Genomic DNA, 288358 nt, shown 5'->3' with positions numbered 1-288358 from the left:
AGAATGGGAAATTAAGGATGGGCTTAAATGGCATACTTCATATAGGTAGCTCCTCTAGGTTGGATCTCTGACCATACAGGAGTCCTATGTTTAGTGCTCCAATTCTGGTACAAACTTCTTAGGGTCCTGAAGTAGCACAAACCCACCACAATGCAGATAGACACCCTGCCTAGACTTTCCAGCTTCATCATCTCTCGACACTTCACTCACAGTATCCAATCCAGGTTCTTGAAGCTTCCAAGTCTGTTTCAGAATACACAAGCACGGAAGAGTTCTTCAGGCAATATCTCTCTACTGTGGTATAAGTTCTTTGAGGGCAGGGATGAATGACTTGTACTCTTTCCTGCCAGTTTGCAGCTCCACCAACTTCAGATTAACTGAGGGGTAGGGCATTGGTAGAGTTCCCACAAAATGACTCACCACCTTTCCTTTTGAGCTCAGTTTGTGGCCTCAGCAGCATGAGAACACCCTGGATCTCTGGGAATATATCCTATTTGTAGAAAGAATACCTAAATTTTTTTTATTGTACCCTGATGACCTTTCTAGACATTAAGATTAAGCATCCCTTTCCCTAATGAATCAAGACCTGAAGGAGAAACTAAATAATTCACCAATCTATTCTCCAAAGACATTTGGGGGAAATCAGTCAACTCCTATTCCATAGTACTTGAGAGTTGGTCAGGGACAGGGGAAATTAGGGAAATACACATGGATTAAACTTCTACTATGTTCCAGCATGTGCAAAAAGTGCTTTGCAAATATCTCAGAAGGAGGGATATGACGAGACCATCTAAAAAATTCTTGCAAGAGCTGATTGTTAAATTTTCATATGAGTATTTATATACCTTAGAAATCAGCAAACAATACAAATCGGGACTTGATTTATCATTTGTTTTTCTAGTCTTGGGGGAAAATATTTAACATTGCAGATTAAACATAAAAATATGTGTATACATTTTTTTTCTTTTTTTGCCCAGAGAACCAATTGTTAAACATTTACCTGAAAGGAAACTTCCTAGTCCAAATCCTACCTGAAAGAAATGTCCACTATAATATACCTACTAAATGCTCATCCAGACTCTGCCTGGGAGCTTTTGAGGAGGTGGCAGACTCTTCTAGAAGTGGACCACGCCAGCTCTCTAGGAAACCCAGTGCACTTAGAGTTCTGTTAGTAAGCTTTTTATGGCACCAAGTTTAAATTACCACTTCCAACCATTATTCTCATTCAATTCTGCCTCTGGAACCAGAGAGAAGGAGCCTAATTACTCCTCCTAAAGACAGTTCAAATGTTTAAATACAACTATCATGTCTTCTCCACTTCCATCCTCCAACTTTATTTTCTCTAGGCTAAGCATCCCAATTTCCTTCAATGATTCTTCATCTACCTCAAATTCTTTCACCACCCTGATTTTCTTCCAGTCATTTTCCAGTTTATTAATGGCCTCCTTAAAATGCTATTCCTTAAACTGCTATGAGTCTGAGAAAGACAGATGGGCTATCACTTCCCTATTCCTAGATTTCCTTTTAATGCAACTCAAGATCAGATTAGCTTTTTTTTGGCTGCTATACCACACTGCTGACTCACATTGAGCTTACAGTCCCTAGATCTTGTTCTCATCTGAAGTTCTTTTCTGAGAAGATCCTAAAGTATACAGTTCCTTTAAGCCTGACAGCAATTTTCCCTAGTCAGCTCCCCAAAAGAAGAAAGTAAAAACCCTCTCTCAGATTGGGCAGAGTTGTAGTAAAATATTTTTCTCCTCATAAGATTACTCCTTTGCTCAAGAATCTACAATTGCTCCTCATTACCCACTCCAGGGTACCCAGACTTTAAAAATACCTATTACTTGACCTCATTCTATTTAAACTTCCCACTGCAGCCAGGCTAGCCTTTCCCCATCTTTACTTCCTTGAAACCTAAAAGTGTTTTTACATGTTATCTCATTTGAGGCTCACAGCAACCTGTGAGGGTTGTAATTATTCCTTGTTATTATTTCCATTTTGCAGATGCAAATCTCAAAAACTGAGATTCAGAGAGCTTAGCACCAGTTCATTTCTTTATTCCTTCATTCTTTTATTGATTCAATTTCTCTTCTCACCTCCACTTTTTTTAGAATCTCACTTTCCTCAGAACTCAACTCAGACATGTCCTTCTATGTGAGGTCCTTCCTAATTCCCCTAGATGCTAATATATTCCCTCAAACATTATTTTGTATTTATTTTTCATATATTTTATATTTCTCCATCCATTTAGTCTTTCACATACAGATGGTCAGGTTATGATTATAGATCTCTTCCAGGGAGTTCTGAAATGTTGTGGGACTGGGTGCAATCAGTGCAATAACATCTGCAAACAAGAACGTCTGAAAGACCTCATCATCTATAGGAAATGCATCATCTTAGACTCTGCACTGGATTTTCTTCATTACAGAATACCTTTAGTGAACATCCACCCTGATTTATGCCTCACTAGATATATTTATATTCTGAGGATTGTTGAGAACAGTTATTTCAGTGGATATATCTTTCGAGGAATCTGGAATGATTTTGATGTATGGGTATGAGATGATTTGTTTAAAAGATCCTATAAGATAGCATTTTATTCTATTGAACTGTCTTTGTAAACAAGAATTGTCTGATACTATATTTGTATATCAGGGAGCCTACTCCAGTACTGAATAGTTAAAAAGGAGATCATTAATTCCCAGCTAGTTGAATAATTACTTCAATGAATTTTATCTTTAGTGTTTAGAAAGAAATAGAAATCAGTGACTCCCCTAACAACACAAGAACATTAAGAGAAACCTTCCTCTTTAAACAGATGGCATCGACCTATGGGTTTTTGTGTGTGTGTGTGTTTTTTTTAATTTAATCTAGGGCCTATCTACTGTCTGCTCATGCTCCTATGAGTATAATGAAGGGATGACTGGGCTGTTTCCCTGAGAATGAAATGCAGGTTTATTACAGGATACTAGAAAGTGTCTGTTCTTTGCCATTGGTAAACAAACAGTGAGTCAGTGGCTGAAACACTACGGAAAATAAGATTACTGAGCATGTATACATAAACAAGTTTGTTTCCTCTAGCCATGACAATGATTCATTTTGAGCAAAGGGCTAGAATTTCTATTCCCACCAGACCTAACCTGTACTTTCTTGTGTTTTCTGTCCCTTTTCCAAGGTCAGTTAGAGTAAACAGCTTCTTAGAGAAATTGTCCGGGAAGGCTGGCATTTGATTATTTTTAATAGATATTTAAACTGGTACATCTTAACACTTTAATGTTGCTCCCCCACCTTCTTTCATTTATTTTTGTCATTAAAACTTGAACTGCCAAGTTTCTTATCACTGTTCACTCTGTCCATTTTGGCAGAGGTAATGATGCCTGGCAAGCTTACAGTGTGGTCAGCATACAAATAGGAAAGTTCTGTGACAGTATTGGAAGCTATTTGGTGACCTAAGAGATGCCAGGAATGCCAATTTCCCTACAATTTTTAGAAACTTAGAGCTGGAAAAGATCTCCAGGTTTAGTTAATCAAATACCTTACAAATGTGTAAACTGAGTTCATAGAAGTGATCTGACTTGTTCAAGGTTAAGGAGGCAATTAGTAGCACAGCCAAGTCTAGAAATCAGGTTTCTAAACCTGCAAGCTTATTTTCTTTATTCTACCTCCTTTTCTTTACTATATATCTGTCCATGTTGTCATGGGAATTTAAATTCTGAACCCCCAAATTAAATTTTATCAATGTACTATGTCCATACTTCCATTCAACCACTCTAGACAGACACTTCTGCATTTAATTTTTTTAAATAGCATTTTGCCTTGATCTCTTCCTAGGTACTCGTCTACCTTTCTTCAGGATGGTGAGCTATTTGAGGATAGGGCCTGTGTTGAATACATCATTATGCCTTGCCCATAAAAGATACTTGATAAATAAATTGAACTGAATTTGAAATTAGCTCCTCTTCTACAACTTTCTTGCTTGGACTAGAGACGTTGATTAGTTAGTCAAGTTCCCATGTAACTATGTCCCATCTCAAGGGAAAGATCAAAGATGACCCTCTTTGGGTCAGTAGAAAGAGGATAAAGGTCCAAGACCTGATTCTGTCACTTGTACCTTGAATGACAAATTAATTGTTTTAACTCTTTTATCTTCAGTTTCCTCTTGTAAAATGAGAGGCCTAATGCAATTGACTTCTAAGGATTCTAAAAGTTCTAAATATATAATTCTATGAAATTTAGTCATGAAACTCACCATAACTAAGTAAAGAGATTTTTTTTTATCTCTCAATTACTTTCCCCATCATAAACCTGTGGAGAGGCTTGGGGGAGAAGGGAAGGATAATAAGGGAAGAAAAGTACTTTAAATTGTCAGCATAACAATTAGATATATCCCAAAGTGAAATGGGTAGACTCTGATGTGAATGAACTTTCTGTCATTGGAAGTCTTCAAACCACATCTGGATGACTCCCTTGGAAGGTAAGTTAGAGAGGAGAATGATTTTCAGGTAGGGGAGAAATTAAGTGGCCATGAAAGTCTCTTCCAATTATGAAATTCTGTGGTATTCAAATCGGCAGTTAGATGGCACAGTGGATAGAGCACCAACTTTGGAATCAGGAAGACTCCTCTTCATGAGTTCAAATCTGGTCTCCAATATTTACTAGCTGTGTGACACTGGACATTTGCTACAGTTTCTTCATCTGTAAATGAGTAGAGAAGGAAATGGCAAATAACTCCAATATCTTTGCCAAAGAAAACCCCAGAGTCAGACATGAATGAACAACAGACATTATTCAAATGCTTAACTATTGAGCTGCAAACCAGTATGGGTTGGTCATTAGCTCCATATCAAAAGTGGATATGGAAAACTTCATTTAAAGTGCCTCTTCTATTTGCTATCCGAGTGTCCTTGCTTAGACATCTTTGGGTTTCAGTTTCTTTATCTATAAAAGAGGCCTAATGATGAGAAATCCCCATTAGAAAGGTTCCTTTTAGGAAAAAAGTTAGAAAAAATCAAAGCTTAAAAAGTGCTGGCTAAAATACAACACATTAGTAAGAAGCAACCTGTTTCTAGGATAAAATAGCAGCCAATTCAGTCAAATATCAGCTAGTTGGCAATCCTATTTTCTAGTGAGGTATAGGTCTATGGAATAGGTTTATACTCTTGATCTAGCCTGGGAAGATTTCCCAGTTCTCCCAAGAATTCTGGTTCTCAGAACAGGCTCTAATTTTTTGGGAAGGGGTGGATGAGTTTGGATTCGACTCTACTTCCTTCCCCCACAACAAGGAAATAAGGGTTCTCTCCCATTCCTGTCTGGATATGAATTTGGCTCCACGACAGAATCCAGGATTCTTGCCAGCTATTTCCAATGGAGTATTCTGTCCTTCCTTCTTCCCTGTCAAAGTTTAAAATATTTCCCTGGAGGTATTAGTGACCGTGTTTGAATTACTTTGTAGTTAACAGCTGTTCCACCTAGCAGCCCAGAAGGAGCATCCAGTAGGGTTGTGGGGACTTATGTGATCTTGGTTCCTGTCTTTCTTCCCCTTAGTACTTGGTCTGAGGTTCACATCATAAGGAAAAACCATGTGGGAAGTCTCATGGCTTCAACAAGCAGGAAATAACTGTTCTTAATTCTTTTCTTAACTCTCTCATAGACTCTAGGTTATAATCTTGATTAGAAATGAGGTGAAGGGGATTCTGAACCTCATCTTATGAATGGTTTTAAGATTATTATTGCAATCAAAGTATTTTGTAAAACAGAGAGCATGGAAATTAGCTTTAACCCATTAGTTTAAGGTACACAGAGGAGGACCAGGAGAATTCCCGAAATATAAAATCCCAAACTCTGGCTTTATATAACTAAGAACAAATCCCAAGCTCAAACATGAGACTTTCCCTCTGCCAGAAAGTTACTAAGGTCTAAAACCTGGAAACAGAAGGTGTCAAGTGGCATATGCTCTGAAGGGGGCTTATAGCATGGAATGTTCTGTTAATTCTGCCAAGGATTGAAACCAAATCTTCCCAAGTAATCTTTTTTTTTTCAAGGCAGTGGGATTAAATGGCTTGCCCAAGGCCACACAGCTAGGTAATTATCAAGTGTCTGAGGTTGGATTTGAACTCAGGTACACCTGACTCCAGGGCCAGTGCTCTATCCACTGTACCACCTAGCTGCCCCTCAAGTAATCTTTACAAGACAATCTTCAGAGAAGGAAAAGAAAACAAAACAAAAAAATTAAACACCGTCTTTGAGCCCAAAGTCCTGCTGAACATTCCACCCAAAGAAATAATTGTACTTAAAAAAATTCAAACTAATACACAAAAATGAGGCATTGACAAGTGTTATTTTCACCATCAGATAATAGATTGAGGATCATAATAGTCCAAGGTGATCTTATTGTAAAAGAGATGAACTACATTTCTTGTGTATTTTGTATTACATTTACTCAATCTTGTTTTGTAGTTCTATACTTGGAAGTTAGTTGCAGACTATTCCATCTTCTGGAAATTATCTAATATCGTGGGAGTGAAAGACATGTCCAGTTTTAGGGAAATAGCAAGCCTTTCAGCTTCCCCCACACACAGGTCTAACTATTTTGTGGGAAAGAAGTTCAAGTGACATTGTGACCATAAGCTGTAAACTGAATCTCAAGATCCCATTCTTGTTTGTAAATCCCAGTACTTGGAGGAAGTCTTTGTGATTATATGATCAAAGCAAGGGGGGAAAAAACCCTTTGCTTTTTATGGTAACTAAGGGAAGAATTCTGACAGAAAATTTTCCATTACCCTTTTTCATATGCTTTATTGTGGAAATATATACACAGAAAAACACGTGCCATATTATCCTTCACTTCCTTCTATCTTGTCTGATTTTGCTTAAAAAGTATGTTAGTTTTTATTCTAAAGGATTCAGTTTTAATAATTTTTGAAGAAAGAAAATATAGTAATTTTTCCATAGGGCCTTCATTAATTATCTGGAAACTTCAGCTTTTACTTCAAAAAGATCAATTAATTTTGAGTTGTTTTGAATTTAGGCACACAATGAAGTGTTTGAAAATACCTGTAATCCACAAAAATGATGACAGTAATTGGTTTCTTAAGTTTCTTCTCTTTCTCCAGAACCATATTTCAACAAAATTAGAGAATACAAAATTCATTTTCATTTTAAAAAGGCACTGTGATCCTCCTGGATTATTCATTTATTTGGGAAATGCAAAGTCTAAAACTTCAAATCTAATGTACATGACTACAAAGACAGAAAAAAAGCAAAACAAAAAGGATGTTCTAGTCCTTTCTACTTCTGGTTTTGCTTTTCTTTTGTAGCTAGTTATTGTCAACTGGCTTCTAGGAAGCAAAGCATCATGCAATTAAAGGAAACATACTACAGATAGAATGATTATTTTAATAAAACAAATTGAGATCCAAATCCAAAATTGAATGGGTCTTTTAATGGAATGCAAAGAATTATATTTTTCCTTTCTTAAAACAAAATTTCTATTCTTTAATAGCTTAAAAGTTTCATGATTTCCTCAATATAGGTTCTGTGTCCACATATATTGTGACTACTCCATGCCTTCTGAGCTGCTATGAGGAAAAGCACTTTATCATTTGGTGGACAAGCCTCTTTGAGCCTAACTAGACTGGTTCATAGATACTGTAGTTAGGTCAATACCTCAAAATGTTTTCAACTTCCTGGCAAGATCAAGCCTGAGTTTGTGCTTTGCTGGCCTAAATTCATGAATTCAAGGTCCTTAAATTTCTGTGATAAAGACCTCATTTTTCAAATAAATAAGGAACTAAGGCAAATTTATAAATAAGAGGCATTCCCCAATCAATGACTGGACAAAGGATATGGACAGGACTTTTTCAGAGGAAGAAATCAAAGTTATTAAGTCAAAAAAGTCACAAAAAAAGACTCTAGATCACCATTGAATAGAGAAATGCAAAGTAAAATAATTCTGAGGTGCCACTTCATACCCATCAAATTAGGTAACATTACAGAAAAGGGAAATGACAAATGCTAGAGGGCATGAAGGAAAATAGGTCTAGTAATACACTGTTGGTGGAATTGTGAACTGATCTAACCTTTTTTTTAATTTGTTTTTTATTCTCATTTTGTACAAATGTTTTTTTACATTAATAAAATATTCTTGTTTACAAATAAACAAAATACCCCTCCCCCCATGAATATAAGATAGATTTGCTTGGGCAAAAAAAGTAAAGGGGAGAGAAAAAAAATTAAAATTAAAAAAAATAGTAGTAATAATTGTAGGTATGGCCAGGTGGCACAATGGACAAAGCACCAGCCCTGGAGCCACAAGGACCCGAGTCCATATCCAGCCTTGTAAACCCAATAATCACCCAGCCATGTGACATGCAAGCCACCAGATCCCCCACTGCCCTGCAAAAACCAAAAAGAAGAAGAAAAAAAAAAGACCCAAAATAAAATAAAATAGTAATAATAGTAGGGGTGGCTGGGTGGCAGACAGAGCATTGGCCCTTGAGCCAGGAGCACCTGGGTCCAAATCCGGCCCCAGACACCCAAAGATCACCCTGCTATGTGGCCCAGGCAGGCCACCCAGCCCCACTTGCCCTGCACCCTCCCCCAAATAATAATAACAAAAAATGTGCTCCAATCTTTGTTCCAACACCAACAACTCTGTCATGGGTAGATCACATTCTTTATGATAAGTCCATCACAAAAGTTACTTCCATATTTTTCCAACGTTGCCATTGCTGATCGAAACTCCCTCCTTTCAAATAAGAAAGTGGAGAAAGTGGAGAAATAACTCCACTACCATGTACTATATTTTCTCTCTCCTTTCACTCTGACTCTGCTGTAGGGTCACTGAGTGGTGCAGCAGACAGATCCCTGGTCCTGGGACCAAGGAGCCCTGAGCCCCCATACCACCCCTTAGGCCCAGAATCCACCTGGCCCTATGGTCCTGGGCAGGCTATCCAATCCCAGCCCCTTTCAAGAAGTAAAAAAGAAAATGTGTTATATCTGACCACTGTCCCCCCATGGTCCATCCTCTCCTCCATTATTCACATCCCCACCCCTTCCCCCTGCTCCCCCCTCCTTCTTACTCCAGATGTCTATACCCCATTGAGTATATCTGCTGTTTCCTCTCCTAGCCATCTCTGCTGAGAACAAAGGTTCCCTCATTCCCCCTTGCCTCCCTCCTTCCATATCATTGCAATAGTTCATTGTAATAAAAAAAATCTTATTATGTGAAATATTTTGGACTATTCCCCCTCTCCTTTTTCTTTCTCCCATTATATTTCCCTTTTTTCTATTGACTCCATTTTTGCACCATATTTTATCTTCAAATTCAGCTTTCTCCTGTGCTTCAACTATAAAAGCTCCCTCTACCTGCTCTATTACCTGAGAAGGTTCATATGGGTATTATCAGTGTCATTTTTCTATGCAGGAATACATGCAGTTCATCCTCATTAAGTCCCTCATATTTTCCCCCTCTCCTCCAATCTCCATGCTTCACCTGAGCCCTGTATCTGAAGATCAAACCTTCTGTTCAGCTCTGGCCATTCCAAAAGGAACCTTTGAAATTCCCCTGGTTCATTGAAAGTCCATCTTTTTCCCTGGAAGAGAACATTCAGCCTTGCTGGGTAGTTCATTCTTGGCTGCATTCTAAGCTCTTTTGCCTTCCGGTATATTGTATTCCAAGCCCTATGAGCTTCCAATGTAGTTTCTGCTAAGTCCTGTGTGATCGTGACTGCAGCTCCACAATATCTGAACTGTGTCCTTCTGGCTGCTTGTAATATTTTCTCTTTGGCTTGGGAGTTCTGGAACTTGGCTATAATATTCCTGGGGGCTGGTTTTTTGGGATCTCTTCCTTGGGGGGATTGGTGGATTCTCTCCATTTCTATTTTGCCCTCTGCTTCTAGAATATCAGGGCAATTTTTCTGTAGTAATTCCTTGAAAATGATGTCAAGTCTCTTTTCCTGATCATGACTTTCAGGTATTCCAATAATTTTTAAATTATCTTTCCTAAGTCTGTTTTCCATATCAGTTGTTTTTTTCAATGAGATATTTCACATTTTCTTCTAATTTTTCATTTATTTGGTTTTGAAGTATTGATTCCTGATTTCTGGTAAATTCATCAATCTTCCTGAATTCTATTCTTTGTCTGAAGGATTTGTTCTCCTCAGAGAGTTTTCTTATCTCTTTTTCCATCTGGCCAATTTTGCTTTTTAAAGTATTCTTCTCCTCAATAACTTTTTGAACTGTTTTGTCCATTTGACCTAAGCTGGTTTTTAGCATGCTATTTTCTTCAGCATTTTTTTGGATTTCCTTGACTAAGCTGCTGACTTCATTTTCATGTTTTTCCTGTATCTCTCTCTCCTTTCTTTTCCCAGTTTTTCTTCCAACTCCCTCATTTGATTTTCAAAGTCTTTTTTTGAGCTCTGTCATAGCCTGAGTCCAATTTCTGTTTTTCTTGGAGTCTTTAGATGCAGGAGCTTGTGCTTCCTTATCTTCAGACTGAGTATTTTGATCCTTCTTGGGCTCATTTGCAAATATTTCTCAATGGTGTTCCTCTTGTTTCTCTGCCTGCTCATTTTCCCAGCCTAAGCCTGTTTTTGGGGGGTGCTTCCTGAGTTTTTGGGACACTCCCACAAGGGTCTCAGTGTGTGAGGCTCTGTCCTCCCTCCTGCTCTGTGAATGACCATAAGCATCCCCCTCTGCCATGGGCCGAGGTGGGGGTCCCTGTTGTTCTATTGGGGGGGGGCTAGACTGGGATCAGAATCTGAATGTGTTCAGAGCCCCAGAGTCCTGTTCCAGGGGCAGAGGATAGAGCTTGCAGTTTCTCTTCACTCCCCTCCCTCAGCTCAATGGGCTCATGCCCTGGGGGCTCCTGCTTACAAAGACCAAGCTGCTGGTTGTGTGCCCTGAGGGCTGGGCGTGCTCGTTCTGGCAGAGGTCCCCCACTGTTCCCCCACTTTGTGCCTGGTTCAACCCAGGGTGCAGCTCAGGAGACTCCCCCCACTGCTGTGAGCCACAGCTCCCAGCGCCCTGCGGTTTCCTCCAGGAAGCTGAAGTTCTTTCGCTCTGGCAGGCCGCCCCTCCAACCCCAGGAGCAGAGCCTTTCTGCTCTTTTCCAGGTTACCTTGAGTAGGAGAACTGCCTCACTGGGTCCCTTTGTGGGTTCTGTCTCTCGGAAGCTCCTAAGACTGGATCCCTTCGTGTCACCATCTTGGCTCTGCCCCGTGTGATCTAACCTTTCTGAAAAACTATTTGTAACTATGTCCAAAGGGCTTTAAAACTGTTTCAGCAATGCCACTACTAGCTCTGTACTCCAAAGAAATTAAAGAAAAAGGAAAAGGACATATACACATTTATCTACATATGTATAGATATATATGTGTGTGTATATATTCTTTTTGTGGTTGCTAAGAATGGAAAGTGAGAGGATGCTCATCAACTGAGGAGTGACTGAATAAGTTGTGATATAAGATTGTGATGAAATATTATTATGTTATAAGAATGATGAACAGGATGGTTTCAGAAAACTTATATGGGAAGATTTAAATGAACTAAAGCAAGGTGGAGGAGTAGAATCAGGAGAACATTGTACACAGCAACAATATTATAATGATGGTCAACTGTGAAAGACTTGGCTACTTGGATTAAGTTAATGAACCAAGACAACTCCAAAGGACTCATGATGAAAAATGGTATTCATCACCCAAAATAAAACTGATTAACTCAGAATGAAGATTGACACATACTTTTTTCATTTTCTTTATTTTTCTGTTGTTGTCATTGTTGTAGATGTTTTCTTTTGAAAATATGGCTAATATGGAAATATGTTCTGCATGACATTAATTGATATATTGTTTATCTTTTCAAGGGCTGGGGAGGGAAGGAGAGAATTTGGAACTCAAATTTTTTTTAAAATATGGTTAAAAGATCTTAAATGTAATTGGAAAATATTTAATGAAATAAAATAAAAAATATTTTTTTAAAAAAGTACCCAAGATTCCCTTTTTTTTAAATATAAGTAATCAGAGAAAGATTTTCCTTTTTGGTCACATTTCCACACTGTTTTTTATTTGCAGACTATCTTTCATTCATTTAATACAGTTTTATCTGAAAAGTATGATGTACATTGACATGGTTTTGACCACAGAAAAGAGTGGAAAAACTTGGTTTCACCTTCTGGCTTTGCCATCCATTAGCTGTGTGATCTCCAACAAGCCATTTAACTTTTCTGAACCTCAATTTTTTTATTTGTAAAATACTTAAATGTATAAAACTACATTTGCATTGCCTGTTAAACAGTGGGGCCAAATGAAACAATATATACATAAGATATTTTGTAAACTTTAAAGAGTTATGAAAATGTCAATTTTGATGATCCTTATTATCAATGTCTGAGATAAGAGGTATATGAACAGAAAGTAATATTTCTTTTAATGCAAGCATTCTGAATTTGGATGAGATCCAAGAACTTGACTTTTAAAAATATTTTGGTAATTACATTTAGTATAATTGATTTCTTTGTAATTCTTTTGTATTTCATTTAATGCTTTAAAACATTATTTTGAGACATCCATAAGCTTTACCAGATTGCCAAAAGGAGTCCATGAGACAAAACTGTAAAGAGCCCCAGTATTAGTGATATTAAATATGTAGAATGATGGAAGTCACAAATCAAGGGGGAAGGAGAGAGAACATTGGATGTACTTTATTCAATTATTTCAGACCCAAAGTCAGAAGATCTAGGGTGTATAAGATATTTAATCATATAGTGTATGGCTAGAACATTGGATTTAGATAAAAGAAACTAGAGTTCATTCCCTAGTTCCAGTACTGACTAACTATATGTCCATGTCCAACCTTTCTGTACCTGACTTCCTTTATCTGCAAAATGGGGAAAATAGCATCTATACTCTTTTTGTCATTTTGTAAGGGGGAAAATACTTTACAAAACTTAAAGGGTTCTATAAATGTAAGTGGCTTTCTTCTTATGGCCCTAACCTTCCTAAGGGTCTATGTTGACTATTTCTTTAAAATCCCCCACTTCAGACAAGGAGATGTTTAATCATGGTCAATATTGCAGTGATATTTAAGACAAAACCAAGGCTAAACTTACTTAACTTGCTGCAAGTCCTGAACAACTTTGGTTCTAATATTTTCAAATAAAGCTTTTCACATAAAAGAGAAAAAAGGCAAAGCAGAAATGCCTGGCCTTGAACCTTTTATTGTTTGAAGATATCAGATTCTTTTGTTACTTGCAACATGAAGAGACCAAAGACTTCCTCTGTATCTGTGGGATGTGATACCAGTTATTTTGTTCACAATTTGCTTTTCCAAAGAGTGTGAACAGAAAAAATGGCCTCAGGAAAGATATAATCAGATGGCATTATCCCAGGCCTCACTAGCCATTCCTAGACTTCTCTTGAAAAGTATTGTTATAATAAGATGATAGAACACAACACTGATTACAACTTTGTCAATGTGGCCCCATTGTCTCAGAGCTTGGTGGAGGCTTGTGGGTATAGCCTGGTTTTTCTTCTTTATGATTTTAATACAGAAGAAGCAAAGGAGTCTCTATATTGAACTGGTTTTATCTGGGTATCAAGACTTTGTGATTTTTTTTTGGTCACTTGAATGGCTTCATCTTTTATTCCAGAATACACAGAAAATATGTATTAATGTATAACCTAAATTCAGATGGAATTATAAAAGTCCTGGACTACAAGTCAAAAGACTTGAGTTCTAGTGTAAGCTCCATCACTAACTAGCTATGTGACCTTAGGTGATTTAATTTTTCTGTCCTCAGTTTTTTCCTCTCTAAATTAGGGATTAAGGATTTCCTAGTTTTAATAAATTCTAAGATTCTGCTTTAAAATAACTGAAGTCTGAAAACATAAGGTAAATAGAGGAAGGCATGTGTTAGTTCAATGATATGACTCTGTCTTCATTACCCCACATGTCAAGATTAGGAGGCACCATATCTTGTAGCTACATTATTGTACTGGAAGATTTGTGTAGGTTGTGCAAATACACACTTCCCTCAGCATTTTAAATTCAGAGGAGGGTAGAATTGTTTCTTATTGTTACTTGAGTACTTTCCAAATCCATTTTTCTCATCAGTCATTAATCCTCAAGAAAGAATTCCTCCAGATTTCAATTTAATAGCTGGAAATAGCTTGTGCATTCTTACTATATAACTTGAAATTCAATTAACTACAATACCTTATTTCCTTCAACTATGTAACAAAATGGAGGAGTCATTAGGCAGGTAATCCCAAATTATAAATGGGTTGTATTCCCAAAGTTGATTTGTAAGTAGGTTATTTGGAACTGGAAACACATTTTCCCAAACAAATACTCATTTAAAAGTAATAAAAATTACACTTTTATATAGAACTTTGTAATTTACAGACATCTATAGAAACTCATGACCTTTGTGCATACCGTCATAATGTCAGTTCCTAGAACCATAAAATGTTGGAAGTGGTAAGGCCATGAGAGATTGTCTTTTCATCCCCATTCTGTAGATGAAGAAATAGGATTTGACTGAGCTAAAGTGACCTGCCCAAATGTAAAGCTTTCAAATAACAGAAGTGAGACTACGGACCATGGTCCTTTGACTCCTTTTCCAATGTTCTTTCCATTACATCATGATTCTATGTGCAAAAGATCTGACTTTCAAATTAGTTTATTGGGAACACACTCAATCGTCCCTCCTTGTGAAGTAGCCCTATTAGTAAGAACAGAAACTCCCATTGTTCTACCCCTCTCTAGCATCAAACCACAACAGTAAGTCTAAGACTTTTGAGGTTCCAGTAGAGATAGAATGTGTTGGGGAGAATCCTGGGCATCACCAACAGTGGAAGAGAGAGAATGAGAACCTTGAGCAACTCCATCAGGATCAGAGAAAGGATATGGCAACAATAGCCATTTGCACATAAGAGGAATCATAAGCCAAATATTTATAAAGTGAAAACAGCCTAATGTGAATTCCAACTTTTTTATAAAATTCCAACAATTTATAAAATTCAAAGAACTTAGATGGACTTAGCCTAAGCAATTACTAATAAAACGATTACCACCATCTTTGATGACAAACTCTTCCCTTAAGACCACCTTCAAGAGTCCTCCTATAATTACAAGAGAACCATCTTCAAAAACAAAGCAAAACAAACAAACAAATTTGGATCTTATGGAAATGTTCAATTCAACTCAGCAAACTTTATTAAGCATCTAATACATACATGATACTGTACTAAATGTTAGGAATGCAAATATGAAAAAAAAAACCATCGAGCTTGACCTCAAGGATTTTTTAATGAAATGGAGGGGAGAGATGGCTAAATTTAGGGACAGTTTAGACAGAGTCCTATAAAAATATGAGGTTCAGGTGTGGTGGCACCAACCCAAAATCACAAACATCTGAATACTGAGACTGATAGATCTCTTGAGTTTGGGAGTTCTGAACTACAGTGAAACATGCCAATCAGATGTTCACATTAGTTTAGCATCAACATGATAAGGGTGTGGGGAGAGTTGGGCAGCAGGAATAGGGTGATGAAAGAGAAACCAGGTTACTTGCGGAGGAGTCTGAAAAGGAGCAGGGAGAGGAAGGAGAGCTGGTTGAAGGAAGGAGAGAGATGGAGAGAGAGAGAGAGAGATCTGATTTGGCTAGTGGTATCAGAGAAGACTGTGTGGAGGAAGTATCTCTTCAGACTGATCAACCATAGGATTCCTTTGAAAAGTAAGCACTCAGCCAGCATGATTGTACTTGCCCACAAGTCTCAGCTTAAGGAGACTGAAGTTGGTGAATACTTGAGTTCATGAGCTTTGAGCTGCAATGGAGTTTAAAGTGAAGATACTAAAATCAATACCAATATGGTGAGCTCTGAGGAGCAGAGGACCACCAAGCTGTCTTAGAAGGTTGGAGAAACAAAGTCAGTCAAGCTTCTATGTTGACCAACAGTGGGATCAGCTTATGTGTATCTTCTATAGTTCCCACAGATCTAGTACGAAAGAAAGAAAGAGCGGCGGCTAGGTGGCGTAGTAGATAAAGCACCGGCCCTGGCGTCAGGAGTACCTGGGTTCAAATCCGGTCTCAGACACTTAATAATTACCTAGCCATGTGGCCTTAGGCAAGCCACTTAACCCTATTGCCTTGCAAAAAACCTAAAAAAAAAAAAAAGAAAGGAAAGAGTGAAGAAAAAGAAAAGGAGGGGAAAAAAGAAAGGAAGGAGGAAGGGAGGGAGGGAAGGAGAGAGAAAAGAAAACATAACCACCATATGAAAAATTACTCCAAATCTCTCTCTCTCTCTCTCTCTCTCTCTCTCTCTCTCTCTCTCTCTCTCTCTCTCACACACACACACACAGACACACACACACACACACACACACACACACACACACAGACGCACACACACAGACGAAAAATGCAGATTAAAATAACCCTGAGTTTTCACCTGGCACCCTGCAAATTAGTAAAGATGACAATGAAAATAGTCAGTGTTAGAGAAATTATGGGAAGATACTAGCATACTGTTGAGCATAGTTTGATTTAATCATTCTGGAATACAATGTGGAATTATGCCAAGAAAATAACTAAAATCTCTCTTATACTTTGTTTCAGAGAACCCACTGCAAGGGACATACCTTAAGGTAGTCAAAACTAGAAAGAAAGGTCCCAGACACACCAAATATTTATAGTCACATATTTAGTATTAGCAAAAAACTAGAAACAAAGTAGATACTTCTTAAACAGAGACTAGCTTATTAAATTATGGTATATGAATATGATTATACATAAAAATAATGACTATAAAGAATACAGGGAGACATAGGGAACCAGTATGAAATTATTCAAAGTGAATTTTTAAAAAAATATTGTTTTCTTTTTAAAATTTAATTCCAAATGATCTCCCTTCTATCACTCCTCCATTCACTGAGAAGGCAAGTAAATTATATCAGTTAAACATGAGAAATCATGTAAAGCACAGATTGCCAGATCTAGATTCAGAAAGACTAATTTTTTTGTGAATTCAAATTCAGTCTTAGTCACCAACAGCTCTGTGATCCTGGGAAAGTCACTTAACCCTGAATGCCTCAGTTCCTCATTTGTAAAATGAGTTGGAGAAGGTAACGGCAAAAAAAAAAAAAAAAAAAAAAAAAAAAATATGTCTCCTTGCCAAGAAAAGCCCAAGGGAGGTCATAAAGAGTCAAATACAACTGAAAAATTACTCAATTATGTAAAATACATAGTGTTTTCAGAGTTCATCAGTTTTCTCTGTGGAGATGAATAGCATTTTTTCATCATGAGTCCTTTGGAATTATTTTGGATTCTTATCTTATTCAGAGTAGCCTAGTCTTTCATAATTGATCATCATGGGGCAGCTAGGTGGTAGAGTGGTTAGAGCAGTGTCCTGGATTCAGGAGGACCTAAGTTCAAATCCAACCTCAGACACTTAATAATTGCCTAGTTATTGTGCTCTTGGGCAAGTCACTTAACCCCATTGTCTTAAATAAGTTAAAAAAAAACTTCATAGTTGATCATCATTGCAACATTGCTGTTACTGTGTCCAGTGATCTCCCAGTTCTTATCACTTCACTTTGCTTCAGTTCATAAAGATCTTGCCATATTTTTTTCTGAGACTTTTTCTGTCATTATAACACAATACTGTTCCATCACAATCATATGCCACAATTTGTTGTCATTTCCCAGTTGATGGGCAACCCTTTAGTCTCCATTTCTTTGCTACTACAAAAAGAACTTCTATGAATATTTTAATTTAAATATATCCTTCTTTTAAAAAAAATCTGTTGAGGTATTATATAGATCCATTATATGTGGATCAAAGGATATGCACAATTGTACATTTGGGCATAATTCCAGATGGTTCTTCAGAATATTTGAACCGTTTCACAATTCTATTAACAGTTTATTGTTGTATCAATTTTCACTCATGCCCTCCAGCATTTGTGATTTCTGATAGGTGTGCAATAGCAAGTCAGATTTTTTTAATATGCATTTCTTTAATCAATAGTGATTTAAAGCATTTTAATATGATTATAGATTGCTTTGATTTCTTCTGCTCATATCCTATTCATATCCTTTGACCATCTATTAACTGGGGATTGGCTCCTATTTTTACAAATTTAGTTCAGTTTCTAATATATTGAGAAATGAATCCTTTATCAGAGAAATTTGCTGCAAAATTTTTTGATATTGCTTCATTGTCTATGGTAGTTTTTAGCAAAATGTAGTTTCTCTGCTTATCTATTTTCATTGGTTCTCTTTTTATTTTGTTTTATCTGAGATCATGATTGCTATCCCTGCATTTTTATTTCAACTGAAACATTATAAAGTCTGCTTTAGCCCTTTAATTCTATATGTGCATGTATGTTTCTGTTTCAGGCATGTGTCTGCTTTATAATTCATTCTGCCATATGCTTCCATTTTATGGATGAGTTTGTTCAATTCACATTCACGATTATGATTACTAACTGCATATTTCTCTCCAAAGCATTTTTCTTTTGTTTGTCCTCTTTTTCTTTTTATCCTGTCTCTCCTCAAAAGTCTGTTTTGCTTCTGACCACTGCCTCCCTTAATCCACCTTCTCTTTCACAGTGAACTTTTAAACAAAACCAGAAAAGAAAATATAAATGTAAATGCAAATTAGAAAATTAGAAAAAACAACAAAAATTAAAATATAATACTGCATAATTATAAAGTCATGTTGACCCCAAAAGAAAGATATGAGAAATATTCTTTCTTTCCCTTCCCTCTATCTATCTTTCCTTTCCCTGCCTCTTTCCACCTATGGAAAATTTCTTTGCAACTATGGGAAATTTAGACAGAAAATGCTGCAATTATATGGTAGCCTTGAGTGACATGTTAGTTAATTTTTTAACTCCTTTTTTTCCTCTTTCATTTTAATATTTTTATAAAGAATTTTCTTGAATTAGGTGAGGTGGAAGGGATATATTGGGAATAAAGTAATTGCCTTTTGTGAATTTAAAATTCAATTGCATTTATTAAGTATCTACAGTATATATGGTATGGTAAATACAAAGACAAAAAAAGGAACAAGTTCCTACCATCAAGTAGTTTATATTTCCATATTAAAATACAATTCTACTTTTTAAAATTCATCTTATACAACAATTTGTAAGACTATGCTTATTTCAAAAAGTAAGATATGTTCATATAATAAGTATAGGATAGATTTGATAAACCTTATAAGACTGTTATAATTCCAAGCAAAAGATTTGGTGTAAATGCCATTTGCCAAGAGTGTCAGCAGAGAAATTGATAGCATTGTTTAAAGGATGAGAGATTTAGAAGGTACCTTAGAACATGTGAAATCCAAACCCTTATCCTATGGTTGAAACTGAGGCACTGAAAGATTAGATAATTTGCCCAAGTTTACACACGAAGTGTACTGGCAAAGGTTTAATGACTTTCTAGGAAAAATATAAACCAAACCATTTTTAATTTTAATTTATATTATGAACATTTTCTCCATTGTTTTCTTAAATCTAGAAAAAGGAAAAATATAAACCAAACCATTTTTAATTTTAATTTATATTATGAACATTTTCTCCATTGTTTTCTTAAATCTAGAAAATCAACAAAATAATAAATCAAGCCCTGATTTGTAAAAGTTTGCTGATTTACAAGATGAGAATGGTTTACACTGAAAATAACCTGCTCAGGGAGTGGCTCAAGCATATCCAGGTACAGCTCTTAATGTCAAGGGTAAGATTTGAACCCAAGCCTTCCTGAGTTATTGACCAATGTTCTAACATATTTATATTTGATCATGTATATTTCTTTGGGAGAAAATTCACATTAATTTAATTGGGTCTAATTTCTTAGCCTTTCTTATACTGCCTGATCCTGCTATACAAATTGCATTTCAGTATTAAAAAGGACTAAGTGAAGGTGAAAATAAGATGAAAATATTTTAAAGCTTGTTGTGTTGTCATTATAGAAAGCAATATGAGATTAGTCTTCTACTAACTATGTGGAAACTTTGATGTCTAGAGTGTTTGTTTAAGAAAAATATATACAGCTCTCAGGGAGAGGCTATGGGAAATTCAATTTGCTTTCTTCTTTCTCCTTTCATTCACCCTTGTTTTCCATCACTTGTCATTCTCTCTTATCTGTCCCTCATAGCCTCTTAAACGATCACCCTCCTATCTGAACCACACTCCCCCACTGTTTTTCATCCTTTTACTAAATTAAAAACCTATGAAGTACAGGTCCTAGAAAAGAAATATCATATTCAGTGTTTCTTTGTTCTGTTACAGTCTTTGATCTAAAATAAAACCAGGTCCCAATTAGTGCAAATGATGAATTACTCTGAAGTGGTCACATGCATTTGAATTCACACTACCAAACTTATAATTATGTAAAATATGGTAATTAGTTCCAGACAAGAGAAATTATACTGTGCAAATTAAAATAATGCAACTTCAGGGGATTCATGATTCCCATTGAGTTGGAGTTAGGTAAGCAAGCTCTTTGAGGACAGGGTCTGTTTTTACTTTTGCTTTTGCTTCCCAGGTGCCTAGAACAGTTTTTCTTAATTGAATTGAATCTGCTGTATTGCTAAATCTTGCTGTTTTTTCAATATATTAGACTAAACAAAAAAAAAACAGCCACAAAATTATGAAAAATAGTTTTAGCAAAGCAAAAAGATATCTTTAACATAGAAAACATTTCTCATAGAAAATGATCATACTTTGATCTGATCATTTTTGTGTGTTCAGGATTTAACATATTGATATTATATAGCAAAGTAATATGACAAACAAGGCTGAATGAAAAGAGAACTCGCTTCTCCAGTTCTTGAGACCCCTAGGGACAATCACATGGGGCAGCACCTTCAATTATATCAATCAAACTGTGAATGCCTTTCCAACATTATTATTCCTCTTCTAACATTCAAAAGCATTTGTCTTTTAAATTAGTTTTTTTAACTTGCTATTATTTTCTCTTCTCATCCTGTAGTGAAGTTATAGCCTCAGAGTTGAAACTGAATCACTCACTCCTGTTCCCATCTCAGCAGATCATGTTATCAGAATCATGGGGTCATGATTTTTATTTGACAGATATAGGAAGTTTAGACAGATTTATGGCTCAGATACTTGTATCACTGTTGCTTAACAAAGCTTAGTTCTGTATTGTGCACTAAAGACTTGGAGAAGACACAGTAGGTAGATAAACTCAGGCTTTAGTTGAACATTTCTATGGTAATTTAATCTCATAATTTAGAGCTGTCCAAGGTAACTAACTATGTGCCTCAGCTAGGTAATCTTAAAGATTTCATCCAGTTCCAAATCTTATGAGAACTGTGTATTAACTGTCCAGTATTGTGCTGGATACTGTGAAGGATACAAAAAAGTATTTTGTCTCTGCTTTAAAAATATAAGTCACATGTAAAATAATTACAGAATACTCAAAAAAGCAATTCAAGACTAAATTATGAGGAAAAGACAAAAAATTATATAAAAATTAATAAAAGGGAAAAACAACTGAGATGATGAAAACATGATTCATTGAAAGATAATGCTTGATTGATGAAAGCTTATAATTGGATTGGCAGTGGTATATAGGGAAGGGAAAATGATAGGAGAGAAGGATATTAAGTCAAGAATCTTTAGCAAAGGTGAGAATAACTATGATATATGTAAGGAACAATCAAGCGGTTGGTTTAGCTAGTATAAAGGGTTCATGTTCAGAAGCATGAGAAACAAAATTGGTTTGCAAAATGAGTTGGTTAATGGAAAGTCTTAAATGTAAGACTCAGGAATTTAATCACAATTTGATAAGAATTAGGAAACCATTGTAGGTTCTTCAGAAGAGATGTGGCATGATGTAAGCAATATTTTATAAAGATGAGCCTTAATGGTTGTATATAAAGCTACAACTATCCGGAAAACTCTGGTGGCAATGACTGTGGTCAAAACAAAACAAGCATAAGAAAAGTCCAATTCTTAAGATAAACTATAAGAGAAGAACCTGAGTGAGCTAGAAGAAAAACATTGCTGGAAAAGGAGAAGCAACTGTAATTACCTAGATGGGTTTGGTGATTCATCATATGATTCTCCTTCTTCATTCCAACTTGTACTTGAAGAAAGCCAATAAAGATAACTGTTAGGCAAGCCCTAATGCTGGTGATGTAATCTGGAAGCTAATCTCTATACAAAGCAAGCTATTCATTTTCTTTTTAAAAAAAAGTTTTATAGATGTTCTTTTCTTATTTCACTGTCACTTTAGAAGCATATGACCATGGCTACAAAGACTAGGAGGAGGAGGAGGATGATAGCTAGAATTTACATTGCCCTTTAAGGTTTACAAAGCGTCTTACAAATCATATCTCAGTTTTAATGATCACAATAACCCTGAGAGGCAGTTGCTAGTATTAAGATAAGGAAATTAAGAGAGAGAAGTTAAGGGAGTAGCCTAAAGTTACAGAGTTAATTTTTGAGGCTGGATTCGAATTTATACTTTCCTGACTTCAGTGCCTCCTCCCCTAAAAGAATCCTCTCTTGTAACAAAAAAAAAAAAATCAAACATAATAAAAAAATGACAACTCCATGTAAATTAATTTACAAATTGAGTGCCATACATACACCAAAGAGCTTCTTCATAAAACTAAAAAACAGAATTTATCTGGATGAAAAATGTCAAGATTCTTAAAGAAATAATGGAAAAAATGAGAAAGAAGAAGGCCTAAACCAGACATAAAACTTTACTACAAAGTAATAATCACCAATTAATCTGGTATTGGTTTTTAAAAAGTAGTGAGTGTATTAGGGAAACAAATTAGGTAAACAAGGACAAAAGTTAATACATATTGGCATTGTGTTCTATAAAACAAAGACTCCAAATACTAGCACAAGAGCTAACTATTTGACAAAAGGTGGTAAAATTGGAATGCAATCTGGAAGAAATTAGGCTCAGACCAACACCTGAAATCCTATGTCACAATAAACTACAAATGGAACATTATTACTATGTGGCCACAGGAAAAGTACTTAGCCATCTTAAGTTTTAATTCCCAAGGGTTACACTAAATGGAATCTAAAGTCCCATACAGTTTTAAAATCTCTATCATATTTATGAATACTGTAAAGGGACATATCTGCAAAAATGTAAGAACCATGGCCAATGCAATGACTACCCACCACCCTAGAAAACTGCTGATCATTTTAATGTTCCCCAACCTCTTGTCAGACTGGTGAAGATGGACTAAAGGTGCAAAATGAGATATTTTCAGATGTAGCCTATGAATGAATTTGTTTTGACTGCTCTTATTTATTTTGGAGAGAGGGAGATGACTGGAGGGGGGGCAGAGAGAGAGAGAGAGAGAGAGTAATAATAGTAACATAAAAAATGAAAAAGAAAGTAACAACAATAAAACTTTTTTAAAATACACAGGACATGTCTTCTTTCACAACATGACAAATATGAAAATATGCTTTGCATGATTGCACATCTATAAAACATATCAAATATTTACTGTCTTAGGGAAGAGTGAGGGGAGGAAAGGTGGAAGAGAATTTGAAACTCAAAATTTTTAAAAATGATGTTGGAGTACCTGAGTTCAAATCTAATGTCAGACACTTAATAATTACCTTACTATGTGGCCTTGAGCACCCCATTGCCTTACAAAAAAAAACCCTAAAATAAATGAATGTTAAAATTGCTTTTACATGTATTTAGGAAAAATAAAATAATCTTATCAAAAATAAAATAAAATACACAAAACAGAGCAGAATGAAGTTCAGAAGGGGATTCAGAAAGCAGAACAGTATGGTAAATATGTTAAATTTAACATATACTTTATAAAAATTCGTAATGTAATATACAGTCTTCTTTTTTGTTCTTTTGTATGTGGAAACATTCACATTTGTTTATATTTTTCGATGTAAACATTTTAAATACTAGAATTTTAAAAATTTTAAACATTTTGAAGATACTAAATGAATCTAAAAAAAAACAAAAGAAAGGAAGAATAATGTTCAGATATGTCACTTGCAGAACTTTACAAAAATAAAAGTTACAGATTTTTAGGTCTGTCCTAGTAAGGAAAAGGAATTTAGACAAAGATGTGCTGATAAATATTTAACAACAGACGTTCCAAAAATATCCATAAAATACAGATTTAAGTCTAAATCTGGATTATTATAATTTTCTCCATTGCTTATTAATTCTAGGCAATTATTAAGACCAAAAAGATCAAACTCTTATTTGTGGTATTTGTCAATTTCTGACATAATTGTTCACACCAAAAATTTAACAATTAGCTCTTGTGAGCCGCTTTGGGTGACACTCACCTGAACTTAGATATCAATACAAATCATAGTTGCATACAAATCATTTTGAATCTGAATTTTCTGGATAAATAGAATCATTGAGGGAGCCATTCAGGCTGTGGAAATCCTGAGAAGTTCCTTTCAGCTCCTGTTTTATGGTGCATTCCAGCTATCAACTTAATTATTGAAGGTAAATGGTGCTGCAGTAAATAGTCTTGACACTGACCAGAATTCTGAAATGAGAGTTTATATCCAATTTTCAGGACTTCTAAGAAAGGTTCCACAAAGAATGGATGCTATTATTATGTACGCTGGATCTGCAGAAGAACATTACCCTGGCCCAAAAGGCATTTCCTCCATTCAAAATTCCTACATTTTTACCATTTTCATTTACTTGAAAATTGACAAGGCTTTGTTGTTTGTAATGAACTAAAATATCAATTAAGATAAAATATTATTATATAATTATGCTTCAATTAGGAAATTAAGGAAGAGAGGAAAAAACTCTCCATTATCCTATTGCATTCAAATATAATCCCATAAAGAAAGAATATATTAGAGGGATAGGAGTAGGATGAGATTATAGACATTTATCCATTCAGACAAAACTGTTGCTTTTTGTTAATAGTACCTGGAAAAAAGTGTGAGACTTTTCTAGCCACCTCTTGGTAGATTCAACTTAGGTGAGCTAAAACTATATTACTTCACTATTACCCTATAGGTTAGATACTGAAAATAAAACCAAGGGTAGAAGCTAATCAGACATTTGTAATGTTGTTAAAAAGCTCCCTCAGGAGTCCTTTCTGGCAGTACTTAGTGTCGATTCTGTATTCCAACAGCCTCTGAAAGAATTAAGTCAGTTCAGTGTCTGGAATATAAAGTTAGATGTGGTTCTATATTTATTGATGTGCATGATATGATTTATTTATAATCATACTTGCAGCATGATTGGATGGCTGTTCAAAAAGAATTTAATGTGAAAAACTCTGATGAAAATTTTTCAGGGGGAAAAAAATCTGAAACTCCCAGAGAAGTGAGTAGCAAAAACTTAATATATGGCATTCTGCCTGAAAGCCTTATAGGCACATTGAAGGTGTATTCTGAGTGTTTGCCAGCTTAACCACAGTGGCATTTAGATCCAAGAATTCAAAGCCAATGTTATATAAAAAAAGACAGATTTTCATACGTAAAAAATCAATTATTCTAAAATATGAATGTGCTAAAACTGATAAACTGTTGGTCCTGAAAAGAATTTTCAATTTTTAATCTTATTCTCTTTCACATGCCAGTTCTCATATACTGAACTCCTTTGTAGAGTCACTTTTAAGTCTTATCCAACTCTTTGGACTCCATTTGGGATTTTCATGTCAAAAATACTGAAGTGGTTTGCCATTTCCATCTCCAGCTAATTTTGCAGATGGGGAAACTGTGGCAAACAGGGTTAAGTGACTTGCCCAGAAACATATAGTAAGAGTCTGAGGCCTGATTTGAATTAATGAAGATGAGTCTTCCTTATTCTAAGCCCAGAGCTTTTATCTACTTTGTCACCTAGCTGCCCTTATACTGATCTCCAACAGAAGCATTTTGCTATGAATTGTTTTTCCAGTAGTAGTAATAAAATTCCAAAGATCTATCCATAGCCTCTTATTTTTTACGCAGTGAGATTCATGAAATACATCTGATTATGACTGGCTAGGGTTTAGAGGTCATTAAAATTATCATGGAATAGAGAAATGCTAACTAGCTTTCACAACTATTGTTATCATGACCTTGGCCTCAAAACAACTATTTCATAACTTACTTCTCCAGATCAATTTGTAATGACACTGTGATATATAAGGGAAAGTTTTTAGTGTATTGAAATAATCTGGGTTTCTTTGCTTCCTAGTACAAATTTTACCCAGTAATCTGATCATTGATATAAAGGATAACTGTGCAATAGAAAATGGAAAACATTTATGGATTTCTGCGTATATATGCACATTAACAAACATAAATACACATTGCAATAGGTTTCTATATATGTATGCTAAAAGTACTATGGTGAAATGATTTGTATCTTTTGTTTACATTTTGTAAAACAACTGGTTTCAATATAGCACCTAGAGAAGCCTTAACTTTACTCATGGATCCCTCTAGACAAGCTATTTCAAATTCCAAGTATTCAGCTCATAGGTCTCCATTAATGTATGCTTTTGCTGGTCAACCAAAGGAACCAATTTGGTGAAAGCAAAGACATTAAATCATAAGAATCATAAGATTATAGATTTAGAACAGAATGAAATTTAGTAGCCATCAAGTCCAACCTCTCCACCTCTGTTTTATGGTTGAAGAAACTGAGACATGGAGGTTAAGTGATTTATTCCTGACTTACTATAGCTGGTAAGCATATGAGATGGATTTTAATCTAAATCATTGAGACTTCAAGTCTGGCTTCCCATCCAGTAGTCCATATTACCTCTTTGTAAAAAAGTATCTATTGAACATTTGCCCCATAAGCCTAGATGGGAAGAGATACACACACATAAAGAGATACAAATTGGGGGCATGTGGCCCAGAGTATATATGTAGTGAACCAAATTGTGCTTCTGTGCAACAAGAGTCACATCATATGACGATGTCACAGAGCCATCATCATCTTTTGTGTCTTCTTCCCCTCTGAACTTTCATAGTAGTCTCTGTCAAATGTATATGGAATGAGATCTCTATCAGAAGTTACTCTGCTGTTCCAGCATAACTGTTTCTTTACCTGATTATTCTGTGGCTATTATAGGTTGCCAAGCTCTGTTGGACACGGTGGCTGTCAATCTCTTCCTTCTGCTTCTACCTTCTGGCATCAACTTGAGTGCTCAGCTCAGGTGTGACATTATTCCAATAAAAGGAAAAGTAGGCTCTGCCATCTGTCTTCTAGCTTAATGCCCCAAGGCTTAAGCTATACCTCTTTATTTAAGGCAAAATCTTCACACACTCAATCACTGAACAAAAGAAAAATTATTAATGATTGTTCTCTTCTCAAAGGAGAGTTTGTCAGTTCTCTAAGTCTTGGCTGCAACAAATAGAAAGGAAAAACCTCACCAAAGGGGCCAAGTTTAGAACAAAGAACAACCAGTCAGATATATACAGTGCCCAATAATTTTGTCATTTTGTTTTCATCTCTACAGCCTATTTACCAAAGTCAACATTTCTGTCTGATAGGGTCAGGAAGTGCTTGCTTAATGTCTAACTGCTAAACTGCACTCCTTCAGCATCAACTGAGAGTCAGATTTCTTAATCTTTTTTTGTGTCATGGACCCATTAAGCAGTCTGGAAACACCCAGGGGCCCCTTTTAGAAATAATTTTTCTTTAAACATTATAAAATGCCCAGGACAGTGGCTAGAGCACTGGCCCTGGAGTCGGGAGGACCTGAATTTAAGTCCAGCCTCAGTCACTTAATAATTATCTAGCTGTGTGACCTTGGCCAAGTCACTTAACCCCATTGCCTTGCAAAAGCAAAACAAAAAAAAAACAGAAATTGAATCATCAAAATATTTTTAAAAACAAATTCATGGACATCAGGTTAAATAAATTGACAAGGGCTTTACAGATATTCCATTTCTCAGTTTTTCCAACCCAAGATTATTTTGGTTTCCTGCAAACAAATTGAAAGGGGAAATTCAGAAAAACAAATATTCCCTAATGCTTTGTCTCATATTCCTATCTTTACCTTCAACCCTTTCTAAGCCTTGAATACTACCCTAAACATAATTGTACAGTTTTGTTCCAAGAATTGCAAATGACAAAAGTCTGTGGCATTGATCAACTCACATTATACAACACTTTAAGCTTTGCAAAGCACCTTATAACAACAACAATAATAAAAACAACTACCAATTGTAAGACCCTTTATTGTATGCAAATGTTTTTACTTTATCTTGATTGATTCATACAAGCTGTTGAGGCCAAGTATCACAGGTACTTATTATTATTCCCATTTTCCTCATATTCCCATGTTCAAATGGCTATAATTAAAGGTGGCATCTGAACCACAGTCTTCCTGATTTCATGAGCAGTGTGCTCTTTCCACTATATTAGATCATCTGTATCTAAGAGATGTGATAAGGTCCTATCTTTAAGGGAAAGGAGATCTAGCAAGAGAATGAAAAGGAGTGATCAGCAAGTAAGGAGAAGCTAGAAAAAACAGTCCTCTTAGGAGCCAAGGGAGGTTAGAGTATCTTGAAAGAGGGTGAGGTCAATAGTATCAAAAGCAGTAGAGGTCAGGGAAGATGAGAACTCAAAAAATAATGCTATTGGATGTATTACTTAATTAGATCCTTGGAACCTTGGAGAAAACAATATGAAGAAAAAATGGAGTCAAGAAATGAGTTGGAGTGAGGAAATGAATTTGGCAAATGTACCTGACTCAAGGAAGAAAAGGCAATGAAAAGGAAGTGAAATATAAGAAAAACAACTTAAAGGGATTAAAGGTCATGTGAAAGTTCTTTTGTTTGTTTGCTTTTGTTTTGAAGAGGGAAAAGACTTAAGTATGTTTGTAAGGCTGCACAGAAGGAACCAGTAGATTGGCAGACATTGAGGACTGGGGCTGGGGAGAAGGAAGATGATGTAGACCCAGAGAGAAAGAGACAAAGAATGATGTATGAGGTAAAAATCTGATAGTCTTTCCTATATGGAGCAAGAATCTGATAGTCTCGGATGTCTTCAGTTCTATTTAAAGTTGCATAGTGTTTTGGGTTTTTTTAAATTAAAACTAAATCTTAGGGGCAGCCAGGTGGCACAGTGGATAGAACACCAGCCCTGGAATCAGGAGTACCTGAGTTCAAATCTAACCTCAGACACTTAATAACTAACTACCTAGCTGTGTGGCCTTGGGCAAGCCACTTAACCCCATTGCCTTGCAAAAACTAAAAAAAAAAAAAAAAATTCAAATTTTATGGAAACAGCTTATTTTTCCAAGGTCTATAACTGGCATTAGTGAATTAAAACAAAAATCTTCATTTATTTGAGGATGGGTCAGTACCAGAAATAACATTTAAAGTCTTCAAGAGCATAATGACAAAGAATAACAGCAATGAAGCTTCTAATTTATGAATTCTGAATTTATTTTGATGTTAGTAACAATTTGTACTCTTTTAATTTCTTTCTAGGTTGCATCCACAATAGGGATATGGAGTATATTTTGTTTTTTATAAGACATATTTTCATGGCACTACTAAATGAACTGTATAAATATTAGAATAATGGAACTGCCATTACTTTATCAAGTCACATTGACCTAGTTCCATCAAATCAAAACTTACTTATTCCTATTGAGGTGTCACTTACCAATTTTTCTTTTTAATATCAATTTATTTTAATAAATCCTTGTCTAGATGTCTAGATGACAGAAAACTTTGATTTGTAGCAGTATTTTATGAATCCTGAAAATAAATAAAAATATCTATAAAGCTGCTCACAATTAAAAAAATATTCATTTCCTTTTAAGAGGTTTGCAGATAACAAAATTAATCTTAAAATCTTTCTTTATTACTCACCTGTTATTAATCATTAATCACTCATTCTTTTTGACATAGCACACTAGATTAGGTCCTGGGGCAAGTCTTGTGATTTTATTGTTAGGGGGAAATTCCCAGGTAAGGAAATATCCTCTACTAATGGGTTGGAACCTCTGTAATCTTACATAATCTTAAACTGAGAATTCAAGTGACTTGCCCAGGGTCATTTTGCTTTGAGGCCTGCTCTCTATGAAGTTATTCCATATTGCTTCTCTGAAGTAGCACATCAAGGGAACCAAACCATTTCTTTCTCATCACTGTATCTCTGATATAAAAGGTATTAGGTTGTAACTCCATTCATTTTAACGAATTTAAATAACTTGCTAAAGTTAACACAAAATGGAAGAATCAATAGCTTTATCTACTAGACATGTTTTTATCTACCCTTTTATCCATTATTTCATTAATGTTCTTTAGAACATGCTCAGATCTATCCTAAAACAGATTTCTCAGAATTTGCTCCTAGCAATACATGACTGTCTAGATAACACCAAATATTTCTTACAGAACAAGGATGAGAAACCTTGAAAACTCTTGGATCAGAACCATACTGCTTCCAAATGTCTATGGGGGGGGGCACTATTTTGTGGGTATGATGTAAATCCTCTCTAGAGATATTTGTCTCTATGGCTGTCTAGCTAGGGTGGAATAACAATTCCTAAATTAGAACTTGAGTGAAGTAGAAGAAATATATTTTCACTGAAGACACATTCTTTGTCCTATCATTTCTCCGATAAATCTTTGATCACATCAATGAGAGTACTTCCTCTAATCACTTGCCCATGCCTGCAATTCTGAGCAACTCTTATCTATATTCTTTCACAAATCTGCCACAGATTGTCCACTCAATATGCTGAAAACCTTCCTCAAGACAGAATCTCAATCAGTTTTCCCTCCCTCTTACTATATGATTGGCCCATCTTTTATTCTTATTTTAATTTTTCTGATAAGATCATATATCAGTTCTCTTGCATAATTCCTACTGTGTAGCACAGAGTTATCAAATACCTTGCAGTCTTCATCCATCCTCCACGTCCAACACTTTTGCATGTGGTTCAACAAATTAAAATGAAATTGGGAAATAGTAAACAATTTTAAAAATACATTAAAATAAAAATAATGTTAATAATGTAAATAATGTTAAATAAGGCCATACATATCCCTAGTAGTTGATTATTTCTATTTAAGTTCAACACTACTAGTATATTAAATTGTACCCTGCTCATACCCTCCATGTTCCTCTGGCTCACAGCCTCCATTACCCTTGAGGTGAGCCTCAACTTCAATTTTCCTGTCACTGGTCCAGTAAGACTATCATAGGATTGGTAATGCCAACCAGTTTAAGTGACCCTACTCAAGAGGATTGACTAATTTTAAAATCTCTGTTTCACACGTTTTTTCCCCATGTGCTCTGAGGCCAGTTGATATAAGTAATAATTGTCAATTACATTAATTTCAAATGTAATATATCTTTTATAATAATTAATCTAAATTTGCATGTTAATCTATTAAATTCTCTGAATTAAAAAAGAGGGGGGGAAAACCCTTGCAAATCTTGAGTCAAAAAGGGAATAATTTTGTCAGAAGCAAAACCAAATTTTAAAATGATGTGATTTAAACAGAGTAAATGATATCTTTAAATAAAAGTATGATTGATTGAAAAAGAAGGTTTGCCCTGTGATGAGAATAAATAACAGAATGGCCCTATTCTCTGTTGCTACCCTTCAAGATAAGAAGATGAAGTGTAAAAAGGTCCTCATAATATTGGGTGAACTCCACGAGGTGAAATTAGAAGAGGACATGGAAAAAATACCACACAGAATAGTCAGACATGAATGAATTATGATTGTTGACATGCTATTCAGATGAATGAGATCACATCCATTTGAGTGTTTAGTGTAAGAAGAGGAACAGTTTTCAGTAGAACACGTTTCACTCACCCGTGTCTTTTTCAGATCAGCCTTTAAACTAGGAAAAGTAATCTTTCTTTTCTTTCCCCTATTCTCCCTCTTGTAACAACTCCAACAACAACAACAAAATCATATACTCTACATGAATAATGTGTTGGTCTTGGAGAGCAACAGCTGTACCCACCTAACCTCCAATTTTTCTGACTTCATCAGGAGTCAGAGAGCTGAGATTGCAGTTTTGCTGTATGATGAATTGCATGACTAGATTTATCCAGTTGCCTCTGGAATGGAATAATCTTTAATTTAAAATGTCTTCTTAGTTGGAGGTAGTAGCATGAGTGGCTGCTGCCCTTAGAAATTCTATCCATTGATTCATAATCATGAAAATTTATTCAGCCATATTTTCAACTTTTGGGTAATCATTCATCTTTATCCTGAGACACTTTATGATTCTATAATCATATCTATAGATTATTTTTAAAAGTTTCTCAATGAAGGGGCAACTAGGTGGCACAGTGTATAGAGCACCAGTCCTGGAGTCACGAGTATCTGAGTTCAAATCTAGCCTCAGACACTTAATAATTACCTAGCTGTGTGGCCTTGGGTAAGCCACTTAACCCCATTGCCTTGCAAAAAAAAAAAAAGGAAAAACTAAAGTAAAAAAAGAAGTTTTTCAATGAGAAGTAATCTTTTAAAATAATTTTTTCAGAGACTTATAAATAATTTGATATTTACCTAAACATAACAAGAATGTCAACTTGAGATAATATGACAGGTCTGAAGTTTAAAGATACCTAACAGTCAGTTTCATCATTATTCATAAGTCTTATCTCACATTATAGGCTTTATTTATTTCTCAAATCTTCTTAAATTACTATACACAGATTACCTATAGTGAAAAAGGGTAACTCTTCAGGACACAAAATTTCCCTTGAGGAAAATCTGTCTTCTGGTGAATGAAGAGAAGAATCAAGGCTTACCAAGATTTCATGCACTTGTTTTTAACAGCCAGAGATTTTCCTTTCAGTTCTTCTGATGTGATTTTCATTCTGGTATTAAATGCCTCAAAATGATGGTCCTTCTACCACTTCCCTTGAGAATCTACTTTGTAATTTTATAGCTGTCTTAGAGAAATCTCCTAAAAGCTTAATTTAGACTTTAATTTATGTACTGGAATCCTTTTCCTCTTAGCTTTGTGCCTCTCAGTCATGATAAATTGTTTCTCTCCTTTTGGTTAAGTTGGTCCTGGAAGATTAGAGGGAAGCAAAGTTTACAATTCAATACATTCTCTGGTTCTTGGACTTTTCCAAGGAATAGAAGAGGCATAACTTCTTCCATTGAAAGTATAGGTCAAACAGGTGTTTATCTTGATGAAAACTGTAGTCTGAACCATTTCTGTTTCAGGAGGATGTCTCAAGTCAATCTAGAAAAAGAATAGAACTTTTCCAATATTTAGTGAACTATTGAAAATCTAATGGTACAATTTCAACAAGTTTCCCCTTTTTTTAACCTGCGTCATTTTTTTTTTAAAAAATAGCTTCAGGGGCAGCTAGGTAGCATAGTAGATAGAGCACTGGTCTTGGAGTCAGGAGTACCTGAGTTCAAATCCAACCTCAGACACTTAATAATTACCTAGCTGTGTGACCTTGGGCAAGTCACTTAACCCCATTGCCTTGCAAGAAACAACAACAACAATAGCTTCAGGGACAGCTGGGTGGCACAGTGGATAGAGCACCAGCCCAAGAGGACCTTAGTTCATATCTGGGCTAAGACACTTAATAATTACCTAACTGTGTGATTAACCCTATTGCCTTGCAAGAACTAAAAAAAAAAAAAAAAATAGCTTCAGAATAGTTCCAAATGTAAAAACTTAAAAAAAAAATATCAAAGGTATAGTGCAAAGCATCTTCTCACTAAATTTTTTTTTTCATGGTTTATTGCATCAGTGTTATGCATCAATCTTAATGCAAAAAGAATTTTATGCTACATCCTTGAAACTATAAAATTGTACATACTAAATGAAATAGGATGACTAACACCAATTAGCTGCTTATGCTCCAGCAGTTGAACTTCTTTCTCTTTAACAAAACTGACCTTTTTATGTTTGCAAAAAGTCAATATTTAAAAATTTCAACTCTAACTTTTTTGGTATATGCACATAAATGGCATAGCTTTCTAACATTATCTTCTTGAAAGACTTAGGCAAATATCTAGATAAGGTAAGAGATGGGATGGGGGGCAGGAGAATTTCTTTTCATAGGAAAATAAAATTAATACACTGAATGTGATCTAAAATTCCTATCATGCATTTTTTAAATGACATGGCACATCAAGAACCTATGATAAACTTGTAGATGATAAAACTTGTAGATGAAACATTCTTCTGTATTTTGGCATCATGATACACAACTATCTAAGGGATCCTTCAAGCACATTCTTGGCACAAGAGACTTCTCAAAACCCAATTAAAAATTACCATTTCTCTCCATAAGTGTCTGGATATCATTCCATTAATAAGAAGTTAATTACAACTTCTTGACATTCTTTGGCTCTCAAGTTCCACATCTGCAAGATAATGGGGTTTTATATCACTTTCTTTTTCTATTTGAAAATTCAAATTTAGAGAGCTATTTTCTTTTTAATTTTTTCCCCTCAGAATATTTAATGAATGTAAAATTTAACCTCACAGATATGGCAGTTCATTGTTTTAAGGCAATTAACCTTACTGCTGAGGGTTCTAACAAGGTAGATTCAATTTATGCCAACTATTTTGAAATATTATTTAAAAACCTGGTTATGGATATAGATCCCAGGCCTGTGGTCAGTCTAGATGATACCTTTGACCTAGATGTGAAACTTCTAGTCCAGCATCTGTCTCTTTGAACTAGTTGTTCTTTGAATTTTTATTTCTCTTGTTTCTGCATCTGATAAAAGTTTAAAAATGGAATATTTACAGTAGATATTCTCCCCTGGGGAGAATGCAAATTTGCATTTATAGCCTTTAGACCAGTTCCAACTAATGTCTGGATTAAAATCTCTTGCTAAAATATAGTGACTACAGGCTTATTATTCTGGAAAACTAGATGTATCTTGGGAAATTTAACTTCTATGGATCCATTGTCTAAAAAACTATTGAGGAGAAAAAAGTTTCAGGTACATACATATATATATATACAAAGATTTAAATTCTGAATTTCTTTTTTTTTTATTTTTTTTTTTTTAGGTTTTTGCAAGGCAAATGGGGTTGTGGCTTGCCCAAGGCCACACAGCTAGGTAATTATTAAGTGTCTGAGACCGGATTTGAACCCAGGTACTCCTGACTCCAAGGCTGGCGCTCTATCCACTATGCCACCTAGCCGCCCCTAAATTCTGAATTTCTTGATGGACATTTTTGTATTCCCTAATGATGTACTGCCATTCCATGTAAAATGTCAATTAGAAAAGAAATAGAATCATAAAGACTTAAACCTCTAAAAAGAGATTTAAAATGAACATATCTAAGAAATCTGATGAGTGATGGAAAGAAAAGATCCAATAGCACTATCCCCAAAATGATTAACTTCTACATGTCTTTTGCTTGAGGAACCAAAGAAGAATATCACCCCTTTACTTTCAAATTAAATCCATGTAAAATTTCTTTCAGAACAAAAATGACACCTTCAAGAACAGGTGAGGATTTCCTTGACGTTATCTCAAGGGATAACTTTATCTTACAAACATAGCAATCTTATTGCAGTCTTGTGGGTTGCTCATCTTCAAAGGCAGTGGAGTTACCACCATGGTTGCCATCCTGGAGACAACTGCTAGTTGCTGGGAGTGTCTTCACACAGAAACTTGCCCCTGGGGAAGGCCTGCTTCTTAATCTGATCACTTCCCACTGACTTGCACACTTCCCACTGACCAGTTGCACATAAAATAGGTGAAAGATTTTGAAAATATTCTTATACTTTAGAGACTATATATACACATATTTATACATATACACACACGCACATATATATGTGTGTGTATATATGGCAACTAGGTAGTGGACAATACACACACTTTTATATGTGTATGTTTACACACATTACTAAGCTCCTTTGTTTCATAGAACTTCAGAGCTTGGAGGGACCTTGAACTTAGTCTAACTCCATTATCTTATAAATGTGGAACTTGAGAGCCAAAGAATGACAATAATTAGCCCAAGAACATACAGCTAGCTAGCTTGTGGTTGAATGAAGTCTACAATCTGTATCTTCTACTTACAAGATTTTTCTTGGTTCCATGACTTGTGAAACACAATTCAGTTATCTCATTTTGGTGAAAGTAATCTTAACTGTTCACTCTTATAACCCTTGATTAGGTGATAAGACAGGACTTCATAAATACAGTAACCATAACCATAATAGATGGCTATTAATATTGGTCTGCTTGGAGATCCAAGATAGAGAGAACAGAACCTCAGACACTCCTCCTCTAAGAGATAGAAGATAACATCACAGAAACAAAGGCAAACTTTCTGGAGAGTTGGGGAGTTGGAGTGCTCAACATTCTCTGTGCTACAATACAGAAAGCCCATAACAATGAGTGACTAAGGTAGGGAGACTGTCCTTGGAAGACCAGTCTCTGAACTCAATGACTTCAACTACAGGCAATTGAAGTCTAAGAAAGAAAAGACAGGTAGTGCTCCTGGGAATCAACCACTACCAAGGCTGCCTTTGTTGCTACCATGATCATTGTATTAATCATGTGGAAGCAAGCAGTGCCAATACAGGAGATAGTGACATCTCCCTCCCCTCCCCCATTCTTATCTATCACTCTCCCAGAAAGCAAATGTATTCATTCCAAATCTTATGTCTATTTTTTAGAAAAGATTTGTATTTTCCTTTCTATTACTATTCACCTAAAAGCTGTTGTTGAACTAAAATTGTGGTTAACCCAAAAGTATTACTGGTATGTATGTGTTTCAGTTGCCCCAAGGCAGCTAAAAGGAAGGTTATGGTTGGTTGCACTGAGACAGCAAGAAAAGGGAATTTTCTTTCCACTTTACCAAGATGTGTATCTGGAGGCTCAAATAAACCAAAGAGATTTGTATAGAAAATATGTTCTTAAACTCCCTAAAGGCAGAGATTAAAAATGAAGCTGGATTATTCATGCCCAGACTCCCCTGGGCAAAGAATGGACTAATGATGACTCATCCTGATTATACTGTCCTATAACAGTGGTGATGGTCTTGAATTGTGTTTTTAATACTTCGATGGAATTGGATGACTGAGCTTTCTGAAACTGAGTGACTTTTACTATATTCTTTGTGGTGAAATTGTGGTGAAACTCCTGTTCTACATTGAGAAATTTTTCTGAAACTTTTGGGGTTGTGGAGTATACTCTCAGGCAATACATATATTCTTGGTTCATGCAACATTATTGATATGTTTTTATAACAGTTTTAATATTAAGTGTCTCTGATGTGAAGGGTTTTTTTTTTTTCCGGTGGGGAGGAGTAGAAAGGATGTGATGCCTCTGTGCTCTAGCTAGGTCTCAGTATACCCTCAACACCCCACCCCCCACCATGAAGTGGAGGTCTGGCAATTATCCAGGTTTTAGATATATATATATATATAAAGCAAACCTGAATAATTTAGACCACAAAGTGAATTTTTTTTGTGGGAGGATTATACTATCTGGTTTGGCAGTCAAAATTTGTCAAATTGATTGGATGAAAGCCAAATTTCCATTTCATATGAAGTCAAAGGCTGAAAAGCTGTTTTGCTCCAAAGTACATCATTTCCTTGATAAAAAGATATGAAGAGAATCTAGGTGTTCAGGTAAATAGACCTAAGTATGAGAAAAAGATGATTTCCTTTAGATTTTAAGCTTAAATTACATTAGTAAGTCACATTGCCTTTTCAGGTAATAGTGATATACCTGGGTCCCATCAGGAGTTAAGTTTATGTGGTAGATTACTGTCAGTCATCCATAACTCTGTCTCACAGTGTGAGTACTGGACTGTTCTTGAGGAATGCTTGTTAATTATATCACTCATGGCTCTTCCTCAACCTACTGACCATATTCTTTAGGCACTCACCCCAGCAGTTTGATTGGAAGACAACACAATAAACAGATGCAATGAGGTTTTGTGATCAGATCACCTAAAAAGGAGGCACCCATGTAGGAGATAGCAGAGGTCTGCTTCTTGGAAAAGATAATCTGCATTTCCCCACCCATGGGTAGAAATAGTCTTTTTCCATTGACTGAATAGAGTAAATTGAACCCTTAAATCTATCACATTGGGATAGGGGTCCTCTCTCTTTTGAGCAGCATCCAAGGAATTAAGCTTTCTATAAGCATGAATATTATGCCCTAAACTGGGATGGGAGTGGGGGGGGGGGGAAAGAAGGGAAAGATTACCTTTCCATTTACCCTTTAGGCCCCAAGCCCCTGAGAAGTGAACTTACAGCTTGGGTCTTTTATTTGTCCTTTTCAGTTCTAGGTGCAGATAGTGGAATTCCCAGACCTAGGAGTCAGGATTCCTGGACAGATATTGCTATTAGCTCATCAGAGTAGCTCTGAGAAGCCAGGGGACCTCCAGATTTGAAACTTAGTGGCATCATTTCCCTATAGGGAGGTGTGATCCCAACACTTCTTCTTCCCCAGAGGGAGGTGGGGTAGATTATTACCTCAGATTTTGAAGGAAGGGAATCTTTATTTTTGCTATTCTCTGAAATAAGTTCTTGTTTTTTGTAAAAAAACTAATGTCTGTTAATTGGCTAAATGGATTTGACTTGAGCCAATGGCAGAGACTAGATACTCCTCAACTCCCTTAAAGGTTCTAAAGTATGCTGAAGGCAGGCCACAGTAATCACTGTTGCCACACACACACACACACACACACACACACACACACACACACACACACACAAACACCACAGAATGTCACATTCTACTTTGGTCCAACTTTCTAAATTAAACAGTCCTAAGACTGAAATACATTTATTCTCTTTAGAATACCAGTTGCATAGAGTGAAAAGTGAGTCAATTTGAAAGTTGACTTCTCATCCCATAGTAGAATATGTGCAGAATATAGTTAGTCAACTTAAAGTTGGTTGTCTATATTGAGATTGGAGATTATTATTAAGTTATTCTCATGGCTGAAGGTGAACGAAGTCTATTAGTTCCAGCTATTGTTCATGAATTGTTCTTGCTCAAATACTTGTTTGTTCTTGAAGCCCCTTTTCATTGTAAAGGACTGCTGCTTAAACTTCCTATGGTTCTGGTGTTTCTGTGCTATGCTCCTCCTCAGTTATCCCTTAACCTCACTCGGTATCTTGTTTCTGACCATTGACTTTTTCCATTACTTATTTTAATAATCTAGAAACATTCTCTGTTTTTGCCACCTATAAAGGCCAAAAGGTAGAAGAAATTACCTCAAAACATCAAGAGTAATAGCAAAGAGTTAGAATGGTCCCTCTTCTCTTCCTTTATATTGCCTTGAATCTATCTCTTTTTCATTTTCATTGCCATATTTCTACAGCAAGTCCTTATTCTTGAATTACTGAAACAGTCTTCTAACTGGTCTCTCCATCTCTAGGATTATTAGCTCATACTAATTTATCCTGTAAACATGACATGAAAAATCTTCATAAAACACCACTGATATCACATCACTCACTAGATCTAAAAACCTTCACTTTGATCCAATTCATTGTCATTATTGTTTTTGCTGTTTGTCCTTCATTTTTGAAAAAGACCAATGACAATACAGGGTGATGTCTTGACTAGAGAGTGAAATAGATTTCAGTGATGCAGAGTTGCATAAAGTCATCAGCCTCATTCTGACTTTGAGAGTCACTGAAGTCCAGTGGCAAGGCACAAGTCAGGGTAACTGCAGATGGGATAAAGTAGATAGCCATGGCATCTCTGATGTTCAACCAAGCCACTGTCATGGTGTTAGAACAAATTGTTCTCATTCACATATTCTGCCAGAAGAATTCTTCACATGCTTGGAGTAGATATTCCCTTAACTCACTGATGGGCATGAGGCCTGTTGGACCTGATTAGCCCATCTGCCAGGATATTTTACCAGGGTGTGGCCTCTGAGCATGCTATTTAAAGTCACAGGTGAGAGCTGGTGAAGGGTGGACTCAAAAGGTGAATGAGAAGCCCTGTTTGAGGGTTTGGTAAACTAGTTCTCCCTGAACACCCCATATATATTTCTAATTCAATACACATTCATTAAACTGCTACATGCAAAGGATTGTACTGTGCCCCAGAAAGCTTAGTGTAGTTTTAGTTTCAGTGGATCTATAGATCTACTAGTCTTAGTGTCAACCAAAAATGTCACATGTAATACATAGTGACAGAGTACCATATCTTGTTAAAATTAAAGTTTAATTTTTTCAAAATTCACAAACATAAATAGATGAAAAAGAAATTTAATTAAATCTTCAAAGGATTTTTTTGGGTAAATAGGTAATCTGTTTATTTCTGTTATTAAAGCCTAAAACTGCTCTAAAACTTTTGGAACATCCCTTAATAGGTATTAGAGATGCATATATATAAAATAATATAATTCCTGCTCTCAAGGTCTTCTTGGTCAAGAGTTGAATGGAAAAGCAGGGTAGTCATTTATTCAGGTAAATTAATTCCAAAGCAGTGAGAAATGCAGGAAGAAGAGAAATTCAACAAACTACTCTAAGTAAATTAAGGAGGAATAGAATACTTTCAATGGGGAATCAGGTAAAAGATAAAACAGATGAGGTGGGTATAATGATACATAATAAATATAAGGATTTTAAAAAGCATAGATTAGAAAAGTATGTATTCCAGGCAAGGAGTGATAGGATCACCCATCTAAAGCTGGAAGGAACCTCAAAGTTAACTAGTCCAATCCTTTCATTTTATAGATAAAGAAAATGAAGCCCAGAGAGGTTGTCTTTCCCAAGGTCACACAGGTTTTGTACTCCCCACTTTAAAACATATTACAAAGTGGTTTTCTTCAAAATTATCTGATACTAGACTAAAAGATAGTTGGATCAATAGAATAAAATAAGTAGAATGATGAGAATAATTTATACAAAACCAAAAATATTGTAAAAACAATCCTTAAATCTTGAACAAATGTTAAACTTTGTAGGAAGTCTAATCAACACATTGATCAAACACAACTTAAGAGAATTCATAATGAGCTATCTACTTTCAGATAGACAGCTGATAATCTCTAGTATAGTTTGAGTTTTTTAAATGATTAATAAAAGAATTTGTTTTACTTAAATATTCATGTTTATAACAGAATTTTGTTATACTTGCTTTCTCAATGAGGGGCCAAAAAAAATATTGGCAACTCATTGCACAAAGATTGGAACAATGAGAGTAGAGGTGAAGAAGGAAAATAGAGAAGGAGGAAGATGAGTGATGACTTCAGTCTTTTCAGTAAAGTAGAAGGTAAGGTTAACTGTTGAAAGAGAAGAAATTAGGCCTTAGTTGGAGGTTGAAGGAGAATTTTTGTAACTGCTACTCTGGAGAGTAAGATCATCAATCTGAGATCATTAAAAGGATTGTCATGTAAAAATGAGGGTCTAGGGGCGGCTAGGGGGTGCAGTGGATAAAGCACCAGCCCTGAAGTCAGGAGTACCTGAGTTCAAATCTGGTCTCAGACACTTAATAATTACCTAGCTGTGTGGCCTTGGGCAAGCCACTTAACCCCATTTGCCTTGCAAAAACCTAAAAAAAAAAAAATGAGGGTCTAGATGGGCTTTGATAATGTAATTTATATATCAGTTCCTGATCTTAGACTAGATTCCTTTGTTTTTGTTTTTGTTTTTTTGGCTGGGGGAGGAGGGATTACCAGGGAAGGGAATCTGACTCATTCATATCAGAACCCCTGTAAGAACTTAGGCTAACAAAAGCAATAAACATATTATTAAGATAAGGGAACAAAGAACAATGCCGTTTTGAACTGGTTGATTCTATACTTCTCCATATTGAGAAGAATGAAAATTAATGCTAAAATAGGAGAGATGTGGTAGGAGAAGAAAGACAGCATCAACTGGATATCATCACATAGTTTGGGTTAGAGCTGGTGGTAGATGAAGTGGATTCCCTAAAAATTAGAATGGAACAGACAGATTTCAGTGATTTAATGAGGCAATAAGAAATATTAGAACAAAATCAAAACACTAAAAAAATTATAGATCACTGAATATATGACCTCATGATAAGTCATGAGAGCATTTACAAATTATCAGACTCTAAAAACTATGATCTAACAAAAAATCTGGATGCCTTATTTCAAGAAATCATAAAAGAAATAAGGAACATCTTAACTAGAGAAATATTTAGAGCTCATAACAAGTACTCTTATTAAAATAAAAATGATAATGTTACTTAAGTTAATTTCCAGTTGTAATACTATACCATCAAAATATACTATAAAAGGATGTTTTACAGAATTCAACAAAATAATGACAAAATTCATTTAGTGAAAAAAGTTCATAATATCAAAGAAATTTATGAAAAAGGTAGGAATTAGGAGGAATAACATTTTCAGACCTTAAAACTTTATTATTAAACAATAATGATAAAAGCCATTTGGTATTGTTTTAAAAAAAGAGGAAAATATTCAATGAAACAGACTAGGCAAGGAAGAATTAGGAATAATGGAATTCAATAACAATGTTTAATAAACTTGAAAACAAAATTAAGGAAAAAAATTTCTCTTTTATAAAACAATTAATGGGAAAACTGGAAAGCAACCTGAAAGAAATTAGACTTTCATTAATGTCTTATACCAAAATGTCATATAAAAATGAATATGTTGGGGTGGCTAGGTGGCACAGTGGATAGAGCACCAGCCCTGGAGTCAGGAGTACCTGAGTTCAAATTTGGCCTCAGGCATTTAATAATTACCTAGCTATGTGGCCTTGGGCAAGTCACTTAACCCCATTGCCTTGCAAAAACTTTAAAAAAAAAATCTGTGCCTGGATATTAAAAATTAGACTATAAACAATTCAAAAGTAGCACAAATGACTTTCCCAGTTATGGGTAGGAGATGTATTCTTAAATAAACAAGGGATGGAGGCAATTACAAAAGATAAAAGATCATTTTGATTACATGAAGTTGAAAAACTTCCACACAAACAAAATTAAGATTTAATCTCTCAACCTGTGTCTCTCTTGATGCCTCACTATGTCTCATCCTTCTCTCCCACATCACTCCTTTATATCCAAGGTGTTGCAAAGGCTATCTATTTCACTCTTGCAACATCTTTTGAATATATCCCCTTATCTCTTTTGACATTGCCACACCTCTGGTGCATCGATTTACACCTGTATTATTGCAGTAACTGGTTGGTAGGTCCCTTCCTCAGATCTCCCCACTCCAATCTATCCTCCTCAGCCACAAAAGTGATTTTCCCAAAGCACAGTTCCACCCATGTCACTCCCTTATTCAATAAATTCCAGGGGTTCCCCATAGCCTTCAAGATCAAATACAAAATTCTCTATTCAAAGTCCCTTCTATCTCTTCAGCCTTCTTACACCTAACTCCCCAACAAGTACTCTGATCCAGTGATACTGGCCTCCTGGCTATTCCATATGTAACACACTCCACCTTTTGGTTCTGAGCATATTCTCAGGCTAATATAATCTCTCCCTATCTCACCTACTGCCTCCTCTCACTTCTTTTAAGTCCCAACTAAAATCTCTTCTATAGGAAGTCTTTCCCAACCCCTCTAATTTCTCATCCCTTCCACCTGCTATTTCCTATTTATCCTGAACATAGTTTGAATGTACATATTTGTTTCCTTTTTCTCTCCCCCATTAGATTATGAGTTCCTTGAGGGCAAACATTGTCTTTTGCCTCTTTTGGATTAGTATAGTACCTCATATATAGAATACACTTAATAAAGTTATTTCAATAAAATAAAAAACTATTTTGTTGCTTTATTGCATTTATTATGGATTTGAACTTTGTCATTTGCTGTTTGATCTTGTACAAGTCCTTTCCTCTCTTTGACTTCAGTTTTCCTCATATATAAAATGAGGAATATTTGAAGTTCCTTCCAACTCTAGATTCAACTTTTGGCATTAGGTACTTTGGGGAGATAAAACTTAAACACAATTATCAAGTAGGGAAGTATTCTGGTAAGACTGATTCCACTTTCTCAGGTCAATTTCCAATTTTAATAACTATCATTTTCCATTATTGCAAAAGAGCACATGAACAGGTTTGAAATTCTAAGATTGCTCTCTTTAGAACAGCTCCTGTGCTGTGTAAATACAGATTGCTTTAAAATGCTGGAAAAAAATCAATTCTATAATCATGTTGTAGAACAAGATTGTTTCATTCAGTTCTCCTGTTACAACTAAACATTTAATTAATTGTTATAAATCATAATCAATAGATAAAAATGCTGGCTCCAGTGTCACTCAATCTTTTCTGTAGTGAGCTCAATTGACTTAGATCAGTCTCTAATGCAACTGAACCAAAATGTGCTATTTTTAGAAATTGATTCTTTTGGTCCTAAGGCAGTAAAATTATTTAGCCATCATAGCAATGAGCACAGTGTTTAAAGGACTAGGGGATCTTGCTATGTATATGTACTGTAGCATTCCTGTTCCTTGCTTTTCTGAATATCCTTACACCTCTTCACTTTGTGGGGTCATGTAACATTTTATCATTCTGATCTTGGATGAAGAACTCAAGGTTCCTCTACATTTTTGGCTCAGCAGAACTGTTCATAAGCATTTCAAGAAGTCATTGTTTCCCCTTTTTGACTTCCCTTTAATTCTTTCAAGCCAATCTGAGCCTCCTCTGATTTTCCATAGCTTTTTTTTTGAAGTGTGAATCTCTTTTTTCAGATTAATTATATTTGGCTTAATTTGGGGGCTTTGATCCCTAAAAAGTTAGTTGAAATTCATCCTCATTAGACTAATTAGTCTGCCTCTTAAGACACTTTTCCTTTCCTCATGCAGATAAATCCCTTCTATTTATTTCAGAAGATCATGCCATTTTTAAGAAATTCCAAACATTTTCTTTGGCATCACTTATGCAGTCAAATGTACATTTGTCCCTCTGGGAGCCCTTACTGAAATGTAAGTCAAGTATCTCTGTGGTGGTAGCCAAGGTTATTTACTATGTGATAGAAAAATTAAATATATTTCAATACCACCAAGTTTCTCTTTTAGAAGAAAAAGTATAATATGTAATATTACTCTAGTTTTATACATAAACCAAGTCACTTTTGTTTAGTTCATTCAACTAATGTTTTTGTCTAAGCCTTCATATACCAACAGAACAATGAAAAATCTATCACAAAACAGAAATCAATCTCTGTTTTACTTTAGAGTTTTTTTAAGAAGTTTTCTCTAGTTCCAACATACATACAGAAATCACAGGAATTTATTTACTTTGTTTGGAAATAGAGGGAAAAAGTTCTAAAAATAGAACTTGCTTCCTAACTAAAACCATATGATGCATTAAATACTCAAATTCAATTTCCAGGATAAATACTGTCATTCACAAGTTGAGGATGAAATGGAAGAAAGCAGAAAAGCAAAATGTGGGTCATCTCCTCCTATTAGATTTGGGAAAAATGAATTCTTCCATTTGATTTGGAATTTCTAGTTTTGGATGAGAATGGTTTTAGCTTTCAAAGATGAAATCTTCATTTATGCCTTTGTTTTTTTTATTTTTATTTATTTAAGGAAGTAGGGTTAAGTGACTTGTCCAAGGACACACAGCTAGGTAATTATTAAGTGTCTGAGGCGGGATTTGAATTTAGGTACTTCTGATTCCAGAGCCGATGCTCTATCCACTGTGCCCATTAGCTGCCCCCATTTATACCTTTGTGAGAAATGTAACACCTGGGGCACCCTCCCCCTTCCCTCCTTCATATATGAAATACATAGATAGTCTGCTAGAGGTTCCAAGTACTCTATGAATCATGATTTACTCAAAAAAGCACTGTTCACGAATAGCTACTGATGTGTTTACTTGTTACTAATCCATCAGGGACATCATTAGCTCAAAGTAAAAGCATTTAATGAAACAGCAAGTAAGAAAAGTAGTTCAAAAATCATATTTTCGATAAACTTGGGGCAAATTTTCTCATAATTCTATACATTATCAGTAGAAAGAGTGAATGCACATGGAAATCACACATGGAGGGATACACATGTATGGAATATATGTTATAAGGGCACAGATATGAAGGTACAACTTAGACCTCTGACCTTGTAGGACTGCTAATGGCTTCTGGTTATATCACTAGGCTGCTCCTGCTGGTCCTGCTACCTGCTGGTCTGAACTGGTACGTAGGTTCTGTGGTATGGTTCTCTTTTCTGATCTCATAGAGTGTTCTATATATTCTCTACCACTGAAAATCATGGTTTCTACCAGACACATGATTGTGGAGCTCCTTTGTGCTTCCAGATTCTGGTCTCAACCATTCAACCTGATTCTGGCATCAACTATCTCAAATGAGATGCTGTTTCTTCCTTATAAGAAGGAAAGGGGATCCTGTCATTTGCTTTTTACTGCTTTTGTTCCCTTAAGAGGTTTGGTTCTCACAGGATTTGCTATGATAGACTTACTCTTCAAGAGGAAAATCTTGACTATAGGAGACTTGAAACTTATAAACAGACAGTTTAGTAGCAATTGTAAGAATAGTCTATTTTTAAAAACCTAACTCACCAAGGACAGATTGTCCATATGACTTACTTAGGGTTAAAAAGTCCTTGACCCTTCCACTTAATATAAAATTGCCAACAAAGAAACATTTTATGTACTTCTTTTTTCAGCAAACTACTAAAGTCTGAGATCCCCCGAGGCAAAAAGGAACAAAACCTACATCTTCCCCCTCGATCTCTTTTGTTTTAAATTCCTGCCTTTATTGTGCAATTATTATATATTATTATATACATAATAAATGCAGGAATTTAATTATATATATATATATTTATATGTATGTAGATATGTGTATATATACATATTTTTATATGTATGTCTATGGCCTGCCACAAGCTTTGAATTCTTCTAAATGATAAGAGCTTACCTTTAGGCAAGTACTTTCCCATAACCTAATAATCTAGGGTGCTCCATTTATAAGAAAGGTATAAAACAGGTCTTCATCAATGGGACCTGTTTCCACAACTGGTGAATGAATAATAGGCTTGATTTGAAGTTATATCTCCTTACTCTAAGTTGTACACTCACTTTTCTATACCACAATGCAATGTAGAGTCTACATTGTAGGCTACACAGTTTTTGGGATGCTCATTAAAATATAGTTAATAAGGAATAAAAGGAAGAGGGAAGGGACAGTGTCCACCCTGGAATCAGGAGGACCTGAGTTCAGATATGGCTTCAGATACTTAGCACTAAGTGTGACTTGGACAAGTCACCATCTTCTTTTTTTTCTTCTTCATTCATTCTTCTTCCTTCTCCATCTTTCTTCTTCTCCTTTCTTCTCTTCTTTTCTCAGAAAGAAGATAGACTAGAGAGCAGACTGCACATCTATTTACTCTATTTTTTCTACAAGTGAGAGTTTTGGAGGTTAGGAAGTTATAATTAATATCAGGAGTGGAAAAAAGAGAACAAAAAACATCAATGAAATATTTTACTTAAAATATACAGAAGAAAGTATAGGATATTTAGAAGGGCACATAAACAAATAGAGCAGTATTTGAATGAGTTAAATCTAATATTTACTTTTAAAAATCCTCTAAGCTTTACATAACAAAGATTTATACTGTCCTATACAATCCTATTTATATTTGCATAAAGAAAAGTTTGTTAATCAAGTTCATAATAAAAAAAGGAAAAAACAAAGATTCAATTATATTTTTAGGCTACCATTTCACACTCATGGCTTATTTTAAGCTGAGGGGTTCACTAAAACCTCTTGCTCTTGTTTACACGAATTCATTATGCCTTTTGTTGCTTATACTTGTAGAATTGATTTTTTTAACCTCAAGTATGACTTTTCATTTAATCAATTTTATACTTTTGTCCACCCCCCCCCAATATTTTGTCTTGTTAAGATCTTTTAGAATCATAATTGTCTTACAGTGTGTTCTTATCCCTCCCCAAATTTGTATCATTTCCAGGTTTAATAAGTGTTGCTATCTATGCCTTTATCTGAGTCACTGATAAACAATGTTAAAGAGCACTGGGCTGAGCACAAATCCAGTACTTACCTGTACATCTCTTTCAAGTTGACATGAACCCATTAAAGATTATTAGTCTTTGGATTCTGTCATTCAATGATTTATGAATCCATGTAACTTTAGAGTCTATTCTACCATGCATAGCTAGTTCCATTACAAGAAATTCAAGTACATTTTCCTAAAAAGTAACCATTATTTTCAAGATAAGTGTAACCTTGTAGAAATCACTTAGCCCCCTTAGTCCTCAGTTATCTCTTCTAAAAAATGAGAGGGTTGGACTAGATGAACTCTGAGGTCCCTTCCAGCTTTAGATCTATGATCCAATGAGGTCTAACTACTGATTCAGAAAATAAATTTCCTGTAGGCACATTGCAGGTACAATTCATATTTTTCAGATTTCTTGTAGATAGTTTCTTCCTACTCCTTCCTTCCTTCCTTCCTTCCTTCCTTCCTTCCTTCCTTCCTTCCTTCCTTCCTTCCTTCCTCTCCTTTCCTTTCCTTTTCTTCCTTTCTCATCACTTTAATAATTAATCCTTTAAGTAATAGTTCTTTTAACTTACAGTTTCTAATTCCAGGAACTTCTTTTAGTTCTTCTTTTGATTTTCTATAGTTCTGAGGAAGTTGAGATTTTTTTTCGCCATCAGTTAGCTCCCTTCTGACTTCTATCCTGTGAATTCTTGTTTTTCCTAATCTTCTTCCGCCAGTCTTTGACAAAGCTTCTTTAAAGTTCCCTTGAGTCTAGACTTTAAACTTTGGGTCTCAGACCCACCAGATCCCTCTCTGCTCTATATATCATTTTTTTTCCCTTCCCACTTTAGTTTTAATTACAAATGAACCCCTTTTTCTTCAAATTTCACCAACCCACCTGGGACAGTTCTAGTTCTTTCTTGTTCTTCCTCCTCCCCCTCGTTTTTCACAATTGACTATTCAGTCATTCAAAACACACACACACACACACACACACACACACACACACACACACACACACACACACGTACAAATGCACACACATACAAACACACACACACACACACACACACACACACACACACACACACACACACACACATATAAAGGCAACCTCAGTCTTAGTCTGAAACCAGTCTCCCAAAGACCAGAAGCACTTGGTTGTCTATAAAAATGGACGGTTGCATTTTAACAGAGAAACTTCTGGCTTTTTTCAAAGTCCTTCACAATACTCCCATATACAATACACATAAAAAGAAAAACCTTTTACCTCCTATTTTGTAACTTTTAAAAAATAATGGGAATCCAGAAGTAGCTCAGGTAAGTACAAAATATTTATCACAATCAATATTTTATATACAAAATGAAAAGAAACCTAGTTTTCCAATTTAAAGCCTTCACTTAACTTTTACATTTGAATTGACTGCTTTTCCTTACTACAAAGCTTTCTCATAATTCAAACTATGTATAGTCATTAATTTTATATTGCCATGCTGGTCATGACAGCCAGCATTTAAATGTTAATATTAACTGGGCTTTTAAAGTGCTAGGAAAGTGGCAATATTATATAACTAACTGCCAGGGGTTTATGTATTTTAAAATGAGTAAAATCTTATTTAAAAAAAGAAAGACTGAACTTAACTTCCATTAAGTCAAACTATTGAGTCATTATGTAACTAAGAACTTTATTTGATGGCTATTGGTCAAGGGCCTCTCCTAACTAAAGGCACTTTTTCCTTTCTTCAGTATTTGTAAGGCATCTTAATATTAATGTGCTTAATGTTTGTCTGGCATTTTTTTTTGAAGCAAGGTCTAATTGGAAAAATATCCTGGTCAACTCATTAAGAATTAGAGTTGGAATCAGAATGACTTTGATTCAAGTCACATGTTGTATTGTCTAAAGGACTGCCCACTGATCCATCTTATATCTGTAAGAAACCTGGATGTATGAGGTACTCAAAGGAAGCTCTAAGTGAGACTTAAATGTTTACCACACCTTAGCATATTTTAGACTAGAGTATAGAGATGTGTACAGGAGTGTTATGAGAAATTCAGGACATGAACAAATAGAAGGGAGCCTTTGTTCTTTGTTTTGCTGTGAAGTTCATTATGAGCTAATAGCCACCTCTGCAGAGGGGTGAGCCCTTGGGCTCTGGGAAATTTACAGATTAATGTTTCCAGAGTCCAGCCAAGGCCATGAGAGCAAGACCCTAGCTCTATGAGAAAAAGTCCAGTAAATCTGCAAAGCTAGCCATGGGGTGAGTCAGACTTTTTCCCACCCCAATGTCTTTTTCTTTGTCCTTTGCCCTTTAACCAATTACAAAGCGCAAAGATCCCAAAGCACAGATCTGGCAAGAGAGATAACAACCAGTTAGCAGAAAATATTTGTCTAAATTAGTGATTTTGTGGTTAATCAGCATCCACTCTAGGAAGGGAGGGAAGTTAGCAAGGTGTTATCTGTTATCTCTGCTGCCAGACTGGCATCCATGCCAGGAGTTCTCTACACTGATGAAATCACAGGTCTGAACAAGGGAAAATAAATTTTAATTATGAGCTCTAAGAAGCCAGGGGCCAATGTTTATTTTGCCATTTATGCTGTGTTCACTATTACAGACGTGTTCTAATATTTCCTTTTATCTTGGGTTCATGTAGTTGAAAAGTCTTTGAGTTCTGGCCTAGTGAAAATCTGGAGGTCTGTCTTCTTAGTATCACCATCTAGTTCCAATTCAGAGAAGATCATCACCAAAAGTGAGCCACAAGTAATGAACCTTTTAGGCTTAGAGACTGATGAAACATTTGCTAAGGCATGGAAGGGTTTTAAACAGGAAGCACCCACACCAAAAAATTCACAAAACTTTTAACTGCTGCACTCCACACTAGACTCTACTCTCAGATTTCTCTCTTCCTTCCCCTGGCGGGCCTCCTTGCCTCCTCCCAGAGACCCTGATCTTCTGATTGATTATTGCTGCCCAGACTATTATTTCGGGAAAAGCAGTTGAAAATGTTCTACATCATTCCCCATTTCACTCTTTGGACTACTTGCCTTCTTTTTTTTCCCTTTGGAACCAAGAAAGCCTCTTGAGTGGAGCAGCTAAATAGAGCATTGGAGAGAACTGGGCCTAGAGTCAAGAAGCCTCAAGTTCAAATCTAACATCAGATATTTATTAGCTGTGTTCATTGGGAAAATTACCTAACCTCTTTTTTCTTACCTCAGTTCCTGTAACTATGATGTGGGCATAATAATTGAGTCCACCTCCAAGAATTATTGTAAGAATCAAATGAGATGCTAATTATAGATGATAATGATGACATTATTACCCTTCCCCCTCATTTTCCAGCTCCCTACATATTGATTTCTTCTATTAGATGTAATCTCTTTGAGGTTAAAGAATAACAGGGTTTCTATGTATCCCCAAGGCAGAGCACAATATCTGACACCCAATAAGAATTTAATAAATTCTCCAGTTGGCTATACCTGCGTCAGAAGTTTCACTAGGTAGATGATTATTGAGTCAACACTTTGAATGGAGATGTTTAGCTGATCTATCCTCCTTTCAGTTGATTTTTGTTGTTATTGATTTAAGTTGTTTTTCTTTAATCTATCTCTAATTATTCAATCACATCCTGGAAGAGGGATTCTATCTAGATAGTGAGGTCTTCTGGGTGCTCCTGGCTGTGGATGACATTGTGCTGACTGTATCAAGTCTCAGAATATTACTAATTAGAACTATAACCTCTCAACAGAGTAGTTTAAACATCCACAGGAAAAAAAATTCAATTAATGAATGAAGAATGCTTATTTTCTAGACTGACATACAGGTGGATAGACATATCATTTAATTAGACCATTGGTACAAGTATTGTGGACAGTCACTGCAGATGGACAATGGTTGGGTCCAGAACTGAATAAGAAAACAAGCTGGATTCTGTATGGGGAATGGCAGCAGTTTTACAGATTTTAGGATTTTTTGTTGTTCATTCTTCATTTTGAAGAAAACCAATGACATCAGAGGCTGATATCTTTTCTTTTATTTAAGGCAGTAGGGTTAAGTGACTTGCCCAAGGTCACATAACTAGGCAATTATTAAGTGCCCAAGGCTGAATTTGAACTCAAGACCTCCTAACTCTGGGGCTGGTGCTCTATCCAGAGGCTGATGTCTTTACTCATTTCTGAATTGGAATTGAGGTAGAGTTGTACAAAATCATCAGCCTCACTTTCTCTTCCAGAGTCATTGAAGTCCAGTGGCAGGACAAAAATAAGGACAACCAGTGATGACCTGGGATCCAATGAATGACCTTGGCATCTTCAATCCATCCAACCAGGGGATGTGGGCTAGAGGAACTACAACTAGAGGTTACCTCCAATAGGCTCTGACCAAACTCTAATGTCTTTACTTTCTCTTGACATTGCAAGGATACCAAGAATACCACAGCACCTGCTTCAGCCATAAGCTGCTTTCATGGTTGTTGGAACAAATTGTTCTCATCCACTCATTTTGACAGGGAGGTCTTCACATACTTGGGATAGACATTCCGCTAACTCACTGACAGGTTTGAAGTTTGTTGGTTGCCCTCAATCTGATTTAGCTTTCTCCACACCTCTTCCTGGGTTGTATCTGCTGTGCATTCTACAGCTTCTTGGAGCCCTAGGTGAGAATTAGGTGAAGGTGGTCACCAAAAAGTAGATGAGCAGTCCCTAAGAAGTAAGGTCTCATAAGTAGTAAGTAGTCCCAGAGTTAGGACTTCTTGGGTTCAAATCCTGTCCTGATATATTTTAGCTATAAAAATCCAATGTAAATCATTTAAGATCTCAATAACCCAGAGAACTTTCTAATAGTAAAAGCTGTTGAGTAGTGTCTTGTAGAGAAATTTTTCCTTTCCAGGAAATTTTTACATTTATGAAATTGCAGATTTAGACTAAATTACCCCCTTTCCCAGTAATGCTATATATCTCAAATCATGGAACATCATAACCTCCAAAGAATCTAAATTACAAGCAACTTATAGGGCAGCAAAGAGACATAGGTTGGGCACAAATAAATATAATAACTACAGATGATTTGCATACAAGATATTGCATAAAAATTATTGTCCTAGAAATAGATAATCAGAAAAGTTGGGCTATTCATACAGCCAGAATGAGGGATAACAAATAAATGGCTCATATGTGACACTAATGCTCTGGAATATTAAAAGACTTAAATAAAAGTCTCCAGGATGTTTAAAGGATCCTTGATGGAGAATTTATGAGAAGATATGAATAAGAACCCCACAGTATGGAATGGTTGTGAACTGGTTGAGATCTACCCTGTTAGAAAGAACAAATAATCTAAATTATATTACAGGTCATATATATATGACCCTCCTAACTTTTAATTTCTCTCCCTCTTTAACATCACTATTTTTGTTTCTTATCCTCTGCTTTGAGACTTCCTTTGAAGAGGGGGGTAGAGAATAGTATGAACTATGATTTAAGAGCATGCAGGCAAAAGGATGACTTTGGAAACATATTCAAACAGATTTGTAAACTCATTACTGGGGAATAGAAGGAGTTTCCTTCCAACATCACTAGGCTCACCATATGTATGAAATTCTTGTCTATATCCTCTCTTCAGTTCACCAAAGGGGATCGATCCACTTACGTCAGAATGTGGGGAATGTCTTTACTTTCTCTTGACATTGCAAGGATACCAATAGTGTTCCTAAGCTCTCCAATAGTTATCTTTTACTTGCACCAGGTAACAACTCTCTTCAGTAATCTTACATTTCTTTGATTCCAGTCTTATTTATAATGTTTCGTATTTTGCTCATACCTTTTTATTATCCTCTAAATGATGATTCATCTTAGGAGATTTTTGTGTTCCATGATTTGCAGACATAAAATAACAATGTCTTTATTTAAGGGAGAAGCTTGTGTCATTAATGGAGCTCTGGAATTTAATAAGCAATCATGTCCACTATTTTCCTTTTAAATTCTGGCCCCAACAATTAGATTTTGGACTCATTTATGGGTACTTGACAAAGGTGTGTGTGTGTGTGTGTGTGTGTGTGTGTGTGTGTGTGTGTGTGTGTATAGAGAAGCTCAGAAAGAAAGCATTTATTAAATGTTTACTATGTACCAGTAATGGGACTAAGCACTGGGAATATAATATATAATATTATAATATTATAATATTATATAATATAATATATTGTATAATATGTTATATAATATATTGTATAATAATATAAACAAAATGATATATATGTATTGTCCCTAAGATACTTATGTTCTAATGAAGGAAGGCAACATATAAAAGGAAGCTGAAATGGAGGTAGGGAGGTATCTAGTGGGGAAGTGATAGAGCAGTCAAGTTTGGAACCTAGCAAGAAATGAAGAGTATGTTGGCTTTAGTGCCCTCTTTAACCATCCATGGAATGTAGCCATCCAACCAGGGGACATGGGCTAGAGGAACTACAAAGGAGCTGAGGTTACCTCCAAGGTAAGAATTCCAAGCTGAAGTGATCTTTAAAGGGGCAGATAGAAAAGTCTGAAGTACAACCTAGTGAGAAATGAAGTAATATGGACAATAATCATTCTTTATTTACCTGGTTTTACTTTTTTAATGATTTAATCTTTAATTTATGGAATAAAACAAGTATTTTCATAAAATAGTATAATAAAAAGATGAACATGAAACTGCAAATCTATTATGTACAACCTTTTAAATATAATAAAGTTATCATGAAAGTTTCTTTTTTTTTCCTTTTTTCTTTCCTCTCCCTCCACCCTAGAGAGAATGGCTACCAATAGATACAAATAAGCATCATACATACATACATATATATATATATATATATATATACATATATATATAAAATAATTCAATACATACTTTTATTCATTAGTTCTTGATTTGTGGATAGTTAGAATAATTATTTTTGAATGGCAGTGGAACTAATCTAGAAGGTTCAACAATAAATCTTAAAGTTCTCTGGCAATAAGTTGTCTTCCATGAATATATTAGAGTTGTACAAGATATCATGAAAGAAATAACAGTGATAATCTTGTTTTATGACTTTTTGATGAGTATCATGAGATAAATCATAAAGCAGGAAGACTCCTCTTCTCCCCCCACCCCCACCCCAGCAATGTCATGAAGGAGATCCAGCATGAAGCCAAAGTTGAGGAAAGATTACAGATGGTGAGGTCTTCCAGACATTTTTTTTGGCTGCTGCTGCAACATGTTTATTATGTGCCTATATGCCAAAAAAATACTACACAGTTTACTCCACACATCTGTGTGCTGGCACACAACTTTTTTTCTGGCTGCATCAAACCTCAGGTACAAATCAATAGTTTGAAAGTCTTATCCTCAAAGGTAGTGTGAAAACTAAAAGAAAAATATTGATTTGTTGGTATTTATAGGTACAGTTTAAGTCAGAGAGAGATGCATTTGCTTCTGGACCATTAATAAAAGAGTAGATGGCATCAGATTATCAGATTTGAAATTCTGAGAGAAACCACTCAGCTGATTTTGATTTTGCCTTGGATATCCTTCAATTCCTGCCAATCCTCTTTTAACACATCTCTCAAACTTTAGTTCCTATTCTTTTAAAAATTTCTCCTAGTCTTCTCATGATAGTAAAATGGGAAAAGTACTGAATTTGTTGCCTGGAGAATCTGAGTTTGAAACCTGGCCCTCCCACTTACTACCTGTGTGACCTTAAGTTAATATTAACAGTTAATGTCTCTAAGCCTCAGTAAAATGGAGCTGGATCACCATTCCTACTCTAAAACCTATGATTTTATGACCTCAAAGTACAATATCAATGCTAAATTTTTATATAATCCTTAACCATTGTTGCATAGGAAAAGAAGGCATGAATGAGTTGCCATCTACATTGATTAAGGGAGTAATTGCAAAAAAGACCCAGTGAAATACTTCACTGCAGATACATTCCCCAATTCAAGATCAGAACCATCCCTTTTTCTCTAAATCCCTACACCACCCCAATGCAAATGAAATACAGTTATCTCTTCCACATAGTAGGAGTTAGGGGTGCAGCACCCCCACTATCTGGAAAATAAACTTAAAAATTTTTGATCCTTTATACCGGAAAAGTCTAAATTATTATATTAAAAATGTATTATTTTATAACTCTATACATATATTCAATGCATTTCTGAGTTTCAAAACTATTTCTACGTTGTCTGCTGGCCTGTGTTTGTGACTGTGGTTTTCTCAAAACTCCCCCCCAAATTTCCATTTAATTTCTTTTGACGACCAGCTATCAAAACCATGATGGAGAAAGTTGTGATATGGAATAACTGTACTAAATAAGTCCACATAATCTTCTGACTGTGCCTCTGGTTCTCATTTATCTTTCCATGTTTATTCATTCCTCTCTGAAGTGCTCATGAACATCCTACTCATATAGAATCTCTGGGGAAAACCACTCAATTGTCTGTTGGTTGGGAAGTTGTATTAGTTGGCTAAGATACCTGAAAGTCAATTTAGTTGGTAAAAGAAACTAGCTGAATAGTATTTATCCCTTGTCCTCATTTGTTGTAACAGCTTAGAATCCTTTGAGATCTTAACTGTTAATCTACTTTTTAGCATAGCTCTTCTTTGTCTTCCCAAGATTCTAGGACTCCTCCCTACTTCCAAGGTTCAGTATTTTTTTTTTAATTTATCATCTATTAAAATTCACAACCCTAAACCCCTGTACCAATGACTGGGCCAAATCATGTCAGATGATTTTATATAATCAAAGCAAACGGTATTTAAAACAAAATGCATGTTAAAAAAATAAACATGGATGCAAAAAAAAAACCTAAAAAAAAAAAACATGGAATTGAATCAAACAATAAACATTCTGTTTTTCTGACTCAGCAGGAAAAGGACACAGAGAAATGACATAACATGATGCTCTGGATTAGCCTTGTAATAGTATTCGCTTAGTCACTTCCTTTTCATTCTTGGTGCAGCAGTTCACAAATTTCTGAGCTTCATAAGTGTGGAGTTATCAGGAACTATTTATTCAATATGTTTAGTCCTTGTTTGTGCTGCTTGTACCTCCTTCCAAATGTTGGTCATCTTCACATTCTCTGCCAAGTCAAACTGACCTTCACGTTCATATCAATGCTTTCAATCTCATCTAGATATGACTACCATTCCATTTTATCTCTCTTTCTAATTGTGCTTCTACTTCTACACTATTACCATACATTTCAATACCTTAGTGAAGCTCTCTTAATGTAATTTAAACTGATTAAATGGAATCATATCAGAGTCTGTGCTGGGTTACTTTGCTACATTTTATGCTCTCTTGCCCAGCCTTCTGGAAAATGGAGACCAGAAAATTTTCTTCAAAGAACAAGACTCTATCTTGTGTTAGCACAGAATTTATTAATGGGGCTACCCTACTCTTCCACGATCTTCTTTCCCCTGTAAAAAATTTTGTAGTCAAAAATATTCATAGAGGCCCTGTTTGTGGTGGCAAAGAATTGGAAATCAAGTAAATGTCCTTCAGTTGGGGAATGGCTCAGCAAACTGTGGTATATGTATGCCATGGAACACTATTGTTCTATCAGAAATCAGGAGGGACAGGAATTCAGGGAAGCCTGGAGGGATTTGCATGAACTGATGCTGAGAGAGATGAGCAGAATCAGAAAAACATTGTACACCCTAACAGCAACATGGGGGTGATGATCAACCTTGATGTACTTGCTCATTCCATCAGTGCAACAATCAGGGACAATTTGGGGCTGTCTGCGATGGAGAATACCATCTGTATCCAGAGGAATTTGAACAAAGTCCAAGGACTATTACCTTTAATTTAGGGGGAAAAAAACTGATATCTTATTGTCTGATTGTGCTATGTCTTCTACTTTATGTTTCTTCCTTAATGATATGATTTCTATCACATAACATTCAATTTGGGTCAATGTATACCAAGGAAACAATGTAAAGACTGGCAAATTTCCTTCTGCGGGGGTTGGGGAGGGAAGTAAGATTAGGGGGAAAATTGTAAAACTCAAAATAAATAAAATCTTTAAAAAAATTTTTGTAGTCTCTGAGATTGAATTGGTATATGTGGCTATATCTGTAAACACTAATCCCAAATCACTGGCTTTTATTGAATGGTCAATTATTATCCAGTGCAAGTCTTTTATGGTTAATTATTTAGGTTTTAATGGCTTAGAATGAGCCAGAATAGCACTTTTCTATTCTGGACAGAAACTTTGAGGGTCTTCCCCTCCCAAATGTTTTGTGATGGCAAATTTTGTCTCAATTCTTACCTAGGTCTTTTTTTTTTAATTTTGCAAAGTAATGGGATTAAGTAACTTGCCCAAAGTCACACAACTAAGTATTAAGTGACTGAAGTTGAATTTGAACTCAGGTCCTCCTGACTCCAGGGTCAATTCTCTATCCACCTATCTATCTATAGGTTCATCTCTATTTAAATCTAACATTTAATTACTGACTGGGCATCTTCTTAGACAAAAAGAGGCTTGGGAAAGACCTTAATTTAGAAAAGGTCAAGGTCACATTGCATCCTGGGGACTTTTGTCTTGATGGACTTGATGTGGACTTGATGACTCTGGTGGAGAGAGTTAACTGACAGCTTTGTGCTGTTCTGTATCTCTTAAATCTAATTCACATGCACATCAAGCTATCACCCTCATGCTATCATTGGTCCTTCTTAAGAACAAAGGATGAATAAAAGATTCCATAATATCCATCAACTGGTGTATAGCATGCTTATATGCAATTACATAGCTCATGGCATCAACATTAAAGCTTTATGTAGCCAACTACACATATAAATACAATGCAGGCACATGATGTGAGGCATCCAAGCAAGACTAAATGAAGACTGTGGACCTAATACAAAACTCATAGGCAATACATAATGCACAGCACCAGAGCTCTACAGACTATATCCCAGGTATCAAATCTGGCCAGATATTGGCCACACTTGTTTCTGTAGGGTCTTGATCTAAGAATGGCTTTTATGCTTTTAAATAAAATTTTATTGTATTTTGAAATGCAAAAAACAAATCTTAGTTCATGGTCCATATAAAAACAGGCTACCACTAGATTTGACCCTCTCTATAGTTTACTAACCTTTGCTATAGTTCAAATACATATTTCATTGGTAATACAGAATCTATGACACAAAGAGTAAAGTTGTATGCTATTAACAAAAAAAAGTCACAAGCAATGCACAACATTGTATGTTGTGGTTATATATAAAGCAAACAATTAAATTCATTTTATCCACATGTATTGTATACTTAAACAAGGGACCCTTCCCCTACCCCCTCATTATTTCTGGATAGTCATAAATCAACTTGGTCACCAACCAGAAAATATTGATACTTCTGTGGTAGCCTGATTTTAGTTTTGCATTCCAAGTGTCTGTCTCAGTCCTGAGTTTATAGATCTCTATATTTCTATCTCTAACAAGGCAGGCTCTATTGAGGACAGGGGAAGACTTCTAGACTGGGGGGTTGACATCCCCATTGTGAATTTTTGAATTTGCTGGGTTGTGTCAGTATGAAGATATTCCAATTTAAAATATTGGATGGAAGTAACAGATTGATAAAAATCATAGAATTGAATATTTTGAATTTTAAAAGTTTTAAAAGGAAAAAAAGTTATTGTTATTCTTAGGAAACATCATCTGCCTGAAATGGTATAATGGGAAGGTTGCAATACATCTTTTTTCCCCCAAGAAATTTTAAATATTATTTGTAAGAAACTTCCCATACTATTAATCTTAAGCCTTCCCATTTTTGAATGAACTAAAATATATGATATGATGATGAATATGAGAACAATGCTGTTGAGTTCTGTGGGAAAAAAAATTTGAAATAATTTTTTATTGTCTATTACTAGCCACCTTCTATTCTACAAAATCTAGAAAGAGATCTTAATTGTTATGGTTAAGGAAAGCACCTTCCAGGCCCATTAGATCCCTAGGGACAACATTTGTATACAATTATCTTCCTTCTTGCTGCTTCTTGAGTGTGGAATAAGGGCTAGAATGCAGAGTTTAGACATAGACTTAGGAAAACCTAGTTTGAAACTTGTCTGATACTTAACAAAGAAAGAGACAATAAACCTCGATGAACCTCAATTTCCTCATCTGGAAAATGGGGATATTATCTGTAGGACCAATCTCACAGGGATACTGCAAAGTTCAAATGAAAGAATATACATAAATTGCTATGTAAATCTGAAAGTCCTATACTTTAGGTTGTCCCAAAAGTCATAGTACAGTTTTAAGTCTTAAGGTTTAATAACCTAAAATTACCACAATCCATAACACTGGGACACTCCTTATAATAATGCCAACTAACATTATTTTTTACTTGGGTATTAAGTTGTAAGAAGGCCTGGTTTAGCCACTCCCTATGGTAGTTCAGACCTGCATGTTTTATGATGCTGCTTGTTCAGCTATTGAGGAGTGAAGTGAAGGTCCTCAAATTGCTACATATCTGCCTCCAAATTCATCTGTATTATGAATTAATGTGAGTAAATGCCTTGACACTATTGTTTTTAGTTATCTGAAACTCAGGTCAACTGAATCTGGAATTGTCTGAGATAAAAGGGAGATTGGCAAAGATCCTAACATATTTCTAGACCTCAGTTCTTATGGATGGCTGCTGAATGGCTGGCTGTAAAGATCTGAGTTTTTTCTTGAAAATTATGATAAGAAGAAATTCTCTAGGGGTGAGCTCAGTAGCAAGATAGCTAGACAGTTCTACCACTCTCGCTCTGGAAGACCTTGAAAACATATGATTTGCAAATGCCAAAAGTTAGCTTTTGATCTGTCACTAGAAGCTAGAAATATATAAAGGATCCATTTCATGTATGCCATTAACATTCATTATTGTTAAGAATTTTCTGATCAAATAAAAAGTGCCAGATATTTGTGAAATGTTTGATATCCTTTGGACAAAAGTCTAAGTTTTCTTATTCCTGTAGCCTTGGCAGATAAGGCTTTTAAAAGTGACAATCTACCCCCTACTTCCTTTTTTTCAATTTTATTGCATATTGGTCTTCTCCTGAGCAAACTGCCCCACTAGTTGTTTTCTGTACTTGGAATTTGATTTTTAGGGCCTTTTCACAGATCCTGCCCCTTGCTTATTGTTTCCCTTAACTACATCCACCTAACTCCCTTTAAAGCACAGATCAAGATACCTCATTCACACAAATTGTTGTTAGCCTTCTCTTTACATTTTGAAGTTAATTTACTTTGTATGAAGTTTAATTTTTTATTTTTATTTATTTGTGTATACAGGATATCCCTTAGTAGAATATAAGCCCCTTGAGGGCAGAAGCTGCTTTGTTTGTGTCTTTGTATGTTAGATCTAAAGCAGTGCCTATTTCAGAGCAAACTTAAGAACTGTTTCTTCAATTGAATTGTAATAAAATGAACAAATTGTAAATGGTATCAAGATTAATATATTGGGATATTGTAAAATTAAGTAATAACAATACCTTACATTTTTATGGTACATAGAGGTTTGTAGAAAACTTTCCCATATATTTGACTTCTGTGAAGAAGGCACCATTACTATATTCCATTTTACAGATGAGGAAACTGAGACTCAATGAAGTTTATTGAATTGCCCAAAATCTCACAGCCTGTAAGTGGGCAAAGCTTCGAACTGATCAAAGGTTCTCTTTCCACTATCCCATGCTAATACCCAGAGCAAAGTCGAGAAATCCTAGTCAATGACATAGACAAGGACATTAGAATATTCTTTTCTTAGTTCCCTAGGAATATCAAGTTAATATCTATATATCAAGTTAAACTGAGAAACTTTTCCAGTATCCAAGCTCAATAATCCAATAACAGTAATTCAAATCTCAATGAGAAAAATTAGAAACTGATATTTACATGAGCTTTAATGTTTGCAAAGAACTTTCCAAACTGCCTATTGAATCTCACAAAATTCATCCCTATTTTATAGGAAAGAACACTAAGGCTCATACAAGTTAAGAGACTTGCCTAGAGGCATAGAACTAAAAAAGTTAAAGGTCCCAGTTTTTCCTGACTCCAATTTAACACTTTGGAGCCACTATACTAAATTGCTTCTTACAGATATCAGGAAGCAGAGACTCTGGCCACTGAAAAACAACAAAAACAAAACTTTCTCCTCCCTGCTGATGACTATTCTAGTACTTCACTGTTACCAGACTTTACTGCTTCACCTCATCTGTGATCCCAACGGCTTGTCCACTTGAGTTCCTGCTGTGCATTTCACAAGTGTATTTTAACCCTGATTCAAATTTGAACTTGAGTAATTATCTTCCCCCTGCTTATATGCCCTAGAAATCTTGACTGGTTACAAGTCACTTCCTGCAGCACATTATTTCATTGCATTGGCTTTTTTTGATGAGATACTGACACAATGGCTTCAAGGAATGTCGGTCAATTTTATTGTAGAAAAAAAGTCTCTAGTTTTTTGGGGTTTTTTTTATATGCATGCCTGTATTTGTGGAAATGTATTGTGTGTCTGTGCATGGGACTTTAGCAGGATTCAGAACAAGAGCAATCTACATAGAGATTTACAATAAAGCCATCTGATTCACGCTGTTTGTTGACAGTATCTTGGATGCCAGAAACAATAACAAAGACTGATTCTGATGTTGAAACGAGATTCAAAGGCCATGTCAGTCAGATGTCAGTGGCAGGAAAGTAGGTGCATGGACCTCGCCATCTGAAAAAAAGATCTAAGGAGGGGAGGGAATAGCTTTGGAGTAAAAAACAAAACAAAACATCCAAATTTAGCAGCTACCTGAATAAAGCCACTGAACCTGACAAAGGAAACTTGCTGGTGGTATGATACACTGTAGTATTGATTTGAGTTTTCTGACTGAGCCAAAGTGGCAAGAAGTTAGTGTGTGAGGTGGCTGACAAAGTATGAATGATTGAGGTGAAGGGAAATTTGTGCTAAGATGGCTCTCAGGCAGCTGGAGGCTTAATAGATGGGAAAAGGATGAAAGACATTCATATAAGCTAATTCTGATAGGCAGGATGTATTTCTAGCTTCAAGGAACAAACACCCTTGTTTTTCTCTTACACCTCATTTTTGCAAATGTCATTGTAAGTATGATAGTCACACAGGAAGGGAGAAAAATAGCTGGGTTATGGTCAGGCTGAATTAGGAGCACTGCATAAGAAGTAAGTGGGTTGACTCAGCAGGAACTAATTGAGTATGTTCTCCCTTTGATGTGTGTCTTCAATTTCATTCAGAGTTAAAGAGCGTACATTAATAATATATAAACCCTTAAAAATATTCATTCTAATTCTTCTGGGAATTTAGACCACTAGTAAAGGTGTGTTAAACAATACCTACCACTCATTTCTGCCTGTGGATTTCCTAGGCAAATAACCTCCTCAGAAGATCATAGTTCATGACAGGACAGGGAAGAATTGGGATGGGTCCACTTTCCAAATTCACTGTCCTTACCAACAGCACTTAGACTAGACTTACTGATATTTGCTCTTTCGTTCTTCACCTTCCATCACTTCTTTCTTTTTTTGTTTATAAAAGAAAGATTTTATTTATTTTGAATTTTATAATTTTCCCCCTAACTTTGCTTCCCTCCCCCCACCCCCCACAGAAATCAGACTGTCAGTCTTTACATTGTTTCCATGGTATATATCAATCTAAGTTGAATGTGATGAGAGAGAAACCATGTCCTTAAGAAAGAAAAATGAAGTATCAGAGATAGCAAAATTACATAACGGTTTTTTCCCCCTAAATTTGAGGTAAAAGTCTTTGGTCTTTGTTCAAGCTCCACAATTCTTTCTCTGGATACAGATGGTATTCTCCATTGCAGATAGCCCCAAATTGTCCCTGATTGTTGCATTGATGGAATGAGCAAGTCCATCAAGGTTGATCAACACCCCCATGTTACTGTTAGGGTATACAATATTCTTCTGGTTCTGCTCATCTCACTCAGTATCAGTTCATGCAAATCCTTCCATGCTTCCCTGAATTCCCATCCCTCCTGGTTTCTAATAGAACAATAGTGTTCCATCACATACATATACCACAATTTATTAAGCCATTCCCCAATTGATGCCCTTTCATCACTTCTAAAGTTTAGTCTATCTCTTAGTCCTTTTAACTTTTCTTTTCAAATGATCTTCATCTCCTCCCTTTCTCTTTATTCCCAGTGCCTTACCCCCAGTCTAGGTATTCATTTATGCAATAGACTCCTAGCTATTTACTCTGTTTCCAGTCTGTCTTTACTTCCCCCAATCCATCATCTGGATACCATCTTCCCAGAGCACTGTCTTCATTATGCCATTCCCTTGGTCAAGAAACCTCCATAATCTGATTCTAACCTCTTAATTTATTCAAATCCCACCTGATCTTCAAGATTGAGCTTGAGGCTCATTTCTTCTTATAAAACTTTCTTTAAATTGAAAATTGAGTGAATGATCATCAATTGGGAAATGGCTGAACAAATTGTGGTATACATATGTTATGGAACACTATTGTTCTAGAACACTATTGTTCTATCAGAAACCAGGAGGGATGGGAGTTCAAAGAAACCTGGAAGGATTTACCTGAAAATGATGCTGAATGCAATGGGCAGAACCAGAAGAACATTTCACACCCTAACCGTAACATGGGATTGATGATCAATCTTAATGGACTTGCTCATGCAACAATTAGGGACAATTTTAGTGAATCTGTGATGGAAAATACATCTGTATCCAAAGAAAGAATTGTGGCATTTAAACAAAGACCAAAGACTATTACCTTTAATTTTTAAAAAAGAAGTTAGCTTATTATATAATTTTGCTATCGCTTATATTTTATTTTTTTCCTTAAGGATATGATTTCTCTCTCAACACATTCAATTTTGATCAACGTATAGCCTGGAAACAATGAAAAGACTATCAGGCAGCTTTCAGTGTGGGGTAGGGGGAGTGAAGCAAGATTGAGGGAAAAATTGTAAAATTCAAAAAAACAATGAAAAATTTTTAAAACTTTCTTTAATTGCTTCCCCCTTCTGGTTTCCCCTTCTTTGAGTTCTGATTATACAAACTTGACTATGCCAGTCAATCCAGAAAAATTCCCTGAGTTTCTTCTGTACTTACTATTATATTATGTGGAAGATAAAAGTAGACCCAAAAGAGTGTCAGTATCATGTCATGGGGAAAAAAAGTCATGAATTTGGAGTCAGAGAAATTGGATTCAAATCCCAACACTTACTACTACCTGTGTGACCGTAACCAAATCATTAAATCTCACTAAGCCTCAGTTTCCTCATCAGCAAAATGAGTTGGACCAGATGAACTCTAAATTCTTTTTCCATTCAAAAATTGTGTTAATAATCTAGTAGAGAAGATAAATATTTATACAAAAACATAGTATTTTAAGCCTGCAAGAGACCTTAGACATGCTCATTCAATATATGCTAAAACCATTATTGAAGAAACTTTCCTAAGCTTACACAATTTTTATTAGTAAAAGCTTTATTTCTTACCTCTAAACTTAAGAACTAGATTCTTTCCTTGAGTTATATCTTTTATCTCCCACTCTTTTCTCCTTTCACCTTACTCTCACGACGCCTGTACAGTGTATAGCTTTGGAATCAAAGCACTCTGGGGTTCACATTCTGGGTCTGCTATTTATAATCTATGTTCCATTGGGCAAGTTCCTTTAACTTCCTGAGCCTCAATTTTCTCACCTCTAAAATGAGGGGGTTGGAAAATATGATCTCTAGAGCTCCTTCAAAGTGATTATTTAGGATCTTTCCCACATAAAATGAGAAAGTTTATGTATTGCTATTCTGCAGTAGAGCTTGGACTGGTAGACACCAATCTAGTCCAAACCTTACATTTTATATAATAGAGACCTTCAGGCTCACAGAAGATGGGTTTTTTAAAATCCATTTGTTAAACACACACATACACACACACACACACACACACACACACACACAAACTTACTAGTGGCACAAGAAAGAAGAAACCAAATTTTTTTTTGTTTCTCTCTCTTTTTTTTTAAAGATTTTATTTATTTTGAGTTTTACAATTTTTCCCCCTAATCTCACTTCCCTCCCTGACCCCCCACAGAAGGAAATTTGCCAGTCTTTACATTGTTTTCATGGAATACAATGATCCAAATTGAATGAGACGAGAGAGAAATCATATCTTTAAGGAAGAAACACGAAGTATAAGAGATAGCAAGATCAGACAACAAGATATCAGGTTTTTTTTTTCAAACTCTACAATTCTTTCTCTGGATACAGATGATATTCTCCATTGCAGACAGCCCCACATTGTTCCTGATTATTGCACTGATGGAATGAGCAAGTCCATCAAGATTGATCATCGCCCCTATGTTGCTTTTTAGGGTATACAGTGTTTTTCTGGTTCTGCTCATCTCACTCAGCATCAGTTCATGCAAATTCCTCCAGGCTTCCCTGAATTCCCATCCCTCCTGGTTTCTAATAGAACAATAATGTTCCATGACATACATATACCACAGTTTGCTTAGCCATTCCCCAATTGAAGTGGCATTTACTTGATTTCCAATTCTTTGCCATCACAAACAGGGCTGCTATGAATATTTTTGTACAAGTGATGTTTTTACCTTTTCTCATCATCTCTGGGGTATAGACCCAGTAGTGGTATTGCTGGATCAGAGGGTATGCACATTTTTGTTGCCCTTTGGGCATAGTTCCTGACTGCTCTCTAGAAAGGTTGGATGAGTTCACAACTCCACAAACAATGTAATAGTGTCCCAGATTTCCCACAACCCTTCCAACAATGATTAATATTCTTTCTGGTCATATTGGCCCGTCTGAGAGGTGTGAGGTAAAGCTTTAATTTGCATTTCTCTCATAAGTAATGATTTAGAGCAATTTTCCACATGACTATGGATTGCTTTGATCTCCTCATCTGTAAATTGCCTTTGCATATCCTTTGACCATTTGTCAATTGGGGAATGGCTTGTTTTTTAAAAAATTTGACTCAGTTCTCTGTATATTTTAGAAATGAGTCCTTTGTCAGAAACATTAGTTATAAAGATTGTTTCCCAGTTTACTACTTTTCTTTTGATCTTGGTTACAGTGGTTTTGTCTGTGCAAAAGCTTTTTAATTTACTGTAATCAAAATCATCTAGTTTGTTTTTAGTAATTTCTCCATCTTGTCCTTAGTCTTAAACTGCTTCCCTTTCCATAGATCTGACAGGTAAACTAGTCCTTGATCTTCTAGTGCGCTTATAATAATTTTTTTATGTTTAAATTCTGTATCCATTTGGATCTTATCTTGGTATAAGGTGTGAGATGTTTGTCTAATCTAAGTTTCTTCCATACTAATTTCCAATTTTTCCAGCAGTTTTTATCAAAAAGAGAGAGAGTTTTTATCCCAATAGCTGGACTCTTTGGGTTTATCAAACAGCAGATTACTATAATCGTTTCCTGCTATTGTACCTAGTCTATTCCATAGGTCCACCATTCTATTTCTTAGCTAATACCAGACAGTTTTGATGACTGCTGTCTTATAATTTTGGATGAGGTAGGGCTAAGCCACCTTCTTTTGCACTTTTTTCATTGAATCCCTGTAAATTCTTGACTTTTTATTTCTCCATATGAATTTACTTACAACTTTTTCTAACTCATTAAAGTAATTTTTTGGAATTTTGATTGGTAGGGCACTAAATAGGTAGTTTAAGAAAACAATTTATAATTTGGGTGTTATTGAGTTGAAATGGGCCTTCTCTTTTCCCCTCCTGGATTAGAATTTCTCTGAGAGCATCAATTTAGTCTTGTAATTTCTTTGCATTTCCTACAAAACCCAGTTTGATGCAAAATACATCACTTGCTCAATAAATACTATTGTGAATTTGATTGAGCCCATAAATGGACAGTAATATAGTTAGTGTCAATACCTCCCTGAACAGGGACATAATTGTGAAATAAATTTAGAAGTGTACTGGCAAATATTTAACAAACAGTTCTCCAAAAAGCACAATATACTTTTAAGTTTAATCTGTATTAATAACATTTTCTCCATCACTTTCCTAAGTCTAGGAAATCAACAAAACAACAAATCAAGCCCTGATTTAGAGTTTTCATTTCCAAGATTAAATGTTCAAGTAAAAATTTAAAAATCTGTTTTCTCCCAAGTGGTAAGTGCTGATTCCTGCACACCCTTTTGGTTGCTCTTTCCTCTGTGCAAGTTACTAATGGCAATGGACTGGGCAGGAGCTAGAGAATATTCAAAAGGAAGAGGTGCTATTCTATTATTTGTCCAGAAATAATAGAATATATAAACTTAGTAGTTTCCTTTCTTTTTTAAATTCTTCCTTTCTTTCAAACTAAGATGATGAACATTCTGTCTTTTTTTTTAAAAAAAATTAGTCCAAGCTATTGGTAGAGTACAATACAAGGTTTCCAAAAGCATTGTCATATTTTCTAAATTTTACTAAAGACATACAACAGTCTAGCAATTTATCCAGAAATTAAAAATCTTACTTGGATTTAGAAATCATCCTTAATACTTCACTGTGAACGTTTTCAATGAGGGTATCACTTCTATAAAATTATTTTTTCCTTTCATTTTTTAACAAAATGTTAAATAAGGAGTGGTTAGGTGGCGCAATGGATAGAGCGCTGGCCTTGGAGTCAGGAGCACCTGAGTTCAAATGCGGCCTCAGACACTTAATAATTACCTAGCCATGTGGTCTTGGGCAAGACACTTAACCCTATTGCCTTGAAAAAATCTAAAAAAAAATGTTAAATAATATTTTTCCCAATTATATAGCAAACAGTTTTTTAAAGGGAAAAGGAAAATTTGAATTAACTGGGAATGCATTATGACTATCAGAACCTTGACTTTGCTGCTTTGGATTCCTCATTATACATATAATGTTTACAAATCTATCAATATGTATATTAATCAGGTAAAGATAACAAAGTATTAAAAAAAGTAATTTTAATCTGCTAAATGTAAGCTAAAATTCAAAGTTTCTACTATTTGAAATTTATTTTTCATATTTATTATAAGTAAAGCTTTAATCATAATAATAATTCATACCTGTCTAGTCCTTTCAGGTTTTAAAAGAATGTAGACATCTAAAAATTTATTTTAATAAATGCCATGTTAAAGTAACAGTCTATAATACTATTACAATTCTTTGTTGACACATTTTATACTCCAAACAGCATAGAGCTTGCCAATCTGATTTATTATTCTCTAAATTATGTAATATGTAATATCCTATTACTACCATACCATCTCAGTGAAGTGATTTGATTACTTAAGAGCAAAGTATTTACCTGCTTCATGTGTATCAAGGAGAAAAATTAATTGAATCTCAATAGGTATTACAATATCAATCTTTTGAGATTATATAACATGTCAAGAGAAAAAAATTATGGGCAAGTTAAGGACCCAGGTACAGAGTGGATTCTGTGCAATCTACCCCCTGTGTTATGTTGATAAGGAACCCATCACAAGGCTATCTAAGCACACACACAATCTAATTAGGCTAAGTTAATTTACTTATGTGAGAGGAAAGAAGTTTCTAATTTTCTTCTTCATTGAAAGTGTTCTTATATGAATTGTGTAGAACTCATAGGCTCTAGCATGATATTAACTTTAGGGACCTAAAATTGTAAACTAAGGGAAAATGAAGTTGTCCTTCATTTGTTCTCTGCAAAATGTTGCTACAGATCAGGTGGGTTGTAGCTCATGGAAAACTTCACCCTCACCAATTCTTGATATGTTTTTCAGTGACATTGGAAACAAAGTTTCTAATGTGGCTTATTTGGGGATATAAAGCATGATCTGAAAGAATTTGATACTTTTATAGTTTTTAAAGGTTAAATGTTTAATTTCATTTCAAGGACCTAAAATGTAGTTCAATGGAAAAACACAATGTCTCTGACTTCAGATGATTAGTCACTACGTAGATTCCACCATTATTGATTCCTCCCCTACAACATATAAAGTACAAAAAATGAAGGAGTCCTTTGAAGTATTGTACCTAGATTATATTGGTAGACAGAGTTCAAATCCCTTTTCTAACAGTATGACGCAGGGCAATTCATTTAGCTTTTCTGGATCTTAGTTTCTTCATCTGGAAAATGAAGGGTTTGGACTTTATGGATGCTGAGGTTCATTTCAACTCTATATCTAATATTTTAGTCACACACAAACAAAAATGAAAAATTGCACCTCACCTTCCAAGAGTTAACTAAGCAAGTGCAAAGTTGATACCTTCACTTCAGAAGAGAAATGGAATTAACAGCTGAAGGAAATTAAGAAAACCTTCTGTAGGAGAAGAGAGAGAGGTGAGGAAGATATGAATTTAAGGTCTGTGGATCTTGCACAGACAATCTATGCAAAGATACAGAGCCAAGTTTAAGGCACAGAAAGCAGGCTAGATTGACTGGAACACTACTTTAAAAAGTTGATTGAAGTTCATTGTGAAGAGCTTTAATGAGAAACATAAATTGTATTTTTCTTTCTTGAAAGAATAGGAAGAAACTAATTCTTGAGTAAGGAGCAGCACAGTCAGACCTGTGATATAGAAAGATTATTCTGGCAGTTGTAAGCATGAATTGAGGAGGGAAAGATTGGAAACAGGGAGACCAATTAAGATTTTTTTTTCAAATTATTTTATTTTTTCAATGACATGTAAAATTTTTTTCATGTTTGTTTTTAAAATTTTGAGTTCCAAATCCTTTATTTCCTCCTCTCTCCTCCTCTTCACTGAGAGGGCAAGCAGTTTAAAAATAGGTCATACAGGTACAGTTATGTAAAACCTATTTCCATATTTGTCATGTTCTAAAAGAAAACAGACAAAAATGTGAAGAAAATAAACAAAGTATGATTTGCTTTGATCTGCATTTAGACTCTATCAAGTTCTTTATCTGGAGATTAATGGCATCCTTCATCATGAGTACTTTGGCATTGTCTCAGATCACTGAGAATAGCTAAATCATTCAGTTTGAGCTTTATACAATGTTGATGTTACTGTGTATAATGGTCTCTTTGTTCTGCTTACTTCACTCTTCATCAGTTCATGTAAGTCTTTCCAAATTTTTCCTGAAAGCCTGCTCATCATTTCTTACAGAACATTAGCATTCAATCACAATCATATACCACAATTTGCTCAACCATTCTCAAAATAGATGGCCATCTCTCAATTTTTAATTCTTTATCATCACAAAATGAACTATTATAAATACTTTTGTACATATAGGTCTTTTCCCTTTTTTTCAGATCTCTTTGGGATACAGAGCTATTTGGGATACAGATCAAAAGGGATGCCCAATTTTATAGTTTTGGGGGTTTGCTCTCCAGAATGGTTGAATCAGTTCACAATTGGGACACATTGGTGTCCCAATTTTCCCATATCACCTCCAACATTTGTCATTTTCCTTCTCTGCTTTATTAGCCAATTCAATAGGTGTGAGGTTGTGCCTCAAAGTTGTTTTATTTTGCATTTCTTAAATCATAAATGATTTAGAGTAGTTTTTCATATGATCATAGATAGCTTTGATTCTTCAACTGAAAAATGTTCATTCATATCATTTGACCATCTATCAATTGGGAAATTCTTCAAATTCTTACAAATTTGACACTTTATATAGTTGAGAAATGAGGCCAATATCAGAAAAACTTGCTATAAAAAAATCTGCCCCTTCTCTTCCATTTTCTACTTTCCTTCTAATATTGACTGCATTAGTTTTGTTTGTGCAAAACTTTTTTGAATTAAAGTAATCAAAATTATGAAGATGCTATTTTAATATTTTAATTTTAATATTTAATAATAAATTTTCCAAGTAGGATATAATGAGGGCCTGTATAAAGGTAGTTAAGTTGGATTCCTAGGAACCATGGTATATGTGACTTCAGGAATCTGTTCTTTGTTTTGAGCCTATTATGATCTTAGTTTTTCAAGTTACTGAAAACACAATATTGCTCTAGCATGCATATAAGGATCACTATGTCATAAAAATCAGTCTTTTGAAAGGGCCTTTTTAAAAAAAATCAACTAATCCAATATACTGCCTTCAAGTAGGCTATTGAGCATTTCTGGATATATTAAGATGTGAATATATTTTCAAAGATCTTCAAAGAAAAAAATAATTTGTGAAAACTCTGAAAAGATGAGTCTCCTCCATTGGATGTGAAAATTCTGGGGAGAAAGAATTATAGATTGGGTGAAAAGGAAAACTCCATTGAAGGGGAAAGAATTGATGGCACTAGTGAAGTGCTGGAGGGCTATCCAAAAGGCAATAGCAGACTGAAGAGATGATCTAGGAGACAGATGAAAGCATCTCAAACTACTCCTCGGCTCCCTCCCCCCCCCTTTACGTCACATCCAGAAACAGAGTAGAGAACCAAATATGTTAAGGAATAAGAGAATAGAGGACAAACATTCATGAAATGCTGGGTTTTGTAATAAGGATTTAACAAATATTCTCTTATTGATCCTGAGAATAATCTTAAAAGGTTCTCCATTCTGGAACTGAGCAAAGTGAGGTAGATAGAGGTAAAGTGACTTGCCAGGAGGGTCATCAAGCTAACAAGCCAATGTCTGTAACGAGTGATACCATAAATAAATTAATAGACCAAAAAGTACTCTATCTGATCTATGAAAAAGGGATAATTTTATGACCAAAAAGAATTAGAGAACATTATAAACTACAAAATGAATGATTTTGATTATATTAACTTAAAAAGGTTTTACACTAATAATGCTACCAAAATAGAAGGAAAGCAGAAAGCTGGGAAACAATCTTCACAAACAAGGGGTAGCTAGGTGGTGTAGTGGATAAAGCACGGGCCCTGGAGTCAGGAGTACCTGGGTTCAAATCCGGTCTCAGACACTTAATAATTACTTAGCTGTGTGGCCTTGGACAAGCCACTTAACCCTGTTTGTCTTGCAAAAAACCTAAAAAGAAAAATTTTCACAATCAGTAGTTCTGATAAAGGTCTCATTTCTAAAATATATAGAGAATTGCATCAAATTTATAAGATCACTAATCATTGAAAAAATGTTCCAAATCACTATTGATTAGAGAAATGCAAATTAAAACAACAATGAGTTATCACCTCACACATCATCTTAGCCAAGATGAGAAAAAAGAAATCAATGTTGGAGAGGTTGAGGAAGGATTGGACATTGAGACATTGCTGGTGGAGTTGTGAATGGATCCAACCTTTCTGGAGAGTAACATGGAACTATGCCCCCAAAGCAATAAAACTGTTCATACCTTTGACCCAGCAATTCCAATCCTGGGATTTAAATTGTAAAAAAATTATAAAAAAAGAAATTATAAAAAAAAGTGGCAAATAATTGGAAATTGAGGGGATGTCCATCAATTGGGGAATGTCTAAACAAGTTATGGTACATGGATACTTTGGAATACTATTGTTCTATAAGAAAGCATAAAGAATCTGACTCTAGAGAAGCATGGAATAACTTACAGGATATGATGCTGAGAAGAGGAGTAGAACCAAGAGAACAATGTATACATCAACAACAACATTATGAGATGAACAACCTTGATGGAAGCAGTTCCTCTGGGCATTCCAGAGAGCTAGGACAACTGTATTTGATTGGTTATGGACTATATTATCCCCAAATAGAGGAAGAAAAAAACATTATTTTGTTTTATTTAACAAAACCCCACAGAAAAATAACCAGTCCTTCTGTATCTGATGAACATTTTATAAAAATTATCTCAAATGTATCTCTTTTCCTTAATCCTAATTCCTCATGCCAAAAATCACTAATTTATAAATATGTTTAACAAAATAGGTATGTAAAATGCTAACCTGACTGTTCCCTGCTGAGGGGGAGAGGAGGGTGGGAAGGAAGGGTGGAGGGAAATTTTTTAACTTGGAAATATACAAGTATATATAGATGAAAATAAATTTTTTTTTGGTTTTTGCAAGGCTATGGGGTTAAGTGACTTGCCCAAGGTCACACAATTAGGCAATTATTAAGTGTCTAAGGCCAGATTTGAACTCAGATACTCCTGACTCCAGGGCTGGTTCCCTATCCAGTGGGCCTCCTGGATGCCCCTATAAATAAATAATTTTTCTAAAAAAACAAGCCAATGTCTGAGGCAGAATTTGAACTCAGGTCACACTATATGTCAGGTCTTCTTTGCACCCATACAGCATCCCTTCTTGTTCCCAGGGGGATCAGACAGGGCCAAGAAGTTTCTTGGGTCTGGTTATAGCCTACCAAAATGCTGGCTTTGAAGTACATAAGTAAACGTAGGACACAAAGTCCCTGTTCTTTGGGATGGTACCTTGTTACACTCAACAGTTCCATATAGAATCCTCCTTTTCTTTTGTTCTTTGTATATTAAAATGCTCAAAGAATAAAATTTGAAAACAAAAATAAGTATCGGGCATACTTCAAAAGTTGCTGGAGAAAGATGTTTAATACCCGTTAGTCCAATTTCAGGAAACTATTGAGGAGATGGGGCTGACTGAACATGCGGTTTGTAATGTGAGCAACCATTTAACATATTTCTGAACCCTGATCAAGAATTAGCTGGAAAAGGAACAAGAGAATCATTACAGGGACATGGAAGGGCAAACCACCTTAAATTTTCTAGTCCCTTAGTTATTAAATTTAAGGAAATGAAAAGTCAAGTCTGGACTAAAAATAATTTCACCTCTTTTGTTGTATCACAAAGCCTAAAACAGCCCTGGAGACAATTTTTTTTCTTGTTCATCTAGAAATAGGCAACCTATACTGGAGGGAAGTATGTATATACAAGAAAATCACATTGTTACTGTCACTGTGCTCAAATATATCTTGTCATACAACAAATAACTGAGGCATCCATGTCTTCTTTAAGATTGGCAGAAACTACAGCCCATGTTTTAAGGTTCAGAATAAATTACCTGAACTTGCAAAAAGCTTTTGAATTCCATAAATTCCACACAGGTTTGAAATTTCAACTTACAAGAACAGTTCACAAAGTAGGACTTTTCTACCACTCATTCTTGTTATTCTAATTGGCACAATTCCTAAGGGCAGAAAGTTTGATAGATAATATCAAACCAGTCTAGTTTCTAAACTGTTTATATAAAGGAGACAGTCAATGTGGAAAAAAGGAGCAGAACCTAGAACAATTTTGTTGGTCATTATTTTTGTTGTTATTGTTGATTGCCCTTTGATCTTGAAGAGGACCATGACATCAAGGAGGTGATGCCATGGCATGCGAATGAATTGAATTTAAGTGAGAGAGGACTGTGCAAAGTCACTAGCCTCACCTTCTCCTCCAGAGCCATTTGGGCCAGTGTCAGATTGCCTAGAGATGTTTTTTAAACTAAGGCTTTTAACAGATCTCAGACTATTCATGTGTGTGTGTGTGTGTGTGTGTGTGTGTGTGTGTGTGTGTGTGTGTGTGTACACAAATGAAGAGAAGAAATATGATTATAAAGGGAAAAGATATGGACCTTTGGGCATCCCTGTCCTCATGTTGACAGCAGAGCAGATCAGGTTTTAGAATTAAGAAATTTTAGGACCCCAAACTATAGAGTCCTTTGCAGTTTATTATGAAAAACCATTATTTATGTGATGACTAGTATAATCTAACCCTTAGCAGCAGTAAAAACTGTGGGGGAATGTAGAATGCCAAAATCCCCAAAAAAGAGCCTCTGATGGCAAGACAAAAATTCATTGAGAGAAGTAAAAGTTAAGCCCAGGGGTGCCAGCTGTAGGACCCTGCTCAGTTTTCTAATCTGCTTGGTGTCTGGAGTAAAGAATCTTCTACTGGAGATCGAAGGTTTTCTAGTCAGCAAATGGAAATGAGAATAAGCATGTTAAAGTACCTATGAGGTGCCAGGCACTTTTACTGATATGCTCTTGGCTGATCCTCAAAACAACTCTGTGAGGTAGGTGCTATTATTATAATACACATTTTACACCTCAAGAAACTGAAGCAAACAGAGGCTAACTGACATTCATGCAGTTAGTAAGTGTGGGAGGTCAGATTTAAGCTCAAAAAGATGAGTCAAATTAACTCCAGGCTTAGCCCTTGATCTTCTATGCCAACAGTTGCCTTACTTTGGAAAGGAAGAGAGATTACTCTTTAAATTTGGGGGGGGGCAGATCAAACAATGGGAAAGTCCCCCACCCCATTCAACTCCCAGGGAAGTCTCTTGAGGACTGCTGTTTTTTAAAAGAACTTTTTAAAAAATCTTCAATACTTTAAACTAAAAGAGCAAGAAGATTTCCAAGAAAAAGTGATAGCACCAAAGCCAATGATTTAGCTAAAGACATAATTTAGAAATAGAGAGAAAGTCTCTTAACTAGCCCCATGTTCAGTGAAGTCATGGCCTAGAGGTGATGAATGAGAACTTACACATCTAGCAGAGTAACATTTAGTGCAGAGCAGAGTTTGATAGAGATAGCATTTTCTTTGGAGAGCAGTCCCAAGGTAGCAATGTGAAGACTTTCTCAGAAGAAACCAGTGACCCTAGAGCATTGGGTATGAGTTGTTACTCTTGATGTGCGTTCTAGTCGTGTGTTTTCTAGACTCTAGACATTTATTTTTCTTCATGTGTCCTATTTCTTGTGTGTGTCCACTTCTACCACTGATAATGTATATATTTGTGGAAGTATGTGCCCCATGTTTATATTAGAAATGTTGACTTGCTACTTTTTCTTATGAAACTAACTTAAATAAATGCATGTTTGATTTAATGTTTCTCCTGACTTTTAATGGCAGATATACTGATGTCATATATCCTTTTTAAAAATTTTTTGCAGAGTTTAAGTTGACCTAATATATATATGTGTGTGTGTGTGTGTGTGTGTGTGTGTTACCATATAAATAATTCAAGTTTCTATGAATTTTTTTCTCTTTAAGTAGACCACTATCATGGTACTATACTTATAGCAGAACCAGTCAACTGGCAGCAGAATTTCCCCCTGCCTGCTACTTGAGCAGCTGCTAATGGATAGGACAGAAGCTGGGGTGGGTTGGGATGGCAGTTGCTATTTTAAGCAGCAGTGAGAACAAAAAGAGGAACCATAGGTGATCTCCATTCATTGGTAAACTGTAACCAGTGGTATTCAGGAATTATGGCAGAAGTCTTGACTGCAAAAATATTTCGTTTATCAGATAACTCCAAATGAGGGGAAGGCTTTAAAAAAAAACCTTAAATATTCAATTTATATGCCATAATCATTATTAACAATCTGGCAAGAATTAGGTGATTAGAATAAAGGACTGTCCAAATCTTTCTTGATGTGTAGTGCAAATTTTACTGTGTTCACTTTGAAAGGGGGGAAGTACCAGCTGTTTCACAAACTATTGTTGTCACTGCTCCCTATGTATTGGCTCAGATGGATTTGAAAAGCCTGGCACTATCCTCTCGGCAAAATAGCAGCTGCCATGGCCATTCTAGAATTCAGGGAAGTTTTTTTTGTTTGTATGTGTATGTGTTTTTCCCCAGACAGACTATCTGGTTTTTGGGTTTTTTTTTTCACAGAAACATAATAATAGTGCTGAAAGAGACTTTAGAAACTAAGGTTCAAAGAAATAAGGTGACTTTTAGGTAGTTTAAGTAATTGTCGAATAGGTAGAAAGAATAAGTAAGCATGTGCCCAACTGGATTCATTTCTTAATTAAAGGCCATGAGAGAAGGGACAGTACAAAGAACTATGCTTTACTTTTGTATGATCACTTCAAGATCAGGAACCTAGAGTACTTGACTTGTGTTGTGTGATTCTCTAGGTCCCTAGAAATAATCCTGCTGAAACATATTTTTCAATGCAAGCATGATTGATTGAAAGATATAGAAAATTCTCAAATTGCATTCCCAAGCTGTTAAAAAAAAATAGTCAAACTATTTACAATGGCTCCCATTCCTTTTATTCCTACCACCCCCCTCCACCCTGTGCATCTTTGGGATAAAATGCCGATTAGTTAGAAAATACCACCCCAAAGAAAAAAGGGTAGCCTAAGGGAGTAGACTACAAGGATTAAGAAAAAATACAAGCTATGTAATCAAAAGAATTGGTTACATGTGATTTCATAATTACTAAGGAATATAATTTTTAAAATAGGTTCCAAAAGATTGTAGTTCATGGAAAATAACCAAAAAATAACTGCTAACTGCTAGGTGCATGTTTGATCTGTAAAATATTTTGATTTTCTACTCAGTAATTCAATATTTTAAAATATCCATAATTTCATCATTGTGTATATTTCTTAGATCAAAAAAGGGAAATGAAAGGGTTGGAAGTAAATTCTGATTATGATTCTTTGCTCTACACCTATAGATTTAATATTTTTATCCTACTTTTTTTAGTTGCCCATTTCATTAATCACTATGGCAAAAAAATATCATCTGGGAAATGAAGAGAAGTGGATTGAACTTACAAAGATGTAGATTCAAGTTCAATGAAAGGAAAGATTGGATATGGTTGAAATTATCCAAAAACAGAAGAGGCTGTATTGGGTTGTGGTGGGTGGGTGCCCTTTGACTTGTCTTAAAGTACGATATGGAAAGATTGCTTTTTTTCAGTTAAGAATTGAACTAAACAAATGGTCAGGAAGTCTCTTCCAACCCTGAAATTCTAAGGTTTCAAGGAAGGAACTTGGGAATCAGGAGAACCTAAGCTTGAATCCTGGCTCTGTCATTTAATTGCATGACTATAGGCAAATCTTTTAATTTCTCTGAGTCTCAGTTGCTTACTTGTGAATAGGATACTTATACTTGGACTTCCTAGGGTTATTGTGAGCAAAGTCCTTTGGTAGCCAGAAAGTACTGTATAATGATAAGATTACTCTGTTTCTCTCACTCTTCCCTCATCCACGTATCCATCAGATAGGCTGCTTCTGGAAAGTTAGACATATAGTCTGTCCTTGAAATCTTTCCAACTTGGTAGGAACTACTAAAGTCAGCAGAATTTTTCAGCAGCCACAATTGGAGAAGGACTTTAGTCATGGTCCAGTATGTAACTTTAATGGATCTGTGCTTTCATTAATGTTCATCATATACATTTTTGCTATATATATATTCCACAGATAGTCCACTTAACAAGCAGTTCAATTATTTCAGAGAATATAAAGGTTTCCATAAAACCAAAAAACCAAACAAGAAATGCCCTAATGCTACCCAGCTATACACAACCATCTATTGCCAGAGAATTGATAGTCTCAGTGTACAGAATAAAATATATTTTTTGATGTGGTCAGTATAGGGGATTTGTTTTTCTGGAATATACATTTTTGTTATAATTGGGAGAGGGAATAGAGAAGGGGCTAATTTTTTCAATTGAGGGAAATGGAAGGAAGAGATAATAGATGCTGATTAAAAAGTGAATAAATTCATTTTAAAAAACATAGAAGTTTGGTTCCCATTCAAACTTCACTTGATGCCATAAAAATAAACTCCTCTCCAAAATATAATACAGAAGTAGATGTGATAACATGTAAATGAGGGTCTTGAGGATTATAAAATTTGTAGAGAAGGGAAGAGAGGGATTTCTCTTGGTAAAAATGATGATTGTCCTTATCATGTGATATATGTCTAAATGGTAGAAATTCCTGAAAAGGGAATATGTCCATCCCCTCCAAGGGGGAAGGAAACTCCAGCTTAATCTAGTTGTCTATGAAAAGAGGAAGGAGTATAGATTTGTGAGGAAGCAAGAGAAATTCTTAGTGAAATGATGGCTTTCAATAGAGAATGAAGAATGGATTGATCCAAAGTGAAGTGGTTCAAGAAATAAGACTTCCAGAAAAAAGACTTAAGAGGAAAGCAGAAAAAGAAAGAATACATTAAAAAGCATAGCTAGCAGGGACTAAACCTAGTTCAGTGCTTTTCATTATCCACAGAGACCAATTTAGCTACTTTGACCTGCAATCTCAACAATGTGGTATAATCTCTCTCTTACACCTTCCTATGCCAAGGAGAACAGGTAGTGTGCTCCTACCTGAGGACCCTGCCTGACCTAGGCAAAGAAGTATAATGAAGGAGAGTATTGAACTTTGAGGCAGGGTTTAACTTTGGGGTTAAATTCCCCTGATCTGTCATAATGCCTAAGCCTTCATTTGTTTATCTGTGAAATGGGGAAATTATGCCAGCCTCGAAAAGTTTCAAAAGCATTATAGGGGAGCGGAAAATCATAAAAGACAGCCAAAAGACATTTTGGTGTTAGACCAATGAGTAGAAAAGGGGGAGCTAGCAAGGATGGTGTCTAAGGTATCAAAAATTAGAGTTTGGGTCTTGGGACTGAGCAGGTGTGTGATGACAGGAAATAAGTAGATTTTACTTATTATTTTAATTGTATGCCAAATAAGAAGAAAAAAGTGAAATTATATTAAATCAATCAACAAGTATTTATTAAGCTCTTCCCTATCATGTGTAAGATGCTTTCCTACATTTTGAGAATATAAAGAAAAAAATTGAAATTAGTTTATAGAGGGAGACTATATATATATATATATATATATATATATATATATGTATGTATATGAAACATAATACATAAAAAGTCATTCTGAAGGGAAAGGTGCTAGGAGCTGGGAAATCAAGGAAAGTCTCAGGTAGGAGGTAGAATTTGAACTGAGTTTTGAAAGTAACCACAGATTTGGAACAGTAAGACAACTAGTCTGATTGGAGATTCCTGGCTTCCTTTAAATTCCAACCAAAATTCTACTTCCTCCACAAAGTCTTCCCCCAAAAGGCTGTGTGTGTGTGTGTGTGTGTGTGTGTGTGTGTGTGTGTGTGTGTGTGTGTGTATCCTGTATATAGCTTGCTTTATAAATATTTATTTGCATGTTGTCTCCCCCACTAAACTGTAAGCTCCGTGAGATCAGGAACTGTCTTTTACCTCTCTTTGCTCTTTGCATCCCGGGTGTTTAGCTTGTTGTCTCTCTCTCTCTCTCTCTCTCTCTCTCTCTCTCTCTCTCTCTCTCACACACACACACACACACACACACACACACACAGTAAATATTTAAGAAATGTTAATTGAATGGAAGAATACAAGGAAGGAAGGAAATGTGAAATATGGAAGGTCAACTGGAGTTAGATTCTAAAAGGTGGAAAATGGCAAATAGAAGAATTTGTAATTTATTCCAGAGGTAATAGGGTTTCGAAGGAACTTTTTGAGTAAGTGAGTTGTTTTAGTAATGTCACTTTGTCACTTCATGGAGGATAGATTAAAGGGGGAAAGATTTGAGGCAGGGAGGTAAACTAAGAGACCACAAAAAAGCAAACAAATAAGTACAGACAAGCTATCACTGGAGTAAACAGGAAATAATTAATGGAAGGAAGGGTTTTGAACACCAAACAGCTGGCCCCATTGGTTTTGGGGGACAATATGACTTTCAGATTCCTCAACTATAAAATGAGAGAGTTGGATTAGATCAGAAGTCCAAAGCTCCAGAGGAGACCAGAACCAGATTAAGATGAAATTGGAAAATTTTAATAAAGATAAATACATGACAACACTGATGTTAATTTGTGGTTCTCTGAGTTAATATGTGGCTGAAAGAATCTATTTCCACTTGAATTTGACACCAGTGGTCTAGATGATATGCAAGGTCCCTTTGACTTCTAAATCTATGATGTAAGAAATGTTATAAGAGAATAAAAAGATAAGATTTAGCAAATGATTAGATAAATGAAGTGAGGAAGAAGAACCTGGAAGACTGAAGGAAGGTATCCCTCAACAGAAATAAGTATTTCCTCTTCTGAAAACTGAAGGAGTGGCTGGATCACTTTTCCTTTTTTTTTTTTTTTTAGATTTTTCAAGGCAATGGGGTTAAGTGGTTTGCCCAAGGCCACACGGCTAGGTAATTATTAAGTGTCTGAGATCAGATTTGAACTCAGGTACTCCTGACTCCAAGGCTGGTGCTCTATCCACTGCACCACCTAGCCTCCCCCCCCCCCCCCATTTTTACTTCTAAATCTAAAATTTTAAGTGAAGAGCTTTGAGTTTAGGGGGAAAGATGAGTTTTGTTTTGGACATGTTGAATTTGAGATGCCTTTTGGAATGTTCAGTTTGAAATGATCAATGAGCAGTTGATTTGGAGATGTAATTTACTTAAACTATTTAGAGTTTATAGACTGAAATCCCCTTGCACTGTGGTAAAAATTAGTAAAGTATAGCTTTTGAAATGGTTGACATGTAACTATCACCAGTGAACAATTTTTATTGGAACTAAAATGTAGGGTTAGTCTCAAGATGAAGTATTTGAAAAGTCACTACTTACACAGAAATATTTTTCTGTATATGCATTAAGGTAGGAAAAAAGGAGGGGTGTAGTGGTAGATAAGACCCTCTTAGACAAAGTGCCTTTTTGCATTCTTAGGTGATATGCTTTAGGAAAAAAAAAGAGGAAACAAGAAGACTGTTTCCTGGAGGCACCTTTTTTTGAAAGAGAAATTTCCCAACTTTGGACTAGTGGTTGGTTAGTAGTTTAAAAAAACACCAAAAACTGAAACCAAAGATGGTATAGAAATTGGTTAGAAGTGCCTTCTATTTTGGGGTTAGATGACAAAACAAATAAACAAACAGAAACTGTTTTCTTTTGGTTGAAATTTTTCCTGTGGTCCATTTGAAATATAAGATTCTGAGACAGCAGTCACTGGGTGGGTGGATGGGGGAGTAGAGTGGGGTTGGTTTGAAGTTTCTTGAACCATGAAAAGTTTGATCTTTTATTGAACTCAGGACCTTGCTAGTCCTCTCAACTCTGAAAATCATTAGAAAGTTAAAAGGTATCTCATTTCCAGAAAACATGAATTTAATGGGAAGCCAATCTGTTCCTGACTCTAGGTGAATTAGCATAATGCCAAAAAGGAGTTCTTGGCCCAGTTTTTGGAGGAGTGGGGGGGAAGGGAATGATTCTGTTTCCAGATCTTTTCCTTCTCCCTGCTTTAGTTTATCCTTCCAATCTACTGGTCTGGGAAACACCTTGTTCTACCATTTTAGACTCACCCTCTGCTACCTGTACATCAGATAAAGGGCCTTTACCCACAGGTGGAGACCAGAAGTCTCGGGTCAAGGTTGGGGAAGGAACTTTGCTCTAAGATGTGGAAATCCTATAGAATTTTCTCTGAGAAGTGCTGCTCAAATTCTCTATGAGTTCATCAGCTTCCTTTGTGAAAATGGAGGAACAGTTCCTCTGACAAAGATTTGAACACACTTTCCCCTGACCTAACTAATATAGAAGGTTAGGTTGATCATTGGTTGTCATGTGGATGCTACTTTGCCCAGACCACAGCATCAAGGCTGTCAACTGGATTACCCAATAAATGGTAGGTCCAGTTTGGGAGGTGCAGGGGGATATGGACAATCCATTCATCATTCATAGTTCCATCCTACCTCAGTTCATTGAATAAAGAAGTTCTTAACCAAATTGTAACAATCTGGTGAAACCTGTGGATTCTGTCTTGGAATTATTTTTAAATAACTGAAGAATTGTTAAATTTCAGTCATTGCTTAGTGAAAATCAAGATCTAATTCCCCCTCCCCCCACCTAAGTTCATAGATCCTCTGAAATCTCCCCACACATTGCCTTATTTTGGTATACTGAGTTGCCCCAGGGGAGACTGCTTTGTTGTAGGCCATCAATTAATAAACATAAATTTATTGAATTCTTGATAAGCTACAATAGGCACCTGCACTAGCGCTTGACTCTTAGACATATTTGATCTGAATAACCTAGTACTATAGATTCTGGAGAGTAAAAGACAAAAATGAGGTAATCTTTGTTGCCAGGGAGCTACTCATAGAACTACCCATTAAATTAAGGATGAGGGAATTGAATTTCACCAAAGGGGCAGAACTAATCTTAACTACCAATTAGTAAATTTGATTTTGGCAATCACCCAAGGAAGGGGCGGGGCAGAGTATAAGAAAGAAGGTTGGGCTTAGAACTTTCAGGTTTAGAAACTTAGATAGAAGGTAGTAACTGCAAGAAGTGGTTCATAGCTTTTACCAAACTGCCAAAGGGGCTCATGACACAAAAATCTTAAAACTCTCATACTCAAAGGTCTTGGTTGGGACAGAACTGGTAGTGATGAATGGACTCTGTATGTCTCTTCACCCCTCCCAAACTGGATCTACCATTTATTGGGGAAAGTCAACTGATGTTGTAGTCTGAGAAAAGTGGCATGCTCATGATAACCAGGCTAAAAACACTAGGGCATGCCTGACAAACTAAAATTTAGGGATGATAACTAGGGTATCATTATAGGGAAGCAGATTCTAGCAGCCTTGTCAACCTATATCCATCTCAGATCAGAGGCAGGAGAGACTGTCCTAGTGTCCAACCCAAAGAGAGTAAGGCAGCTGACTCCACAGACTAAAACTAAAAGACTGTCACCATATACAACATGGAAACAAAGTAAAGACTGACGGAGTGCTATCTGTGGGGTGGGGGTGGGGGGGAGGGAAGCAAGATTGGGGGAAAACTGTAAAACTCAAATAATATCTTTAATAAAAATTAAAAAAAAGAAAAAAAAAAGAATTGTCACCACAAAGGAGTGAGCTAGGAAGAACCAGGGTCTGCCTCTGTTTACATTTTATGGAAGCCTAGAGTTAGCATTTAAGACTTCTTGTGATCTTTCACCTTCCCTCTTGGTTATTTTTCATTTTTATTTTTAGTTTTAGTTTTTGCAAGGCAATGGGGTTAAGTGATTTGCCCAAGGCCACACAGCTAGGCAATTATTAAGTGTCTGAGGTCAGATTTGAACTCAGGTACTCCTGACTCCAGAGCTGGTGCTCTATTCACTCCACCACCTAGCAGCTCCCCCACCCCTGGTTATTTTAAGCCTGAATCAAAAACCCTAAAAGATGATACTTGTATTTCAGACCCATCAGGATAGAAGAGAAGATGGAAAACCTGTATTTTTTTCTCCTAAGAAATCTGGAACAGATGATGGTGGCCTTGGCTTTCTTTGAATCGAGAGCCAGACAGAAAACCATTGGCTCAGAAGGGTCCCCACCAACTCTCTACCAGTAGGAACCCTAGCCCCAGCCCATGGTAAGACAAGCTATCCCAGAGGAGGGGGTCAACTAATTTTATCAGTGTTGCTGCTATTTTTATTTTTTTTTTTTTTACCATGGCTCAATCTTATAGATTGAGAGCTATAAGGAATGTCAAAGGTCATTTTGTTCATTTCCCTCATTCTACGTATGTTTAAAGAGTTGCCCAGGATTAAGTGACTCAGCCAAAGTCACACTAGTAGTAACTTAACGTATGGGTTTTTAGTTCAGTTTGATGTTTGGCAAATTCATCGCCTTTTCAGATCAGCTTAATCATGATAATTTTGGTATATATTTGAAAGGAACAAGTAAATTTGCAGTTTTATATATAATAATTTATCTTATTGTACTATGTTATAAAATACTTTATCCTATAAATTAAAATTAAAAAAAAATTAAGGAAACAGCATTATCATGTTTCTCTGCTCTTATACCAACAGAAGAGGTGGCATGCTAGCTGAAATGTTTCTTGCTATGATCCTAACCCTAACACAAGGGATTAATAAATGAATAATTGCATTTACATTGGACATTAGGGTACCCAGGACCCTTCCAAAGAATAAATCTATATCCTACAAAATTGTTAATGAAATCAGGTGAAAATAAATATTGAGGCCAACTTGAGATAAGCTGCCAAGGGGTGAACATATAGCTTAAGGCAAGGTGTGTGTCTGGAGATAGGTTGGGGGTTTGCTTTGATGTGTTAGGGAGATGAGCACTGGCCTGATTATGCCCATATGGCTTTGTTTGTTTTTAGCACCAACTGACCAAGACATGCCACTCTTCTTGGCTGTCTGCCTCCCTGAGTCAGTTTAGAAGCCTTCCTCACCCCAGGTTATAGCCAGGGGTGATTATCTCTATTAGCATATCCCAGAATATAGCTCTTTTGACCTTTATCACCAGGCAGCAAGGAAAATACATTATTTGGCTTCCACAGGTCTTTCGTACAATGAGCAATTTTCAAGGTCTATAGAGAGGCAGAAGGGGGTGGCAGATTAGGGCATGAAAAGGAAACTTCTGTCCTGGTTGAGAAATTGAGGATGCATTTAGGTGGTAAAGTAAGGAGACATCTTTGCTAAAACAAGTAAAAGACTTTTTTTTAAAAATCATTTCTCTCTGAGGGAAGCAGAGTAACAAAGAACCAAACATTCATTATACCCCTCTCTGTCCTGACTCCCTCTCCAACTTTCATATCTGCTTGGTTATCAAGTCTAGTTTATTTGCCTTAGAAGCATCTCCATGTCTATCATTGATGCTCTGGGCATGCCAACACGAAATGAAACCATCCCTGTCCTCAAGTAGCTTACATTTGATTTTTTTTTTCTTTTTAAGTTTTTGTAAGGCAAATGGGGTTAAAGTGGCTCGCCCAAGGCCACACAGCTAAGTAATTATTAAGTGTCTGAGGTCGGATTTGAACTCAGGTACTCCTGACTCCAGGTTCTGGTGCTCCATCTGCTACGCCACCTAGCTGCCCCTAGCTTACATTCAATTTTAGGAAACAACATTTATACACATAAATTCAAAATATATACAAAGTCAATACCAGGTAAAGTTGTGGGGGAAAGCCCTAGAAGCCGGGAGATAATAAGGAAAGGTTTCCAGCAGGGAGTGATATTTAATTAGAACTTCTAGGGGTGGGAATGAGGAAGGAGTACATTTCAGGAATTAGGGATGACTTTGAAAAGATACCAAGTTAAAAACCAGAAAGTCATATGGGCAGCTAGCTCTAGGAACTTTGTGACCCTAGGAAAGTCGCATATTCTGTCTGCCTCAGTTTCTTTATCTGTAACAAATAGCCATTTTGGCTGGACTATTGAGTATGTTAATAGAAATAATGGCCAGAGCCAGATTGTGAAGGATGTGTATGTTTGTATTTGATTTTAATTGCTATCTGGAACACTTGAAGATTCTTGAGCAAAGGAATGATGTGGTCAGACTTGTATTTCAGGAATATCATTCCAGCATCTATCTGAATTGATTGAAGAGGCACACAATAAGGATGCTCCGGCAATCATCCATGCATAAAAGGATTGGATTCTGAACTGGACAGGAGTGGAAAGAAGGGCATGGATTCAGGGGAAAGATAGAAGGACAATCAATAAAATGTGGTAATTATTTGGATATGGGGTTATGGTAAATAAAAGTGAGGACTCAAGGATGACTTAAAGATTACAAACCTGGGAGTCTTGGAGGAACCCTCACAGAAATAGGGAAGTTGGGAATTATTTTAATAAGCAATCATCCAATCCAATACCTCCCATTTTGCAGATAAGGTCAAGAGAGAGGAAATGAATTACTCAAGCTTACATAGGTAGTAAGCAAAAGGGCCAGGACTAAGGTCCAAATCTTCTGTCTTCTAGTCCAGTGCCCTTTCCCTTTCATCTTCCCTGTTTCCTGTAATAACAGTTTAAGTTTATCTAACACATACTAAAGTTTGCAGTGTCACTTGATCTTTACAATAACTGTGTAAGGTTCTATTATTTTCTTCCATCTGACAAATAAAGAGGCAGAGACCTGGAAGGGTTAAATGATTTATCCATATCTACAAAGCTAGTGTCAAAGGCAGGGTGTGAACTTGGGTCTTAATACTTCATTTACAACAACAGACTTTTGCTTTTTGATTCCTTTGCATCAAGTTGGAACTTTTCTGCCAGACTTTAAAGTTTTATTAGTCTTTTTGTTTTTATACCATAATTCTTTCCCTTTAACATCCCTCCTCTCTAGCCCTGAACCTTTCATTATAATAAAGAATAGCATTTAAATACCATCTGATGTAGTCACTATTTCTCACAGCAGTACATAGATTTAACACCCTCACATTTTCCTCTTCCCTGTTTTTCACTGAAAGGAGGAAGGTCAATTTCCTTACCAGTTCTCTAGGACCAAGACTTCCTTATAATTTATTAGACAGCTTTTCTCAGTCCTGTTTACATTATCATTGTCATGGTGAGTTGGCCTTTTTTACTGTACATCATTTCATTAAAGTTTTTCAATATTTCTCTGATTTCCTCATATTTATTTCTTTAAAAAATAAATGATATATGTGATTTCATTAATAAAGTAAGTCCTTGATTAGATATTTGAGGTATCAATGCAGGCAATTTCTTTGTAATTTAATCTTAGAATTGCTTGCAGATACTAAGACTTTGAAACTCAGAGAGAGGTTAGTAGATTTGCCTGAACATGTCACAGACGGGAGTTGAACCCTGTGTTTTCTTGGCTGGGCGGTCATTTCTCCATCTACCACACCATATCACTTCTTAGTGTAATTATATTTCATTATATCCACATACCACATCTTGCCCTTTATAATATACCATGATGGTAGGTGGGCATTAGCAGAGGAGTTTAAAAGGCCCAGGTTCAAGTTAGAGTTCTGACATTTATAAACCAAGTAATCTTGGTTAAGCATTTCAATGCCCTGAGTCATTTTTGAATATAAAATGACTTTGTACATTGTGAAGCACTAGATGAGTGAATGGTTGCTAAGATTAATATTAATAATAATACTACTGGGGATTACTTTAAGTTACTGAAGTATCATAAAAAAAATTGTTACATTCACTATATTGTTTTTACTGAGGAAAAAAATAGACTCCAACTAGATTTGACAAAGCAACTTTCCTTCTCTGATTTTAACATATAACAAATTTCATTTTGCAAATGAGTAAAAAAAATAGGATTTATGAGAATTTGTAAAAAAAAATACAACATGAAATAATTTTAATCTACTACTTATAGCAATTTTTTTTAGGTTTTTGCAAGGCAAATGGAGTTAAGTGGCTTGCCCAAGGCCACACAGCTAGGTAATTATTAAGTGTCTGAGACTGGATTTGAACCCAGGTACTCCTGACTCCAAGGCCGGTGTTTTATCCACTGTGCCCCCTAGCCACCCCAGCAAATATTTTTAAAAGTAATTCAGTGCTGTGTTCTTAGTTTTCAGAAAATATCCTTTACTAAATGTGACTTGTCATTTTAAAACTGATGCATAGAAAACTAAAAATGGCTCATATCCCTTGGCAAAAATAGAAACCAACAGTTATTATGTAGCATGTATATGTGCATGAACAGAGAAAAGGAATCAGAAACTTTCAAACATGCTCAATTCCCAGTTTTTCTCCCAGGCAATTGCATTTAACCTTTGAGATTTTCTGCATCTTTTTCCTTCTATTTTGGAAAGGAGCTAATTCAACTGATATAGTCCTGCCAAAGACCCAAACTTCATAAACCATAGCAATTAAATGTCACTGAGCACACACAGAACAGTATTGTGGGTTTTATTTGGCTATATATGTTTAAAATTTTTATACCTTGTATTTTTCTTCAATTTTCATATATCATTAAAACCAAACAATCAATCAACAAGTATTTATTAAGTGCTACTGGATACAAGTGCAAAGAATGAAACAATCCCTATTCCAAGCAGCTTTACATAAGCTTTAGGGAAGGTGGCACACTGGATAGATTGGTACACAAGTCCTGGAGTCTGATTTGAGGTCAGACCTGTATTAGTTGGGTGACCCTGGACAAGTCACTTAACCTTAAATGCCTCAAAAAAAAAAAGACCCCAAGACTGCTAGTGGATAGAGAGCCAAGCCAGGAAAAACAAAGATAGTTCAAGCTCTACCTCTAACATACTAGTTATATGACCCTGAGCAAGTCACTTAATCTTTCTAGGTCTCCAAGGTGCTCTAGGATCTGCAGTGCAAGAGCTTTAGTTTCTGAAAAGGTGAAAATCTAGCTTAAAAAAAGAAGCCTGCAATCCTTGGACTCTTTCTGTCCTTTAATAGAAATAGGAAGTTGCTTTAATGACTGAAGATTTCTATTTAGCCTGTTTCCCCCCCAAGTTTACACAGATAAATAAAAATTTGAGCTCTGTGATCCCATCTGTTTTCAGTGGCTAGTAGCGATGCTAGAATGAAAGCTTTGGTGTCTTGACTATTATTTTAAAAGAGCAGGGATTTAATGAGAATCTATCAGGAGTTCAGCATTTTCCAGACAGAGATGGCCTCTGATCTCAAGGAATTTATAATATAGTCAGGGAGATGACTATTAACATAGATGTAGGAAATAAAGAATAAGGGGCAGCATGCATCAAGTGGTAACAGCTGTACTACAGATCTGAAAATAAATTACTGGATATTCAAGTGGTTGGAGAAGGGTCATATATGGAAAAAAAAAGAGAATTTGAGATGATCCTGGAAGGAAGTAGAGGGGAAATAACACATGTGAAGGCATGGGGGTGGAAATAAAGTAGTTTGAATGGGGAAAGGCAGTTTTGATCAAATTGACTAATTTTAACCTTAGAGAGAAAAGAAATTAGATAGGTAGATCTTAAAAATCAAGCAATAAGATTTTACTAAGCACCTGGTATTAGAATGTGAGTTACTTAAAAGGGCTGTTTTTTGTTGTTGTTGTTTTTAAATCTGAAGTCAGTAGCTGTGTGACCTTGGGAGAGTCATTTAACCTCAAAAAAAGACCCCAAGACTGATAGTGGATAGAGATCCAAGTCAGAGGCAGGAAGATAGATTTGAAATTTGTATCTCCAGTATTTAAGTACCATTAAAGAATTGATTTGCTAGATATGGTGTCTTAAGGATATAAATCCAAAAATAAGTCAGTCCCTGCCATCATCAGATTATATGTTATTGGAGAATGAAGGGAATTTAGACATGATATGAGAGGAAATGGAAAGTTGCTATAGATTCTTGAACAGGGATGTGATATAGCAAAAGATGTATTTTAGGATAAGTCACTCTGGCATTACTATGTATAATGGATTTCAAGGGCGAAAGTTTTGAGTCAGGAAGACAATGAATGATAAGTCTGGAGAAGGGTGAGGCAGTAGAATGGAAAGGAAGGAAGCAAGTCTGAAAGCTGTTTTACAGAAAGAACCGATGAATTTATAATTAACATTTCAGAAGTGGAAATGGATTTTTAAGGTTATTTAATTCCAGTTCCATAATTTACTTATATATTAGATTGTATGGTAGGGCTGGAAAGGGGCTTAAGGATGATATTGTTCAATTTCTTCAATTTGCAGATAAGGAAATTGGGATATGAAAGACAAAAGAGAAGTCAAAGATAAAACTAAAGTTTTTTTTGTGTGTGTGTGGAGAGACTGGGTATGGTGTTACTGAGAAGAGGGAAACTGGGAAGGAGAATTGACTTTAGGGAAAATGATGATGTTACATATAAATGAAGACATCTTTTTCAAAGATGAAGGCATGCCCTACCTTGGGGCAGGCGTGAGGAAGAGGCAAATTAAAAAAGTTAAGAGGGTAGGTGCAATTTTGAAGGAATGAGTTTATAGGGAGAAAAGGGACAAAGAAAAAGAAATTGGGAAAAGCTAGTTAGGGACTGAGGGAATAAATGTCACTAAAAATGGACAGGAATTCATAGGCAATAACCATTTCTAAAGGATCTACAATGTGCTCATGTTAATACCATAAAGACAGTGCCTGTCTGGGAGGTGTTTACAATCTAATGAGGGAAAGACTAAACACATAAAAGAAAGCTGAAAAGGGGACTGGGGGAGACTTATGAAGGAAGGAAAAGGGCATGGTATGGGACAAAAAAAGACAAAATGGGTGAGCCAAATGGGGAATGAGAAGATGTCTGAAGAGATATCAGTCCTATTCTCCTTAAATGGAGAGATTTATGGTTCCATCTTCCAATTAGAGGGGCTGAGGGTACAGAGGAGGTGTGGGTAACAAGGTTGGTTGTTAAAAATAAAGATTAAGAAAAGCTGCTCAGAAGCACAAGAAGCCAGGGTAGCGAGACAGTTACAAAATATTACAGAATGGTTTTGGGAAATAGAAGCTTTAAGAAAATGTTAGAATTCAGAGTTATTAGAATGAAGACAAAGAGAAGGCGAATGCACTTTGGGCAACTCGGGAAGTTGTAGAGTGATAGGAGTTGGATGCTGATTGCAGGGTAGGAATAGGAAGAAAAGAAGCAGACGTAGCCCTCCTTCCAACCCCCTCCCCCCCAAGTTTGAAGAGAAAACAGATGGTAGTTTAAAGGCAATGGGATCCAGCAAAATGTGGACTGCTTATGGCTAGGCGAATGTAGAAATCAAAAGCAGAGCTACAGATTAAAAAGTTAAGATTTTAATGCTGCACAAGAGCACAAAAGGAGAGGCCGAGATGGCAGGAGCACGTCCAGTGGTAGACTGGTTTCATGGGGGGAGACGGCAGGCAGAAGACCCCCGACTCGTTTGTGCTGTATGTTATCGAGTGACCTGTGATGACAGCAATGGTTGCTCTTATCACAAGCGTCTGAGGGGGCATTCTTGTTGGGACTGAAAACGGGGTCCGTGCGAGCCGCAGACTCGTGCTGCTCTCATCCGTCCACTAGCCCCGGGGGTGCCGGTGCTTGGACCCCGATGGCAGCTCCACGTGGGGCCTGTAAGGAAGCCGGTCCTGGTGGGCTCTTCCACTCCAGGAGGGGCACCTGCAATGGAAGCCTTGAAAAAGCAAACAAACGAGACCCCCCCCCCCATCCCCAGAATGCAACTTCGGGGGGGGGCGGCTGGCGGAACCCGGCGGGAGGGCCCCCACGTGCGGCTCTGCCCCGCACTTCTCCCGGCCCGCGGGGCGCACCCCCGCCCGGCCGGGCCCGGGGCCGGGGGGAGGGGCGGCCTCGCGGAGCCCACCGCGTCACAGCCCGGCCGGGGCGGGGCGGCCGAGGAGGCGGCGGCGCCCGGAGAGGTGGAGGAGGAGAAGGGGAGGGGCAGGGGAGGGAGCAGTGCGCATGGGGGAGGGGGCGCCGCCGCCGCGCCGCCAGCTCGGGCTCGGTCCGGCCCGGGAGCGCGGGAGCAGGAGACGCCAGAGGCCTGGGGCCTGGGAGCCGGCGGCCCGGGGGCGAGGCAGCGGCGCGGGCGGCCCGGCCCCTCGGGAGAGCCCGCCTCCGCCGCGGGGGAGCGGCGGCCAGAGCGGCGGCGCGGGGCCGGGAGCGGCCGAGACAAAGAGCGGAGCCTCCGCGGAGCCGGGCCGCCGCGCCCCTCCCGCCCCGCCCCCACCCGAGGTAAGCGCCGGCCGGGCCGGGGGCGCGTGCGGGGCCGCGCGGGCAGCGCCGGAAACTTGGAGTTGTGGCCGGGCGCCCCCTGCCCGCGAGGCGAGGCGCCGGGGGCCGGGCGGGGGGCTCCGTGGCCCGGGGGGCAGCCGCGCCTTCAGCCCCTCCCCCCGGCCGCCGGGGGCTCGCCGGCCTGGCTCCGGCCTCCGGGGCGGCCTCCGGGGGCGGGGGGCCCGGGGACGCCGGGCCGGGAGCGCGCGGACCCCCCTCCCCCCGGGGTCCCGAGCGGACGGGGGCCGCTGCCCGCTCCTGGAAGCGGGGCTTGCCTCGGGCACGGCCCCGCGCCCCGGCGCCGAGCCCCGGCTCAGTAGTTTGAGGTTCTCCAGTTTGTGCGATGCCCGCTGACCCTCGCCTTTGGGGTCTTCAGCACTAACGCGCACCTTTTTTTAATCTGGAAGGATTAAACTCGCAAAACACTTTGATTGGTACATTGTAAAAATGCTGGAGAAGCCGGAGTCCTCGCTGCCAGGTCCCGGGCACCTCAGGTCCCGGGCACCTGACCCGAAGGCGCCAAGCAGCCTCGCAACTACACAGAGCAGTTTCGATGGACGTGCCCGGTGTCCATTTACGGGACTCCTTCCCTTCTCAACTCGGTTATGATTGATCTATCCCATTTTCCAATCATCTAGATGAGAATCGACTTCCAGGTAGTGACAATGAGGCGATGTAGAAGACGATGAATTTGGAATCGGGCATTATTCAGGCAGGTCAGCACTTTTTTCTCCAACTTATTCTTAGAGAGCTGCCCAGAAACACTAAGAGGTTAAAGTGACCGGTGCAGGGGGTCCAAACATAGCTAGCGAACTGGTCCAACCGAATGGCCCTGCCCTTTGCCAACACACCGGATCTCTAGAAACAGTCCGGTTTGCATATGGCCAGCTCCACCATGGCATGGTGACAAGCGACCAGCCACAGACCGCCCGAAAGTTCCAAATGCAGCCCTAAAAATCTTATCTCTGATCTGGCACGCCTTAGGGCAGCCACAATTTTAGTTGAAGAAAAAGTGTTGACCTGCATTCATAATTTATTCCGTCATCTTCAGGGTTTGGTATCTGAATATACAGACTAGGTTTCTGCTGAATTTATCCCTTTCTATAACTTTGCAGGAATTTTTCTCTCTTGCCTTTCTTTGCCTGACTCGATTACTCCATTCTCCACGGCAAGTTAAAGAAATGGGTCTATTAGTTAAACCAGTCATTTCACAGATCTAGTCTCCTATCCCTACCCTTCCAATCTCCAAAACTAGTACCCTGTTTTCATTGGCTAGTTAGGCAATTCTTTATTTATAGAGAAAGGGATAGAAGAGGATTTTTTTCTTGAACTTCGCTGCATGTGGCCAGATTAAAATGTAATTGGGAAATATTTAACAAAATAAAAATACAGTAAAACAGAAAGTTACATTTTAAAACTAAGTTAATATGTGGTCCCCAGAGATCTTTTCTTTATGTGTTAGTGGCCCTGGGCTTCTCTTTGAATTTGACACTAATGAAATCACAGGCCTAATACTTGTCCTTCCTAAAATGCAGTTTATATTAGTCTGAATTTCACCATCTTCTAAGTTTCGGGTCATCGTGTGTTTAGATGAAGGTGCTTAATCACCCTTCTAATTGCAGTATTTGCCCTATGCCAAGCTTCCGAAAAATACTGAACTTCTATATCTATGTGACTGCTAATTTCCAGGAAACAGTCAAAATGATGTAAAAATATCTTCAAGGCATCAGCTAACCATAAGCATTAAGTACAGTGGTTGAATTCTTGAGTGGACATACTGGTGGGTATGTACAGATTGTATATAACCTTTTATGATCCTCTAAGGACTCCTTGATTGCCTTCTACTACCTGAAACCTTTTACTTTAACTCTGTCCTTTGCATTTATGTGATTTTTCTTTGGCTATAGCTCTGCATGATAGGAACATTTTTAATTGGTAAAACTGCAGTGAACATTGGGGGAGAAATGCTGCTTGGGGAGATGGGTCTGTAACTTTAAAAGTGACATTTAATGACTTTATAGTTTATAAGTGTGCTTGCAGGCTCTACTGGGGAGGAGTTGGAAAGTTAAGTTTTTTCTTAAATGAGCTGGAAACTACCCACAGATCACCCCAGCAAGGGAGGAAACTAAAATGTGTTCTTGTTTAGATGGATTTCAAATGGGGCCATCAAATTGTTTCTTTCTGAAATGAGTTATGGAAATACTTCAAAGTTTGATTAAAAGACCTTAACTGCAAATATTTGTGAGACTTTGTGAGACATGCTTGGTAGCCCAGAGACATGAGTTCAGGGCAACTTCAGAGTCATTCAGGGCAAGTCATTTGAACTGGTTTTCAAAGTAAAGCAGCTGGAGTAAGTCAGAGTGGTTTCTTCTTCCTGTATTATTTAGTTGTACAGTTTAAAATTTTAAATCTTTTCTTCTTTGACTTTTTTGATTTTGCATTTTCCTTTCTTTCCCTGAAGTAATAGGCTAATATCTCTGAAGGTGTAGTTATTAACCCTGAGCTAAAAAAGAGTAAAGATAATTTCTAAGCATTTTCTTTGGTTCTGTGATTTTGTTAGTTTAGGGGTATGCCTACCTACACCATTATAAGTCAGCACATTTGATACAACCCATAGATTTAGACAATTGCCAGGAACACCAAAAGGTTAATAATTTACCTAATGAGTTTGTATAATTTGAACTCTGGTCTTCCTGGCACAAGGCCAGTTCACTGTTCTCCATACCACTTTGCTTCACATTTTCACATATGAATTAAATTTGGTTCTTGAAAATGTTTCAATGAAAATGAATGTTTCAGGATTCCTGCTGTGACTGGGTCATAAATGAAAGCTAAAAGTCAATATCAGTACCCAAGGGATGGACATTTTTGACAGATACTTGAGATAGCTGAGCAGAGTATACACATTGCCTCTTTTGTTCTCTTCAATGCTTTTCACGTTGTGAATGCCTAATTAAGATTTAATAAGCTAGTGATCTTTTCTGTCTTGAAAGTCAGCTTTGGAGAGATGATCTGTCAAGAGGACCTGGGTCTCACCTGTTTTGTGACTGGGAAAATCACTTCTTAACCTCTCAGTGCTCTTTAAGCAGCCCTCTAAAACTCTTAAGTCCTAAAACTGTTCCTTATCTTAATTATCAGAGAATTTCTTTCCTAGGGGGTCCCAACACCAAAGAAACCATAGTTCTATTTTTCTTCTCTTCCCACTCCTTCATCTTCCTTCTCTGATCTTCCCCCACACCCCTTTTTGTTTTTGTCTTTGAAAAGTTGTGAAATTCTGAAAGATTCCCATAATATTTGACCCTATGGGGATCAAAATGACTATATATATATATGGTGAAAGGTTTTATAACTCTTAAGGAAGGCTATAATTGTAAATTACTATTTTTTTGTTGATTGTGATGACCAAAGCTTTTTTACATCCACTGTCATTTAGCTGATAAACAACAAAATCTGCAGATGTGAAAGTATTTGTCAATGTTTGATGAGAATTACTATTTTCCTGAATATTGTTTATTTGGCATGACACTAAAATTATTTCTCCAACTTGGAAAAATAAACTTGTAATGACTCAGTGCTAATTGGCTATCATTTATCATTAACATTTGACATTTTAGCACAGCTCAAAGAGATAACTAGCTATAGTGGAAAGCTGTCCTAAGAGATCCTTTCAAAAATCAAGAAATCTTAAAAACTTTTTCCCTTGATTTTTTTTAACTGTCAGTATCTCATTACCTTGTTGACTCTTATCATGTTACTTTTTCCTAAAGAAACTTTCAGCGGCTCCCTTTTTTTTTCCAGTCATACCTGACTGATCCTTTTTTGGGCCTTCTTGGTAAAGATACTGGAATGGTTGACAATTTCCTCTTCCAGATTATTTTACAGATGAGAAACTGAGGCACACAGGTTTAAATGACTTGACTAGGGTCCACACAACTGGTTTTTGAGGACCCCAATTGAACTCGGGTCCTCCTGACTCCAGGGCCAGTAGTTTAGCTGTCACACCACTCAAGGGTCCTGATTTTTCTTTTACTATCAAATATGTCATTGGTGGCTCTTATGACACTTTTTTCCTTAGGAGCTTTCAGTAGTTTCCTTCTTGTTTTGCAGTTACGGCTGACTCTGACATTTCACAGAGATACAGGAACAGTTTGTCTTTTCCTTCTCCAGCCCATTTTACAGATGAGGCAAACAGGGTTCAGTGACTTAGCCAGGGTCACACAGGAAGTAAGTCAATGAGATCAGATTTGAACTCAGGAAGATAAGTCTTCTCTTCCTGCTAGATCTTCTTTCCATGTGCCACCTAGTCCCCCCCCCCCCATGTTTATCGCCTACCAAATGAAACTTGAACTATGTAACTGGTCTCTTAGGTTTCTTTTTGCCAATCCTCATAATGTATCCACTAGTCACTGTTCATGAATAAAAACAAAACTTTGTTCATGCTATTTTTGAATATCTGTCTTTTAAAAAGTCTTTTTATCATTTAAGGTCCAGGACAAATGCTTTTATTTTCTATTAATATTCAAGTGTCTGCTGAATAACATCAGATGATGGATATGTTTATAGGTGACCTTGAGATTTTGTTAAACCATGAGATTTTAGCAAGTATGAAAGCTTGTTTTGGGACCTTGTTTTAAACTGGGATTTTTGCTTAAATTAAGTCTGTATGTATAGTGGAAAAACTCCCCATTTCTTATCGGAGAGTTCTTCTCAGTCATACTGAAAACTTTGTCATGAAAACAAATAAACAAAAAAAAAACCATTTCCGTTGAGTAATGGGTTCGTGGAATGTTTTAGTTGTCAACTGATTAGATTCTTTCTTGAAGTTACCACAGAGTAGGAACATTGGGCAAAACATTTATATTGTGTTACCTTGTTAGAATGTCACCAGTAAGTTTATTATCATCATCTCTTTATCTGTATTTAGTATATTTAAAAGGTGAAGATTTGACAGGATTCTGATCTTAAGTATAGTAAACTCTTAGCTAGCTTGAAAGGGGAAGGTTATTGTTTTAGTTAATCAGTTAAAAATCACATATGTGAGTTAAACCAGGGGCTTAAGTAAGTCAGCCAGGTTTGATTTCATATTTCACCTTTGACTCTGTGACCCTGGGTAACTCACCTGTATGGCACACAGGTATGTCCCATACAAATAAAACTAGCAGTTGAGCAGGTGCTGACCTGTAGTGGTAGAGAAAGGTTTCTTACTAGGTGTTAACCATACCAATAAAATACAGGTATATATATTTAATAAAATCAGAATACAGTCAGCTTTGCACTTAATGTTAAAAATGTACTGAACATAATTTAACCTTTGCCAAACTCAGGAGGCATTTCAAGATTCTGTAGAGCCTTAAGCTAAGTTTTTTTGTCCTTTTTGTTGAAGTGCTGGTTTAAAGGCATACTGCTATCTAAGCAGAAGGTGACAGTGTAACACATATAGGTAAAGCAGCAGTCCCCACCAGTCCTGTTTCACCATGAAAATCAGATGGTGTTCTGAATTTTACCTCTGCAGTTGAAAATAGCTTGTACTTTTTTTTTTCTGTTACCAAGCTTTCTGAATTTACTTCAGGAAATCCTGCTGTTTCCATCAACAGGGATGAGAAGTTGTTCTTTGAGATCAATAACTAGTAAGGGTTATAAATGCAGTTATGACTGTGGTAGGGTCATAGACTCATCCTATATGTTATATAACCAAATGATAGGCTACTTTTGGAATGAACTCTTTTTTTAGAGTGAATAAAATTTTAAACTAGAAAATGTAATTTGATGTTGATGTAATTTATTTTCTCCAGTTTATTCTGTTAAAATCTTGTTTGCATATCAGATGTTATCTGTTGTTGTCTGTTATCTCTCCCATTAGAGTAGGAACATCTATAAAGGCAAGGACTTTATTTGTTTATTTATTTTTGTCTTTCCTAGTACCCCTAGCATTTAGCTCAGTGTATGGGACATATTATAGTTCCTTAATAGATATATGTTGATTCAGCTTTGCTGTTTGAGAAAGAGTGGATTGAAGAATTAAAAAAAACCACATAAATCTGGGTTAGTCAATAGAGATAAGGGATAAGAACTAGAAGTTGTGATTTCTCTAGGACAAGAAATTCTGGAACTACTTGGAGTCTTAAAAAGTTTCCTGGAGAACTGAGAGTGACTTTCCCAGGGTCACATAGTTGGTTTGTATTGGAGGTGGAAGTTGAACTCTCAGGTCTTCCTATTCCCCAGGTTGCCATTGCCAACTCTTGTCATGTTATTTCTCTTGAAACTTTCAGTATCCATTGTTCCTAGTCAAGGACCAATCCAAGTGTTATAAATGAATGAAAAGAAAAACTGCTAGAGTGAAAGAAAATTGTACATTTTATTCACGAACCTTGCAAGATACAGGTACCTCACTCCTAGGCGTGAGGCACGAATTAGTCTTCAAAGTCAGGTAATTTATGGTCTTCAGAAACTTCCCTCCCTCTTGGATGTTCATAGGCTCTCAGAGTTTGAGTTACAATCTAAAAGGTCCACCCATTCCATGATATGCCCCTAATTGAGCCCCCCTCCACATCATATGCTAAAGAACCCCAATCGACACAGGGGGTGTGTGGGTTAATATTCATTTACCTAATTGCACAAACTCAGTAGCATTAGGTCAAGATATCTAGGTGGTTTAGTATCCCTGGAATGGAATTAGGAAAATTCTTCCAGTCTTGTGATTGGCTGGGCCATTCCCCCCTTTGTAATGGATTCCCTAAGGGCTCCCCTCCACACCCTGTGAAGACCCAACACCCTACATTTCTCACAGCAGGTAACTAAAGGGACCAAATCCTGCTTAGGTTGTGAGGTCTGACATTGAAAGTGAAATAAATGACTTTAGACAAAACTTGAATCAGTAAGACTTGCAACTTTATGATTATGACTTCAAATCTTGGAATCAATCTTCAGTTTCTTCGCATTGCTTTTTCTTTATTGTATTAAAAATAGAAATACTAAAGTGTAATGAGCAGCTTGCTACATAATTTGTTTTGTGACTGTCCTCTTTTCCCCTCAATCCAATGACTTTATCTCAGTCCTAATCCTCTTACTTCTTTCCTACATTCAACACAAGCTGACTCTCAGTGCACTCTTTTCTGTTAACTTCTTTGACCCTTTCCCTGGTTGTGTGTGTGTGTGTGTGTGTGTGTGTGTGTGTGTGTGTGTCTGTCCCTGTCCCTGTCCCCTTAATGTTGGAATTTCTCAACTTTTTGTCTTCAATTTAGCAATTTTTTATTAGCAATTTAGCAATACTTTAAGGGTATTCCATGAAGAATGCTAAATTCTGGGTCAAATTTAAATTTTTGCTCAATCAATGATTTATAATGCTAGGGCCCTGAACAGGATTGAACAGGATAATTTATACATATAAGTATATACACATGTATATATGGATAAATATAAAATAAACCGAGTGAAGTTTAGAGAGAAAGGGCGCTAACCTTTCAGGAGAATGGGGAACTAGGAAAGGCTTCATGTGTCACTTGAACCAATAATAATAATAATAATAATAATAATAATAATAATAATAATAATAATAATAATTGTCCTTCATTCTTAAAAAAGACCACAACATCAGGCAAAGTGATGCCATGACAAGCAGGTGAGTTGGATTTGAGTAAAAGGGAGTGCTGTGTTAAGTCATCAGCCTCACATTCTCCTCCAGAACTAACTGAATACAGGGCCAGATATAAGTCAGGACACCCTGGACTTGAGGCAGTCAGGGTTAAGTGAGTTGCCCAAGGTCACCCACTAGTCAAATGTCTGAGGCTGAATTTGAACTCCCATCCTCCTGATTCCAAGACCAATGCTCTATCCACTGTACCACCTAGCAGCTAGGGGCAGCTAGGTAGATAGAACACTAGCCCTGGAGTCAGGAGAACCTAATTCAGCCTCAGATACTTATTAACTTGAACTGCACCTTGAAGGAAATGAGGGATCCTTTGAGGTGAGGATGGAGAGTCTTCCCTACATTAGTGGATAGATGGAGAACCATGTAAAAAAGGAAAAGAAAGGACAGTTTGGATCCTAGGTGCCCAGTGGGTTGAATGCTTGGAGTCAGGAAGATCTGAGTTAAAATTTGAGCTTAGACATTTACTAGTTGGGTGACCCTGTTGGTCTCAGTTTCGTCCTTGTTTAATGAACTGGAGAAGGCAGTGGCAAACCATTCTAGATTCTTTGTTAAAAAACCCCAAAGGGAGTCATGAAGTGTTGGACATGACTGAAGAACAACTATATCAGAGAGGAGATAGAGTCTAGAATTGGAATAGTAGTTGTGTGTGGATGGGGAATAGTAGTTGTGAATGGAAAGGGGGCCTGAGGAGAAAGAAGTTTAAAAAAAAAGTTCAGAGTTTGGTAAGGAGAATAATATATAATGAGGTTGGGTCTGGTTCTTTGGGCTTTAAAAGTCAATCTCAAAGTTTATGTATTATCCTTGAGGCTGTTGTGAGCCCCTGGGGTTTGAGTAGGGAGTGACTGGTTGGATCCCTCCTTGGGGAAAGTCTGACTTTGTGGAGGATGGTGCTGGTAAAAAGTGATAGCATCAGTTGAAAGGGGTTTAATTTGAAAGCTGTAAAGGTTTCTAGAATGGACATCATCTAGCAATTAATTGACTATGTGGGGACATCTAGGTGGTAAAGTGGACACTGGGCTCTTGATTTCAGAGGACCTGAGTTCACATGGGGACACTGACTGTGGTTGTGTGACCCTGGGCAAGTCACTTAATCCCAATTGTTTGGGGTGGGGGAGGAGATTGGATAGGTGAAATGAGGAAGAGAGGGAAGGGAGTTGCTTGGGTAAAGCTGAGAGCCTGGAAGAATAGTAAAACTACAATATAGAAATAGGGAAGCATAATGATATCTTATAGATTTCTCATTGAATTCACAGTCTATTAGGAAGAAATAACATGCAAAATGATTATGATTAAAACACTTTCTCTTGCCCCAATTTATTCAATCCCCCCAGGACTGAAAGTTTGGACTCACAAGTTCCTCCATTTACCTAGTAGCTGAGTTCTTTCATATCTGAATCCATAGTGTCTCTTGCATTTTCCTCTATACCTTATTTTTGCTTCTACCTTATTATTATTAGTAGTGTTAATAGCTTCCCTGCTAATCTATTTTATGCATGGTTTGCAGATTGACTTTGCTTAAGCATAGATGTAATTGGATCCTCACCTCCTCTGCAGGCATTTTCCTAGGTGTCCCCCCCCCCCCCCATGCCTGGAATGCTCTTCCTCCTCCTCTCTGCCTCCTGGCTTCTTTCTAGTCTAGGCAAAATTACACCTTCTACAGGAAGTTTTTGCCTATCTTTCTAGTGCTTTCCTTCTGCTTTTTTTACAGTTTCTCATATATATATATATATATATATATATATATATATATATATATATGTATATATGTATATATATGTATATATATACATATATGTATTATATAACATAATTAACTGTATATTGTCTCCTCCATTAGATTGGAAGCTCCTTGAAAATAGGAACTGTATTTTGCCTTTATGTTTGAGGTACTCAGTATATGCCATAGACACATTTAATAAATGTTTACTGAGTGACTGAACTCTTTTCAGTGCCCTTAGGAGCTTTCTGTTCTGTTATCTACAGGAAAAATCCTAAACTTGGCTTCCTTCAACCTTTCCAACCATATCTCACAACCTTTCCCCTAGTATATCTTGTTCCTCTATTATTCTTTGTTCCTAAGGAAGGACAACTTCTTGTCTTTACCTGGGCTGTTCCTCCTTATCCTTTAATATAACCTAGCCCAAAATACCATTTTTTCCATGATTTCTTCCCAGGTCTTACCCGTGTGGATAAGTAACTCCTTATCATCCAGAGGTGATATCTTCCTTTTCTCCTGGTGATTTTTCAGCTACCTTCCTTAGTTCACTTGGACATGTAGTTAATTTGTGTGTATATTTCATGTTTCCTGGAAATTCAGTAAGTTCCATGAGGACCTTGTTCTTTGGTTTTTCCCACAGTGCCTGCCACATGGGACTGTACATTTTTGGTAACTGGTAAATAATGTGTGAATGTACAAATAAACCAAAAATCTAGACAAGTATTTAGAAGGAAAACAATGGTTAAAAACACCAAGGTTGTGTATATAGAGCTTTTTAATTAGAAGTTGATTATTGATTCTTCATTGAAAGGAGGAACCACTGTTAGAACAATATGTATTGCCTTGTTTCAAATAGTACACAGTGGATCCTGATGTCTTTTTTGGGGAGTTTAAATTTAGCCTTTGTTTAAAAAGTTCATGTTTCCCCATCAGATGTTACCTAGAAAAGCAGTTTGGAAGCTATAATTATTTTAAAATTCCAGGCAGTTTGTGAATTAGTGTTTCATGTTAAACCATCATATTTTTTTCTGAGTTTGTAATGACTCAAAGGGACATAGTTACAGTTTTGTATATATTCATACTATTTTAACGTGAAAGGTACCTGACTTTTGAAATTCTACCTATCTTTGAAGACTCACCTCAAGTAGTCCCATTTTCAGGCAGGTTTTTCTGGTAACCCAGAAATTTTTTCTGTCTTTTGACTCTTTGAGGTGATTAAAATCAGTTTTCTACTATAGTTATTAGGGGGCAGCTCCATGGCGCCATAGAGTGTCAGGCCTGGAATCAGGCTCATCTTCCTCAGTTTGAATCTGGCTTTACTAGCTGTATGAACCTGGGTACATCACTTTACCTTGTTTGTAAAATGAGTTGGAGAAGGAAATGGCAAACGATACCAGTATCTTTGCTAAGAAAACTCCAAATGGAGCCAAGAAGCGTCAGACACGACTGAAATGACTGAACTGTCATGAAAGCTGTATTATTAGAATAAAAGCCTTAAAAGAGGTATCAAATTCCCAGCAGCAAAGTTCTGTAAATGAGACCTAAATCAGATTAAAATGTAATCGAGAAGTATTTGGCAAAATAAATAAAAATACAGTAAAGATCATTTGTGGTTTTCTAAGTCATTAGGCAAGTCAGTAGGGATTCTTAGCTTTTTGAGTTTGACTCCATTGATCTAGTCTTACTCTCTCTTTTTACACATTGAGGAGATTGAAGCCCAGAAGTGACAGAGGGGAGACATGAAAAAATCATATAGGTTAGTCAGTATTCAAACTCAGTTCCTGGTACCTCCAAGTTTGGCCCTCTTTTTCATCATAGTACTGTGTGAATGTCATATACCTCTACTATCTTTTTTTCCTTAGGTTTTTGCAAGGCAATGGGGTTAAGTGGCTTGCCCAAGGCCACACAGCTAGGTAATTATTAAGTGTCTGAGACCGGATTTGAACCCAGGTACTCCTGACTCCAGGGCCGGTGCTCTATCCACTGTGCCACTTAGCTGCCCCTCTACTATCTATTAAGTTCGATGAAGGCCTAAGTCCTATTATGGGGAATTATAGGTACCTCTAGCCTTAAATCTTAGAAATTATTTCAGGCAGCTTGCTCATTTTTACAGATGGAGAAACTCAGTTTCAGAGAGGTAAAGGTCCCACTAGGTCTATTGTAAACTTTATATTTTAGTTAATAGTATATGTTAAATAAATTTTTTTGAATGGAATAATGAGATGAGGTCCTTTTCTGTAATTAAATAATTTTAGAATATTAAGCATGAGATTGAACAAAAAAAGGTAAATAGCTGTGAAAACAATTTTTTGACATAAGATGAATGTGTATTAGCTTCTTTATTTTCTGAAATGGGGAATTGGAGTTACTATTTTAAATTTTGTGATGCTGAATTATTCTAAAGCCTATGTCTGCTATATGTTTTAAATTTGACCGACTTAAAGATAGAAATGCTAAATAAAATTTGTTTGAGATAAAACCTTATTAATATAGAAGCCCCCTAAAATAGAAGAAAAAATCATGTTCAGTCCATTAAGATTAAATTTGAGAAATATTTATGGACTTTTACAATAATTGAAAATTATAAATTGAAATATGTAGGCATTTTACATTTTTCTATAAGATTTTATTTATTTTGAGTTTTACATTCCCCCCTCCCCCAATCTTCCTGCCCTCCCCCCAGAAGGTAGTCTGTTAATCTTTATAATGTTTCCATGGTATATATTGATCGAAGTTGAATGTGATGAGAGAGAAATCATATCCTTAAGGAAGAAAAATAAAGTATAAGAGATAACAGAATTACATAGTAAGATAATGTTTTTTTTTTTCTAAATTAAAGATAATAGTCTTTGTTCAAACTCCATGATTCTTTCTCTGGATACCCCAAAATTATCCCTGATTGTTGCACTGATGGAATGAGCATGAGCAAGTCCATCAAGGTTGATCATCACCCCTATGTTGCTGTAAGGGTGTACAATGTTCTTCTGGTTCTGCTCATCTTGCTCAGCATCACTTCATGCAAATTCTTCCATGCTTCCCTGATTTCCCATCCCTCCTAGTTTCTAATAGAACAATAGTGTTCCATGATATACACATACCACAATTTGTTAAGCCATTCCCCCAATGGAAGGACATTTACTTAATTTCCAGTTCTTTGCCACCATAAACAGGGCCGGTATGAACATTTTTGTACAAGTGATGTTTTTACCCTTTTTCATCTAAAATTTACATTTTTAAAGTTGTAATTGAGATTTTAGTTGACCTTTAGCTATCTAAAGTTTGAAATTTGGTGTCTCTTATCCTTTTCATGGTTATGTCCCTGGTTCTACATTTCTAGTATATGAGAGATATATCAATTAAATGGCCTGGTGAAATGTGCAAGATACAAAGATGGGGGGGGGGGCAGCTCTGACCCTGGAGCCAGGAGGACCTGAGCTCAGATGTAGCCTTAGAACTTAATAATTACCTAGCTGTGTGACCCTGGGCAAGTCACTTAACCTCATTGCCTTGCAAAAACAAAATAAAAAAAGAAAATGAGTGAAGGGTGGCTATAAAAGCTTGGAAGTTTGGAAACGACTTGAAAATTGACTGTACAAACACACATACCTGTATGTTTATGGCCTTTCACTAATGTAATTTGCCTTAGTTTTGTAGGATTGTGCAAGTTCATTGGTTTTCTTGCTCTCCTACTTTGTGTCAGAGTAATTGTTTAACTTATTCCAGGGTGTGTAATATATTTTCAATTGTTTCATTATTTTAATGTGAGCTTAACATGAGTATGTCCTTTGTTGCTGTCTCACGTCATGCAGTCAGAGTAGGTTGCCCAGTTGTAAACTTGTCCTGCCTTTCTTGTGTCTTTTTTATTAGTCTGTGAATGCTCAGTCAGCTAGGTAGCATGGTGGATAGAGGGCCAGGTCTGAAATCAGGAAGACCTGAGTTCAAATGAGTCCCATTCACTAACTAGTTTTGTGACCCTTGGTGAGACACTTAATCTTGTATGCAAACTCTCTTCAAGCATTTATGCCCCTGGTACTATAGCTACTGGGGCAGCTTTATGTAGTGCTGCGTTCAGAGTCAGGAAGACTCCTCTCCCTGAGTGGAAGCCCAGCCTCACACACTTATTAGCTATGTGATCCTGAGCAAGTCGCTTAACTTTTATGCCTCAGTTTCCTCATCTGTAAAATGAGCTGGAGAAGGAAATGTCAAACCACTGTAGTATCTTTGTTGGAAAACCCCAAATGCAGTCACAAAGAGTCAGACACAACTAAAACTCCTCAATAACAAATACTGCCTCCACTACTTACAGTTAAATTTGCAAATGGAATAAAGTTTTGGGGTTCCATCATATAAAGGACATTTTATCCCTATTGCTCTTATATTGGTTGAACTCTAAAGAAAGGGGTCGTTTTCTGGTGGAGTTTAGATAAGTGAAATAAGACTTGTGTGAGGTTTTGTAGTTATTGTTGTTGGTTTTTAGTCATATGTTTTCAACATCTCTAGAAGACCACTGGAATTTGGAAGGGTAGAACAATTAAGTTTATAACTGGATAGTCAGTCATTGGAAAAAGATGGCAGTCAAAAGTAAGACAGAGGAACTCTTTAAAGGCAACCCAACAGACATTTTAAATCACAAAGGATAATGGTTTTCTGCAAAGAATATGTCCTAGGTCTTGTAATACTGTTCTTAACAATTCTGGCCCCATAGTTGAGGGAATCAACAAATGTTTTAATTACATGACTTGTCCCAGATAGCAAAACTAGTCATTCTTTCTGATGATCTTGCCAATTTGTTCATTTTTACAATCATAATCTTTTTAACAAACTGTGTCCCTGCTTCAAGCCCTTTTTATTTTTAAAGTATTGGGCTCATAAGTGAGCCAAAATGATCTGACCCCCTCTTCCCATTTTCTTTTGAATGATTGAAGCTGGTTGGGTAGCATTGACACAGAATTAGTAAAGCCTGGAACTAACCCTCAGATTCCTCTTACAGGGGTGAAGTAGATTGGTGCATAGCAAATGATTTTAGAGACAGTGTTTCAGAAGGGAACTGAATGTCTTGCTGACCTTTTGGAAGGGGCAGAAATTGCATGGGTGAAATTGGTCTATCAGCTACAGAAATGAATCCATCTTTTCCAATTTTTAGGGACCTTCTGGTTTTCCTCATTTTTCTTGACTAGTTTTATATTTCTTGTCTGTCCTCAAAGCATTCTCTTGACAGCATGATTTTTCTCCAGTTTTTCCCCATCTTTTTTCATTACCTCTCATTGCACAGTCGTCCCTTTGTATTCAACTGTTGCCTCTTTCCCACATTTCCGATGTTTATAAAAATCTCCTGTACTTTGGTCAAGGTAATTGGTACCAGTTCCTTTTCTTTTTGCTATATTTATAATTCTGTGGATCAAAAGATAAGATTCAGTGAAGACTTCATAGGAATTTTCTGTCACATTCTCTCTCTATTTCAAAATTGAAATTTGGTAATAGGACAATCTTATTTTTATGGGGAGTCTTTCCTGCTTGGATTGTTTTTGTTGAAGTAACCCTGATAAACCTGGTCTGCTTCCTTAAGTTTAAGTTGTGTGGGGTGGCTAGGTGGCGTAGTAGATAAAGCACCAGCCTTGGAGTCAAGAGTACCTGGGTTCAAATCCGGTCTCAGACACTTAATAATTACCTAGCTGTGTGGCCTTGGGCAAGCCACTTAACCCCATTTGCCTTGCCAAAAACCTAAAAAAAAAAAGTTTAAGTTGTGATACCTACTATGTTTCAGCTAGGAAAACTGGTTTCTCATTCTAATAATAGATTGCATTTTCATTGGCTTCTTTGATAGACTAGTCCCTCCCCTGGAGTAAAGGAAGAAAAAAAATGATTTCCTTGAAGAAAGTTCTAATTTGAAGCTGATTTGTAGATAGCCAGTAGCCCAATGCTTGGATTAGGGTGCCTCTGTTTAGTAGTATTCTCTTGGGTCAGGAAGTGGAAGCAAACCCATTTTGAAAATCTAAATATTTCTATAAGGGGAAACATCAGGTTAATTTTTGATATCTAGAGCTGAGATTGAAATTTCAGCCCCAGTATTTAGAAGTGTACACAGTGACTATAATTACGCTTCATTAAACCTTTTGAATTACCAACATGGGTACTCTTCTACATAGCTGACCTTTTAGTAATTAAAATCCTTTCATCCCTATGTTTTTTTATGTCCTTAAGATAATGGAAAAATTGTCCCTGTTTACAAATGTTGTACTTGTGTATATTTATATACCTATAACATTAAATCCATGAAGATGAAAATTTCTTTACCAAAATTAATTAGATCATATTTCTTAATATGAAACCAAGTTAACTCTAAGGATTGTGTGTACTTTCATATTTATTGAATTCAACAAATATTGGTTGTACAAACATATAAAACACTTGTGCACGAGCATTCCAACTAAAGGCAGAAATTTGACTGAAAACGTCAGTAACCACTCACAAGGAGATAATTTGAGGGGTATAAATGGATCACTTTTTATATTTGCCTTGTTTCCTTTTTCCATGAATACAACCATCTGTGTGCTCATCCTGGAAGCTCCACAGTTGACAATTGTTTATGGGTTATGGATTTTTTACTTTTTTTTTTGTTGTTGCTACTAAAGATTGTAATATTCTAGTTCCAACTTAACTCTGTGTGTGTGTGTATTAGCTGGTCATATCTTCAGACCTTTAAATTTCTTCTCTTGAAAAAGGATGAAAATAAAATTTCTAGGGGAGAGAAAATAAAAGTGCTATACTCTTGAGAAAACTAAAATTGAAATTATTATTTGTATTTTAGTGTTTGTTTTTAGATGTTTGTTTTTAGTGAATAATATTTAGGGTAGTCGAGCTATGATCTTGTTCTTTCTCTCCCCCCCCCCCTTCAGAAATGTTGTCTTTTTTGTTTCCTAGAATTTTAGGGACTACTACATGAGATATGGGAGATAAGACATTGGGATTGGAGTTGAAAGACTTGGATTCTAGTACATGTGGTCTTGAAAACCATAATTATTGCTCCTTGTGGTAGAACATTGCTTGTGATCTTATTTTGAAATGAGAGAGCTGTTTAGAGTTAGAAACCTAGGTTCCAATCTACAATCTGTCAGTCACTAACCAATGGTTAGACTTTGGACAAATCATTCTATCCTGAGAGTAGGTAGGCACTGTCTTTTGTTTCTCTTTGTATCCTAGCACTTAGCATGGTATCTTACAGATAAAAGACACTTAATAAATAACTGACTTAATCTTAGTGTACCTGTTTAGAGCTCATATATAAAAAGAGAGAGTTGTCTAAATCTCTGTGACTTCTTACAGCTCTTACATACATTCTAGTTCTTTGGCTTTGATTTAATGTTATTTCAAAATGATTTTTGGTTTCACCTCTCATTTGTTTCATTTCAGAATTTCTTACAGCTTCTTTTTTTATTCAACCTCTATTCCATTCTTGAATTGTTTTCAAAGAAAAAATTAAAAGCTCACAGAGAATCTAGATCTCAGTTGATTCTGAGTCTATAAACCATTTCCATCAAGACCCTTCTTTAATGCTTGCTAAATTGAATTTGGATGAAATTATATTTCTATTAATTTTAAAATGTCATTGTGAGAGTTTTGTAGCTAGTTTACATTTCAATTTCAGATGATTTGTAAAGAGAATCAGGAGACCTGAGTTTTTTCCTGCTTTTCCCCATTGTTTGACCAGAGGTAAGTCACTTAATTTTGGGCTTTGGTTTTCTCAACTATACATTAAGAAGTTGAACTACACTATTTTTAAGGTCACTTATTAAAATTCTAAGATTCAAACTTCTTCATAAACATCTTCTTTGGTTATTTCTGAAAATGAATAGATATTCTTTTCTACCTGCTTTCTATTAGAAGCAGGGAGATGCTTAACTTCTGTGATAAAACAACAAGATAATGAGGAAAAGTAATAAACATTTATTAAACTTATCCTGTGTTCCAGGGACTCTGCTAAGGGCTTTTACAAATATTTCATTTGCTCCTCACAACAACCCTGCTATCATCCTCATTTTACTGAGGCAGTCAGAGGTTAAGTGACATTTCCTGGGTCTCACAGAGCTAGGGTTCTAAGTAAATGAAGTTGGATTTTAAGTCATAGTTTTCCTTCCTCCAGACATGGAGCTCTATCCCTACCATGACACTTAGCTCCCTTCAGTGAAGTAGTCTTGCTGCTTTTTAAGATTATCTACCATCTTCTTTATCTGTACCTATTTGAATATTTTGAGGACAATGAGGTGGTGAAATGGTTAGAGTGCTGGGCCTGGAGCATCTTCTTGAGTTCAGATTTGGCCTTAGACATTTATTAGCTGGGTGATCTTGGACAAGTCACTTAAATTTGTTTGCCTCAGGTTCCACATCTCTAAAATAAGCTGGAGAAGGAGATTAGAAACCATTCCAGTACCTTTGCCAAGAAAACCCCACAAAAAAGTCCAACCTGACTAAAATGATTGAATAACAACATTAAAGTCCAAGCTCCTTTAGGACAGGGATTATTTCCTGACCTATAATAAAACAACTTGATAAAAGCTTGTTGATTGATAGCTTAGGGTGATACAGTGTTTACATACAAATATAAAGCATATAATTGGGGGGAGAGAGAGAGAGAGAGAGAGACAGAGAGAGAGACAGAGAGAGATAATATGAAAATGAATGAATTAGCAATGAGAGGGAATTAAGCCAGGGAGGACTTTTCAGCAGAATTGGTGCCTAGGCAGAGTTCAGAGGCAGTATATTCTAGGGTGAGGAGATGCCTTTTGTAAATATTGGGAGGAAGAGTATGTGAGGTAGGTGATTTTGATTTCCACTGGTATTCAACCTGTCAAACATCACCCTAAAAATTTTCAAAAGAAACTGCCTTCTTCCATAATATGAGAAAACAGAAGAGTACTTCTACAACTTGGTAAGTATCTGGACTGAGAAGTAGGTGTTTGGAAGGGCCAATACTGAATGGAGCGCCTGCTTTTCTTTTGATTTTTTTTTCCATTTCAAACAACTCCAGTTCTGACTGCCAAAACAGGACTTCCATAACCTGATAAACTTGAAATTTCAGGTCTTATAAACTCTAGGAACTTATTCTTTACCTTCACTAAATCCAGTCATGTCTTGAATACGTTATAACTGATCTCTGTGGTAAAGTGATGAAATTCTATGATAGAACTTCATTGGCCAATCATGCTGCTAAGTTCTTATGAAACTTAATTGCCCCCTTTAATGTTGTTTGACTTAATATTGAGTTTTTATAGATCTGGACAAGGGGGTTGTACTAGCTATGTCTTTAATCATTTTACTTTAATCATTTTATCTTAAAGTTGAAAGGAATTCTTGAGTTTATGTGGCCATTCCAAGATTGAATATGCTCATAAGGTCATTGAGCTGGAAAGATCTCAAAGACCACATAGTCTAAGGTTCTTAATCTCCAGGGAATCTGTAAATTTGGAGGGGGGGATGCATTTATTCTTACTAACTTCTAATTGAAATGTGTGATCTTTGATTGTTTAAAAGGATTATTTTGGTAAGAGGTATTGATTTGTTAACCCTTTAACAAAGGATATAATTCAAATTGTTGTTTGGTCATTACAATAGTTAACTTTTTTTTTGGCTCAAGGAAATAGGTAAGTTCTGAGAGATAAAGAGTATGTGTTGGAGATAAATAAGAAGGGACTAGGAGTGGAAGAGGGAAAGCCAAGATGTGCATGGTTTGCAACCTTGTCTTTTGTAACTTCTTGGGTAAAGAACTCAAAGGGATTGTAGAGCCTGTTTATTCCAGTCCTTTCATTTTTGTAGAGGGGAGGACTGAGATCAGAGCAGTTAAATGATTTGCCTATGTCACACAGGTAATTCCCAGAGATAAGATTTTAACGGTCCTTTGGCTCTGGAGACCTATATACTTTCTATACTGTGTCATAGTGATAGATAGGAAAGGTTCATAAATTTTGAAAATGAGGGCAGCAATAATAAACAGTTGGCTAACTTTTTTTTAAAAGTCAAAATTGGGGTCTAAAATATTAAGAAATTTTTTAAAACGGTTGGGGTCCATGGTCAGTAGTACCCAAATGCTCAAAACTGGGATGACCCTGGATTCCCTAAGGCTATCCCAACAGAATACAAATACTGGCTGCTGATCTTACCATGCTGGAAAAGGTGGAGGGTATCTGGCATTTCATTTCTCTAAACTTAGGTGTATAATCCATCATTGAGTCTACTGTCCAAGATGACAATTTTTTTTTGACTGCAGTTACTTTTTAAAAAAAAAAAAAGATTTGAAGTTTACATTGATTGAAGCCTAGGACTCACAAGGGTGAAATTTCATGGTCTTGAAGTATTGATGTTATCCTTTTTAACAAGAGTTAATGCAAATAGAATTCTTTTGCTGTTTATATAATTTAAATTTAGATCAGTGTTTTTATGAAAATACTTCTTGACACTGTTAATAGAACATTTATGACAGGTAGTATTTTCCAATTCTTTAGCTTTTTTTTATTATATGGTGTTGTAAACTACCTTTAAAATATTCAGACTGTTCTAGAAAACTGTATTTCTTCAAATCCAATATTTTGTCTAAATAAACTAATTTTTACATGTCTATGAGCCTTTCATTTTTATCTGGTTTAAGTTAATCTTATTTGTGTGACTAGTGCCTAGTATGTGAGACCGGAATTCCCAAGAAAATGAAAGGAGACTTTTAAAGACATTAGAATGAACTTTGTTGTTTTTATTTAGATTTCAAACTATTTAAAGTTTAAACTTACTAAATTCTTTTTAGCATCTATTATGCATATTCTTTTGTATTTTTAAAATGATGAGCCTGAAATAGTGTAAGACAACTTCTGATTTGCTTTGTCTAGTATCTAAATTATGTGGGCTGTAAATTATTATGAAACTATTTTCAAAAAGCAGATTACCAATTTTAGTGTTAACATTTTAGTTCCATTTAGCATCTGGAAAAAAAAAAATTAGTGCCAACATCTAAAACAATTAAGGTTGTAATTTGTGATTTGCCCTCTATTTCTCACTGAGTAGTATACTTTCCCTTTAACATTCAACAATTTGGATTGGTGTAAAACAGCTCTTGTAATATACCGTAGCTAATTAATACCTAGTGTACTGAGTGCACTAATTTGAGAATATTGAAATTTTAATCTGAAAGGTATAATCATTCAGCAGTTTGTTTTGGTTTTGAAGGTAGGTTATAGTTGAACATATGTTGAAATTTTGCTTGTAAGATAAGCAACTGTTGTCTGGAATTTGGTGTAATAAAGGAACAAATTGGATGCAATTCAAGGACTTTTTTATAACATGGTTTCACCTATAACTTATTGGGTTTTTAAACACAGATCCTGAAGACATAGATAAGAGATTCTAATGTTATTAGCATTTGAAATTTTTACTATGGCATATATTTAGGGGGGGGGGAAAGCATGGGAAATTAACTTTACCAATAGTATCATTGTGCCCCTCCTACAGTCCACTTCCCAATTATTTGTTCTGTTGAGAACTCTCTTTTAAATAGGGAGAAATCTGGTGGTAGAATTTAATTTTTAGAGGTCTTTCCCTTCCCAATATTTTAAGACATTAAAAAGACATATGTTTTAATGTGTTTAATATGGGATTAATGTGTTGTTATTGAATCGCTTTTCAGTTATGTCTGAATCTTTGTGACCCTCTTTGGGGTTTTTCTTGGCAAAAATTTGAGTGGTTTGCCATTTCCTTCTCTAGATCATATTACAAATGAGGAAACTGAGGTAAACAGGATTCAGTGACTTGCCCAGGATCACACATCTAGTAAGTGTGTGAGTCCTGATTTGAATTCTGGAAGATGAATTTTCCGGACTCCAGACCTGGTGTTCTATTTCATGTATCACTGGTCAGACATAAGTTATCTTCCTTTAGTGGTATTTAGTAATGATGTATTGCCTCTTGTATCAGGTATTTTTAGTCTGCATTTAATATGCTTTAGTTTCAAGTTGAGCTTTAAATAATAAAATAGTAAAGGAAGCCAAATAACTCCCTTTCCCCTAAGAAAAACTACTGTCACCCCAAGCTTCCAAAATCTTCCTTTTTTTTTAACTCAGTCTGATAGAGACAATGTAGTGAGCTAGAAGATCTAGTTTCTCACAGTACCAATCAATCAACAAACATTTATTAAGTTTATTATGTTAAAGTACAGTGCTCAGTTTAGGAATACAAAACCATAAATGAAACAGCTCTGCCCACAAGGAGCTTACTAATAATTTTGATTTCAATTAGCCTCTTTATTTTCTTTTCTTTTGACCCCACCCCCTTCCTTCTTGGAACAAAACCAATACCTCTATAACAAATATGCATAAACAAGCAAAACAACTTCCCACTTTGGCAATGTCTAAAGATTTTTATCTTGAATTTGTCACCCTTCTATCCAGAGGTGAGACTTTGTCATCATTAAGACAAGACACCTCTCTGAGTTCAGGGTTGGTCATTGCTTTGATTACTGTTTTAAGTCTTTCAAAGTTGTGTGTCTTTACAATATATTTTTACTGTATAAATTGTTCTCCTTCCTGTTGGTGCAGTTAGATAGCCCAATGAATAGAGGGCCAGAGCGAAGTTGGGGAAGACTCATCTTCCTTAGTTCAAATGTGACCTCAGACACTTACTAGTTAGATGAACCTGGCCAAGTCACTTAAAACATCCAGTGCTACTTAGCACAGTGCCTGGGTACATAAGGAGTTTCTATTCTGTTCTTCTTCAATGAAACTGCCCCTTCAAGCCCTTTGACCCAACCAGCTTACATTCTCATGGTAGACATTCAGGTGCACATCAGAATATATATGAAACGAATATAAGTTAGTTATAGGAAGGGGTGCAACTTTGAAAAAGTCAATTACTTGACATTTCCTAACCTCAGTCTTTGATTAATAGCAGAAGGAAATGGTTAGACTTAAGGATGTCTCTCTGACTATTCTTTCCTGTATTAAAATATTTGTTCATTTGTAAATATGCAAAAGTAATGTAGTCATGGGTTAGACTGAAAAAAATGGGGAAAATGTAATCAACCATTTTTATATATGAAAATAAATTTTTCAGCAAATCTTTTTAGCAAAAAAAAAAGGAAAAAAAATATGTGAAAGAGGAAATGTCTGGTAGATATGGTAGTTGTTGGTTGGATACAGATCATCCCAAAATTCTTAGTGCAGCTTTAAGATACTACAACTTAGCAATAACAATAACTGTTCTGACCATTTTAAGCTGAAGAAGCCTAACAATAACTCTATGTTCCCATTTACTTAGATTACTCGGTACTTCCCAAACTTGATACTCCACTTCCCATCTCCAAACTTTATTAAAAGCTTGATAACCTTAAAACGCACCAAGACTTCTGGGTCACCCTGTATTTTTGATGAGAGTGTGACTTGCAAAGTAATTAGACTAATTTTCTTCAGTTACTTGGAAATTGATACTGAAAGGTCATTACTAAAGCATTCAATTCAAATTTTTCTAGTAAAAATTCTTATTTTGCTTTTTAAATATTTATATTTTAAAATTTTAAGTTAAGTTCAATATAACAAATATTAATTACCTGCCTTGGGTTAAGTAAAAACTGCTGTTGCCCCAAGGTAGCCCATGTTCTAACAGGTAGAGGAAACCACACATAAACAGATGCACCAAATTCAGTTTGATTTCAGAGAGAAAAGTTTGGGAAATTAGGGGAAATGTTTGCACCTAGGGTAGCACTTCAGCTAAATCCTGAAGGAAGATCAAAACAGGTGGAGATGAGGAAGGATTATGTTATAGGAAGGAGAGAAAGTTTTGGGGAATGTGTAGAGGTGAGAGTAGAATATATTGAGTTTAGGGAGGAGTACCTAGCGATCCAAGTTTGCCAGAACATGGAGGACCTAAAAGGGGAGCAGTATGATATATGAAATGAAAGTTGATTCAAAGAACATGACCTGGCAACTTATTGGAACTTCAAAAATGTTTTGAGTAATGGTAACATCTTTGGGTAAAGGATATTGCCTCCCCAGGTTGCTATTTGGAAGATTTATCATTCATGTTGTATTTAAAAGAAATTTCATATTCATTATTTTAAACAACTTATTTTAAGTAAAATCATTTGCTAATAATTCATTAAAAACAGTTTATTATATTTATGTAGCCTTTAACATATTGCAAAATGTGCCTTTTTACCACCAACCTTATGACATGTATGTTGTTGAGTTGTTTTCAGTCATGTTTGTGACTGTTTGGCTTTTTCCTGGCAGAGATACTGGAGTGGTTTGCCATTTCCTTCTCCAGTTCATTTTATAGATGAGAAAACCAAGACAAAAAGGCAGTAGATTGCTTAGGGTCCCACAGTTAGTATCTGTGATCACATTTGAATTCAGATCTTCTTGATTCCAGGCCTGGCACTCTATCCACTGTGCCACCTAGTTGCCTTCTGTGAGAAAGATTAATTATGTGGTCCTTAAAGATTTGCTAATACTTTACATATTCTGGGTGTGAATATTTCTAAATTCCCATTTTCAAATTTAGTTAGCTGAGGCTTAGAGAAATTAAACAATTTGTCCATAGCTAGTAAGGTAATAAGAGCTTGATCTGGCACCTATGTCTTTTTGACTCTAAACCTATTGTTCTTTTTTTCCTTTAAGAAAGAGTTTATTTATTTTGAGTTTAAAAATTTTCTCCCTATTCTTGCTTCCCTCCCCCCCACCCCCACAGAAGGCATTCTGTTAGTTTTTACATTGTTTCCATGGTATTCATTGATCTAAGTTGAATGTGATGAGAGAGAAATCATATCCTTAAGGAAGAACTATAAAGTATAAGAAATAGCAAAATTACATAAGAAGATAACTGCCCCCCCAAATTGGAGGTGATAATCTTTGGTCTTTGTTCAAACTACAATTCTCTCTCTGGATACAGATGTTTTTCTCCATTGCAGATGGAATGAGCAAGTCAATCAAAGTTGATCATCACCCCCATGTGCCTTTTAGGGTGTACAAGGAACTTTTTCTGGTTCTGCTCATCTCGTTCAGCATCAGTTCATGCAAATCCTTCCATGCTTCCCTGAATTCCCATTCCTCCTGGTTTCTAATAAAACAGTTAGTTAAACCTATTGTTCTTTCATCAACTTTTCCTCTATGTCATGATTAGCATTAAAAGTAATTTATTAATGAATTTTACTTTAGATATCAGCAAAAACCAACAAGCCTATTTTACATCAATTTATGTTTGAATTTGTGAATTTCCCAACTCTATCTGAAAATTAGTGGCTATACCCTCTATCTTGTTTATTTATTTCATAGCCATACCCTGTGTACCTGTACTTTTGTCATTCAAAAGCAATCTGTAGGGGCGGCTAGGTGGTGCAGTGGATAGAGCACCGGCCTTGGAGTCAGGAGTACCTGAGATCAAATCTGGCCTCAGACACTTAATAATTACCTAGTTGTGTGGCCTTGGGCAAGCCATTTAACCCCATTGCCTTGCCAAAAAAAACCAAAACAACCCTAAAACAAAACAAAAGCAATCTGTATCAACAAACTTTATGAAAGGCCTGATAATAATGGACCTTATGTTTGGGGACAGATAGCTAGAGCTAGGGATCTTAGATCAGGGAAGTTTTAACCTGTACAAATGTAGAAACTAAGACCCAGACTAGGTGAGTGAGTTGCCACATTAGGACTGAAGAAATGACTCTTAGCATCTCAGTTGGGGGGCAATGGAATACTTGTCATTGGGAACAGTGAGAATAGAATAGTATTTTTCCTTAGGCAAAATAAGTAATTACTATCTAGGATTATGCGATTTAGAAATAGAGGAATCTTTGGAGAGATCATCTAGTTCAGTCCCTTAATTTTACAGATAAAGAAACCAAGGCCCAGAGTCTTGCCTAAGGTCATATGGTTGTAAACATTATTGCTAGGGTTTGAGTTTGAGCCCTCTGACTTCAAGTGTAAGTGCTATTTCCACATATCTAACCCTGACCTATTTTTTTGGTTAGTAGGATCAAATTCCTTTTTGATTTGGTAGTCCTTGCATCTATTCCTGATAATGATTTATTTTAAAAATTGAATTATAGACTCCATTTTTGAGAGGGAAGGAGTCACTGGGTCTCCTTACCTTGTCTAGACTGGAAGTGGATTGGCTACACTCATTTGAGTCCAGTTAGCACAGCTTTGTCCTGCTTCACTTCTCACTTGGGCCATTTCTCTTTTCCTGGTATTTCTGCACACTCCTAATTTACCATCATATGGTCTAGATTTTTCAGAAATCTCAGGCTCATTTGATTCATTAGTCTCAGCTTCTTAAGTTGCAGAAATTACAGGCCATGTACCACCATTATAATTATAATTATTATAATTATTATTATTATTATTATTATTATCATCATCATCATCATCATCATTTTTTTTGAGAGGGGATATTGTAGAGATACGTTTTTACTTAAGATCCAAGACTTGGCTAGACTTAGCCAAAGAAATCATCTTACCAAGTACATTACCTCCAAAAACTATGTGTTAAGGGAAAAGTATCTTAACTGTGCCAATATGGCATTAGCATTGACCTTTAAAATTGACTAGAGCTTTGTTACCTTTTGACTTTCTTTAAATTGTTATAATGTATATTCTTTTGGCTCTGCTTTCTTTATTCTTCATTTTAGACACTTCCTTCTTTTCCAATTTTTAAAAATATAACTGCGCTCATATATCACTCCCCAGCCATTAGACTCATTTTTTCCCAGCTTTTTAAAAATCACAAATAAAATATCTGGGTCAGAGAGAATGAACAATTTAGTAACTTTTCTTGCATAATTTCAGATTATTTTCCAGAATGATTCCACTGATTCACACAGCTCCATCAGCAGTGAAACAATGTTTCCATTTTCCCACAGCCCTTCTAACAGTGAGCTTCCCTATTGTTTTTAGCTTCATGGGTGTGATATGGAGCATCAAGGTTTTAATTTTGCATTTCAGTCATCACATTCCTTAATAATGAGGAAGGACATTTGAGATAGTTAAATATTAGGTGAAATAGCAATGAATCATCAAAAAATTTACAGTAACTTATTACAGCATCAATGGAGAAGTAAAAGGATTGATTTGTACTTAAAAGGTGAATTATTTTACTTTGTGTTGGCTCTACATGTTTGCACTGTAGCAAACTAACAGTATGGTTTGAGGAGATATGCTTTTTTCTATAAATGTCCTTTTTTAGACATTGACTTTAAATAATGCAAATACTACATAGATCTAATGAAGAATTGAGAGAGGTACCATATATAAATGTATAGAAAGTAGCCTCAGAGTCTAAAAAACATGTGGATTCAAGTCTTCTTTCATATGTAGGCTTTATGACTATGAGCAAAGAATTTAACTTCTTGGCTCCCTGAGCAATTTTCTGTGTCAGTAAGTTGCAAAACAGTTATGAATCTACATTGGTCCTGTTCTTCACTTGGAAAAACTGCACTGATAAAGCTACAGGTATGAATAAAAATGAAATATTTATAAAGGTAATGTTACCTAAACTATATCAGTGCAGACTTAAATTTCACATGTAGTAGTGAAAATAATACATCTTTTGCTATTATCTTATTTCTCTAAAAAATTTTTTAAAAATTAATTTTAATAAAAAAATTTGAGTTCCAAATTCTCTTCTTACCCCTTGAGAAGGCAAGTAGCATATATATATATATATATGAAGTCATACAAAACATTTCTGAATTATATTACAAAATAAAATATGCATACAGACAAGAAAATAAAGAAAAGTGTAAAAAGTATGCTTCAGTCTGCACTTAGAGTTCATCAACTCTTTTTCTGGAGGTAGAAAGCTTTGTTCTATGGGTCCTTAAGAATTGTATTGAATCATTGTACTGATCAGAGAAACTAAGACTTTCGCAGTTGATAATCCTTATATGTTGCTGTTACTGTGTACAATGTTCTGGTTCTGCTTACTTCACTTTATATCAGTTCATGTAAGTCCTTAAAGGTTTTTTGGAAATCTGCCTGCTTGTCAATTTTATAGCTCATTAGTTTTCTATTACATTCCTATACCCAGCTTATTCAGTCATTCTCCAGTTGATGCCCTCAATTTCTAATTTTTTTGTCACCACAAAAAGAGCTGTTAAAATATTTTTGTGGATACAGTCCCTACAGTAGTATTGTGGATTCAAAGGCAGTTTTATAGCCTTTAGGGCATAATTCCAAATTGCTCTCCAGAAATGATTAGACTGCTTCATTCCTGAGTATTTCTCCAACTTGCTTGAAAGGGAGAATTGCTTTATTTAATAATAGCTAGCATTTATATAATCCTTTAAGGTTTACAAACTGCTTTACAAACATCTCATTTTATCCTCACAACCCAGTGATATGGGTATTATCCTTACACACTTATTTTACAGATGAGGAAACTGAGGCAAAAACACTTAAATCGACTTGCCCATGCCAGATGCTGTATTTGAACTCAGGTCTTTTTAACTTCAGGACTAGTACTCCTTCCACTGTGCCACTTAATTTTCTAGCCTTATTTTTTGAATTATTCTTTGGAGGATAGATCGGAAAGATGAGAGACTGAAAGAGAAGAAATCAATCAGGATGCTGTTGCATTAGGTGAAAGGTAATAAGGTTATAACACCTGGGCATTGCTTGTATGAGATATAAGATATTCTAGAAATAGAATCCATAACAATTTATAACTGATTAGATGGAGGAAGAGGGAAAAGAAGAAGTTGTGAACTTTGGTTATGCAAAGGATAGTATTGCTTTCAGCCAAAATATGGAAATTTGAAGAAGAGATGGATATTGGGAAAACTTTGAGTTCCATTTTGGACGTGAGGAATTTGAATTACCATTGGATGACTGAGGCTAAGTTGTCTAGGATGCAGTGGTCCAATACTGGAATTCTAGAGAGGAAGATTAAAGGATTCATTTACATAAAGAAAATTGGAGAAGAGAACCCAGACCAGACTCTTAGGAGAAATACATACTTTAATGCACAGGACATGATTGAGCTATAGTGACAAGACATAGGATACCTAGGAAAAGGAAGTATTCCATCTCAAAATCCTCAGAGAGGTCAAGTAGAATAAAGATTGGATTTAGCAGTTGAGATATGATAATTATTTGAGTAATAGGATCAGAAAGTGGATTGTAAAAGGCTTGAGAAACAAATATGGGGTTGGGGAGAATGAAAGGAAATGAGGCCATGAGTTGAAGTTTAATTGGTTGAGAAGTATTTGACAATTGAGGCGATTCAATTGAGGCAGGTTCAAATGAAGGTTTTGGGTTCTTTTTTGAATGGAGGAGATCTGGACAGGTGTCAGGCAGGGACACAATTGAGAAAGAAGACAGCATGAACACTTCATTGATTATTTTCTATATGTGTTTTGTATGGGAAGGGGAACAAAATTGGCTAGCCTTAGTTCTCAAATGACTTCTTGATTATTTGTGGCAGGGTGATATTTTGAAGTCAGAACTTGATTATTAGGTCTCATGTAGATCTCATCTCTTCATCTGCACTTAGTATTACACCTATTGGCATAATTTATCCTTGTTTGTTGGGGCCCAAGTGGGTAAGTACTCCAACCTTAGAGGTCTTGCCACAGAGATTTTCTTTTGGGGTACAAATTGGACTAGCTAACTCTCAAGGTCCCTTCCATTTCCTCAGATTTTATGATTGTTATATCACATGGAAGCAAGTAGTTGGATCTGTAGTTGAGGGCAAGAAAAAAATGCCTAGTTTCTCTGCATTTTAGGGCATTATCTGTCAGCTCCTTTCTGCTAGTAATAGGGAGCTAGGAGAAAGTTGCTTGGGAACCAGATTTACAACTAGAGCTCTAGGAAGTCTCTAAGAGGAGCCTTGCTGTGAAGAGGCATAAAGGCACAGACTTAGAGCTCATATGTGACAGAGGTGGCAGCTTTGGCCACTAAAATTTGCTTCACAGGAATCAGTCACAAAAAAGTGATAAGTGGGACAAGACAAGAGAAAGTTTGGTTTCTTCAGATTTCATGACCTAAAGCTAAGGATGAAGTTACATTAGGATCCAGGAAGAGAAGTCCTTTTTGCTGGTATTTCATTGGTGGTAGGATGGGGAGGTGGGGTGTTTGAGAGTTTAACCAAGAATCATTTGTAAGGCAGTCACCATTAGGACATTGTGAAGTATACTGAGGAGACCTGAGCATATTGGTAGATGGAGTAAGGGAAATTGCTTCATCCCATAGTCCCAACACTTTAATGATGGGTGATATTAATTGTAAATTTGAAGGAATATTAGAGAATTCAAGTCCCTTATTTGATGGAAACTGAGGAAGCTGAGAAAACTGGGATCTAAACAGGGAAATGATTTAGCTAAGAAGACATAAGTAATAAGTGACTGAGTCAGGGTTTCAGTGGCATATTCTCTGACTACAGTTTTCTTTTTGCAGGAAAAGGACTTTAGACAAATTGACCAACCAGAATGACCCTTAACTAGGAAACTAGGTGAAAACTAGAGAGAAGGAATTTAAGCAGGAGGGGACCATGAGCTGCCTCAATTATAAGACTTTATGCCTTTCTTGAGAATAAGATAGTAGATAAACCTATTAAATCTGACTAGATTGAACTTACAGGTCCCACCACCAGTGCCACATCTATGAAATTATGACAAGGGGATGAAATATGAGAGAGTGTGAAGGAATATGTGAATTGAGGAAGAATATGTTAAAAGAAACAAATTGGAGAGGGAAAATTTTCTTCTAAGCTATTATAAATATAATCATGAAACTTTAAGGTCATTTCCCAATGATAAACCTCTGACTTTTCTGAAATTAAAAGGATATTTGAGGGCTCCCTGAAACATTCTTTTGTTAATTATAGTGTCATGATGGTGTCCTGGTTTGTTGTAGACCAGGATCTTAATATTGGCCAAGCCAGAAGTCACTATTCTATTGACATCAAGCAATTCTCCTGATTTTAGATGCATAATTTGTTGCTCAATCATTGACTCAAAAAAGCAACTAATTATTAGCTATGTTAATAAGGGTAACTGCTCAGCTCCTAAGCAGGGAAATTGTTGTTTACCTTAATTATTGTTTTTCATTTACTCTGTACATATGTATGGCTTAGGACTTAGCACAGTGCTTTACACACAGTAGAGGCATAATAAACATTTGTTGATTTCATAGGATTCCAAGAAGAGATGAATGGGACCTTCATAGTTGTCCAATCCCCCTCAGTTTATAGATGAGGAACAGACCCAGAGTGGTTGTTCCTTGAACAGGATCACATAAGGCAGAAATTGGCAGAGATGGGATTTGGTCTCCACATCCAACATTTTTTCTCACTGCACCCATACAATCTCCCCAATCTGAAGCTCATTTTTACTTTCTTTACAAGGTTTATGGCAGATTATTTAATTGCTCTATATATGAATAGATGATATTATCAAATGTGGATTAAAATACCAGTTGACACATTGATAAATGATGTATGTGTTTATTTTTTTGCGAAGAGGAAAATTTTAACATTGTCTTTTTTTTTAAGTATGTCTCTGCAGCAAGTCTGTTTCAAGTTTTAATCTCACGTCTGTAGCTTACTTTTTTTCAGTAATGACCTTTAGTATGCCTTGGAGCTTTTTTTTTTATAGCTTTGGTCTTATGGTGATGTCTTTGAAAGAAATTAGATGCACGCGTTTTGTACTGTTTGAATCTAGACCAAGAGTTTGATTATGCCCATCTTATTAAAGTTTACCATTTCACTTTAAGATAACGTAGACACAGGCTATCCAGATTCACAGTTCTAGTTTTAAAAGGAAACTATAATAGAATAAGCCATTCTCTTGTCGGAGGTTGTTTTTTTTAAATTTTCTTTCTTTTTGTCTTTGAAATAGACATCTTTAAACAATATTAAAAAGTTGGTGCCTGAGTTTTTGTCTTAAAGGAAGAGTCATTGTGTGAAGTAGAGATGAGAAAAGAGACTCATTGCAAAGATGTGAATGTAGGAAATGGATTATTTATGAAGAGGTTGGAATCAGAGCATGTGAAAGGGGGTAGTAATGTCCAGGGAAGTTGGAAAATTGATTAGGGACAGGTTTTAAAGGTCTTTAAAAACTAAAGAAGAGTTGACATTTTATTTTAGTACTATCAGTGAACCTTTGGAGTTTATTGAGGAGGAAATATGATCTGTCCTTAAAGAAAATAATTTTTGTGTAGGGTGAGCTGGAGTGGTGAGAAATGAGTTAGAAAGACCAATTGAAGAAGGCTGTTGTAATAAGTGATCCAAGAGAGACATGATGAAGACCTGAAGTTAGGCAGAAACTTTGTGAGTAAAGAAAAGAGGCTAGATGTTGAGAGCTGTTGTGGAGAAAGAAGCTTCAATATTTGGCAACTGAATTGATGAATGAGGATGAATAAGGACACATCCTACTTGAATAATGCCAAAGTTCTGACCCTGGGAGACAAGAAGGCATTCTCTTTTCCAAAGAAATGGAAAAATTTAGAAGAGGGTAGATTGGAGGTAACAGGAAAAAGCTTTGGACATGTATTTGAAATGCCTCTGTGACATCCATTTTAAAATGTCTAAAAGACATTTGGTGATGCTAGACCTGAGACTGAGAGTGGGATTGGATGTATAAATTGGAGGTCATTTGTATGGAGGTGATAATTAGACCTATGGAAGTTAATTAGGTTACTGAGAGAATATAAAGAGGTTCAAGAGACTAGGATTGAACCTTGCAACACTCATTATTAATAGGTATGATACGGATAATGAAGACAGAAAAGGAGACAGAATTTCCAGATGGGTAGGAAGAAAACTGAAGAGTGAAATCTCATAAAAACCCAGAGAGTAGAAAGTACTCAGGAAGAATTGTAGCCAACAATGTAAACAGTATCTAAGAAAAAAAAGAGTGTCAGTGGTATCAAATGTGGAGCATAGGTTGAGAAGGTTGAAAGATAGATTGCATGTTAAGATTAAGAAAAGATCATCAGATTTGGGAATTAAATCATTGACTTCTTTGAGGAGAGTAGTTGCAATTGAATGAGGAGGGTAAAAGCCAGATTGCAAAGGGTTTGAGGAGTGACAGGAAAAGAGAAGAAGTGGATCTTGAAGGCAGGGTAGGAGCTTTTGCAAATATTTTAAGAATTATAAGATTTGGCCATGTTTGAAAGCAGGAAGAGGAGATGTTGAAGATTGAGGGGTGATGTTGAATTGCCTATGTAGAGGAATTGGCCTTGGAAAGAAGACATCTCTTTGTTGGAGACAGGTTAAAGGGAGTAGAGCAACAATAATCAGAAGGTATGGGAAGAGGAGGTAGCTGAGATTGAATGGTCTTAATTTTCTTAGTAGACAAAAGAGGGTAAGATCTTCAGCTAAAATGGGGAGGACATGAGAGGCTGTAGATGAAGGAAGAGGTTTGGAGTGACTTCTATAAGAAAGAAGATAGAGAAGCATGCTTAAACCATAGGTGTATGAGAGTGTGTGTGTGTGTGTGTGTGTGTGTGTGTGTGTGTGTGTATGCACATATACACATATTACATATGTATCTTAAAGATAATTGGAAAATTGTAATGTTTTCATTAAACAAATCCTTGGCTAAAACTAGCCTATGTAATTTTTTTCCCTATGTATAGCTCTGCAGTCAATCTTCTACATTTGCATGATTTTATTAGTTTTGACAGCCTGAACATTCCAGCAATAGATGGAGTATCTTCTGAGCAAATGAGGAAGTTGCTAGGGTTAAAACTTGGCTCTCTCCTTCTGAACCTCCCAGCTCATCCTGGAGTAAAATTCGTCTGTGCCCAAATGGAGTGAAGGAAGGAAGGAGCACAGCTGCAAGGCTTGGGGTGCTCAGCTCAGAGGGGGAGGGCACTCTCTTGGGAAGCTTTTAGTAGACACTGGCTCTGCTCCCAGGAGCTTAAAAAGGGACTGGAGGATGCAGGGTGGCACACTGAACTGACCATGCTGGGATGCTTTCCAACCAGACTGAATGACTAAAGCCCCAGAAATCTCTCCCTTGCTTTTCAGAGGGCAACCAAGATAGAGAGAGAGGTTTACAGCAGTATAGTGTATAGTGCAACACCTTCACACCTGCATCTGAAACACTGAAAGGTAAGATTCAGGATTATTTAGTGGGGTTTTTTTTTATTTTTATTTTTTATTTTTTATTTTTCAAGGCAATGGGGCTTGCCCAAGGCCACATGGCTAGGTAATTATCAAGTGTCTGAGGCCGGATTTGAACTCAGGTACTCCTGACTCCAGGCCCGGTGCTCTATCTACTGCACCACCTAGCCGCCCCCAAAATGATTTAGTTTTAAGAATTTTATTTACTGGGGTGGCTAGGTGGTGCAGTGGATAGAGCACCGGGCCTGGAGTCAGGAGTACCTGAGTTCAAATCCGGCCTCAGACACTTGATAATTACCTAGCCATGTGGCCTTGGGCAAGCCACTTAACTCCATTGCCTTGCAAAATCTAAAAAAAAAAAAGAAGAAAAGAAAAGGAAAAAAAAGAATTTTATTTACTGTACAGTATTTATGGTACTGTAGGTTTGATGTGTTCTGAAAAGTGAATATTGTCTGAAATCAATTTTTTTTTAAAATTGAGATGTTAGCACAAAAGGTCACAGAATTCTCAGGAATTGCTAGCAAGAAAAATGTTTTGCATGTTACCAATTTTATTTTGTAAATAGCCCTTTAATGGGTTATTTCATGATTACTGTGTTAGGAAAAGGAAATATTGTCAGAATTTTATGCAGAAAAATATATTTTCAGCAATCTTTAGAGAAAGATTACAGATTATGGTGGTTGCAGGAACCTAACCTCCTATTTTTCATAGGTTCAATTTATCAACATTCTTATTCTTTTACTTTTTCTGCAGTTTTCTAGGTTCCACTGCCTCCCCATAGCCCATGAAAATTGAAGATTGACTATATTTATTACAGTGGCTCCTAGGAGGGGGTTGAATAGAGGACTTCAAAAGCTAAAATTCCTTGTCTCTGTCAAAAAAAATAGTCTTTTAAAAATGGTTTGTTGATTCCACAGAAGACCTACTTTAATTCTTTTGGATGACCTTTAGATCTTCTAGGACTTAACCATATCTTTGTGTTGCCAAGAAAATATTTTGACCTTGGATTTCATTGATATATATGTTCCTTCAGCCAAAGCCTATTAGAGCATCTTCTTATCCTGTATGTTCTCCTTCAAACCCAATTCTATAGGCATTAATTAGGATCATAGTATGTATAAGGAGTCTAGAGCTAGAAAAGACATCAAAGGCTATCCAGTCAACCTACTCATTTTACAGATGAGGATTGAAGTCCAAAAAGGTTAAATGACTTGACCACTGACATATATGTAGTGAGCTTTTTAAATACCTCCTTTGTATTCGTCATTAAAGTGAGGAAGAGATGGAATGTGTAGAGAACAGCTTGCAAGCTAATTTGGATCATTGAATTTGTTATTCCCCAAAGTTTTGCTATAGTTTCTGGATGTGGTGCCAGATTATCAGTATTCCCTATCCTCTCAAATGATTAGCTACTGAAATACTCATCATCTGAAGCTTGAGTAACCAAGTTATCTATGTTTTCTTTGACAAAAGATAAGCTGCTTTAACTTCTTTTTTGAAAAGAATATGTATAAGCTGAATAGATCTTGGATGCTTTGTGTACCAGTGGTAGCATCTTTCCACTGACCTTTAAGGTTGTGATTTTAAGTCTTCTGAGATCATTGTAATCCATAATAGCCACATTTCATCACTTAAAAGTGTAGAGATAGTTTTTTTCCTATGTCTTTCAGGTTGGAAATCATTGAAAATATTGTCCATCTTCCCAAATGATCTCCAGCTTGATTTCATATTCTTATACAATTCTGGATGCAACTCATTAACCTTCTTCAATTCTTGTCATATATATGCACATACATATATGCATATATATCACATATATGTACATGTGTTGGAGGAGGGAAAGTGAGAAAAATAAAGGAAAAATATGCTTCAGTCTATACTTTGAATCTATCAGTTGTCTAACTGGAGGTGGATAACATTCTATATCATGAGTCCTTTGGAGTGGGAATGGATTATTTCATTGATCAAAGTCATAAAGTATATTAGCATTGATTACATTTACAATCTTGATATTATTGTATACAGTTTTCCTGGTTCTGCTCTCTTCATTTTGAATCAGTTCATATGTCTTCTCAGACTTTTCTAAAACCATCCCTTCATGATGAAGAAAATTATTTTTTTTAATGTAGGAAAATTATTTACTTTAGTGTAATAGAAAATAATTTGCTTTTGGTAAATTGGCAAAATCTCTCATCTCTATCTCTGACAGTGTTTACAAAGTATGAAATGTCATTCTATATTTTAATTTCTAACCATGAAGGAGAAAATTCATAAAGCATTGATAATGTTACAAGGATTTTGTACTAGCACTTTGACTTTATAAAATGGTTTCCATGTAGTAGATGTTTTACATTTGGGTATGTATCTGACAAATGTAAATTATCATGACTATTGCAGTATGTTTTTTTAGATATAAATTCATTCTGTAGGTTAATTTGGATTTTGTGGTCATATTAGATCCTTAATTATTTCCAGGTAATGAAACTTATGCTAAAAGCAAACAACAAAACAGATATTTTTATTTAGGATATTTACTTTATTGAATTGTGTTTCTTTGTTAATGATTGCACTGGCATTGTGGAAGTTTATACAAAAGCTTTCAGACTGTTTTGCTTTGAGCTTCCTCCATGAAATTGTCTTTAAGTTGGGATGGTAAGTCCCTTGTGACTGAGAGCTTTATATAAGAGGCAGAAAAATCTTAGAATGACTTGCTTTTCACTTCTCAGATAGAGTTGTAGGACTGGAGGATAAAAAAGATCTGACAGTGTAAACTGAATGCTCAAATACATTCCCCTGATTTCTATTTTTGGTAGCAGTAACTTATTTGGCCAGGATAGTGTTGCTTTGAGGATGTTATTGAATATAGAAGTTGAATTCTTAAAAAATGGCCTTGCTGGCTCTAGTATTTCTTAAGTATTGAGTTCTAATATGCTTATAAAAATAAAACTGAAATTTTTCTAAAGACTGATAAACTAAGGGCAGCTAGATTGCACAGTGGATAGAGCACCAGCCCTGGAGCACAGGCCCTGGAGGACTTGAGTTCAAATTTGGCCTCAGATACTTGTTACCTTAGTTGTATGACCTTGGGCAAGTCACTTAATCCCACTTCTTGCAAAAGAACCAGAACAAACCACAACAATAAAGACTGATTAAACAGTCCTGCATAGAGTTACATTAAAGGAATTCTGTAGCTATTTGCAATGAATGCCTTTATATCTCTTCAAATTACTACTTTGAAGGGAATAGCATTTGATATATACATTCTAAGGCAGGAGATTCTTACTTGGATTCTCTGAATTTTTTTAAACAATTTTTAATAACTCTTTCAACATAATTACTTTCTTATATATTTTATTTTGTGCATTTGAAAACATTCTAAAATACATAGACTTCACCAGACTGCCAGAAGTGGATCCATGACACAAAAATGGTTAAGAACCCCTGTTCTAGAGATGTTGTTTAAAAAAAAATGACAACAATAAACCAGTCAATTTATATTATTGTCTTCATGTGATTCTTTCAACAAAATTGAGGGTTCCCTTATGTGTAGATACTTACAAGAAACCTCTATTAGGCAGTAACTTTTGAGCTGACAGTGAAAGCCCTCAGGGCTTGGGTAGAGGGAATAAAATCCCCAACATTCCTGTTGCTGTGTTTTCCCTCTAAGCTGGTCAAATCTAATAATTATTTGTTCTGTTTTTCTTTTTGTTTTTTTAATTTTAGAAAGGTTTATTTATTTTGAGTTTTACAATTTGCCCCCCAATCTCGCTCTCTTCCCTCACCCCCCCCCCACAGAAGGCAGTTTGCTAGCCTTTACATCATTCCCATAGTATGCATTGATCTAAGTTGAATGTGATGAGAGAGAAATCATATCCTTAGGGAAGAAACATATAGTATGAGATATAGCAGAATTACATATAAGACATTTTTTTAAAAAAATTAAAGGTAATGGTTGTTGGTCTTTGTTCAAGCTCCATAATTCTTTCTCAGGATACAGATGGCATTCTTCATCACAGACATCCCAGAATTGTGCCTGCTTGCTGCCCTGTTGGTATGAGCAAGTTCATTAAGGTTGATCATCACCCCCATGTTGCTGTTAGGGTGTACAGTGTTTTTCTGGTTCTGCTCATCTTGCTCAACATCAGTTCATGCAAATCCCTCCAGGCTTTCCTGAATTCCCATCCCTCTTGGTTTCTAATAGAACAATAGTGTTCCATCACATACATATACCACTGTTTTGCTCTAGAAAAGAGGTTTGTTTTTTTTTTTTGCTTACATAGTTTAATAATGCATAACTCTTTTTTGTTTCAGTTTCTAAGGAGGAATTTATGCTGTGGGATGTAACTTGATAAAAGTGGAATTGAGAGAAAAGGTTAATATGCTCTCATATCTTATTTCCCAGTAGGTTCTTTTGGGGACAAAGTCCCTCAATTTAATTTTGGACAGTTGAAACATAGGTTGACATGTGCAAGTTTTGTCCAATTCCTTAAGAATATATGTAGGGCAAAAGCTTCTGCAAAGAGTGCTAGACTTTCTCTTTCTATTCTTTAGAGTTTATTCTGATTGGAGCTTACACAGGCTCACATTTCTGAGTATATAAGGTATTTTTCCCCTTCTTTTAACATATAATAGCTGGAAAATGGCTTCAACAAGATCTGTCTGTGCTTCTAGGCCCCAACATTTAAAGGAAATGATGTTCTTAAGTGTGAATGCAGGGTTTCTCTATCAACTCTACTTCTCACACTCTTATTTCAATCTTATTCTGAAGATAACATTATATACCATGAATTCTTAACTTGTTTTTTTTGTCATAGACACCTTTGCAGTTGACTAGAGGAAAATCTCACGTATGTGTCCAAGTCAGTAAAAAGGATGCAATAGTCCAAGTAAATGCAAAATGATTGAATATATGATAGTCTAGGAAGTATTGTTAATATCAGAAAATTTGACTTGGGTTTTGAAGGGAGCTGCAGATTGCAAGGGGCAGAGTCATTTCTATAACAAGTGAAAATTATAGTCATGGCCCATGTGAGAGTCATAAAGTCAAGGTCTGGGAAATAGCCAATGGACAAATATGGCTACAATGTAGTGTGTGAGAGGGAATAATATGAAAAGTATGGAACAACGGGAGAACTGTCTGTAAAGATAAGCTGAAGCCAATCTGTGAAGGGCTACCCAGACAGGTGAATTTACTTTATTCTAGAGGCACTGGGGAGCTATGGAAGCTTAAGCAGATGATAAGCCAGGCTGGGGATTCAGGAATAACACTTTGGCAGGCTTATAGAGAATGTATGTGAAGGGGAGAGATTGGAGGTGGGGAGATCTCCAATTGAGAGGTTGTTTCTATAGGGTAGACCAGAGGTAATGAGAGTCAGAACTGCACTGGTGTCTCTGTGATTAGATTTAAGTGGAGAAATGCAAGAACTATTATGCAGGTAGGATTAAAGAGATTTAACAATATATTAAATATAGAGGAGGGGGCAGAGAGTAAAGGCTTATTCGAAGGTTATGAACTTGCGTGATACACTGGAAATATTAGTGAGTCCATATAGAAATAGGAAAGTTAAAGGTGTAGGTTTTAGGGGAAATTTAATGACTTCTATTTTAGACATGTAAAATTTGAGATACTTATGACACATTAAGGATGCCTAGAAGATAAATGATAAAACTAGAATTCAAGAGAGAAAAGTGACCTGCAATAATTAGCTCTAGACATCTCCTGTATAGAAATAAGAAAATCCATGGGAGGCAATGAGATAAAGAAAATATTCTCTGTTCAGAACTGTCAGAGACCTTCCCACAATTTAGGTGAGAAATTAAATAAGATTTTTTTTTTAGATTTTTTTTTTTTTTTGCAAGGCAAATGGGGTTAAGTGGCTTGCCCAAGGCCACACAGCTAGGTAATTATTAAGTGTCTGAGACCAGATTTGAACCCAGGTACTCCTGACTCCAAGGCCAGTGCTTTATCCACTACGCCACCTAGCCGCCCCTAGAAATTAAATAAGATTTAAGAGAAATTAAATAACTTACCCACAGGTAGGAAATGGCAGAACCAGGATTCAGATGCAGTCCTCCAAATTCAGTACCCTCTTCACTACCAAATGCTATATGAGGGTGACTGTCAGGATCTAGGAGATTTGTTCTTGTTCAGATGTGAGTTGAACTCAATTAACCTCTGAAATGTCTTCCAACACTGAAATTCTGTTTTTCAAATAACTATGACCAGGCTAGTTAATGTTTGTAAAATACAAATTTCTAGAAGAGAAATCTGAGGTGATAATGACGATAACTGCCCTTGAGAAGAAGTAATATTTAATTCAGAACCTTTTGTGTTCATGGACCCTTTTGGCAGTCTAGTGAAGCCTATGAACCCTTTCTTAGAGCAATATTTTTTTAAAAATGCATAAAATATATAAGATCACAAAAGAAACTAATCATGTTTAAATAGTCAGCAAAATATTTTTTAAAAAGCTTATCAACTCCAGATTAAGAATTCTTGATATAAATATTTCATTTCAGAGGTTTGTCACTGCTGTACTTCATATCTTAGTTTAAGTGTAATTTGTTTAAGATTATTTTAGCATTAAAGGAATCATTCCTCAAAAAAATGTGGCAGCTTAAGGTGGAAAAAGGATTAATGGATTGGGAAGGCTTAAATTTCCAGGATGTGGAAATTGTATGAATTTAAATTCCAGATATCTCCCCTTCTCCATTCTGAGTTTACAGGTGATTACCCCATTTGACTATATTCTCTTACCCACTTTAAAAGTAACTGATCAGTTCTTCATATTTTTCTTCTTCAACCTTAGCCTACTTAATCACATCTCGTCCTAATCCAATATTGAAAATTTGCAATTGTAGCTAGAATTCCTAAAACTATAAAAAATGGAATTTCAAAAGTGAAAAATAATAAAGATGACATATAATGATTTATTAAAAATGAGGAAACCACAAAATGTCCATGTATCACAATCATCACAAGTGAATTTTTCACGAAATGGGGCATGCAAATGAGGGTATTCCTAAGTTAGTGGTATATGTAATGGAAAACTCAGGGTACTTGGAGACTGTGGCCCTACTAATAATTATATGACCTTAGGCATATACATTCTTTGTACTTCATGAGGGCTGGGCTGCCACTGACTTAGCTTTGTTTCCAGTCAGTACCTAGTGTGAAGCTCTGTACACTATAAGAAGGTGATTAATAATTTGTTGAATTGGACAATCCTTCCTTTGTCAAAAGGGAATTAGAGTAGGCAGTGGGATATGTTGGACTTGGAGTAATGTAGACCTTCTGCCTCAGCCACTTGCTAGCTTGTGAGCAAATCATTTAACTTCTCTCAGTCTCTGCAAAATGGGGGATGATAATGGTATATTCTGATTATTCAGTAAAATGACATAAGTAAAGTCCTTTACAAACCTTAACACTTGTATATTCTATCAAGTTCCTTTGAGTTTTAAAAGTCTATGATTTTATGAAAAAAGGAATCCAGCTTTGTGTTTGGAGGCAAGAATCTAGCAAGGCTAAAAAATAAGATTCCTCTGCATAAAACATTCTGGTCTTTTACATTTCTTTTTTATTATATTGTCTATATTATTTGAATTTTTCTCTAACTTTGTTGTTCAGTCATGTCTGACTCTTTGTGACCCCATTTGAGATTTTCTTGGTAAAGATAATGGTTTGCTGTTTCCTTCTCCAGGTCATTTTACAGATGAGGAAAATGAGGCAAACAGAATTAAGTGACACACAACTAGTAAATGTCTGAGGTCGTATTTGACTCCAGGCCACCTAGCTGCCTTTTTTTAACTTCACTGTTATATACTTATTTCCCCTTAAGCATCTCGGTTTGTTTTTCTACTCCTTTGCCTTTTCCTGTGATAACAGATCTGATCACTATTAGTATATACCCACTCATCTACCCACAGATTGTACATAGATATAGATATATTGCACTGGAAAATATATTGTTGGCATAATACAAACCTATCAACTGATAGTGAAATGAAACTAGGGAAGCATGGTTAATAAAAGGATGGGATGGGAGCTAATAAATTTGGAAAAATCCGTTTTTTTTGCATACATGGCATGACATATGCACTCCAAACTTTGATTTTTCAGGGGCATAAGAATTTCCTTTCCTATGCATTATGATGTTTGAAGAAATAGATTATAAATCCTGCTTTGTACCTGCTGTGTGCTTACTTAATGCTGTTTTAATTATGGATAGACTTCATGGTATTGGAAAGAACAGTGAACTTGCAATCAATAGATGGTTTAAGTCTCTGTTCTGCTACTTAATAGCTCTGTGATCTTGAACATATAACAAATTTTCTGAACCTCTGTTTACTCATTTGTAAAATGGGAAGAATAATATGTGCTCAGACTCCCCCAGTTACTAATGAAACCTTTAATTTGAAAATAATGTTGGGACTATCCAAAGGCAAACTATTATTATTGATGTCATATCCAATCATGAGATCTTTTATTTTTAATGATACTTATTTCTTTCTTTTTCCTTTGCTGAAATGTGCATGCATTAAAAATGGCAAAGTACAGTATGCTATTTTCAGCAAATGTGATTATTTTCATATCCATTTTCTGGGTGATTAAATTTAGCTGCATCTTTTTTTAGTGTGTCTTAAGTATGTTCTAGTAAGATAGAATGTTGATCTGTGAAATGATCAAATCACAATTCACTTTTCAAAGTTGAATAATTTTTCTGTACTTAGGAAAGGTGTTTTTACTAATACAGAAGTGAAGGATATACCATCTAGTCTCTTGAAATATTTTTAAGATAATTGCCATTTGAAAGTTTAAGGGTGATTATTTTTGCAAAATAAACAATTGTGAAGTATTTCCAACTTTCAGGGATTCAAGAAGCACTTTCTCTAAAAATGTTAATTACATTTTCCACAAAACTTTAAATCCCATTTAAAATCAATATTTTATTTTTAATACCATTTTTATATATCAGTTCCTTTCTCCTTCCATGCAGAAACTTTTTTACTACTTGCTTCCCCCAAAATAAATAAAACCAGCCAACATGTACTACATTTGAAAACATTTTAACTATTCTTTATACTTCATCTTTCTCTATGAAGAATTATATTTCATATCAATCTTTTAGAATTTAGATTGGTTGTATTTAATCTAATTTCCAGTCTTTTTGTGTTATTTTCATTGGTATTATCATAGTCCTGTATAGTCTTGTGATTTGACTTTCTTTGCTCTGCACCTTTTCATATTCTCTTATTTCTGTGAATTTTTCATATTATTATATATGATGCCATGATATACTTTTCATATTATACAATTTGAGATTCTACTGTCATCCGTTTCTATTTTTTTTTTAAAATGACAGTGCTGTTATGAATATGTTAGCATGTGTGCTTTTTTTGTGATTAACTTCTTCAAGTTGTGATCACTGTATCAAACTATATGAGCACGTGTAGGCAGAATAATACTGGCTCTAGAGGTAAAAGGCCTCTTTCAAAGCCCATCTTGGGCAAATTACTTTACCTCTTTAGGCCTCAGTTTCTTCATCTGTACAATATGGGGATGAGACTGGGATGGCCTCTGAGATCTTTCTAGCTTTAGATTTAGGAACAGTCCTCAAGAGTGTTTGTAATTTTCTGTGTCCCCAGTAACTCTTAAAACAGGTCCGCAAGAACCAGTTTAGATGGTTCTTCATTTCTCTGCTGATTCTGAAGAGTCTTCCAATAATATAACTAACATTTATATAGTGCTTTAAGATTGGAAAAATAATTACATATAGAATCTTTCTCTTTTTCTAGATGTCTGGAGCAAATATGCTGTTAATTTTTTTTGTGCTTAGTTGTCATAAATATTAGTGAAAGTTCCTCATAATTGTTTGATTGTAAACATAGAATCAAAGAACTGTAAGGGACTTATTAATAGGTCAATTAATCCAACACCCTTATTTTATAGAGAATATTAAGGTCAAGAGAAAAGAAATGACTTTTTTTAGGGTCACAGTGGTTATAGAAGTAGCGTAGGTTGAATTTGATTCCAAGTCTTCACCTTTCCCCCAAAATTTATTCTGGCAAACTGGACTATTTGCTGTCATTTTTAGCTTCCATTGTTCACATATCTTATGCTAGATCACTCTTCCTTTCACCTCTTGAATTCTGTTTATTGAATTTCTCTTTATTCTTTAAAATCCAACTCATATACTTCCTTGGAAACACAGCCAGTATGCATTAAGGATGGTATTTAAACCCACATCTACTGATTCCAAAGCCAGCTCTACTCTGTTTACTATTTCACATGTCTTCTCTTTCTGTGTTGTTTTGTTATTGTATTTTTTTGTGTGTCTTCTCCCTCTCCAAGACTAAGCATCTTGGGGGAGGGGTTTGGGTAGCCCTTAAGCTCTCTTAATTTTTGAGTATATGTTGTTATTGTTGGCGTATACAGGTGAATCAGTGAATAGAGAACTTTGCCAAGAGTTAGGAAGACTCATCTTACTGAGTTCAAATGTAGCCTCAAAACACTTACTAGCCATGTGATCTTGGGTTAATTTTTCGGTATATATACTTATTGTTTATTATTTAATAATTGAATACAGCCAAATAGAAATCTTAGGTAAAAATGAATATCCATTTTCAGCCTCTAAATCAGAAAAAAGAGTATATTCATGTAAGAGCTTTGTCAAGACTGATTTTTTGTTTTTGTGTTAAAAAAGGTCTTTTTTAATCAGAATGTTATAACAATGGAAGCAAGATTAAGTGTACTGTAAGGAAAAAGCTTAGCTCAGAGGTTTCAAATTGATGTGAGACTGAAACCAGATTATATTAAGTGAGGACATTGATAACAAAATAAATATACAGTACAACATAGATAATGATAATTTGGGGTTTTCTAAGTCAGCCTGCATCCCTCAGGGATATATTTCTGTTTGAGTTTGATACCATTGGCTTAGTTGAGAGTCTAACGAGTTTCTCCCCATTGTCCCATCAGTACACGCACACAGGTGCGCGCGTGCACACACACACACACACACACACACACACACACACACACGAGCGCATGCGCGGACGCGCACACACACACACACACACACACAAGATACGCATCCATTTATGAGGCAGTTGGGATAGAGAACTGGGCCTGAAGTTAGGAGACTTATCTTTACTATCTATGTGACTCTGGGCCAGTCACCTAATCCTGTTTGTCTCAGCTTTGTCATCTATAAAATGAGCTGGAGAAGGTAATGGTACACCTCTTGAGACAGGACTGAAACAACTAAATAACATTATATAAACACATACACATACATATATACATAATGAAAAACTGAATATTTTTAATGTGAGAAATTCTTTAGAAAATTCTGACTAGTGTTTTCTAATATCATCAGTAGCTTATTTAAAGACTAAATTTCAAATTGGAGCAGTTCTTTGTGGGCAAAGACTATTTTCTAGTGTTTTCTATAATTGACTAAAGTTTTCCTTTGATGCTTCTTGGTGGTTCAAAGGTGATGATGGGCTTCTAAAATCTATGTCAGTAGAAGGAGATAGTCTTGATTAATTGGAGAAGTTTCAGATAGACCTGGCCATGAACAAATATATGACTATTTTCAGAAGGACTAGACTTAGCCAAGTTTGAGAGGCCCAATAGTTGGTCATGAAGTGATTAGCATATGACACCACACTTTATGAATGGATTTTTAGTGACCTTCTAATCTATTGATTCTTAAATATTTTGTTTTCAGGGCCCTTATATGTAATTTAAAATATCAGGGATCACCTAAAGAACTTTTATCTATTAAGATAATATGTCTATTAATAATTACAATTTTAAAGTAGTTTTGACTCATTAGATCCCTTTAAAAGGGTCTTGGGGGTCCCAGGGGACACCAAACCACACTCTTGAGCAACTCTGTTCTCTTCCAGCTTCATTTGGCTGAGGCTGAGGGAAGTTAAGAGTGACTTGACACAATTAAGTAAATGTCTGAGGCCAGATTTCATCTGAGGTCTTTTTTGACTTCAAAGCCTGGCATTTCATTTATTGTGTTCCACTGAGTTATATCTGTATGTGTTGGATTCGTTTCCCTTCTTCATCATAGACTTTGTTCTGAAAGGGACCTTGGACTAGATGATTTCTAATCTTCTCATTTTAGGAAAAACTGTTTAGATGAGATTTTGTACATTACCTGGACTCTCTTAGGTATTGCCAGGAGGGAATTTGAAAACTTACCCTCTGACCTACTGCTCCCCTCCTTTTTTTTTTTCCAGTTGACATAGTGCCTGTTAAAAGCAGGGGCTATTTCAGCTAGTTGATTCAAGTTTATAGTGACTTTGGTCATTTAGACCTAAGATAGAGGATGACTGAAATATGTAGGCTTACAGAGTGACATTACTTTCTCCTCTCGGACATGACCAGGAACACTAGGTTCATTGATCTCTTGGGGGTAAGACCTGCCTCACTTTAATTCTGTCCAAAGTCTAGAAGAGTAGAGATTCTCTTTTTTTACAAAGGATCCCATATGGTACCTCTAAAGGGACTGCCAGACTACACTGATCATTACATTACTTGGTTTATTTCCATGAAATTTTGAGGTGTGCTGTCAATATTGAGTGTTTTTTCTTCTTTCCCTCCAATATTCCAACTTTTGTATCTGCTATCTACTTTGTATATTGCTATAACAAATTGGAAATTATGCCATAGATAAAAGTTACAAATAGTATATCATATTAATTGCTGGACTTATTCACCATTTCTGTGATCAGCTAACATTAAATATACCTAATTTAACATAATTCACTTTAGTGAATGGTAGTGAATTAGACTAGTACAGCAGTGTTCTGCAACTAAGGCTTTAAATTCAAAGTTGCCTGTGTTGTAGTATATTTATGGATACCGTGTGATTTATTTGTGAATCATGAAGACACTGCTATTCTTTTGGGTACTTAAGGTTGGGGACAAAAATCATTATTTAAAGGATTGGTACAAAATGTTCACAATTAACTGAGCAGTAGTTAAATATGTTTAGTTTGAAATTGGTCTAACTATATGTCAGCTATTGGTCTACTTGGAAACGGCTCTTATTAAAGTTTCAAATGAACAGAAAATTGAAATTACAGTACTAGCAAACAAGAGACATATATTTTTCTCTTGGAATCACTTTCCCATTCATTCCTAATGGCCTAGAGTTCCCTGTCATCTTGAAACATGAGTTTTTGTGTATTTCATCTAGAAGATTTTGAAGGGTTTCTATTCCTATTTTTTTTTCTGATTCTGTCTACAGCTTTTTATAAAATGATGTAATTGGAGGCTTCATCAAATTACCTCATTATGTTAATTGTCCTTCTGCATATACATTATATTGTAGGTCCAGGGAAGAAATAATGCAACAGAAATATTTTTGTTGGTTAGAAATCATTCAATCTGTTTTCTATAAAATAAGCTAATAAATTAGAAAGATATTTCATTTTTCTTTTTTTTAGGTTTTTTTTTTTGCAAGGCAAACGGGCTTAAGTGGCTTGCCCAAGGCCACACAGCTAGGTAATTATTAAGTGTCTGAGACCAGATTTGAACCCAGGTACTCCTGACTCCAGGGCCGGTGCTTTATCCACTACGTCACCTAGCCGCCCCTATTTCATTTTTTCTAAGTCTTGTTTTATCTGTAACATTACTAGACTACAGATAATAATAAATATTAAGACTTCGCTAGCTTTAAAGTTGTGCTCAGGAAAAAAAACCACATTGGATTAATAAAACCAAGAGTTGTTTTTATAAAAATAAAATTAAAAAAGAATAAGCCATTGGTTAATTTGATTTTTAAAGAGAATAAAGCTAAATCTCTAATGATAAAAAATGGAAAGGGTAAATATGCCTCTAATGAAAATGATATTAAAGCAATTATTAGGAATTATTTTGCCCAATTATTTGCCAGTAAATTTAACAATCTACAGTGAAATGAAAAGAAAAAACATGCAAATGCAAAGGATTAATTGCATATGTGTGTGTGTGTGTGTGTGTGTGTGTGTGTGTGTGTATAAAACATAGGTTCATAGACTTTGAGCTAAAAGGGACCTGAGAGACCAACCAGTTCTCCCTGCCACCACCCCAATCCTCTCATTTTTGCAGATGAGGAAATTGAGGTCTTAAAAAATTCAGTGAACTTACTAGAGAAATGTAAATTAAACCATCTTAGGTACCACTTAAGTACTAATTCACACTTCTCAGACTGGCCATTATGACCAGAAAGGACAATGATCAATGTTGGAAGGGATGTGGGAAATCTGGGACACTAATACATTGATTGTGGAGCTGTGAACTCATCCAGACTTTCTGGAGAGCAATTTGGAATTATGCCCAAAGGACAATAAAAATGTGCACACCCTTTGATACAACAATACCACTACTGGGTCTATACCCTGAAGAGATCATGAAAAAAGGGTAAAAACATCACTTGTACAAAAATGTTCATAGCAGCCCTGTTTGTGGTGGCAAAGAATTGGAAATTGAGTGAATGTCCTTCAATTGGGGAATGACTGAACAAATTGTGGTATATGTATGTTATGGAACACTATTGTCCTATTAGAAACCAGGAGGGATGGGAATTCAGGGAAGCCTGGAGGGATTTGCATGAACTGATGTTGGGTGAGATGAACAGAACCAGAAAAACACTGTACACCCTATCAGCAACATGGGGGTGATGATCAGCCTTAATGGACTTACTTCTCATTCCATCAGTGCAACAGTCAGGCACAATTTTGGGGTATCTGCAATGGAGAATATCATCTGTATCCAGAGAAAGAATTGTAGAGTTTGAATAAAGACCAAAGACCTTTAATTTGCTAGTCTCACTTTTTTTTTTAATTTAAGGCAATGGGATTAAATGACTTGCTCAAGGTCACACAGCTAGGTAATTATTAGTTGTCTGAGGCCGGATTTGAACTGAGGTACTCCTGACTCCACAACTGCTGCTCTGTATGCTGTACCACCTATTACCTTTAATTAAAAAAAAGCAAACATTATGTAATTTTGCTATCTTATCTTATACTTTATTTTTTTCCCCCTAAGGATATGATTTCTCTCATATCACATTCAACTTAGATCAATGTATACCATGGAAATAAATGTAAAGACTACTGTTTTCTGTGGGGGGAGGTAAAAGTGAGATTAGGAGAAAAATTGTAAAATTCAAAATAAATAAATAAATTTTAAAAAAATAAAAAATTAAGTGATTCAGGACTGTTCAAGACAAGAATTGAACTCAGAACTCCCTAACTCAGCCTTCTGTCCAGTATACCATGTGGTACCTTTGATTGTCAAGGAACTAAATACAGTAGGAAATATTTTTAAAACAGTTTATTTTTTTAAAGGAGAAAGAAAATTGGGAATGTTAAATGTATAGAATTCAGGGGTGGAGTTTTTGCTTTAATAAGGAGAAGTAGTAATCCCCTAAAGTGTAGATGTTGTTTCATCCATCTGCTAGTTCAGTTAAAAAAAAAACCACTAAACAGTATTCTTGTTATAAAATGACAGGTTTCTGCAGTTTTCAGCTAAATTGTTTTTCTAGAGCATGTGATCACCTGGGAAGTACAGACTTCAAAAGAGTTTATGATGGCTGCTTGGAGGTTAACCTTTTCAGAAGAGAAGGAAAAGAGAGAACTTAGCTCTATTTCCTGCCACTGAAATGGAGAGGGAAGACGTAATTTAAGATTGTATGATTATGATGATATTTGTCCTTCATTCTCAAAAAGGACCATGACATAAGGGAGGTGATGCCATGACAAGCCCATGAATGGAATTTGACTGAGGGGGTGTCATACCAAGTCACCCAGCCTCACTTTCTCCTCTGGAACCATGTGGGGTCAGTGACCAGATTTGAATTGGGACAGCTGAAGACAGCCTTGGATGAGAGGCAGTCAGGGTTACATGACTTACCCCAAGATCGCTAGTAAGAGTCAAGTCTAAGACTGGATTTGAACTTAGGTCCGCCTGACTCCAGGACTGGTGTTTAATGCATGGTACCACCTTAGAGACTGTGTCATTCCACAGATGATAATGTAGTATTAGCACTTATTTATTGATCTAAAGCTTGAATTGCTAGACACTTTACAAATATCTAATTTTTGTGGGAATATCATCTTGGAAGGATAGTTGCTATTATCCCCATTTTGCAGATGAGAAAACTGAGGCAAAGGTTGAGTGACTTTCCCAGGGTCACATAGCTAATAAGTATCAGATCTCTTGACTCTAGGTATTGCATTGCATAGAGACCAGAAGTAGAAGAATTGCATTTGAACATGTTTGAATTATTTACAAATCCATTGTTCCTCAGGAGTGGTAAGATACTTGAATTTGACCTCCAATTCCTTCTCTGCTACTTTCTACCTTTCCACTTTTCTCACCTTGGAAAAGTAATTTTAGTCCCCTGGTGACTAGGAAGGTTCTTCCAGCTCTAATTTTATGATGACCCTAAAATTCATTAATTTTATAACTCTTGACTTGCCAAGCAAAAACTCAAGCCATCTCTAAAATATTGTGTATATGGCATGATGCTGGGTAGTGGTGATTAGGGGGCACTTTGTGCAGCTTGGTCAGATTTTCCCATTTGAGGTTTTTTTTGTCTTGGGCTATTTGTACCTTTGGTAGGAATGTTTCTAAACTACAGCTATAAAGTTACTGTTTGCCTCGTCAGTTTTAGCTCTGAACATATATTTGGCCCAGAAAGATTAAAATTAGATATTTTGGCTTCTCTACTTGGTCTCTTAGCGGGTCCTGTTGGTTAAAAGGTTAGGAGCATTTTGAGAAGTTGTGGGATACTTCTCTATGGAAAATTTCCCCTTTTCATTCAGCAAAAAATAAAAACAAAAGAAAAAGAAATTTGATGCTTGACCTCAGGATCAGGAAGAACTGAGTTCAATTATGACCTCAGAAAGTTACTATGTGATCTTGGGCAAATCACTTAACCAGTGCTGCCTCAGTTTCCTCATCTGAAAAATGGAGTTAATAACAGGACCTACCTCCCAGGATTGTTGTGAGGATCAATTGAAATAATTGTAAAGAGATTCACATAACCCTTAGCTGTTGTTATTAGCAAAGAATGGGTAGAATTTCAGTACTGAGAGAAGCATGGAGAGAATAAAGATAGAAGTTAAATAGAAGCTCTCTACAGTGTGTTAGGCCAAGCATATACCCTAGTGCAGTGCCTCACCCCTCCTGCTTTACTGGGGAAGAAGGTATTAACTAAAGATGAGAGATTATTGAAAGCACTCTTACCAGCTTTTTTCAGCCTGAGGTTGAAGTTTCTTATTTGAAATCAAAAGCCTGGGAAGGACGTTGCAGTTTTGGATTGAAGGGTGGTTGTCATTGGGCAGAATTCCTCAGACAGTACTGACAAATCACTTTCATCTTTGTGGAATTAGTCATGAAGCACTCTGGGGGCTCTTTTCACTGAACTAAATTGGACCCTTATAATGCTGCACGGCAAGGCTCCAGTCAGTGTCACTGTAGAAGTACTTATCATGTAAATTTTAGAAGGAGCTTCTAATGTGAATTATGTCTGAAACATGCTGGCAGTGAGCCCTTGTCACTAGATATCAGAATACAGGTACTGCGGGCTTCCCACTATCTGCTGATTGGTTTAGACTCACCTAAGCACTGCTGAGGCATGGGGTGGTTAGACAAAAGTTCTGCTAGCAAAAACTGTGACATTGACACAGTTGCTTAAACCTTCCCTGGCCTCAGGTATCATGTCTTTTTTAAAAAAATTTTTCAATTATGTATTATGAAAGTTTTTCAAAATTTATCTACTTATATATTTATAAGTTACAGTTTTTTTTACCATCCTCCCTTCCCATGCCCCCTCCCCTCATAGGCAGACAGTCTGATTAAAGTTGTGCATGTACATTTGTGTTTAACATGTTTACATATTGGTAATTTTGTGTATGAGTAATTAGAATTAAGGGAAACAAAAGAAAACCATGGAACAGGAAGGAAAAATTTGAGAAGTTTTAAATAAAACACACCCATTCAGATAATGTTGTTATCACATCTTTTAAAAGAAGGGTGGTAGGGGGTGGGGGTGGGCTAGGTAAATTCTAAGGTCTCTTTTTTTTTAAAAAATCAATGATCCTTAAGGTCATTTTTAGAAGTTAGGCTTTCCAAAATCCACTTGAACAAAGCCTTGGAGCTGTCTTATGTCATATCACTTGATATGTGATTATAATTCTGCAAGACAGTAAAACTCAATTGACAGTGGTGAAAGGTAAGATGGGAGTATTTCCAGTAGTTAATAAATGAATGTGAGTATAGTAAAAGAAGAAATGAACATTTTTAAGGGCTTCTATGTTCCAGGCTCTATACTACTAACAGATATTTCATTCGATCCTCACAACATCTCTGGGAGGTAGGTAGCTATTATCCTCCTTTTTATTAAATTTATACATTTGATTGAGTTGATGCAGACAGAGCATAAGTCACTTGCACCCAGGGTCATACAACTATTATATATCTGAGGCTGGATTTGAAACATTCTGTCTCCAAGCTGAATACTTTTTCTGAGGTGTCACCTACCTGCCAAACCCTGTTTTTTGCTTTATGGTGTATAAATAATTGATAATGATACTTTCCACAGTGTTTTCTTACAGGGGCACATTGCCAGGTTTTTCAGTCATCCAGGATTACAGTGATGACCCAGTTTATAATCCTAGGAACTGTGATATAAATAATAGACAGCATGGCTGTTTCATGGAAAAGCTCATCATTGCCAAGGGTTGGTCTGAAAAGCCTCTTAGGAATGAGATGGTTTACATTCCTAGGAATCGATGTCCAGGATAATCATGTCTTTAGAAGCCCAACTATAGGAAGTTGGCTACAAAATTCTTGGGAGATTTTGGGGGGAATGAGGAGGGAGGAACCTGGTTCTTGGGATCAAGGGCTTATGAGGGCCCACCCACATAAACAGGGGGAGGTTGCTAAGTATGAAATGATCCTCCAAGTTCCAAAAAATTTAGTGGGATTATACCTCCCAAACCTCCTTTGAGTGAAAGGGCATCTGTTTGAAGACAAACATCTTTGGTGGGATCGGAAAGAGTGGTGCTAGCTTTTACTCACATTAAGCCTAGTTTTAAGCCTTACAAAGTCAGCAGGTTCCCCAGGTCATGAGAGGTGCCTGGAACTCCAGCCAGAAAGTGTATGGTACTGTGGCTAATGAAATACTCAAGTACAGGTTGACAGTGAGATAGATTAAATGAGCAAGCTACCTTAACATCAAGGATACTAAACTATAGGATTCTAGGGAGGAAGAGAGCTGAATGAATTTGAAGTGGGATTCATAGATGGAGAGCTGAAAGGAACTGCACCAGCCGTCTAATCCAACTCCTCCCTCATTTTACATATTAAGAAACTGAGGTCACTGGTATTTAGTGATTTGCTTAACGTCAGACAGATTGTTTCAGGAATGATATGAACCCAGACCCTCTGACTGTAGAACCAGTGCGCCTTCCTTTTTCTGTTGCCTGGCTGACTCTGACCAGTCAGTCAATAGGAAAGAAAGAATTATTATTTTCTGACAAAGGAGTCACTTGGTATTTTTGTACTCAAAAGACTTAAAGAATGACAGTATACTCTTTTTTTGGTTTTTTATTATTTATTTATTTTTTTTTTAATTTTTTAATTTATTTTATTTTATTTTTTTTTTGCAAAGCAAAGGAGTTAAGTGGCTTGCCCAAGGCCACACAGCTAGGTAATTATTAAGTGTCTGAGGCTGGATTTGAACTCAGGTACTCCTGACTCCAAGGCTGGTGCTCTGTCCACTGTGCCACCTAGCTGCCCCCTGACAATATACTCTTGGTAGTTGAAAGAATAGTCACTAAATGGGGAAAAGTGATGACAGGTGATATAATTATATTATTCCCTTCAAATTCCTAACTGAAATAGTTGCAATGACTTTTACATACTTTTTTAGTAATGAAGGACAGTCACGGGAAAGTTGCTGGTCCCTTGTTATTGATACTGACAGAACAGAAGTTCTTGTGTGGTATGATAATTCCTTTATAATTGAATTTCCTTAATAAGAAAGGAAGAACTGACATGGGGAAATCAGGTGGGGGAAGCTCCAGGGTTTTCCTGTAATGTAAGCTATTGCTGGTCAAAAGAGTGTGGATTGTTTAAAGGAAACCTGTAACCCCAGGTTACAGGAAAAACAAAAAACAAAAACAACAAAAACCCAAAGTTCATGTCTTAACTGATTTTTGTCTAGTCCTGTTATCACATTAGAAACAATTATTGAATTAAACAAAAAAAAGAAACTTTACTTTTTCTCTTAGTCAAGCAAGTAGTGTTTCTTTAGATTCTTTGCTTTTTAGTAAACAGTTATTGGTAGAACAAAGGGATTAGTATTAATTAGGGGGATGGCAATTCCCAATTTAGAGCAGTCACTGGGGCCAATAATTTCTTGTCATGACTCCTCTGCCTAGTGGAAGAGTCTGAAAGTAGAAGATATTATACTGTATAAGGACAGTCTCGAGGAATTTTAGCAAAATATCTATAAAATTGTTTCTTTTCTGTCATCTCTGCAGCCTCAAAGAAGAAATTAGTCAAACAGGGCTAGAAAAAAGACTGATGCAGCAAATATGGGTTGGTTGCTTCTTATAAGCTTGGTGTAATTTTGTCATCTGTCTGTTTTTCTGTGTGCTTTTTAAAATGAGCTTTCAATTTGTTTTCCCTCCCCAGCTACCTTAGAGAAATGTTATGATTAAATTATTGAAAGACCTTTGAGGTCCTCAGGAGGAAAAAAAAATCTCTAAATTGAATACCATTTCCTTATTTTTTCCAAGTTAAGCTGAATCCTAAAATCTTTATTTGAGAATAACTTTGAGTAGAATGTAGTGTTTGTTTTTTTTTTCAAATTCCCATCAAGATATTGAAAGTACATAACATGGAGTATTTGGTATTAGTGCATTTTGAACACATAATAATTATGAATTTATATTTTATGGTCACCTTATTGATAATCCATAATCTAAAGTACTAAAAATTATAAAAGTATATTCTCCTATACAGAAAAGATCATACTTATTTAAACTTGTTTTGATATAATGCTACAGCCATTGAAAGAGACATTTTAGGCTATATGAAAAAATATATAGTTAAAGAATTATTTTAAGAATAAAAGTGACAAATATCTGGAAATTGCATGGAAATAGTATTGGTTCTGGGAGTCTGAGACCTCGTATTTAAATCTTGTCCTTGACAGCCTCTGAAATTTACTAATTGTATGACTTTGACCTAGCCACCCTGGGCTTCCAGTGGTTCTTCCACTGTAAAAGGAGGGTTGGATATCCTGTCTCATTCCTTATATGATCATGGTTATAGGTATTAAAATATAATTGTTTCCTTTGTATTCTATATATTTTTATTTTATCCATTTGAAAACATTCTGAGGTTTTATAAGATTGCCAAAGGGGTCCATCACACACACACACACACACACACACACACACACACACACACACACACATGCGTGCGCTCAATTGAAAGACACTGGTCTGCAAGATGTGCCACAAATTCCTCAAACTATGTCCAAAATTGATCTCATTCCTGATTCTGCCTTCCGGAACCAAACCTTCTGCTTTGATTCAGTCTTTGTGGTACCATTGTTCACTTAATTTCCTCATGCTTAAAACCTTGAAACCTCTTGTATCCAATCAGTTGCTCAGTCTTGCTGATTCTTTTATCTGATCCTGCTTAAACTATTCTTTCTTCTATTTTTCTCTGACCCCTCTTCATTTCTCCATCATACTGCTGTCAGATGAATATTCCTTATTATAGATCTTGTTACACTCTTCCTGTTTTTAAAACTCTTTAATGGAATCCCTATTGCTTACTGATTAAGGACCAAACTCCTTAGCCAGAGATATCCAGAGAGGCCTCATAAAGACTAAATGGCCTCAAAGCCCCTCCTGATTCCAGATTCGAGTTTCTGTGATCTGATCACTCCCCCTTAACATACCTTTTGCACTTGTCAAAAAGACTCCCGGACTTCTCTCACATTTTCTTTGTGCATTTTTGTTCCCTAAGCTTGAAATAATGCCTTTCTCTTCCCATTTGGCCTCTTTTTTAAATCCTATAAACAGGTAAATAAAAATATAATCTCAAATACTACCCATTCAATGAATAACAGGAACAGTAATAATAGCAGGTATTTTTATAAGGCTTCAAAATTTCTAATGTATTTTTCTTACATTGTCTTGTTTGAGTGCTACCCACTATGTACCTACAAGTTCTGGGCACATAAAAAAATCAAAAACAGCTCAACCCCTCAAGGAGCTCCCATCCTAAAGAGGAAGATGACACATAAAGAAACTAGGAATGATAAAATAGATCGATAATTTTACATCTCTGTTCCAAGAATGTAAATTTTAATTGATATTTGTTAAATTCTGAATATTATAGAATTAAATAGAAAGTGAAGATTTTGAGAAATATTGCAGATAGTACTATTTACATTTTATAGATGAGGACACTGAGACTCAGCATAAGAGACATTCTCATTCAATCAGGTGATTCATAATGTAGCTAGTAGCTAATGTCAGAAAGATTTGAATTAATGTTCTTCTGACTCTAAAGCCAAATACAACTCACATTAAGCTTACTCTGATTTGTCCTCCCAGTTGATAAAGATCTTTCTTACTTCAACTTTGCTTACTTCATTTCTACATTTGTAATATGTTATTTTATATGTGTCCTGTCTCTCTACCAGCCAATTCTCATTGATGGGAAGGAACTATGTCTATCCCAAATTTTGTATCTTTCTTCATTGTTCTGTATAGCAGGTACTTTAAATTTTGTTCATTGAATTGAATTGCAGAATTTGAATGTGTCCTTACTTGTGCCAGCATTCCAGTGTGTTGATCCTGTGGGATTAAATATTATTGCCCTGATTGATGTTTTTCCTCTGGTGCTCCCTTGCCTAGAGTCACAGTGAATTAGGGTACAACATTTCTATCTACGTTATGGCTCAAATTGGGGACAAGGCATAGAGAGAGAAAGTGATTTTTCAAGATGATTGTCGTGGGGGTTTTTTTGCCCTCCCATCAATCTTTTTTTTTTTTTTTTGGTTTGTAACACTGTATTTTCAGAATTGAGTGCCAAGGCATACATACTTCATATTATATTCCACTGCTGTATCAATATCTTTGTCATCTTAATATACCATGCTCTGGGGGTCATTGTTAATTCATCCACTTTTTTTTTTAAATTAAGGTCCAACTTGACACTGATCAACTTATATACTCTCCTGTAACTGAAAAAGCTTTTCTTTCAACACTCTTGAAGCAACACCTAAGATACCATCATCTTTGGAAAGCAAATTGCTAAGGTGTTCATAACTCTGCTTTTCCAGTCAAGGTATTGTCCTGAATAATTTTGCGATTCTGTTATGTTGGTTTTGTTTTTGTTTTTTTGTGTGTGTTCAGTAAAGTTATGCAAATGATCTAATTTCATTTCTCACTCTATTTCTCATAAACATATGTTATGCTGGATTTTCTCTACTGTTATGCAAGGTATTCAGTATTGCAGTTGTTTCCAATGAGTCATAAGCCATTTGTAATTCATGAATGTACAGCATGTGAGGATTTGATATCCTTTACATTTCTTCTTAAAATTACGAGGCTCTAAAGAAAAGATACAAGAAGACACACTCTTGCCTCTTGGGCAGAGGCACATATTTTCTGACATTTTGATGTATTGATTAGTTTTGATGATTTTTTTCCCTCTTATTATATGGTGTAACTCTCTGAGAGCGGGGGGGGGGGGGGGGAAGGCTACAAAGGGAAATTTTGATGTAAAAAAAAATTAAAAGGTATCACTTAAATTTAGTTAAAAAAATGACCAAGCTTGCACATATTTGATTGATCATTGAAGATGTGACACAAAAGCTACCTGTTTCATGACTGGTAGCAGTATTCTGATATGTGATTACAATTTGCTTGTTTAATTTATAAATTTTCAAAAGAAAGAGTAATGGGTGATTAGTTGACAAGGTTTTTGAGGATTACTTTTTTTCTTTTTTAAAATATTTTATTTATTTTTCCCAACTCCATGCAAAGATAGTTTTAGGATAGTCTTTTTAGCTATGATTGAAAATTTGTTTTTCTCTTTCAGGCTGTTTCTTCTTAGTTGCCCCTTTGAAATGAAGTCTTAACAATTCTTTTCTAGATTTAAGTAAGCTTCTCCTTATTTTCTAGCACAACTTTTCCTCCCAGCCTTCCTTTTACTTTTATCTGACATTCATTTGATTTGTCAGCCGAGGTTACCTTTTTAATGAAGCCATCATCATGTTCTTTCCTCTCACTGAACTGACAGTGTTATTCTAGTGAGTGAACCTTTGCTTCCTCTTGGAACAGTTTTCTTGACAGGGACCTTAGTTCTTATCTTATTTGATTTTTTAAAAAATGGTGTCTGAGATGCCAGTTGCTCTGAGGAATCAATGATCCAATAGACTGCAGATGATTCTTTCTCCAGTGACAGATAACTCAGAGAAATGCTTATCTCATGGTGCTGAGGACAAGAGATTTGATGGAGTGACTTCCCATTGGAACTTCCTAATATGCATTACTTGTGGATACTTTTTTAAAATTGAGGATTTCGTCTTTTACTTATTTCTGGGTAGTTTACTAGAATGATAGTTTTAATTGAGGTAGCTTTTAAAAATACACTCATAAAGAAATAATAGCATGAGGCTGCCCTCTTTGGAACAAGCCTGCACTTGGGTTCTCAACGACGCTCTGCTATAAATTTGTTTTGGGATCTCAGTGAGCAAGCAATTCAGTTTTCTACGGAAGCCAACTATGCCTATTTAAATTATAGATATAATTCAAAGACCTGTTGAAGTAGTAGCAATGGAGTGACCAGTCCTGGTGATGATACAGGTACAGAATAGATACAGGTACAGAATAAATTGTGTACCATCCAACCTCTCGTAATATGGAGCCTCTACCCCAGCAACCTATTTGGATATCACAAGATATAAAAGATATACACAGGATACTATAATATCAGCAAAATTGATTAGTATTGTAAGAGAATTTGTAGGGATTATTTCAACCCAGGAGTATCAGGAAAGACTTCATGTAAGAGATAACATTACGTTTTACTTTACTAACATTTTTTTAGTTTCAAAAAATTGTTTTATTGCTTTTTTTAAAAAAATTATTTAATTACCACCCAAGTAACTATACCCCTTCTTGCTTGTATAAAACTCTTATCTACCTTTTTGTAAGTAGATAGATTAAATATTTATTAAGCCCCTATTATGCACCGAACAGTTTTAGGACTACATAAGAATACAAATACAAGTAAAAAGAAAGATGATCTTTATCTTAAAAAAACAACAACCCTCAAACACTTTACACTGAAAGACAGCACACAAAAGGGAGGTGAAAATGGAGGTGGCTACTTCCTCAAATGGAGTTTTGGAAAGGAATTCACCAATTACAGGTAGATGTCTTCTCAGCTTTGGGATAGAGCTGGAGAGATGATCTGAAGAATTAACAGATTGTTCCAGGGTTGGAGAAATTTGGTGGTATACAATGTATTCTGTGCCCATAGTCTACCATTGCTAAGATTGGTCACTCTATTGATTAGTACCATGATAGAGGAAATAATATTTTAACAGATTTTTGAATTAGATCTTTAATTTAAACAGGTAAAAATTTGGTTCTGTAGGATAACTCTGAGTAGTAATGTAGACATGGTAAAAACAGAAGGTACACACACACACGCACATATATACATACATATTTGTGTGTGTGTGTGTGTGTGTGTGTGTGTAATGGAATAGGTAGTAGTTCATTTTATCTGTAATTTAATATGTGGAAGGGTAGTAATTTATAACTAGAGAATAGAAGGAAAATATAATCATAGGATGTTTACCTGGAAAGATAAATCATAGAGATATTCTAATATAAGTTCTTTTTATTTTTTGAGGAAACTAAGACCAAGAGGTTAAGTGGATTGTATAAGGTCACAGAAATAATAAGTAGCAAAAGCTAAAACTTTAACCCAGGGCCTATGACTTGAAATCTACTGTACCACAATGGGGAAGAGGGAGACCTATTAGGACATTATGGCAGTGTTCTAAGTGAGAGAATAAAGTAGAACAAAAGAAATGGAGAAGAAAGGATGGTGAGAAGAATGATTTAGAGATAGAATACCATTGGGGAATAGACAGAGAGAGGAAGACAAATAATTTAACATGAGGTAATGTTGGGGTTCTGAGTCTGGGTAATTGTATTAACAAAAAAATTGATTGGTGTTTTTGAAGGGCAAGATGATGGATTTGATAGGGTTTTTTTTTCTGCTTAACTCATACCTTTTGTAATTCAAATGTATAAATGCAAATTAGTTTTTGTTGTATTTTTTCTGACCAATTAGTTTTGATACTCAATCATTTTTGAAAACTTAAAAATGTTTAGAATAGGTTACTTGAAATAATTAGCTTATCTTTTATGTTTTACAGAAGTGTATTTATTTATTTGTTTGGTTGTTTTTTTTGCAAGGCAGTGGGGTTAAGTGGCTTGCCCAAGGTCACACAGCTAGGTAATTATTAAGTATCTGAGTTCAGATTTGAACTCAGGTACTCCTGTTGCTCTATCCAGCGTGCCACCTAGCAGCCCCAGGAATTCTTTCTATATCAAAGAAAAGCAAATTTGAAATTAAACAAAATAATTGAAGCTGGAATTTAAAGAGAAATTTAAAACTATGAAACTATTGGGAGAGAAGTGATGAAGATACTGCTTTTTATTCCCACTCATAAAGCTGCCTAAAAAACTCCAAAACCATCTATTTTACAAAAGGCCCTTGACAATTTATTCCTTGAAATGAGTTTTAACCAGAATCATGGTGGACACTGAGATGACCTGCTGACCTGATTTCTCTAAAACTGGAGCTGACAGCTGGTTTTCCTCAGAAAATTGAGTTTGCTTGGAAGTTTACAGAATTTCCCCTAACAGAATTTCACCCTCCATTATTCCTCCCCCCCAAAAAAGCATCATTTCCCAGGCTCTTAATTAAGATGATTTTAAAAGAATGTTTTAAATAATAACTTTTTAAGAGCCTTTTGTAAAGTAGATTCTTTAAGTTAGCTCATTTCTAGCCAGTGTTTGCCAAGAATTTAAACATTTCTTTCTCATCCATTTTCTTTCAACAGAAAAAAATCTTTTCATTTTTGGCCATAGTTTCCTTCCAAGGATATATTTCATTTTTAATTTGAAAGGGAGCAGTATTTCTCTATTCTTCCACCTCTTTCTTCTCAGTTGAAATAACTTCTTATGATTTAATCAGCACTCCAAGATTCTGGGTGTGATCTAGGCCAGTTTTGAGACTGTAAAACATAACTAATAGCTACACTTTTTTTTTTAAAACTATTTGTCTCCATAGTAAGGGAAACCTTTGATAAATTAGGGAAATTGGAAGTCAGGATTAAGGGAGAGTAGCAGATATATAGGCTCTAAAGCTATTCTGTGTCTAAATTGTGAATGTTTAAAAGATAAAGAGATACATATTTTGTTTATCATCTATCTCCTTTTATAGAGACAGAATGTTAGAGATAGAAGGGACCATTGAGACCATCTGGTTCCAGTTCTATAATTTTATATCAGATTTTGTGTTGTTTAAACACAGTGGGTACTTGATGAATTTCATTAGTTAATTCTGGCAACTTGACTTGGCCCCAGTGGAAAGACCTGGTTAGGTCTGAGGCTCTAGAAACCCAAGTTTTTTAATAAAGCTTTTTGGGAAAGACTGCATATGATAATTTCACAATTGTTCCGTGTTTTTATCATTTAAATCTTAAGTCAGTATCATTAACTTATATTTTTGCTTTCATTTGACATTTATCTTTTTCTCTTCCTCCCTGCCTATGGAATATGTATGTACATTGTGTGTTGTTGTTTTCCTTTCAGTTGTGTCTAATTCTTCTCATTCCTTTTTGGGGTATTCTTGGCAAAAAGAGCTACTGGAATGGTTTGCCATTTCTTCCTCCAGCTCATTTTATAGATGAGAAAACAGAGGTAAACAGGGTTAAATGACTTAAGGGACTCACACAGTTAGTAAGTAAGGATCTGAAGCCAGATTTAAACTCAAGATGAGTCTTTCTGACTCCAGATCTGGTTATCTTCACTCTGCCATCTGTTTATCAGTTGACAAACTTTTAAATGCCTAGTATGTGCAATTTATTTATTAACTGTTAGGAAATAGTTTGCTATGTTCTAGCCACTGTACTAAGTTCTGGATTTCTTAAAAAAAGAGGCGAAATGAACCCTCAGAGTGCTCATAATCTAGAGGAGATCAATGAAATTCTAAAGAATTTTCACCCTTTATCATGTTTTGCTCTATCAGTTTTCTTACTTAATCTTATTTCTTGCCCGGTTAACTCAGATTAATAATTGACACACTCAGCAAAAAGAGGCTTTCTAGATCTGGCCTAAAAATATTAATATCAACGCTAATTAAAATCAATGGGCCTTTCTTTTGTTGGTTGCAGGTGGCAGTTTTCTCTGCTCTATTAATATGATTGGCATCTCGGGAGGGAGTAGAAATGGCTGTTTTATGCATTTATCATAAAATGTTAAAATCAGTGCCTCTGAAACCTTGTATGTCAACTAAAATGAATGGATTCAGAAGAGTAACTTCCTAAAAAGATATTTTATAAGCCTAGTACATTCACCTTGGACTGAGTGACAGCAGGAAGAACTGATGCAAGTTATCTATACTATTCCACCTAGATTGTTCCCTTGCAAAAGATTCTTTTGTCCTTTGGGGATGTAGAATATGTTGATCTTTGGGGGCATATTCTGATTGTCATATCACATATTCTGATAGTCATATTACAAATGTCTGAAGTAGTACATCTTGGCCCCTAAGTAAGTAAACTATTAAAGGAGAAGATTGATTTTGTTGTTGAGTTGAGTTATGTCTAATTCTTTGTCACACCCATTAAGAGTTCTCTTGACAAAGATACTACTCCAATTCACTTTACAGATGAGTAAAGTAAGTTCAAGTGATTTGCCCAGTGTCAATTTGGGCAAAGTAAATTTCGGATTATTATTTAGCCTATCTTATCTCTTGTCTTATTCAAGACTCTCTAAAACCTGGGTTGGAGGAAACTATTCCAGTTCAATCCTATGTATGGATAGTGAAATTCTTTTTTTTTTTAATTGCAAAACTGGGAGGGAGAGGGAAAACTGAGGTACTAAGGGTATATATTTAGAGATCCTTGGACTCTGGGTGAAAGGTAATATTTCAAGGCTGTTTAAATTTATGCATACATTATTAAATAATTTGTACAATTAAAATATTGAGTTTAATCAGGTGAATCCAATATACTCTGACTCTAAGGTAGAAAAAGTGAAGTGCCCTTTGAGTATAGGCTAGAACCTTACTCACTTAATATTTTTTGCATCAGTGAATAAACTATTAATTAACTATTAAGTCACTGACCCATTTCTTGTACATTTCCCTTAAAGCCATATTCTTTGATTGTCATATTCTACCAAAACCAAACCAAACCAAAATAAAAATCCTTTGAGTATTGATAAAATTGAACAAGTCTGGCCCTGTATAAGATTAAGTTTGTGACACAGCAGAATTTTTCTCCTTCCCCCTTAAATTTCAGTTTAAAGTCTTCCTTGTATAGATGGGTAAACCTACCACCTTCTTAATCTTTATAAGATTATTCAGATATCTTCAACCTTGGTCTGGAAAATCAAAACAATGCATTTGTCTCATCTCTGCCACTGTCATCTTGTTCAATCTCCATATCATCTCTTGTATTTCAGAGCCCTGGCTTTTAGCTAGCAGAAAAACATTACATAGACCTCACTAGTCCTACAGTCTTCCAAGTCCTTAGAGATATGGGAGAGGAAGGATAAATATGCTTTTTCTGATAATATTATCTATTCTTGCTCTACTGAATAAGCAGAATCAGTGTATAAGGTTCAGTCTAGTCAAACTTTGAGGCATATCTCAGCTCCATGATTCAGGAAGACCTATTTTCCCATTTTCCTTGTACAAGGGTCTGTCCTTGTTGATAGGGAGACTTTCGCTCCTGGAAGTCTTTCTTTCTTTACACCTGTCAGTGACTATAACTCCTTAATGGTCTTGTTAATTGTTTTTATTATTTATTTTTCATTCACCAATTTATTTAGTGACAACTAAAATTTTTATAATTTACTAATTAACTTTTGTTATTCTCAGTTTTTAATTTGTATCAGCCATCACTGTATCAGAATCATAATAAGGAAAGTAGCTATTATACATGTCCCCAGTCTTTATTCTGGGAGAATTCAGCACTAGATGAATAAAGGTTCCATGAGGAAAATATTGATGCCATTATTAATAGATTTTTCTTCTGGAATATTAAATAGGAATTCTGAAAATGTTTATTTCATGTTTTAGCTTTCCAGAAAACTTTTTTTTTACTAAATTAAATTTTTTTCTTTACAAGATTGTTTTCTTCCTGTTTTATTTCAGGGGTTTTCCATACTTTCATATCGTTGGATAAGCACTTTCAAGTTAGATCACTATATTTCAAATCTAAAATGGCCTAATAATACAAGTTAGTTTGGGAAACTGGTGAAAAAAACATCTAAATAAAAGTTTGTGCTTTTTTTAACTTTCATTTTTAGTTTATTTAAGATCTGTAAGCTTTATTTGGTCTAAGGGTAGCGAAAGTGAATGGTATCTGTAAAATAGAGGGTAGGGAGATGGGAACAAGTGTCTACCATGTCTCATTTGATCCTCACAATAACCCTGGGAGGTAGGCACTCTTAAAAATCTCACTATTTTTACAGTTAAGGAAGCTGAGTCAGACAACAGTTTAAGTGACTTCCCCAGCTAGTTAATGTCAGAAACTGCATTTGGTCTTTTTGCTACTAAGAATATGCCAGGGAACTTGACTTTTCTTGGAAAAATTCTAGAATGGATCCCTAAAGAGTTGGTTAATAAACATCTCTAAAAGGAAGCTGTGATCACAGAGGGATTTCATCAAGAACAGGCCATGCCCCAGACTCTTATTTTCCTTTTGTGATAGATTTACTATGCTAGTCGTTCAGGGTTAGACTGTATATCTCACCTAGATTTTAGCAAAGCATTTTCATAAAGTATTTCATATTGTACCTATAGAAAAAAGGAGCATTGTGGATTGGACCATGATACAGTTAGATGAATTTGGCTTGGTTGAATAATTAGATTTAGAATGTAGTAATTAATAGATCACGACAACCTGTCAGAATTTCTTCCCACATTGTAGTGCTTAAGGTATTGCTATTTGGACCTTTTTGATTTAATAGTTTTATCTGTGGCTTAGATAAAGGCACAGGCTGCATGCTTTTCAGATCTTTGGATCACGCAGTCCTAGGAAGGGTGGGGGATAGCCATAGTGAGTGGTCAGAACCATCTGCACTGAAGCATTTCTAGCAGATGGAACATAGGTATAGCTGGTTTTTTTTGGGGGGGTTCCCTGATTCTCTCTCTCTCTCTCTCTCTCTCTCTCTCTCTCTCTCTCTCCCTCTCTCTCTCTCTCTCTCTCTCTCTCTCCCTCTCTGGGGGAGAGAGAGAGAGAGAGAGAGAGAGAGAGAGAGAGAGAGAGAGAGAGAGAGAGAGAGCTGTCTTGTGGAGCCCACTAGATCTGACTGTACCAGGCTAGAGCATTCATTGGCTTGAATATTAGAAGAGGCACTCAGGGGAGAGAAATAGAAAGTTTCTATTTGATTTCAAAAAATCAATTTTATAGATTCAAGTTGGGGGAGAGCAGTTTATTTGAGAAAGATTTGGGATTTTAGTGGATTATATGCTCAAGAGGAGTCAGCATTGTCATATAGAACCCATAAAAGCTAATGAGCTGCCTTAAGAGAGACACAGCAAAAAAGGTGGCAGTCCCCTCTATATTCTGTCCTTTTCAGACTTCATCTAAGGTATAGTATTAAATTTTTCTATCACAGTTTATATAGAGTCAGAGGAGGAAAACAATGGTGTTCAAAGGTGAAGGAACTGGGGATTTTAACCTGGAAAATGTTAGAGCTGTTTTCAAGGTTTTGGTGAAGGCAGAATTAGACTTGCTTTGTAATCCTCAGAAAGCAAAGTCAGGAGCAGTGGGTAAATGATAAAGGCAAATTTAGGCTTATTTCAAGGAGCCAGCAAACCCTGGGACTTGGAGGAAACATTTATTTAGTTTTTTGGTTATTGTTTTAGTTATGTATGTTTGTTCATGGCCCCATTTGGGTGTTTTTTGTTGTTGTTGTTGTTGTTTGTTGTTTTGGCAGAGATCCTGGAGTGGTTTGCCATTTCTTTCTCCAGCTCTTTTTTACAGATGAGGAAATTGAGGCAAACAGGAGTAAATGACTTGCCCAGGGTCACTGAGGTCAGATGAGCCTTCTTGACTCTAGGCCCAACATTCTATTCAGTGTGCAATTCTTTTTAGTCCTTTAATAATTTTTTTTTTGTAAAAATACTTTATCTACCAGGATTAATCCATGAGCGAGTGAGAGTGAGAGAGATGGAAGGAAGAAGGCAGGGAGAGGGAATGAGGGAGAGAGAAAGATAGGTAGATTGGAAACTTCTGGTATTTATTTATAATTCAAAATAATGACCATTTATTCTCCTGGTGTTGTAAGAACAGTAGTAAATGGACACATGTAAATGTGTGGCTATTACACATACATACATACACACACCCACACACCCATATATTTCGCCTATAAACCTGGATGCATTCTCTGATAGCTATATTTAGCCTCAGTGGAAACTTTTGGAATAGCCTTTATGTAGAGAAGAACTCTTATAGCTAGGCAACTCAGAAGTCTAAGACTCCAAAGATGCAATTTCTTTGTCCTTATTGTGATTATTCCCTAGTTTGGCATCTCTGGGTTCCTCAGGACTTTTCATCTCCACAGCTAACCTCCATCTCCCAGGGCTGGCTTTCATCTTAACTTACCATGGTCATAGTCCTCAAACCTACCTCTTTCCTTGACTCTTGATTGGTTTTCTAGAGAGGATGGCCTGCTTTTCAAAGGGCCACAATGACTATGCATAAAAATTATTGAGCTCTCCAAAGAGCTTTTATTTGTGGTTTTATAGTAATACTTAGTGTAATATATATATATATATATATATATATATATATATATATATATATTGATAAATGTTTAAAATGTTTATTAATTAAAAAATAAAAATAATAAAATGATTATAGGTTAACATAAATAACTACTTTTTAACAAACAAAAAGCCATGAGGCAAGTAGCATTGTTGTACAAATTACAAATATTTTTGCAATTTTTTTTCTAATGTCTAGCTTCAAAGAAGACAGCTGGTTGCTCATATTTACTTCTGCATTCAATCTGTTGCTGATGCTATTTTGGTTGAAGTATTTGAAGAAAATGGAAAAGTAATTTAATAGTCAAATAATGTCTTAATATTAATATAAAAATAGTTTTGACCTCATAGAACTCTTGAAAATGCCTCAGGTACCTTCAGGCTTCTGTGAACCCCACTTTGAGAATCACCATCATGTTGCTAAGATTGTCTGTGGAAAATCAATAAGAGAATTCATGCTGGAGTCTGATAATAATGAGATCATAGATTTATTGAAGTATAAGTTAAGTTTACCATTACAGTCTTCTCAATTCTTAGATTCTAAACCTTGCTTCTTTTCTTCTCTCTTATCTGATTAGTTATAAAATTATTTAGATTGTCTCCTCTGTTTCAAGACAGTTTCTTTTTCAAGCTCTCATCTCTTTTCTCTTTCTGCCTTTATTCTTTTTAATAACTGAGGCAAAAAATCCAAAAAAAAAAAACCAAAACAAAAATAACCCAACAAATCTAATACAGGAGACAATTTTTCTGAACCTCTCATTTTCCTTTAATCCCACTGGCTTTTTACATAGCTTTAGGTATTACTTATATACTCCATAAACTCCCTAGAGTTGGAGATCACTTTCTCTTCATTTCCTCAGAACCTAGTGCATTGACTAACATAAGAGTGCTTTGCTGATTATCATAGTCTTAATATTGATGTTTTAATCTATATGGGGATATTATTTCATTTTTGCCTGGGATTTGTTTAGTGACTGCCAAATTAGAAATAAAGGCAGGTCTTCTGCAAAGATGGAATAGGACGAGAAGAGTTATCTCCCACAAATACTCCAACAAGCTCTCAAAATTCACCAGAAGCAACCATAAAGAAAACTAAAGAAAAATTGTTAAAATAAGATTCCTCATCCATCCAGTCTAGTACTTAAGAGATCCTGTCTTCATACAAGCCAGGCTGCTTATAGTAACTGGGCAGCCCAGGGCCCATGCAACCCACAGTTGAGCCACAGACACAGAAAGGACCAGGGCAGTACATCAGAAGCAAAGCACTTTATCTCTTAAAATTTTTTAAAATAGTTTTTTCCCTCCCAATTACATGTCAAGGCAATTTTTAGCATTCATTTTTACAATATTTTGAGTTACAAATTTTTTCCCTCCCTCCCCTCTTCTGGAAATGATAGGCAGTTTTATATAGGTCATACATGTACTGTCATGTAAAACATATTTCCATATTAGTCACAGTTGTAAAAGAAGAAACAGATCAAAAGTGAAAAAACCATGAAAAAGAATAAAGTGGAAAAAATGCTTTGATCTGCATTCAGAGTCCATCAGGTTTTTATCTGGCTGTGGATAGCATTTCCCTTTGTACTTGTCTTGGATCCTTGTGTGGTTTGGAAGAGCTAAGTCATTCATAGTTGGATCTTCACACTTTGTTGCTGAGACTGTGCACAATATTTTCCTGGTTCTGCTCATTTCACTTTGCATCTATTCAAAAACAGCTTTCAAGATTTTTCTGAAATCATTTCTTGTTGTATAACAGTATTCTGTTACATTCATTTATCTCAACTTGTTCAGCCATTCCTCAATTGATGGGCATCCCCTCAATTTCCAGTATTTTGCTACTATGGAAAGGGCTGCTATAAATATGTTTGCACTTATTTTCCCTTGTTTTTAATGATCTCTTCAATGTATAGACTTTGTAGTGATATGCTGAATCAAAGGGTACACACAGTTTGGTTGCCCTTTGGGCATAATTCTAAGTTGCTCTTGAGAGTGGCTGGATCAGTTCACAGCTCCACCAACTGTGCTTTAGTGTCCCAGTTTTCCACCATCCTAAACCACCATTATCATTTTCTTTTTTTTGTCACATTAGCCAGTCTGATAGGTGTGAGATGATACCTCAGAGTTGTTTTAATTTTCATTTCTCCAATTCAAAGTGATTTAGAGTACTTTTTCATATTCATATAAATAGCTTTGATGTCTTCATCTGAAAACTACCTATTCATATCCTGAGACCATTTCTCAATTAAGGAAGCACTTTGAATCTTGCAGGAGCCCTACTAACTATAATTTACAGCATCCAGTTAGGGTCTGTCAAAATCACAGCAAAGAATGGAACCAACTCTTGAGTTCAGAAGAGATTAGGAACAAAACCTAAGTATAACCACCAGGAGAATCTGAGCCAAACTAGGGATTCTTGTAGAGGCTGGGGCCCAATTTGAACTATTAGCCTCTAGGAGACCAAACAGGATCTGCTTACACCATAAAAAGGAATGGGAAGGAACAGAGCCTGACTCAAGTACAAGATCTGAATCTAGAAACTAAAATTGGAGTTAGGCATAAACAGAAGAAATGCCAAGTACAATAAATATGGTAGATTGAAAGAAGTCCAAGAAGCAAACCCTTTAAAAGAGTAACTCTACAAGTCTGAGTAGTTACTTAGAGAAAAGGATGATTTGACAAACAAGGACTATATGAGCACCTGAGTTAAATGAATCAATAAGAGAAGCAAAATGGAATTTTAAATGAAAGCTGTAAAGAAAAGAGTAGATGAATAATAACTATGAACAGAAAGTGATATGTTACTCAAATCAATTCCCTGATAATTTGATAATAACTCCATGAGATGAGAAATACTTAAAATAAAAAAGTTTGAGGAAAAATAGAATATCCTAGGGGTAGAGCCAAGATGGCGGTGTGAAGGCAGTATTCCCCGAGAACTCCGACCCCTCCAAACCCCCCCAAAACAAAGGATGGCTCTAGCTAAAATTTCGAGGGGCAGAACCCACAGAAGGACTGAGTGATACATTTCCCCAGTCCAAGATAACTTAGAACTTCCGCAGGAAAGGTGTGTTTCACCAGGACTGGGGGCTGGAAAAAAAGCTGTGGCACAGCCCAGTACAGCCCAGTGCAGCCCAGAAATCACTGGCAACAGCTTGAGGGGGCAATGAGAGAACTCTGCTGTACCTGAGTTCCTGTGGAGTGAGGAGCACCTGCTGCAGAATCTGCAGTGAGAATCTGGGGAAAGCAGCCTGCACCTCCAGAGATGGTAAGGGAAGTCTGCAGAAATTTCTTTCCTCTCCCTGGGGTAGAACTCTGCGGTTTGCCTACAGTCACATATTGCAGTTTGGGCTTCCATACTAAATAACCAAGCTGGATCCCTCCTTATAGCCCCAGGGCAGAGGACAGTGCCGTGATCATCTACATATCAAATTACAGACTGGAGAGCATAAGACCTTGGAGGCAAAAAGGTCCTAGTGGGGTGTTCCCTCCCCCCCCCAAAAAAACCCCAAAGCCTTGGAAGTGATGTCTTGGGCTGAAGAAATGAGTAAACACCAGAAAAGAATCTGACCATAGAGAATTACTTTAGTCCCATGGAAGATCAAAACACATTCTCAATGATGACAAAATTGAAGCTTCCAAGACCTCCAAGAGAAATAGAAAATGGGCTCAGAACTATGGATGAAAAGACTTTGAAAAGCAATTAAGGGAGGTGGAGGAAAAATTGGGAGGAGAAATGAGAGCAATGCAGAAAAATCATGAAAACCAAATCAAAAGGTTGGTGAAAGATATACAAAAAAAAATACTGAAGAAAATAAAATGTTAAAAACCAGTTTAGGTCTAATGGAAAAAGCAAAACAAAAGGCAAATGAGAAGAATGCCTTTAAAAGCAGAATTGGCCAGCTGGAAAAGGAGATAAAAAAATTCTCTGAAGAAAATAACTCCTTCAAATGCAAAAATGGAACTAAAGGAAGCTGATGACTTTGTAAGAAATCAGGAAGAAATAAAACTCTTCCAAAAAAAGCCAAAAATTAGAATAAAATGTGAAACATCTCATTGGAAAAACAACTGACCTTGAAAACAGATCCAGAAGAAATACTTTAAAAATTATTGGACTATCTGAAAGCCATGACCAGAAGAGCCTAGACTTCGGTTTTCAAGAAATAATACAGCAAAATTGCCCTGAGAGAGATCCTAGAAGCTGAGAGTAAAATAGAAATTGAGAGATTTCACCAGTCGCCCCCTGAAAGGGATCCCAAAAGAAAAACTTCCAGGAATATTATAACCAAATTCCAAAACTCCCAAATCAAAGAGAAAATTCTAAAAGCTTCCAGAAACAGACATAGTTGTCAGGATTACACATTTACATTAAGGGATCCTAGGGATTGGAATATGATATTTCAGAAGGCCAAAGATCTTGGTTTACAACTGAGAATCAACTACCCAGCAAAACTGAACATCCTCTTTCGGGGGAAAAGATGGGCTTTCAATGAAACAGGGGACTTTCAAACTTTCCTAACGAGACAACCAGAGCTGACCAAAAAGTTTGATCTCCCAGTACAGGATTCTGGTGAACCATAGAGGGTGTGGAAGAGAGGGTCTTGATGATGTTAAACTGTTTGTATTCCTGCATGGGAAGAAGATATTGATAACCCATATGAACTTTCTCATTTATATAAGAGCTGTTAGAAGGAACATATATAGACAGGACATAGGAAGGAGCAGAATACAATGATATAATGTGGTAAAGGGATGGAGTCAATGGGCGATGGGGGAAAGTACTGGGAGGAAGGAAAAGGAGATGAAGAAGAAGCTTAGAGATTTCACGTAAGAGTCAAGAAAAAGCTTTTTCAATGGAATGGAGGGAGGGAAGGCAAGGGGGAATGAGTGAGCCTTCATTCTCATTGGAAATGGCTCAGGGAGGAAATGACATGCACACTTAATAGGGTGAGGAAATCTATCTTGCTCTGGAGAAGGATGGGAGGAAAGGGACGGGATGAGGGGGAATGGGGAGAGGGAAGGGGTGAATAGGTAATAGAAGAGAGGGAAGATTGAGGGAGAGGGTACTCAGAGGCAACACACTTTTGGACAGGGCCAGGATGAAAGGAGAGAGAGAACAGAATAAATGAGAGTGGGGAGAAATAGAGTGGAGGGAAATACAGCTAGTAAATAACAACTGTGGGAAAGTAGTGAAGCAACTTCTCTGGTGGACTTACGATAAGACAGAGTTGGTATCTGAACACAGACCGAAGTACATTTTTTTCTTCTCTCTCTCTGTTCTTGAGGTTTCCCATCTTCTTGGGGGGGTATGTTTATTCTTATGTTTACTCTTATGACATTCAGTTTACATTAATGCATGGCATGGAAACAGTGTAGAGACTGTCAGCCTTCTGGGGGGGGCAGAGAGGAGGGGGGAAAACTGTAGAATTCAGAGCCTTGCAAAGAATGATAGGTACATATTACTACTGTGTATAATTGGAAAACAAATAAAATGTTAAAATGTTAAAAAAATTAGAATATCCTGTAAGATATATTTATCAGAAAGGAATTATTGGAACTCCTTCATCCCTACCTCCTAACTTCATGCTTTCTTTCTTCAAGTTGAAGTCCCACCTTCACCAAGAAGTGTTTCTCCCCAGTATTCCTTAATGTTATTGCCTTCTTTCTAAGAGGATCTCTAACTTACCCTCTGTGTATCCTGTTTGTACAGAGCTAGACTGTGAGTTCTTTGAGAACAGAGAGACTGCCTTGTATTTTCTTGGTTCTTCAGTTTTTAGTGCTGTTCCTCACACAGGAGCAAGTAATATGAGTAATGTATGTATAGCAGGAAGACCTACATATTAAAGGATTTAGATGGTTAAAAACAGCTGGGAATGAGACAGAAATGGAATCAGAACAAGAACTGAAGAGAAAACAGAAAAAATATAGAAGGCTTAAGAAATAGTTTAAGTAAGTATAGGTAGGATAGATTAGTATAGAAATAGTATAAATTAGTATAGGTAAATATTTAAATTAAATATATCCCTTATTCTTTTTAAATTGCTTTTATGATACCCTTTTTGGGTATATAATAGTTATTTCTGGATATGTGTAACCCCTCTTGTGACCCCTTACTGATGCGTTCCCCCCCTTTTTTAAGGTTTTTGCAAGGCAAATGGGGTTAAGTGACTTGCCCAAGGCCACACAGCAGGTAATTATTAAGTGTCTGAGACCGCATTTGAACCCAGGTACTCCTGACTCCAGGGCCAGTGCTTTATCCACTATGCCACCTAGCAGCCCCCAAGATGCCTCCCTTATTTCAAAGAAAACTTTTTTCAGTAAAACCACCTGTAGGAGTACTATGTGACAAGGTCTCACAATGTTCATTATATTATGCTCTATTGTTATTGTACCTCTAGAGGAGGGGGAGATGTGCTGCAATCAGTTTTCTACAGCGGGTTTTGGTTTTTCATATACCCAGTTAGCTATTTTTATGTGTGTCTTTTCATTTGTATTGTTGTCTTCTAGTTCTGGTTATTTCCCTTATATCACACCATAGGAATTTTACTCATAATTAGTATAAAATATGTTTCCATTCCATTCATTATATCCAGTCATTTTCCAAACAGTGGGCACTCAATTTGTTTTCACTTCTTTAAAGTTTTCTTCAAATGCAATAATTGTCCCTCTCACCTCTCCTCTCCCACCTGTTGAGAAAACTTGAGTAAAAACAAATTCCCAAGTAAGCCAAGTCTATTTATCTAAACTTCACACTTGTAAATATATGTGTGTGTATGCATATATATGCATACACACACATATACACACACACACATGTTATTTCTTCCTCATTTTTAAGAGAACCCAGTGATATTATTGGGCTATCTTGACTTGATTGTGAATTGAATTTAAGTAAGGCAGAGTTGCACAAAATTGTCAGCCTCACTCTCTTCCTGAGTCATAAGTCAAGATGACTGAAAATAGTCAGTGCATGATCTTGATGTCTTTTTTCCTGACTACACAGACCTTCAAGACTGTTGCAATGGATTATTCTCATCTTTCCATTCTACCAGTGGAAGTTTTCACATGTTTGAGATAAACACTCCCCTAAATCACAAACTGATTTGAGACTCTTTACCCTGGTTTAGTCTGTCTGCCAAGATAGTTTAGTGTGTGTGACCATTCTACAACTTCTTGCCACTCCAGGTGAGAATTGAATCAGGTGGACAACAAAGATTGTTGAGAAATCCTGAAACCGTATATACAAGTATACCCACATGTAAGCATGTATATGTATATATGTCTCTATATATGTGTGTATTATGTGTGTGTGCATACATTTGTGTGTGTTTATACACACATTTGCACTATAGGTCTTTTACCTCTCTTTCACAATATGGGTTTCATACTTCATCATGAATCCTCTGGATTCTTGGGTTGGTCATTGTGTTATTCTAAGTTCCCAAGTCTTTCAAAGTTGTTTCTTAAATACCCTGGCCTCCTGTTTCCACTTCCTTCACTCTGTTTTTAGTTCATACAAATCATCCCTGGTTTCTTTGAAACCATTCCTGTCATCTTTTTCTTATGGTACAATAGTAGTATTCTATTACATTTATATACCATAACTTGTTCAGCCATTTCCCAGTTGATGGATATACCCTTTGTTTTGAATTAGTAGTGTTTTTTTTATCAAGGTTTTGTCACTTAATTCTCACAATAGAAAATAATTTTACGTATTAGATTTCTGATCTTCAGAAAACTGTATTGAAATATATTTAAAATACTAAACATTATCTATAATTCTAGAAACTCATTAGATTGTTCAGTCAAGAGCCAGATTTGATGTTTGTGGAAAATTTTCTCACCTCATTCAAATTTGCACAAAATCTTATCTATATCAAGCTATATACATATACATATACATATACATATACATATACATATACATATACATGTACATATACATATATATATATATATATATATATATATATATACACACACACATACTAATAGTGATTGTTTGAATAAAAGTAAAAAACCCCAGCATATTCAATTGCTGAACATGAAGATGCAGAACTGATTTGTGATCTTCCATTATATCTTAGTCTTTGCTGGTGGGTTTGAAATGTTACTTATTTTTAGAGGAAGGAGGGCTAAAAGCCCATTTGGAAACTTAAAATAAGGAGCCCCCTTTTAAAAAATAACCTTAAATAGACCAGAACATTTATACAGAAAAGCAAACAATTGAGAAATGGCATAATCTTAGTTGGAGTTTGGTTGAGTCAGTTAAAATTATAGTCTTTCTTCCTGTGGCTCGTATAATGACTTACAATCTATTTTTAGTAGATATTGTACTGTTTACTTAAAGTAGCACTCTTGCCTGAGCTGGGCTTTACTTGAACTATGTATGTTCTGATGAGTTTCCTTTTTATCTGTGTACTTAATGACATGAATATCATAACTGGGCAAGAAAACTTTTAAAAGTTACTGAGTTCACATCTCTTCCCTTTGCTAAGCTAGGTGATAAGGTGATTTAGGACCTGGAGTCAGGAAGACCTGAGTTCAAATTTAACCCTAGATGCTTCTTTCTAGCATTGGAATTCTTTCTGAACAAATCATTTAACTTCTTTTTTTGCCTCAGTTTCCTCATCTGTAAAGTGGAGGTGAAGATAATAATACTACCAACCTCTCAGGGTTGAGGAGTGTCAGATGAGGTAATATTATTTATCATGGTGCCTGACAAATGAAAATGCTTATTCCCTCTCTCCTGTTACACCCTCTTTATAGTTTTATGTTTAATAGAAAAAAAATTGTTCTTTTTGATTCTGAGAGAAATATTCTTTTGAATAAAAAAGTTCTAGAAGACCCTGGTATCATTTTTCTATAATTAATTTTATTCTACTTTTCTAAAAGAGGATTATAATTCAGCCCATGGGACTTCTGTGTTCACTCTCTCTATGTAAATCATAAAATATGCAGCTATGTAATTACTGAAAATCAAATATTGTTTTATTAAAAACCATTGAAATGTTTTCTAGTTGGTCATAAATATGACAAAATGGAGATGATTTAAAATATAATTTCAAATTGAAGATTTTTTCTAACATTCTAGACTTTATATAAAAATTAGATTTTATTCTTTTAAGTAGCTTTTCATTAAGAGAAAAAATATGATTTTTTACTTTAGCGTCTTTTTTGATGAGCATCCATTCATTGTTTTTCAGGTTTACTTATTTTATCAATAATGGCAAGAAAAAATGCCTGTATTGATTGAAAAGCGGGGCAATTAAAAGATAAAAACCCTATTTCTCTTCCTGTGGGAGGGCTCTGGATTTTAATGAGAAAATATTATTTTCTTTTCTACATAAATAATAATAATAACTAGCTATACAAGCTATAAGTTTTCCAAAACTTCACATCTGTTATCTCACTTAATTTCTACACTATCTTGAGAAATAAATGCTGTTATTTTTCCCATCTTACAGATGATGATATTCAGGATCTGAAAATATAGCACCTTATTCACTGAGCTATTTACAAATTTCAGACAGCAGAGATTTGATCCTAGGGGAATCTATTGTGACATTCATTCATTGCCTTTCTATAATGTTTCTCCCTTTGACTTCATGGGAAATGACCTGTTTAAATGAAAGGAACACCTGTCGTATTTGATTCTAGTGTTTTTTTTTAAAGGATCATCTGTACAGTAGAATGTTAATGAATTAGGATCTAATCTGCTTTATATAGAGTTTCAAAGCACATGTGTATAGTACAAAACCTAGAGAACTAATTAAAGATGGGGAAACTAGCTTAGTGCAGGTTTCATCAGATCAAGTTTAGACATATACTGAGTTAGTCTATTGTCAGTGGAAACCCCCACACAAATGTCTTCCTTTTTCCAAGGAATTTGCTTAGCACTACAATTGGGATTCTTCTGTTTTGTGTTCTTTTCTTGCATTGTTTTTCTCTTATGTCGGGTTGCTTCATTCTGTGTCAGTTCGTAAGAAGTCTTCTTGAAAGTCTCTGAATTCCTTTATTTCAGTATTTCAAATAATTCAGTTCTATTATATAAGTATGTTCATAAATCCCAATTTTTTTTTACTCATTTCTCAACTGGACAGCCACTTTGTTCTCATTCTTCTACTTCAGGAGCATACTACCTCGAATATTTTGATATATATAGGAGATATTTCTTTTGGTCTTTGACTTTCTTGTGATGTATGTTATAAGGAGATGACAGTTTGTTTTCTAGAAAAATCAGGCCAAATCACCGCTTGTCTGTCTAGCATTTCTTTTTTTTTTCTGTCTTTGCCAGTTTGATAAATCCTAATAAATCTTCCATTTCCCTTTGGTAAATAGAATATCTCATCAGTTTACTATTATCTCATCAAGGTATGTTTTGCTACTATTAATTCGTCCTTTTCCTCTTTAATTAAAAAAACAATGTGAACATAATATTAAAATCTACAGAACTAGTTAAATTTCTTGGTATCACTATTTACATTTAAATTAATTCAGTAGATGGAATAACTTAAAGAGGTTTTTATTTACTCTTTAAGATTCTTTGTTCTTACCCTTGTAAGACTGAGGTAAAGGTGAATTCTGGGGGTTTTGTGGGGTTTTTTTTTTTGTTTGTTTTGTTTTTTGCATTTTGTAACTTTCATTTAACATTTCTTGAAATAAAACTCTGGAAAACCAGACTTTGATAAAACCCCATTGTGATTCAAATGGAAGCACTTGACTATGCCTTTAAACCCAAATCTCTGTGACTATCACTAACTGGCCAATAATAGATCCCTTACTAGACCTCACTTGCTCCTTGTTTATATTTTGATACTCTTGAGTAATGTGTACATACATAGCAGTTCTTTCTGTTCTGGCAAAAACTCTTAAGGTCTTCCCCTTCATATTTTTTTCTCACTATATTCTTTATGAAGGTAAACTAGGACAACTTATGCCTCAGTTGTTTTATTACTGAAGGGGTGTTGCCACAGACAACTGATATTTGAGAAAGAGTTGAACTTAAAAAGTTCAAGGTTTCATGGCATGCTGGTCCATTATCAGTCATCCTGACCTGTGTCTTTCCACTGGACTCAGATGACTGGAGAAGAGAGTGAGGCTGATGACTTTGCTGAGCTTTGCCCAGTTCTGTCTCACTTAAGTTCATGTCACTTGCAAGTCAAGACATCACATGGCTGATGTCATTGATCCTCTTCAAGAACAAAGGACGAACAACAAAGGTGTTTTAAGATTCTTTATATTTTTGTACTTATTGACCCTCATCCACATTATCGTATTTCATTATGTTACTATATCACAATTTATTTAATCATTCTATAGGTCAGTTCTTTGTAAATGAAAATGCGCTGCTATACCGCTGTACAGAAGGATGCTTCAAATGTGTGCCCTCAGTGACATGAGTACACCTCTTTCCCTAACCTTGCCAATTTTTTAATGACTTATTCTTTTTTCAATTTGATGTGACTTTCCATGCAAATATTGTTTTAATTTATTTCCTTTTAGTTTTTTGAATAATGAAGTATTTTAAAGTGATTATTAACAATTTATGTTTTCTAATTTGAAAATTGTTTCTATCCTTTGACTAGTTATCCATTATAGACTGAGAGTAATTTAAAATTTTTTAATAGCTCCTTATATATTTTCTATATCAAATTTTTAACTATTAGATTTGTCATAAAAAACATTTCCCAAAGCAAAGTTTGGAGAGCCCTGTCCTGATAAAGTTAAGAGGATATGAATTCAAGTCCTGCCTTAGATACTAGCTGTGTATGTCTGCCTCAGTTTCTTCATCTGTAAAATGGGTATTAAAATGGTATATTTTCATAATAATACAGATTATGAAAGGAGCTTTGAAAGCTTTAAAATGCTACTGTGTTGGTGCAGTAGATAGAGCACTGGCCTTGGAGTCAGAAATACCTAAGTTCAAATCTGGCCTTAGACATTTGACATTTACTAGTTGTGTGACCTTATACAAGACTCTTAACCCTGATTACCTTATGCCCCCCCCCAATACTATTACATTTTATAATTAGGCTTTAAAAATTTACATCTATCTTGTCCCTAATATTTCCATTTGTTAACTAGGAAATTCCCTCTACATTTGAGATAAATTATTACATTATCTTGAATATGTTGTTTTTTAGCTGAAATTCACTGAGGTACTTGGATATAGATATGGGTCTAAACCCCATTGCTTAGAAAATTGCCAAACTATCATTACCAACATTTTCTCTATTTAAATTTATTTTTTCCACTTCTCACTAAAAAGCTTTGTGGCCCATAGAACTCTTATACATCTAAATCCATGACCAACATAATCTTCATTATTTTCAATACTTTATCCCCTCTATCCTAAGTCTAAAATTAAATTTCTAAATTTAATCTGTGAATCCTATCTAATTTAAACTAATTTAAACATATTTTGAAACTGCTTTGAATTAAGATTTCATTTAGTTTATTGTAAAGTCTTAGTAGATGCTGAAAGTCAAGTTGTCATATTTTTGTGAGAAGATATTAAATTCATTGGATTTTGATATGAAGAGGGGTGTAGTTGGCAGCATGATACCAACTTCTGTGAAAGTGGGAGAAAAATTGTTCCAAGTCTTTGAGACAGGGGGAAAAAAAATCAATGTGGGGAGGTGACAACTTGCTGATTTATATGGGGGGGGGGCAAGGGGTTTGAAAGAAAGTTCTTAAATTCTCCTGTATATAGTCAGATTGAAGACAGAAGGCATTGCTTACTACATTTTACTAGTTTATGATTATCTATGGGGGCTGTCAAGATGGATGGAAAAATGTGTATGTCCTTATTTTGTCTGGTTTCCTGTCATGCCATATGGAAGAAAAGTGTAATAATAGAGAAGTAATTGGATTTGCAATGAACCCATGTCCAAATATGGAATTCATTATGATTCTACCTCGGTTATGCTTAGCGAACAGATGCAAAATCTTTCCTAACAGTAATCAGTTAAAATAAAGTTCCTTCAATTGCTGTTTTTATTTGTTAGCTTTCATGTCTTATGAAGTCAAGATGTTTCTAGGAAAAAAAATAGTTATGTGTGATAGTGGGAAAAATGCTTTTTTGAATGTTTTGATATTTTCTTCTCAAAAATTTTTATTCTTTAATATTAAATGAGCATAATTTTAAGTGATTTTGTCACCGGAAGTAAGGTCTGGCTTTTAAAAGATGGCTAGCTATAATAATCTGATTTAGTTCATTTCCTAAGAGGACTAAACTATAATTACATTTTCATTAATTTCCAATTTTATTCATTCTCACTTGGGGTCAAGATTAAATTATCTTCCACCTTCATGAGTCTGTCAATGTGCAAAGAATAGAGGTTGATGTGGAACAAGTACTAACTGGAGCAATAGCATCAAAGGTTCTTTGTGTGACTTGGTCAGTTCTTTGTGTATCAGTTTTTCTTCTTATAAAGTCAATATGTGCACTTCAGGTTTTTTCAAAATTTGAAACATGTTGGGAATTAAGACATGGTTGTACTTTGAAAATAGTGTGATTTTCCAAGGGTCAACCTAAGGGTCTAGTCTTTAAAAATTTCATAAATTATTTTGAATATCTCAAATTTTACTGTGATTAATAAAACTGTTTGCTGTCCAGAAGATGGTAACAAGGATCATCACAGGATTGAATATTCAATCTGGAGAAGAAAAGATTTGAGATCTGGAAATGTTGGAATGATTGCTATCTGGAAGTAATTTGAAGAACTATTATTTGGAAGATTTGTTCTTCTGGGCTTCAAAGGGCAGCACTAGGAGCAGTGTGGAGTTGCAATGGGGGAGGGGGAGCAAATTTAGAATAAAGAAAAAACTTTCCAAAACCAAAGCCATCCCAAAGTGGAATCTACAACATAGAGACATGGGAGGAGTCTCCCTTTCTAAACATCTTTAAGCAAGTGTTGTATGACCATTCAGCAAATATTCAATAAGCATTTATTGTATACAGAACATTATTCCTGGCATCAGAAGTATAAAGACAAAAGCAAATTTTTTGTCATCAAGGAATTTATACTGGGGGAAATGACATAATCCAAATCAATGGAAAATACCCATATACCTACTAACAAAATAAATACAAACTTAGCACTGGCAAATTCAGAAAACTTCACTGACTTATCAAGGGAACTAGAGTCCAAGGGGTAGAGAGGAGGAGGAAAACGTGAATTCTAGGATGTGGTCTGTTTGAGAGCCATATAGACAGAATCTAGGAAATGGATTCCAGTGTAGTATGAAAGAGATCCTTGAAGCCAGTCTCTGAAGAGCTTTAAATGCCAGACAGGTGTTTTTATTTTATAGGCTAGGCAATGAGGAGCCTTGGAATTGTAAGCAGAGGAGTCAGGTTAGTGCCTCAGGGATACCACTTTGGCAGGTCTGTAAAATGGATTGGAGAGGGAGAGATCCATGAGATGATTATTTCCATAGGGTAGGCCACAGCTAATGAGAGTCTGGACTGCAGTGATGACTATGGGGATAGAATTAAGGGGAGAATGCAGAGCCACTGTGGAGATAAAAGTGAGAACCCTTAGCAACTGATTAAATATAAGGGCGGGTCAGAGCTGAAAGGTGAAGGATTTTTCTAAAGTAATGAAATTGTGGGACAAGACTCAAAAGTATAGGTGAATCCAGAGAAGTTAAAGGTATGGGTTTTTGGTGATCCAGGGGATGCCCAGCAGATAATTAATGGTGTAAAATTAAAGCTCAGGAAAGAAAGCTATATAGAGATGTTTATATGTTTGTTTGTAAAGATAGAGATGAGAAGAAAATCCATAGGCATCAATGAGATCACCCAAGAATACAGGAATGTAGAGTATGGGTATATTCTGTTTTCTATATTCTATGTGGTATGTAATATCTACTTAATTATTTTATATATTCAGTTGTGTCTGATTTTTGGTGGATTTTTCTTGACAAATTGGAGGTGACCCTGGCCATCTCCAGTGGATTAGGGAAACAAAAGTAATGTCTGAGACCAGATTTGTACTCAGGTTTTCCTGGCTTCAAGTCCAACACTCCTTCCACTGATCCATTTAGCTGTCTACATTTTTACATACTATATAATATGTATTAGGTTCTTTATGGAATATAGATAAATCCTATTTTCTTTACATAGACATATAAAGAAGCATTCTGTGCAGAGCTTTTGGGGTGATCCTCACAATTTAGATGAAGACCAGAGAATTTAAATTTCTCGTCCAAAGGTATTAAATGGAAAAGCCATGATTCAAATACAGGTAATCTACCTAAGTGGCACAGTGGAATGAGTGCTATGTGGGGTCCCCAGTCAAATCTGGCCTCAGACTCTTCCTAGCTGTGTGACTCTGTTTGTCCCAGTTTCCTGAGGCAGTGAGTTGGAGAAGGAAATGACAAACCATTCCAGTATCTTTGTTAAAAAAAAACAAACTCAAATGGAATCAGAAAAAGTTAATGTTTATCTTTCATTATCAAAGAAGACTATGACATCAGGGAGGTTGATGCCATGACAAGCACATGAATTGACTTTGGGTGAGGAGGTGCTGTGTTAAGTCACCAGCTTTACTTTCTCCTCCAGAGCCATCTGGGCCCATTGGCCAGATATGGATCAGGATGACTGGAGATGGCCCTGGAGGAGAGGCAATCAGGGTCAAGTCACTTGCCCAAGGACACACAGCTAGTTAGTGTCAGGTGTCTGAGTCTGGATTCAAACTCCTATCCTTTCTGGCTTATGCTCTATTCACTATGCCACCCAGCTGCCCTAAGAAAGAGTTGAACAAAACTGAAAAACAAAACAAAACAAAAAACCCCTATATAATAAATAACTCCAGCTTCAGCACCTTCTTGTATTGGATGAGGGTGACCATTTGTCCTCTTTAGTATAAGAAGGTTCATTTGTTCAAATGAGAGTTGGACTGGATGACATATGCCATTCCTTCCAACTCTTGATGATTGGACTAAATAATATCTGGAAACCACTGGGGATGTTCATATCTTGGAGAAGAGAAGGTTCAAGTAATATAGTAGTTGCCATTTTGAAGAAGGAATACTTATTCTGGAATAGAAGTTCTTCACCTTTTGGGGAGGGAGCATGGCAGTCTGGTAAAACCTATAGACCACTTCGCATAATAGTAGCTTTAAATGCATAAAATAAAATACATAGGATTGTAAAAGGAACCAATTATATTGAAATATAATGTTCACTTTTTAAATATTTTTGAAGTTCTATAACCCTAGGTTAAGAAGACTTGTTCTCTGGATATTATGACAGAGGATAGTTTCAGTGTCTGAATAGAATTATAGGAAAGCAAATTTTTATATAAAGAAAATCTTTTTAATGATGGAATGACTGACTACCCAAAAGCTGGTCAAAGGCAAAACTCTTATTAGAATCCAGTTGTCCTTTTCAGACTATAATAGAATTATATTATGAGTGCTTTTCACTTAGAGGAGTTTAGATACATGCACTCTTGGTTAAAGGAAAAAAAGAAAAATAACCATTTAAATAATTTTAATGAAACTAAGCATTTTCACTCTGAAAGCATGTGCCTGAATGAACATGAGAATTCTTTAATTGACTCAGTTTATACACACCTCTTATACTTGGTGTGAAAATCTAACTGCTGATTTCCAACTCTGGAACATGCTCTTAATCACATTAATTATTCTACTCAGATTGATGGAGCTCTCATGAGGGACACCTTTCAATGGCCTTTCTTAAAAGACATCATGCTGTTTTTGATTTGACTTGCTTTGTATTCTCTTGCCTCATTATAAGGCAAAAGTAAGAACCAGATAGGTAATAAACACCCTCTAATATAAGCACACCTATGTGAAACCTATTAAGTTGTATTTTTTCCCTAATCAGTTTTTCTGCCATCCAAGTCCTTAATTTAAAAAAAAAATCATTTTCTTATTGTATGAGAAGGCTTAATTACTTCAGTTTTCTTAATCCAACTTGACTGGATGTTATGAAAAAATGTAATTTAAATTCATCATTTTCATAGAAACTCTCAGAAGCATCTGTTTTTTCTATGGAGTTTCTTCTCTTAAGGAGTCTTTTTTCTAACCCTTTTCTAAATATAACTATTTTGGGGACTTTTAAAGGGTACTTTTGAATATAAGCAGCATCCTTCTAGGCTGACTTTAGAATCTCATCCTCACCTAAGATTTATCCTGACGATAAATTTATCTCTTTACTTAAAGTAATTCTCAATATTTGTTTTTAGTAGTTGGGTTCTGAAGAAAAGGTGATAAATATGAAAACTTGATCGAAAAGACAAATCTGACAGTCTTGTAAGTAAGGTTTATCCTGAATGTGGTAGGGAGAGCTTCCTGCATTAAGAAAGAGTTTGTGCCACAAAAGGTCTATTCTCACTTTAAAATTTATTTTATTCTATTATTCTGTTCCATTTAGATCATTTCTGTTTAGAACATTTCTAACACTTTTGTTAGAGAATAGTATATTTATCCAAGAATTATATATTAATTATATCAAAAATTATTTTGTAGTCATTGAGATTATTTGAGTAGTCTACACAGTTATTTTTGATACCTATTAACAAGTTCTACATGAATAATCCACATTTTGTTCTTAATAGCTCCTTTAGAAATTGTATTGTAAGGTATAATTCTGTATAATGAATTATTTTTCTTCTTGGGAATTATGTTAAGCTTATGATGGTGCCAAGCATTTGCCAAATATGACTAGCAGTGTGTCATAAAAGCACACATACCACAAACAACATATATTATGTATCTACCAATGCCAGACAGCATGTTAGGCATTTCACAAATATTATCTCATTTGATCCTCACAACAACTCTTGGAGGTAAATGCTACTATTTCCCCCATTTGACAGTTGAGGACAGATTGGGATTATGTGATTTACCCAAGGTCACACAGCTAGTAAATTATCTGAGGCTGAATTTGTTTTAGGGGTTTTGGGATGGTTGGGGTTTGGGGCTTAAGTGACTTGCCCAAGGCCGCACAGCTAAGAAGTGTCTGAGGCCGAATTTGAACTCAGGTCCTCCTGACTCCAGGGCTGGTGCTGTATCCACTGTGCCCACCTAGCTGACCCCGAGGCTGAATGTGAAGACAGATTTTCCTGTCTTCAGATTCAATGATCTACATCACACTACCTAGTTGCCCTATTATTTTATTTAAAAAGAGTTATGTTCCATGTTCTATAAAATGGGCTTAAAGGACTATTAAATTGTGCACATTGATTATAAGGGGACACTGTATACAGCAAATGTATATAGATTCTACCAAAAATACAATTCTACTACATCATAATCATGAGATTCTTACAATGTGCATATAAGATACAATCATTTTTTCTAATGAGTATATTATTCCTTTGAATCCTTAAAATTAGAGTTTGGGAGGTTTGGGGAGTGGTGGTGAAGGGTTGGATGATTGGCCTAGCTCACATATTTTAGCAACAATAAAACAAATTTCTAGCAAAGTTGGAATCTCATAACTTTTATCTTTGCATGTATTTTTCTATAGGAATGATTCTAAGTCATTCTTATGTTTTTCATATTTTAAAGTAGTATTAACTACTCATGAATGTATGAAGAACTGGAGCCTTTTGTACCTGTTTTCCTTTTTTCCCCAACTTTTTGTGAACCTAACTTGCTTGAACATAAACAGAGTCATAGATTTGACTTAGCAATGTGGCATAAAGCAATTATATTTATGAGGATTACTTTGAGTGACAAAATAAGTGTCATCTGAAAGGAGCAGCTGGAAGGGCATTTGGGAAAAGAGGAGGGAGAGACATTCCCACTTTTTTTTTTCTTGATTGCCACGGGTTTCTATGGTATAATTGTATGTGTATTGGCTCAGGGATTTTTTTTTTTAAACCACCACCTGGCAGGGCCATTTCTCTTTCTCATATTCCTGGGTCACTCCATGCACAGCATGGGATTCGGCTTCATAAACCATGAAATAAGTGAGTAGAATGGTGAAGATGCCTAAGGTAGGCATTGTGTGTGTAGAGTGGGTGAAATTCAAAACAGGGAAGTGTGGGACTGACTCCAGTCACTTCTTTGACCATATTTCCTTTATACATTCATTAAGTTCCTTTGTAACAATGAAATTTATGTCTTATAATGAAAATAAAGTGAATGAACCATTGTTTTTCATTGAAATTTATGAAGAATGAAACTATAGAGTAAGAGGAGGTAATTAGTTTTGACTTTTAGCCAGGTGTTCATTGAAGTAGATTATTACTTCTTGTTCCTGATTGAATGGTCAAGGGTCTAAGTAGATTGTACTTGTCTTGAACCTTCTCTCACCTTTTGTTGTCTTGCTTTTTTTTTTTTAATTGCTTGCAGAGCTAATCTGGTACTTTTCTCCATTTCTAATGAAATTTTTCCTGGTATAGTCAGACAGGAATGACATATTTGGATTTGTGCCCAGACACTTCATTTGATTGGCTTTATGTATGGCATTAATTTGACAGCTGCCATAGGAAGTCCAGTATATGATTTAAAACCTTTGCATCTTGAAAGTATTCCATTTCCTCATTGATTCAGTGTCATTATTTTGCAAAGTAAGTAAAATGTTTCTGAAATGACAAAAATTGAAGTAAGAGCGATAAAATTGTTAAGACAAACCATTGTCTGGTTTCAGATCTGTTTCTTTTTTATATTTGTCTCTGGTTGTAAAGGAAGGGAAGAAACACTTCTGATGCTTCTCAAAAAATAGAAAATAAGATGAAATATGTAATCTAGTACTAAAATACAAATGAAGATAATATTTTAAATTTAGTATCCATTATATAGGAGGAGGCTTAAAAAAATGCTTTCCTGCCCCTTCCCTGCCTGATTTGGTAGATTGTGTGGGATATATTGCTTAATCCCTGCCTGTACCTGTTTTATGAAGTTAAAGTTATGACAGTGTTTTTCTCATATGCTAGTAAGGGGGGGAAGAGAAAGAAAATATTATGTTAATGCAGACTTATTTTCAGAATGCCCAAGTCCAATACTATACATAGAACCACAGCACACACCAAACAGGAAATTCAGCTAACTTTTTTTACATTGAGGAGAAATAGGTAACAATAGGAATAGTCAAGGAAGATAATGAAAACAGATCAGGTTGCCTGGGAACTTAGAAGGAATAGGTCACCCTCCCAAACCAGTCAGGTTTGGTGGGGTTTTTTTTGTTTTTGTTGTTGTTGTTGTTGTTGTTGTTTTTAAGGTTTTTGTAAGGCAAATGAGGTTAAGTGGCTTGCCCAAGGCCACACAGCTAGGTAATTATTAAGTGTCTGAGACCAGATTTGAACCCGGGTACTCTTGACTCCAGGGTTGGTGCTTTATCCACTGCGCTACCTAGCCGCCCCAAGTTTGGTGGGTTTTTATAGGGTCCAGCAGGACCAGGCATTGGGCAAGGAAGTGAGAAACTGGGATCTGGTTTTCATGGTAATAGGAATAATTGATGGCCTTGATGATATTCAGATTCCCTGACTGGAGAAAGTGCTTTGAGTCATTATTACTGGTTTTACAGAGGAGGGAATTTTTGAACTATTCTAGGACTTCATTTAGCAGATTGAGTTGGCTACCAGAGTGATTTTAAAAAAATCTTATCTTTTGGGAGAGGGATGTGTGTATATATACATACATGCATATCCATTTGTCTATCTTATCAATTCACACATATGCAACTAGGTGACATAGTTAGGAAGAACTGAGTTCAAATGCAACCTTAGTTACTAGCTGGGCAAGTCACAACCTTGTTTGCCTCAGTTTCCTCATCTTTAAAATGAGCTGGAGGAGGAAATGGCAATCCATTCTGGTATCTTTGCCAAGAAAACCCTCAGTGGAGTCATAAAGAGTCAGACATGACTGAATAACATACATATGTACAAAAATCTCTCTGTATGTGTATATTTGTATGTATATGTCTCTATTCTCAGCTTTTGCAGCTTTCAGATTGTTTTATAAATTTTTCTTTACAAAATTTTCACTTAGATGAAATGTTCCTTTTGTTTTTATTTTCCTTTTTTAGTGAATCTTTTGGCTTCTTTGTATCAAGAATACTAGAGTCTTTACAACAGATTACTTATCAAACTATATGTCATTTTTAGTTAACTGCTCTAAAAAACCAATTCCTATGTAGAATTGCTCTAAGTGAAAATATGGTGTTATTCAAAGAGTGGTGGAATTTTGAATCGGCATTGGTTCCAGTCTTAAAGCTGTTACTTATTACATGTCAGACATTAATTTAGTCACCTCATCTCTCTTGGCTTCAGTTTTCTCATCTATTATGATGAGAGGGAGTTTGGCTAGTCACCTAGAGGTGGGGAGATTTTAGTCTGTGATCTTATGAGTTAGCTCATTTTCTGTAGTGAAAGCACACAGATTAGTACTGCAGGGCAGCCTCTCAAAAGCTTTTCAATTTATCAGTAAAAATTTAAAATTCCAGAGAAAACCTTGTTTTACTGATTTTCCTGCTTCCTTCAAACTAGGCCATTTGCTCTCTCTGCTCCTGGAGAAGAGTGATCAAATTATGGGAAGAATGCTGTAGTAGAACTAACATCTCCCTGGCTTTGAATCAATCTCAAAGAACAAATCCGCTTTTTTTTGCATACTTTTTGACATTGTTAATTTATAGTAGCTTGGTTGTTGTCTATTAGTCACTCCTCATTATGCCTGCCCAGATCTTTTCAGCTAAACCACTATGAGGATGAATTTTTTGAATCTAAATCTAAGACACATTCATTTATTCCTATGAAATTTCATCTTAGTAGATTGGATCCAGATTCAAACCCGGCTCTTTCATTTATAACTTTAGCTCTCCTTTTAGTCTTCAACACAACTGAGAAACACACCATACTCTACCAGGTCAGTGGTTTTTATTTTTAATTCAGATCTGTAATTTCATCATGGAGCTCCCAGTGTGTGGAAATTCTTTCTCCTGGTGCAATTCAATGTTTCATCTTTACAGCTCGGTTAAGTAATTTACAGAGATTAAATAGCAACAAAAATTTACAGTTTATGGCACTCAGTTAAGTAATAATAATAATAATAATAATAACAACAACAACAACAACAACTTAAAACTTGGGGCATTCAGGGTTTAAGTAATACTAGCACCAACACAATTAACTTTACACTACTTAGATATGTGTCAGGGACTGTGAGAATGCTATCATTATCATATTTGACTTTCACAGTAATCCCAGAGGTATTATTATTATCCCCTTTTTACAGTTTAGGAAATTGAGGCAAATAGAGGTTAAGTGACTTGCCTGACAAAGCACAAAGCTAGCAAGTATCTGAACCTGAATTTGAACTCAAAGACTAGCTGACCCAGATCCAGCAAGCACTCTATTCACTGTGCCATATGGTGACTTGCTGAGGATCATGTGACTGGTATGTGTCAGATGTAGGACTCTAACACAGCTCTTTCTGATTCCAAGGCTACTACTCTACCTACTCTATCAATATATCTCTCAAAGTTATTGATAAGAATTTTAACAAAATTCATCTTTTGGGGGTATTCCTTTAGAAACCTCCTTTTCTTGAAGAAACTGTGCTGGTTCTTAGTTATTGCTCCTTTTTTCTGGATACATACTAACAATTTCTATATTGATAATAATAATATGCAATTATGTGCAACTAGGTGAAATAGTGGATAGAATCTGAGCCTTGAGTCAGGAAGATCTGAGTTTAAATACAGCCTCATACACTTAATGGTTGTTTAACCCTAGGCCGCAGATCATTTAACCTCTATCTACCTCATTTTATTTCTTTCTGTAAAATGGAAATAATAGTAGTAGTACCTCCCAGGGCAGGGATATAAAGGTATAGTAGACTCTAAATGTTTGCTGCTGCTTACCTACCACTACTGTTACTAATATTGCTGCTGCTACTACTGTTTCTACTACTACCACTACCAATATTTCTACTGCTACTACTACTACTACTGATGCTACTACTACTACTACTACTACTACTACTACTCTTGCTTGCTGCTGCTGCTACTACTACTGCTATTGCTACTACTACTAGGGGTAGGGCAGGAGAAATCAAGCATTTAAACTGTAGTCAGTGCCAAGTACTGGGAATGCTAATACAAAGAACTGAATAGTTATCTCTCATCAGGGAGATTACATTATATTGGGAAAGATAAACTGTGGTACTCTTTGCCCTTCCCTAATCTGCAGTTTCTCACACAATCTCCATTCAGAGATGATAGTGATCTCACAGTCATACAACTGGCCTGAAAGGCATAGAGGATATGAGATTCTACTCATTGTTTGATTACAGAAGAAAAGAATAAAATAAACCATTTGACAAACAAAGCCAAACACATTCCTAAAGTCTTTCTTTTAGCAAGGCAATATTTTACAATAAGATTATACAAAATTCCATTTTTTAAAAATAAATTCAGACAAGGGTTAATAACTGTTCAGTAAGTAATTACCAATATCTTTTGCTATTCATTCATTTCTGATTGGTATGTTTCTTGTAAAGAGACTGGAATGGTTTGCTGTTTCCATCTCCAGCCCATTTTACAGATGAGAATACTGAGGCAAAGAGAGTTAAGTGACTTGCTCACTCTATCCACTATTTCACCTAGCAGCCCATAATAGCATGCCATTATTTATATAGCAAAGTCTGTAGGTTAGATTTGAATTCAGGAAGATGATTCTTCCTGTCTCCAGGCCCTGCATTCTGATCATGGAGCCACCCATCTGACCAATTCTTTTTGATGCTTGAGTAATATGATCTTTCAGCAAAATAAAACAGCAAAAGGAAATTGAGAGCCTTAGCACACACCAAGGTTATGCTTTGAGGACATCTTGAGTTGATTCAGCTGAGCTAAGCTCCATTGTCTGAATTGCCTGTTGTGGTCTACCTGCTGAGTATCAGTGTATACCTGGACCTGTCTTGTGGTTACTTTGTCCTTGGGAAACCAAGAAATGATGTCAATATCAACATTTTTTCCCCTGAGCCATCAAGTCTCAAAGATGGCTTTAGTACCATTTTTGGAAAAACTACCCTAATTTGTGTAAGAGCAGGGGCTAGGATAGGTCCTATGTGATACATGAAACTCTGTAACTTCTGAAGAATCAAAGTTTTAGGACAACAGGGAGCAATATATTTGTTTTCTTTAAAATTAAACTTAAGAGAAACAGGCAAAATACTGTCATAACCCAGTGAACACTACTGTCTGTTCCCTGCACCACATGACAGAGTATCTTCATATTACAGCTTAAAGATTTCTCTCAGAAAATGTATTGGGGGGTAGATTGGATCCATAAGCAAGAGTGAATAGGATCCAGTGGATAACCTCCAGTATTCTTCTGGCTTCCATGAAATGTTAAAACACCTACAAGAAGACCCTCAGCTTTAATGCTGATTTCTGAGATATAAGAGGCGGTAGTTCATAGATTATTTGTGGTCTGCATTAATGGAAATGAGATTACAGATCTGTTAAAGTCTGAAGTAAGGACACACAGCCAGTGTCTGAAGTCATATTTGAACTCAGATCTTTCTTCTCAGTTCAGTAATTCCTATGTATTTTCTTAAAAATATATAATCGCTGTACAATATGTTACTTTTTCTCACTTCTTTACAATAAAGCTATGATTCTGTAAGTTTTTTTGAGTAATTAAAAAAATGTACAGAAATGAATAAAAACATGTTAGTATCAGTTTTTGCATCTCAACAAGCAGACCCAGTAAAGAATCTTTAATTTTTTTTAATGCCTATCATCTTTTATTGTTTGGGATATTTTGTATTTTAAGTAATTTCATTTTAATTTCTAATTTCATTTCTAATTCTCCATTGACAAATGAATAGCCTTATAGCAGCATAACTTCAAGGCTTGACTATAAGGACTAGAAAGAAAAGGTAGAGAGAGTTAGGTATCAGTACTATTATTTATTGACTTTTGTCTCTGGACTTTCTCTGCTTTTCCTCCTAGGTTTTTTATAATCCCTCTGATCCCTTAGCTAATAGGCCTAGGTTGAGCAAGGGCTGCGTGGCAACTCCCTGACCTCTTGACAGCCTGCTGCCCAGGATAGAGATGGAGCTGGGGACCTGAAGATATAACCAAGCAGATAACCAAGCAGGCCTCCTCTTAACAATGTAATTCTTGTTTTCTCCTCAAGAGGAATAGGAGCCAATAAAGCAACTCTGAATGCTTAACAAGAATTCTATGAGGTTTTATAAGTTTACAGGGCTCTCTCTGTCCTTTTTTTTCCTCTCTCTCCCTTTCTCTCTGTCCCCTCCTAACCCTTCTCTCTCTCTCTCTCTCTCTCTCTCTCTCTCTCTCTCTCTCTCTCTCTCATTCTTTCGCTTGCTCTCTCTCGCTCTCACTCTCTTTCTTCCTTCCCTTTCTGGAGTGGATCTGGACCCCCAAAAAGAAAATGAAGAATGAGTAGAGACCCCTAAATCATTATAATTCAATTAGTGAAAACTATGATGATGATATATTATCTAGCTTAGATAGTATGTTTGTTGTGAGGATCAAATGGTGTTTTGCTAGCTTTAAAGCACTGTTTAATTGTCAGACTTCATTGAAGTGAAACATTGTGATTTTTTTTTAAGATTGCAAAAGTACTAAGTTCATGTTAGGGTAGCTACCAAAACATAAGCAATGTTACAAAAATGACTTTTTTGTATAGCCTTGAGTTGGGATGGAAATGAATCATTTGAAGGTTAAAACCTTTTTGACAGCTCTCAGTTGGCAACTATAAGAGCCATGCATCTGTTGACAGACTGCCCAATACAGGATAAAATAAATATATAATCATACCACAAACCTGGCTAATGCAAAAGAATAGATAGAAGTAGTCATTCTTGTGGTCTTTGTTCTCATTGCAGCTAAAGTACTTACTCCAAGCCAAGAACTTTTAGAATTATTATCTCATTTGACCCTCACCAAGAATCCTTGGAGGTAGGTGCTATCGATGTTTTATAGATGAAGAAACTGAAGTAAGGACACACAGCCAGTGTCTGAAGTCATATTTGAACTTAGATCTTCCTTACTCCAGGCCCAGTACTCTATCCACAGTAAGGAAACCTGCTTTATGGATATAGTATTTTAATCTTACTTAAGGTATAGTCGATTTTTTAAAAAAAAAGTTGTATTGACAGTTTAAAAGCTTGAGCTGTTAAACTTAGGAAATATTAAGATTCACATTTTATTTTTTCATCTAACATCATTTATGTAGCATAGTTTCACTTTAACTGATGTTGCAATGCATCCTCCTATGTTCTATAGTTTTCCTGTATCTGATAATTAAATTTCTTCTATCTTTTATGTTGAAATTTTTGACAGCAAAACATGTTGCTGCAGTGTATCTTTTCTTCAAGTAGAGGTATTAACCTTTGCGTGTAATTTTTTTTCTAAATATATTGGGTTATGTTAGCACTTCTTAAGAATAGAAATGTTCACACATAGCTTGGTAGGTATGAGAATAATTTTTTTATTTGACCACTTTTTACTCTCCTCAACCATCTTCTTTTCTCTCTTCACAACATTATTAATAACAACAAAAATCCCTAAGCAAAGTATAATGCAACCCTGAGGATTGTTAAACTAGAAGTTACTTCATTAGAAACATCTTTTAGAGATTTCTTCATTTCTGTACCCTAGAAGAATATAAAACTAAGGGGAAAAAAGACAATTTTAGTGTATTGAAACAATGGTTTTAAAAAGCTCATAAATTTAATCTTTTAAATGATTTTGAATAAAATATGTTCTCCAAAAAGACCAAGTCATATAAGGCTAATTAAAAAAAATACAAATTTGGGGGGGGGATCAGTTTTATTTTGGATCTGTTTTAACTTTCATTTGGAAAAGACTTTGATTATTTTTATTCCCTCCACTTCTCTCATCTATCTCTACTGTCATCCTCCTTCTTTCCCTCTTCCCCTCCCTTTTGATCTAGTCCCACCCCCTTTTCCTTTTTTCCTCTCCCTTGTCTCTTGTCCCCCAAGTACATTGGAAACCCACTATATTGGAGTTTTTACCCTGTTATGATTTTCCAATCTGGTTGGGTTTGTATCTCCTTCAGAAATCTGGTGGCTCACCATATTGATGCCAGGCATCTTAGCCTCTATTATAACTCAGAACCCCCATAGTCAAGTGATCCACCAACTTCAGCCATCTCAGCAGCAGGGACTACAGGTATTTGTCTCCACCTGTTTGCTTTCATAAGTGTATATTTTAAAATAGGAAATAATGCTGAATGTGGGAGTTTACTTTTTTATTAGATGCTTTACAACAATATTCTTTCCTGTACTTACTTTTCTCTCGAAAGATTTAAAAGTTTGATTTATTTTTCACCAGTTACTGTTAAACTTTTGTAATTTTTCTGGATCCATAGAACATTTATTTTCAATTTCATGGCCTATTTCAGGACCATTAGCGATAAATCTATTAGATATAGGTGTCTCCTCATATGTTTGAAATTTGGTAATCTAAATAAATTCATCAGCATTTCATTGTCAGAGTCTTAGTTGTTGATACTCTTAACTCTGTAGGTTTCCTTAATATTTAAAATAGGCGTGTTACAAAAATATTTGTAGTAAGACAGTGAAAAGCCAGGAAAGCATCAAAGGCTATTAATAAATACAGATTATGTTTTTACATATACTCTGCCAAAACAAACTGACCATTATCTAAATGTGATTTTCAGTGAATGATTATAAGCCAAAAGTGCAGGTTATTTAATCATGTGGAAATTTTTAGCCAGTCTCTAAGGATTATCTCAGTTAGTTTATGCCCACTGTCAAATACACCAGGAATAGATGGCATACCAATTAGATTTTGTAGTTGATATGAAACTAGGAAGATAGCAAATAAATCTAAGAGAATAGGAATGCACATAAAAGTATTAATAGGTAGCACCTAAAGAGCATTTTAGGATTTATAAAACACTTTAAAAATATTATTTCATTTGATCCTCACAACAATCCTGGGATATAGGTACTATTATTAAGTCTATTTTAAAGAAGAGGCAGAGAGAGGTCAAGTGACTTAACCAGGGTCACACATCTAATAAACATTAGAGTCTAGATTTGAACCCCCATCTGGTGCTCCATTCACGGTACTAACTGCCTGATGTGAATATAAAGATATACATTTGTTATCAAGAAATCTATGGTACAAAAATATCAGATTTATAGATAGGGAGTTTATGATCAAACAAGAAATAGAGAAAATTTTTATAGAAACAAAACTTAATGCAGCCAAAATTAGAAGGGAAACAAGAATGGGGGTGGGGGGGGATTTATAGACCTGATAAAGGCTTCATTTCTCAAATATATATGAAATGGAGTCAGATTTATAAAAATATGAAGCATTTCCCATTTCATAAGTGATCAAAGGATATGAACAAGCAATTTTCAGAAGAAGTCAAAGCTATCAATAGTCACAAGGGGGAAAAAAACTGAGTAGGGAAATGCAAATTAAAAATCAGATTGGCTAACCTGACAGAAAAGGAAAAGGACAAATGATGGAGGAAATGTGGATATTTGTGGAATTGTAACTAATCCAATCATTCTGGTGAACATTTTGGAGCTGAGTCAAAAGGACTAGAAAAAATCTCAGCCACCAGGCTGAGCAATATATTACTAATGTGACCCAGCAATATACTACTGAGTCTGAATCCCAAAGATCAAAGAAAATAAAAGAAGAATATTTATAGCAGTGCTTTGTGTGGTGGCATCAAATTGGAAATTGAGGAAATGACTAACAAGTTGTGGTATATGATTGTGATGGAATACTACAGTTCTGAAAGCAATGACAAAAGCCATGGTTTCATAAAACCCTGGAAAGATTTCTATAAGCTGATGCAAAGTGAAATGCACAGACCAATAGAACATTGTGGACAGCAGCGGCAATAATCTAAAGACGATCAACTATTAAAAACTGAACTACTCTGATCAAGACAGGGATTCAAGATAATGCTAAAGGACCTCTGATGAAAATTGCTGTCTGATCCTAGAAGCAAAACTGATGAATTCTGAGTATAGGATGTATCACATTTTTAAAACTTACTTTATTTTTCTTGGTGTGTGTGTGTGTGTGTATGTGTGTGTGTCTGCTTTCTTTTGCAACATGTCTAGTATGCAAATGTTTTTCATGACTTTACATGTAAATGATTTCATTCTCAAAGGGTCAAAGAGGGAAAGAATTTGTAACGCAGAATTTTAAAACATGGCTTTAAAACTTCACATATAGTTGGAAAATATCTAATGAAATAAATAAAATATATCAAAAAAATCTCTGAAAGTAAAAGTTGAAGAGTGAGGCTAGCTAAGCTTCTGGAGGAAAAAAAACTTAAGAGATATTAGTAGGCTTCAAGTTTAGTATGAGTCAGAAGTATTACCTAGCAATTAAAAATCTTAATGAAATTGTAGGTTGCATTAAGAGAGATTTAGTTATCCAAATGAAGTTGATAATAGTTGTTTTTTTTTCTGCTGTCATTGGACATCAACATCACATTTGGGAGGAAGGTATATTTTAGGAAAGACAAAATAGAATATCACCAGAACAGCTGCTGGGGATAGCAATGGAACTGCATCCTGTACTATATGAAGATGAGCTAAACAAACCAGAGATGTTTACATTTTTTTTTTCCAGCCTCACAATTCCATGAAGATTTTTGGTCAAGTTGTTTCCCATTTAAAAATTACTGAGAATAAATGTTTCAGATGAGATAATGTTAATTAATAATAGCAGCAAACATTTATATAGTGGCTAGGTGTGGTCCTAAATATATTACAATTACTATCACCAAATCATATCACAGTAACCCAAGAAGGTAAGTACTGTTTTTCTCCCTGTTTTTACAGATGAAGAACTGAAGTAAACAGAGAGGAAGTGACTTGCTCAGGGTGACATGGTTATTAAGTGTCTGAGGTGGAATTTGAACTCTGGTCTTTCTCAGTCAAGGCCCTGACTTTATCCATTGAGCTGTGTAGCCACTCTGGAAGAAAAGTTTGGCTTATTCTTCTTATCCCTGGTTGGGACACCTAGGAGAAAGATGTAAAAATTGCAAAGTAACAGATTTTGATTTAATGTTAAAAAAAATCTGTTATCACTGACAATTCCAATTTTGTCATCTCTCCCAGTTTGCATGATATGAGATGGTTACCTAAATGTTGTATTTAATTTTCATTTCTCTTATACTAGTAATTCAGTGATATGAAATGTGTTTTCATTTGCTTATTCTTTTCATTTCTTCTTTTGAAGAATCATAATCTTTGGCTATTTACCTGTTAGTAAAATGATTCTTATTGTTGTGTCATTTTCCTGTATACTTTAGCTATCAGAATTTTATCAGTCACATTTGATGCCAATTTTTTATAACACTACCTTTTCTCTTCTAATTAAGTTTGTGCAAAAGTTTTAAAATTTTATTTTGTAAAAAAAAAATTATTTTGTAAACTTGTCCCATTATCTTTTATGATCTTTAATCCAGTGCTTGGTTAAGAATTTTCTGTTCCTCTCTATCCAGCCATAGTTTTGAAAGATATTTAATCTCAAAATGAATTTTATTACTAGAGGGAGTTCTCAGTTGTGAACCTCCCTCTCCCAGTGCAAGTTAGACCCTGACTCTGCAGTGTTAGAGTATAGAATTATCTGAGACATCAAGTAATTTGACCAGGGTCTCACAGGCAAGGATAGCAGTCAGGACTACTGGACTACTTAATAGTTAAGTGTTCTAACCATTATTTCATGCTGCCTCTCTCAGAATATATTTTTGATGTTATTACCATTAAAAGACATGGCTCCATAGACAGCAGATTTTTATAAAGTTACAAAATATCAGCTGCCTCAGTTCCTTATTTGGATACAAGCAAATTCTAGTTTAACAAATATTTTAATCAGTTGTTACAAAGTAGTTTTAAACTAAAAATTGCCTTTAATAAAGATCTAAATAAATTTGAGGAAGAAATAAATTCGTTATTAATTTTATGTTACTTCTAGTCTCATTCTCTTACTTTCCCTAAAGAAAGTGGTACATTGAAGTAATGGTGAAACTTGTTTTAAAATGGAGAGCATTTTGCTATGTATGTTCCAAGTAATTTTTTTTTCTGAAAGGCTTCAAATGTATTATAACCATTTTGTTAATCGCATTTTTCCGGTTCAGTGACCTTGTGCCTGATGGTATTTATCTTGCTGCTTTACTGCTACTGTTTTATTTTTTTCAGAAGTAGGTGCTTTCCTTTGCTGTTTAGATTGTATACTTTAATTATGACCTAAATTGAAATGATAATTAATTTTTAATAAAAGATTTGCAAATGTTAATAACCTCAAACTAAATGTAAGCTGTGGCATATTTCCTTTTCAACTAAAAAGGAAAATATTGGGGTGCTAGGTGGTGTAGTGGATAAAGCACCGGCCCTGGAGTCAGGAGTACCTGGGTTCAAATCCGGTCTCAGACACTTAATAATTACCTAGCCGTGTGGCCTTGGGCAAGCCACTTAACCCTGTTTGCCTTGCAAAAACCTAAAAAGAAAAAAAAAAAAGGAAAATGTTTTGTTTTCATTATATGCGTTTGACCAAGATTTTATATAAGTTGCTGATGAAATAGATTGGCAGACTGCTATGGTGCTTTTTCCTTTCAGGGAAAAACCCATTTCAAGATGCCCTTTTAAAAAATGTACTTCCTCAGTAGTAACCCTCAAGTTGACTCACTGGAAGCAAAAATAATGATTATTAGTTGTCTTGAAATTACTTTCTGGGTTCAAATTTTATGTTCTCACAATTTTGTTTTTATTTATTGTCAATTTTAAACATTCATTATGGATTTATTAAATTCCTATATATTGATACTATTTTGAAGTATCACTTGAGTATAGAGATGGACTTGTAGATGGGGACAAATATTTAAAACCATGTATTGGGGGCAGCTATGTGGCACAATGGGTAGAGCACTGGCCTGGCCCTGGAGTCAGGGGGACTGAGTTCAAATTCTACCTTAATAATTATCTAGCTGTGTGACCTTGGGCAAGTCACTTAACCCCATTCCCTTGTAAAAAACAAAACAAAAAAAATGTGTTGGCAAAGTAAAATATTTGCCCTCTTCATGAGCCAGCTAATCCAGAGTTAGGAAGTTGTTGTTTAGTGGTGTCCGACTCTTCATGATCCTTTGGTCAGGAGCCAATGGTAAAGGACTTGCCCAGGGTCACACAGCTAGGAAGTATCTGAGGCCAGTCTTCCTGACCTCAGGCCCAACAGTCTATCCACTACAGGACCTCACTGCCTCAAGGACATCAAGAAGACCGGGCTTCAACCCTATCTTCAGACATTTACTAGCTGTAACTCTGGGCAAGTCACTGCCGATCTCACAAGGTGGTTGAGGATCAAAAGAAAATAATCATTGTAATAGAAAATAGTAAACTCTGTGTAAGTGCTTACTCCCTTCCTTTTACTTAGAATCGGCCTCTTTAGTAAAGTCTGTCAACCAGCAAGTAAGTGGGGTTAGTTTAAATTCTATTCGCCGTGTATTTAGTTATTATTCTCCTCTATTGTGCTAACTGCTGACAATAGCCATACTACTTGGAGGAAACTCCAGGTTGAGAACACCAGGGAAGTGGATAACTATCCCCATGTGAATCAAAACTATTGGCCAGGACCTGGTGACTCTTTAAGAGGGCTATCATTTCATTGTTACCATTTAACAGAACAATCTGAAATGGCTTTGTTAAGGTTTTTTTTTTTTTAAGCTTTACACTTTAAATGCTTCCATCGTTGGATCATTTCTCCTGAATGGTGTCTCTGGAGCTATTGCTGTGCATTTTTGGACAAGAACGACTACCAACTGAAAATGTTCTTTAAAAAAAAAATCCAATAGGCTCTTTGATCTGAATCAGCTTGAACTTATTTTTTATAGGGAAATTTGATTAAATTATTATTTTTCTCTAACTAGAATGTAACTAGATACTTCTGTGTCAGTGTTAACATTTTGAGTTACAATTATGATAATAATGAATTAATTGATCTTGATTGAACTATCAAGTTGCCCCTCTGTGTAGAGATGTAAATTAAAAATGTCAGTGAACTCTAAGCCCTTAGCTGACTACAAAAGGACTGAAAATATTTACTCATGCATAGGAATATGATGGAAAATATAATCTTTGTATGGTTAGCAAAGGGATATATTTATATATGTATATATATAAATATATAATTATATATATATCTTGACTTTTTGTCAGATTTGGTTATCTTTATTGAACTTTTATGTATTTCTGAAATGTTTATCTCCAAATTATTTTCTAATTGCTATTCAGTCACTTTTCAGTGTGTCTGATTCTTCACAACTTTTCCACAACTGGGTTTTCTAGGCAAAGCTACTGGAGTGTTTTGCCCTTTACTTCTCCAGGTCATTTTTTTTAGACAAACAGGGTTAAGTAATGTAAACAGGAATCAAAACTTCTTAAAACTTTCTTGAAAACTAGTCATGAATGTGCATATGGACTCCAAAGAGTTCACAATCCCTAGGGAAGTTTGCATTTTTATAACAGCAGGACAAAGGAAGAAGTTAACAGAAATTTCTACTTAAAGGGTGTGATTCATGGGGGGGGGTGCATTATAGGTGGGAAAAAGACAATACTCCCCCAAAGGGGAGGAGCATAGTGCTGTCAAAAGCCCCTTTCATTTTGAAGATATATTGGTCCGCTTATCTACACAGGTCCCAGCTATACTATCAGTTTCTGAGCCTAGTTTAGCAGACTGACTGGTGCATGTTCTGACTCCCAAGGACTCCCAGGGAGTCCAGTTCAGCAGAGGCCTTGTCATTGGCACATAGGAGATCCCTTGCATGCTAATGTTTCAGGAAAATATGGCAACCCTTTAGAGACAAGTTTGCTAGCTTATTATGCACTTACCATGCCATCCAGCTGTGGGTACCAAAGCTCTATCCTATATCGTTTTCTCTCAATACTTTATTGCTAAATTTGTTACATTTCATGACTTTAACTCCACTTTCTTTGTATATGATTCCTTGATCTTTAGTGTATATTCAGTCTCAATTCCCCCTTGCATTTCAGTGTTATCACCAAACTGACTCTTCACTCTCCTTTACCCTACATTTAGGTATCAAATCTTGCCTTTTCTACTCTTATCTCTCATAGCTGGTCTTTTCCTCTCAACTCACATAGTAACTACCTCAATTCAGGTCCTCTTCCCCTCTTCCTATATTAGTACAGCATCATTCCAATTGATCTTGTCTCAATATTCTCATTACTTTAGTCTAGCCTTTAGCCCCAAAGTGAGCACAGAACTAACGATCTCACTCTCCTGTTCTGTTGACTTTGTTGCCTCTAGGAAAAAATAGAAACTTTTCTGACCTTTACTTCAACTTGGGTTCAATTTATGCTTCTATCTTTATTGTAATCCCTCTTTGCTCTCATTAGTTCTGGCAAACTGCCCTTCTGTCTTCCTAACTTAATATGAGCCATTGTAAGTGTGTCCCTCAAAGATACTACCTCTCTTCCTTTACAATGAAGCCCAGGCTTCTGAAGGAAGACTACTAAATTCCCCCAATTACATTTAATTATTTGGGTTTTGTGTGTGTATGTATGTGTCTGTGTCTGTGTGTATTTATTTTCCTCTTTATACTTCTATCGGTAGTGGCTAGCTTATATTAACTCTTGTTAATTGATGGATCATTGAATTATCATTATTTTAAGCTTTCCTATCTTAGAAACACTCACCAGAGCATTTTGTCCAGTGGCATAACTGTTGAAAAGTAAGTCATCCTCAAGCCATGTTAAGGGTATCAGACTTTAGTTGAAAAATAAAAAAAATTAGAATGATCTGAAACTGACCATAACCATATTTTGGTTGAGAGGGGAAGGAGGTCGAATTCAGCCATTAAACTAGTTTCTTTGAAAATAACTCAATGATACCAAATACCCGATTGGTTCTGATTTTTATTTCTTTTTCTTTTAGATAGATTTTGCGCTGCTATTACACCACAAATATTCTGGATCAGAATCATCTGTGAAATTTTCTGCTCGAAGTGAAAACTGAAGACAATTATACAACTTTTAACTTTTGAAACACCGTCTTCTGATAGTAATCTTATTAAAGAGTGTACCTCATTTTGTCAGCCACAACTTGTAACTGTGTGCCAAAGGTAAGTCACATTGTGCTTTAAAAACTTAAATGAGTCTTGCTAAATTTTCTACCTTTTTAGTGTAGAGTTTAGACTATAAATGTTTCAATTCAGATTCCAAAGTGCTGAGTTAATTGAAGTTTAACTCTTTCAAGGGCTCAATTTAAGGTGAGATTATTTTTCTTGTCTAACTTAATTGTTTCTTTGCATATGTTAAATTAGATGAAGTGATATAAGTTAAGCCTTCCTGTTTCAAATACTGGTAAGTTTTAATTTCTTTTATATGTAAGTGGCAATTTGTCATTTTGATGTCTTTTTTTCTCTTATGCAGTAAGAAGAGACAAGGCACCCCTCACAATTTTTTTTTGCTTCTTCCACTAAGACTGCTTTCCCATTTGTCAACATATTTATGTTATTAATTGAATGACTTCTAAAGACTGTGGAGAATATTTGTTATAAATATTGTGAGAATCTAACAAAAGAATTTATTAGTATCAGCCAATGATTGATTTCTTTTTTAGCATTCTGTAGCCAATAGTAAGCTCCTGTGATTACTAAATCAACTACTTGATAAAATTCATATTTAGGGAAAACAAAAGAATGTAAGTAGTCCCTCAGAATTAATTGTAGAGAGACTTGACCTGTATGTTCACAATTCTAGTTTTGTAGATTGAAGAAACTGTCTTATTTTAAGTTTTATCTTGGTATTCATAAAAATATTTCATGAATACTTTTTAAGACTAAACACATTGACTTGTTATGGTTCTACAGTTGCATTATCATTATTAACTGGCAACTAAATTTGGTTAAAATTCATTGTATCCTTGAACATGAAATTCCACAATGGGTTAGACTAGTAATGATTTCTCTGGTAAATATTTCTTTGACAGGGACAGCAATTAATTTTTGTGGGCTGACTTATTTTTTTCCTGTCTTCTTTTAATAACCCATTATGAATCTATCTAATGTGAATAACCCATTATTTAATAACCCATTATGAATCTATATCTGAATTTATTTATGTGAATTTCTATGAACCTGTCCTCAACTAGTTAATATTCTTATGCTATTTTATCTAGTTAGTATTTTTATGCTATTAGGTAATAAATTATGTGCATTTCTCCCTTTGTGTGAAATGCAATTTAAACTTCCAGATACTCCTTAAATGAACTTGTATCTTTTTTACTTCCTTTCAATTTCTTCTAAGGTGAAAAGCAAAAATTTTTTTGTTTGTCTTTGTTGAAGTCCCTCTATTCTTTTACGCATTTTAATTTTCCTTTGTCTAGATTTTCTCAAACTCCATTCTGTTTTTATTCAAAGATGCACATGCCATCACTTAGAAGTTGTTGAGATTTTTTATTTGTTTTGTTTTTTTACTTTCCCCACTGGTATTATTTTTAGTGATAACCTTTTTGACAGCATTAACACATTCTGCCAATCTTTTCGTGCTCTATATTAACTGCTCTGCTTAGTTAGCACATTCTTCCTGAAGTCTTTCTTCACTCCTCCCTAGCTCTCAACTAAATTTCCTATGGTATTTTGTTTAAATCTCTCCTTTGCACCCCCATCATTCCCTTCCATGTATTATATTTATGTGTTTACATGTTGTATGTCCTCATTAAAATGTAAACTTTTGAGTTATTTCATCTTTGTGTCCTATTGCCACATAGGACAGGCTCTTTTTTTTTAGGATTGATGGAATGGGTTTATTTATATACTTGCTAGTGTTGCTAGCCTTAAAGCAAACAAACACCGTCATAGTGTCCTTTTTTTTGTCAGTTCTCATTCTTGATTTTGACCCAGTTCATCAATGAAATCAAAAGTCTCTTTCTCTTCCCCAATTTGTAAAATCTTCTGCAAACCATTAACTACAGTTGAAATATTAGTAATATATAATTAGTAATATAAATATTGTTTGCTTAATTTTTATTTTAATTATAATTCAAATTTATTGCTTATGATTATTATTTAGTTATTATTCTACTATTATTTTATTGGTACCCTTTGTGTTTTGCAGCGTAATTATTTGCTATTTAATATTGTCCTTTCTTCATTCCTACTGCGCATTGGATTTTTCCTTACAAGAGAGGAACCTCCTCCTCTTAACTTAGTGGATGAAGTCATAACTGAGGAGTTGTTAATATTTATCTAGGGATTCTTTTATTAAATGTGAATACCTTGAGTCAGAAGGAATCATCTTACTTGTTGATAGAAGATGACCATGTCTTTGTTGAATGTTTGTCATTTCAAGGCAGCTTTGGAGACCCCACTGGTAAGGAAAGCAATGTGTGTTTGTGTGTGTCTTGGAGAGCAGAAGTTTTACTTGGAGTTTTTCTCTCCTACTCCCTCTTGGCCAAGGTTTTGAGCTATGGACCCCGAAGGAGGCACCTTATTCAGCAGGTAGAGGGGTGTTTCCAGGGAATTCATAAAACAATTGAGAGAGTAGAGACACACATTCCAATTAATTAAGAAATGAAGTGACTTGAGAGAAGCAGCACCAAGTAACATGGTCTTTGGAAACAGAGACAAAAGTCAAACTTCAGACTCAATATAGAGCTAGCTTTTACAATGGAGACTTGGACATTTGAGGGGAGAGAAGCAATTTTGGGTCCGTGCAGTTTGAAAAGTTGTGAGATGGTCTTGGCCACAAATGTATCTACATGTTTGCCTTGCTTCCTCTGCTCCCTCTACTCATAGATGCTATTTGAATTTGTTAGAGATTCTGTCATGGGCTTTTGGAGAGGAATGGTTTTGTAGTTGCTCTTACTAGGCTGTCTTGGTAATGCATTTGCCAAGAGTCATTGGCTGACTGTCCAGAGAAAACACATCATTGATGCCCTGAGAACTACATAATAAAGGCCACCCTATCCTATGGGGAATGTTTGAGAGGGAGGACTTTGCAAACTAAACCAGTTCAGAAAATTAGCCAATGAATGGTCATGTATGACTGGACTCATAGTATGTTTCATTATCTGTTTTTTCTAGAACCCCCTACTGTTATTCATTTGATCTTTCTTTCACCATTCTTTTCTTTATGTTGCTGTCATCATTGTATCTTGTTTGGTTCTTCTCACTAATGTCACTGAAAGCCTAAAGTTGGTAGTTAATTTTGCTTACTGGGGTAACTGATTCAGACATGAAATTTCATTATTCTTCCCCAGCATTTTAAACTCTTTGCAGCTTTTTTTTATTCTCATTTTATACAAATGTTTTTTTACATTAATAAAATATTCTTGTTTACAAGTAAACAAAATACCGCTCTTCCCCCATGAATATAGATAGACTTGCTTGGGCGAAAAAAGTAAAGGGGAGAGAAAAAAATTAAAATTAAAAAAATATTAGTAATAATTGTAGGTATGGCCAGGTGGCACAATGGACAAAGCACCAGCCCTGCCCATATCCAGCATCGTAAACCCAACAATCACCCAGCCGTGTGATATGCAAGCTCCCTGATCCCTACTGCCCTGCAAAAACCAAAAAGAAGGAAAAAAAGACCCAAAATAAAATAAAATAGTAATAATAGTCGGGGTGGCTGGGTGGCAGACAGAGCATTGGCCCTTGAGCCAGGAGCACATGGGTCCAAATCCAGCCCCAGACTCCCAAATATCACTCTGCTATATGGCCCCAGGCAGGCCATCCAGCCCCACCTGCCCTGCACCCTCCCCCAAATAATAATAACAAAAAATGTGCTTGAGTCTTTGTTCCAACACCAACAACTCTGTCATGGGTGGATCTCATTCTTTATGATAAGTCCATCACAGAAGTTACTTCCATATTTTTCCAATGCTGCCATTGCTGATCGCAACTCCCTCCTTTCTTATTTCTCCACTACCATGTACTCTATTTTCTCTCTCCTTTCACTCTGACTCTGCTGTAGGGTGGCTGAGTGGCGCAGCAGACAGATCCCTGGTCCTGGGGCCAAGAAGCCCTGAGCCCCCATACCACCCCTTAGGCCCAGAATCCACCTGGCCCTATGGTCCTGGGCAGGCCTTCCAATCCCAGCCCCTTGCATGAAGTAAGAAAGAAAATGTGTTATATCTGGCCACTCTCCCCCCATGGTCCATCCTCTCCTTTATTCACATCCCCACCCCTTCCCCCTGCACCCCCTCCTTCTTACTCCAGATGTCTATACCCCATTGAGTATATATGCTGTTTCCTCTCCTAGCCATCTCTGATGAGAGCAAAGGTTCCCTCATTCCCCCTTGCCTCCCCCCCTTCCATATCATTGCAATAGCTCATTTTAATAAAAAAAATCTTACGTGAAATATCTTGGATTTTTCCCCCTCTCCTTTTTCTTTCTCCCATTCCATTTCCCTTTTTTTCTATTGACTCCATTTTTACACCATATTTTATCTTCGAATTCAGCTTTCTCCTGTGCTTCAACTATAAAAGCTCTCTCTACCTGATCTATTAACTGAGAAGGTTCATATGAGTATTATCAGTGTCATTTTTCTATGCAGGAATACATGCAGTTCATCCTCATTAAGTCCCTCATATTTGCCCCCTGTCCTCCAATCTCCATGCTTCACCTGAGTCCTGTATATGAAGATCAAACCTTCTGTTCAGCTCTGGCCATTCCAAAAGGAACCTTTGAAATTCCCCTGGTTCATTGAAAGTCCATCTTTTTCCCTGGAAGAGGACATTCAGCCTTGCTGGGTAGTTCATTCTTGGCTGCATTCTAAGCTCTTTTGCCTTCCAAGCCCTATGAGCTTCCAATGTAGTTGCTGCTAAGTCCTGTGTGATCCTGACTGCAGCTCCACGATATTTGAACTGTGTGCTTCTGGCTGCTTGTAATATTTTCTCTTTGACTTGAGAGTTCTGGAACTTGGCTATAATATTCCTAGGGGTTGGTTTTTTGGAATCTCTTTCTCAGGGGGATCAGTGGATTCTCTCCATTTCTATTTTGCCCTCTGCTTCTAGAATATCAGGGCAATTTTCCTGTAGTAATTCTTTGAAAATGATGTCAAGGCTCTTTTCCTGATCATGACTTTCAGAGGTATTCCAATAATTTTTAAATTATCTTTTCTAAGTCTGTTTTCCATATCAGTTGTTTTTTCAATGAGATATTTCACATTTTCTTCTAATTTTTCATTTTTTTTGTTTTGACGTATTGATTCCTGATTTCTGGTAAATTCATCAATCTCCCTGAATTCTATTCTTTGTCTGAAGGATTTGTTCTCCTCAGAGAGTTTTCTTATCTCTTTTTCCATCTGGCCAATTTTGCTTTTTAAAGCATTCTTCTCCTCAATAACTTTTTGAACTGTTTTATCCATTTGACCTAAGCTGTTTTTTAGCATGCTATTTTCTTCAGCATTTTTTTGGATTTCCTTGACTAAGCTGCTGACTTCATTTTCATGTTTTTCCTGCATCTCCTTTCTTTTCCTAGTTTTTCTTCCAACTCCCTCATTTGATTTTCAAAGTCTTTTTTGAGCTCTGTCATAGCCTGAGCCCAATTTCTGTTTTTCTTGGAGTCTTTAGATGCAGGAGCTTGTGCTTCCTCATCTTCAGACTGAGTATTTTGATCCTTCTTGGGCTCATTTGCAAAATATTTCTCAATAGTCTTCCTTTTGTTTCTCTGCTTGATCATTTTCCCAGCCTGGGCCTGGTTTGAGGTGCTTCCTGAGCTTTGGGGACACTCCCACAAGGGTCTCAGCTTGTGAGGTTCTGTCCTCCCTCCTGGTCTGTGAATGACCATAAGCACCTCCCTCTGCCACGGGGCTGAGTTGGCTGGGGGCCCTAGACTGGGATCAGGATCTGAATGTGGTTAGAGCCCCAGAGTCCTGTTCCTGGGGCTGAGGACAGAGCTCAGAAGTCTCTCTCTCTTCATTCCCCTCCCTTAGCCCAATGGGCTCATGCCCTGGAGGCTCCTGCTTACTGGCTCAGCCTGCTTCTGTTTCCTGGTCTGGGTGAAAGACCAAGCTGCTGGCTGTGTGTCCTGAGGGCTGGGCTCTATGTGCTTGCTCTGGCAGAGGTCCCCCACTGTTCCCCCACTTTGTGCCTGGTGCTCCTCGGGGTGCAGCTCTGGAGACTCCCCTGCACTGTGAGCCTGGGCTCCCAGCGCCCTGGGGCTGCCTCCGGAAGCTGAAGTTCTTTCGCTCTGGTAGGCCACCGCTCTGGTGGGCTGCCCCTCCAATCCCGGGGATCAGAGCCTTTCTGCTCTTTTCCAGGTTACCTTGAGTAGGAGAACTGCCTCACTGGGTCCCTTTGTGGGTTCTCTCTCTCGAAAGTTTAGTTAGAGTCCTTAGCTGATGAGTTTCATCAGAGAGCTCCTAAGACTCTATCCCTTTTTGTGGCCATTTTGGCTCCACCCCAATTCTCTTTGCAGCTTTTTAGCAGTTGTACTGACTGGTTATATTTTCCCCTAGAAATCTTCCAAGGTAACAGAATTTACAAACAGCACTAAAAGACAAGACAAATATTTTCCTATCTTTTACAAAGAAACAAAAACTCAGAAAAATGGTAAAACAAACTACATATTTCCTAATCTTAATTTTTTTTAATTTGCATTAATGAAAAGAGCCAAATTAGAACCAAGACAAATTCCTAGTTGAATTTCTTGTAGATTTATGTTAGATATCACATAATTTAATTGTGTGCTGTTTAGTCATTCCCATAACTTAGAGCATCCCCTGATCATCCCATACTATCAAAAATCTATCCATGGTTGGAACCCTCAGGTTTCTTGCTACTGCTGGAACCCATCTTCCTTCATGACCCCTGGAAGTAAACTTAATCTAAAATTAAGCCACCTCAGTCTGTCACTTAAAGACCCTTATCCAAGAACCTAGGTTATACTGACCAAAAACAAGGTCATGCATATCCAAAGATTGATGCAAGGTGTTTTCTCACAATTGTACATCCCAACCAGCTTCTAAGTCTTATTTGAAAACTGGCCCAATTTTGATCAATCTATTATTGTTTCCATGTTTTTTTGATAATATACAAACACTTGGGAGAAGTGGGACACCTTTTTCTGATTTCTGGGAATTACACTTGTTTGCGCTTTCCTCTTCCAACCTGGGAAGTTCCTATTCTTTTCTTCAGTTAGAAATCAGATAATCAAATGCATTGTTTCCTTTTAGTTAATTGGTTTTGTTTAATTAGTTATTTTAATGGCTAAAAATTTTATTTTCCTTTGTATTTTGGGTCCAGGCCTAAGCAGAAGAGGTCTGGTCCTGATTTATTGCACAGTTACCATGTGTTGCTTAATAAATCGATATGCTGAGAAGATTGAATCTTTGTTTCCACAGTCATTTCATCTCTCAGACACAACTCAGAATTACTTAATGCAAGACTTCCTATTCCCCCCCAAATCCATAGTAGTTGTCATTTTTCTTTAATGTATTTTTACTTTAAAAAATATATTAAGGACCATTATATAAGAATTAAAGGTATTTCAAAATGTCCTGCCATTTCAGAAAATATTAACAACAGTTACCAGAAAAAGTTACTCTGCCCCACAGAATGGGCAGTGTTCTACCTGAATGATCTCATGCTTTTTTGAAACAGTGGGAAGGGTAGGCTTCATTTTCTGTTTTCAGATTGATTTTTGAATTTTCACTTCCTTAGAGTTTGCTTCTTTTTAATTATCTTTTTTTATCATTTGATTTTGCTTCTTTCGCTCAGCATCATATTATACAAACCATTTCATGTTTCTCAGAATTCCTTATATTCATTCCTCCTTTCTTATTGTATTCAGTAACATTCCACTACATTGATAAAGTACAACTTGTTTCATTTCGCCTTTACCCCAGTAAGTACTACTCACTTTTCCTCAAAATTCATAGCTACCAAAAGTGTACCTATGAGTATTTTGGTATCTCTAAGGCAGGAGTGTGTGTGTGTGTGTGTGTGTGTGTGTGTGTGTGTGTGTGTGCATACACATGGCTAAATCAAAGCTTATGATTGACTCAGTTACATTTTCACATAATTTCAAAATTTTCTAGAATGGTTGGATTAATTTATAACTTCATAATAAATAATCTATTTATTAGCTTCTTTTCCCTAACATTGAATGTTTGCTTCTTGTGAATTATATTTGTTGGATATAAGGGCAGATATTATAGTTATTTTAATTTATAGTTCTCCTATTAGTAAATGAAACATTTTTTCATGTGTTTGTTGATGGTTTGTAAATTTTCTTTGGAAAACTGTTCATTTGCCATTTACTGTTGGGGTCACATCATGGTTTTTAAGGACTTAATGACATAATAATGTTATACTTTTTGGAGTATATTATCAATTATTTCAAATTATACTTTCATGATATAAATAATGTTTCATTATTGGATAAATCTTGAATACCATGGAATAAAGTGATACTAATATGTTTAAAGAGAGAGTACATATCAGATGGTTTGAATTTTGAAGTCTGAGAAAAGTAAATTAGACTTTTGTTTCATGAATATCATTTCAGTTTTTAATATGCATAAGTTAGTTACCATCATGTCATAATTTCCCATCCTAGTTTGGAAACAGCAATGTTCAATGAAATATTATTCCATTGAGGAGGGAAAAGGGAAATTAGGCATTATTTATGTAAACCCTTTTATTTGTGAAACATTTTCATATCATTTCTATTGGTAAAGGTATTACGTCTTAATAATCAGTAAATAACCTTTTATTACATGCCTACTATAAACATCATGTTAATTTCAGTTAAATAATGTTGCTGTTGTTCAGTTGTTTTAGTGCCTGACTTTTTATGATCCCATTTTGGGTTTTCTTGACCAAGATACTGGAGTGGTTTGCCATTTCCTTCTTTCCCTTATTTTACAGATGAGGAAACTGAGGTTTAACTAAGGGTAAAGTGACTTGACCAAGGTCACCCAGCTAAGTGAATGTCTAAGGCCAGATTTGAACTTAGATCTTCCTGATTTCAGGTCTGACACTCCATCCACTGTGTTACCCAGCTGAAAGCCTCAGTTAATACTTTACCTAAAAAAATAACAGCAAAAATTAGCATTTTAACATTTAAAAATGTTTCTAGTCCTTAAAACTTCTGGTCTTTATAAAGTCTTTTGGAAACTTCTAGTCTTGTTTAATTGTTATCTAAGGCATTGTAGATCAGTAGGGGGGAAAAAATCACTGGTCTTTATAGAAACCAAAGGTCTGAGTTTGATGCCCAGTTCTGACCCTCAGCTAACAGACTGTGAGCTTACTTAACCACTGTCTTAGTTTTTTTATCTTAAAGTGAGAATCATAGCAATACTGGTTAAGCTTCACAGGGATATTGTGGCAAAAGTTTTATGTATTTTATTTTATTTCTCAATTTCAACTTGTTTTTTATCTACTACTTGTATCTAGGTGCTTGAGATTCTTGGTTTATTTTAAAGGTCTATTATTATTGTTGTTGTTGTTGTTGTTAAAATTATTATGTGAAGTTTACTATTAATAGTTAATAGAGAAACTAGGAAGGAAATCCTCAAGTAGTCAGACAGGTATGATATAGGTTGAAGTGATTGATGAATACAGAATTGATTGGGACAATATAGAATGGAAAAATCATGTATTGTCTCTAACTTCATGAATTGTTAATTGAACAAATTGATACTAGACACCAATAAAACAAGACTCTTTTAGAACCAAGCAGTTGAGAAGTTCTTTTAAAAATTGGGCCCAAGTTGGTATAGTCATATGAAAAACATAAACTCATCAAAATTCCATTTAACTAACCCAATTCATTTTTTATGGATTAATAATAACAGAAACACCAAACATCTCTAGAGGACTTTCCATCATTTTCCCCTAAGGGACTTTAGCATACATTATCTCATCTTCTCTACCATACCCATGGCAACCCCCTGAAGTAATGAAGGGTGGGTAGCATTTTTATTTTAGAGGTGAAATTGAGTCTGGTAAAAGAGTTGGTAAATGAAATGCCTAATTTGTTTCCCTTTTTACCTTGGCTATCAAAAATCTCAAGTAGTAAATTTATAAATCCTAGAAAAATACATGGAGACCTGTCATAGTTACTGAAAAGAATGGGAGGAGAAACACAGGTGTCTCTATCTTAGCCATTTGCTCTTTCTACTGATACCAGTCTTGGACATTGCACAAGTTTAATGCATCTCCAAATTGGAGTCTAGTGAGAGTGATTTTTATTTATACCAAAATTTTAGAAGCAATGATAGCAATGGACCATCATGACCTTGAGGGACTTGGAAAGATTAAAGCTAGCAAAAGATGGTAATAATGTTCAGAGTTGTCGATAGAAAGGTAGGCAAATTGTACCATTGGTTTTATTGAAGTTTTTTTGTCATTTTTATGTGTGCCTCACAAATTAGGAAAGTGTTATAAATGATGGTAATAAAAAAAGCAAAAGATTTTAATAAATATAAGATTTTTTATTAAAGATTTTATTTATTTTGAGTTTTACAATTTTTCCCCATTTTTACTTCCTTCCCCCCACAGAAAGCAATATGTCAATCTTTACATTGTTTCCATGTTGTACATTGATCGAAATTGAGTGTGATGAGAGAGAAATCATATCCTTAAAGAAGAAACATAAATATAAGAGATAACAAGCTCAGACAATAAAATAGCAGTAATAAATACAAGATATTTTAAAAAAAATTTAGTCATGCTAGACAAAGACCCAATTTTTGAGAGCACTGGCAGACTGGTAGACATAATTTGACCTTGGATATCATTTACCTAGATTTTAGTAAGGCAGTTGACATAATTTCTAATAATACTGTGAATTAGATTAAGGTTAGAAGTTTATTAAAAGTAGTAAATAGAGTCAGCTAGGTAGCGCAGTGGATGGAGCACCAGCCCTGGAGTCAGGAGTACCTGAGTTCAAATCTGGCCTCAGACACTTAATACTTATCTAGCAGTGTGACCTTGGGCAAGCCACTTAACCCCATTTGCCTTGCAGAAAAACCTAAAAATAATGTTTAAAAAAAGTAGCAAATAATAAATTTACAAATAAATCATAAACATAAATGGTAATAAATAAGCATTCATTAAAGACTTAGTGTGCACAGAGAACTGTAATAAATATGGAGCTATAAATAGAAAAAAAGCAAGATAATTCCTTTTATCTAGAAATTCATTGAGACAATACATAAAATTCTGTGAGACAGCACATAAAACAGATTCAGCTATGGTCCAGATGGAATGCCCCAGAAGTACAAAGGGTACAGTGATAAGATGAATTACAAGACTTAGAAGTTCTTAGGTTACATAATTAGATCTGTAATGTTCTCCAGGAACTGAAGGGTATAGGGGTGGGGCAGATCCTAAGGAAGGTCTTCAATCTCTGTGGAAGGATTGGACATTTTATGAGCAGTTAGTCATCCTGGGCAGGGCAAGAAGTTAGGCTACATCTGGTACCCTAACTTTCTTCCCCCTCCCACCCCAATTTAGATTTTTTTTCTCAGTCAGTTTAGGGATAAGGGAAAAGACCAGTGTGGAATATAAGGGAAGAAAAGCTCCAAAAGAGGACTCAAATGATCAGTGCTTGGCTATTGAATAAATACTATTAGCAGTGTTGAAGGTAAAGGCTGTGGGGTGGGCTGTGTATATAATGCTTTTCTAATTTGAAGGTGATCCAAAACTGGAAAGAATAGTTTACACAAATGGCAGAGCACAAAAGATGATGAAGGGTGAAATGATGGACTGAATCTAATCTAATAAAATGAAATTTAATACCAATTTAGACACAAAGGTTTTGGGATTTAGGAATAACATCCCAATTTCTTGACAAGTACATGATAGACTCAGATTGCAGTTTATCTGGAAAAGATTTAGAAATAATTGTAAGCTTCAAGCTTAACAATGAATCAATAACTTATGACAGAGCACCTAAAAATGAATATGATCTGTTGTTCCATGTACAAAAACACATTGTCTAGGATTAAAGAAAGTTATAATCCCACTGTCCTGGTCCTGAATGGATTAAATTTGCTATATACCTTTCACACCTTTTTTTTAAGAAGGAATTTTGAAAAGCTGTAGAACATTCAGAGGAGGGCAACCTTGATGGTAAAGTACCTAAAGTTTGTATAATGGTGGAGTTGGATAAATTGAATGGGATGTATTTTTTTCTAAAGAAGAGACTTTGAATGAGGATGTGTAGATCTTTAATGAGTTACCAAATTGAAAGGGATTAGACTTGTTTTCCAGGGCAGCTAGTGGCACAATGAATACACTGAGCTTGGAATCAGGAAGACTAATCATCTTGAATTCAAATCAGCATCAGATGCTACTGTAAGTTGTGTGATCCTGGGCAAGTCACTTAACCCTATTTGCCTGAGTTACTCATTTGTTAAATGAATTGTAGAAAGAAATGGCAATGCTCTCTAGTATTTTTGCAAAGAAAACCTCCAAATTGGGTCATGAAGAGTCAGATATGACTGAAAGTACTCAAAACGACAGATTTTTCTCTGCTTAGGCCAAGAGGGCAGAGTTAGAAGTAAGTGGAAGTTTTCAAGAATCAAGTAAGCAAAAACTTCCCAATTAGAAAGATTTAAAAGAGAACTTTGCTTTGGGCAAAATTCTTCACCAAAAGCATTCAGGAAAGACTTGATGATAAACTTGTTGCTCATGTTATAGATGGGATTCTTGAGTCCAGATTTGGTTAGATAGTCACTAGGATTCTAGGTTAGGAAATCAGTCCTGTAGGTATTGACTGGTAAGCCATTTGTAATAACGACATGAAGTTGTTGTTAAAGAGCTCTAATGCTATTGAACAGAGTCAAACTTAATGATTTTTCCTTGTGGTTTATAGGAGAAAGAGAATCTTGTCTGTTTCTTTGATTTGGGGACACAGGCTTACTTAGAGGGCTACAAAGTAAAATACATCTTTCTGCTTTCCCCTCAGAAAATAAATGTAAGGCAAATGTCATTTGCTCCAGGTTATTTTCAAAGATTTTTCATTAAAAAATTAAATAGAACACCTGTAATGAGCTTCCTTAATTTATTGATTTCACTATTCTGTTATCCTCTTTATTCTATTCTGGCTAAAATATGTACTAGCCATTTCAGTTCAGTAATGAAGGGTAGTTTATTTAATAAAGTATCCTTCTTAGACTTTGACTTAAAATATGAAAAAAAAGGAAAAAATCTATAATGTTTTATCATTTTGCTTTTTTAAAAGATGGGATATGAGTTCTTGCCTTTGAGAAAGGAAGTATGTCTCTTCCTACTATACTCAATAGTACCAACAACAGTGCTTTATAGAGAATTGACATTTACTAAAAATGTATTGATTTGATTAAATTTATATTTTCTATCTATATATAACGAGAGTCATTCCCACCCAAAAGAGAAGGCAGTATTTTTCTTTTTCTGGCTTAATGGATTCTTGGAAAACTTGAGAAACAAGTAATACTACTATATTTTTTCCAGAACAGTTCCTTGAACATATTCCTCAATAGACAATTGATAAAATGATATAGATTGAGAATTTTCATTTTGATTAGCATAAAAGTACTTACATACGTGAGACAAACTTATGGCAAAACAGAAAATTTTGTAAAACACAATATTACAATTAAAGAAACAAATTGCCACCAAATGTTAAAATAAAGAGAAATATTTTTTGTGATATCTCCAATGTTTTCCACCCCATATATTTGCTGTAGACCTGTTCTTTAGGATCATTTGTCAGTTGTGTACACACACACACACACACACACACACACACACACGACATGCACACAAAATCCCATTCATGGAATTTGAATAGATAATAAGTTAAAAGTAGTAGAGTAATTCTAGTATAATATAATAATCTGAAAGTGGTATGAGAAAGACATTAGGTTAGAAAATTGTTTCCATAGGGCAGTTAGGCTGTGTTATCAATAGAACAGTGGACCTGAGTTAAAATCTGGCCTCAGATACACGACACTTACTAGCTATGTGACCCTGAGCAAATCACTTACTCCCAATTGCTGCACCCCCCAAAAAAAATTGTTTCTACACTTAAGTGTTTGCTGAGATGGAAATTGGTGGTGTTACATTAATAAATTTCCCTTCCCTGCCTCCTTTCACTCATAACTTTTTAGAAAGCTGTGTGAAGTTCTGAGAATGAGATCATGACTTTAATCATTCAACTGGGTGGGGTGTGTTTGTGTGTGTGTGTGTGTGTGTGTGTGTGTGTGTGTGAGAGAGAGAGAGAGAGAGAGAGAGAGAGAGAGATCTTTAAAGTTCTCTATAAAGTTATAGAATGGACCTTCAGAAACTAAAAAAAAATTGAATATATGAGAGTTAAGTATATTGTTTTAAAGCTCTTAAATTAGCAGTCACTAATAAATATTTGTATATTTTCATCTGATTATATCCTTTAGTACTTGTAATTTTTTTATTTTTTTGCAAGACAGTGGGGTTAAGTGGTTTGCCCAAGGCCACACAGCTAGGTAATTATTAAGTGTCTGAGGTCAGATTTGAACTGGGTACTCCTGACTCCAGGGCCGGTGCTCTATCAACTGGGCCACCTTAGCCACCCTATCCTTTAGTACTTCATGGTCCTATTGATGAGGACAATCTGTCTTAACAATACACTACATAGTTTTTTGTTTTTGTTTTCGTTTTAGATTTTTCAAGGCAATGGGGTTAAGTGGCTTGCCCAAGGCCACAAGACTAGGTAATTATTAAGTGTCTGAGGTCGGATTTGAACTCAGGTACTCCTGACTCCAAGGCCAGTGCTCTATCCACTGCGCCACCTAGCCGCCCCTACCACATAGTTTCAAAAATAATTTTTGTTGTTTTCTTTTGTTTATATCACCCTCATTTCCCAGTATGCTATCTCCCTTCTAGAGAGCCAGCCTTTTCAAAAGTGGGTGGGATGGAATGGAGTGGGTAACAGTTTAGCAAAGGTAATTAAATTCAAAAAAGTTTGATGTTATATGTCCTGTTTCATACCCATGGTTCCCTCCCTCTGCAGAAAAGGTGGGGAAGTTGACTTTTCATGGTCTTTCTTTACTTTTTTTTCTTTCTTATTTTCTTTCTTCATAAACTTAATTTTTATTTATTACTTTATAAATAATATTTATATATAAAACAAATATAATTATATTCTTATAAAAACATTTTAAATAAAGCTTATTTGTAGATTTACTAAAAGAAAGTAAATTATTTATAAACTTAGTCATTGTTTTGTAACAAATTGGGGTTGTTTCTATTTACATTATTATAGTCCAGATGTTCTTAGCTTTTTTTGTGTGTTATGGACCCTTTGGCATTCTGGCAGAGCCTTTATGGCCTCCCTCTTTCAAAATATTCTATAAAAATATTTCAAAATTTTCTATAAAAAGTAATTAAAAATAAAAACATTCTTTGAAAGCATAAAATAAAATGCATAGAATTACAAAGGAAATCAATTGTATTGAGATGCATTGAGATTGACCTTACATATAAAAAAGTCTTTGTGGAGTGTGGACTCAAACTTTAAAGCACAAAATTATGTGCCTTATGAAAATACATGTAAAAAGAGAATTCAAAACTTCTGGGTTATTAAAAATCCTTTTCTCCCCTTGAAGATTCCCAATGAAATTCTCCTTCATTCAGTGTGTCTCTCTGCTGGTCTCCAAGGATTTATGTGTCTCTAGAGTCTGTAGCTAGGATGTCTTCTTTGGTATAAGAGACCACTTTCTAGTAATAATAATAATAATAATAATAATAATAATAATAATACTGTTGGCTTTGATATGAGACCACTTTCAATAATTATAATGATAATAATAGTGATAATATTTTTGCCTTTGTAGTCTATATAGTCAGAGTATCTTTTTTGGGTAGAAGCAGCACCTCATCTTTCTCTTCCTTTTTCTCCTCTTCCTAATCATCATGAAGATGATAATAACAATAATAATGTTTGTGCCTCTGTAGAGTCTATAGCTAGGGTGTTTTGGAGGGGTAGAAGAGGCAATTCCTCCCCATTCCTCCTCATGAACATGATGATGATGATGATGATGATGATAAAAATAATGTCTGTGCCTCTGTAGAGTCACTAGCCAGGATGTATTTTTGGTGTAAGAGACCACTTTTTGTAGCACTAAGCATGATGGTAATGATGCTTATGGCATTTTATAACACATTCAGTATTATGTAGTACTTTTTACATATTTTATCCTAGCAACAACCCTGGAACATAGTGAGAGAACTGAGGAGGACAGAGGTTATGTCACTTGCATAGGTTCATGGAGCTAGTTAGTTCTGAGGCTGGATTTGAACTTAAGTCTTCCTGACTCCTGGTCTTGTGCTCTCTCCTTTTGTTTGCCTTTAGTTTGTCCTTTCTTCTCCCTGCTAAATAGGCTATCTATTATTGGTCCAGATCTCCAGTAAAATAACTGAATCCTGATAGGAAGAGGGGAGTTTGGTACTTCATCAGGTTCCTCTCCCCTTACCCTCTCAGCTGTCCTCTGGTAACAGGCATAGAGAACCCATCTCCTCAAAGGATTCCTGAGCCTTGAAACTAGAGTTCTCTAATTCTAGCCTGCCCTTTTGAAAGTTCTGTATATCTTCGTTGAATTTCCCTCCAGCTATTTAAAGCTTTCAGAGGCAGTCATCAGTCTCTTCATAAAAACATCACAGCTCCCTCCACAACATTTGAAAATTGACCACTAAAGTGTCCTTTTATGTAGGAAAGAGCTTTGCATAATTGTAGGTATCAGGAAAGGAACCAGTTAAGAGAAAAAGATGGAAGAAGCTCCAAAGGGAAATAATTGAGGTGGCAAGATGCTAGAAGAAGATGGGCTTGGACACAACGGAAAGCACAAGGGAAGTCTTGGTTTTTCCCAGAGAGTAATAGGAAGAATTAAGAGCATGAGTGTGAATAAAGACTTTGAGATGGAAGAATAGAAAAGTTAAAGAATTTTGTATGTTCACCTTTATCAGAAACAGTTAATAGAAGGTAAGGTTATTTTGTGAGACATGTGAAATTGGGAGATTCTGCAGAGTATTAAAATTATGGAATTGTTACTGTTTCTCCTTAAGACCCCAATTCTACATACATTTATTTTTATGTGTAGAGCATTTTTCTCAGTTAAGAGAGCAATATTCTCTTCTATGTAGTTAGATCAGAAGAAGCAGATTATAATTTTTGTCTGATAAGGCATTCACTGAGGCAGTATTTTTAAATACACACATTGTTTTTGTTTTGCCTAATTCTGTTTAATTAGAAAAATATATCTATAAAAAAGTATAAGTATTGTATAGCATTCACTAAAGCAGCCTTGTTTTCTGAAATGGTCTTTATTATGACAGGAATATAAACAATGCAACTAGTTTCTTTTATAGAATAGTAGGGTTAGAGGTAACCTGAAAGAATACTAATGGACAGAAGTCCACCGGATATTTTTTCCTCAAAATCTGTATGTAGGCACTCTCAGTGTTGACTGTAAACAGATGTTTATGTACTTTAATGATAGAGACCTGTAGAAAGTGCTGTGTATGCCTGAGGGATGGGGGGGGGGGTGATGATCCATGTTGGGTACATTCAATATAAATTTGTTTGCCGCATGGCAGAATTTCTGTAGCATTAAGGATTTTAGGAAATTCTTTGAAAGACTACATTGATATGAAGAGTTTTTTTTAAGTTCTGCTTTTTTTTGTTGTTTTTCAATTTTTACTATGAAACTTGAATATCTAGAAGGAAGAAGGTCCAATATTGACTCTATCTTAATTAATTTGCCTATTTTAACATAAGAAGTTTATTATATATTAATATATTCAGAAAATATTTTAAAGTTAATTAAATAGTAGGTGTCATTAGAGGCAGTATATTATAGTAAATAGAGAGCTGACCTTAATGACAGAAAGACTTGGGTTCAAGTTCTGATTCTGCCATAGCCTGGTTGTTTGACCCTAGATAAGTCTCCTAGCATGCTCTAGGAAATTCTCTAAGACCATCAGTTACAAAGTAGGTATTGTCTTGTACTTATGGAAGGAATTTCCTGCTCCAGGAGTTCCATATACCAATGAAACTAGTGAAATGAGACAGGTAGATGGTGGTAGATTCAGGAAGGGCTAGGCCTGGATTCATTATGATCTGAATTCAAATGTGATCCCAGACACTTACTGTGTGATTCTGGCCAAGTTACTTAACCTAACTTCTGCCTACCTCAGTTTCCTCATCTGTTAAATGAAGATAATTGCACTACTTCCCATATTAGTTATGAGGATCAAATGAGATAATTATTGTAAAGCAGGTTGTACAGTATCAGGGACATAATAAATACTAGATAAATGTTATTGTTGTTACTGTTATTCCCAACTCAATTATCTGTCCTTATATATTTAATTTAAAAAAATGTCAGTTTACTTGGGGATTACTGTCTCCTGGTTTGGGAACTTCCTTCATTGCTGCACATTTGTAGCTGGCCTACAACTTAAAAATCTTAGTGGGCCTTCTGGGACATTGTGACTTGTCCAAGGTCACATAACTAACAAATGTTAGAGGTAGGGCTTTAACCCATGCCTTCCTAACTTCAAGATTGCCTCTCTGTCCCATGGTAACCCAGCAAAGTTTAATAACCCCCCAGAAATAGTTCCATTAATAAGATATCTTCTCTCAGCCAATCAGATTTATACCAGTGGTGCCTACATCACTCCTCAGCCATTGGGTGACTGACATGTTCGTTCATTCTATGAATATTAAATACTACTTACATGAAATGGATTATGCCTGCTCCTCAAAAACCAAAAATAAATGACAAATGTTCTTTATCCAAAAGAAGCTACAATCTGTCATGTATTAAGAAATCATTTATAACCTCATATTTAAATGACTAATGAAACATAATTTCTTTTTATGAAAGTTATGTTATAGCATCATTATTTTGCTTGTGAATATTTATTCAACACAGCTCTGCAAATGGCTTGATTTCAGTTTTAATCAGAGCATCATAGTAGTTAAAATAGAAAAGGACATTAGTGTTCATCTGGTCTGGTCTTTTTCTTTTTCAGATGAAGAAACTGAGGCTCATACTGTTTAAGTGACTTGCCCACAGTTACACAGTTAGAAATAGTAGAGCTGGAATTTATTTTTTCAATAGTATCATATATTCAATTCAGTAAATATATAAGTGTCCACAAAGTACTAGAAATGCAAACAAAAAGAATATCCTATCCTCAAAATGGTCTGTTCAGTTCTTTTCAATTGTATATCCCCATTTGGGGTTTTCTTGGCAAAAAAAACTGAAGTGGTTTACCATTTCCTTTTCCAGCTCATTTTACAGATGAGAAAACTGAGGCAAACATAGTTAAGTGATATGCCCAGGGTCGCACAGGTAGTATTTGAGGTTAGATTTGAACTCAAGAAAATGAGTCTTGACTCCAAGCCCGGCATGCAAATCCACTGTAGTCCACTGAGTCACCTAACTGCCCTGTCCTTAAGATACGTAACATTCAAAGAGAGGATGAGGCAGGCAACACATCCACATTTAATCGCGTGTGTGTGTGTGTGTGTGTGTGTGTGTGTGTGTGTGTGTGTATAAGGCATTGTTGGAATTATTTATACTTTGCAAAGCATTTTGTATTAAACTGTTTTGTGGATTGTAGTAACAATATCAGTGTTATTATTTGCAATATTTTAATAATAAAACTAGATTGAGTTCTGGTTTTTTTTACAGAAAGAAATCCCTTTATATTTCTCAGTTTTCTTCATCTGAAAAAAAGGAGAGAATTAGTCAGGATAGTCTTATAAAACATGGATTATTATCTTGTCTCTTTATTTCATAGTTTTTGTTCTGTGTTACCAATGAATTCACAACATTAGAATACTCTTAGATATCATGAAATCAGTCAGGCAACTGGTATTTAGATGGTTTTCATATTCCGACTGGTTGTGTTAAGTGATGGGCATCCTGCAAAGGGCCTCACATTCTTATGGGAACATGTGCAAGGGACTATGAACACAGTAAATGTATACAATGTAACAGAAAGGTAGTCTCAAAGGGAAGGCAGTGGGGGACATTGAAAGGATTGGACTGTATTAGATTTGGGCTGAGTCTTAAAGGAAGCCAGGGTAATTAGAAGGCAGATGAGAAGACAGCCAGTATAGAGCCAGTCAGGAAAATGGAGTGCCCTCTGTAGTTGAAGTGTAAATTGTGTGTAAAAACACTGGACAGCAGGGGCCAGACTGTGAAGGATGACTTTTAGTACCAACCAGAGGATTTTATAACTGATTGGAAAAGCCAATAGGGAGCCATTGGAGTTTTGAGTAGACAGATGACTGATCCAGTCAGAGTTGGGTGGAAGTCACTTCGGTAACTAAGTCAAGGATGGACTGGAGTAGAAAGAGACTTGAGACTGGAAGACCAACTAGAAGTCTGTTAAAATAGTCTAAGGCAAGAACTGGGGAAGACCTGAATGAGGAGGGTGGAAGTTTGAATGGAGAAGTGGGTAAATATATGATAGATATGGTAATGGTAGAAACAAGACTTGACAAGAGATTAGATCTTTGAGGTGAATGAGAATGAGGAGTAGAGGATGACACCTGTGATCAAGAAGAATGATTTGTTTCCTTGACAACAGTTGGAAAGTTAATAAATCTATAAAATGACTTTTTCTAGATTTTAACCAGATTAGGTGACTAACCCAAGAGTATTTTGGTTTAATTATGATACACCATGACTAACTTGAAAAGATTTCTGAATTTTCCTCAGCATTTCAAACTGCTTTGTGGCCTGCACATAAGAAATTATTGATTAATTGCTGTGTTGTTTATTGATTCATTGGTGTGTTCTCTATAGTCACATTTCTTTTATGACTTAATTTCTTATGAGTGTTGACCTATAAGATCCCTAAAGGTTTTTTCCTAAAATTTTTAGGATAATACCTCATTCTCATGTCATACTTTAGAATATCAATTCTTAGAAACTTGATTCTCAGACCCCTGGTAGTCCCTGAGACTTAGGCCTGGGAAGGTGAAAACTATTTTCATATTAATACTAAGATCTTATTACCTATTAAAATATCTCCCCTTTTTTCAACTATAACATATCTGTGTGAGACATGATTTTCTTCATTAACTTAAAACCAAAATAATATATCACAAGGGATTGAATTTAAAAGCAGATATAAAAATTAAATTAGCTTCTATTAAGCTAGACATTGAAGAGATTTGCAAAAATATTGAAGTAGTAATTTTCACTTTAATTTTTTGTTTTCAAAAATTAGTTGGTTTCTTTTTTAATAAAAAGTGTTAACTAAATCTATTTAGTGTTATTATATCACTTTTAGTTTGTAGTATCTAGAAATATAACCCACATAAACAAAAGTTCTTTAGAGGCTGCTTGATTTTTAAGAATGTAAAGGATACTGAAGACAGAAAGTTTAAAAGCTTCTGCCTTACAATAATAGGGAATAAACTTTGTTATTTTGTAATCATAAAAAATATTTGAAGAAGAATGTAAAGGATCCCGAAGACAAAAAAGTTTAAAAGCTTCTGCCTTACAATAATAGGGAATAAACTTTGTTATTTTGTAATCATAAAAACTATTTGAAGAAGGCAACATTGGGAATATTATCCATATTCTGCTGTTGAGCCTCCAAAGAAATACATAGTAATAGTATTGACATTTAGATTAGAACTTACTTTTCAGACTTTATCTGTTTTTTCCTCTAAGCAGACAAAAAAAAGATTCTTTTTCAAGGTGGGACAATATTACTGTCCAATAATATGAAGGCCTTTTTAGAGCCTTTCCTGCAAAGTAAAATAAGCAATTGTAGATTGATTGCCAAAAACAAAGTAGTTTATTTTCTGATAGTTTTTTCCTCCAGTAATTTCTATTTTAAGGATCAAGTTGAAAGCAGATTCTAGTCATCTGAGAATGAAAATAATGTAACATACGATTGAAATAATTTTCTGAGCTTTAATTTCTGCTGAATAATAGATTTGATTTAATAGCTATTTTTAAAAATTATACTCTACCATAAGGTAAATTGAACAATGTGCCTTTTAATTTGCCCATTCAAGTAGCTGAAAAAATGGTTTTCATTTAGCTAAAATACAGTAATAATTTGATGGCATCAAACTTAGAGCTCATATTAATTGAAGTGACATTTAAATCTCACTGCTTAGTACAAAAATGTGTTATTATTGTTCAGTACTTAGTGTTCAAATTAAATCTTGCTTTTAATGTTATATGGAAGATTTTAAAGACTTAAAATTTCAATGTAAAATGTGAAATATGTGTAGTATCATTTTCAAAATGTTTAACTCATTTTCTTCAGGGAAAGATTAAAAAACTTAAATATATACATTTTACTTGGTCACTTCTATTGAGGGAAAGAAATAAATTTCTAATTTGTCATTTTTCAAATAATTTAGCATTTGAAATTAATTAGTTGTAGTCAGGAGTTTTCAAACTTGGAATTCATGAACTTTTTCAGTTTTTTTTTGCAAGGCAATGGGATTAAGTGACTTGCCCAAGGTCACACAGCTAGATAAGTATCTGAGTCCACATTTGAACTCAGGTCCTCCTGACTCCAGGGCTGGTGCTCTATCCGCTGTACCACCTAGGTGCCCTTATTCATGAATTTTTTTTGACAAATATTTTGGATTGATATTTTTGAAAAAGTTCAATATAATGGTTATTTTCTATGTGTTATGTATTTTATTTCATGAATTAAAACCTTTATTCTGAAAGGGTTCCATCAACTTTATAAAAGTGTTAAAAGGATAAGATTCAAAAGAAAGTTAAGGGGGCGGCTAGGTGGCATAGTGGATAAAGCACTGGCCTTGGAGTCAGGAGGACCTGGGTTCAAATACGGGCTTAGACACTTAATAATTACCTAGCTGTGTGGCCTTGGGCAAGTCACTTAACCCCATTTGCCTTGCAAAAAAAACTAAAAAAAAAGTTAAGAATTCTGTTAGAAACATTTTAACTTTTGGAAGTAACTTTCAAAACCAAGTAATGACTTTTATTTGCTGAATTAGCTTTTATTAGTTGAATCAAGGCCCATAAGTGATTTCTACCATCCTTTTTCATTTGTGTGAGCATTATCAGCAAATTTTTAAAAATATGTTTTAAGAAGGCCACTATTTTTGTTGATGGGATCAGACTCAGAGATAGCATGATTCATTCATGCCGCAGTTCTTCTCTAGAACTTTGGAATGGATCTGTTAACAGCAAATAAGGAACTAACAAAAATTGAACAAGATATAGGTGGACATAATCTATTTCAATCTATTTGTGAATTTTTTTCAAAGAAAGGTTATGTGGATTTATTGACTCAGGTGTTGTAGAAGTCTCTATTCTTTGGCAGTATATTAAATAAGCCTACTATTTTAATAATACTGTTAATGTAAACCAAGGGGGAAAAGCATCTTAAAGCAACTTAAACTTTAAAAAAAAAATTGACCACAGTGTCTGTAATCCTAGATAACAAATATTCTTTGTAGTGGTATGGTATCTCACACCTTAGAATCAGAAGAGAAAGGTTTGAATTCCTGATCTGCCATTTATTGTATGATCATGGAGAAGTCATTTAACTCTCTCACTTTCCTAAACTGTAAAATAGAGATAATAATATTTGTATTTAATTACAATTTTATTTTGTCTTTTAGCAATGGGGTTGAAGTGGTCAGGAACTTTTTTGAGGAACTGAGCAGTCTTCTCAATGATGTCATTATATTTTGATTATTTTGATAACAATAAATAATTTCCTTGGAAAAGTGATCATAAAGGAGAATGGAAAACCTTTTTGAAAATACAGATCAAGATCAAAAGATGAGAGACCAAAGGCTTGTAGTCTCAGTCAAATATGTCATCAATAATTTTTTTTTAAGGAAGGGGGGGGTCAGAAGGCATTGGGTGTGGAGGTACTTAGGAGACAAATAACTAATTATAGATGAAGAAATAGTTGACTAATTAATGCAAAGAACAAACTAAATAGTTTTTTAAAGAGTGCTCCAGCCTGATGTTTATTTTTTTTATTTTTTTTCAATTTTTTCCCTCCTTCCTACCTTTCCTTACCTCTAAAGAAGAAGAAATGAAAACAAAGCCTTTGTAGTAAGTGTGCATAGTTAAGAAAAGCAATTTCCTGAGTTATCCATGTTTTTAAAAGATATGGTTCAGTCTGAATCTTGAATCTGTTACTTTTCTGTCAGGAAGTGGGTTGCATGTTTCATCCTGAGTCATCTGAAATTGTGATGGGTCATTGTGTTGCTGATATGTTTAAACAATTTACTAACTCTGAAAAAATGGAAAATAAAAATAAAGATGTTGATTATTATAACCTTTTTTACATAAGGTAAAATTTTCTCCCTCCCTCCATAAGCAATTTGATGTTACTTATGCACAATCATGTAAATCATATTTCCACATAGAACTTTTTAGAAAAGGTCTTGCAAAAATCATCAGTATGAGAAGAGCAAGAGGTCAAAAGTCACACAGGACAACAATATAAGTTCATTCGTGAAATATTGTAGAGAAGGATAATGAAAGCAGTATTGTCAAAAAAAAATGGTGAAAAAGAGTGAAAACAGAATTTTCAAGAGTTTAGATTAAGATCCCACTGGATTACCCTTGAGCACTTTTGGATGAAACTGAGAACACATGTGAAAATGAAGGGGTCCACTAGTATTTTTACTGTGATCTACTATTTTTGTAGAGAGCCATTATGGAACCATTATTTGGGGAGTCTTCTGCCTTAACTATCCAATGGGAGGAAATAGTAAGTGGAAAGAGTGACTGAATTAGACCAAATAGACCTAGAAGAAATATGTACAGAATATCTAAATACACATAACTATATAGAGAAGAAATGTATTAGAAGTAGTCCAATTTTTAAGGTACCCCAGGAAACATTTTCTGGATATTTCAACTCAAGGAAGTTTTCCCAGAAAATGGAAAACATTTTATAGTGTACATTTACAAAATAACAACAAAAAAAGCCAATGAAAAATATAGGAAACAACCAACTCATGTGCAAACTTGGTCCTCAGTAAAGTCTTTATAAGAATGTTCTATTCCTAAATTGAGACTCTTGGATTAAAATATGAGAAAGGAATAGGGAGATTTTTGTTGACTTACCTTTATTTCATAGTCTACAAAAATATCGTGTTCTTTAAAAGAACATTATGTCTTTGAAGACACAGTTTACCAAGAGCTGTAGAAAATATATTTTTAATATCTTGATTTTCCTTTAAAAAATGAGGCTTTATGGCATGGTAGAACAAGGGCTAGGTAGACCTAGATTCACTTCTTCTTAAGATACTTAACTATCTGAATAACCAGTGGATAAGTCACAGAGTATCTGAGTCTCAATTTTCTTTTCTGTAACTGGTGACTTTAATATAGTTACAGATTTTACCTAACAGAATTACAGTGAATTAGAAAGTGCTTTACAAACCTTGAAGCCCTTTGTAATTGTCAGCTATTATTATAATATGAATCATTGGGCCAAAATACATACTTAAACGCTCTCCTCAAATAAAATGTCTTATGAGGCAAATATATTTGACTACAAAAACAAATTTACAATGATAATCCACTGAATATTTTGGAAGCAGATGCTATTCACTTAAGTTGTTTCCTATTGTTTTGGAAAATTCCTGGCTTAAGGCAGAGCCTTATAGAAAGTTTTCTATTGATATATTAAGGGTTTCCTAATGCTCATATTCCTTGACAATGTGCTAATTATATGTTAAAAGCTAAACACAAAAATTCCTCCAATGAAGTCCATAACAATTTATTTTTTATTTTTTTAAATTTTGTTTATAATTTATTTTTTTATTCTCATTTTGTACAAATGGTTTTTTTTTTACATTAATACAATGTTCTTGTTTACAAGTAAACAAAATACCCCTCCTCCCCCATGAATATAGATAGACTTGCTTGGGCGAAAAAAGTAAAAGGGAGAGAAAAAAAATTAAAATAAAAAAAATAATAGTAATAATTGTAGGTATGGCCAGGTGGCGCAATGGACAAAGCACCAGCCCTGGATCCACGAGCACCCGAGCCCATATCCAGCATCATAAACCCAACCATCATCCAGCCGTGTGACATGCAAGCCACCCGATCCCCACTGCCCTGCAAAAACCAAAAAGAAGAAAAATAAAAAAGATCCAAAATAAAATAAAATAGTAATGATAGTAGGGGTGGCTGGGTGGCAGACAGAGCATTGACCCTTGAGCCAGGAGCACCTGGGTCCAAATCCAGCCCCAGACTCCCAAATATCACTCTGCTATATGGCCCCAGGCAGGCTATCCAGCCCCACCTGCCCTGCACCCTCCCCCAAATAATAATAACAAAAAATGTGCTTGAGTCTTTGTTCCAACACCAACAACTCTGTCATGGGTGGATCTCATTATTTATGATAAGTCCATCACAGAAGTTACTTCCATATTTTTCCAATGCTGCCATTGCTGATCGCAACTCCCTCCTTTCTTATTTCTCCACTACCATGTACTCTGTTTTCTCTCTCCTTTCACTCTGACTCTGCTGTAGGGTGTCTGAGTGTCGCAGCAGACAGATCCCTGGTCCTGGGGCCAAGAAGCCCTGAGCCCCCATACCACCCCTTAGGCCCAGAATCCACCTGGCCCTATGGTCCTGGGCAGGCCTTCCAAACCCAGCCCCTTGCATGAAGTAAGAAAGAAAATGTGTTATATCTGGCCACTCTCCCCCCATGGTCCATCCTCTCCTCCTTTATTCACATCCCCACCCCTTCCCCCTGCACCCCCTCCTTCTTACTCCAGATGTCTGTACCCCATTGAGTATATATGCTGTTTCCTCTCCTAGCCATCTCTGATGAGAGCAAAGGTTCCCTCATCCCCCCTTGCCTCCCCCCTTCCATATCATTGCAATAGCTCATTTTAATAAAAAAAAAATCTTATGTGAAATATCTTGGATTTTTTTTCCCCCTCTCCTTTTTCTTTCTCCCATTCCATTTCCCTTTTTTTCTATTGACTCCATTTTTTACACCATATTTTATCTTCGAATTCATCTTTCTCCTGTGCTTCAACTATAAAAGCTCTCTCTACCTGATCTATTAACTGAGAAGGTTCATATGAGTATTATCAGTGTCATTTTTCTATGCAGGAATACATGCAGTTCATCCTCATTAAGTCCCTCATATTTGCCCCCTGTCCTCCAATCTCCATGCTTCACCTGAGTCCTGTATATGAAGATCAAACCTTCTGTTCAGCTCTGGCCATTCCAAAAGGAACCTTTGAAATTCCCCTGGTTCACTGAAAGTCCATCTTTTTCCCTGGAAGAGGACATTCAGCCTTGCTGGGTAGTTCATTCTTGGCTGCATTCTAAGCTCTTTTGCCTTCCGGTATAGTGTATTCCAAGCCCTATGAGCTTCCAGTGTAGTTGCTGCTAAGTCCTGTGTGATCCTGACTGCAGCTCCACGATATTTGAACTGTGTGCTTCTGGCTGCTTGTAATATTTTCTCTTTGACTTGAGAGTTCTGGAACTTGGCTATAATATTCCTAGGGGTTGGTTTTTTGGAATCTCTTTCTCAGGGGGATCAGTGGATTCTCTCCATTTCTATTTTGCCCTCTGCTTCTAGAATATCAGGGCAATTTTCCTGTAGTAATTCTTTGAAAATGATGTCAAGGCTCTTTTCCTGATCATGACTTTCAGAGGTATTCCAATAATTTTTAAATTATCTTTTCTAAGTCTGTTTTCCATATCAGTTGTTTTTTCAATGAGATATTTCACATTTTCTTCTAATTTTTCATTTTTTTTGTTTTGACGTATTGATTCCTGATTTCTGGTAAATTCATCAATCTCCCTGAATTCTATTCTGTGTCTGAAGGATTTGTTCTCTTTGTATCTCTTTTTCCATCTGGCCAATTTTGCTTTTTAAAGCATTCTTCTCCTCAATAACTTTTTGAACTGTTTTATCCATTTGACCTAAGCTGGTTTTTAGCATGCTATTTTCTTCAGCATTTTTTTGGATTTCCTTGACTAAGCTGCTGACTTCATTTTCATGTTTTTCCTGCATCTCTCTCCTTTCTTTTCCCAGTTTTTCTTCCAATTCCCTCATTTGATTTTCAGTCTTTTCTGAGCTCTGTCATAGCCTGAGCCCAATTTCTGTTTTTTCTTGGAGTCTTTAGATGCAGGAGCTTGTGCTTCCTCATCTTCAGACTGAGTATTTTGATCCTTCTTGGGCTCATTTGCAAAATATTTCTCAATAGTCTTCCTTTTGTTTCTCTTCTTGCTCATTTTTCCAGCCTGGGCCTGGGTTTGGGGTGCTTCCTGAGCTTTTGGGACACTCCCACAAGGGTCTCAGTGTGTGAGGCTCTGTCCTCCCTCCTGGTCTATAAATGACCACAAGCACCCTCCTCTGCCACGGGGCTGAGGTCGGGTGCGTGGGGGGGGGGTGCCCTGCTGTTCTATGAGGGGGCCTAGACTGGGATCAGGATCTGAATGTGGTCAGAGCCCCAGAGTCCTGTTCCAGAGGCAGAGGACAGAGCTTGCAGTTTCTCTTCATTCCCCTCCCTCAGCTCAATGGGCTCATGCCTTGGGGGCTCCTGCTTACTGGCTCAGCCTGCCTCTGTTTCCGGCTCTGGGCTGCAGAAAGACCAAGCTGCTCCCTGTGTGCCCTGAGGGCTGGGCTCCATGTGCTCGCTCTGGCAAAGTTCCCCCCACTGTTCCCCCACTTTGTGCCTGGTGCTCCTCGGGCTCAGGAGACTCCCCCGCTGCTGTGAGCTGAGACTCCCAGAGCCCTGGGGCTGCCTCCGGGAGGCTGAAGTTCTTGGGCTCTGGTGGGCCACCCCTCTGGCAGGCCGCCCCTCCGACCCCGGGGAGCAGAGCCTTTCTGCTCTTTTCCAGGTTACCTTGAGTAGGAGAACTGCCTCACTGGGTCCCTTTGTGGGTTCTGTCTCGAAAGTTTAGTTAGAGTCCTTAGCTGAAGAGTTTTTTCAGAGAGCTCCTAAGAATAGATCCTTTCTTGTCACTATCCTGGCTCCACCCCCCCATAACAATTTAAACAATTTGTTCTCATTTATAATCTTAATATAAAACCTGAAAATCTAGAGAAACAAAAAAAAAGAGTAGATGGGAGAATAAAGATAGGAAGGAGCAGGGGGTTATCCTGATATACCTCCCATTTTCTTTGATTTGCTTTCTCTACTGCACTATCAAGAGGATGATTTCCATTTACTTTGATCACATTATTTCACAAAATAATTTTTACCTCTTATTATAATGATATTATAAGCAGGTTAATCCAGATCCAAATTTATTAGTTTCATTTTCTCTTTTGCAGGTAAAAGGTATTATTTCTTAGGAATGAAATTTTGTTTTCTGTCATACAAGAAAATCAGAAAGACTTTCACGGGGGAAACTATTTTCTAAATTATGTCCTTTGTAGTTGAATCATGGTGGTTAGAATTAATAGTGTTATTTTATCCTGTGACTTTTTACTTGGGTTCAGTATGTCTCGTGATGAATTGCAACTCAGACTCAGAATGCAGGTTTTGGAAAGAAAATAGTGATTTATTAAAAGAAGTTACAACACATTAAGAAAGTAATAGAAAAGTTAAGAAGAGTTTAAAGAGAAGACCACTTGGATTGCTGATTGAACTGGTCAGGCCAGCTGACCAGGACTTCAACAAGAGGCCCCTTCCTCAATCTCCTTAAATTCTCCCCCAGATGTACAGATGTACAGATGTACAGATGTACGATGGGGATACAAATATCAAGAAAGAACTTGGATTCTCCTAGGAGAGGCCCTGTGTTTGTATATATCTGTGCTAGTGTGATTGTGCATTACAGAAGAACTAAAACAGAGAATAAATATAAAGAGACAAATACTAGATAGCCTATATTTCCTTTTTATAAGGGAATTAGTGGGAAGAACTGGAAAGGATTCTTGTCAAAGGAAGTTCTGAAGCTGAGCCCTGAAATGGAAATTTCCACATTGGAAATTGTGCCTTTTAGGGAGGGGTCTCTTTTGGGTGGTCTTGAGTGTTTCCAGCAGAAGACAATGTAATCTAAATTAGGTTAAAGGTCAGGCCCTTAGGTGTGGCCTAAATTAGAGGAAAACAGAATAAGGAACTAAACTATGCAAACAAAAGATTTACAAAGTTTGTCTCCAACTGATCTCTTTGCCCCAGTGCCCACTTTTCTCTGCTTCACTGTGATAGAAAGTTACCAAATGGTATTTCTGTTTCTAGTAAGGACATCTAGACTTTTACCAGCTCAGAACAAAATAAGTAGGTATCTGAAACAGTGCTTTATATGCTTAGCAATATAAGGTAAAATCTACACTCAGCATTTGGGAATCGTTTGTTGATACATAGACTTATACCTTAGTGCAGAGGTATAATTTTAAAATATTTCTAAATATAGAAAGTATAGCATTTTAGTATATACATATATATGAAAAGAAATGTCTTTACTCATGACTCTGCAAAAGTGATTCTAATAAATATGTCTCAAATTGATACTCGAATAAATGTCTCTGACATTTTTTTTCCTTTTTTAAATAAAGAAAATCACATGGAAATCTTAACATGGCCGTTTTGAACATCAACAGTGCTGAAGATAAAAAAAAAATTTTTTTCTTTATTCTCTTAGCTTACTCTTCTCTTTCTTTGGTTACCACATTTCTCACCTTAAGCTGATTCTTTTTTGTGTGAAATGGTAGACTTATTATTATTTATGTGCATATAAAAAATTGTCTTTATATAAATATGCTAATAATATGTCTTCTTCTCTACTGGGATCCTATTTTCTTGACTTCTTGTGTTATGGAAGTTAATCTTGGGTTCTCTTAGATTGTACCAGTAGAATTCAAGTTACCACAGAAAGAGCTTGGGATTGAATCCTGTAAGTGTTGTCTCATTTTAAGGACCAGCCAACCAAAGTTCTAAAAGGCACATAATCATCCTGTCCTTGGATGAATTTTTCAGTCACAACAACTCAAGAAAACTCAACTAAGGTTAAAAGTAATTGAGTTCTGAATGAAGTACCCTTGCTGATAAAATCATGTAATCTGATTTTATTATATAGATTGTGTTTCATGTAAAGCATTGCTTCTCAAAGTGTGGGCCAAGGATTCTGAGACAGTTTTCAAGAGATCCAATAGGTCAAAATTGTTTTCATAATAATATAAAAACATTTTAATTTCTATTATAGCAAATGCCAATAGATATAACCCATATTATCAAAACTCTTTGGGGTTCTCAATAACTTTTGAAAGGTTACAGGAGTTTTGAGACCAAAAGTTTAAAAACGATTTGTCTAGAGGAGCAAAAGAAATATTAAAAGTTAAAGTGTTCTTCCATTGTCAAATGTCATTGTAATTATTTGAATCTTAAATATGCACATTTGTAAACTACCATGCATATATAAAGGAATGAACACTAGTTTTTCTGATAATCAAAGTTTACAATCAGAGAAGCAGAAAGTTACATGTAATCTTTAGTATTTCATGGACCACATAAAAAACAATAGTGTCTTCTTGGATTACATGAAAAATGTCATCAGAAAGAATTCCAACCCTTTCTGTTTTTTCCTAAACTAGTTGTCTTCAGGTAAACTAACAGTTCTTATATGGGACCATGCCTTAGAGAGGGGCTGAGATATTATTTCAGTCGTCAAATTTACTGACTTGTCTAGTTGTTCCAGTTTTGTTTGACTCTTTGTTATCTCATTTGGGGATCTTTTTGGCAAAGATACTGGAGTGGTTTGTCATTCCCTTTTCTAACTCATCTTACAGATGGGGAAACTGAAACAAATAGGGTCAAGAGACTTGCCTAGCATCACTTGGCTAACTAGTAAATGTTTATGGCCAGATAAGAACTCAGGAAGTGAGTCTTCCCGATTCTTAAACACATTGCTGTATCTACTGTATCACCTAACTGACCTATTTCAACCAACTAGTGTGGGGTAATTCACACCCTTTTAGCTCTAAATAGAGAATAGAGTTTAATAGCTGAATAACCTTGGGAAAGTCAAACACTCTGAACTTAACCTGTAAAATGATGCTAATGAATATTTGCCCTGCCTAACTTTCATTGTTACCTATATCAAAGAATATATCAAAGGGCCTTTAAAAGTAGAATGTGTTATCTGAGTAACAAGTATGCTTTGCACAAACTCAAACGTGAAACAAATTATGAGGTGATTACTTGTATTGAAGAACGTGGATTTCTTTGATTTCTGTTGAAAAAGTATTCATCTTTTTATGTAAAATGATCTAATTATGTTTTATCTACCAAAGTAGATAATTTGTTTTTTGCACATTTCCACTTTCTGAAACCCCTTTCCATTTCATATATTTCTTAGTATTTTAGTCAGTGTTTTTAATCACTTTTCCCTGGGAAAAAAAAGATATATTTAAAAGAGAATCAGATTTTTAGATTGTTCTGCTGATGGTTAGATTAAACAGTTATATATAATATATAAGTTCCTGCATTAACAATAGAAGAGGGATTTGGGTATTAGGATTTGTTTTAAGTGGGTAGATCATTTTCACATTTCCTCTAAAATAATATTACAAATAAAAGTCCTGTAGGCAGTTATCTAGTCCACTTAGCTCTTGAGTCTAGCTCTCTTAACAGGAATTCTTTTTCAGGATGAAATATGTGTTTAAGCATTTTCTTCTAGTCTTAATCATTTAGCATCCCCAAAACATGGCAAATGATTATTATTGCTTTAGGTGATAAAAATTAATTAAATACTATTAATGAGAACAGAAATTTTCAATTTCTGAAGTGTGGTGAGGGAGTAGTTATTTAATGAACATTTTTTTTAAATTGTCCACTTTGCTTCTGGTCTAGACTTATCATAAATGGTTTACAAAGCAGATTAAAATACTCTCTTTCTCTAAATAGTTTTATTGGGTAGTGTAAAATGCCCTCTTTTGTCTTCTGTTGAAACACTGCTGTTGCTGTTCCATATCAGAAACCCAAGTCAATTCTATGAGAAAGACTACCTCAGAGAGTCTCTCCAGGCCATCCTGCATACTCCCATCATATGAACCTTGCTAAAATTCTATACTGCTTGGATTTTTTTTGTTCCCTTGCTTAAAGACCTTCTTCAATAACTTTCCATTGCCTAAAATGGATATAGTCCAAGAATGTTTAACCTGGTTTCTAAACCCTCTATAATCTGGAGCCAACTTTGACTCCCATTCTTCCTAATAAATAGAAATTCTCTTCAACAGACTGGATTATTTTCAGACTTCCCACACAATCAAGACTTGTATTTTGCCCTTTGCACTTCACATTTTGGCTCATCCTTGTTTTTTAACTTGAAATATTTTATCCTTTCTTTTTAATATAGCTATAATGCAACTTATCTAGTTTATCACTTCTTTTAGCACACAAAAAATTCCATTTTGATTTTATTCCATAGTTTGTTTAGCCATTCTCCAGTTGATGAGCAATGCTCCCTTTGATTTACAACAATTCTTAGCCACTACAAAAAGATCCTCTATAATTATTTTCATGCATATAGTTTTCTTTTCCTTTTTGTATGCCTTTGGAATATAGACCTAACAGTGGTATTGACAGATCACAGTTTTGCTATTGGGGCATAGTTCCACATTACTTTCCAGAATGGTTGGATTATTTCACAGCTCCATCAACAGTGCAGTAGTTTCCCAGTGTTCCTTCATCCCCTCTAGCATCCAACATTTTCCTTTTTTTCTCATATTAGCTACTCTGGATAAGTGTGAGGTGGTACTTCAGAGATGTTTTAATTTGCATTTTTCTGATCAATAGTGATTTTGAACATTTTTTCCATATAACTATAGAGAATTTTGATTTCTTTGTCTGAAAATAACCTCTTCAATACCCTTTGACCATATTTCAATAGGGGAAATGGTTTGTATTCTCATAAATTTAACTCATTTCTCTATATATTTGAGAAATGAGATCTTTATCAGAAATATTTGTTTCAAAAATTTCCCCTTAGTTTTTTGCTTTCCTTATAGTTTTTGTTATATGAGTTTTGTTTTTACAGAAACTTTTTATGTAAGCAACATTATCTTTTTCATATTTTATCTCTTTTTCTCCTTTGGTCCTTAATTCTTATCCATAAATCTGAAAGTTAAACTATTCCATGCTCTCTTAATTTTCTTATGGTATCACCCTTTAGGTGTAAATTATGTACTCATTTTGACCTTATATGGTGTAAGATATTGACCTATATGTTAATTTCCAGTTTTTCCAGTAGTTTTTGTCAAGTAATGAGTTGCTGTTCTAAAAACATGGATCTTTGAGTTTATCATATAGTAGATTCTGATGATCGTTTATCATAATGTAATTTGTACATAGTCTATTCCACTGCTTCACTTCTCTGTTTCTTAGAAAGTACCAGATTGTTTTGGTAACAATTGGGAAAATATCAATTGCTCATGGATAGGCTGAGCTAATATAATAAAAATGAAAATCTTGTCTAAATTCTAGTTGCTTACATTTAACTCTGTGTGAAAAATGTTTTATATTTATGTTCATACTGTTCCTGACTTTGTCTTGGCAGGTAGACTCACAAGTATTTTATATTGTTTACATTTATTTTAATGGAATTTCTCTTTCTATTTCTTGCTGCTAGACTTTGTTGGTAAAATATTGAAATGTTGATGATTTATGTAACTTTATTTTATATCTTGCAACTTTGCTAAAGTTGTATTTTAGTTGATTCTCTAGAATTTTCTAAGTATAGCAATTGCCTATAATTCTTAATGAAGTAGTCTAAAATTAATTTTTAGACACTTCATTGTACATTTCCTCTTGGTCAGTTGGTGAAACAAGAAAACTAATTAAACACTATTCCAAGAGCCTTTTGAAGGGTCTTTTATGATTAGAAACCTGTTATTGAAAAATTTTTTAGTCCATTTTTCTGTTAGTAGCTTACAACTCATCCACTATCCAAGTAATTGGTAAAGAAATAATGAAGTAATACATATTAGAGTTATTTTTAAGGTACTGGGCATAATTTTCCTGCTTTTGAGTGTTTATTTGCATGATTTGCTGGAACAGACTTAGGACATTTGTTCTAACTTGTAAATTAGGAGTTTGGAAATATATTCAATATCCTAAATGAAAAAATCATTTGCCCTGAGAGAGTATAGAAATAAAGGAAATAGAATTCCCAGAATATTAAACCTAAGAAAGTGAGACCATTTCATATCACTAGCTCGTAAATAGTGGTTGTTTAAAATTAATTGGAAATCAGCATCTTATAATCTTGATGCAGAGTATGCATTATTCTAAGTTAAAAACAAACCATTTGTTGCGTGGGGATTATTTTAAAAAGTAATATTTCACATTGATTTTAAATGCACTATGGAGATTAATTTAATAAGATCACTTTTAGTTTTCAAATATTTAACCACAAAATTGGGAGAAGATCAGTTACAGAGCTGTAATAAAAGACTCCAAAATGCATAGGCTTTCAAGGCTAGGTGAAAGATGGATGGGGTGAGGTATTTTTTAGTAGTTGTCTAATGGGCATCTCCAATGTTTTGCTGGCAGAAAGACTCCATGAAAGATGACAGAAGAAGTTATTGTTATAGCAAAGTGGGATTACACTGCACAGCAGGATCAAGAACTTGACATCAAGAAGAATGAACGTCTGTGGTTGCTAGATGATTCCAAAACTTGGTGGAGGGTAAGGAATGCAGCCAACAAAACAGGATATGTGCCATCTAATTATGTGGAGAGAAAGAACAGTTTGAAGAAAGGCTCCCTGGTTAAAAATCTTAAAGACACACTGGGTAAGTGTTATGCCTTCATTTGGACAAGGAATGTGGAATTGAATTATTTCCCAAAAGTGAAAGGCTTTTACTTTTTCTTTTGGAGATTTTCTTACTTCTTTTTTTAAGGTCTCTATTGAATAACAAGCCATTATCTTTCCAGTTAGCTTATTTTCATTATCACTGAAAAATTATACAGATCAAGATGGAAAAACATGATTTCTGTCAGTTCATAGAGATCTGTGAGTTCATAGTCCTATGTAATTTGCCACTTGGGTATCTTTTGGACCAATGCACACATGTTCCTGTCTTCTCAAATCAGCTGCTCCTGAAGTCAAATTACCCCATCAAAAAATCTACAGCTGTGTCTGGACCATTCCATCTCTCAATCTTCCAAAATCCAACACATTTGGCCTTTACTCATAAAAAGGAAAATAGCTATATAAGAACTGTGAATTCAGGTGACTTTTCTACTATCCTAAACTGAAATGAGGGAGCAATATTTTATGAGTGCTTTTCAGGGAAGTCCTATTCTGTCGAAGGGTCCTGTCATTTATTTTTGCTGGGGTACATGTAGATAAGTCTAGATCTGTATATAGTTTTAGGAAAGACATCATAGTAGAAAGATAATGCTGGACCACAAGTATTGAAAGACTTGTGTTCAAATTTCATTTCCAACACTGTGAGTGACTTTGTCTTACCCTTAGGTTCTTCCTTTGTAAAGTGGGGAAAACAATTTTTATATAGCTTTTTGGTTGTAGGGAAGTACTTCATAGACTTCAAAGTGCTATGGAAATTTATGATAGAGCGATTTAAGGTCTGAGATATGAAGAGTATTGGGGAATTTAAGACTCAAGTCTTTGTGTTTATTGATCCCGATGGCCATGGCCCCTTTCGTTTTTGAAGTTTTGGAGGCAGACAGTACAAAATGACTTCATATATTAAAAAAAAATACAATTTTAGTTCAAGTACTTAGTGCATATAATCATGTTTAGGGCTTTTAATACTACAATTTCATATATATATATATATATGCATATATATATAGAGAGAGTTGTCAACAATACCTAAATTACTTATTTTGAATATTAACTAAAATTAAAAAAGGCAGAATTTTCTGTTTAATCATTTCAGAAGAGTTCAGTATTGTTATCACTTTCTAATTTACTTGTCCATTTTATACCTTATGAGATTTCTAAGATGGATTTGGGGGAATAATCACTTTTTGGTTACATATTAAAAGGAATGAGAGAGGGTGACCTGATGGATAAAGAACTGACTTTGGAGTCAGGAAGACCTGGATTTAAATCCCACCTCTGACATGTGTTGACTCTGTGACCTTGAACCACTTTAATTTTCAGTGCCTCAGACAAATCTCTAAAATTGTAAATTATTGAGTAAATGCTCATCTGTGGTGGTGTTTCCTCCTAGGGAGTTCTCTACGTCAATAAATTACAGGGAAATATCAGAGAACTGGGTCTGTTGGATTGAAGGACAACCTTATATGCTGCTGCAGTATATTCCTAACCTTTTTTTTATCATCTATATGTACTAGAAATTCCTTTTATTCAAGGAAACTTAAAGCTCTTAAAGTAACTCACTATTTTTTTTAAGTTAATGAGAATAATGAGGTACAGGACAACACAAAAATTATGCTTATTTTTATTTTTTGAATTTATTTTTATTAAAGATAATTATTTGAGTTTTAACCCTCAATCTTACCCCCACACACACAGAAAGCAATCTGTCAATGCTTATTTTTTAAACAAATTGTTTTTGGTATCCTTTTTCCATCTATATACTTATTTAATTAATCAATTATAAATTACTCAATAAGCATTAAGTGTCTACTGTGTGCTGGGAATACAAAAAGAAACTAAAGACAATCCCTGCCCTCAAGGAGTTTACAGTCTAATGGGAAGATAACATGCAAACAAATTGACACAAAGTAAGTCTTTTACAAGATACATAGTAAATAATTAAAGGGAAGGCACTTCCAGTAAAAGAGATTTTAGTTGGAACTTAAAGGAGGCCAGGGATACTTTTATTTCCACTAGATTTTCTCCTTTGATTCTTCTCTTGTATCTCCATGTCATTTGAAGAAAATAATAATCATCTATAAAACTTAAGTTACCAGTAGTGAGTAGTTAAGTATCATAGATGCTTTTTAAGAATTCCAGAAATTCAGTTGATTATTTCAGTTCACTTTCTGACATCATGCAACAATTGTTTTTCAGAGATGTCAGTGATATTACATCTTATTGCAGTTGTCTTGCTTTTAATACTTTTTGGTAGTGTTAATTGAATTTTAAAAGCCAGGAAGCAGAATTTAGAGAAAATTGCATCATCTTCTCTGAAATAATGAAGAATTTGATCAAATTTTTTGTTTTATTTGCTGAGTCTTTAAGAAAAAATAATCCCATGACTCAAACTGGATGTAGGCTAAAGCAACCAATAGCCATTTTCTTTCAGTGGATTTCATTTTCTTCTTAAGTTGTGTTTGTACTTTTGTGGGATACAAGAATCTTATTGTGGTACAGATAATCCTGATTCACCTTTATAGTATCTTTAGATGATCAACAACTTCTGTTTAAGAGTTCACTGTCTTGTGAGGAATACCATAATAATCAAATATTCTTTTTAATAAGCTGAATTCTACCTTTTCTAATTTCCATCTATTGTATCTTTTTTTGTCCTTTTGGCTTTATTTAGGATTCACAGCATCTCTTCTACATGATAACCTTGAAATTTGAAAGGATTATTGATTTAATCTCTTTTCCAGAATAAATTAACTCATTGTGATCCATGAAATTTTTATATTTAGAATGGAAGTAGCCATTATATTTGCAATAAAAATCTATATTAATAAGTCCATTTTTCATCCTTCATACTTCATCTTGTACCCTAATAAATGACTTTGTAAGGGATTAGATGCATCTATTTTGGAATTTTAATTCAGAATATTTCTTAATTCTTTTTATAAATGAATTTATATTTAATGAAATTTTTTTTTCATTTTCTAAAAGGAACCCTCATCATTTTGGCATAAATTTTCTGATGCTAATTTGCTCTAATTAATGAGTTAAATAGCAAGCATATGTTAAATACCCATAGCACTGTGGTAGCTAGGTACACTATTCTTTGTTCCAAGGGTACAAAGGTACTAAACTGTCCTGGAGTTTACAAAAGATAATGTGGTCCTGGGATGGGGTGGGATGGAGAATCTGGTGAGGCTTTCATAAAGGAAGTAACTTTTGAACTGAACTTCTAAAGGAAGCTAGAAATAGAACCCACTAGGATTAATATATAATTAGATTTGGGAAGTAAGGGAGAGTAAAGAATTGAGGATGATTACTAGGTTGTTTACATAGGTGACTAGAAGAATGGTAGTGTATTTAGCAAAAATTAGAAATTAGGAGCCAAGTAAGCTAAGGAAATGTCAGGGAGTTCCTCTTTTCTCAACACCTTTAATTCTGTTAATTTTCAAGAAGAAACAGATGCTCCTAAATCTGACCTTGATCTCCCATAGGAAGAACCTCTTTACCTGGATGTACTTCATATCCAGCAAGTTCTGTAAGTGGAATGTGAGCTCCTTTAAGGTAGTAATTCTCATTTTATTTTTATATTCCTTGGACCTAGCATAGTGCCTTGCCTGTGATAGATGCTTAAATGTTTGTTGAATAGAATTGATTTCCAGACTCAGTTAAGACCACAGTTGCAATACGGCAAAAAAAATTTTTTCTAATGTATTTGTAACAGTTATAGAGGAGTACAGAGATTAATAATAGACTTTTATGCATTCTAGCCCTGAAACCTTAGAGAAATCACTGAATTTTTGTTTTAATTTCTCTATTTATAGAAAAGATACAATTAATCCTTACGTGGTTAAAAATTAATTAAACCTTTTCAAGGAGCACTTTGAAAGGGGGGAAAAAGTACTGTAGAAATGTATGGCTTTAACAGATCAACTTGTAGAATTCTGCATTCTTTTTAGTTTTTACATTTAAAAATCAAATTGCATACCCTAAATTATTTTCATACTGGGCTTCAATTTCCAAATTAAAGTTCACTGGAAAAAAAATCAGAGCTCCATATTTCATTTGTTGACCACAAATTGACATCATTAGTATCTAACTGTGGTTCAACAAAATTCTAAATTTACTTTATTGACAGGATGTCACTAAGCAGATGCTATTTTTGGAAGGTAGTCAGCTGTGAATTCTGATTTCCTTGTGCCACGAATTTTTGAGAAACAACATGAGAAACAATTTTAAGATAAATTTTTGTGGGAATCCATATTATCCCAATTAATTTCAATTCCATAGAATTGTTATATACCCAACTTAATCAGGCAATCAATTAGTTTTTAAGTACCTACTATGTACTTGGCACTGTGAATACAAATTTTAAAAAATGAAAAAATCCCTACTCAACAAGGAGCTTATTACCTAACCTAAGTTTAAGTTTCTTGTCCATAATTGTATTCTTTGCAAGAGAAATGGCAGTATTAAGACTTCTCATATTATTCCTTACTGTATGAGTAACTTCAAACTCAAAATCTTTGGGAAAAAGTCTCTGTTAGGAGGAAAGGAATACGTTGGCATTATTTTTGTTCTTTAATAATTTATAATTTAATAAAACAAAATAAGCTATGTTGCTTCCACATGGGTAAAACATTTAAGTAATGGATCTACTATCTCACTCAATTTATGCTCATGAATGGTCAAAGAGGATTTTTCCTTATACAACAAGGAGCAATTGTCATAAAATCTTTCAGCTGGCAGTATCCGGTCTATTTTAAAGGGGTCATGCCTGTAAGGTTTATGTAGAACGCTTTAATTTCTTTCTTGGAAAGAAGGATTAGATTTATTTTCCTTTGTCTTAGAGAATGGAACTTAGACTGATGTGTTAGAGGAAAGAAGATTTTAGCTCATTTTAGGAAAGCTTAAAATTTAACAAGTTTTTCAAAAATGTAATTGACTTTCTCAATTTTTACTGTGAGGGATGGTGATAAAAAAAAAAGAAGGGTTTTCAAGGAAAGAAACTAGATAACCCTTTGTCAGAGATGTTAAAGAGGAGATTAATTTTCTTAATGGGACTGCATAACCTCCATGATCTTACAGTGCTAAGATTCTTAGATTCTAAATTATATAACCAGTGCTGTAGTTTTCTAAACTTGTAGTTTGTAACTTGATTTTGTAACTGGTTCTGAAAACTAGTATTATATTTTAGAAAATGCAAACTTCATTTTTATATTAAATGTGCAAACTTCTCACCAAATAAGAGGCATTTTAAGAATATTCTTTGGCCTCTCATCACATTCAACTTAGATAAATGCATACCATGGAAACAATGTAAAGACTACCAGAATGCCTTCTGGGGGGGTTGGGGAGAGGGAAACAAGATTGGGGAAAAATTGTAAAATTCAAAATAAATAAAATCTTTCAAAATAAAGAATATTCTTTGGCCAAAAAAAAAAAAAGAATATCCTTTGAGAGCATTTTTACTTAGCTATAATTGTTAAGGTGTGTTTCCTTATATTTGCTTATATTTGTTGGAAATTTGGTGACCTAAAACTTTTACCTCTTGCTTCCAGTTTTATTCCCTGGTATGAAGTAGAATAAGTCTAATAATCTGGATTCCAAGGATTTTGGTAAGATAAATTATAAAATGTTTAGCCAAATTTCTGGAATCTAATAGGCATTTAATTAATGTTTATTTCCCCTTTCTTCCTCCTTTCCTTTCTCATTATAGTGTTGCTCATATTCTTGAATTTAGAAATATTATAGTATCTTTGGCTCATAGATTTATTGCTGAAAGATCTTATTATTAGGTGATATGCAGTAAAGACTGGGAGGGGAGGTAGCATTGGTTTTCTTTTTCTTGTAATGACTACTGCAAAGTCAATCCTATTATGTTCATTATAGCAGTTGGACATTTAACTGTCTGGCAAGTAACTGAAAGGCATCCAGCCTTTGAGTTTCAAAAGGACCACCCTGGAAAACTTTATTGCCCACCTATCAAACTCTCTTCACATCCTGAATTGTTCTAGGATTAGACCTTAGACAAGTCACCAGGATAGTGAGAGCAATTTGGGAATCTTTCCCTACCATAGAATTTGGAGCTTGAAGAGGCTTTGGAAATCTAATTCATTTTGTAAGGAAATCAAGTCTAAGGATGAGATATTGGTCCATAGCTGATTATATTTCATATGGAAAGATGTTTTCTTGAATGGGGGAGCTACATACATGACAATGACATGTGTATATATACATATATGCATGAATGCATATACGTAGCTGTTCTAAAAATCATGGTGTAGTTTTTAAGATATTAAAACTTATTACTGCACTAAGATTTTGAGGACGCTATTTATACACATGTGTCTTTTAAACCACGATGAAAAATTTCATTCTCTGGGTCAATCTTGCTGACCTCCCCACTCTCCTCTGAGAAAGATTTCCTAGTTTCTCTTAAGGACAAATCAGTTTAACTCCAGATGAGTTGGATACAATTTTTAGTTCCTTCTTAACTTGAAAATAGTTTCTTATCCATTATTTAGATAGATCTCCAGCTGCACATCAGTTCCTTAGACAGATCGCTGTCCTGCTTCCCTAATACTGCTTCATGGAACATCATCTGAAGGAAGAGGAGGAGGAAGAGTGATCGATAGGTAGATAGGTTGGAAAGCAGAGAGAGAAACTGTTTAAGTTTAGAGTTTGCAAAATGCTTTCCTCATAGCATTTGAAGTTCTTTATTTAGGAGCAGACCTCCACAAATGCCTTGCTGATATGTAGGAAATGTTCCCCTACAAACCAGATCCCTAGGTAAAGGTTTTATTTTTGTTGATGGCCACTCTTCTTCTCTACCCCTATTGGAGGGCAGGATAATGGGGGGAGGGAGGAGCTAGCAGGAGCTATTTTCATAGACTGTTCTTCCCATGTGCCAGACCCTCAGTCTCTAACCTGCTTCTTTATCTCCTTTCTCTCCCTCTTTTATACATACATACATACACACACATACCCACACAAACACTTTTAAAAAGAATTTTCCCTATTTTCCATTCACCCATATATTTTATTTTTTTCCTCTTCCGTGAAAAAAATTTTTTTCTAATCTTCTATGCTTATTTGCTGGCTTGTTCTCCTGTTTCCTACTGTTGTTTCTCCTGACAGTTTTTCTTTTCTTTCTACTTGGGGGGAGGTAGGGAAGAAGAGATTCTTCTGATTATATTCCACAAATATTTATTAGGTACTTGCTATGTGAATACATGTATACTTTGTTGTCATTTTCTGTATATGTATTCTCTTGCCAGAGGTCAGAGACTGACCCATAGCATCTTTCCCAGTACACAATGAGGTGTAAGACAAGATAGGAGATTTTTAATTCAATTCTATTTTATTTTCATATGTTTGTTCTCTCTCCTACCTCCTGCCACCCCCACCCCCAATCCCAATTGAAAAGGCAAGAAAAATGAAATCTTTTGTAGGCATATAAACTCAAGTAAAACAAATTTCTTATTCTGGTCCAAAAACAAGACACTTCGTAAAGAAAGAAAAAATTGTTACTTCTAAGGACTGGAGGAAAGGCTTTGTGGAGGTGGTGGTATTTCCACTGAGTTTTACAGATGGGCAGGAAGGGGACAGGGGAAGGAAGTAATTTTAGAGAAAAAAAACTCAGTTGTTCTAGTGGATAGAGTAAGTTGAACCAAAACATGTAAGTGTTAAAACTTGAAGGAAAAGCCATACTGTATTTTAGAATCATAGAGTTTTAAGGAAGCTTTAGAGGTTATCTCTCAAGAATATTTTTTCTTTTTCATTTTCCTCAAAGTATTTATTTTGAACCTCTCTGATGTACTCACATTCTAAAATGGCATGGTGTCTTAGCACCTTGACCTCTGTATGAGATGCAGGGATTATCTTAACTTTGGATCTCCCCATGCCCAGAGTATTGTCTACAGAAGGAAATCAGTAAATATAAATGGGATGAAGGAATGATTTGGCCTTCCTTTGACATAATGTACTGCAGTATGACAGAATTAAGAAAAATAAGGGTATTAAGTATTTTCCTGATACAAGTTGATATGTGAACTCCATTTTCTTTAGATTATGGATTTTATGATAACACAGTGACTGCAAAGAAATACATAATTTATTCAGTGCTTTCTAAAATGCATTCTTATATGGTATGTTTGTGATATAGTAAAGACTATTTCTAAAACGTTAATAGAGCCATATGATTTGAATGGGAAAATTCCCCAAAGGCTCAGAAACACTTCTAAATGAATGACCATGTTCCTTCAAGCTACATAAGATAGATTTTTAACTAGACTTTGTTTTCCTCTGTTGGATAAAGGACCAGTGTGTTTCTCCCTTTAATTATTTTACTGTTAAAGTCAGAACCATTTTATGAGTAGCAAAAAATTAATACAAGTGTTAACAGTATGCTCAGTTATGATAGTTCATCATATTCTTTCCTACTTTGTGTTAGAAAGGGATGATATAGGACTGATTATTTTCACTATATGCTCCTAAAATCTCATTGTCTAGTCTCTGATTTCTCTACTTTGGATTTTCCACCATCAAAGTGATTGAAAGAGGTGATATGTTATGGCAGATTAGTTTGTCCCTCATAATTACCATTTGTATCATTTACCAAGTTGAGTATACTCAAGAAAGTCTCTAAGAGTTGTATCCTTCATATTATTTAAATTCAGTTCATGACTTAAGTAGTAGGTCTCTAAGGAACTAACTTCATCCCAAGACACTACAAAATCAATCTTATTTTTCAGGCATATAATAGGCCCTTAATAAATGCTTGTTTTGCTAATGCAAAGAAAATTTTAATATATGTCAGTTTCAGATATAAAATGTTGGACTTAGTGCTTCCTGATTTTTAAACATTTAGTTGTATCCATATTAAAATAAATATGTGATGTTATTATTTAAATTTTTTTAATCTATGTTTTGTATGATATTTTCTATATCTATATTTTTACAATGGAAACTGCCTGCCAAATGTATTGCCCACATAACATGGAAATTTTTTCAGTAATTGCAGTGCCAGATACCCAAAATAAACTTGGATTAGTTTTTGTATATCAGCTGTTCATGTATTTGGAACCAAAAATGCAAAACAAATTACGATAGATTAGTAGGAGGATAATTAGAGAGAAAATAGAGACAGATTGTTAAAATCAGATTCTTATTACCAAAAAAAAAAAACAAGAAAAAGAATCATGTAAAGAGGTGTGTGTGTGTGTGTGTGTGTGTGTGTGTGTGTGTGTGTGTGTATTTGCCTTTCAAAACTTGGGGAAAAAAAGACCTAGATGAATTAAGTTGCAGTTTAAACATTGATATCTTCAATCCCAGTTGAACTGTCCACTTGATCTGAGGAGTCAGACATGCAGCTGCTCACATTTCTGTTTGAGTTTGGCAGCACTGCCCTTGCTAGTACTTGCTAGCATTTATGAATAATACTGTTTGTCCTTCCTTTTTGAAGAAGACCAGGACATCAGGGAGGTGATACTATGACAAGCATGTGAATTGAATTGGAGTGAGGGGGGCTGTGCTAAGTCACCAACCTCACTTTCTCCTCCAGAGCCATCTGGGTCCAGTGGCCAGATATGGATCAGGATGACTGGAGATGACCCTGGATGCCTAAGGTCACACAGCTAGTAAGAGTCAAGTGTCTAAGGCTGGATTATAACTCCTATCCTCTTGACTCCAAAGACAGTACTCAATCCACTGTGCCACCTAGCATTTAAGTATGGACTTTATGGAATCACCAGGCTTGAAACCTTTCTGGTATCCCCACCTCTTACCATTCTTTAATGTTATTCTTCTTCCAGTCATTTGCCAAGTTCTACAACTACATTTTAATCTCAGCCCTCATTATCTCACTGTAATACTTTTCCATAATTGTTCTCACACATTTTTCCAGTGGGGATCTTTTAGCATAGCAGAGTGATCTCACTATTGTAATTCATTCTAGACACTACTACCAGATTAATCTTCTTTATGCACAGAGCTGATTGTATTAGATTTGTTTTATGTACAGATTCAAGAATATTTACCCAGCAAAAAGGAAAAATAACATAATATACACTCATAATAATGGTATTTGTTCTCCCAAGAAGGAGAGAGGAAGGAAGGTAGAATGAAGAGGGAGGAAGAAAAGGAAGGGAAAAGAGAAGGGAGAGAAGAAAGGATGAAAAATGAGAGAAAGAATGGATTTATTTAAATGACCTATTACATAAAAGATCCTGTGCTAAGTACTTTACACATATGTCATATTTGATCATCACAATCTTGATCCCCCTGTAAGGAAAGTGCTAATATTAAGCCTACTTTACAGTTGAGAAAAATTGAGCCAGATAGAGGATTTGCCCAGCGTCACAACTAGTAATTATTTGAGGCAGGATTTGAACTCACATCTTCCTGACTTCAAGCCCAGTGCTCTATCTATCAGAGAGTTAGTGTCTACTTCTTGAAGTCTTCCAGACGGAGATCCACCCTTAGAACCAGACTCTTTCCTGAAGTTATACAGTTGACAGCTTTCTTACCTACACTGTTCTAACAAACCAAAGGCTGTTCAAGTTAGAGATGTGCTTAAAGCACATAGGGTAATTTTAACTGTACAGGAATATTTGCCTTCAATTTGTTGTTAGACCTTATTCTAAGTTGTAAGACTACTCTATTTAGATTCTATGGTCAGAACTTTTTTTTTAGGTTTTTTTTGCAAGGCAAATGGGGTTAAGTGGCTTTCCCAAGGCCACACAGCTAGGTAATTATTAAGTGTCTGAGGCTGGATTTGAACTCCTGACTCCAGGGCCGGTGTTCTATCCACTGCGGCACCTAGCTGTCCTATTGTTGGTTCTTCTTGTGTTCCAAGAAGTCTGAACTCTATAATCTGGCATAGCTGGCTTTCCATAATCTGACCCAATTTTTCATTTTATGCTTTTCTTCCTTACCTGTTCTTAAGCTCTAGCCAGTGAATTCAAATATATCCCACCTTTAATTTACTTTTCACTATGTTACTATTTCTTGCTTGTACCCAGTCGCCTTTTACTTATTGAACTCTTAGCCATCCTGCAAGAATCTGTTGCTTCTATAATACTTTCCAAAACTATCCCTCAACTCTTACCACTATATCCCCTCCTCAAATTTTTTTCTTCTTCAAAACTGTTAGCTTTTTAATAGACTTTTTAATCTTTTTATATTTAAAGTTCTATTCTGTGACTCAACCTGTCTAAACTTGGTTAGATCAATGTCCTTCATCTGTAAACAGGAAGAATTAGCATAAAGGATTTCTAAGTCTTCTACAGCTCCAAATCTAATATGCTACTTTTCTATGTCTTAACTCCTCATCTAGAGTATAAACTTACTGAGAGCAAAAACCAAATCTTTTTTATCTTTGAATCTTTTCCTGGTACCTTGCATGAACCTTTAGGCACTTAATGTTTATGGAATTTAATTTTTTGATTGTATTACTAGAGCAGTGGTTTGAAACTCGTATTGGAAATTGTACATAAGGATGAAAGCAAGTATTAATACCTCTGTTCCAGACTATCAAATCTATTATTATGCAGCTTCCTTAGGAATTTTAAAGTGTGGCCTTTAACAAGTTTATAATGTCTGTTTTCACATTTGTACAATATTGAAACTATTCCTTTTGACCTCAGATTTTCTGAGTTTTAGACTTTAATTCTATAAGACAGTAACATGAGCTGTAAATGAGTTGTGTTGTTGTTTGTTTATTTCATTGTGTCCAACATTTTGTGACTCATTTGGGATTTTCTTCGTAAATATACTGGAGTGGTTTGCCATTTCCTTCTCTCGCTCATTTTATAGAAGAGGAAACTGAGGTAAACAAGATCAAGTCCCTGACTTGCCCAGGGACACACAGCTAGTAAGTATCTGAGGTTGGGTTTGAATTTATGAAATTAAGTTTTCCTAATTCCAGGCATGAATTGAAGTTAAAATCTTTGTTAAGATTTCTGATCATAATATTCATAGTGGGATACTTTTCACTTCTGTTCCTATCTCTAAAATTTCCAATTTAATTTTTAAATGTTGGTATCTTCTTTATGTATGAACTCATTTATATGATACTTAGATTTTTCTTTCCATTTCTGTTAATTTTTATTTAACTTCCACAAAGGATGATCTTACAACTAAATTGATCTAAACCATAGTGATTAAAAATGAAACAAAATGTTTTAGGATTTCAGATTTAGAGTTAGAGGAATTGTTAGAAGCCATCTTGTCCAACCTCTTGTTTTTCCTCAAAAAGAAATTGAAGGGGGCGGCTAGGTTGCACAGTAGATAGAGCACTAGCCCTGGAGTCAGGAGGACCTGAATTCAAATCCGGCCTCAGACACATAATAATTACCTAGCTGTGTGGACTTGGGCAAGCCACTTAACCCCATTGCCTTGCAAAAACCTAAAAAAAAAAAAAATAATTGGAAACTAATCCTAAAGAATAAATGGGTCAATGGGGCAGCTAGGTGGTGCAGTGGATAGAGCACCAGCCCCGGAGTCAGGAGTACCTGAGTTCAAATCCAGCCTCAGACACTTAATAATTACCTAGCTGTGTGGACTTGGGCAAGCCACTTAATCCCATTGCCTTGCAAAAACCTAAAAAAAATAATAATAATTGGAAACTAATCCTAAAGAATAAATGGGTCAATGGGGCAGCTAAGTGGTGCAGTGGATAGAGCACCAGCCCCGGAGTCAGGAGTACCTGAGTTCAAATCTGGCCTCAGACACTTAATAATTACCTAGCTGTGTGGCCTTGGGCAAGCCACTTGGCCCCATCTCCTTGCAAAAATTTAAAAAAAAAAAAATTGAAGCTTAGGTAATGAAAATTGTTAAGATCACAAAGATAATGCCAGAACTAGAATTGGAACCCATATTCTCAGAATCTTAATTTTGCCCTTTTTCCTCTGTGCTCTCCTGCCTCATCTGAAGAAACAGGGAATGGCATTTGCCATTTGTTTGAGAATAATAGGAATTAATGGTGAATGAAAGAAAATAAACAAATAGTCACCAGCCATGAGGGTCAAGAGGAAGGTGGGATCATATCAAATGTAATAATCTTATTTAGTATGCATTTGTGGGAAAAACAAAAACAAATACATTGTTGGTAGAGTTTTAAATTGAGCTACAATTCTTTGGGAGTATGACTTATAACTTAATAATATGTATATACCTTTTAAACCAATCTATACCACAAAGATCAGAACAGAAAATAAAATTACCTATACATATAAAACTATTTGTAACTGCTCTTTTTTTGTAGTGGCAGAGAACTGGAAACCAAAAGGGTATTCATCAACTGAGGAATAACTGGTGTGGTGTAGCCTTGGGCAAGTCATTTAACCTGTTTTCCATAGTTTCCTCATCTATAAAATGAGCAAACCTCCCCAGGATATTTACATGATTCAAACAACCCCAAAACAGCAAATGAATATAATAGACTGTGTTGTAAAAAATTAAAAGTTTGAATTTTATAGAAATTTAATTTTATTTAGATTAATTCTTTAATATATTCCTGTATAGTAAATGCTTTAAAAAGACATGGAAAACATTATATCTGAGTTTTTTTTAATTATTTTAAAATTTTTCTCTTAATGTAAACTTTTACTAAAACACAATGTGAATATTATATGAATATCTCAATATATAAATGACTAAGAAAGAAGATTGTTTATGAAACAGCTTCTATTATATAGTTGTTGGAACTTTTTAAAGAAGATACTGTTTTGTCTTCTGACACACTGACACAAACTGAACCCCTCATTTCCTTAGTGTGTGGGAACCCTCTCCACCAGTGCAGGTCATCACCTGCTCTGAACTTAAGAGATGCCTGTGATGTTTCCCCCTAAACTGTTTCATAGACTTTATCTTCTCTAACAATCAGAAAATGAAATTTAGTGGAACAGAAAATGCAGGCTAGTGATGCCAATGTTTGCTTAACACTCATGCTGCAAATTCTTCAACTCTTCCTTCGTAAACCAAATTGGTAGATGTTACTGTTTGCTGGGAGAACATCTGCTTCAGATATAAAAGCATCCTTTCATGTGTGTGCGTTTGTGCGTGTGTATAACTTGTTCCTTTGTAATTTTCTGAGCATGTTAACTGGAGAGGGGCCTGCTGGTTTTATATAGAAAGAGGCTAATTCAATTTAAAAAGAAAGGAAAAATAAGACAGTGAGGAACTTTTATTGCTACCATGCTCTCAAGTCTAAAAGATCTCTTCTTTAGATCTGATAGCTATAGGCACAGGAGACAGTGGAGCTAAAACTCTGAAATTGCCAGCCCTCTCTTCTAGTCTAATGATGATGAAAAATATTCACCTCTTTCCTCCTCCCTATCTACCCTCATTTGCTAGTAGAGCATATTTGAAGGGCTATCACATGGAAGAGGTAATTGACTTGCTCTAATGGGCTTCAGAGGGAAGAAAATACTGTTTGGTAATTGCATGAAAAGGAAATTTTTTAAAAAAGGAAAAACAATCTTGTGTCATAAGAAAAAAAACTTATTAACAGTAGACTTATCCAGAGGTGGAAGCGGCTACCTCAAGAAGTAATGGGACTTGTCTCAGTGGATCTTGTTAAGATACTGATTGGGGGGCCGGCCAGGTGGCGTAGTGGATAAAGCACTGGTCTTGGAGTCAAGATTACCTGGGTTCAAATCCGATCTCAGACACTTAATAATTACCTAGCTGTGTGGCCTTGGGCAAGCCACTTAACGCCATTTGCCTTGCAAAAAAAAAAACCTTAAAAAAAAGATACTGATTTGACTAGACCAACTCCAGAATTCCTCTAGAATCTTAAAATTCTGTGATTTTGGGCAGTTATAATTAAGTCATTTTAATAATCTAAAGTGGAAGAAGGCAGAGTGAGGAAAACACATACTTAATTACCAAGAAGGAATTTTGATTTTCTAAACACAGCCAAGGAAGTGAAATAAAATCACCTGATAAGTCTTTCTTTCTCCTTTTTGTGGAGAGCATAATCATCCTTTGCATTACTCACATTGTCTGCCTCATGTTCCTAAAACATATGGATTTCTTCCCCAATCAAATTCAGTTTTATCTCATCTGAATAGCTATGGTGGTGCTTTATATATAATCTGTTAAGAAAGAGATAAACCTGTTCACAAAAGGAACATTTTATTTAGAAGTAGTAAAAGCCAGAGTTAGCACATTTGAGAACAATTCCTTTCTATAAAAGAACCTTAACTGGCACAATTTTTGCATAAATGATGAATTCCAAATTCCTACTAAAAACCATCTACCACCCTTGAAACACCCATTGAAATTAAATTTCACAACATCTAGAAAGGACCAGAGAATATTAGAAGTCAGATTCTTAATTGAAAAGCTTAACTTGGGGCTCTGCTTGAGCATGCTGCCCATGAATGAACCAATATTACTATTTACAACAATAATTTCACTTAGTTGGAGGCATAGCATAGTCTAAGAGAAGCATATGTGTTTTTCATTAACATTTTTACTATCCACGTAGTGAGTTGACTGGAGGAAAAGTCATTCATGTACAATAACAGATTACATTATCCCATAGGAATAATGAAACTACAAGTATCTGACATATAAAATCTGTGGTAAAATAGACTTAGACTTACATCATATGGAATTTTCATAAAGCACATTATGGCAGAGCCCCAATTTATATTGTTTGGAGCTGACATAGACTGATTCCACCATTGCTAGTTAACTTAGAATCAATCCTTTTCTTTTCAAGCCTTGTTAAGAAGATTATTAAAATGAATTTTTTATAACTTCAGAGTTCAAACAGACCTAAAGTTGGTCTGTTAGAACTTTATACTCAATACATTGAGAAAGGAACCCATTACATTACTTCTTTTTTTTTTTTAGGTATTTTTGCAAGGCAAATGGGGTTAAGTGGCTTGCCCAAGGCCACACAGCTAGGTAATTATTAAGTGTCTGAGACTGGATTTAAACCCAGGTACTCCTGACTCCAGGGCCTGTGCTTTATCCACTGCACCACCTAGCCGCCCCCAGTTACATTACTTCTTGAGGTAACCCCTTCTATTTTTACATAGTCCTAATTGTTAAGTTTTTTCCTTATAATACAAAAACTGGTTTCTTTATTCCCCTGAATTAACATTTTTTAATTTTTACCTATTCTAAATCTTCTCTCTGGAGTCATTCTGTTAGGTCTTCAGATATTTGAAGATGGCAATCACTTTCCTAAATTGGATCAAAAATTTCAAAGTTCCTTCAAATCAGACATCTCATTCCATGATCTTGAAGCTCAATGCAGTCCTAATTGCCCAATATTACCTGGCTTATCAGGGTCTTTCCTTTTGTCACCCAAGACCAAACAATATTCCAGATGTAGTTTGACCTGCTAGAACTCTAGACTACCAACCCTCCTTCAGACACTCATTTACTGGAAATGACCCTGGTTAAGTCATTTAACCATTCTGTTCCTCAATTTCCTCATCTTTAAAATAATGGGGTTGGAATCAGTAGCCCCCAAGGTCTCTTCTAACTCTAATGCAGCCTTGCGGACTAGATAGCATTAGCTTTCTTGGATGTCATATTACTTACTATTGACCTTGACCTCTAGTTATGCTCTTTTCTCTGGCCATGTCTCAGCCCTGTTTCATATGCTAAGTTCCTTTGTTGAATCCAAGAGTTTCATGTGGATTCAAAATTCAACTCAACAACTTTATTAGTTCTATGGCTTTAGACAAGATACTTAATTTTCCTTATTTGAAGATTCCTCATTTGGGAAATGAGGAATTCAGAGTTAGTAAATCTTCTAATTGTCTTCCATCTTTATATATAGGATGATTTTAAATTCTATATAAATCTATAATAATGTATGTTTCAACTATATTATATTTCATAATATTATTCAGCCCTATAATAGGCCCACTTGTCAAGATCTTTTGGAATTCTGACTTTGTTATCCAGCGTGTTAGCTTAACTCTGATTGTAGGAAGGAATAAACATGTTATCCTCCGTTCTTTTCTTTAAATCATCAATGAAAATATTAAAACATTATAAGACAGCATAGATTCTTGAATATTCTACTAAAGATCTTTTGCCTTTTGGATCTCAGATAGTTAACCAATTCTGAATCTACCTTCTACCTCATTGTATTCCCTCTAACTCATTGCTGTCTATTTTGTTTAATTTGTATTGAAGGATGCAACGTTGTTTTTTTTAAATAGTTCACATCTACCCCAACTCTGTATTGAGTAGATACTAAATAAAGGTTATTTACTGGTTTTTAAAAAATTAAAATGCACACTAACCATATCTATAATATTCCCTTAATCTACAAGGAACACTCCAAAAAAAAAAAAGGAAAAGAACTGTCACAATTAAAATAAAGGTAAACTGAAGTACACTGTTCCAAACACTTTCACTTTATTGGTAGGGCTAGCAATTACCAGTCTTTAACTGTTCAGCAAGCTAAAAGATCCTGAATGAGGGATTAATTTTATGGATAAAAGGAGACAGGATCTTAGATGGCGTAAACAATGTAATTGATTACAAAACCTGCAGCATCATAGATGGTAGAGATGTAAGATTGACTGGAAATTTAGAGTGCAGAGCTAGCAACAACCCCTTCCTTCTTGTACCTGTGGAATATTCATTGATGATGTCCATCTGCATGATTAGTATCAGTAATAACAGACCAAACTCTTTTGAAGGACATTCAGTGTTGCAGATATAATAGACCAATGGGAAGACCAACTCTCCCTCATCCTTTAGTGATAACAGCTTTCCTTGACACAAGAATAGAAGAGTGATTAACAGAAGATCTGAAATTCTATACTTAGTTTAGACAGTGATTTACAGGAATTCTGTACTTTCCAAGCTTAACTTTTAACAGACAAATGAAATGTGACTTAGGTAGTTACACAAAATGTCAGTAGTGATACAAAATAAAATCATTTAAAGAAGAGAATCAGTTTGATTTTCCCAGTTTTCAGAGCTTAATCCTTATTCTTGAGAAAACCATGCTCATTCTTTTTTTTAATTTATTTAACGCAATGGGGTTAAGTTACTTGCCCAGGGTCACAGAGCTGGGCAATTATTAAGTGTCTGAGGTCATATTTGAACTCTGGTCCTCCTGACTACAGGGCCAGTGCTCTATCTACTGCGCCACCTAGCTGTCCCCTAGCTCATTCTTTCTGATCACTACCACCCTTCCTAGTTTTTTCACTGACAGTCCCTTTAATTGATAGACTCTAAAATGTTTCCAGTTAATTATAATAGACTCTAAAATGTTCCCAGATAATTAAATACTCTACATATGTCACTAAACAATTAAATGATGACCCAGTATTTCATAAATGTTTCAGAGCACTGAATATTCATTCAGATTGTGTAATACTATAAGAAGTGTAGAAATTGATTTGAATGTACATTGGCTCAAGGACATATACTAATGATGGTTTCCTTTCTCCTAAAAATCTTATGCAGAGAAAAAAAAAGTTTAGCTGAACAATCTAGATAATTGAGTTCTGGTTAATAAAAGCTTTAATCTCAGTTCTAAATAGTACTTGAGTTTTAAACAGTAGATGCAAATAAATGCATAACTAGAATTCTTGTTATCATAATGAAGATATTGATTTACTTAATTTCATTTTAAACTTTGCTATTCTTTTCTGGTGCAATTCATCCAGATAAATGGTATGATTTAAAAATAATACAAAAGTAATTGGAGAGAACAGCTTAGAAAACCTAAGGCAAAGATAAAAATGAGAAAAGTAACTCAGGTTGTCCTTTGCACAAAATGTAATAAATTTGCCTTGAGCCTAGAGACTTGGGAGAAGGGGTTGCTGAAAAATTCTAAGCAAAATCTAGAGGTCATTTTTTTAATCTTTTAGTGCTAATGCTATTTAGCACTAAGCAAAAAGAATTTAGCACTAAAGCAAAAAAAAAAAAATAGGAGAAACCCTCCCCCTGATGTTCCTCCTTTACTTCCCTTCCAGTAACCATTACCCTATAGTCCTTGTTCATCATTTCATCAAGAGTTTTATCTTATTATTTTCTTCCTCCCTACTTCTTATCTTCTCACTATAGCTCTTTAGCTATCCTTGGGGCCTCATCTCTTATCTTGTTAATTTTTCTCTTTGGAGTCCCTAACTCAAGTCACAAGAGTCACAAAGGGAATTGAGAGTGGAAAGATATCATATCAAAAGATACTAGTGCTGAAAGGAAATTAGAAGTAAATAACCTCTAAATTCAGCCCCTGACCTCCTACCCTATTTTACTAATGAGGACACAGAGGCACAGAGATGTTAAGGTGACCTTGCCCAAGGTCACAGAGATATTTAGTGATGCCTCAGTTTCTTTTACCACCAAGATACGCCTATATTTCCCATTATAAATATTGATATAAATGTTGATTAGTTCATCTGGCTTTTGTGGGCCCTTAAATTATTTGGGGTACCTTATACTATTTAGAATACTGTTTCATGGGGAAAATCTGTTCTGAGTTTCAAATAACTAAAAATGAACCTCTTTTTACTCAAGCTGTTTTTGTCAGTAATTGCCTGAAATTAAAATAGCAAAATAATTCAGAAGAGGTATTAAAGGTGAGTCACGGTATTAGGATATCACCTTTTCTCAACATTCAGAGATGGAGGAAAGAGTTGAAGTTTAGGGAACTATGTCTTTGAAAAATCTACATTATTAGAGTGTGTAGGTAGGGAGAAGAACCATGATTCCATCATTAGAATTATATGCAAAGGTGTGGCTAGGTGGCACAGTGGATAGAGCTTTGGCCCTGGAGTCAGGAGTACCTGAGTTCAAATCTGGCCTTAGATACTTAATAATTACCCAGCTGTGTGACCTTGGGCAAGCCACTTAACCCCATTGCCTTGCAAAAACCTTAAAAAAAAAAAAGAATTATATGCAAGGAAATAATGAGGTCATTAGTTTTAGGTTTAGATTTCGACATTCCTCTTTACCATTCTAAAACTTAGGAAGGTGGTTGAACATTTTTTTCCCCTCTCCTTAATATTCCTTAATTTTTGCTTTCTTGTTGGTTGTTTTTTTTTTTGTTTTTTTTTTTTTTTTTTGCTTGACAGATGTTATTGTTCAGTTTCTAATGGTGGAATTTTTCATCTGAATGTAAACCTTTGCCAGCTTCCCCCTGGAGCAAGTAGTTTAAGCACCATTTCCCTGTAATTGTATCACAGAACACAATAAAATCATTCCCTCTACTGCCAGCTTTCCAAATAGTATATCTGCTCATGCTCAGTTGAAGAATGATAAAATTATGGAAGGATTAGCTCAGTGTGGCAGCTTAGATGAGTTTGGAAGCTGGATGAGCTTATTATAAGAGGGCATGGGGTAAAGACTTGGAACGGTTCAGAGCGGCCTGTTGGCTCCCTGAGAGTTCTTGCATTAGTCAAGGAAGTAGGTCATTATTTTCAAGTTAGCACAATAGTGTCTTGAAGCAGCAGATTCCTTTCTCACCTTATGTCGCAGTCTGGCTGGTTAAGTGGCATAGCACTTAGTTTTTTTCTTTTTGAATTACCTATTTGAATGCGCCAGACTGTTTCTATTATGTTTTATAAGCACTTAAACAAAATGTTTTTAGTCTGTAATAGCATAGCCATTAAACAGAAGTGAATTTGGGTAATATACTTTAAAAATTATGATGTGGATAAATAAGTTAATAAACAACAAAAAGAAAGTCCTTTGTTTGGCTTTCCCATTTTAGTTTTCTTTTATCACCAGTCTTATTTCTTAAGGACCTTTTGCGTTCTTAACCAAGTCCAGATAAAGACATCATCGAAGAAGATATTACATGGAAGTGACAGTACATTAGGTAACATTAGCAATGGTTAGTTTATCTGATGATTTATTAGCACTTACTATCCTCTGGTGGAGAAGAAAGGTTGGAACATGGAACAGGTAAGTGTGAATGGGGAGAAAATTTGGTTAGAAGTTAGAAGCATCAGTCACTATCTACCTAGAAAAGGATGCTTTGGAAACCCTGTATCTTTTCATCAGGGGTAGGAGGTTATCAAGTACCTTGGAGGATGGCACATCTTGCATATATCTTTAGATTCATTTGATGTCTTGGTTAATTTTGCTAACCTGAATTTTTTTTCTTTTTTAGTTTTTGTCATGAGGAAAGATCGTTGGGGGGGAGGTGATGTTTGGAAATACAGATGATATTAAAGGAAAATATTAATATAATATTGTAATAAGAATAATTCAAACATTTCTAGAGTCCTAGAATTTGGGAGAGAGAGCTTAGTGGTCACGTAAACCAGCCTTCCATCTGTGCGAGAGTATTAAAATAGACACTGTATTAGTGTACTTGAGGAATGAAGAAATTGTCCTCAGATGACTTAACTTTTCAGTAAACAAGGTGACTTTCCTCTATTTGTATTTGGCTTTCAGTATTACCAGTAACTTTGCAGATTCTCAAAGTGAATAACAATTATGTTGTTGTTTAGTCATTTCAGTCATATCTGACTCTTTGTAACCCCATTTGGACTCTTTTTTTAACAAAGCTACTGGAGAGATTTGCCATTTCCTTCTCCAGCTCATTTTACAGTTCAGGAAACTGAGGGTTTTGAAGCAGGGTTAAGTGATTTGCCTAGGGTCACATAACTAGTAAGAGTCTGAGGCCAGATTATCCTTTATTTATAATGGGCTTTTTTGGTATTACCAGTAGCTGCAGCTTTCTGAAGTGAATGACAATTATAGATTAGCATTAATTAAGCCATCTGTTGAAATGTAGTTTTTGAGGAGCCATGTTAATATTCTTTGATGGTAATCATGAGATCTTCTAGTCACACATGGCCAGTCTATTTCTGTGCATTATTTTCATTAAGTTGACAGTGAAGTTTGTTATAAGGCACAAATGCTTTGCCACAAATGTAAGCCACAAATATTTTGAAAAACACTTTGTTTATTGCTTAATTGTTTTATTACTAAGCCTTTCCCTTTGTTTCTGACAGGGCTGGGTAAGACAAAGAGAAAGACAAGCACAAGAGATGCCTCTCCCACCCCTAGTACAGATGCAGAGTATCCATCCAATGGGAGCACCGCGGACAGGATATATGACCTCAACATCCCAGCCTATGTTAAATTTGCATATGTTGCTGAGAGGGAGGATGAACTCTCCCTAGTGAAAGGATCTCGGGTCATCGTGATGGAGAAGTGTAGTGATGGCTGGTGGCGAGGTAGTTACAATGGACAGATTGGCTGGTTTCCTTCGAACTATGTGGTAGAGGAACTTGAAGAAGCAACAGCTGATTCTCCAAGTTTTCTCAGTTTAAGAAAAGGAGCATCAATGAGTAATGGCCAGAGTATGAAAGTGCTCCATATTGTTCAAACGCTCTATCCTTTCAGTTCTGTTACAGAGGAAGAGCTCAACTTTGAGAAAGGGGAAACAATGGAAGTCATTGAAAAACCTGAAAATGACCCAGAATGGTGGAAATGTAAAAATTCCCGAGGGCAAATTGGCCTTGTTCCTAAAAACTATGTAGTCATCGTAAGTGATGGTCCGTCCATGAACGCTTCCCATCCACCTCAGATAAGCTATACAGGGCCATCTTCCACTGGACGGTTTGCTGGAAGAGAGTGGTATTATGGGAATGTTACACGACATCAGGCCGAATGTGCCCTTAATGAGCGGGGTGTTGAAGGTGACTTCCTTGTTAGAGATAGTGAATCTTCGGTGAGTACTATTCAATCTCCAAATATTCATCTTGCTGTTTTTTTTCTATTTTTTTTTAATGGGGTGGGAAAAACAAACTCATGAGACTTGAATATTTGAGTACTTCAAGAGTTCTGTAACTTTTGGTTATTCTGAGTCTACCTCCATTGACACAAATAACTGTCCTCCTGTCACTTAGTAGATGGTAGGTTTCTAGATCTTCTCTGCCTAAAAGAATTTCTAACTTGGGGACTAACCTTCTGGCTATGAGCTCTCCATACTTTCTGGGGCTGCTCCTTGAACAAAAGATAAATAGCATTCCATTCAGTTGGTAGTATTCAAATAAATTAACAACTGATTAACTGGTCAACATAAAATTACATATCATTCTGCCAAACCAGTGCAAACTGACTAAATCCCACCTCTGATGCCATTTCACCTATGCTTGAAAGCTTTAAATATTTTTAAATATTATATTATCATATGCTATTAAAATGCTAAATGTTCAAATAAAGTAAAAATAAATAAAGTAAAAATGACCATACATAAAATTATATATTATTTACAACTTTTAAAAGTATATATTAACATGAACAAGATCTAATCCCTTTGCTGCCAGATTTGTGTTTTGCTGGCATAGTTTTTTGAAGGGTACAAGGCCACCTCCATGATACAGTGAGACATTGCTGAGATTCATTTTATTTTTTTGTGACATGGAAGGATATACAAACATGCCTATTGTGTTAATAGCAGTATATCAGAGTATATGACACATATTTGAGGTTTAGCTCAGGGAGAAACAGAAAGTGATGTTTTAACTGATTTGAAAATTATTTAAGCTTGCACTAAAGGAAAAGTGATTCACCTGCTTACTGTTATAATTTATGCTGTTTTCACTCTTCTTCCTAGAGTACCTTCCTTTTCCTTCAGATGGGGGAAGGGGGAAAGGTAGATTAGAAACTTCTGTGAGTTTTTTCTATTAATAACTAAGATATTTATGAGTTTATCATCTGTTTCTCAGCCATCTTTTCATTTGTAGCTACAAATAGTTTCGTTTTCACTGCTGACAACATAAGGTTATTCTTCTGTGAATAATTCCCCTTTACCTATTCAGTAATATATTATTTCCCCTATGTCAAACAGAGGTCTGAGTACTTCACTGTTAATAGTTGTACTTTCTGAAGTACCTATTGATTTTTCTTTTTTTAAATCCTGCTACCCCAGGGTTGCTGATATTGCAGACATCATCTTTGAATAGCTTTTTAAGAACTTATGAACATTACTTAAAGAAATGTGGCTCTTTTAAGTGGTCAGAAGTAAGTTAGTGACATCAGTACTACATTTCAGTTTATTTCAGTTGTGTTTTAGTTGTGTCCAAATTTTCATGACCCCATTTGGTGTTTTCTTGGCAAAGGTGCTGGAGGGATTTGCTATTTCTTTCTCCAGCTCATTTTACAGATGAGGAAACTGAGGCAAACAGGGTCAACATAGCAAGACAAGAAAGTGTCTGAGGCTGCATTTGCACTCAGGAAGAAAAGTCTTCCTTATTCTGGGTGCAGCGCACTATCTACTGTGCCATCATTATCACAGGACTTGATAATTTTGGTTGTATAGGCCAGTATTATACAAACTGTCTTCATTCACTTTATGAATAAATGTCTTGTCTAGTTTCAGGAGTCTCATTTTCTCCTAGTTCTAGTTTGGACATCTGTAATACAAAATAAACAAAAAAAAGTTGAGTGTAAGAGTCTGGCATAATTTATCTTACTTCTAATTCCATTCAGTCTATTGATTTTTAAGATGTAGAACATATTCCTTTTATTTATTTCTATTTTGTTCTTTTATTTCTTACTATGATTATATATTCAATCTTTCCTATTTCTAATCATGGATTTAAAAGAAGAGAAGATTCTTTACTTCAGAAAATCATTTAAAATGAGATTTTTCAAAGTACTAGGAAGATATCATCATGGTAGAAATTGCAGTTGTTTATAATGATAATAGCTTAATGGAAGTGAAAGCAACTAGATTTTACTTGGGCAAGCAAACATACTACATCTAACTCTCTTGAGACATTTTTTATCACGTCCTGTATCATTTCTGGCAAGGAATCACATTAAATAATTTTTTAGGAATATAAGGTTTGCATATATCTTCTTTAACATTATGTTCAGATTTCCCCCAAAATAAACTAGAATAGAACTTTATTCTCTTAGAAGCAAAGGAAAACACTGAAACCCAATTATAACATAATACCTTATCTATCCCAATTCATTGGGAGGTATACATAAATCCCATGTTTTTGTACCTTGATATATAAATATAAATGTATTAGAAACTTGCAAGTAAAGTTAGCTCAGGACCATTCCACTACAGAAGAGTGCCTAAAGTATTATTGTGGGGGTGGAGAATTTAGCCTACTCTAAAAGCTGATCCCCTGGGACATCCTCTAGTTCCTGTGATGGAGAGGCAGTGAACTGTATTGGAAGGAGCACTGAACTTGAAACTAGCAGAGACCCAGGTTCAAATATAACCTTTGTTTGAAAAGAACTATGTGACTATAAAAGCAAAGCATATAATCATGTTTGACCTCAGTATCCTCATCTCTAGAATAGTGCTAATAATCATAGGGCCTTCCTTTCATGGTTGATGTAACAATTGGGCATGTGTAAAATGCTTTGCAAGCATTAAAGAGCTATATAAAATGAAGGACTTTCAACAACAAAAATGCTGAAAGCAAAGAAGGAAGTTGCAATTAAATAGAAAAAAGATTAATGAACTTATTAAACTTTAAAAGATGCATCCAACTTGGGTCAGGGTCCTTAGGATTAACTTTAAAAGTTTTTCAAGTTCAGAAACTTAATTTTAGAATTTGCTAAGTATCTGAGAAAAATTCAGACCCACAAGACTCAGGAAAAGAAAGTTATCAAACCCAAATTCCAGGTTAAAAGTTCATAATGATGTGAGGAAGGAAGGAAAAGAAGGAAACTGGATATCAACTAACTTTTTAAAAACAGGAAATCACTCATTACTGAAAGGGGAATCATTCTCAAATCAACTGTCTTTCTAAAGACCACAAGATTGCTGGAGCAAAGATAAAAAAAATCAATGTAAAATTAGAAGGCTAAAATTGAGAAAAAAGATATTATGTACTTAAATAACTCCCACTTGAGCTAATATATAAAAATTAAAAAACAATTGACAAAAAATGAAGAATGGTTGTTGACAGATTATACCATTTCCTGAAGGAATGTAGATGATGTAAATCAAATGACAAAATGAGAAAACCAAAAAATCTTAGAAATGCCTTAGCAAGTCAAATTTGTTCACATTGTCAAGTAAGGAAATATATATATATATATATATATATATATATTTGCTCATCATCAAGAGTAGAATAGAATTTCATTTTTAGAATCTTACAGCCAAAAGTGGTAGAAAGTATCACCTAATAACATGATGAGAATCAGTGTAGAGAAAAACAATTTTAAAGGAAGTTTAGCAGCAAAAATTCCACCTGCTGCAGGAAACAGGCCTTGTTAATTTCAGTGTTTTTTCTCTTTTAATTATTTCTGATGTTTACTGTATGTAGATTGTTGCTTTGTTTATATTTGTTTGCACATTGTCCCCCCCCCATATTAAATGACTTTGTCTAAGCAAAGTCATTCTGATAGCATTTGAAGATAAAATTGGAAGGCAAAAAAAACCAAAAATGGAGGAAAAAACTATAAAAATTTATATAACAATTTTTTCCACCATTGGAACAATAATAAGCCTTACTGGATTTGGACATGTCTTCAGGTATACTATATGAAAAAAGTAGAAATAATATTTTTAATTTAAAAAAAGATAAAAACAGTATTTAGAATGGCCTAAGAAGACCAGGGAGATATGTTCTGAAATCAACAGAGTTTAGAGTATGTGGAAGCATAGATTCTGAAGAGACAGGCCACCAAGGGCATATAAAAAATTGATAGGTTAATTCTCATAAAATTACTAATATTATCTTTGTACACATTGAAGGCATCCTTTATGAAAATCAAGAAGGAGCAGTCCAGTTGTGATTGGGGATGGATGGCCTAGTGGAGAGAGTGTTAGACCTGGAATCAAGGTGACCTGAGTTGAAATGTGACTTCAGATTCTAAACTGTGTGACCCTGGGCTTAACTTCCGTCTGCCTTAATCCATTGGAGAAGGAAGCAAACCTCTCCATTATCTTTGCCAAGAAAACATTATGGATAGCATTGTTGCACTGTAGTCCACAAAAAGTAGGATATGACTGAACAAGAAATTGGCTATTAATATGTAACAATAAATGTGCTTAAGTTAAAATTAAAAATTTTTAAATAAGTTGAAAAAAATCTGCCTTAAAGGGAGACCTTCCTCTAAAAACATACATATGTCAAAATCACATAAGATACCTTGAAGGATGTAACAGTAAAGATAGCCTCACATTATTAGTAATAAAGAAGGTTTAAAACAGGGAGTCATCTGCTTGCTGTTTTAGAGGATATCTCCGTAGAATATAAGTAAATATCTTTAGTTGACATGGCACTGATTTAATCAAACCCTAGAACACTAAAGACTCTTCTGAAGGCATCTGGTTATGCTGTAGATAAAACACTGGGTCTCAAGTTAGAAAGAGCCGAGTTCAAATCCAACCTCAGATGTTAGCTAACCTCGGCAGGTCATTTCACTTCTATTTGCTTCATTTCCTCAACTATAAAATGATAATACTGCCATCTACCTCCTAGGTTTGATGTGAGGATCAGATGAGAGAGAATATAAAATGCTTAGCATGGTGCCTGCCACTGAGTAGCTACTTAATAAAAGGCCATACCCACCACCCAGCTTCTGCCCCCAGAAGTCCCCTTCCCCCCCTTCTAAATGAATTCTGCAGTCACTCTAGGGTTTGACTTAACTAGCCAAATAAGAAAAAAGAAAAGTGAATGGAGAATGCCTGATGTCCAAATGTTATGTGCTACTGGTTGGGCAATCCATTGCGTTTATCATGGGAGTGTGTGTGTGTGTGTGTGTGTGTTGTGTGTGTGTGTGTGTATCTTGCAAACACACTGCCAGTGGACGTGAGCCAGATCAGAATTAAATCATAAAAAGGAACACAGATTGCTTTTAGAAATAGAGATGTCCTCATGGCCCAAGTTTTGACAGTGTTGCCCAAATCCAATTTAAAAGTAATTGGGAATATTTTAGCAAAATAAATAAAATTGCAAAGATCACAGATAGTGTTAATGTATTGTTCAAAAATTAATATGTGATCCTCTGGATCCTAATATATGGTTTAGTGGCCCCCATTTCTATTTGAGTTTCTATTTTGGGCACTGTCACAGACAAGCTTGATACCACTGTCATTAGTGAAAGGTAAACTTGGTAAAATGATATGTAATCATGTATCAGAAATGAGCAATAATTGATGAATAAGTTTAGGGTCAATATCCAAGAGAACTGGTAGATGGCCTCCAGCCACTTTGGATAAGATATAGTAGCATAGGTTTGTTTGTAGCATGATAAGACAAGGATCTCACAGATTGGGTGGTCGAGGATGATGATATTTGTCCTTCATTTTTGAAGAAGACCATGATATCAAGGAGGTGATGCCATGACAAGCAGATGAATTGGATTTGAGTGAGAGGGTGCTGTGCTAAAAGTCACCAGCCTCACTTTCTCTTCCAGACCTATCTGGGTCCAGTGATCAGATATGAATCAGGACAACTGGAGGTGATCCTGGATGCAAGACAGTCAAAGATAATTGACTTGCCCAAGGGTTAACATGGCTAATAAGTGAATGAGACAGAATTTGAATTCAGGTCCTCCTGACTTCACTCTACCCACTGTGCATCTAGCTGCCCTCAGGTAGTCAAGGATAGATTGCATTCCTCAGCATTGTGTTGAGTACCCACATCTAGGAAATCATAGATCCATTGAGATTTCAAAACAATGGGATTGAATGGAAATAGAGGTAACCAACATACTCATACTTAATATCTAGAGCTCTTTCTTTTCCCTCTCTCAGGTTATCTGTAAAAAAAAAAGAAACATTTATTAAATGGATATTATAAATAAAGAACATTGCAATCAAAAGCATGAAAAACAGAGCAAAAGGAATCAGAGGGTCTTGAAGGAGAGTTCACCCAAACTGTTGGAAACTGTATATTTTCTGATGATTCCCTAAATAAAGTATTCTTTCTTAAGCTCTAACATTTTTAATCTTTGCCTGTCCTTCCCCTTTTCCTAAGATTTCTACAGGCCATCATACTTATTTAATGGCAATATTAACTTAGACTTGCTAAAACTTATATTAGATAAAATATGATCTAATAAGTTACTTAATTTTATTGAATAGAAACTTGGGAGAAAGGTTATACTCTTCTTGATATTTGGAAAGCTATCTAGTCTCAGTAATAGTTCTAAAAAACCTTCCAAACATGGGTTCCTTTTTCATCCCCTAACTTAATAGATCTTGTGATCCTTCCCCCCAAAAAAGTAAAACAGGAAGGAAAACCATTGAGAGGATAAATGAGTTTTAAACTCTTGACTTGAAATTTCCATAGTCTGGTTCTTCCTCTCTATACTATTATGTTAATTATCTGTGTTCTGTTTTTGAAATTTTTAATTTCAAGTAATATAATATATACCAATGCAGCCTCTGGAGAATTTTCCCCCCAGGTAAATTAACAGAGATGTTTGGAAGAGGACCACTTTTCTGCCTGCACAGCATACAACACAGACTACATTTTCTTGACAGCTAAGAGTTACAATTATATGCATAAGTATTGTAGTAGTCTGTAGTACAGTACTACCCTGGAGGGGGTCTGGAAGTGAGTAGAACTCAACCTTAGCTTACTTTTCACTTGGTGTCCACGGCTCCTCTTTTGTAGTTGGTAGACCTGTAGTGTGTGGCAGTGATGCCTACAGACACCACCAGGGTGGCAGGACTGTTTATTGCCTCCATCTCACTGCAGCCAACAGCCGCCACTGCTTGCCACTTTTTTTCTGATTACTTCTTGTTTTCTCTTTTTCTTACCTTTGCCTCTTGATTTCCCAGCTTCTCCTACCTTTCATGTGAGAATGGCCACTCTTTTTTTGGCTCCTATCCCCTAACAAATGCTTTTTGTTTCATTAGCTTTCTGCTTTGATCATAGCTATGTCTGTATTCAAATATTTGATAGCCTGGGCTACTTGTATAAAAAAGTTATATTTGTTTAATGAAAATATACTTTAGGGGCGGCTAGGTGGCATAGTGGATAAAGCACCAGCCCTGGAGTCAGGAGTACCTGGGTTCAAATCCGGTCTCAGACACTTAATAATTACCTAGCTGTGTGGCCTTGGGCAAGCCACTTAACCCCATTTGCCTTGCAAAAACCTTTAAAAAAAAAAGAAAATATACTTTAGACTAATAGAATCCAGAAATTGGGTGGTACCTTAAAGGTCACATAGTCCTACCCTCAGTTCAAGAACCCCTTCTAAAGCAAACTTGACAAGTGGTCATTTTAACAGTGCTTGAATACTTCCAAAGATGAGATAACCTAACTTCATTTCATGACAAGCTGTTTAATTGTTGTTGCCAAAATCCAATCTAAAGTACAATCTAAGGTCTGGGAATGCAAAGATAAAATTGTCCCTGCCCTCAAGGAGCTTCCATTCAAATAGAGGAGATAGCATATATGTCAGCAGAATTGGATAAATCTTAGACACTAACTCAGAAAATAGGAAAAGCCTCCTGTGAAAGATGGATATTGAAGGAAACCACAGTTTCCAAGGGACAGAGGTGAGGAAGGAGAACATCTCTGATGTGGTCAACTGACAAAGGCTTAGAGATAGGAAATTGGGGTCTTTCATATGAGGAATAGCAATATTGGCATTGAGGAGGATGTATAAGAATCTAGGTTTAATGAGTTTTAAATGCCAAACAGAAGAATTTTTATTTTGATCAGAGGTTATAGGGAGCCACCAGAGTTTGAATCAAAGGTGTTGGTCATGTTTGCACTTGAGGAAAAAAAAATGTTTTAGTGATTCTGTAGAGGATAGGTTGGAGTACAGAGAGACCTTCTGAAGCAGGGACATCAAGGTGATTGATGCGATGGTTCAGGTTAGAGTTGATTAGTATCTGAACTAGGATGGTGGCTGTGTGAGCAGAGAGAACGGGATTTATATGAGGCATTAGGGAGGAAGAATGGCAAGATTTGGTAGTATCGATCTTAACCTGTCTGGACTAGCTAGTCTCTTCCAGTTCTATGTTTATGCTCTCCACTCCATTTTTAAGAGGATTGAGTTTAATACAGTGATTGTCACAGAAGTTTGAAAAGGGATTTTTTTTTTAACAGTGAAAAGACATTTGGAAGGTTTTTGTGAAATGGAATAGGAGTGAGTTGGCAGAGGTCCACATGAAGCTCTTGTGGTGAGTGTGGCCAGTGATCACAGCTTAAGTGTAGGAGATCTGGACTTATCATTTAATTCATATAAAGAGCTACAATTGGGCACCTTCTCCACAACAGAATTGTCTGAAACTCTGAGATGTCAAGTGCCAGTATGTGTGATAGATGGGGTTGACTACACAGCCAGCCCTCTATCTACTCTGCCTATTAGCTTAAATTCATGTATTATAATGTCATATTATTTATCATATTATTTGTACTCTATTATGATGATAGTATTTGAAATTGTTTTTTCTAAGGATATTTGTGATCTTCTGGGAGGAAAGATCAATGGAGTCAAAAGATGTAATTTTCTTGTCTCTATTTGGGTGAGGCATATAAGTCAAAGGGCCATAAAAGCACTCAGGGCCTCAAGTTTCCTCAGCCATAAAATATATATCCTAATATTTGAACAATTTTTGCCACATTGACATGAGAATTAAAAGTGGTACAGTAGATAGGAGGACCTGAGTTTAAATTTGGCCTTAGACAATGCAGACTTTGTGATTTTGGACAAGTCATTTAACCCCATTGCCTTGCAAAAACAAAACAAAACTTTATCAACTATTGTACAAATGTAAATTTTTGTTATATTTTGATACTTTCTAAGATCTTGCTAGAGTGAGAAAATTGTACATTTTATTCACAAACCTTGCAAGATACACCTTACAACATAAGAGTACCTCATCTAGGCATGAGGCACGAGTTAGTCTTCAAAGTCAGGTCTTCAGAAACTCTTTCCCCTCCATCTTGGAGGCTCTCATAGGCTCGCAGAGTTTGAGTTATAATCCATGACATGCCCCTAATTTGATATCTCCCCACCCCATCATCTGAGCCGATCTTCATAGGAGGTGTGTGAAGCAAACTCAATAGCATTAGGTTGAGAAGCGGTTTGGGGTTTGGTATCCCTGGAATGGGATTAGGAAACCTCTTCCAGTCTTTTGATTGGCTGGGCCATTCCCCCTTTGTAATGGATTCCACCCTGTGAACACTCTACATTTCTCACAACTCCCCCCCCCCCCTTTTTTTTTGGTTTTTGTTTTCAAGGCAATGGGGTTAAGTGGCTTGCCCAAGGCCACACAGCTAGGTAATTATTAAGTGTCTGAGGCCGGATTTGAGGTCCTCCTGACTCCAGGGCCAGTGCTCTATCTACTGTGCCACCTAGCTGCCCCCCCCTTTTCTTTTTAATAACGACTTGGTCTTCACACTTCACCAGCAGTGTCTTCCTCAAATCATAGTCCTCATCCTCAATAGGACTACTGACTTTCCCTATCAGTATCTTTACCTCTTCCTTATTAGAGCCATACACCAGTCCTAATTTGCTGAATTATTAACTGGATCATACATGGGAGATGCACCTGGCTAATAGGATTCTCCCACTTAGGGCCAATAGTAAGATACCCAGTAACTATTTCCACCATGAACCAGTAAACCACTTCATTAAAGAGGTACTAAATGGGTTTGTCCAGGTTTGGACTGGAACATGTGCCAACTTTCTAATATCCCTAGTTATCTTCTTTACCACCTGCCCATTGGCATCTATCTTTAGGCAGCATCTTCACAAGTTCAGTTTACCACAGACCTTGGCTAATAGGTAGTCTAGTATGAATCTATGTTGAATACTCGCCTCTCTTGTTTATGTGGCTTGGGTAGCCAGCAGGTCCAAGACCCTAGCTGTTTGATTGGTATAGTTTGGAGTCTTATGAGCCTATTCAGGATATAAATTGGTGTTCCATAGCCACAAGTCCCATCCTTTGCCCAAGTTGTAGGCCCTTAAGTTTAGATAACACCCTGACCAACTCTTTGGACAACTGGGTCTTTGCAGTAGTACTACAAATCCAATAATGTCCCTCTATTGCTAATTGGTCTTCCAGGAATAGTTTCCAACAAATGGATAATACTGTCCCTCCTCTTTACTTCCAAGGGGCCCTCTTAAATAGGCCATATAAATCATGATAATAGGTACATTTCCAAAGTTGCTGTACCTCCTTCCACTGCAAGTTTTTATACCAGTGTCTTTAGAAACATCTTCCTGGCTCCAAAATCCAAACTAAATTTGTGATTTTGTGCCATTAAATCAACCCTAAGAATAGCTAATATACCTAGTGATGTTCCTTAAATTATCTTTCTTGCAAATGGCCATTTCAGCACTTTCCTTGCAAGTCCATACTACCTCATAATCAGTTTCCCTTAACAAATGCCCCAGTTTGCGCATCTTTACAAGGGATCCAGGTAATCTCACATGAGTCTGAGGCCACCTGTCTCTAATTTGTACAGTCCTGAATTTATGTGCCCTGCTTCTGGACATGTCCAGATATTTGCTGCTCCCCAGGCAATTACCCTGGCCAGTCACTTATAAACAACAGTCACCCCGAACTGACTCAATCATATGCCACTGGTGTTTCTCTCCTCTGGATCAGAATTCTATGCCACCATGCACCTCTGACCAGGGACTGAGAATCTAGACCAGACCCAGAGGTACCCAAGGCCAATTCTCAAACTGCTGTGAACTATGGAAAGGCCAACAGCCACACCAAAAGACTGGGTATTGATTTCTGCCAGCTAGACTCTCCTTCCACCTTTACTAACACCCTGTTGTCTAAATCAGAGATAGGACTCGTTCCCTATACAGACTCACATAGCTATAATAATGCCACCCAATAATCTCCCTTTCTTTCTCAATGGAGAACGTTTTTCACCCTGCCTGCCCTCCTCCTTTTCTGTAAGGAGAGGAGCATAAGTAGGGGTGTCACATTTACAGAGTCAAGGGGAAGTTAACAGATAAACAATGAAGATATAGGTGAGAGATGGTGGACATAACTGGTCCAGTGTCTCTCCTTTCTTCTCTTCTCCCTTGGAGGCATCCAGTGTCCTTCAGCAGCTACTGAATCTGTTCCAAAAAGTCCTCTCCAGCTCAGGTGACTCCTTGAGACCTTGTCTTTTGGGAGAGAAACTGCTTAACATCTTATTCAGATCAAAACACATGCTTCCATCACTGAACAATGAGATTCTGAAGCTTATTACAATTTACATTTTGCCTTATTGCCATATTGACAATTTTAATTGTTCACTTTTAATGCAAACTTCCATTAGTATTTTACTACCTGAGCAAACTCACAGGCTTGAGTCAATGTGATCATTCTCATTGGGAGTTTGCTCCATTCACATACATTCAACAGTTGCCTTTGTTCTAAGAGTACCCAGCATCTGGCTTAAAATAAAACAATTTTAACCCTTGCTATCATTACAATGACTCAAACATCCTTAACCAAAATCAATTTCTTTTCCCCAAATATTCCCATACTTTCCTTTCCCGGTATACTCATCTAACACACTTGTTTCCTTAAACTAGAACTTGAAACTGTAATTATCCAAAGAATTTCCCATTCTTCTTACCTAAATATCCTCTCTAATACAAAAATTAAGGAAACCTGATTCCTATCTCAGCATGTAGCTGATAGCAGGTGTCAGAGCCAGATACCTAACCCATCTCTGGCTATTAGATCTAATTTATCTAAAACTTTCCAGGACATTAAAGGAAATTTGCTTTATAGATATGAGTATTGAATATCAGGATCCAAACAGAGATCATGTAGGTAAGTTAAATGTCTTAGGCTAGATTTATTCTTCCAGATGAGGTATTATCCAAATGTCATTTTGGGGAAATCAAGTCAAAGGGGTCCAACCTCCGCCATACTGACAAGCTGCCCCTTCGGCTGCCCATCCCTGTCACCTGACATCCTTGACCCATTGGCTTCCTTGGCTTCAAGAACATGACATTTACCCAGTAGCATTTCTTTTTATTGACTGTCCTGGTATCTGACGTAAGAGAAAATTAAAAGTCCCGTGATCTAAAATAGTTGTTTTATCTAATTAGAACTTCCAGTAAATGCAGTTCACTAAATTCCAATTATAATCTTAATTGAGTACCAATTAATGAAACCCCTACCTAAAGCTTTTGCCTAAAACCTGGTATTCTAACTAGGACTGGCCCTACAGGCCTGTCTCCTACCTCTTCCTAGAGATATCCCTTTGTCTGAAATCATATCCACTCCATCTCTATGTAAAGATGACATACCAGATTCCCCTTGGTTAGAGAAACCTCCTTCTAACCTGTTGTATCTTACAACAAATAAATGCCTCCTTTGACCAGGAGACTGCACAAATACCAAATTATCTTGTGTTTATCTTTCCTATATAATATAGTGCTTTCATTTCAAAGCAAGCAACCACTGCTTTGGAATATACATGTATAGATCCAAAATATTCCCAATTCCACATACATAGCTAGAAATTTCTATACCTAAACTTGTTTACCTACTAGCTATCCTCAACATACAAATGGTTATTTTTCCCCAGGCAATTAGGTTAAGTGATTTGTCCAAAGTCACACAGCTAAGCAATCACCAAGTATCCAAAGCCTGACGTGAACTTAGGTCTCCCGACTCCAGGGCTGGTGCTCTATCCACTGAACCACCTAGCCACCCCCTAACATACAAATTACTTTTCAGAATTCTTCAAAACCATTAAAACATCTTAGGTAATCTTAAATTTCCAACTTGTGTTATTAATTTCATTATAACAGAAAAGCAATAAGAGTAACAGAGTAACACACAAATTACTAGATCTTTTAAAGCAATACTTCCATTATTACATTATTCATGAACCCACAGATCTAGCCCAGAAAGGGTCATACTTTTTCATATTTTCTTTATTGCAAAGCAATCACACATTAATCTCAGGCTTTAACAGTATAGTATTTAAATAACATTCACAATAGATAGATTGAAAATATAATCTCCTTGCAGTTACAAAATAATCACATAACTGATAAAAACATCTTATTCATCAATAAGTTACCTTACAATAGGGCCCACAATTGCAATTTGTTCAAAGCCCCCATCAGCTGTCTGCAGTTACCAAGAGAGATGTCCACATTCTTACTTCATTAAAATTAAACGTACGTTGTTAATATACATTAAACATTAAGATTCTTATTTAAACATCTCATTTCCCTTAGAACAAGAGCAAAATGAATAATCCCATGTTCTTTACACTTTTGTCTCTTTACCCAAATTCTCAGAATCCAATCTCATACATGATACATTTAAAACCTCTATGTAAGTACAATTCAACTAACTTTCCAACAGTTAAGTTTGATAAAAACTTTAGAGTACCTTATACAGAGAATCCAGCACTCACATTCCAAAAGCTCTATCCAAAATAAAAGTACAATTGTTAGCATTATTAAACTCAACATTAAAACGATTTAGAGCTTTTCCCCCAAAAGAAATCAGTAAACATCCCTGATAACATAGGTATTTCTCTTTTTAGTTAACCCTGTACCACTTTTCTTTAACCCAAAGGTGGTACAATAGAGTTTAAAATCCCAAACCACATAACTCCTTGCAAGTTACAATAGTGTTAAAATAGTTTAATCCCAAACTAATTTAACGATCTAGGTTATTTAATTCCTCCCATTCTGTACAAATTGTCAGAATGTTACAACACTAGTATCCCTCTTTTAAAACCCTCAGCAGGCTTTCAAATAAAGTTTCTCTAGTTCAGAAACTTTAAAAATAATGCAAGTTATCACTCAGGCCATGTGGCCAACAGATATTCATTAATGTGATTTCCTTTCAATAAACGAGTCTCTTCACCCCTGGATCTTACATATTTTTTTTCTTTCCAATCACACATACCACCTATGGAGGGATCTTTCCCTTTAAGTCTTGAGCACTTGAGCTCTCCTATCTCTCCCCCCTCCACTTAGGTAGACTCAGTCTAAGGTTCAAATCTTAACCAGATGGGGATGGGATCAAGACCACCACGTGTCCAACCCACCACCCCTTCCCCCAACCCAGGGAAAAAGCATGGAATCTTTCCCAGACACTCTAATGATAAAGTCTTTCCTCCTAGAATTTCTCCATCTTTTCCTTCTCTTAAGCTCTTCTAAACTCTCCCCAAACCACAGCTTTTTATCTTTAGGAATCCCCCTCCCTTCCCTTAACTCTACACACTTTGCTGCTCAGTGAGGGAGGGGTTGATTTCTACCTGGGAGCCACTGCCTCCTTATCCCCCATCTTCTGAAACTCCTGGCCCCAACTCCCAGCTTTCCCTCTTTAAACTTGAGCTGGATCCTCAGACCCTAAAAGAGACACTTAACACAAGACATAGAACAAATACACACTCCCGTTGGAACATTCAAACTCACTCACACAGCATTGGAGCCAATCGACTTCCTTAATTTAGAAAACATTTCTTTTTTTCTTCTCTCCAGACTTTCCCTTTCCTCTTGGGTCCCACTGTTGCCCTCCTCCTCTCTAGGAGAGGCCAGAGCATCCCACCTATATTTTTTTATCTTTTTCTAACTTGCTTAGAATTAATTTAGCATCCCCAATTATCTAATTGCACAAACTCAGTAACATTAGGTCAGGATCTCTAGGTCATTCTTGACCAGTTGAGAATAGGTTTGGGGTTTGATATCCCTGGAATGGTATTAGGAAGACTCTTCCTGTCTTGTGATTGGCTGGGTCATTCCCCCTTTGTAATGGATTCCCTAAGGGCTCCCCTCCACACCCTGTGAAGACCAACACCCTACATTTCTCACAATGTGAAATCTCCCTTCTTGCTATAGGGGATAGTTTTCATTAATCTCTATAGCCAAAAATGTATCCCAGTCTGTCTCTCCATCTTGGTTGTACTTAATCAAAGCCTGCTCCCAGTCTTTGCTTTCTAGAATTTAGAGATACCGCCATTCCTCATTTAAGCAACAGAGCAAGCATTATTATTAAAAATCCATATTGAGAAAAATTGATTTATAGTATCATGCAGTTTTATCTGCAAGGGACCCTAGAGTCCATTAAGTCCAAATCCTTCATTTTGCAGAAGAAGAAACAGACAATAGAGATGTTAAATGACTTGCCCAAGGTTACAGGTACTTAACTGAAGGATTTTGACTAAAATTCCAGTCTTCTAACAAAATAGTGATGTTTACATACTTGGCCTCTGCCATACCAGCTTTCTGGCAGAGCTTGGGCTAGTCTTCTAGGGAAATGGATTAGGGTGAGAAAGGAGGAAGTTATTGAACTTGCTAATATCCATCAAGGATTCGCAAATTAGTGACTTCAACATGTGCTGATGCTTCTTTTTGCCTCGTGTTTAAGTAAATTGTGCTGTCCTCATTAGAAGTTGAGCCTAGCAGAATAATAAATTGTGCTTAGGTTTGTTCTTTTGTTCCCAAGATTGATTGTTTTTGCATTTTGTTTAAAACAGAACAACAGAACCTTCTCTGGATGTTCTGAAAATCTCTGATGAGGACACCATCCTGTTATTTAAAGGAATAAATAGGTTATTAGGTTGAGAACAGAACTGTCAATTGAGGTAGAGGCTTTTACTTTTCTGAGTGATCGTTTTCAGAGATCAGCTGGTTGTTGGTTCCCATGTGTTAACTGATGTGTAACACATGCTGACGTGCACAGAATCTTTCCCTCACCTCCCAAACCGATTCTTTTGGCATTAGGTACCTCTTGACAGTGAAGAGATGATGATAGGTAACCCTCATGCATTCCACCCAGAAGAAAGAAAAGGGGATGCTGAATTCCTTTTCCCAGTAGGTTTGCCTTCTCTCACCTACCTTGCCTTTTGTGAACCAACTTACTTGCCTCTGAGGTTGGGGAGGTTCTGTGCTGCCACTTTCATATTTAAAAGTTAGTAACCCCTCTTATTCAATTCAAACCCTCCTTCTAGTCTCCCTTGTAATGGGGAAAACTACACACACATACACACTCTCATTTTCCTACCATGATTCTTGTTCATTGTAATGCAATGTCCCAAACATCTTATATATTTTAAAGTTTTAATTATTCCAAGATTCAGTACCTTAAAAACTGCACTAAAACTTTTATATTATTGTTGTATACCTTTCCTTGTTTGTTCATTTCCTTTTTGCCTTTTTTTTACTTAACTGGTTTTCCATTTTTCTTCAGGGTTTTATTCCATTGGTATACGTTTCACTTAGAGTGTGTTTCTGCTTCTATTGACCATTTTAATTCTATTAGAAAATTTGGGAATAATTTTGATTAATGCTGCCAATCAGTAAGGTATCTGTTGTTACCTTTAGTTCTTTAGCATTTCAGACAAGAAAGACCACAAATATCAAGGACTGTTCAACAGAATAGTTGACTTTTTTATCTAACAGTATTGTACGAGATGTGGAATTGCACACAAGTTTGATTCTACCTCTTAACTCTGATTTAATAGATTTGATTCTTTTCTCCTTTTTAAGATAGTAACCATATTCTGGATCATAGTATCAAAGTATTCAGTTGAAATCAAACAAGAAAGCCTATCTGTTCACAATTTTCTTTCAGCCATGTTGAAATATAAAAGTATTTCATTCTTGTGAACCATAATGTATAAGTAACATTCTTATTATATACCTTGATGTTTGATACTGGGCAAAGGCACAGAAGTGCAAAAGATTAGACAGAGAGAGACAGATAGACAGACAGACACACTCCGAGGAATTTACAACCTACTCAGAAATGTTTGAGATGAGATGCAACACATTGCTTTCTATTTGTACAACAAAGTTCTACAACAGACAATCATGACAAGAGTGTGTTGCCTACATTTGTGTGTGACAGTTTTTATGACTAGGCTGAAAGACATTGTGCATCTAGAATTCAGCTGTATTCCTTTTGTTAAAAAAAAAGGCCAAGTCTGATTGCACCAGACTCAAATGTGGAGGGCCAAGGATCACATCCTAACTGCAGCATGCAGCTCATGTGACTTTATGTTAAGTACTTTAACCTTTTCCTGGCTAATTCTAAAGCTATGAGCCTGAGACCCTGTGTGTGAGCTGCTTTATACTATAGACACATAGACTAGAAAGAAACTAGGTAAATGTCTTGAAATGCAGTCGTCAGGGAAATTTCCAATGGAATTAAAAGACATGAAGGAAAATGAAGTTAAAAACATCTAGTCTAAAAAGCAATCTTAAATATTCAAATAAGGAAGATCATATTGAAATGGATCAGAATCATCGGAGAAAAGTCTATTTTTCTGGGTAATTGTGACATGGTTTTGTTTTTCCTGTTAAAGTGACTAAACTGTATGTAGGGAAGAGGTCACAATCATAATATTAGAAAGTTAGAAGGGACATCATCAGCCCTCTATTCCTAACTTTATATTAAAGTATCTTCACTATAATACATCCAGTGACTGATTAGCTGTCTGAATTGTTACTATCATTATTTTTATTGAACTTATTAGCATAATGCTAGGCAGATAATAGGTGTTTATACATGTTTGGTTGATTAAGGTATGAAAAAAGGGCATATGAGTGTAAAAAGAAAAAAAGCATGAAATGAGTATAAATTTCAGTGAATAGCTACAAATACCCCCCCCCTTCTCAGTATCAGGAGGCAGTAGAGTTTAAAAGTACCTCAGAAACACAAAAGATTATTCTTTCAGGAGATTCATATCTATCTGAAGGTAGATTGTAAGAGCATAAATTTCTATAGAGCTAACCATGGTGGAGCATTACATAGGGAACTCAAATTCAGATTCTCCAACTTGTAATTAAGCATCTTGCCTTTTTAAGTGAGATGAATTAGGTACTTACCCCTTCTCTGATATATGTTTATGCACTATTTGAATAAATGCATATTTGAATGTCTTAATATATTTGGTCTTTAAATGTACATTGAGAAAAGTCTAGAGAGATAATAGTTCATATAATTTTTTAAAATGAATTCCAGATATTGAATGTATGTGTATAAGTGTGTATATATATATATATATTTATATATGTATATATATATATATATATATATGTCTATATATATACAGATACATATAATGTATATTCTGATAGTTACTGGTGGTGATGTGACTACTCAGAAAGCATTTTTAATCTTTGACTACATGAATAGAAATAGTTAGAATGGACAGCTAGATGGCCCAGTGGTTAAAGTATCCACTCATCTCCTGAGTTCAAATCTGACCTCAGTTGCTTACTAGCTGTGTGAGACTGGGTAGGTCACTTAACCTTATTTACCTCAGTTCCTCATTTGTAAAATGAGCTGGAAAAGGAAATGGCAAACCTCTCCAGTCTCTTGGCCAAGAAAACCTTCAGTGAGGTTTTGAAGAATCAAACATGACTTAAAAACAACAAATGTGTCCAGAATAATAAAAATGTTTATATTACATTGCTGTGCTAGGTGTCCTAGATATGAGTACAAAGAATGAAATAAGCCCTACTCACAGGGATCCTAAAGGGAAGGGGGGAGGGTCAATAAGTATATTCTATAACTGTAAACTGCATAAATACATAGAGTAGTTAAATACAGATTATTCTTAGAGGTATCAGAAAAAAGCTTCATACAGAAGATGGTTGCTTGAATTATATGTCCAAGGAATAAAGGAAATGACATTTCTGCTATTTACTTTTTGCTACTCAGAACCCACCTGCAGCATTGCCTGTGATTTGGGCAATCAATCTTAAACAGTTTAAGAACAGTGACAAAGCTGGAACACGTGTGTATGGGGGAGGTGAAACCTGAAGAGAGAAGAGACATTTTATTTCAAAAAGTGGTTCAAGAAAGCGTACAGTAGTCCAGACAAAAGGACACTCAGGGGAAGGTGTTAGTCTTTAAAGAGAGACATCTTTAAATATTTGATGCCTTTTGGAAGAGAGAATAGACCTATTCTGCCTGGCATTAAAGGGCAGAATTACAACCTATGAATGAAAGCTATGTGGTGGCAGATTGTATCTCAGTCTAATGAAGAAATTCCTAACAATTAGAACTGACTGAAATGGAATGGACTTCCTCATGAGGAAGTGAATTCTTCATTAAGGGAGACACTTCATCAGAAGCTCAATGACCTTTTGTTCATCACATAGGGTATTAGGCAAGATAACTTCCAAAATCCCCAATATATCTCAAGTCTATTATCTTTTTTAATTAGAATAATACTTGATAATGTGAAATAAAAGATGAAGATGGAATTTTTTAAAAATTCTCTCACTCACCCATTTGAGCAGTAATAAATTCAATCATGTACCTACTATATTTCAGGCAAAAGATCTCACAGCAAAGAGGCATAGTCCAGTAAAAACAAATTTCTACATTGGCCAGGTCTAAATATGCAGGTCTCATTTTGTATTTTAAGTCCATGTCTGACAGGAAGTGTTTTGGCTCAAATCATCTTTTGGCTTTCTGACTAAGCATTGTCAGTCCTCAGGATCTGTGATTTACCATTGCATTAATGAGAATAAAATTGAATTCTAAGGACATAAAGGATTGGTTTTAAAGAGAGAGAGAAGAAAGAAAAATATTTCAAGTTTGATTGGTAAGAAAAACACGTGGAAAAAAAAGGAATGGAAACAATTTCCTGGAAATGACTTAAGTAGAGACATTAGATATTGATTGAAATCATCCTAGATAAGGCATTTGGAGAGGATAGTCAATATTGATTTTAACTAGATGACAAAACACTGAAAGAGGATCTTATTTTTCAGAAGAGGAAGATAATAGAATTTGAGAGAAAAGAAAGGGAAAGCAAATGTAGTTTAGTTTTCAAAGTACAAAGCGCATCTATGAGCTTAGTAGGGAGCATGTTGCTCCTATGCTCATATTTCTTTTTGACAAGAGATGTGATTTTATCCTTGTAGCATCTACAGATGAAGAAGTTCTGCCCACCTTTATGTTTGCTTTGCAAATTAGAATTAAATGTCTTGCCTCAGGTTTGCACAGGCAGGATATGTCAGAAACAGAACCTGATCCAGGTGGGTTTTGTTTTGTTTTGTTTGGCTTGGAAACCAGCTCATTATCCACCCTCTAGAGCTGCCTCTCACCTGCCTACTCTGGTCCCCAAAACTTTATTGGGTCCCATATGAAGAATAATGCTATTTTTGATTAGACCAATGAAATGATGCCTGTGTTTTTATTAAATAAGTGAATTATTTGTATTAATACCAAAGCTTAGATTTGCTATTATACAGTATTTAGTGATTACCCAGGAGAACTATGAAGTACCACTATACATACCACTCCTAGTGGAATGGCCAAGTAAGAAGTAAAGTGAGAGTATAGGTAATGAGGTATTTGAAGAAGCATTTGGAAAGTTGGATGAAGTAGCTACTTTTTCTGCAAAGTTTATATATACTTAGTGAATGAAGTGAATTAATATTTGGAATTTCTGGGTAAAGGATACAAGAATATTTGAAACTTAAAAATTATTCTTTTTTTCACATGCTTGGGTAGAGAATTCTTGTTTTATGAAAATGCAGTGGGGATTATAAAGACAGCATTAGCTGACCTTATCAAGTTTGATAAAGCTAAAGAAAATAATTTTGAATATTTATAATCTGTCTTTATTTTCTAAGTCTTTACCTGTATAAGTTAAAATGCTCAAGAGAGAAACAGGAGAGGTGGCATGGATAGAGCAGGGAATAAAGAATAAAGATAAAGAATAAAAATAAAGAATAAAATTGGCAGTGCTCCTCAAATGATGATAGGAGGGGAAATATTTCTGATTTGAAAATTATTAAAGAGTAAGAGGAATGCAAATAACTCATACCTAGCTTTTAAGACAAAAGTAGCAAACAAAAAACCTGATTGAACATAACAAACCAAATTAAATGTTAGAAATGCTAAAGAGGTTGGACTGGTCATCAAAAAATAACAGTGAAGTTATCCAGTATAAATATATGACTTCAAAGAAAAAAATAGTGCAAAAATCCTGGCAGGACAGAAAAGGAACCAGATGGAAATAACTTGATGACCCAGTGGAGGAGGGGAATGTTTAGATAAAATGAAACTGAAGGGAGGGATGTGATATAGATATTTAGAGGAGAAGTGTCCTGTTGTTTCAGCCACAGAAAGTTTAAACAAGTTTAAAGCCTGGGAAAATGCATTTAGAAAGATGGAAACTTTGAAAAAAAATTAAAGAGAACATGATTTACTGTTATTGAAATAAACAACCAAAAATCATTATTTAAGCCAAACTAATTATCATGTGCCCATGGCCTTAAAATATCAAACCTATTTTAAATATAAGCACTTTTTCTACTTTCTCTTATCCCATTACCCATTTACAAAACATTTGTATTTGTCTTTGGATTGATTATTACTAAACTAACTGACAAATGTGTATTTTTTTTTAGCCATGTGAAAATGGGCCACATTAAGGGAGAAGGGAGAATAATAGTGATATTTCTATACTTGGAACTTTGGAAGCTTGTACAAATTGGCTCAGGGATATAGATAGATATTTTAAACTTTTGGTAGCATTAACTTAAACTTACCACTAGAGTAAGAACAGGAAATCAGAATAGTGCCTGTTGAACCATTATTGATTTATCCTGGTTCCTTTAGTCTTATTAGTATTGTAATGTTAGGTCCCAGCTAGTGCTTATTTTATTTTCACCAACATAGCTAATAATAGTTATTCCTTGAAGAAGAAGAAGATATGAAATTCTACATCTCCAAATTGTAGTTATAGAAGGATATCATCTTGATTTGTAGATGTCCTAGATTTCCAAGAGTTTGTTTGAACAACTGTTGGAGAAAACAGAAATTGGAGGTGACTTTGAGTGAGTGAATGAGACAACAGATAAGAAACAACAGTGGATTAACCAATCAAGTATTTATTATGCACCTTTTTTGTAACAGGTTCTAGGAATACAAAAATAAAAATAAGACCATGCTTTCCCTTGTGGAATTTTTATTCTATATAAATACAGAAAACATGCATGATGATTAGAGGGGAGATAGCCAGAAAATATGCATGATGATCTGAGGGAGATATACAGAAAACATTCATGATGAGTAGGAGAGAGATAGACAAGAACATATATGATGTGTAGAAGGGAGATATACAAAACATTTGAATGGCTATCAGAGGGGAAAGACACAGGACATGCATGATGAGTAGGGGGGAACAGATAAAAGGCATGATGAGTAGAGGGAAGATATTTAGAAAACCTGTATGATAAGTGGAGGGGAGATACACATGTATATATGCTCTATCCCTATGCTAAGGACTTTGTGCTGACCTACATGTAGCAGTCCCATATACAGAGGGGAAAGGATGTGTTGTCAGAGCCATATTGGGGGAGAGAGAGAGAGAGAGAGAGAGAGAGAGAGAGAGAGAGAGAGAGAGAGAGAGAGAGAGACAGATGCAAATGCTGTTGTCAAAATAGACCAGACTTTGCCTCTAATCAGTATGATGGGTGAGAGAGAGCAAGGAGTTGAGGGATGACTGAATTTGTGTACTTGGGTGAGTGGAGAAATAATGGTGCCATTGCCAAGGGAAGGAAATTCAAAGGGCTTGGTGAATTTGAGGGAAAAAAATAGAGATTCCATTTTGGATATGTTTAATCTGATATCTCTGTGCTGGAGAGATGTCAAACATGCAGCCCACACTGGTAGCAAGTGTGACTAGAACCAAACTAAAATATAGCTGTTAAATATTTAGCAAAATAAGTAAAAGTACAATAAAACAAAGTTAATGTTTATCAGCATGCATTCTTCAGGATTCCTTATGTACAGTTAGTGGTCCCCTGCTTCTGTTTGATTTTGACACTATTCCTCTCCAGTTTATCCAAGTCAAAATTTCTGCTAGGCAGTGGCATGCTTACTACCACATAGTAGGTACTTAATAAATATTGATTGATGTAGTTGGTGATGCTTACAAGCCACATTGGTGTTTAGTGAATATTAATTGATCAGCTGATGCAGGACATGAGAGAAAACTAGGCCTGGTTATATATTTTTGAGAGTCCTTTATAAACATTGGGATTATAATTAAACTCCATATTAGTTGATAAACTAAAAAAAGGGGGAGAGCATTGTAGCCTAAGACAGCAGTTAAGGAACCCTAAAACTTAGTCCAAATCCTAAAAAGAACTTATCCTGAGATCTCCACCCATGGTTTATCAAGAACGGTGGTTACTGACCAGTGGTGTAGTCTAAAGTGAGAAAAGACCCATCCTACTACTGTTCTTTAGCACCCACTCTCAAATTGCAAATACTCATATATTCTCCATTCTTATTTAATTTTTTCCTAATTAACAACTCTTGTCATTTGACCCACCTTAATCCCAGTTTCTGAAAATCCTCAAAAATAGTACAACTGTGGAGTTTTGGGAGTGGGGGTGGTAGTGAGACAATTGGGATTAAGTGACTTACCCAAGGTCACACAGCTATTAAAATGTTATGTGTCTGAAGCTAAATTTGAACTCAGGGCTTCCTGACTGCAGGGCCAGTGCTCTATCCACTGCCCTCAAAATAGTACAATTAATTTCTTCTAAAATGATGTGTTACACTCCTGTTTTGGAGGGTCAGACTAGTTTTTTTGCCAGCATCTCCTTACAGGCCATGTAAACCAGCCTTCTCATGAGGAAATTGAGGCCCAGAGAGATTAAATGATTTGTCCAAAGACACATAGTAGATGACAGAATTTGGAACAAAAATAACAATGAAAAATTCCTCAAGTCTCATATGAATAATGAACGCCCAATATTAAAACATGTGTGAAGAAACTCTTTGGGCTGTTTGTTTTGGTCCAGCTTCTCAGTTGCAGATATACAAAGAAAATGTGTTAAGAGTACTGACAGTCTAAATTTAAGCTACCACTTTGTAATATTAGCATAACACCCTACATTATGGGGGTGGAGTGTGGCATACTCCTTTTCAAGTCTGAATTTCCAGTGTATTTTAGAAAACTGGTTATCAAGGGATCCCTACAAGCCAGAGCTGAACCTAAGGAGTCTGGCTTCTCCTTTATTTGTATGATGCTATCATTACTTTAATGTGAAATTTTTAAAATCACTTTTAAGAATAAAGAGGTTTTTTTTTAATAAAATAGTTTTTAACCTGTCACCTGAAAACTTTAAAAAATATTTTGGTAACTTGTCTGGTGTTTTTAGATAGAATGCCAGACCTACAGTCAGGAAGACTCATCTTCCTGGGTTCAAATCCAGTCTCAGACACTTAGTGGCTGTGTGACCATGGACAAGTCACTTGCCCTGTTTTGCTTCTGTTTCCTCATCTGTAAAATGATCTGGAGAAGGACATGGCAAATTGCTCCAGTATCTTTGCCAAGAAAACCCCAAATGGGATAATAGTCAAGCATGGCTAAAAATACATCAATATAATTGTTTTCTTTTTTTAATTTAAGAATATTCTCAGAAGGAGTTCAAAGCTTTATCAAAAAGTTTAACACTCCCTTTTAAAGAAACACTTTAGTATAGTGGAAAGTACATTAGACTTAAGATCTGTTTTTGAATTCCATCTTTCCCAGTTTACAAATCATATGATCTTGAGAAAGATATCTACCTCTTCCATAAGCCTCAGTTTCCTCATCTGTTAAATAAGGATAGTAACACTATTTACCCCTCAGAGTTGTAAAGATGAACTGATCTAGTATTTGTAAAGCAGTTTGTGAACCTCACTCTATCAGTGTTGCACTGGAGAGACAGGTGAAAACTGAAATAAAGGTAGGAATTGGTCTAGAACAGAAGTCAGCCTTAGATGGGACCCAGAGCTCTTTACTGAGTTTCAAAACACCTTGAGTGTTGCCCTTGGGGGGGTCACAGACTCCTACCTTGGACAGACAAGAAATAATGTGGCATGCTCCGTCAACTAAGTCAAGTTCCATCACCCAATTCTAAACTCTGTCCAGACAGGCACTGGAGAAACAATGAGGGGGAAAACGAGATGACCTTTGTCATTCCCATCAATATGGAACTTTTTAGCCCAATAAACCTCTATTTCTCATACTATTGGTTTTCTCTGAGTTTACTAGCAATAGAATATGTGTGTGTGTGTGATACACACACACACACACACACACACACACACAACTGAATTTGGGGATTTTTTATACAACAAATAGATTTAAACAGCAAATTTTAATTTGATGTATAATGTTTTAAAGTTCTAAACAGTACTTTCTCCAATATATCTCTAAATTAGGAAGTGTGAAAGTTATCTCCATTTTGCAGATGAGAAAAGCAGCCAGTGACTTGCCCATGGCCACAGATAACCAATAAATGTTGGCCCTAACTGCAAATTAATTATTCTTCCCCCTATATCTTGCTGCTTCTGATACAGTTCCCAAATATACAGAGCTCTCAGCAAAAGAGGCAGAGATAAAAACTAGAGCTGCTAACAAGTTGGTATTCGATCAACTAAAAAGCTAGCTAATGCTTTGTGAGGTCATGTTATGTATTTAAAATTTTTTAATTTTGGTAATCCAAGATAAATCTCCCTAGGTAAGCACATTCACTAATCACTATGATATGAAGTAACACATAAATCAGAGGTACTGGAAGACATAGGATAGACATAGACTAAGGGAGACAACTAACTGCCTTGGAATTCTAGGCAATACTAAACAATGTGGGGACAAAGGTGAGACAACAGACCAGGCTGGTCTAGGTTGGTATTTAGAGATCTGCCAAGTGAAGTAGTGTATCATGTCTTCCCAATCATTGGGGTTTGGATATGATATGTCAAAAATACATTTGTAAAGTAATTGGCAATATTGGATGTGATAAATCTATATTTGTCTTTTTATTTCTTAGGGGAAATCTTCTATGCTTAAAGGTAAAAATTTACTTAGGCTTCAACTCTACTACCTTATTTAAGTGTAAGCATTGACCATAAATAAAGGTCTTTTTTTTCTCTTGCCTCACTTCATCATACACACACACACACACACACACACACACACACACACACACACACAGAATTACTGTTTAAATTAAAAATAAAATATTGTTTGGAAGTTCTTCTAACTACTTAGCTATGATTTTCATTTTATTTTGCTGATATAATGTGTCTTACTCATGAACCTTTAATGCTTTGGGGATTTTATGATCTCATCAATCTGGCTTTTCAGTTTCATGGTGCATTTTGCATCTTATTCATTCCTGCCTATCTTAATGTAATTGCCATAAATTTCCTTCAGCTAACATTCTGAGGACTTATCTTCTAAAACTGCCCGAATCCTAGATCCTAATAAACTGTTAGTCAGTTTTCACCAGTGAGTGATTTTCCTTTTCCAAGTATACATCTCTGATGACATCCTGAACCCTACTTCTCTAATTCAGTTGTTTGTCTGTAATTTGTTAGAGCCTACTCAAAACCATTGTGTATCTCTCTGTTGGCTTTTGGGTGACCCTTACCTTTAATTTTTTTCAGAGATTTCTGAATAATAGCTAACTAGGACTAACAGCAATAAAGCAGCCATGAAAGAATTCTATTGTTCAAAAAAAAAAAAACAACTATGGATCTTTGTTTCAGGGGAGAAACTTGGAAGTCATTAAAAGACAATTTTCCAAAGGCACTCCAATCTGTTTCCTTCCTCCTATTCAATTCTACACCCAACTAATTTTCCATGCACATTATTTCCCTAAAATATGCATACTGATGGATAAATTCTATGTGCTGCTCATCCATCTGCATATGATGGTTTGGACAGTAAAAATTCTTCATCCACTTGGTTTTTCTTGTGTAGGTAGACCTAACTCTGGAATAATTACTTAGGAAGGTCTGTGGTATGCTTTGGTTTAATGATTGTGAAATAATGTCATTTGCAAACAGGAACATCTGGAAGACCTCACCATCTATAAAAATCTTTTCACTTTAGACTTAGGGCTGTGCATCTTCCATGTATAATGGGAAAATACTTTATGCTTCAATATTAATAATCGAAGAAGGGGTAGATGACAGACTGCTTATTCTGAAAATTCCTATGTTAGTAACTATTATGGTATAATCAGATGTGTGTGTGTGTGTGTGTGTGTGTGTGTGTGTGTACACTCACTATTTGGTGCTGACATGTCTAGTGCCTTTCTACTTACTATTCTTGAAGTAATTATTCATCATATATAGATATGAGACTTCTGTATAGTCTGTACTATATGCTTTTAACCTACTTTCTAGCCATAATTTCTGTTTTTTATAGCTGTCCTTTATATCTGAAACATTTCTTCATAGAATTTGGCTATTTCCTTATATTCTGTGTCAGATGTATGTACATAATACCTGGAACAGGACTCTGGGGCTCTGACCATATTCAGATCCTGATCACAGTGTAGGCCCCCATAGAACAGCAAGCCCCCCCCCCCACCTCAGCCCCATGGCAGAAGGATACACTTGTGGTCATTTATAGACCAGGAGGGAAGACAGACCCTCACACACTGAGATTTTTGTGGAGGGGTGTCCCAATAATACTTAAAAGCTCAGGAAGCACCCCAAAACCAGGCACAGGCTGGGGAAATGAGTAAACAAAAAAGAGGAACACCATTGAGAAATACATTGTCTATGATCCCAAGAAGGATCAAAATACTCAATCTGAAAACGAGGAAGTACAAGCTCCTGCATCTAAAGACTCCTAAGACAAATGGAAACTGGGCTCAGGCTATGACAGAACTCAAAAAGGATTTTGAAAATCAAGCGAGGGAGATAGAAGAAAAATTGGGAAAAAATGAGAGAGATGCAGGAAAAACAGGTGTAGGTACATAAGTTACAATCGTGTTACTGGGTAATTTTTTATTATTTTTTTTTTTTGTAAATGCCCCATGACATGTTTTTTTGCTGCCTTTGGATATATCATAAAATTAATTTTTCCAATTCTTATTTCTCTCACCAAGGAAAACTCATGAGTAAATCTTTCATTTAGATAAAATTTTCTTTTTATCTTCTGACTTTATTTTATTTATTTCCTAAAAGTACATTTATAAAGATCAACTCAATATTGGATTAGCACTCAGGAGACTTGGATTCAAGTCTCAGGGTTGTGATTAAGTGAATTCTCTCTCAATCTTAATTTTCTTATCTGCAAAATGAGTTCAAATTCAGTTTACTCAACTACAAAATTGTGATGATCAAATAAGATATTTGTCATATGTTTGATATCAAGATGTTTAATTTCCTTCTCCTTGCCTTGTGTCCTTTAATCTACTGCATTATTGATCTTTCTACCTTCAGTCTCTCCCTAGTCTAATCCATTTCTCCATAGTTGCCAAAATGATATTCCTAAGGCACAGCTGTTTGACACATAGTAAACATCCAATACATTCTTTTCCATTTATTCATTCATTCATTTTTTTTTAAAGCTTAGCCTGATTTTGGCCAAGCTGGAAGTACAGTGGTCATTCATGACTTGATCTCACTGCCGATTGTTCTGACTGTTAATATTCAAAAACTCACTTGATCCATCCATCTAACCAGCACCCCATGCCCCTTTTTCTCCCTTTTGTGACCAAACACCCTCAGGATTGCCAAGTCCAATAGATTCCTCCAGTTTTCTTTTAATTCAGTGTGGTTTTTGACCTTATCATTCAACTGAAACTATAGGTATCCCTTCCATGAGAGTTAGGAATGTGATGCCCCCACAATCAGGAAAGTCTGAGTAAACTGTATTGACCCTCCCTTCATACCAGAATCATTTTCATTCTTAGTACTCTTCATCCCTCTTCTTGCTCTTTGGCCATAAAGGAGGTGGGAGGCATGGATCCAAGGGCCATTTTGCATTTTTCTTTTTTTCATGAGTTACTTTACCTGAAGCCTTTCCAGCAAAATAGAACCTGTTAGAATTTATGGTGGTAAACCTTTGGTTGCCCAAGGTAGCTTCCATGCCCTGATGAACCATCCAAATAAATCTTGAGTCTCCTATATAACATTCCCCCCAAAAGTATTGATCCTTAAAACTTTGAATACCTATCCTTTGTTGGTAGGAGCAATAGCCATGTAAGTTAGGTTAATTCTTCCTCAAAAGATATTAAATCATCAACATGACTAGCTCTGGGAGACCAAAGGCTCAAGCTATTATTATCACTTCTTCCTCACCTAAGGAGAAAGTATCCTTGAGGCTATTCTAGCACCATCTCCATTCTTGTCCTGATGTACTGTGGTATACAGTTTTCATAAATCCTTCCCTTTCAGATCCTCATCACCATGATCGATCAAGGGAGTTACATTCAGCTGATTCAATTTGGGGTGTCTTCATGCCTTGGTTGTTCGTTTGTTTCAGTTTTGTCTGACTCTTTGAGACCCCATTTGGGGTTCTCTTGACAAAGATATGGAATAGTTGGCCATTTCCTTCTCTGGCTTATTTTAAAGATGAGGAAACTGAGGCAAGCAGAGCTTAATAACTTACCCAAGGTCACACGGCTAGGAAGTATCAAGGCTGGATTTGAACTCAAGAAGGTGAGTCTTTCAGATTTCAAGTGCAGTGCTCTGTCCACTTTGTCCAACAAGTGTCTCATTTTGTTCCAGTATTGAACATTAACTACCCAGAGTACTGCCCTGAATGAGGTCTAGGTCAGAACACACTTTTCATTGACAAAAGTTTTCTAATGTAATATGATCTATGTGGAAGCGGAACAAAAAGACTGCATCAGAAACTACTTTATGTAACCATCTCTGTTGTTTAATGTTGCTATGTTATATCCCTGTATTAATTACAGGCTTCTCAGAATTCTGTTTGAGGGGACAAAAATATTAAAGAGAATAACTAAGTCAAGAGTAGTTTAGAATTTGAGTAGCTTTTGTTCATCTTGCTCTTTAGTAGCCCCTGTAAAGGTGGTGATACTTGGCAAAATCTGTACAATTTGTCTTTTGTGGTCTTCCCAGAATGTTATTTAGAACATTGTGCTTTGTGGACACTCAATTTGGAGTGAAACTAACTATTGCTTTGCCCCTGAAAAATTTGAAACTTAATGTCCCCCCAAGAAAAAGCAAGACAGGCCCTCTAGTGGCCATCCTCCTGAAAATAACAGAATAGCTGGAAATTAATCTTGTTCCTTGTTTCTTTATTTAACACCACTTTAGGGGCGGCTAGGAGGTGCAGTGGATAAAGCACCAGCCCTGGAGTCAGGAGTACCTGGGTTCAAATCCGATCTCAGGCACTTAATAATTACCTATCCGTGTGGCCTTGGGCAAGCCACTTAACCCCATTGCCTTGCAAAAAAAAATAAATAAAATATTTAACACCACTTTACTAAAAATTAATTAAGTTCCCTTTGGTAAGATCACAATAAAAATAATAACTTCCCTTCTTGTGCTTTCACTTTTTTTATTTCTCTTCACCTTCATCTACCTCTTAAAATCCCTCCTTTTACAATTCAACACAAATGCCACCTTTTGCAGTAAGCCTTTCCCTACCCACACCCCCTGCTGCTAATGCCTTCTGTCTCTGAGATTGCCTTCCATTTATTCTGTTTATATCTTGTATGCCCCTAATTATTTAATTATTGTTTAGATTGTGAGCTCCTTAAAAATAGGGACTGTGTTTTTCTTTCTTTATATCCCCAGGGATTTAACATGGTAAGTAAGCCCTTACTAAATCTGTGTCCAATGACATAACTGTTTCTGGACTATTTTCAAAGAAATGTTCATTTGCAAATAAGTAGGAGAATACTTGCTTCAATTTAATTAGCTTTTATAACCTTGTTGAGGGCAGTGGAGAAGGGAAGGTTAATGATTTTATAAGGAAGGGAAATTCTCAGGATGGACTAGAGGAAAGTATACTGGGGTTTGTAATCAGGGAACTTGAATTTGAATCCTGGTTCTTTTACTTGCTAATTTTATGGTCACTTTATCCATAAAAGACTTGCATTAGATGGCTTCCTTTCTTGAAGAATCATATCAATTTTCATACCTGTTCAAAATGTGACATTCCCCCCACACACACAAGTAACCTAGCAAAGAACTGTTCAATACTTTTCCTTATTTCACAGAATGGTAGAAACAGGTAAGCATTCATTTTCAGACTCTGACCATGCCAAATTCCAGTAAATTCCAGTTTATCCACTGTTGTAGGAATGCAATGTTATGGTTAATTAAATAATACTGTTATCTGAGAGTTTCTCTATTTACCATGCATGGATTGTTAGAACTGGAAATGGATTCTTAAAGATAATTTCATTCAGCCCCCTTTTTATAGACGAGAAACTGTAGTACAGGAATTCATGCTGAAATTGTATTGAACATAATTTAACCTTTATTGACTGGAAAGTTATTATCAGAATCCTTGTAGTGCCTCAGGGTCATTATTATTCAGTCATTATATAGTACTAGGGAAAAAAAATCTATTTGAAAGTTGTGATCATTTGGGCTCTAGAAGAAATGGGCATCTGCCACATCAGAGTAAATGCTGTTCATTCTCATGGTGGATTTTGAAGAAGGTGGCTGCTTGATGATTTTTGGTGCACCCCCTCCCTTTTCTACAATCATGTTATAACCCTGTTGTCTCTGTGTGTGTGTGTGTGTTCTTTTTTCCCTTGCAGCCCAGTGACTTCTCCGTCTCTCTCAAAGCATCAGGGAAGAACAAACACTTCAAGGTGCAGCTTTTGGACAATGTCTATTGCATTGGACAGCGGCGGTTTCATACTATGGATGAATTGGTGGAACACTACAAAAAGGCACCTATTTTCACCAGTGAACACGGGGAAAAGTTATATCTCATCAGAGCACTTCAGTGACGTCAAAGGGGGGGCTAGGCCACCTAGTCCGCTTCTCACTAAACGCCTAGTCTGCTTCTCACTAAACTACAGGCCTTAGGTCCAACATTCACCTACCCAGAGCAGAGCAGAGCTGACCTCCTTTCTACCCGATACAGTCCCGAGCCTAGGGCTCTTCCTTCTGGGAGGGCTTTGCTCTGTCAGCTGGTTTGTCCTTGGTTTTCGGTTCATTTGCCTAGTTCTGTCTTTTTCTGTCCCCAGTTCTCTTTGGTTAAGTTTGCTTCCCCCCCTCAGGTTGAAGACTTTTAGTGACCATTATCAGTACTCACCCTTCCATGCTTGAGTTCTAAAGCCCCACCTTCTCTGGTTTACAGAATTTGAAGATGAGAGAGAGAGGTGAATTTGGTTTGCTTTTGTTCTTTTCAATTGGAGACAGTGTTAAATCTTTTCAAATTGTTCATGCTGACAGAACTCTTAGTTAAGAGACATTGGGCACAGTTTGAATGCACTGAAGCTACAGCTAATTAAGTGAAATATAGTCGACTATAAACAGTTGTGGCTGTGAGTTCTGTAGCTCTTTGCTTACCAGGTAGCGTATGACAAAACTTCCTAGGATCTAGAAGCACTCTACGCTGTATTCTGCTATTATGTTGCTTCCTTGACTCTATAGAAGAGTATACCAATTAAAGCATTTTGTAATAGGACTTCTTAAACTACTATGGTAAGATTGTAGTCAAAGAAATCTATCTAGTGTATTTTGGTCTGTGGTTGCAACAGAGAATTTCCTTGAAAGCTGATTTGTAAGAGAAAGAATCAGTGACTTATAAAGACTGAAAGTTTTGGTATTCTATACAACCAAATGTGCCATCCACATAATCCTTTTTCCTCTTGCCCTTCTGCTTGTTTGAATTTAACAATTATGTATTTAATTCTCAAAGTAATATGTATCTGTAGCTGTTTGTTGACACTAATGCAGATGATTACAAGAAAAACTGATCTTTTGGGGAAGGGGGGCTACCAACATTATATATATACATATATATATATATACATATATATATATATATATGTATATATATATATATATTATGCTTTACAGGGAAAATTCTTCAGGGTTTACAAAAGATGTGATTGGTAGTAAGAGACACACCGAATGTTTATGAAGAAAATGCATTTTGTCTTTTCTTTACATTTAACTTCTTTATAGTTTAAATATACAGTCTTGAGATGGCACATTCCTGAGATTGAAGAAGGGGTCTTGAGATCCCCTAAACTTGCATACACAGTTTTTTGGATATTGTAATAAAAAAGGTATTATGTCAAGACTGAGTTTGTGTCTTTATCTCTATTAACACTCATATTCATCCATAGCTAATCGGTCAATATTAGATTTACCGATTACTTGGGACGTGAATGATTTAGAAGAAAAATTTTAAAACAGTTTTAGTGCCTTCGCTATGTTATATTATGTGCCCTTTTTCTGATTATGGTATTGTTATGTTGTAATAATAAACAGTGAAATTATTTTTTTAAAAAAGCTACTATCTCAGTGATCACCTAAGCTTGCTCTTTTTACTAATCAATATATTTGATATGTTATCAAAGCTAGTGTTAATCCAGTGTTTCCAAGTGTAGTGGTCCTACCTCCCAGGTTGTTCTGAGGATTAGATGATATAATATTTGCAAAAGGCTTTTAGTACAGTTTCTGGCTCAAAGTCACTGTTCAGCAGATGTTTGATCCTCTGCCTCTTCTCCTACCCCTCTCCCCTGGCTTAAACAACTCCTCATTTAGTGTGAATTAATTTAATTTATGCCCTAGTAAAAACTATTCTGAAGCCCTTTGTTTCTTATGATTACTGTAAATTATAGATCAACATTGTTATAAATGGAAGATTCCTTGACTATGAGCTTAGCTGCCTATGAATGTATAACTTTTGTAGTCAAATAAAACACCCCTTTAGCGTGTTGCACAACATCTCTGGAAGACCTATGTACACAATTTTAGGAAATTAAGATTAAATGTTTTGCTGCTAAGGTTGTCTTTTTGCTTTATAGTCAGAATCTTATAGGATTTCTCTAAATAATGAGTTCCTTTGATGTATTTAGAATATGATTTGGATGGACCTTTTGATTTCCAAGATGGTAGTGATTGTAAGGCAGAGCTGATTTCTACCCACCAAAATTATTTTAGATCCTCTGAAAGCTAGGGAAAAAAGCTAATAATAAGACTTCAGTGAACATTTATTAACCACCTACTATGACCAGGAATTGTGCTAAGTGAAATATTTAGAATACCAAAAAAAAAAAAATGCAGTCCCACTCCTTAAAAAATTATGAAAGGCAGACAGAAGGTGGCATTTGAACTGAGTCTTGGAAGAAGCAGGATTCTGAGAAACTAACTTGGGAATCTGATCTTAACACCTTTGATTATTCATCATCACTAGATCAATCCTGACCCAAATCTCGATTAATGAAAGTGGAAAGAGTCAACTCTGTTTTAAGGAAAACCTATTGATGACTCTTGCTACTACCTGACTTTTCTCAAATTCATCCTTCCCCAGAAATCTCACAAAATCAGTCAGACTCATACCTGATTCCTACAATAGAAACTAAGCTCCTTGAGGACAGAAATGAAGTCTCATTTGTCTTTGTATCCTTAGCACTTTAGGATGGTACCTAGCACATAGTAGATTAATAAATTAATAAATGCTGATTGACTGATGCTGATTAAAATCTGATGGGTACCTAGTTTTTCAATTGTCAGAAGAATTTTACTATTTGGACTGGCAAGAGATTACCCCCATATTACAATTTGAACATTTATTTCAAGTACTTTCACTACTTAAACACATCACTTGAAAAATAGATAAAACTGAGTACTGTTGCTTCAAGCAAAATATGTGTGTGTGTGTGTGTGTGTGTGTCTGTCTGTCTGTCTGTCTGTGTGTGTGTCTGTATCTTCTTAAACTGGAATCCCAAGAAGCAAAGCCATCCTCAGAATTTACCCTTAAATTTTCCCCTCATATAGACACTTGCTTCTTTCCAAGAAATAATTCCTAGTGTCAAATGCTCTGCAGCTGCATGCCCAAGTTAGGCAGAACTAGATTAAACTATAATAGAGAAATTAACAATATTGTTAAAATAAAGTTTGACATAAAAATGTTCATTTGTAGTTTTATGATAGAGGTAAGTTAGATTTATACCAATCTCTTAAGAGTAACCATATAGGTATTTGAAATCAGTAGCTAACTGGTCTTCCCTTCTGTGTCATCATAGAATTTTATTGTTAAACCCTGAAAACTGAATTCATATTTACTCATGAAGGGTTGCAATGATTTATCTTTGACCCAACCTTGCTTCCCTTATCCCAAAGGTCTTATTAGATTGTTTATAATATACTGATAGGAAAGAATTCTTCTGTCTTAGAGAGGACCCAGTTACCACCAACAATGGCAAGACCCATCTCAATAA

General features: G+C 35.7%; 1 protein-coding gene across 9 annotated transcripts; it reads left to right on the top strand.

The window, feature by feature from the left end:
- Window positions 1-50060: 50060 nt before the first annotated feature.
- NCK2 (NCK adaptor protein 2) lies at window positions 50061-286210 on the top strand. Of its 9 annotated transcripts, none has more exons than XM_074192181.1 (7): window positions 50061-50146; window positions 84739-84910; window positions 185407-185479; window positions 194498-194684; window positions 230056-230297; window positions 252271-252992; window positions 284714-286210. In XM_074192181.1, exons 5-7 carry the CDS (start codon window positions 230072-230074, stop codon window positions 284906-284908), a joined length of 1143 nt encoding a protein of 380 aa, XP_074048282.1. In that variant the 5' UTR covers window positions 50061-50146; window positions 84739-84910; window positions 185407-185479; window positions 194498-194684; window positions 230056-230071; the 3' UTR covers window positions 284909-286210. The 9 variants fall into 9 exon arrangements, with proteins under 9 accessions (XP_074048282.1, XP_074048281.1, XP_074048278.1 ...); XM_074192180.1 differs by lacking the exon at window positions 185407-185479 and adding an exon at window positions 149680-149823 and having other exon boundaries at window positions 194502-194684; XM_074192177.1 differs by lacking the exon at window positions 185407-185479 and adding an exon at window positions 149680-149823.
- The last annotated feature ends 2148 nt before the right edge of the window (window positions 286211-288358 follow it).

This window comes from Macrotis lagotis, chromosome 6 (assembly GCF_037893015.1).
Source record: "Macrotis lagotis isolate mMagLag1 chromosome 6, bilby.v1.9.chrom.fasta, whole genome shotgun sequence".
In the NCBI taxonomy this organism is placed as follows: Eukaryota; Metazoa; Chordata; class Mammalia; order Peramelemorphia; family Peramelidae; genus Macrotis; species Macrotis lagotis.
Note: the sequence above shows the minus strand (reverse complement) of the source record. Positions and strands in the feature narration are given on the sequence as shown.

Bases quoted from the DNA above. Each gene is read 5' to 3' on its own strand.
- NCK2 (XM_074192182.1), top strand. From the start codon at position 230,072: ATGACAGAAGAAGTTATTGTTATAGCAAAGTGGGATTACACTGCACAG. The intron at 230,298-252,270 runs GTAAGTGTTATG...TGTTTCTGACAG, and splicing joins AAATCTTAAAGACACACTGG to GGCTGGGTAAGACAAAGAGA. The intron at 252,993-284,713 runs GTGAGTACTATT...TTTCCCTTGCAG, and splicing joins TTAGAGATAGTGAATCTTCG to CCCAGTGACTTCTCCGTCTC.